The sequence below is a fragment of the Manacus vitellinus genome, unplaced genomic scaffold (assembly GCF_001715985.3).
Source record: "Manacus vitellinus isolate BGI_N305 unplaced genomic scaffold, ASM171598v3 scaffold_81_pilon, whole genome shotgun sequence".
Taxonomy (NCBI): domain Eukaryota; kingdom Metazoa; phylum Chordata; class Aves; order Passeriformes; family Pipridae; genus Manacus; species Manacus vitellinus.
Genome location: NW_021940822.1, coordinates 139125 through 393749, shown reverse-complemented (window position 1 = coordinate 393749; position 254625 = coordinate 139125). Strand labels below are relative to the sequence as shown.

Genomic DNA, 254625 nt, shown 5'->3' with positions numbered 1-254625 from the left:
TCTGGCTGCCTCTGGCAACCTCCTCCCCGCACCACCCCAGCCCTTCCCAGTGCTTTTGACAGCAGTGTCCTTCAACCTGAAACATGCCACAAATAAAAGGAGGAAAAGAAAAAAAAAAGGGGTGCGTTTCTGGATGGGACAGGAAATTTTTTAACACTCAAAACCCTTGAAGGGATTCAATAATCCAGGACCATGGTGTATCCTGCTCCAGTAATTTATTTCTCTGACCATGTGTTTCTTATGGTTGCTAGACATAAAAACTGAGCAGTGTTTTGTGCAGCACTGTTGTGCGACTACAGTCAAAACTGGGGCTTTCACACCAGGACTGAGACACCTCGGTGTGCTTTGTGTACCTGAGACATTTATGCTGCTTGTGTCTATGATGATGTGGCACCTGCACAACTGAGCAGGGACTGTGTTCTGGCTCTGGCAAGAGTGTTTTAATGATCTCAGCAACTGTTTCATTTGGGGTATTAGGCATGGGGTTAAAATGTCCAGTCACCTGCAAGCTGGAGGTGGACTTCTGGGCGTTTGTTTCCCAAACAGACCTGTTTCCTGGTTTGCTGTAGCCAGTTTTGTCTGGCTGGTGGGGGACAGGAGGGGTGACACAGCAGAACTAGTGACCCTTGCTGCAGGGGGTATTGGGTCATCTTGTCCTTGTGCCACCACTGGAACAGGTTTGTGTCTACATGGTGCTGCTTCCTTCAAGAAACATGTTTTCCAAAGGATCTGACCTCTATGGGGTATACCAGTGTCTAGATGGGGAGCACATTGCTGTTAGCCAGCCATGGAGTAATGTGATCCCACGCCTGGAAACCAAAGCTAGGAAAAAAACCCTTGTGTGTCTTCAGCAGATGCTGTAGGAGCAGCCATGGTGGCGGATTTTGCCCAACACAATATCAGGATGGGATGTTGGTCTTCAGCAATGTACTGCAGCTGTGGGGCAAATGAATGGACAAGGGGCAGCTTTGTGGCTGGGGTGTCGTGCAGGATGGCAGATGGCATGGTCTTGGGGTTTTTGTAAGGAGGAAAAGCATCCTGGAGCCAGGATTAGTAAGCAGCATCTCTCCCCTCTCTCTCTTCTGGGCTGTCTGACTGTGGCAGGGGCACCCACCCTCTCCCTTCCCACCCAGCCTGTGGCACAGCAGAGGTGTAGGGCCTGAAGAAGGTGCTGTGGAGTGCCTGGTCCCCAGAGCGCTGTCACTGCAGAAGCATCACGTTTAGCTTGTCATTAATCATTGTGTTCTGCAGTGATAATGGCCCATCTGAGCCAGGAAAGATAATAGCAATAAACAGACATCCCTAATTCCAATTGTAGCTGCTGAAAATTGGTTGTTGCCTCTTGCTGAGGGATAAAAATGTAACTGAGTCTTGATTGAAAAATTCTGGGGAAGCTGCCTTATCTTACTGCTTTGCCAGATTAAAAAAAAAGCCTCATACATAAAAATAGACAAAATGAATGGAGAATTTACAAACATCTATATTTTGTGTTAGGAATTGTGATAAAATTAGGAAAACAGCTGAAGACACTGATTTATACAACTGTGACTATTTCAGGCAATGAAGGTTTACATATCACAGTTTAACAAGATAAAAGGTCTCCCACGAAATACATAGATGACAGACAACTCATCTGAATTTGATATAACACAGCATCAAGTACAAATGTAATGTGATGAACAGTGCCAGGTCATTCCCCAGTTAGGTAACATACAACCTCTTGAATAAGGCAATTCAAATATAACTCTTAATTCAAATCACAACATACCCAGGCAGCATGCAGGGAAAAGTAATTTATTTTGTACATTGGAATGACACAACTTGCAACATGTTTCCATTTTATGTAGTTAGAGCAACAGGATATAAACCATTCAAATTATATATATATATTTATATATATATCTCAAGTCAACAGTTGTCTTTACTGGAATAAAGATTATCTGTTTTTGGTAAAAATAAAACTATTTGAATTCACTAATTAACAAAATGCACAGTGATCAGAAACCCAATTCTTCTCACTATTGTCTTCCCTGGCTTGCTCGCATTTCCCCGTGATGCAGCAGCTGCACAACCCCGGATTCAGAGAGTTCCTTGCACAGAGGAACAAAGATTCACTGGCACGTGGATCCCACTGCTGCAGAGTGTGCCACCCACACCTGATGGACAGCAGTGCTCCCATCACACCCATATGCACCCCATGGCTTGGAAACTGCTTTTCCCATTTCTGATTCTGGGCACCTGCCCAATAAAGCACTTACACATGTGCCTGACCTCTGGGGAGTCAGAAGTTGAATTGCATGTGGAAACACATTCACTGGAACGGGCCTTTCATTCCTTTATTGCCAACTAATTCCTCCAGACCTTCGTGACCAAGATTCGAGAAACTGTAAATCTGCTCAGAAACAAAAAAAAATCTGAGCCAAAAATCTCTTTGATATGGTGGTGCCTAATGTGGCTGAGGATGTATTTCCACTGCAACAGACTTGGGGATCACATAAGGTAATGAAGGCTTTTTCTAGTATCGAAAAGTTCTTTCAAAAGGGAGAAATGAAGAAGGGAAAGAAGATTTTTCTCTATAATAAAAAAAAAAATTAGTAATTTCTGAAAAGACTAATCTAGGCAGCTTCTCCCTGGTGAAGGGCTGTACATCCCTCTGTTTTAACTGGATACCCGCAGGGATGGATCCTCTTGCTAAGGTGTCGTGTCCCGTGGTGGCTGGGTCTCCCTTGTCCCATCCCCATGTGAGGAAGGGGACAGATCTGGGCGTCAGCAGGATTACTTCTGCCACTGGTTCAGGGCTGCTGGCAGATGCCAGGTGTGTTGTGGGAATGGCTTTGGAAGGGGCCAGACTTTGTCAGTCTGAAGCCTTGGGTGAGGGTTCCCCATGTGCCACAAGGCCTATTGAGGGCCAATAAGGATATAAAGCCCATAAATAATGAAGAAGCTGAAGTCTGGATGTGAGGGAATCCAAATGCCCCAAGCCTGCAAATGGATTCTTGAGAGATTTCTCTCCTTCAGGTAATCTACACAGCAGCCACAGCAGCAGCAGCCAAGACCTTCCTGCTGGACAACCGTCCCAGGCTTCAAAACCCATCTGTCAGCCAGAGTAACTATGGGAGAAACTGGATTTTCAGTGTGATTGTTATGGGTTTTTTTTATCACCTTTACAAAGTTGTCTTGTGCCTCCCTACTACTCTATTTACTGCTCTAGTAAAAAAATCATTGGCATATTTCTTTGCCCTTAAAGATACAAAAAAAAAGGTAAATCTTCAAAGATGTGGGGAGAAAGGTCCTTTCACAATGACATTCAGAGCAAAAAGAGAGAAACGACATTTTACAGATCATTAGAGAGCTATCTTTGGCAGAATATTTCAAATAAATTATTTTTACAAATATTTTCTGCAGTCATATATTTATTTTGAATAGATCACTTTCAGCTATAGGGTTACTGGTTCACTACTCTCTATTAATAGGAAAACACCACAAATATAAAAATATATGAGCTCAGCACAACTTTTAGGCTACCACGACTGTGTCCAATAATTTCAAAAGTTGTAGATTGATACCACGGAGAATATGAAACAGGTTTTCTAACAGCGTGTGTCAGGTTAGAAGATCACAGCTCGTGGCTGCTGTAAAACACACCGGGGAGGGTGGCTGGCGCCGTGGCACGGGATTAGCGTGGGAGGGAGTTGGAGGAGCTGGATGCTCGGAGCCAGTCTCTGCCATCACCAGCCATCTTCCCATGGGGAATCGTCTCTCTCTGACCCCTAAGGCTTAGAGATGTCGTGCTGGGTGGTGGCTGAAGGGTGTCCTCCTGGGCAGGAGAACTGGGGAGCAGGTGGGTGACACCGGGCTTGCTGCACTGAGAGTTCCTGACAAACCAAGCCGTTCCCCGGTCCTGTGCTGTGCCCCAGGAGGAAGCTCAAGTGCGGCAGCTTCCACTTGCAGAGTTGCCTCCTTTCACCTTTGCACGGGAAAAAGCACCGAGGGAGCTGCAGGCTTCGCCCTTGCACCGTGGCCAGATCCTGCCCCAGACTGTCTCTAGGACCCCAGCAGGATGGTGACTCTGCCAGGAACCCCAAGCCTGAGCCATGGTGGCCCAAGAAGGGGGCTTGCCTGGTCCCAATCTCCCCCTGCAGCACATGCCACCGAGTCCATCAAACACTTAGATTTAAATGTTTCGCTTTGTTTATACAGCATGTACAGAATATACAACATCGGACAATTATTTCCCAGTAGACTAGAAGTGTCTCCCAAGATGACTTCTTTTATCAACAAATATATATATAAATTGACAGTAATAAAAGAGTCATACCAACAAATATTATGGCTTTTCATATAGTGTAGCTGCATTGTGCCATTGAATTTGTGAGGAACTATGACAGAGACAGAGAGATTGGGAGGCTCCAGCTGCTGAGCCCAGGGGTGACCCAGCTTTGACCCACCAGCACAGGGGCTCTGCATTGCTGGGGCAGTGTTAGCTCGTGGCACCAAGCACGGCACAGGTGGCAGAAGGAAGGAGGAGTTGAATTTATAACCAGTGCTCTGGTTCCTGTCACCAGGCAAAACAGTTCTTCTGCAAACTCTCAGCCCTGCTTTGAAAAAAATTGGCTCTGTCCAGCTGGGGTCTGCCTGCCCTGTCCCTGGCGGGGGGACCAGGGGGCCAACTGGGCTGTCAGAGATCTCCCCCCGCATCACCCTCTCTCTCTCTCTCTCTGTCAAGGTTTGCACAAGATGTCTGTCTGCCCTAGAGTGCCCTGTGGCTGTGAGGTGGAGGACACACAGGATGATGGGTCACACAGGATGACTGTGGCTGGGCTGACTGGTGCTTTGGGTGCGTCAGGAAGGGTGGTTGCAACCTCCTCCCCGCCTGCCTCCCCCATGCTGCTCCTGTGGTGATGGGGAGCTCCCCTCAGGCTGCTGAGCAGGGGGACAGCGGTGGCTGTCAGAGGGGAGCAGGAAAGCTAGAGCCATTATATCTGGAGCACGTCATTGATGTGCTCCAGCACATCCAAAATACCAGAAGACAACTTGCCTTGGCAGTGCCGTCCCCACCCTGGCATGTGGTGCCTGTTGGGGGGAGTCACCTGTGCTGCAGGGCCACTTGCCTGCTGCCTGCCTTGCCTCATGGGATGCATCCAGCCACCAGCTCTTCCCCTCACTGCTTAGGCCCAGAGAGCCATTTCGAGCTCTTTCTCTCTTGCATCCTGCTGTTCCAGGGGATCCTTGCTGCCTCAACCATGGGGAGCATCCAGCAACCCTGGGACAGGCTGTGTAGGCAGCTGCCAGCTCCCTGCCCGAGCATCCCTCCACTCCTGAGTGGGACAGTGGAAGAAGCTTCTGACATGGATTACATCTCTGCCAGGAAAGATGTGTTTCCATGTTCTCTCCAGGCTCACAACAATAGCCTGATTTTTACTCTAGAGGGAGGAGCAGTTGTTCAAGTGTGCAGAAATGACTTTTGAGAACTGGAGTGGTCACTCAAGCATTGAGATAATTGGGCCTCTTCATTAATGCAGAAAATTAGTAATGGATCTAAATTACCCCTAGTGTAATTTTTTTACTAATTCCCATCTCATTTCGCTCTCCTTCAAAATATCATGGCCACTCCCTGCAGGCCTCCCTGGCTGAAACCAGGGCTGATGCTCCCATGAACAAGGATGGGGAACTCAGGTCTCTCCTCTGGCTCTGCCTACAGGGTGCTGGGCTGTGAGTGGCTCTTCCCTCACGGCAGTGATGTGGGGAGCAGCAGAGAGAGAGTACCATGGGGAACCTGCTGCCTTTGAGATGTGTGACGTTTCCCGGTGACTGCTTTGCTCCTGGCAGTCTGACTGCTTTCTGCAGGGAATATCCCAGGGGCTTGTTTTTGGGGTGGTAGGTAGAATGTGGTATCCTCTGTGTCCTCTTCTCTCTTTGTTAGTGGTGATGTTCACACCTGGTGAACACCAGGTATACCAGAGACCTCTCCAAGTAGCTGAGGGACAGCAGTAGGTGTAAAGATGCCCATCACTGCTGAGTGGTCTTCAGGAAGTTCATGGTTTGGATTTTACAACCTCATGCCAGGTTTTCTTGGCACAGAGACCAGGATACAGAGGGCTGCAATTTACCAAACTCTGCATTTTGCGGGTTTTACTAGCATGTTTCCGTTCTTCCAGCTAGGAATTGTAGGAGAATTCACCAACTTCTGCCTTTCATCCACAAATAAAACTGTGCTGGATTGCTGAACAATGTCCTCGACAGGTAGTCTTGAGAGCTGGACTACATGCAGAGCTGTGCCTCCTAATGCTTAATGCATTATGGAAAAAAGAAGTAGGACAAATGTTGTCAGGGAAAAAATAAATAACATTTTCTTCCTTGCTAACATAGTGGCTGTAATGTAAGAGGTATTATTGCCATCTATTGCTCTCTTGAGCTGCTGAAAGAAGTGCATGCTTCCTGATTAAGAGCAAGACAAGCAGGTCTCCTGCAAGGCTCCCTGCATGAGCATGTTTTTCTCCAGAGCTCGGAAGATGAAGGAAGCAACATGGGGCAAACGAATGAAGACACATCAGGCATCGGTTCATTCTCATTTGTACAGGGGGAGTTCAGCCAAGGGGTACCTAATGACAGCTCTTATTGCAAGGAAAGGCCAGGGCAATGTACAGGGCTATGGCTGAAGGCAAGAGGCAAGGGAAACATCTCAGCATTACACAGAGCAAGGGGAAATCCAGTTGCACAGTTCGCTACATCCCTGGGAGTCGCAAAGCCACTAGTTTGCAAATGCTTTCATTAATGTTCCCAAATAAGCTTGTTAGCAACCTGGGACACATTTGCACCACCAGGATGCAATCTATCCTGTGCCAGCACAGCAATTTTACAGTGACTCAGAAACTCTCCTCATTTTGAAGTATCTCCAAAAAGAAGCTCATCTGCCAGAATCTCAAATTTCTGTAAGTGAGGAGCCTGTGGGCTGGGGTAGAGGGGCACATACTTCTGGGGATGACAGTGCCATGGACTGCTATGGCAATTTCTGTCAAGAAAACAGAGCAACAAGGCTGAACTGTATGCAGGTCTCACTCTGCTGTCATCTATAAAGAGTCTCTTCTGAGTCAGAAGTAAAGGAGAGGAAATAAATCCCACCTCAACAAAGAGGTGAGGAGGTGCAGGGAGAGAGCTCTGTGCCAGTCTTCTGTGTCCTGCAAGGGTTTAGGAGCTCCAAGAGTGGATAAACATCCCAAACCATTGCAATTTGCTCTACTTAAGCTGTGCCCATTTTAAGCAGGGGCAGGAAAGTCTTGAAACTCCAGTCAAAGCAATTAGTTTGTTCGGGAACGTAGAGGCAGGGTTGGGTTGGGGGGTGGAGCTGGAGCATCTGTAGGACTTGACAATGGTGGAAATTCAGCAAAAAATGTTTAATCTTCCACAGACTCATGAGTGAAGGACAGTGGCACAATAGAAACTGTGCCTATGGGTAGTGGCTGTAACACTGCCTGGGTGATATGAGCAGGAGGGGCTCAGCACGCTGAGCTTTGCCTCTGCTGCATGGAAGTTTGCCTTGCTCCTTGGTTTTTAGGGGCTTAAGTCCACCACATGGGATGGTTAATCTTTGTCCTGAAACACAGACAGCAAGCCTGAGCTAACAAGTGTTGTTGTTTGTTCCAGTGAGGAAGGAGACTTGTCTCACCACAGGAAGCCCCTAGTTGTGGGGCAGGAGGGACAGAGACTGCTTCTCTGCAGGGAGCCTGGAAGAAGATGGCATGTGAAGAGACTCTACAGGGGAGGCAAGCACAAAGCAAGGCCAGGCAAGCACAAAGCAAGACCAGGCTGGATTATCACTGTGTATAGACAGTCATTTTGGGACCTTGAGATGGCTCAAGACAGATGCTGGAGGACCCCAGCATCAGGTGGCATGTGCTCCTGAAGCATCACAAATGGTCACCATTGCTACCTGAACTGGAGTGGGGCTGCGTGCTGGGAGGGGCAGAAAGCTTTTCTAGTGCAGTACAACAGGCCAAGGGCTGTTTTGAATCACACAGATAAAAGTACTGTCTGGGGTTGGTGCCCATAGGCAGCCAAAAAAGCTAAAGGCTTTTTTGTACACAGATTTCTGTATCTGTGCAGAAATCAAGATGCATGTCCATACCCATGGTAGCCGGGACAGAGGGACATGCTGTGGCAGTGCCTAAAACAAGGTTTCCAGATCTGTGTGGGACCCCACAGCACTTCTATCCTCCCTGTGCCCTCCAATGCTGGGCACCCCACCACGCTCAGCAGTGCTCCACAGCACCTGCTTTGGGAACAGTCCGCACCCCAGCGCCCTCTTCCACACTTCTAGTGAGGGGAGCCACAGCCTGGCATCCATAACCTCATTTGGGAAGGGGGAAGGAGCCAAGGGAGGGTGCAGAGCCTGCAGGAGAGGGTGGTGAACCACCCTGAGGACACTGGGCCTCAGAGGGCAGGGCTGGTTGTTCTTGAGATGCTCCAGAGGGACAGCAAGAGCCTATGGAGACTTCTTGGATGCTCTCAGGGGCATACCACAGGCAGAAAATCCTTCTAGTAGCAGCAAGCTTCTGTCTTTGCTGATAACAGCTCCTGTTTGGCCAGATAGATCCCTTTCCCTTGCAGCTTTCCTTCCCTCTGCATGAGGGGTGTTGCTGACTGGCAAGAGGCTCTTGGCAGCTCTAGTTCCAAAAGCAGAAGTCCATAAAAGGTGAGGAATCTCACTATATTTATTGTCCCCTGGTGCTTTTTGCAAGAATACAGATGTCTCTGGATGCTTTCCTATGCAAGTCAATTTTTTTACAAGATAAACAGGCTTTTCTACAGCTGTGCAGCTCGTGTGTATAAGCATCATAGTAGTTGGTCATTGCATACTCAGAGAGGCCAGAAAGGTCCCTGGTGCTCTGCAAACGTGCTTCTCCAGATGGGCTTGAGTGCCAAAGCCTACGGAAAATAATTCAAGGCTTTTTCCTGGAATGACACCATCCAGCATTGTTTTCCCTCTTTTCTCTCTCTCCATTGCTTTCTGGCTATGCCCAGCTCTGTCCCTCCAGGAATGTAGCTGAGTCTCCTCCTGAGTTATGAGTATGGCCACCAATACTGTTGCACTTGACTCTTACCCAAGCATTTAAAAATAGCTGTAACAATAACATAAGGGCTCTGGTTCTCCAGTCCCTGCCCATAGCAGAAATAGCGTGATGAGTTTACAGACTGCAGCCAGACTCGTGACCAGAGCGGGCTCAAGGCCTCCCCTCTCCCTTTTGTCGTTTAAGGAAGCGATGAGAGCGGGGAAGAAGATGCACAAATGACTCTTGTGATCGTCCCTCATCCCAGGGGCACCACAGGCTGCCTGGAAAGGGGTGACACATGGACAGGCACCTTGTTTGGAGATGAGGGATTCACATCTCTGGAGGGAGCGGTTCCTGTGCTGCCCTGGCACGGGTAGCAGTTCGGGTGGGCTCAGCCATGTGACACTGCTGATTTGCAGCTCTTTTTATTTTTTTTTGCACTTTTTTCATGTTTTCAGTTTGTGGCTGGGATTTGCCTCCACTCCTGCTGACCCCTGAAGAGCCGGGAATGTGGTTTTTCCAAGATGCTTAAGGCTGTCTCTGGTGTGTTCCTTCTGCTTGTCCCCAAGCGCGTTGCAGTGGCCTGTGGAGTTATTTGGGGGTCTGCCTCTGAATGTACTTTGGACCGTGCTGCAACTTTTCCTTTGGTTAGTGGGGTGATGAAAAGCAGTGAGAGCAAACAAGGCAGGTAGATGGATGGAGGCCAAGAGTTTAAACTGCTGTTTCTGGCAACATTTCTGAACCCAGGCCTTTATCAGAGATGCTCCACGTCCTTCCCTTGTGAGGGAGGGTGGGGAGGCTGGCAGGAATGAGGAGGAGATGGGAGAACACTGGCATGAGACAGGGGACCCAGCTGTGGCCCACTGGGCAGGCAGGCACAACAGCAAGACGTGCCTGAGCTGGGGACTGTGCTTCCTCCTGCTGCCTCCCAGCAGTGCAGGTGTCTTCTGGAGGAAGGCAGTTTGCTTTTGCCTTCGGAGAGTATGGTTTAAAGACAGGGCTGGTGCAGAAGAGCAGGCATGGTACCCTTGGGAATACTGGCAGGTGTCTGGGGCTCAGTGGAGCGGTCCTTCCTCTTGCTGCTCACCCACGACTCCTCCATGAGCGCTGGGCACACACACATAACCTCGTTGAAGATGCCAAAAAGCACACAGCTGGCAGGGAGTAATTGCATAAACAGGGCTGGTGTTTACCCTGTGATTTAAGCCTTGCCCTAAGCAAGCACTGCTCCATCATTTCCTTTGGAAAGCTCTGTGAGCAAACAGTTATTTACTGTCTGTTAACCTGAGCAGCTACACAAGTCCCATTTGGCTTGATAATTACTTTAGTGACTACAATTCATTCTGAAGAAGCAAATGATGAGAGCAAAATACCAACATCACCTTTCAATAGAAGCAATTACTGGGTCAGAAGAGCTGCTTTGCTTTCACAATCCACTGCCTGTGAAAAGCACATAAACGTGACTGGCCATGCTTGCTGCTGGCCTGGGGAGTGTAGGAGTTTGACTCACACTCATCCGGGAGGGTGCTGAGCACCCACAGGGAGAGTGAAACGGCAGCATGGCTGGCCAAAAGCAGCACAGGGTGTGGCGAAGTGCCAGATTCATCTGAGAGCAGCACAGGGATCATGTTAGATCCATGTTAGTTACTTGCTCTGCCACACATCCCCTTGCACTGGCAAGTGGGAATTCTAGTGCCTCTGGGCCTCTACAGACAGTCATGCTGCAATAAAATCAGCCACATCCTACCCTTTCTCTTTTTGCCTGGTGGCACGTTTCTAGCCTGGAGTTTGACAGTCAGACACTGCTGTTGGTGCCATCCTGACCGGCTGTGTGGCTCCATCCTGACCTTGCTTGGCAGACAGGCAGGAGCATGGGCAGGACCCTGGGAGCACACACACCCCACCAGGAGGCTCAAGGAGAGCCCCACTGGATGAAGGGAGTGCTTCTCCAGACCTGGGTTGAGCTGGTGTTTGAGTTCAGCTGTCAGAGCAGGACCTCCCAGGCATCATGGGGAGGGTTTATTTGGGGACAACTCAACAGAGGCTGCCTGAAACACAGGGAGGAGCAACATCCCCGGGCATGCGGAGACACTTCTCCTCTTCAGTGTTGGCTGAGCTGGGTCTGAAATGGCCCGTGGCACCTGGACAGGGGCACAGTCAAGCAACTGCTGAGAGCAGCCCAACCTCCCGATGTACTTGGTGACCTCACGGGGTGTCTCAGATCTGCTTTGGCACCCATGCACCCTGCCCTGGTAATGCATCCTCCCTTATAATTAGCTCGTGGCTTAACCTAGAGCAAGTCACTGTGAGGCTGTAGCAACAGCATGAGCAACTCCATGTAACTAGAAGACACAACCAGAAAGAGCTGCTAAGTACCCTGGGTGCACAGGCACGGCTGTCCTCAAGCCTAGGGCAAGCCAGCACTGACTAGGGACCCAGTACAGGAGCAACACCTGAACCCAGAAGGGTGGGTTGCACTGCAGCTTTGTCCCTGGGTGGTTTCCTGCATCCCCCTGAGGGTGGAGTGGACTGTGAGCCCCAGCTGTATGGCAGCATACCGAGCCTGAGGCACCATGGAGATGGAGCAGGAGGAAAGGTGAGAGATGGGGCAGGAGAGGGTGTGCAAAGCACCACTACCCCTGTCAGTGGCAGAAACACGGTGAAGGCAAACCAATGAGTAAAGGAGAGATGGGTACAAAGGGGAAAACAACTGGAGGGGAGAGAAGGGTTTTCCATAGAGAATATGCAGGAGCAGTACTGGGTCCATCAGGAATCATTACAAACTTTATTTCTCTGTGCATTGTGTACCATTGATAAGGATCATCACAATTAGTGGGCTCACTGCCTATAGTGGTGGGCAATACACACAAACTAAAAAAATGAAGCCAAACAGATGAAAATGAAATCATTGTACATAAAGGTAATCATAAACCTGAACAACCTGCACCTTTGTTTGATTCTTCCCCCAAAACAATGAAAAACAAAAAGAAAAACCCCTAACCCAACCAAAAGTGAAAAAAAAAAGGCTCGAGAAAAAAACCCCCACAACTTCATATTCCTAGAGAAAATCTTACAGCAGATTCATTAAAATTTCCACAGATAGTTCAAAATGAGTACAAATACCCCCAGCCAGCTGGTTATGGTACAAGCATCAGACATGGTTTTCAGCTGAATGGGAAGAGCTCACCACGGACATGCAGGCTGGGAGTTTGCCTGGCCGGAATGTGAGGAAGCCTGGCAAAGGGCATAGGGTAAGAAGACATCTCTCAACACCAGTGCACAATGTCTCCTTTCTGCTGTGCCCTGGGGAGCTCTACACCCACACTTCCCTGGCTCGGCTCTCTACCCCAACCTGCACTACTAGCACGGGGGGTGATGCTGAGTTACGCCTCCCTGTCTCATCCTCCCCAGCAATTTCGGATTCGGAGAGTGCAAAGTGTGGCCTTTTCCTATAGGAGATGCTTCCTGGTTGCACTCAGCAGAATGGGAGATCTCTTTATGGCCCTTCAGCCCTTATGCTGAATTACTCTGCCTCCAAATGGCTGTGGGAAAGGACCAGCTTTGTGGACTGATCCTGATGGCTTAACACTCAGAAACAGGGGCTGTCACCAGACCTCTGGGGATACAGGGAATAGCAGGGGACCAAGGGGTTTTGAGGCAGCCACCGACTATAAAGGCAGAAGCACGGGAGATGCTGGGAGTCAGCCACGCTTGTCCCCCTTGGACTGCTCATCCCACTCGGGCTCCCTGGGACCTTGTGTAAAACCTTGTGTGGATAGTGGGAGCCTTCACACTGGCTTCAGCATGTCAGAGGACCCCAGCTACACAGGTAGACAGAGCCTGCAGTCTCTGGGGTGTGGGTTTTCCTCCCCTCAAAACCTACATCTGCGTGGCTGTTATTGCTTCTCACGGACCCATGCAACAAGCAATAAGTGGGGACAGCTTTCCATCCTTTTACCCCCTGCTAAGAGGAAACAAACAAACAAGCAAAAAACCCTACGGCAAAACCAAACTAACTAAAAATAAATAAAACCCAGTGAAAAGAAAAATGCTTGTATCTGCAATGCTCAACCCACATGGTTGGAAGGACTATCGCTATAGGTTGCTATATACAGATAGATTTCATTTCATTCATGCAAATGTTACAAGTACCACGACAGCATGCCCGAGGAGGCGGAGGAAGCGGGAGGGAAGCCCCCGCCACCCCACACAGCCTCAGCTTAGGACACTGGACACGGGGTTGCGGCTGTGCATCCCCAAAGCATGGAGAGGGAAAGGTGAGGGGCATGTGGGTGGGAAATGCTAGTTGTACACACGCCAAAATGAAACAAAAAAACCAACCCCAAATCAATGACGAAAACGGTTTGTGTTCTATCCTTAGAAAGCTCCCAGTTTCCCCTTTGCCTTCAGTTTGGTCTCTTGCTTCTCTCCAACAGGGCCAGAGGGGATGTTCCCGAGTGGCGAAGGCAGGTGGATGGCGGTTGGAGATCAGAACCCTTTGCTTTCTTCTCCTTCCCTTGCCCACTGCTCTGTTTCTCACCAGCTACCCTGGCCTTCCTCATACCGACGCACCCCGGTCACCTTCATATCCATCTTCCCAGGTGGCTGGCGGGTGGGAGTCAGCGGTGGAAAGGGGCTCGGTGGCCATCAGCTGCTCCTGTTGGTAGAGTCGCAGAAAGGGCCCTGCTGCCTGGCTCCTGGCTGGGGCCACTGCCTGGGGAGGGGTCCTGCTGGCTTTGGGGTCCTGCCTAGTTCAAAGGATGCTCCAAAGCCGCTTTCCATCAGCAGGTGTGTGAACATGGCAAATCTCTTTTATTCTTTTTCTCTGTTCATTATACACAGCATTATATCTATATCTATACCTATATATCACTCTATATAGATATATATAGATATACATATATTTACTATCTCTTATTGTCCTTTTAGAAGCCCTTTATGTGGCAGTAGGCTTCCAGAGATGAGAAGAATATGTACAAGAGCCAGAGGAGGATAAAGAGTGAGGATGTGAGCAGCTTGGAAGTCCGCGGCCCGCCCAGCTCACCTCCAATCTCGGGTCTCCGCCGGTAGAGCAGCACGCCCACACTGATAAAAGCAAAAATGGTGAAGAGGGTGACGGAGAAGGCCAGTGTGCCGGGTGAGACTTGGAAGGCTTGTCCGTGCGCCGCGTGGTAGATGGCTGCGATGGACCAGGCTACCCCAATTCCCAGGAAAACGTTCACAGCATTGCTCCCGGTGACATTCCCGATGGAGGCGTCTGCATACTGGTCCTGTGTTGCTGCTACTTTGCTGGCAAATGTGTCTGCAAAGGAAAGGAAGAGAGAAACCCTCAGGAAACATCCAGGTAAGGAGGGAGAGCAGCAGGCAGCCTGGGGACAAATGTCAATGGCGACACCTGGGGAAAGAAGATAATGGGTAAGGGGATAGGGTACAGCCCATTCTGTGGGCACTCCTGAGGAAGAGCACAACTGGCCAGAGCCAGAGTGACAATCAGGGTCCAGAAATGCACAGGAGGGAAATCTCAATGTTCAGCAATAGGAGGCTTCCCCCAGTATGGCCTCAGACGTCCTGCAGTTCTTCAAGCAAGAGACAACACTACACTGCATTGGCCTCTTCTCCCACATCCACTAATTTGTTCACTTGCAAAAAAACTGGAAAGGCTGGAAAAGTTTTGTGGAGCCACAGTGGTTTGTATCTATCCTTCAGGTCCCCTGAAGTTTTTTTTGTATTTCTGAGTTTGCTTTAATGTTGTTTTTCTGATATCTTTTGCCTCACTGAAGTCCACTGACCTTGACACTTTTGGTAAACCAGAGGTCATCTTTCACCCCTTGGGAAGAAAAACCATGTAGAATGGTGCATGCTTGCCCAGGTGCTCCACTGGCTTTCATATCAGTGATAAAACTTGGCTGACCTTTTATATGGAAACCCTTGTGTCAAGCAGACCAGCATGACGTTGCTCTGCACCACAGGGAAGTGCTGATTTTACATCCAAACCCACTCTGGATCTGCAGGGGGAGGCAGCAGCAGGAGGGACTAGCCTCCAGGTGAGCGCTCTCAGCTAACAAAGAGAAGATGAGTCTCTGACATAGCTGCACTCCCAGATCACCTTGGGTACAGGCAGCCAAGTGTGGCTCAGAAAAAGAAAACAGTGAGGTCAAATTTCATGTGTTTTAATTCCACAGAATTTTCCTTCCACTCCTTCCCAGTGGGGCTCCAAGGTGAGACGGCCAAGTGCAGTTTGGCACAAAGATCCCATTCCATGTAACATATGTGGGCACATATAAGCACAGAGAGAGGGTTCATTTGCAGCAAAGAAATCAAAAGGCTGCTTTATTTAGATAAAAAAGCACAGCTGCCATGGAAATGCACCTGGTTGCTAAGGAAAGGAAAAGGTATTTCCCTTGGTTCTCAGCCTTGGTCACGGTGCAGTAACGGAGTTGTGGGGCAGTACTGATGCCTCTGTGGCTCTCCAGCTGCCAGCGTGGGAGAAGGAATGGGACACTGCCAGTGCCAGGCAGAGCGTGGAAAAAACTACATGCACTTCCACAAGCCTTAGCAGTGCTTCCAACATAGGGAAGGTCTGTGTCAGTCTTAATTTCACTGCACACCCCTCTGATGCCTACCTGACTCCCGGAAAGCAGGTGTGGAGAAGCCCAACTAGCACCCAGCTAACACAAGAGGTCTGGGAGCCAATTGAAACAAGAGAACCTGAATGTATTCTAAAAAGAACTTCTTAAATGCCACCTTTTGTCGACAAAAGCAGGAGGGAAGATTTTTCACTGTCAAGGGTGTGAAGCAGCCCTGCAAACCTCCTGCCTAAAAGCTCTACCACCACAGGTCTAAAAAACGCTCCTTCTCAAATCTTCTCAGATTTGGGTTCCTTGCTCCAAATCTCTTCTTCCTTTTGGTTATGCTGCTTCTTCTTTTTGCCTTTGATAACATTAGGACAATTTCAGGATCTCTGAGCATTTGAGTGCTGGTAAGTGGAAGTTTGAAGGTGGTGAGGGAAGGTGTGACCGATATGAGGGGGGGTTGGGTTGGGTTAGAGCCCCTAGTCCAGGAACCAGGCTCTGCCTGGCCAGCACAGCCCATAGAAGAGGTGAGTGGAAGGCATAGGCTTTCTCACACAAGCTGACATGGGAATTCCCAGAGCAACTGTGCCACTGGAACCATCCTCTCCAGTGCACCAATTCATCCCTAAGTGAGCCAGTGGAAAAGGAGGCTGGGTTGCAGCAAGCCAGAGTGCATTGGGAGTGGCGTGTAGGCATGAAAACTTGTGGCTTTCCCTCTCCCTGGTCAATCCTCAGTCTCTGCTCCCTTCTGAGTCTGAGTGCCCATTTGATCAGACACCATGCCAAATATTTGTGAGGCCCCTTCTAGGGGCTTCACGAGTTGCATTTCAAGCAGCTCCCCCAGCTCAGCAACTTCACCTTGATCCATCTGAACGTGGTCTCACACAAAGGTGTCCGTGCTGGGCAGTGCACCCTGGGTATGGACTAGCACTTAAATCACCCAGGAGCAAGGTTAAAGCAGCAGATGTGTAAAAAGAAAGTGCAGGACTGCCAACACCAGCAGCATTTGAATCAAAGACCAACCTCCTACTCTGAAAGTGGATGCCACGCAGGCTGACCACAGAAATAGGTACTTCACAGTCTTTGCAAGATGAAGGTCCTTGAAATACTTTCCATGGGACTGAACCCACATCCTGGTTCTATCCTGGCTCATCTGAGGCTGAAAAACAACTTCCACACATACCTCAAATCTGTCCTTCAGGGTCCTGCAGAGCACAGCTTTCCCAGCCCAAACCCAGACCCGGACTGGGCAGAGGTGGGCCTTTACAACAAACCCCGTGGTTGTCCTTACCTGGCACCGATGTCCCCAGTGCCACAAATACGACGGCGGTGACCGAGTCCTTCAGGCCGATGGTGCAGCCAAAGTGGGATGCCAGGTCGCCAATGAAAGCTGTCAGGAGGCCGATCATGAGGATGGAGACAACAAAGCAGGCCCAGCCATTCCAGTAGTCTGTCGGGGGCACGAAGGCAAAAAGGACCTTCCAGAAGACGGTCAGAAAGTGCATCACATAGTCAAAGCAGGAGGGCAGCTTCTCCTCCCCACATTCATCGTCGTCGTCATCCTCCCCTGGAGAAAACCAGCAGTGCCTGATTAGACTTGCCTACTCTGGGGGAGGTTGGGCAAAGCTCCTGTGCATACTGCAGTCTATAAAGTGCCGTCTCTCAGGATTTGGATCCTAGAAAGCCTTGACTTTCAAGTATCTTATTTTCTGGGCAACCATCAGAGGGGCTCGATGGCCTTTCCATGCCCCTTCCCACAGCACAGAGAGACTCCCTGCAAAGGCAGTGGTTTAAAAAAACCACCCGCACTTCAGAAAATGCAGAGCCTCATGCCAGCACCTCTGCCTGAGTTTAACCATCAGATGCTTACTGGGGCCTTAGTCCCTGCTCAAGAGCCCTTTCCCCAGAAGATATGGGAAATAACCAAACTCATGCCGGCTGGAGCTGACTGGGGCAGGTGAACCCACTGAAAGCAACATGTACCTCACGGAGACTCCCCTAAGGAAGAACCTTTTGATCTGCTTTCACAAGTGCCAGCTGGTTTTGGTGGCTGATGAGCTGCTAGCTCTGGTGCTTCACCTTACCTTTTCTGTAAACCAGGATCCAACCATGGATTTTTGCCTGCCCTAGAACCTCCCTAGCCCATCACTGCTGACTGTCCTTCCCTGTTGCATTTCCCTGCCCTTTCACATGCCTCCCTATAAGCTCTGTCTGCTCGTTCCTCTGTGTCTGGTCTGACCCAGGTCAGTGGGCACTCCCAGTGCACAAAAAAGCACTTTCTCATTTGCGCTCCTTTCCAGGTAGTTGTCAAGCACCCCAGGTCATGAGCCAGTTATGGGGCATCATCTGTCACAGCAAAAATGCATTTTCCTTCTTCTTTTTATTTTCTGTCCCTGGTCCATGTCAGTGTTTCACTTCTTACCAATCTGTTGTTAATGCCTTGCAGGGGTCATTTTCCCAGTGTGAGCCTGCCAGCAGTCATGGCTCTACCTCTGCTCACCAGGCACATTGCGTGGGTCAGACCCTGCCTCTCCTGGTGCTGTGCTGGGCACTCAGCCCCTCCCAGCCCACCCCTGCTCATGGCTGTGGTCCCCGTGGCACCTGCAAGACCTGGTCTCCAGTATGGATGAGGAGTTGGGGATGAGTCCTCATGCCCATCCTGCCTGATGTCCCAGGGGCTCTTGACCCTGTGGGGGAATGCTGCTGCATGTCCCCAAAGGCTCTCAGGGAGTTACACATTCACAGCCATGGCCCTTGGATGTGCAGGCAGGCTCTTGTCCAAAAGCCCTCCTGTGGGTCACAGGGAAGGAGTTCAGCAGACATCAGACTGTCCTTACCCCCTGCCCTGGTTTCTTGGCCCTTTCCCCTTACACTGGCCCAGTACATCTTCGTCCTGGCAGGACCATAGGGTGTTGGTCCAGGCAGGTGTCTTGGTTTCTCCCTTCCCTGCTCCTGGCATTGGCAACTCACCTGTCTCTCCAAAACCAGTCGGCATCCATGGAGCCCGCACTGTGTGGGGCTTACCCTGCCAGTGAGCCCATTGGGGCTGGTGACCTCCTGCCTGACTCCCACAGGAGTTGGCTAATTAAAGCCATGACCAGCCAGGGAAAAGTTCTACTCAGCATCTTGTGGGGGTGCAGCTTTGCAGACATTGCTTGTCTTCAAAGCACTTTTGCTGTGTCTCTACCGTAACTTGATGAAAAATTATGTATTGCTTGGCTTCAAAGCTTCAAACTCACTGTGACAAAAGCAGTAGCTAATCATCAGCATCGCGTTATTGTTTTGGCAGATATAAGTACCTATTCCTGTGCCTAGTCATGAAGTTTTCCAGCCTGGAAAGCCTACATGGGCCTATGTTTTTCCTCAATGCACAAAGGCTGAATAGTGGCAGGATACACTGTGCTGTGCTATAGTTTTGCAGCAGGTATTTTAATCCCCTGCCAAGCTGCATGGCAGCAGGGCTGTTATGGACCTAAATCTTTACAGAGATGATGAAACAGATTGAAAAATGAATATGAGTGCCACTGCCATAACACTCATCCACATCTGCCCATCGTTATGTTGAGCAGCTCCCTTTTGAAGAGCTGGCCAGATCCTGTGAAGGTGACTTGAAACGCAGAGTGATGTCGGATGGTGACCCAGGGGTGCATTCAGGAACAGGCTCGCAAACCCCAGGATGGTTTTGCTGTGGAAGAAACTTTACAGCTGTTGGGTGCACACTAGAGGAGCTATGGGTGAGAGGCTCACGGACAGTGTGGAATGGCATGGCATGGTGTGGCACAGCCGTGCCTGCACCTGCGCTGCCCTTCCACAGGCTTAACCTGCTGCTCCATCGCCCAGTCTCCCTGCAAACACTGCTGTAAGTTGCACATTGGGTGGGAAATGGGGTTTTAATGTTTCTTTTCTCAGCTGGGATGTTACATTTTTAAATGGGAATGTGTGACTTTCACCCGCTCTCCATGGTGAGCTGCAGGGAAAAACCTCAAACTCAGCCTCCAGTGTCTAAGGTATTTCAACTTGTCTGGCTGAAAGGTTGAGGAGCTAAAGCCTGGGTATGTCCAGAGCTCAGAGATAACCTACTGTTTCCCAACTGCAAGGCACAGTTAATGTCCACCAAAATATATCCCATTTATTAAATGTTTGTTAATCATCCTGTTAGCATTGATCATGACTATATATTCAAGATATGGTGGTAACAGGGCTTTCACATAACTGTAGTCTTTACATGTGTCACAGAAATAGGATCCAAGCATCAGTGATTATCTTTGCCTTAATATGGGATGCAATTAAATAATTAGTTCTGGCATAGATTAGTTTAGCCATGTTAGCTAGAAAACCTGCAGCAAGGATTGTCTTGCATGATATGTTCAGGCTGTATCCAAAATAATGGGAGGCTCTTGCCTGGAGGCTCTGAGAAAAACTATGCTACAACAGAAGGGATCGCAATTTGAAGAGATAGCTGCTGCACAATGTCCTGTCCTTGTTTTCAGAGGCAGAGGTTAAATGGGACGGCCATCACTTTTAATTACTCTGTGCTGGGCAGACGTTACCTTGTATAGCTGAGTTCGAGGTAGGAAATGTAAGTGCTCCCCCATGCATTTCAGTGCACAATTAGCTAGATGAGCTCTAACTGCCATCCCCAGAGATTTAATTTAAACTGGTTGATTTTGCCTTAATGTGTGCACACAGAGCCCAGGCTGGGCTGGGAGGTTGTAACATCCAGTCAGTGAGTTGTCGTCTCTCCGTCTGTTAAAACAACATCTGGAGGAGATCTTCTTTCTCTCATCTTCCACAGATGTGGGAACAATAATATATCCTGTACTGGGCATACTGGTAAACATGGCACTGGCACCTGCGGGAACTGTACAACAGGGCATTTCTGAGGGAAAGACAATTCTCCAAGGGAGGGAAGATATGATCAGATATGATCAGACCCAACCACAGCTACTACATGTTGCTGCAGTTATTGGGATGCTGAGCCATAAACCTCCAGCCGCAGGTGGCTGGAGCAGGAGGAGTTCCTGAAAGCAGAGGGTGTCAAAGGTAAATTTTGGCTCTCAGAGAGTCACTGTCTTCAGGGCTTGGCACCCTCAGTACTGCGCTGCCCTCAGTGCAGCGGTACAGGGAGAACCAGGGATGGGGAGCACTGCTGCCTGGCACCAACATCATCTGTGCCTGTCTGAATTTCAACACTGAGTTCATCTCCCAGATCTCTCCCACTGAACTTGCTTTTCCCCTCTGCCGTCTGGTGACAGCCAGAGTGTTGCTCTGTCCAGCACTACAGACACACTTAATGCATCAGGTTTCCTACACATAAGACAAGGATTTAATCAGCTGCCTTATTTATGCAGATACTGTAAATAACTCTGTTGCCTGTTCTGCCTCCTGCTGCTCCTCTACAGCTGTATTACTGATGCAGCCAAGCCGAGTAGTGAGCAAGGCTGATTGTAATTCACCTGGAGCTGTGGTCCAAACTCACCCGCGCTGACAGTAATAGCCTCAATAAACTGCTCCCTCCAGCTGTTTGTGCCAACCACCAGGGCCAGGTTTGTCTTCTTAATGAGCTTGTCCACTGTGTTCTGTGGATAGAGATGCAGAGGAGAGAATTAGGGACTATCAGGCTGGAGATACTGGGCTAAAACCCACTCACACTGGTGCTTACAGCCATGCATTTATAGAAAAAGCTTAGCAGATTTTAAGCTCCGGTCAAGAGCCCCAGCAGCAAAAACAGCAACTCTCCTCTCTGCTGCTAAAAAAGACCTTTTGAAGCCTGCTCATGATGGGAGTTTGAAGCATCTCAGAGACACAGTAAGGGCGGTCTGTTATTTTTTTATACTTCAGAAAAGTGGAAAAGAATTAAATGGCCGGTTTTCAGCTCTTGGTCTGGCACATGCATTCATGGCAGCTGAGCTGCACAACCATTACCTGCATTTAGGGTATCAGCCTTCTGCACTGGGAGTCCTAGGCCTGTAAGTAGGACCTGTGTGTAGCACACCACCGTGAGAACAAGCTTATGTTTTAAAGCAACCTGCAGCATTTTGGAGCTCAGTCAGCTCTTATGCTCACCAGACTGATGTTCTAGTATAATAATAACAACCACAAAGAGTCTGTGGGTGGGACAGAAAGTCCCCAAAGGACCATGGCTGTGGGCTAAAATGGACAGTGAAGATGCAGAGTGTATTTTAACCCACTGCCATCTCACTGTTGTGACCCTCAGCCTTTCATCATGCCTTGGCTCAGTCACCTTCCAAAGTGTCCCTTGGTCCTGCTCTGAGACCCTGTGATGCCACGCGTTGCCTCGCTTTGCTGCAATACCATCAATGTGTGCTTGCCAATGCTGTGCCAACCCAAAAGGAGGGGCCCCAGCCAGAGGGGAAGAAGAACAGGGACAGAGGATGTGGACAGTACCTTGAACTCGTAGGATTCCTCAATGATGATTTCGAGTTTGGTGTGCTCCCCCAGGACTGGGCGCCCCATCTCTGCAATGCGACGCTCCTCCTCCTCCTTGCTGGTCAGTGGCTGCTTTTCCTCATTCTCCTCTGCAAAGCAAAGAGCCCATCAGCGAACCAGGCCCAGCTGGTCACTCTCTGGATGTGGCTTCCTGTCAGAGGGGGAGGTCAGGAAGCCTCCATGTGGGAGCATGAGCGACAGAACAGTGGAGAAGGAGCTCATGGAGCAATAGACAAGATAGTTTTAGGGAGAAGCACTAGCAAGAGGTCTGCAACTCATCCAACCTCAGAAGGAGTCCTGTTCATCCTTAGTGCTGAGGAATAGTTTTATGCCTGGTACCTGCTGCCTCTCCACAGGGATGCTGGGAAGGGGAAAGACTATCACTAGGGCCGCTCCATTTCCCAGCACTCCAGGTCTGCAGTGGGGTATGGTCAGGACAATTCCATCAGCCTGTTACAACAAGAGAGAGCTACCAGCAACCCCAGGGCTGAGACTCATATGAAATCTTGGCTCTGCCTCCTTCTGAGCAGGGTTTCGCCTCAGAGAGGAAGCTGGCAGTCAACTCCTGCTGCGATGGTGGGGCTGGAGGAAATAATACTGGGCCATACGGGTGTGAGGAGTCATCCAAAAGCCAGTGCCTGGCCCCAAACCCTGAGAGAGGCAGCAGCAGAGGGACTACACGAGCAGTGAAGCAGGTCTGCACCTCCACTGGCATCCCTGCAACCTCTGGGGCATGGGGACTGCAGCTCATGGCCTTTGTCACTGTCCCTTGTGCAGACCCCACATAACTCCCTTCCAGTCCACTCGAGGGATGAGCAGAAGAATGTCAGGACTAAAAGGACTGGAGTTAAATTGTCACTAGGCACACACCACGGTCAGTCCACATGGGATTGATGTGGCCCTCAGGTGTCACGCTATAGGTACCTTGGATGGAGACCACGGTGCAAGGAAGAGGATGATCTCTAGCCTGGACCTTCCTGAAGATGGGTTTTCCTATCAAAGTGATCAGCAGGACATCAGGAGGAGGGACTGGACACCCTGTGCAAACTGTCACCGTGCAGTTAGTAAACTATTCCTACGTCACACGGGGTTAGTGTTGCTCTCTTTCTGGCTGCCCCTCATCTGCACAGACAGCAATAAGTTGCAGGAAAGCCCTTCTCCTCCTGCTTGTCAAAGGGACCCACCTCACTGCCAAAGCCTCCTAGGTCTCAATTATTGTTTCCAGGGCTCCTGAGGGGCTGCTCTGCAATGTGTGGGACCCAGGATCTTCTCGTCCTGCAGTGCTTGGCTGAATGACAGATGCTTGGCTGGCTAATGACAGAGGAGCAAGCCCTGCTGCTGGGTCTCACTGGTGGGAAGGGCAGGGGCCAAAGCATCCTGCCCCTCCCACAGTGCTTGGGCACCCTGGTGGCTGCCTGGGGAGGACAGAGCCCTGTGCACACCTCCCGTGTGGGCAGCACGGAGGGGACAACCGGATCAAGTGGAGAAGCCCACCTTGCTCCAGGTGATGAAGTGGGGCTGCTTGTCACTTCAGGAGTGACAGCTCACCCTCCCCGAAGTGGAGTTAGGTGTGTGTGGCAGGCAGAGCACTCTGTGAGAGGACACTGTGTTAGAGGGACCGGCCGGGGCAGTGGGGCCACAGCTCAGCGCCTTCTTACCATTCCAGAGTTTCCCTCCAGGACAGAACAAAAGCAAAGAGGAAACCAAGAGGAAAGAGCAAGGTGAGCATATGGCCATTAAGAGAAAGGAAGCGGGGGATAGGGGGAAGACTAGAAATCCATACCTGTGATGGTGAAGCCACCTAGATGAAACCAAAAATGAGAGAGAGAGAGAATAAATGAGGATTAGCATTCACACAGCAACATGGACACCTTGCAGCCCACAGGGTGGTCCTACCCTGCTCCATGGCCAGGAACTGTGGACATGGAGGCTGCTTCTCAACACGTACCCCAGGGATAGTGTGGGGAGACCTGAACACAGGCTTTTCAACCCACATCTGCAATCTGCCACCCCCTGGTATCCAGTATATGCTGTGGAGGGGGTAAAACCAGTGTGAGTCTGCCCCAGGGCTGTGGGTGCTTCGGGGAAACAGGATGGCTTTGCTTCCCTTCCCAGCTGTCCTATCCTGGAAATGACCAGCAAGGAAATGCAAAGGCTGGATAGGCTCTGAATCTTCCCAAGACAGGAGGCAAAGTTTGCACTGTCTCTTCAAAACAGGACTGGCCAGTTTTCCTGTCCAGCCGCAAGCATCCCTAAGTCTCCAAGAAATCCTGTTTCTGCCACACCAATGTTAGAGGGGATGGGTTAATTTGGATGCCACAAGCCTGTATCATGGCGTGTTGGCAGGTATACTATGGCCGTAACTGAACCACCCCCAAAAAATGCTCCTTGCCACAGCGGATTACCACTCATTAATATCGGTGACTTTGGGACTCGACTCTAAAGAGAGATGGGGCATTAGATACCTGAGTTTACTTAAATAGTGCTGATGACCCTAAAAGAGAATGCTGCGAGCAAAGAAAAACTTCAAGCAAAATCAATTGTCTTCTGAAAACACGCAAACTGGAAAAATGGAAAGGAAAAATGAATGCGCGCTTACCAAGCTCATTCAACAACAGGGCTGTGAAGGAGACAGAGACAAACACAGAAGAAGAAAAATAAATGAATAATGAAATCAAAAGGGATATCCACAGAAAGACACCAGATCCCAAGGCAGAGATTTCAGATCTGTAAGGCTGCAGGATACCATTAGTGTTAAGAGAAAGGCACTAAAAATAAAGGAACAGAAAGGTTTCATGGGATTGTGGATTTAAAATAAAAACCATTGCAAACATGGGGTGGATATGGGATTAAAAGACACACTCCAAAAATTAGTTTTCCCACTTTGAATTTTATGTGCAAGATCTTCCATTGGCCTCGGAGGCAGTTCTGCCCCAGGGGAGGACACAAGATGTCCCATGTGCAGCAGCTACTGGCTTTGACCTCCTCCAACTGTCTAATGGGGAGCAACATCTCCAGCATACAGCTGTACTTTTGTCATATGCAATGAGAGAACAAAAGTCTGTGGCAAGGCTTGGCTCAAGGATCTTGTTGCTCAAAATTTTAGGTCTCCAAAAAGAAAAAGCCTCTCGCTTAGTGCGCCGGTGGGTCTCGCACCCCTGAGATGCAGACCCCCACACAGCTCTGTGGCCCAGGGGTGACATTTCAGAGATGCCCTTGTCTCTGGGCTGCCCTTGTCACCACTACCCCTGCCTCTCTGCCTCTTGTACAAAACCAAGTACAAAGAAACGAGTTAAAAATAAAAAAGATTGCATGGCCAAAGCAGCAAATAGCATCCCTTCAAATTCTGACTTGTCTTCCAGCCAGTGAGTTCTCAAAGCTCAGCTTCTCTCAGTTTTCTTCAGTTATCTTTGTGACCAGGAAAATGAGAAACTTTATTTCCTTTTCCTTTTATTTTTAGCTAAAACTTTCAGCTGGGATCTACAGAGTTAGTACCACAATTCTCAAACTTGGCCCTGGAAAGCATATTTGCCCTTGCTGGACTTGCAAGGCTGAGCCCACACTGGCCCTTGGGAAGCTGGGCAAGGCTGGAGCTGCTGAGTTGAGTTGTCCACGTGTAAATTTATCTTGGCAACATTCTCTATGCTCCATAGATGCCACCAGCACCATCTAATGATACAGACCCCACCTGCAGTGCCTGAGTCATGCCAGTGTATCTGATTTTTTTAGCCCAGCTTTTGCTAGCTGGTCACATAAACCAGCAGGAAAGCTGATGGAGGGGATGACGCAGCTGACCTAGACAGTACCTGAGCTGAAGAGGAACGTGGCAAGTCCCCACTCAGTGTGGGGCCCTCTCTGTCCTGATCAAATAATATATTACAGCCCCATGCCTACTGAAGGGAGCACTGATGTCCCAGAAACTAGAAAGCAGCTCCAAGGCAGACAGAGCAAATTAGGCTGCCAATTTTCTACAAAGGCTTTAATAATGGTCCATATCTTAAGCGGCTCTAAAACTGCTTCTCGCTCAGCCATGAATAGCATGCAGAACTAGCTGCTGCCATTAATTTTCACCCTATTTTCCAACAGAAAAAAATACGTGGGAAAATAGGTGAACTCTACCTTTTTGGGAAGTTTTGCAGTTGGTTCAAAAATGTAATGAAAGAGGAAATTGTTTTTATTATTCCTGTGAGAAGCTATTATCCAATGCAGAGCCATGAAACTTCATTTGAGTATAACCTGATTTACCTAAAGTGATTGCATCTCATGGTACTACCTGCTTGTGCTGTGATTTTCGGCTATTTTCAGATCCTAGTGCCAGCATAAAAAGGCTAAAATTACTGCTCTGGCCATGCATTTGATTTCAAGTGAAAGCTGTTTTATCTTCTGATAAAAATGATGCAGCGTTGCCTCTTTACTTGTCGAGACTGAACGTTCTACATGATTAAATGAAGGTGTAGCTGCAACGTGGCAGGGCAGTTACTCTCAAAACATCTCTGGGGGCTGGCAATGCTCATTGTCCCCTGCCCAGGTGCTCCGGGGCCATCCTGGGAGCATGCCTTGCTTCCCGGGGGCCCTGGTGAGTGAGGCAGAATCCTCTCAAAATGACAGAGGAAAGAAAACAGAGCAAAAAGGTGCAGCGGCCAAGATTCGGAGGAGGGAGGGCAAAACGGCCAGGAGCCAAAGTGCGAGGAGAAAGGAGTGTGAGAGTAGGAAGACACAGAGAAAGCGGACGGCAGCGTCTCGAGAGCTGGTCTGGTTTTACTCTCACACCTTTCACTCCTCGTCGTAGCCACACTGGATCCCCAAGCACAAGGAAGAAACTGCACTCTTTCTCATACTCCTCACGGTCAAGTACTCTAAGGGTAATGAATTTCCTGTGGGAACACAAGACAAAGGCAAACACATGATTGGCATCGCACACACATGCAGTTCACGTCCGCCCGGGTGCCGTGGTGACAGAGATGGTTGGGTGGGGGAAAGCGGCTGCACATCCCTCCTGGGGCATATGGGGAAGGGCAGGAGCATCCCCACCACCTGGCCAAGGTTGTAGCTTGGTGAGCTGGGGAAAGGCCGTGTTCAGAGGGAATGGGAAGTGGTCTTGCTCCTGCCCTTTTCCATAGGCTCTGGGGATGTGAGCTCGGTGTTGCAGGTGCCAGACATGAGTGAGCCAGACAGGGACACACAGGCTGGGCTCAGCCCCGGAGCACGTCCCCCACCTTTCTTCTCACTCATCTCCACCAGCCGGGGCTCCCCGATCTCTAGGTAGAAGGTCTTGTTTTTCTCATACTCCTCATCATCTATCACCTTGATTGATATCGTTTTGCTGCAACAGAGAAGAAGAAATAGAGATTCAAGAGTAAGGGGGGAAAAGGGAAGAGGGAAAACAGGAAGAGGAAGAAAAGGTAGAAGAGGAGGAAGAGGAGGATGGAAACAGCAGGAGAAGGGGGCTGCGAACAGAAAACAGTGGTTTTGGTAGCACAGGCTGGAGGGACAGCACAGCCAAAAGCAAAGGCAGGAGCCAATGGACCAAGCTTGCCTCAGGATGAGCACAGACCACAGGGTCAGAGCACCAGCAGCTTGCAGGGTGCCATCCCCCCTGGCATGGCCATAGGCCAATACAGCCCGGGCCAGCTTCCCCTAGAAGTGGGGGGGCAGTGGGGGTAGCAAGACACCTCCCTTTCCAAAAACCTAGGGTACAGAACAGCCCCTTGATAGCTTGCACACACTACATGGGCATGAGAACTGGGAACAAGCACAGACCAAGCCTCTGAAGGCATGATGCACTGCTCAAGCTTGTGCATGGAAGAGACTCTGTCTCACCAGGCACAGCAGATCCATGCACAACATCATGTTCAGCTGCTCGGTTTGGACTTTGGAGGCTCTAATTTACAAGCTTGAAAGAGATGTTGGAGTAGGACTTTTTCTGTGAAGAGAATGTAAAGGAAAAATGGTCTTTCTGGTTAGAGCAGGGTGATGGAAAGCTTCTCTGATGGTGAGATTTTACTTTTTTAATTTCACTTCACAAGCAGCACATCCTTTCCCAAGCCTTCAAGGTTTAATTTTCTCCTGTTTGAGAGTTGAGCAGCAATTCTCCCTCACATGACCCAGGGTTGCTGAATTTGCCCCTGCAGCATCATCAGGACAGGTCCAAAGGCAGAGTCCCTGCCCAGAGCATAGCCACAAGCACACATCACAGAAGATGAAAGCCTTGCAGGAGGCTGTGGCCACCCACAGAGAGGTTTGCTCCTTGAACCCCCAATAAAGTGAAAATTGCTTTACCAGGGGAAAAAAATTAGCACAGAAGAAGTTTTTCAGCTCTTTTCAGGGACTGAAAACAGCCCAGAAACATCCAGCTGAAAGCAGCTTGCCAGAAGGTGACCAAACCTGGGATACAAGGGGTATGGTGTGGGGGGACCGTGCTACTGTGATCCTTCCTACAGTGCAAAGTCCTTGGAAAGACAACATATGAGACAGAAATCCAGCAGCCTCTGCTCTGCCCTGGAATGCTCTGCTCACTGTCATGCACTCATGGCATTGCAGATGGGACAAGACCTCCTCCTGGCTCTGATCTTGTCCCAGACAAAAAATAAGAAGGAATAACAACACTAGAAAGCCAGTGCAGTGACTGTCTGTAGCCTTGTGCTTGCTGCCGACCTTCTGACTGGGTTTGCTTTCCCCTGACACTTGACAGCACTGCCCTCCTGTGAATGCTCTTAAAGAAGCTTCCCAGTTACTCTCTCCCTGTCCAAGCTTGTCTGTCTTGTCCTTCGAAGAAATGTTTCTTGTCCCATCCCTGGCTCCTCTGCACTTTCCACGAGCAGCCAGCACAAGTTGAAGCAGCCCCAAGGCTGCTCTAATATATGATCAAGGAGGTTCTGCTGCTCCTGGCAAGTCCCAGCACCGAAAACCCATAAACGTGGAAGAAAGCCACGCTCTAGGGGAGTGAAATTCAGGCCATGCTGCTGTAATTTCTGGCTTTCTCCTCTCCTTGCACATCTGCACTGGCCACCCAGAGCCCCTCTGTTAAGCTGACAAGTATTTGGCAGCAGAGTCAACATTTTCTACTCATTCGGGGTAAACACCGCAAGCACTCCGAGGAACAGCCAGGATGATTTCTTGTACTGTTTGCTGTGAGTCAGGAGTGTATTAAGTTTGCCCTTCATGCTCATAATGAAACCATTTACTCAAGAGTAAGTGATGGCTGTGAAAAGTGTAACAATGCAGCACCGCTCGGTGTAATTGTATTTTATAATGAATATCTGTAATAATTTGTCCAGTTTGTAATTATTGCTGCAATAGGTTTGTACACAGGAAAAATGGTCACCAAGCACGCAGCTGATCTTGCTCTGCCTTGATGAGTTAGGGGAAATTATCATGTATTAAAAAAACTAATGAAGGATATAAAAATGCTCTTAGCTAAGCTTTCAAGGAGAACCTGGCGGAATTACTGGAATGGCACAATTTCAGAAACATTACTAACAAAATCAATAATTCTCCTGACAATGCCTATTGAAATGTACACCTCATCCTGCCCTCATGTATGAAAAAATAACTTTTTTCAGGAAAGTTAATTAAAAGGGATGCCTTCTTAAATTCTGAGAGCAGCAGAGGTATCAAAATGTAAACTGCTTGTGGGTGTGCTCTGGCTTGCTGTGTGTGGCATACCTCAAAGCCCCACAAAATAATCCTCTCTCTTATGAAAAGAAACCAGGATGCCACTTAAAAAGGATTTTTCTGATACTTAGACCCAACACCAATAGGACTTCCTTGAATAATGCAGAATAATGGGGCATAAAGTGCCACTGCCAGGAGGAGGTGTTATTATGCAGTTTTCCAAGTGATCATTCTAGGGGGTGAACAAGTGCCCTGTGTTAGGTAGATGTGCCCTGCTGCTTTTTCTGCTGTAGAAGGCTGTTAGAAAAAAGGGCAGGAAGAACAAATGCCAAGTCCACTCTCTGTATGAATCTCCAATCAGCAAGAATTGCTGAGGCAAATTTGTCCCTGGGATGAGACTGCAATCCTGGAGAAAAGGATTACCTCCTAATGGTGTTTGAGAAGCAGCAAGTATATGAAAATAACACAAGCTATTCTTAGAGCATGCCTGATCTGCATCACACTGCCTTTTGCCTGCTACAACCCCCCTCTGCAGGGTCCTGCACGCATGTGGCCATGTGGCAGTGTCTGATCAGTGGAGAAGGAGGAGGATCAGGCAACTGCACAATTTATCCTGCCTCAAAGTAAGGACTGCTTTCAGTAGTAATCTAGGATGTGCACTCATATCACCCTGCTCTTCCTGGACCCTTCAATATGGTCTCTGCCTCTCACTCCTGCTGTAGAGAGGCGGCTGTGAGGATGTGGGCAGCAACAAGCTACCATGGGGCTGTCTGTGAGTCTGTGGAATTCAGCCTGTGTTCCTGGTGCCCTCACCTAGTCCTGTGCTCCTGCTGCATTCGGGGTGCAGCTCTATCAGCCTGCTGCCCACAGTCCTCTTTTTCAGAGGTTCGGGTTGCTGTGCGAGGCTATTTTCTTGCATTACAAGACATGGCGGGAACGAGGCAGAGGTGGGTGGCTGGCAGAGCCAGGACAGCTTGGCTAAGGCTCACAGAGCGATGTGGACCGACTGCAGCACTGAGCTCTGCTGAGCTGCCCCTGGACTTTACCAGCTAGACACAGTAGGCTGAAGAGACCCAAAGTCCTGACAGCGCAACTACACACTGAAATTTGGATTTAAAATCTCTCTCTCCTGTGGCCCAGAGGCTCTTTCAGCACAAGCTGTGATAGTGCTTGTACAACAGAAAACCAAAGGGACACTGATTATCACCCTGAAACCCCCGGTGCTCAGTCACTGCAGGGCCAGGAACCAGGAGTCCCAAATCCATGAGACAGAGGGAAAAATCAGAAAATTAAACCATTAAACATTTTCTTCTCCTTGTCAGAATCTGTGGTCAATCTTGATGGTGTTTCCAAGACGTCTCTTCTAGATAGAGGTCTAGAATCAGCTTTGATTTGGGGCTGACAGTGGTGTGTGTGCCATAATCTAATGTCTCCAGGAGCCAAACACTCCAGATCCCATGACTGTGCAAGACCACAGCCCTTGAAAAGATGGATTTTTTTCTTCCTGTTTTGACACTGCAGGTGGGAAAAAGCAATTTCTGCATGGGGATAGAGGTCCTGTGTTGGTCTAAACAACCAGCCTTGACACCCCTCCCTGTCCCTTCCTCCCTGCCTCCTGCAGGGACCCCCAGTGATACCATGGGCAAGTTTGCAGCAAAGCACAGCTGCTGCTGGTCCGTTTCACCTGAGCTAAAGAACCCTGTTTTGGCACGAAGACTGAGGGCCCATCCAAATGTCTGCACTTCTGTACCAGAAACTGCACTTCCTTGAGTCTGTAGTCAAAGCAATTGCTGAGGGAATGAGTTTCATCGCATTTCCGTGTACTGGAAATCAAAGAATAAAACACATCTTGCAGAATTGCAGCTCCAGTTCTTCTCCTCTTGCAGACACCCAGCAGCAACGAAAGAAGGTTGGTAACTTTGGCGTACAAAGCTCTGCCCTCACTCCAAGTCCAATGCTCTCTGTCAGGAGTCATTTCAAACCATGATATTTCATTCGAACCATAAAGGTCTTTTATCAGAATGTTCCCACACAACCCTTAGTTACAATATCCTATGGAAAAGTCCTTTTGGCTGGTGATGGGGCACCAAAGAAGAGCTGATACACCCCATCAGACCCAATGACCGGCCAACACAGCCTCTTCTTGTGCTAACTGCCAAAACCACCTTGGAGTAGGAGGACAGGCACATAGACATTATTTCCAACTGATCCTCTCCCAGCCCCAGGCATCTGTGCCTCAGGGGTTTCCTAGCCAGACCAGGTTTCTGTGTACTTAGCTATGCTCTGCAGATTTCTCACATTGCCCTTTGAGCTTCTGTAAGCTTTTGGCATTTGCAGTATCCCATGTGCCAGGGAGAGCAGTGTGATTGCTAACGCCAGCTCAGTGTCGCGGACGGCAAAGGAAGTGATGTGCACTTGGCATAAGCACGCCAGCCCACCTGCCATTTTCTGGGCTCATCTCTGGAAAGGGCAAGAGAGAGTGCCCAGATGTCTGTCTGCAAATGACACAGCAATAGCAGGACAGGGCTGCAAGTCTCCTGTCAATGGGAAGCAAACTGGCTTTGTGCAATGGCAAAGGCAGGGCAAAGAAGAGAACTAATGCTTAGAGCACAATGCCAGCTGGGGAAGGCACTTGCTTTAGCTTTGAGAACAACTTGGACCAGAAACCTTCTAATCCAGAGCCCTTCCAATCCAGAGATCTTGCCCAACTACACTCTGCTGTGCACTCAGATCAGAATTCTCTCAGCTAAGAAATCATCATTGTGCCCAGACCACACGCGAGCCGGAGCTGGAATAGCAAAGACCTGCACATAGTCAGTAATGGTGCCTCCAGTGGGCCAGGAAAATTACAATCTCTAAACACACAACTAACCAGCTGTTATAGCAGCCAGTAACAAGCTTGCCCATGAGAACATGGCATGCTGTTGCTGTCTGGACAGATACTTATTACCGAATCAATAGAGGGAACAGTGCACTTATGCAGCTTGTCACCCACCCAGCTTCCACTGCTCACCCAGGAGAACTACATGCTTGGAGGACTTTCAACTGCAGATTCATAGTTATAACATCCAGGCTAGGCAGTCAGGAGTGGGATCCTGTGCTGCCAGCCCTGATGTCCCAACAGACGAGCATTTCCCACCCAAAGAGCATTCAATTATGGAGGGAGAATAGCCACGAGGGATACATGTTCTAGAGGTGATATTTCAGAGCCACATCCATCAGTGCTGCCTGTTCTAGCATGCACTCTCAGGCTCCCACAGAAACCTGCCACATTGATTTCTCATACATCTGCTTGTCAGCCAGTCACTTAATTAGCTGAAGTTAAAGCTTGCCATGAGAGATGGGCATGTGGCTTGGGAATGTCCCTGCCTCACACGACTCATGTGATCGCTGGGCACTGGATAGTGCCTGTAAAGAGGGGCAAGTGGGCCCATCACCAGAGCTGGGCACTACCAGAGCCAGAAGCCAGGGCCGTGTAAATGGGCCATGGCCACAGTGAGGAGCCTGGACCAGACCCCAGGGCATGGTTGGAGCCAACTACCAAGAGCAAGGCAACTATTCCTCTTGCCATCCCTGCCTTTGCTACGCTCTGCTGTCCTCCTGAATGTCCTTATCTTCTCCGTGAGCCTCCCCAGAGGCTACAGGGGCTCAAGACTCCATCCATGCTATTACAGATGCGAAGAGACTTTGCTGCTCCCCTGCCTGTCTCTGCAGCCCACAACTCTGCTGACCGAGGCACCAGGGAGTGCTTCTGTGCACTTAGCAGCTTCACTGCTCAAATTTCTGACAGCTACTTGAGGAAGGAAGTTGTCTTGTTGCTGGGTTGGAAAAGGAGCTGATAGGGCTTTTCTTCTACCAGTTGACAAGAAAACTGCACCTTCTGGTGAGGAGGTGGCAGCCTCACAGGCAGAGAGACACCCAAGTCTGTGATTTGTCCCAGACACAAGGGATGTGTGTGTGGTGGGGGACAAAGGACAGGGTAACAAAATGCCTGCTCAACCAGTGCAGGGACAAACCTTCCTGAGGGACAGAAGAGATGCAAAAATGGGCCAGATTATGTGAATGACCTTGTATAACACATGATTTTAACTATTATCCAGTGGTCTCTGACAGAAGAGAGGGTTCATTAGGGTTTCCTGTTCCTGCTGATGAGTTCCCATCTGTGTAAGATGTCCCATGAGTCACCCATGCAGGATCCTTTGCCGAACCAAGCCTCGCTGACATGAAATGTCTGTACTTAATGAAAATTTTGCCTGCAGCATGCTGCAAACATGACAGGGAGGGAAAAGGAAAACCTGCCTGAAACGAAGCGTGACGCATGCTTTGGGTAGTGTGGATGTGATCTGATCTGATGTGGCAGCTTGGTTTGCTGGTCCAGCAGTCCAGGTCTGCATGAGGCTGCACAGTCCAATGCCTCTCAAAAATGTGATTGAGCACAACCAGCCTGGACACTGCAAACAAGGGGAGAGGGAAACAGTCCCTCTATTTTCCCTCCACCTCTGGAGCCAGAATTCATCTGGTTACTCTTATTTTCTTAGATGTCCTCCACCTCTTTCCCCAAGGCTTCCTGAATCAGTCTGTCTAAGACCACAGGGCTGTGTTGTCATTTCCATGTCTGCATAAACCAACTGCTCCTCTGGCTTCAGGATATGTTGAGTTTAAATGACAACATACGGCTCAGATACATAACACCGGCCTGCTCCAGAGCATCACTACCAGGAAAATCCTGGAAAAAGATCCAGCCTGCTCTTCCCTGGCCTTGCAGAAATACAAAGTGTGAGAGGTGGTCTGCAGAGACAGGAGGACCGAGAGCTGTTGCTGCTTGAATAGCTGGGAGATGACAGGCACAGCTGATGCTCAGTGTCTCAGAAAATACTCTTCAGGAGTGACGATTGCCAGGTAAGATGATTTCACATGCTAGACTGAATGCTGCTTGACTCTCCTCTTAGGAAGACCATATTGAGAAGTATTTGTCAGATCAGAAATGTTTTTCTGGTGAATCATCAATGTTTGCTCTGAATTGACTGTGAATTTCATGCTCTGACTAATGCACTTCTTCATTCATCCGCCAATGTCACATCCTGCAAGGGCCCAGCTAGGTGAAGATGAATGGCACTCTCTTGATCTGCCCCAAACTAGTACCTGAGCCTTTGGTGATGCTGAAATGTTCCCTTGTCCCAGGACAGCTGGAGCTGTGGCCTCCCCTTCCATGGCTCTGAATGTGCTAACACAGGACTAAACTGTTTTTCTGCTTTTTCCCAATCTCATTGCCATGCATGTCCAGTGATGTTGATCCACAGTCCTGAAAGCTACCAGAGTGCCTGGTGGAGGCAGGATCACTGGGGGATCAAACAGGAGAGATCCATCTGGATCAGTATCTGGAGCTCCAAGGACAACTTGCACAAACAGTGTAATACAAGTGATGACTAGGAAGGAAAACACATTTGATGTGAGTTTGATCAAAAACACCCCCAGCAGCAATTACTTAAGGTACCTGGGAAAGCTGACAGAGCAGAAATAACTTCTCCCCTGGCTTTTCACAGCCCTGCCCATGCCAGCTAAAAACTGCATTAGTCCTGAAAAATTCAGCCTGTGCTACAAGCAAAGGATTGACTGCCCAGGGCTCAGCCCAGCCCAACATCCTTGCTCAGTATAAAACCCTGCAAATCCCACTTCTAAGCCTACAGGGTTAAGAGCCAAAATCTGACATTTCCCCCATTCTGCCTTTCTGGGATTTTTTCCTGACTGAGTTGGCTGGTCCAATATTTCATCATGCTCTATTGGCAAGATCTGCCACGGTGGTGGGGTGGCATGTTGCAGGGAAGAGACACATGCTCACCTGAGAAGGGGTCTGGGCTGGATTTGAAATTCCCACTGGAAAAACTTGAAGTGGAAAACAAGCATGGTGAAGAATAAAATTGTGACAGGGTTTGAGTGAGAGAGGACCTCTGGGTCAAACACTTACCCCTCTCCCTGATTGTCCTCATACACATTTTTCCCAAGGAAAGCAAATATAAGTGCTTCTTGCATCCAAATACGCCAGGTTCCCCCTCACCACAATAATTGCTCTCACCTTTCATATAAATATGAGTTGCTTTTCCCTGTGTGCACCTGGATAGTTGCCATGACAATATTCCTCAAACAGGAGACATCACTCTTATTGAAATGGCTTTGGCCTCCACAAAATGAATTTCAGTGAGCAACTGCCAGCAAAAAGGACATTTCTGCAGTTCTGTAAATCATTTAGCAAACTTTGCTGAGTTAAAGCTGACTAAACAAAACAGTGGGGGACCATGAGAAATAATAGGTCCATGTCTAATAGCATGGCTTCAGCATCAGGAATTGGGATTCAAGGAAGCCCAAAATACATCTGCTGTGCGTGAACTGCTCCAGTAGCGCCACTGCAGCAGGACTTTGCATCAGTCCTAGCAGTTTCCCTCCCAGGGAAGGCACATTTCAAATCCTGTTTGCCAGGGTTTTAGGGCAAGGGATTCTTGTTTGGGAAGACACTGGACAAGGGGGCTCAACTGTGCCCTGCCACTCTGCCAGGGCTGCTGACAGCTAGCTCTGCTGCTGGAAAAGCAGCTGTACATGGGGAAAGAAGAAGACAAGGAATGCTCAGTGACAGCCGAGGTCATGCCACAGAAAGGGCAAACATCAATATAGAATGTGCAGGTCCACTTTCAAGAGCAGCATCCACTGTCATTTTAACTCCATCCTCTGTCAGGTATGCACCTGATTCCTCTTATTTGCTGGCTGGCCCCAAAGGTCAGGCCCCTCTTTTCAAGACACTCCTCCAAAACCCTTGGTGTGGTGACTCAGCTGCAGGATCAAAGCCTCCTGATGGCGTTGCAGGAGTAAGCACTTCACCGTGGCTACATTTATCATTCTTTGCCCAGTGAAGGATGCAAGTGACTTGATGTCAAGACCTGGGCAGTTCCTGTGACCATTTTGTGCCACGCTGCTCACATGGGCATCACCCTGCTCCTCTCAACAGCTCCTGTGTCAGCCTAACAGACCATGCTAAGCTGCACATGCACTCAAGTTGCAAACTGCAGAACAGAATGACACTGTCTCAGCCTGTGGTGCTGTATGCAGTGTGATCTGTGTTTGGAAGCATAGCATACCACAAGCATCCTACCTGCTCTCCCTGGAGGGGCCCTGTGGATGCTAATGGACTCCTAAGCTACAGAAAAGCCTTTTGAACTTTTATGACCTTGTCACCAAGTGTCACACTGAACTTCTATGAGAAGAAGTTGTAAGTTATCTCCTGTCAGGGTTCTAGGGAGGTTCAAGTGTAATGTTCACATTTTAGCAATTTAAGTGACTGGTTGCAGAGTTCACTCCTGGTTCAGACTCCGTTTGGCAAGTCCCCCATGCTCGACCAGTATCAGAGGTTACCTGATGGTATAAAAGACATGCAGCCTCTGGGTACCAGCACATGAAATGCTGTGATTATATAGGCTTGAAACATCAGGGATGCGCATTTCTGAAGACCATAACCCAAGCTGAGAGCTACACCCCAGTGCCATGCCATGCTGTCACTATGTCAAAAGGCAAGCCCTGTAAGGGAGGTGGTGCAGATCCTTCATTCTTATCCCTTCTATCCAGGGATAAGGCCAACAGGCTCAGACCATGCCCCATGAAGTACTCTCTAGCCACCCCCAGAGAGGGGCTGTTGCTAGGGCAATACTGCCTTAAACAGTGACAGTGTTTGGACCATTAAATCAACAAATGACCCCAAAATCTCAGCTTTAAATTCTGCATTAAAGGTGCTGCTTGGTGTTTTCACACTGCCATTTCCATTCTTCGGGGATTGCTTTGTCCAAGAAAAAGCGTGTGCTGGGGTTGAGTGCCAGCAGTGGGGTTGGTCTCTGCCTCCAGCCCAGCCAGGTCTTCAGACAGTTTGGTAGTTGTTTGGTTTGTTTTTATCTTCCCTCTTCCTTTCCAATGACTTCCATCTCCAGAGGGCAGAGGAATAAAGTGTGTCAGCTGAGATGGGATTTTTTCCTTGCCTATTCAAACGCTTTAAGTCTTTAGGAATTGCCAGTGATTAATGCCCTTACCCTCATAGAGACCCTTCTGGAACTAATCTGAAAACACCAAAGTCCTAATAGACCCTAATGTCCTGAGGCAGGTGCTAGAAGGTGTGCAGGGCTGTGGGACCCATGTAGAGGGTGCTGACACAGCAAGGAGTCACTCCCTGACCCTGCTGAAGGGTTTTGCCACTCCAGCACTTGCAGCATCCTGAGAAGGGCTATTCCAGTCCAGTCTCCCTGCTGCTGGACACACTGGAGGTCAGGAGCATGTAGGCAATTTCAAGAGCCACCATTCACACTGTGACTGACACGCCATCTGTTTACTGCCAAGTAAATTAAACTGTGAAATACATCCCTCTCAACTGAAACTCTGTGTATAAAAACCCTTCAAAAGAGACACCAGGTCTCCTGAACTTCCCAGTGATACATGAGGTTAAAGCCTGTGGTGGGAGCACCAAAGCAAACATACATACATAAGGATCCCTCCCAGTTCTGAGATAGGCAGGAAACCAATCCTAGGAGGAGGACAAAAAAATTTCTGCTTTTGTCTCCAGTTACCAAGGAGATTGTTCAAACAAAGCTAAAATAAGAGGAACCAAGTGGCCAAGAGAATCGTGAGAGTGGAATAACACTCAAGAGCTTTGTGGCTGCTCTCTGCCTAACAAGCTGGGCAGGGTGCCTATGATGGGCTCAACCTTGGCGAGCAGCTCTTCCCCTCTTCCCAGGGGAAAATGTCCATGTTTTGGTTTACATGTGCCTGGGTGAAAATGGCAAGGAGCATTTGAAAACGACAGTTCAGAAAAGTCCTTGCCTGCAGAGATCTCAACCATGTGTCAGCCCCATTTATGGCAGTTGTGGCAGCAGGACACAGCATTCAGTGGCCTCAGCCCAGACCCCTGTGTTCAGGCCATCAGAGGAGATCTCCCTATGGGAGCAAAGTAAATCCAGCTGTACGTCGGGCTAAAAATTACACCTCAGCAGCTCCAATGGCTGTCCATAAGCTCAGAGGACTGGCAGATATATAGAATGCTGAATGGAAAAATCCTACTGCAGAGCCTCGTGGGCACACGTGCTGGATTTGCTCCTGTGACAGTCACGGAATCACAGAATCACTAAGGCTGGAAAAGATGTCTAAGGTCATCAAGATCAACCGTTAAAGGTCAGAAGACAAAGACCACCAGACTGTTTGCAAAGACAGTTTTCAAGCCCTGACTCACGTCAGGGCTGCACAGGGGCTGCCTCAAGTCCAGCTGCACATTTCTGTTGTGCCGGGAACTGCAGATGTTACGAGGAAGTGGAGATTCCCACACAAACCCTAGAGCCTGTAAGCTGGTTTCCATCTCTCTGCAATCCTTAGTTAAGACAAGTAGAGGGAAAACTTCCCAGACACGGTTTCTTCAGCAGATCCTCATACGTTACACATGCTCATTCGGATGCCTGGTGCCATCAGGGCTGTGAGTTAAATGCAGTGCCTGTTATTATGTTTGCCCACGACTTTCCACTATTTTAGAGTCTGTTTCAGCTGAGTGATACTTTGACAGACTTCAGCCATTCAGACTGAAACTTTCTATGCAGAGTGGCCACTCCTGAGACAGTAATGAAAAGCCCCACCATCTCAGCTTCAGGAAAAGAATGCTGCTTTGCACCTGCAAACATTTTTTTTCCCAAGCGCTATATTGAGTAACTCTGTCTTCCTTATGCTTTGCTGCAGAGGATGAAACTTAGCAGAATGATCTCTCCAGTGCTCAGGATGTGCCAATTTGCTTAAATTAGACCAAGTTCTAAGACTCTAAAAACTTGCAAAATGTGTAGGCTTCTTCAAACTGGCAGCTCAAAGTCTTGGAAGATTTAATCTGCTCTGGAGTGCTAAACCTGCTTTTGCAGAGGCTGTGCCCTCGGCAGGGCTTTTCCTGTGCCTGGGAGCCACTGGGGAGCTGAGAGCTCTGGCAGTGTCAGGAAAGCTGGGTACCCATGGCAAGGGCAGCTACAAGGCCTAAGGAAATTCCACAACCAGGTCTCCTGTCCTCCTACTTACTGTTGGCCTCTGAGCTACAAATGTCTCCAGGCACAATGACTTTGCATCAAGGACTCTGCATCCTTGCTGCAAGGATGACAGGCTATCCGCAGTAATTTTGGTAGCCCTCCTTACCAGCCTGTGCTAGGTAAACAATGAAGCTTGCTGGGACATATACACTTGCCCCCTCATACTCAGCCTGGTATCTGAAGGGGATGATTCTCCTTTTTCGTCTATCCTGATCCTGAGCTCGACTTAGTGAGCCAGGGCTGCTGGAGAAAGCCAGAGGCACAAAGTTGGAACTTAACTCTGGACCAAAGCACTTGGCTGGGTAGGTGGAACCTGCTCCTTGTGTTGGCTGGCTGCAGGTGGAGTGATGCTACAGAGAAAACCCTGCTGCTCCTGGGAAGGACAATTTAATACCAGAAGACTTAGAAGCATTTGAAGCACAAAGAAGAAGAAGTGTACCTCAGTATTATGCTCGGGAGTTTCTTCCTAGCGTGAGCTTAGTGGGAACCACAGGGATAGTTTAGGAGCTGTTGGGTGGAAGGAGGGCAGGAGGGAGGCCAAGGGAACAACGGCTTCCCAGAGAGTCCTCCCAGTGCCAAGCTGGGCAGGGGAAGAAAGGTAGGTAGAAATGAAGGTAGCATGGGTTGCCTTTGGCTCCAAAAAACCATACTAGTGATGGCAATTACAGTATTATAAAAAAAGCTGGTTTTAAGAAATGTTCCAAAGACACTGTCAGGATTCAAGGAAACTGCAGCAAAGTGTAGTAAGAGGAAACTAAATTGACCAAAACAACTAGCCAAGAAATACAGCTGCCTTTTGCATTCTGCCCCTCTTCCTCTCTGAAACTCATTTGCTTTTCCTTCAAGCATGGACAAGTGCTCTTGTGGGATATTAATGCTTTCAAAGAAGAGAATGAAATCTCAGCAGGGGAGTCCATTCAAAGACAGGCTGAGGTGCCCTTTCAAATACTGTGCAATGCAGCCCCCCTGCTGTCATTCATCACATCAATTCACATCATCTCATCATGATATCTAGTTCTTGATTGAATATCAAGATGTCCAACTAACCATGAGCATATTTATTTACTACAGCCAGGTAGGGATCATCTAGTAACCACATACAGTTAGAGTTTTATTTTCTCACTAGAGTTCACATTTTTAAAGTTATTTAGGTTAAATTAAACCCTAAGCACAACAGAGCTCAAGCATGGTGAGTGAGGGTTTCTGGCCATGTGCCTGAGTGTGATGGGCCAGAAGCTGCAAGAACACCCAAAGACTCAGGCTATGGTACCATCATGTGCAGCAAAATGTGTGGGGATCTGGACCAAAGCCGGAGAGAAGAGTTGTGAGGCCACACAATAAAGTCAAATTCCCCCCTGCTGCAGTTTTCAGCAAGTTTTGACTGCATTTCAAAATGAATCTGGAAAATCTCAGCAGCAAGTAGGGAACAAACCCGCAGAAGTGCTCAGAGTATGGCAGCACCAGGAGAGCCGGGGTGAGTCCCAGCTCTGCATGCACAGGGCTCATCTGTTTGGCTGAGCCAAGGTGCTTGGGGGCAGCTGTGGCAGCCTTGGACTCGGGAGCCCTCCATGGAACTGAACATTTGTTCACGGTCATTGTTTCCCCAGAGGAACCTTTGCAGACCACATTAGCAAAAGTCTCTAATTTTATTGGCACTACTCAGGGAAGATGTCAGGGTATGGGAAAAAAAGAAGCTTAGGAATTTGGAATGGTGCTGTATGCATTTGCTGAGAGAGGTTTTCAATTTTCTGTCTCCTTTTCTGAGAACTAGACAATATATCAAAAACAAATTTGGGTTTTTCTTTGCTTTGTTTAGTTTTTGTTGGGTTTTTTGTTTGTTTTGTGATGTTTGTTTTTGTTTTGTTTTTAAAAAAGAACCCTCTAGTAGTGGTCTTTATTGTTTTCCAGTTCATAGCTGCCAGAGAGCCTGGAGGATTATTCTGCACAGCGCTATAAATGATGCCCCATATTAGTGATTGCTTTTACTGATCTTCGGAGGAAAATTCCAGAGTGGCTCGTGAAGATGAGATTTCCATTTCTACAACTCTAATAAACAGCCTCATATAAAAATCCTAGCAGACAGGCAGAAAAACATGTTTCCAAGCTCCCAGAAACCCAGATAAAAATGCCCAAGGTATATTCCAAGTGGACGAAGATTTGCGTGCAGTGGGCCCTGCCAGAAAAGCAGCAGACAAAAATGATTTCCAGCTGAAGAGCAGAGAACCCTGTACCATGTCCTTGGGCTAGGCAGCATGCTCCAGTGTGAGGGAAGACTTTTCCAGGGGAAAGAAAATGCCATTGTTTCCTACCTGAAACAGCTGTGCAATAAAAAACGTCAGAGGGAGACTGGTATGAAAGCTGAAGATAGAAAGATTTACATCTGATTCACACAAGATCTACGTATAGGCACCGATTCCTCTGTGTTTCCTACGAGGCAGAGCAAGTCCCACGTCAGCCCAGTCACTTCCCTGGTACACATACGGTGTCCCTCAAATAGCAGGGTCATGTATATTTAATAGGCACTGGCGCGCACACACATGCACAGCCTGGAGACACGCAACCTCAGACACTTGTAGCCTCCATGCTGGCTTGTACTGCTTTTGCCTTTTTAAGTCCAGAGCAGCCCTGTTTCCCTTCTGCTACTTCTGTTTGTGATCATCAGCCAGCCACAGGTAAGGGTTTGTTTTCCAGCTGATGGGCACACACAAACCCTGTAAACACGGTGTGTGGAGAAGGGACGGTAACGCTACAAGCAGCACAAACCTGTTCGCTGACATGATGGGAGTTATAATGACCGTGAATTTTGTCCTTTATTAGGCCTCCTGTATTCACTCTATAATTCATGAATCCAGCCTCGTTTTCTCAAACTGCAGGGAAAGCCAAGAGCTAATCAGGATGAATAATTTTTGGGCTGGCACCCTTCACCTGCCAGCACACCATGAAGATGCACCTGGTGGCCGCGTGGATTTCCATGCCAGGGCTGTTATGAGCACTAGAAAAATGAGCAATATCCAGGCAAATCAAGACCAGCTGTGAAAGCTGCAGCCGTTGGGAAAAAATTTTACAAGCCTGTAGGGCTTCCCCTTTTCTAGCATGTTGATAGCTACAGGAAACAGACACTTTTTAAAGTTTTCACAACCGGGTTTCAGAAGGACTCATCAGCATTATTAAATATAGTATTTCACTCTGTGAGCCATTATTTATTTATTTATCTTGGCCCTGCAGTCCCCACAAAGCTGCCTGGAAGTGAGGAAACATGGCCTCACTTCATTTCAGACTGAAGCAATGCTCTGGATCTGCAAGCCAAAGAAAAACAGAAGTCAAGTTAAAAATATGTACATATATATGGATATATATTTGCAATTATTCTTTGTGGCAATGGTTTGGGAATTTGTTCTGTTGCTTTCATTGTGTTTATAGACCTTCTTTCCACATCTGATCCTTAGAGAAACATATTTTGTTACTATATTCAGCAACCATTATAGCATTTTGACTTGCAAAGTGACAGGCCATTCCACAAACAGGACTGCAGCAAGGCCCTGGTAAATAAGAGAAACTAGGCTGGGAATGAGATACGTGCAAAGTTTGTTTGTGTTGTTTGTAGCTGTTTATTTAATATACATTTTTGCACAAACTGGATTCCAAGTATTGATGTAACCAAACTCGATGCCACTCTATAAGTGCATCCAGGCAATGGCTGATTTTTCCTGCTCCCTCCATGCTGTTTGCTGCTTGCTCAGACCACAAGCGTGTTTGTCCTGCTCCTCCGTGTGAACATTAAAACAGCTCAAATGCCTCAGAGGAAAGGAAAGTGACCGACTTTGGAGCTGGCTGTGCACACCAGCCATTTGCACCAATTTGCATGAGATTTGCATTTCATCACTAATCACGACTCAAATGTGCAGAAAATACAATTTTAATCAGCTGACTGTGGGCAAACAAAGTAATCTCTCTCACAGTTTCGAGCCAGCGATCTGTCCCGGCATCAGAAGTGATGTAAATTGCCACTCAGATGGCCTGGGCTTTTCCCAGGCAAGTCAAGCTGCCAGCCCGAAGCCTTCAGGATGCCCTGCTTGGCCCATCCACTGTCCTCTGGTTCCCTCTCCCTTGCAGTGACAATTTCTTCCAGGAAAGCAGTGTGATGCTCTGTGCTACTCATGCAGTTGTTACTGTCAAGTCCATACCAGCACCCCAAAGCTCATGCCTGCAAGCAGAGCTTGGAGGCACCGAGGCATAGAACTCATCCCAGAACTGCCAGAACCGAAGGATTTGACCTCAGCAATCCCCTCCATCACTGGACAGTTTGATATGTCCAGGGAACACCATTCAGGCTATTGGGAAGCCAAACAGAGTGGAGAAACCTGTTTTCACACCTGGGGATGGGTAATTCACTGGCAGTGGGCTTTGCAGGGCACCAGGAACTTCTCCTCCTGATCCATCGGTTTTCCTAGTTTTGCTATGTTTCAATTCTTTCCAAAATCTGCATGTGGCTTTCAAAAGATGCCCCACCCTCAGAGGTCCCTGATCCAGGACCTGGGGACCTGGGTGGTGTCACAAGGGAAATCACAGTCTAGTTTTCTTGCTGGGAGGGTGAGGCTTACAGGATCACCAATGCACTCCTGTTTTCCTGCCTTGCCTCCCTTCACTCCCTCTCCTTGGGAAGTCCATGATGGCTTGGACTTTTTAGCCACGTTCAAAAATGCATTTTGGCATAGCATTCTTTTTAGACAATAGAAAGCTATGGGCTGCCAGTGGAATTCTGGGGACAGAAGTGGAGGTTCGTGAGCCTGGGGCTGAGATATTCAGCAGAGAAATTTCAGCTCTGCTCGTGACTGACTGTATGAGGTCTCAGGAGAATGAGCCAGGCCAACATTTCATCAGAGCCTTTGGAGGAGGATGCTGAAGTCACCCAGTCAAGCTGGCCCAGTGCCCAGTGGCCAGTGTCACCCTAATGGGCAATGGGCCAGTTTAGCAGCGCTGTAAGTACTGCCTTTTTAACAAAAGTATTGAACTGGATCTGGATGTCTGGCCTTAACAAACCCAGATTAACCAAGGACTGACTCCACTCAGCTGCTATTTTTAGCTTCCAAAAACAGTCTGACCATGCGCTGCTCTACACTGTCTGCCTGTGAACACTTTCAGCTTGATTGACTCAGGAAATGATTTGACACAAGCATTCCTATATCCATTACTCCTCTCCAATGTCCCCATGGTGCTCATCTTCCACCTCTTTCCCCACTTTGGGCTGTATTTCAATCCACACGATTGAGTGGGTGTCTCCAAACTCTGGTGGACTGGTTCCCCAGAAGCTGCCTTGGAGCAACTGTGCTGCCAGGCTCAGTGGGATGCTTCCCAGCAAAACCACCCGAACATGCAGGCGGTGTCTCTGAGCCTCGGGTGCTTTACTGATCTAACAGACTGCTACATGCACTGCCTCTCAGGTTCATTTTACCACTGACAAAACACACTTTTGGAAGCAGCAGCTGTTTGGGCTCATGCACCAAAATACCACACCAGCTTCAGAGAAGGGAGACTTGATGGGGCTAAACCAACCATGAGGCAGAAATGGCTTAGGCACTTTGGATTTGATCGAGCAGCCTTGGCAGATGCCAACTGAAATGTCCCAGCCAGCTGGAGGCATTGGGAGGGCTGCCTGTGCATCAGGATGTCCAGATCTGCCTGGAACACACTGCAAAAGTGATGTCCGACTGGGTCAAAGCCAAACAGCTCCAGCTCCAGCTGCCTTTCTCCCAACACCTCCAGGGTTGAGTGCTGTCACACCAGGCAGGAATGCCATGTTCCTCTTCCCAGATAGGTAAGGCAATGCACAGGCAGAAACTCACTGATATGGAGGTGTGAAATCCAGCACTGAGCTCATGCTTAAAAACCAGAGGTCCTCCAGGACTCCTTATCTCTCCTGCTCCATGAAATGCAGTCAGATGAAGCTGTGAAAAAGCAGCCATGTGTTTTTTCCCCCCACTTGTGATTCTCAGAGGAAGACAAGGTCTTTAAAAGCTTAGGGAATTATTAGTGGTCTGCCTCTATTTTTTCCCAAATCTCAGTCCATCTGAAGAGGACAATGAAGTTTGGATCTAGAAGTCAAAATCTACTTGAAAAAAACCACACTCAACCCCATCCTGAAACTCTTCAATGTGAGCTTAAATTCCTGCTGGACTGGGAGCTGCTCCTTTCTAACTACTGGAAGTGGAAGGAGAAAGTTTTTTCCGCTGCAATTCAGCGTGGATTTCTTTTTTTTTGTCAGAATGTACGAGATGTAAATTTATTACAGGTAGATATTTTCTGCAGAACAGATGGGGCCCTGTTGTGCAGATCTGAGCGTTAAGCCTTTTCTGCATCACACTTTCCAGCTCCTCACTCTAACTCCCCAGTCAGCAGTAACACACAGCCCACACCTCACCCAGGGACACATCTGGTCTCATCTTGCTGAGGACTGTGGTCACCAGTGGTCCCAGAAGCATCAGGGAGGATGGCTGCACACAGAGAAGCTCAGCTCTGGCTCAGCCTGGCAGTGGCTGCCACCAGCTCTGAAGGGTTTGGTAGTACAAGTGAGAATGCCCCTGCTGACACTAGAGACTGGACTGGCTCTTTCACCTCTCCCATCCTCAAAACCTCCTTGCCCTGGATGAAAAAGACCTTGAAGGATGGGAGGTCATCAGAGACCCATTTCCTCAAATATGCTATTTATGACCGAAAATACATAATTTCCATTTTTTAAAAAATGATGCATTGCCCTATGTCTTAGGATCCATTTAATGTAATTTATGCTATTGGTACTGCATAAGCTAAATGCAATATTTATATTGCATTTGCATTAACATTGAGCTTATGCAATATTGGTATTGCATAAGCTAAATGCTTATGAATTTAGTCAATTCATTTACAATCTTACTTCCTATGTTCATAACATAAGGCTCACAATGCCCCTAAAACACCCTCACCGGATCCTTGCCAAAATGACTGAAACTCTCACTTGTTGTATGAAAGCGACCTCCCAGTCCTAAATCCAGCTGTCCCTACCTCCCCCTTTAAGCACGTGCCAGTCCAACAGACTGACAGATCACAAAAGCTATCTGACCTTCTGGCCCAAGTAACAAAACTCCAATGCCTCTCCTCATGTCAAAGGTAAACTATAAGACTCCCATTCGTGTTGCACCACTCATCATGGTTTCCAGCTCCATCCCCCTTACATCACTCCAGCTAACTGCAGATGGACTCAGCAATCCCATCCCATCATGAAATGAACTCCGTGATATGACTGATCCCCTAAAAATACTGTTGTTTCACAAGGGGGAGGGCCTGGGTGGGAGAGTGCCAGCATTTCTGCTCTGGCAAGTTTTGGTCTGGCCCTGCTTGATTTTCAGCCTGTTCAGGGATATGGAACAGCGATCTTGCATCACACAATTAAACAGGAACCACTTCTTCCTGCATGGAATCATCTGTTGTGGGGAAAGCACGTGTGAGATGGATCCCCTTCACGCTTGCCATCTCCAAGGAACAGGCAAAACGACTTAGCAAATCCCTTTTTCTTTCCCAGGGAGCTGTTCTGTTGTCTGCTGACAACCTGGCTTTTAGGTGGGAGGATAGAGAATTTTACGTGAGAGGTTTGGGGACACCAGGCAGAAATTTCATGTCCCTGTGAAACCGGAGGGAAATGTGCTGCCGGTGCAGCAGGTTGTGGCAGTGCTTCCAAGTCCTTCCTCACACATTGTTCCTGCCAAATGCACCCATGCCGTTTGGCTTTTCATTTCATCTCAAAAGCAGGCGGACAAAGGCTGCTGCTGCACCCTGTCTCCAGCCAGGGCTGTGGGCAGCATGAAGCACACACAGGTGTCTCAGACCTTGACAGACCTGGGCATATTTTCCCCCTGAACGTGCAGGATCAGTCATCTTACAGAGTGCTCATCCCCTTGATTAAAACGTTTGTTATCCCTTTCTGATCTCTGCAATCCATGCAGAGAGCAGTGCCACTTGCCAGGTATCATTCAATTAGAACGACAGAACCCAGGGGCAGGGTAGCCCCTCTTCTGTGTATGCCCTTCCCCAGCATGTTCACTACCAAACACTCTGAGCTGAGGTCACACACACCCCTGCTTCCTCCTGGCACTGCTCCTGCTGCCTCCATCACTCCCTCTGTCACTCCCTCCCTTCCCAGCAGCAGGGGCTGCGGGGCAGCCCTGACATCTATCCCAGGAGGGGAAGCTGAATTACGTCGGAGTCAGCAGTAAGAGCTTCCTCCTTGGCTCATCCCTGAGTCTTGATTTGCCAAGACAAACGCAGGCCGGTTGCAGAGGGCTCCTGGAAGGGTGCCCAGGTACTCCTCACTTCAGCCTATTTCCTCTGAGGGTACACCTAGTGGAAACAGAATTAAGGGAAATCATGCCCTCTCTCCAGGTACATCCCACATGCCAGCCTGACACAGAAAGGAGTATGAAATGTAATTAACACCTGGCCCTTTTTAAAGGGTTGACTTTTTCTTCTTGGGAAGAAAGGGAGTTGCGTGGTTGTACCAACCCTGCCAGTGCCATGGAAGTGCTGTCATGCAGCCCAGCCCGGGGACATTCCTGGTGTGGGTCCAGGCTGACCAAGCAGAAAGCAGTGCTCATCCCTAGCTTCCATCTCCTGCTAGGCTGCCCCAGTATGGCCTCAGCACGCCCCAAGGCATGGCCTTGGTTTTGGGAAATGTGCAAGAGCACCAGAGCAGTGGAAACACCTGGCAGCAGCTCTTCAGGCAAGGATACCAAGGGTTGAGGAGCTGTTGGGAATCAGTGGGTATTACTTCTGAAGTAATGAGGAAGTTGGTCAGTGCACAGGGCTGTGTAGGGATTGCCATCTGGAAGACGACAGGGCATGCAACCTGCCCTGAATGCTGAATAAATGGCATTATATCTTTGGAAAGATGAAGGTGACCTTGAGGTGCATTAGAGGATATTTAAAAAGCTCAGGAGGTGCCAGTCATGGAAGAGGAAAGTTTTCCTGAGAAAAACTCAGGGTATTGGGGTGAAAACACCCTGTCTGCTGGGCAGGGGAGGTGACGGTGCTGGTGACACACAGGCAGGTCAGGCTGGCTGGCAGGGAGAATTCATGGCAATATAGTCCATGCAGCAGAGACCACACTGGGTCTCTGCTGTGCCAGGGGAACACCTGGAGTTACTCTTAGCCAGATTCCCTCCTTATTTTCCCCCCATTGCTCCAGCCTCTTTTCAGTGGGAGAAGAAACCTTTTCTCAGCCTGCATCAGCTGTCAGCTGCCCCATGAGCAAAACAAGGCCAGAGTGGTGCTGGGAGGTTTTGGCACAGTGAAACATGGGAGGAAACAAGCAGGTTGCAGACCGGCCCCAAGGAGGGGATTATGGTGCTCCTGTTGCACTCGGGACTTGACGTCCAACATAGTTAATGCCTCCTTAATCACTCATAAGCCACTGTGCTCTGGAAGAGTAATAATAATGATAAAAAAAACCTCTTTAGTCTCTTTGCTTTTTATTTTCCTATTTGTAAATCCCAAGGCCTTCAACAAAACACTGCCCATGCTGAGTGAACTTAACCATTAACCTACAAAGAGCCAACGATGATTATGCCTCTGAAAATAGATTTTATCCATTCCCTCCACTTCCCTTTACTGATCTAGACACAAATGCTTAGTGATTGTTACTTGGCAACCATGGTAAAAATGTACTGAGCCACACGTGGCTACAAAGGATGAAATCACTGTCATGAAATTTCCAAAATAAGTACTGTAATACCAGAACACTTATTCCTAAGAGGAATATTCCTTATATATTGTTGTTGCTTTTGGTTTTTAAAAATACTTCATTTTTTTATTAGCAAGGCACAGTTTTTATTCTTGCTTCTTTGTGCCTTGATTCATCTTGTTTTGCTGTAGTGAGCATTACATACATTTCTACGCACATATGGGCACACAATGTTCAGGAAAGCATAGACACCCTCTCCTGAGGCCTGGCTGGAAATGCACAGTTGAAGGAGGGTTCACATATGGGCAGGGACATCAAGAGGTCTTTGGTCAAAGCGAGGTCAACCTCCAAGCTAGGGCAGGGTGCTCACATATGTCTCTGGACAGATGCATTCATGTGCACACTTTACAGACTCAGAAGCAAGCCCAGAGCATGTAATAAAAGGTTAATCCATATGAGACTGCTTTAAACTAGATATCATTAGTGCAATGAAAAGCTGGGATGGATACCAGTTATTGATTAATCAACTGCTTGAAACTATAGTTGTCAAATGTCCAACTCAAGTCTCTATAAATCCATTCTTCTCCTACGGCTGAGGAGACTACATAACTCCAATGTTATGTAGTCCCAGGGAATACCAAAAAAAAGATGACACTTGTAGGAGATACTTTTCCAGATAACAAACATTTGAGTTTTAATCTTTGATAAAATAGTTCCCAGTGAGAAAATGTTTGTGTCATGGCTCTCATGAAAAACTCTGTGCCTTTAGATCTGATTGAAAGTTGTCCTTGGTAGCTTTTGATTAATACATGTTTCTCTCTTGGTCCCTCAATAAAGCAAGGAAGAAATGGATGCTTTTGCTTTGCTCAGAGGTTTGGAGGCTGGCTGAGTGGCTTCTGGACAGACTGAACCCCCCACAATCAGAAAGATCTAAAACCAATACACACCAAGCTGAATTTGTCAAACAGGAGCCTCTTGAAGTCATCTAACTTCTCACCAGGGAAATATTTAATTTCAGAGATTAAACACTGTGTTTGGAGACTCAGAGGCAAGATGCGATACTGATTAGCATTTGTCTTAAAGCCTGATTATTCACACTGTTCCTCTCTTAGGGAATATACTTCTTTCAAGCTTGCACATAAATTTGTGCCCACAGAACTGCTTTCTCCTCTGATCAATACCCATTAGTTGCAACTTTTCCTAGATCTGAGCAACAAGGGCATCTCTTCCTCCCCAGGCCTGTGCTAGATAGGATCAGCAATCTGAAATCAGATTCACCTCAGTTTTCAACCCAGCTCATCCCCAGAGCCCTGTATGGTGCACTGGTTCTCCTGCTTGTCCATCTCTGCCATGCTCCCCCCAGCAGTGGAAAGGCTACAAGGGGGGTTTCAACTCCTGCAGTGGGAGTATCTGCTCAGTTACCTTCTGCCTCTTAGAGTGGAATTTTATTGTCAGTGAAGCAACCTCTACCATTTCTTCCCACAAGAAAGGGCGTAGGGAGCAGGATCTGTCACGTTTCTGGGATATTTCCAGGCTGATGTAGGCACTGCAGCACGCTTGCAGTGTGCTGTGCATTGAATGCCCTGGTTTGCAACAAGAGAAGCCTTTCCCTGCTCTGTTGCTGCAAAGGAATGAAAAGTCCTGGTAGCAAACACTGTGCTGTGAACCCTGCAAGGGGTTCAGCATGGTTATCCATTGAGGATGCTCCCCAGGCACAGGCAGCAGGGCTTGTTCAGCCCATCGCAGCTGGTGTTTTCTCTCTCAGTCTTCTGAATCTCGGGCTCCCCTATGGCTGAGCCTGGGCCCCTCTGAATCCCACCTTGGTGATATGGACTAAACAAGGAAATCCATGAGCCCCAGATAGACCCTGGTCCCTTACTGACACCTCCAATCCACTCCCAAATGCTGCTTTCCTGTTCTTCTGTCTGGCTATATCGTAAGCACGAGTCTGGAAAAGACCTCCCTAGACTTCCCTCTGCAAGGGTTTGGGACCAGCACTTCAAAATCTCTGGGAAGCCCTTGCAGCCAGTGAAATGGTGGAGAAAGCAGCTTAACTGTGTGAAGTGAGATGGTGCCAAATAAACATGTTTTCTGGATTCATCTTCCCCACCAACCTATGCCTTCCCCCTTACAGCTGGCTAGTGGGTTCAGGGTCCTGGGAGAAGGCTTCTCTGATGGATGCATGGCCCATCTTCCTGGGATTTTGTCCTCGGCAAAGCCAGGGAGGAGGCTTCCCAGCTCCCTGCAGTTATTTCATGCTTTCTCTCCAAAGCCTTTGAAAAGCAACTGGCCAGAAATCCCACAGACACAGGGAATAGCTCTGGGACTCCCTAGCTCAGAGGGAAATGCTTTCATCTGTGAAGTGTAATGAAACAACATTGAGAAGGTAAGAGATCCACACAAACAGTCCTAACTACCCTGCCCAGGCCAGTGACACAGAACAGCCTCAGATAACAACATACCACAAAACCATGCACAGCATTTTGTATCTGTTTCCTGAAGCTGGGCTCTGGGTTCAGCTGGGCTCTAAATGCTGGCAGGAAACATTTCTGTTTCCTACCACCACTTTAGAAATGGGTTTGAAGACTGGCTTTTTAATTGGAGAGAACTGCCAAGCCGTATCAAATTTTCCATACTTAAAAGCTGATTTTTCACAAGTGCCCTTTTAAAAGATTCTTAAAAAAAAAAAAAAAAATCCCCTGACCTGCTAAATTACATCTGCTTTCTCAACAGACAATGCAGACATGCAGAGCTATGGGTGACTAATAGGTATTTAAGCTAGTTATTATTTTCTTCTGCAAACAGTGGCAAACCACAAATGCTAATCATATCAGATTTCATTATCTTTTGAGCTGAAAACTCAGTGCTCCAGAGAGCTGAAGCACAGGGAGAAATTAAAACTCCGCATCTCAAAAACGCAAGCCCTACATGAGCTTCTTTGAAGAATGAGGACCCCAACCCACTTTAGCAGCTCAACTGCAGGGTCAACCTGTTAGCATTTCCTTTCTGGCAGATTCCCAATGCAAGTGGTTGGTGGGTATCTTAGGCTTTGATTGCAAAGAGGTGCCCAGCAGCAGAGCAGTGTGACCATTAAGACACAGCATTGTCCCTGGCGCCATGGCCTTCTCAAGAGCTGTCTTGCCTCAGGCGAGCACCCTTATGATTTCACACCATATTCTCAGTGGCTTGGCACTGAGCTGTATTGCACTGAGGAGACGTGTGTTGAGAGCTACATGTGCATAGAAGTGCCTGTGGGCAGGAAAGCAAAGGTTGTCCCTATAACCTTACTGTGCAAATGAATGCGACCACAAATCTGAGTCTCAGTATTCCTGTACTACACCTCCAGCAGTCAAGGGTAATGGTGCTGCCTGCCTCAATCTTTCTGAGCACGCAGCATGGCAAACACAAACACCTGAGTGCTCCTGGGAGAGCATGAGCGAAACAGTAATTTTAAAACCATTTCCACACCGAGCTGCCATCACTGGGAGCATTCTGAGCTCAGCGTCACTTTCAAGATTTAGCCATAACTAAAGCCCATTTTCTGGCTGACAATATTGGCATAAATGCCAGGCTCTGCCTGCCTCTGTTCTGCACTCCACAGCAGACAAAGAGCAGGAGGAAGGAAATATTCCTTCAGTCTTACAGGCAGAAGGAGGAGCCGTTTCTGTGAGATTTTTAGATGGTGGGGTTTGGTTTTTGTTTTCCCCAACACCTGGAACAAAAAAATTGTTTCCTATTTTGATCTCCCAAAAGCAGATGACCTCCCTGCTTCCAGGGCAGCCCACTCCTCACCTGCCAGCAAGTGACAGATTAAAACAGCCACTTTCACTGCAGTTCTCCAGTCTGGGAGCTTTTTGAATCAAAATGAGACAGGCTATTTGCCAATTCACTTTTAAATAAAATGTGGTTTTCAGAGAAGGGCAGGAGGACAGCTGGGAAAATGATAGCTCCCCTGCCTCTTGTGCTGTGCTGGCAACCCGTGGCTTGGGCATATCACACCAGAACAAGAGGTACAGCAGCAGGGATGTGGCAAAGGGGTGACTGAGGTACCAGTGCCACAAGGGTCCTGTGCCCACCTTCTTCGACATCTACATCTTGCTCCTGCTTGGCTCATCTCTGCCCTCTTCTGTGCCTGCCTCAGCTGCCAGCTCTCTTAGGGACCAGAATCCCAGTAAGCTGCTAGGACAAGCAGTGCAGCAGCAGTCATGGGCAGGTGACATCTGTGTGAGGGCCAAATCTCCTCAACAACAGGATATGGACACAAAAACATGACCAAGCACCACTTTCTCCATCTCCCACTTCTCTCTCCATCCCTTTCCCTCTCCCCCCCCACTGAAGACAGCATCAGTCCATGCACACAGCTTAACAACCTGTCCCCAGTCTGTGTGTGTCCCCCCAGTACAGCAGCCCCTATAGTTAGTTGAGCCAAAAGAAGACGGCCAGTTCCTTCCAGCCTCCCAGCCAGCACCAGTGAGGATCACGCTGGAGATGAGCTGTTGCCCTGGGAGGGAGCTCTCTGCAGCACAGTCAACACTGGGGCTGGGCTGACATCCCTGACCATGGCCCCACTGCAGCCTCCCCTCTGCAGCGAGGCCAGTGGTGCCATCGGTGCACAGTAGTGCCTGAACTCTGCCAGCTGCCAGAAGAAACTGATTATATTTTAATATGGCTTATGATTCCCTCTTCTCTTTTAAGAGCCCAGAAGCATCCCAGCAGTCCACTAGGCTCTAGTCAAGGCTAGTTTAGCAATTTATCTTTGTGTATGGAACAACATCCTACAATAGGTGATGAGTCGTGCCGACCTCCACAGGCATCCTGGGACACACGTGGACAACAGACTAGAAAATATCTTGCCTCAGTGGTTCTAAAACTGCTCAGAGATAAAGGAAGGGGTAGAGGCAGGAGGTGTTGGGAAGGCAGCAGCTGTCGGAGGAGCCAGGGGATGGATTAGTTTGCATAATTCATTCCTGCACTTCAAGGGGAGGCTCAGGAGCCAAGGTCTCCTCTTGCTGAAGTCGCTCTCCTCTGTCAGTGTGCAGCAGAGATGTGATCAATCATGGCCACTGCAGCTCCCAGTGGCATTTCTAAGTGCTCTGCTGAGCGGAGATGAATTAGAGATGGTCATGATGTAGCCATGGGGTGCCCAGGTCTCTCTCCTGGACTCCTGCAGCCACTGAGATCCATCCTCGCTCTCCCCTCGACCACTTTTCCTGAGACAGATGGGATCAAGGAGATAACGCTTGTACATAGCTACAGCAGTCCTGATAACAAGCTATTAATAAGAGGTGTTTTCAGACTGTACTGCTTTTAAGAGGAGACTGACAACTCTGGAGTAAATAACATGGAGCAGATAAGCCCCAGGTGTTTCCCTGTCTGTATGAAGTGCTGCTCACAGCCTGGGGCAGTGCTCAGCCTGCAGGCCACACACTGGTAAACTCGGCCATGTGGTCTGGTCCAGCACACATCACCTCTGCATCAACCTTTCCATGACTCAGTTTCCCCTACCTCTATGACAGCATGACACCAGCCAGGCTTTGTGAAGCACCTCTGAGCTGGAAGTGCTGCGTAAGACTCCACGTGTTGCTGCAAATTGCTGAGCTACTGCAGATTTACACCAATGGCTTCCTTGGGCTGATTTTGGGATGTGGATAGCAGCATGACCAATTGGGATTTGGCCTTGTGAGCCTAAACAAACTCTGTGTTTCCTGTGTGACCACTTCAGCCCTGTTAGTATCAGATGTTCCTCTGTAAGCAAGGAGAAATCCTTTGCTAGGATCATCCCTGTGCAGAGTACATTCCCCAGGGCTGCAGCTGCTCTTCACTCTCTGCTTGTCCAACCATCTTGATCTGAAGAAGAAAGCCCTGAACTGTAATGCATTCCCTCCCAGCTCTCTCTGGAGCCTCAGCTCCTGCAGGGAAAGGGCAGGACAGCTGCATGTGCCCTTTGCTCCAACCAAGGGTAAGGACCACTCCATCCTGCACGTGTCTGCTCATAACATCATGGCCTCTGCCCAGAGGGATGTGTCCCCTGTTGAGGCCATGCTCCCCAATGCCAGGCACAGCTTCCAGCTGCAATTTCTTTTTTACTGGGTTGCTATTTTTACTGATTAATGCTTCTGCAGGTCATACAACCTTCCACTCTGCCTCTGCTCAAGGAGCCATCAGTCTGCTGGGCAGCTGTTTCCGCATGTGGGAAGGAAGGAGGGAAGGAGGGAAGGAAAGAAGGAAGAAAGGAAGGAAGGAGCAAGCACTTGGGCTGAAGCATTGCTGGGACAGCACAGTTTAAATGTAGTTTCCCTTCGTCATCTGCTACCTCTGTTCCCCCAGCAGCTTGGGGGACCTTTATTTCTCACCGTCATTACCAGGGTCACAAACCTCCTGCATGAAGTCTAGAGCAGCCTGCAGAGGCACCTGAGGAGCATGTGGGAACCCCTCCAGAGCATGAGAAAAGCAAGGGGGAGATTTGTCACCGCAGATGTGATGGCTGGATCCAGGTGCGATCCCACCTCATCACTCAAACTCATAACAAGCACAGACTCGCCCCAGCTGATGCAAAAGGCATCCCTCAATAACTTGGGTGCCAGTGAAAACCTGAACCTGCTAGGCTGGATCCAGGGGTCAGCATGGCAGGGGTGAGTGAGAAGGCAGACATAACCTCCAACCATAGGGCAAGCACAAGCGACTCTCAAAAGCTGACAGAAGGAAAGACTGCTCCTGAAAGAGGAAACAAGGTGTGAATGAATGAAGCTGCTGAGTGAGGAGGTGATGGTGGTGTTCGAGTCAAGCACTGCAGAGGCAGCCTGGAAATGGAGGGCAGCAGATGTGGTGGGAACAGGCAGTTCCTGGGGCTCCATGGACTCTGCCATGTAGATACCCAACCCCAGGACCAAGAGCTAAAAATACACCGCTCCCAGCAGATGCCTGGGAAAGAGTGGGTTTCCCATGGCATAGCCAAAAAAGCCGAAGGCATGGGGGGTGGCACAGTGGCACTAGGGCTGGTGTGCAAACCCAGCATCATCCCTGTGAAGGAGCTGAGCTGGGAAACAGAAAAAGCAGGAGGAAAATGTGCAAACCAGTGCTTCCCATCCAGTGGACAATCCAGATGCATCAAAGACACCACAGCTTCAGTCGATGACTGAGGTTTGAGCTTTTGTTTACTTCCCAACAGAAGACCCTGCCTCCATTGTCAAACTTTTACCACAGTGTCTGACATCCCTCCAGGCTTAGTGTCAGCCCCACATGGACCCTTCTGGGTCACTCAGCTTGAGCAATGCTCCAACCCTCCCCACTAACAGGCGTTTGGCACCACACTGTTGGTGCGACAGAGCAGCCCCTCGAGCCCTCCCACCCTGCTCTGCTGCCCCGAGGGCACACAGGCAGGTGGGCAATGGGTCACTTGCTGCCTACAGGAAGCCAAGCACATTTTGTATGGGGCCTGGGAGATGCTGTGTGTGTGACAGTAGATGTCACACAGGGAGGACAAGGGGAGAGGGGAGCCTTGGGGATGGCTCAGCTAAGCATTCCTGGAAAAGGGCATCCAGTGAAACTGGTAGCTCTGCTCTTGACTCATTTTGGGGGGGGGAGTCATTGCCAATTCACATGGCCCTCTGTCAAGTGAGGGATTTAAACAGATTATGTGCATTAAACAGGTGAAGGGGATGTTGCTTATCAGTGTGGTGTGTGAGATCTAGTTTCTCCACTTGCAGAAGTACAGGTTTGAGTCAGTGTACAGGTTCTGGGCAGTGGCATTATTGAGGTTGCCCACCTACACACTCGGGTTTGCATGAAGGCACACACGCTGTCTACAACTCACTTTGTTCAGAGGCAATGTTCTTGCCAATCTCATCACTACAGGATGATGTAAGTATATCATCCATTATTACTATTTTCATTCTTGACACATGGAAAAATTAATTTTCTTTTAAAAAGTGATGTATGAAGAACCCAGATTTGCCTGAATAATATACGAACCTATAATCTGGCTGTTACCCTTTGTCTGAAGCATTAACATTAGCAGAAGGCAATTTAGGATGATTGCTTTTAAGTTGTAAAGCCAATGTTCAATTAGAGCATGAAATGAAAGACTTATCACTAGTACTGGCATAGAGATTTATTCACAGAGTATTTATTTTCAGCCATAAAGATGCTGGTTTTGTCAAAAGTGACATGTTTAGAACAAGCTGCTTTTGTCTAATATTACTATGAAAAATGGTTTGGAATCAAACATTTTTATATTTAGGATAATGACAGCTTTTTGTTAAAAAAATTCAACACCATGCTTTGCATTTCAGTCACTGAGTTTGATTTGAGGAGGTTTCCATTCCTCTGATGGGCCCTGCTGCACTTGGGCTGTGGCGGATACTGTTCACCTTCTCCTTTTGCTAGGGTGAAGGTAGTGGAAGCTGCAGTGATACCATGAATGTTTTAATGACCCACCAGTCTCCCACAAACCTGAAGCATTGCTGGACCCCTGATGGAACTGTGAATTACATCTTTGTGAAGTGCTATGTGAAATGCTGGGGACCAGAACCATAAATAGCCTCCCGTCCAGCAAGCATAGAAGTAAGTCAAAGGCTTGTAAGAAAAAAAAAAGCAAGCATGCCAAAGCATTTTTTGGTACCTGCCAGCACTGCCAGCAGTGCCTCGAGCATGGCAGCACAGGAGCTATGGAGTCCTTGTCTGTATGCTTGGGGCTTTCAGGCTACTTCAAAATGGTAATTCCCATTTTGTTTGCACTTTTGGGTGGCCAAGACACCAGGCTTTCTAGTGAGATCTCAAGAGAGGCATGATAAGGGATGGGTTTGTGAAGATCCAGCAGCTACAGCAAGAAAAACTGTGCGCACAACACATGAGGTTTCACTGGGGAGATAAAAGAGAGACAAACAGCCTGGTGGTATGTTCTGTAGGCTGCAAGTGATTGTTTTGTCCCAGGTAATGCTGATTTTCTGCATACAGTGCCATTTCTTTGCTGCATGCCCCTAAGCCCCTGTGTCCATTTGGCCCTGTGCTTTCCATAGGAAGCAGAATGTGGTCGAGCCACTGGCTGCAGACTTGGGGTTTGCACTGGACTAGGTACAGAGAGTGACCACTGCAGGAATAACAAATAAAAAGGCACTTTGCTGCTTGCTATGCTGTTGGTGCTTGGAAATATCTGGAGGGCACTGATGGGGGTGCACATGTCCCCCACATGCAGGGGACAGCCATGGTCAGGAGGGCTCAGCCCACCCAACGCTGGTGGTGGGGGAACGGGGAAGGTGCACATCTCTGCAATCTGCCTCTCCCTAACTCCCCCCAAATCAATGACTTCTAAGTGGAGGTTAAGGGATGCTGTAGTTCCTGGAGCTTTGAGAGAGCAAGGCCATCAGAGGTGAGCTTTGCCTGGGAGAGGGGAGCCCTTCCCTTTGCTGGCTCCCATGGGTGATAGCCACCATCTGCCTGGTCCCAGGGGAACTCACCAGTACATCTTGTTCCTCCTTGGCACTATTAATTTGGCTAAGCAGTCAGAGCTGGCAACTCATCTGCACAGAGTCCTGCACAGAAAAAAAGCCCCGATGTCGAGACACAAGGCAGGGCCAGGATGGATTAGCCAGTAGGCTCTTGGCGTAGCACTGCCCTCCATGCCTGTGGGTCTGTATCTGCCATGCTCCTTGCCCCTCCAAAATGCACCACTGTCTCCCAGTTTCTTCCCCATTTACAAGCTGTGACCCAGCCTAGAAGCTCAGTCCAGACGATAGTTTATCCTCCCAAGACAGCATCTCACATTGTTCTCTGATCCTCTTGCAACATTGATGTAAACAATATGCATTGAAGCAGTAACACACACAGCAGCTCTCTGCCAGCATAAAATGGCCAAGTCCATTGTGCTTAATGGAGAGGCACTGATTTCTGCAAGGCAAATATCTGAACCTGAATTGCCACCAGGCAATTTTTCCTTTCAGTGGAAATGTTATCCAGCCACACTTTCAGATGCATAGGTTGGCAGTTGTTTAGTTTCATGGTATGAGATGGCTAGTTAGAGTAGGACAGCTGGGTATCTGCAATTAATCCGTGCTTGAAACAGATTGAAAATGAGCAACACAGTCTGCTTAGGTCTTAGGTTGCTGATATGGAAATCCCAATGAAAAGATTAAAGGAGGGAAAGGACATAGCTCCAAGAGAAGTTTATTCCCACAAAAGAAATTGCTTCTTTCATTTATACAAAGCTGTTGCTCAAGGCTGTAGCGGTTGTCTCCTTGCTGAGATATTTCCCAGCTGCACTTTGCAGAGGTCTGGATGGATCAGAATTACACCTTGGTTCTGAGCAGCCTCTGGCATAAGTTTACAGTGTCAAGAAATGAAAAAAAAGTACTAGAAAGTTTCTCGCAGTGAGAACATTTGTCACTGAGATGTTTCACGGAATAAACCCTGGGCATGAGACCAAGAGAAGTAATTGGACTGGCCGTGCTCCATGTTTAAGATACTTGTCTTGGGCTTTTCAAATGTGCAAAGAATATCAGCTCTTTCTTCCGCAGAGCAAGAAAGAGAGGGGTTGATGGCATTTGTTTCTTCAGCTTGCATATCCTCTAGGCCTTTACCCCAAAGTCATGCTGCTTTGTCCCTTGAAATGCTGCCATTGTGAAAACCTACTCTTTATTGCTGTCCTGAAAGCCCTGCAACTCACCAACCCGCCTGCACAGTGTTGCCAAAGCAGGCAGGAGCAGGCAGGAGCAGGCAGAAGCCTGCTCACGTGGGAGCACGCCACGTGGGAGTCACGCTACAGCACTTGGTGAATTTAGCCCCGGAGTCATGCAAGGACAGTGCCTCCAGAGAGGCACCTCACCACATGCCTACAGCTCAGGAGAGCCAACAGAGATGTTTTCAGCATGCTTTTTGTTGGCACCTCCCCCGGGCCATCCATCTGCGACCTCGGTCCCAAGGGTGCCTCCAGACTGACGAGGAGCAGACAAATCCTGGCCCTTTGTGCACAGCCCCGGTCCCTACCCAAATTCCTGACAGATGGGGAAGGGAGGGAAGAAGATGGTGTCAAATGCAGTAGGAACACCGACAAGGTAGAGAAGACTGTGGCCAGAGGTATCCACCATGCTCTTGCACTGCCAGCTCTGCACAGAGAGAAGCTGGCTTGGAAACGTGTCTGCTTCTCCATTCCATGCTGTGGATTAAGCATTTAGGCTGTCACATGGAATGGACCCCGCTGCCTTCTGAGCTGAGCACTCACCCATCTCATTTTAAAAATTACTCTTGTGAGGAGCTGGGGCCACGTGGATGGACCCAGCAAGAGGCTGGGAGGGAGCAGAGCAGGGAAAAAGCAGATCCACAGCTTCAGGATTCACCTGGGACAGCTGTAGATTTATCCTTGTGCAGGCAGCTGCTCTTGCTCTGCTGGGCTTGTGGCTGGTTTTGGGGATCCAGTTCCTGTTGCAGGTTGAGGAGGCTTGGGGGGACAGGGATGGGATCTCCCTGGGAAATTCAGGGTCCAACAGATCCATTTATTTGGAAAGACTGAGTGTGGCTGGCCTGGGCAGTAATGGAGAGCCCATGCCAGTTGCATGCAGCCTGCCCTGGACTTGGGAAGCTCCTTCTTACTGTGCTAGTCCTTCAACACAGTGGCTCCCAAGGCTCCTCTGGCATCACACCAGCCTTCTCAGCAGGGATGTGCTTTTTTTTTTTTCCCTTTCCTTTTAACTAATCCTCCATACTAATATAAGCCTGGCAGGTTTTGAAGTAAAATAATAGCAACGGAAGGCACCAGTTATTCAAGCAGTCAGACAGACGTAACAGCAGCCCTGCGATTAGAGACCTGCTGCAGCGCCTGCTGAGATTGCCCATGCTTCTGAGGGATGTTCTAAGGATCAGCATGTTAAACACTGCAGCTAGCCGATGCTGTGCTGCCATGTAGGTAAATACTCAAGCACAGATTAATGGTGAGCTTCAGGAGGTAATTAAAGGGACTCTGAGCCCCCCTTTCCACCCCAGGCAGCACAGACCACTTGTCTCGGCCATGGCTGCTGCTGCACAAACTCTGCCTCCGAACTGTGGCAGCGAGCTGAGACGGGTGGATTTACACAATATTTGTTTGCCAACAGGCGATCCGCCATCAATATTTAAAGCTGAATGAGTCTCAAGAGTGGGATGAAGAGCACTTGATAAGGCAGCATCCATCATTTTGGTTTTTAATTTTGCACTTGCTCACTCACTGCACAGCATTATACACATATCAAGAAAATGAATAATGGATAAATAATTCACCAAATGACTTATCCTCTTGATTCTCCCAATCATCATGAAGCTTGGGTGCCTAGCACAGAGATCCTGGAAGTACCAAGTGGAAGGAGATGGGGTTTGGGGGGTAGTACCACATTGATACATTACTCAGCACTTCTGAAGTCCCTCTGCTAACAGCTGTAACTCCACAGCTGCCCAGCTGGCTTAATAAAGGCATGTCAAAGCCCCCTGTCTCCCAAAACTGTTCAAGGGCTCTCTGGACTCTCAGCAGCCCCCGAGCCACATCTCTATTCACTCTGCCCATGCAGTGGGTGCTGGACACTCATCCCTGCCATTCCCAGCATGTTTCGGGGGTGCTCAGGACTTTCTGCTGTACCATCTTTATGCTCCAAGGGTCAGGCAAACAGAAATGCCAGCCTCTGCTGCCATCACTGAATAGGAAGGATAGGTTTTTGGTACCCCATGGGGCTCTTTGGCACAAGGGTCTTGGACACTGTACATCACAGCTCTCAGCAGCACCTTTTAAAGTGGCACTTTAGTTGAGGGAAAAAGGGACAATGCTGCCAAGTGTCTGCTCTAGGAAAGGCAATGAAACGAAGGGTGTAACAATGCTGGGAAGCCCTCCCCATACTCTCTTGTGAGGCTACAGGCTGGCTGCACCCCACTCCACAGCCATGACACATTTATTTCTCCTGTCTCTTCCATGAAACAGGCTGCTGTCCAAGGTTTGGCAGGTCCTTTCTGCTCTAAGGCAGCTCTCTGCTCACCCTCCACTTTCCAGAAGAAGCATCGAGGTCTGCAGGATATGGATGCCCAGTTCAAATGCTGCAGGATCATTTGCTGGAGTGCCCAGAAGCCTTATTTGCAAGAAGTGGTAATAAACGTATAACCCGACGGTCCATGATAGCTGTGGAGCAGGATTTACCATGTATAACTTTTCTGCCAAGCTTCTTCAGGGACCAGACATTCATTCTTGCCAGCCCCACAAGTCACACTGACACCATCCAAGAGACCTTTATCTGCTTCCACCCCACCTCAGCAATGACATGTCTCAGTGCTCAGCTGTGCACACCTGTCCTGCCACAGGAACAGAGCATCTTGATCTCTGGTGATGAACAATAACAACCTAATCCTAGGGCTGGGCCCTACAGCCAAACAGGCCCTACAAGCCAAAAGCAGAGCTGTGAAGCCTCCAGAGCCCTGATGCTATGGCTGGAAAGGCTCCACCTGCCCATGTTCACTGGGTGTTGCCATTTCTCCAGCAGGGACAGAACACTGCTGCAGCACTGGCCCTCTGCAGTGCTGCCATGACCAGTGCAGCAGCCCAGCTTGCAATTCTCTTTTGAGATTTTAGACTTGGACAGGTCAGACTTCTCCAGCACACCAAGACAACGGGGGAGAGGAACTCTGTCAGCACTGCTGCAAAGCTTCCTTGGTCAGCTTCTCCTTCTGGCTACCAGACACACGACTGAGTTACTTGGGATAATCTTAGGAACAAACACACTGAGATAAGTCTTAATTTATGGTGGCAAATAGAAAATCAACTCCGTGTGCTCGGTACAAAAGGCTCAGCAGTTCCTGCTGGAAGGTGCTGAAGAGGTTTTCTTGCCAGTAGTCATCAGCAGGGTCTGAACCTCTGCAAAGCAGTTAGCCTTGTGCTGAAAGCTTTACAAATACACCAGGACTTCTGCAAACCTCGGTTGCAGAGGGATGTGCAGGTGGTGTCACTGTTCCGGAGCAATCTCATCCCCTCTGCCTGCAGAGATCTGATGTGACACTCATGATCCAGGTCTGCTCTGGTTTCAGACCTGGTTTTTAAGACAGCTGCCTCCTCCTAATTTTGTGCATTTCTGGGTCTCCACGTGAGATGTTAGAGCTGGTCAGCTCCACCTGGTCAGAGCAAGCCATTATACCTGGATACATGGCATGTCTTAAAGTTTAGCAACCAGACTCCTAAAACATGGATCCTAAAACATGGAAAACAGTCTTGGTTTTCCTGCTATATGGTTGCAGTAAGCAACCATTTCCCAATGCTAAACCACTTCAGCACATCCACAGTACTACTTAGCTGGGGTTGGCTAAAGTATTTTCAGGCTGCAGACCACCAACGTACAAAGCCCATGTACAAGCACAGGTCACGAGTACCCTGTAACATGAGGCAGCAGGAGGGATGCACAGAAATGTTTTTGGCTCCCCCAGGGAGCTTTCTGCTTCTCTCCTCACTCCTCTTCTGTATTTCTCCCAACTGGAGCTGTCACACAGGCATGCAAGAAAACTCATTGAAGGAGTAAAAGTGTCGCTCAGCTTCAGCAGGAAACACATGTAGGAAACCCCTGGTAAGCCATGTGCATCCAAGCAGTGGCAGGGAATAGGAGAAAGCCTTTCCAAACCACCTCACCAGAAAAATCCTCCACCTTGCTCCAGTGCCACTGCAGTTTCAGCACTAGTGCTTGCAGGGGACACAGAGCTGAAATACCCAAGGGTATTGTGTTAACACAAGGAGCAAGCTAGGACTGTAGGAAGAGGGGATCTCAAGCTGTGGTATAGCCTGGCAGCAAAATTTGACTTTTTTTTTTTTTTAATAACAATAAAACTCATTCTTTTACCAGGTGCCTGTAGCTGTGTTTTGCCATGAGAAATGTTTCAGCATGTGATAGCCGAGTTCATGAATTAATGGGATGGTGTCTTTAATACACTTCCTTTAATGGGAAAATTCATGGACATGCAAATGAACAGAGAGGAAAAGGTAATGGTGTAAGAGACCCTTGCCAGCCCCGTGGACAGGGCTCTAAGCAGTGACAGCTGAGTCCAGGTCTCTGGCTAGCCCTGGGCCCAGAATGAGGACACAAAGACACAAGGGGAGAAAGGGCACTTCCCTTCTATTCCGACCCCTCCCCCCATCCAAGGAAGAGAAATAAGAGTCCAGCATCAAAGCAAAAAGTGACCAGATCCCTCCACTTCCTTGGTTCATTTTGTGCTGACCTTTAATAATTGCAGAAGGGAAAATGGGCTGGTCAGCTTGCATCAGAAATTCACTGAAGTGGCTGGTGCATTCTCCTGCTTATCAAATCCAAGCCGCTTGGATAAGCCCTGTGAGCAATTAGTGCTACAACCTCCAGCCAAAAATTTTAGAAGTCCATTTGCATACGGTTAGGAAGGAAAATGTTGATTAATTTGTTCTGATACACTCCAGAAAAAAACCACCCAAATAATGTCAGGGAGCTCAGGCAGATTATAAATTGCCTTGTTCAAGATTGTAAATATTGCATCCATGCCTCCCTGTGTGTTTTAAAGACATCTTCATGGACTGTGCCTGTGTGGAAGAGATTTGTTTTAATATTTTACTAAGGAATGCATATTTCATCTCCATGGTGCTTGCAAGAGAGGGATTTTTTATTTTGAAAAGCTTCTTCAGCTGTGAAGAGAGCAAGTGTGGACGATACACAGACATGCCACTGCAATAAGCCAGGATGCTGCAGTTGCCCTGAGATGTGATTTAAAATGCACAGGGTAGATGCAAGAAAAAAAGAGGAGAAAAAAGGAGAATAAGAAAAATGGAGCAGGCAATGGCTCAGCAGCAAGGAAAACAAGGCATAAAGCACAGTGCTGAGCCTTGAGCCTCTCCTCACCCAACTGCAAGTGTGCCAGGGACCAGATGGGTCCGGGCAGAGAAAGATCTTTAAGCAGACTGCTGCTAATTCAGGGCAATCACCTCTCCCCATCAATAGCCAGGCTTTTACTCAGCAGGGCTGGCATGGCATTAGCATTAAGGGATCTTATTTGCATCAGGGAATTGTCAACATGAGCAAAGCTACTTTTCTTTTTTCAAATATAACCAAGTTTCACCCTATACACTTGCAGAGAAAAAGCTGGAAGTGTGAATGGGGTACAACCTAGCGGCCCTCATGAACTATACAAGAGCCCCCCACTGTTTCTAAACCAGATGTTGCACTCAGGAGTACTCTGATCCAGGGGTTTTCCTGCAGCACCGAGGCTGCCTGAATTGATAGTCCTGCATGGAGATGGGAAAGCTGCACCCCCTGGAAAGTTTCTGTCTCCTGCAGCTCCTTGCCATGACAGGCTGTAGCTACACATGCTCTGCAGCGTGCACAGACAGCTCCCAATAAGATATTTGCTGGGGGAAGTAGTGAGACTGGAGTCTGATGCATTTGAAGAGCAGAAAGCAAAACCCCTTCCTTGCCAGAGTCAAGGATCTATCTACCTGATCAGAGGGTTCCTTTTCTTGAACAGACTGAAAAAATGTCCCTGGGTCTGCCCTACCAGGGAGACCATCGCCCCAAGTGACTCTACCCCAGTGACAGGTCCAAATGCCAGCAAAGCTGCAGACAGTTGCAGGACTGAAAGAAAACAGGGCGTATTCTGAGCAACGAGCAGAATTTCGGGGAGAAAGTTAGGAAGACAGGCTGAAAGAGCTGCCTTTTAAAGAGCTGCTAACGTTTACAGTATGCCTTGAAGAATTTTATCTATTTTTGTGCTGTGAGCTGAGCTCTGCTGATCTAAATCCAGATCAGCTTCACTTCACAAACGCAGCAGCTCTGAATTCAGCCTGGTTTAGCTCTGTCCTTTTATCCCTGGGAAATGTGTCCCGCTCCGAAGATTGCAGGAAGCACAGAGAAGAACACAATGCTATGAAAAGCACAAGAATTCAACCCTTGAAGCCAAAGAAGCAGGCACATGCTTACAGGGGGTGAAACCCACGTGCAGCCAACTGCAGTTATCCTGAGACACCGCAAGCAGCCTGCTCATTCAGCAGCCAGCCCATCCATCGAAGGCAGCTAAGATGTGGAAAGACCTAACAGGAATAGCGGCAACTCGCAACGCTACCAGGGATGGTGCTAACAATGACAGTCTGCCACTAACACCAAGATGCAGGACGTACTGAAGACCTGTACCAAAAAAAAGGTCTGCTTTGTGCCTCTGAGACCTCTCCAGCTTTCAGCACCTGACCCCCTCTGGCCTTCTGCGAGACTGTACTGGGCACTGGCAAGGTTTCAGAGCAGCACAAGCACTAAGCAAAGCCTGTATGCAGCTGCAAAGAGCCCAACACGTTGCTCCTTGATGCATACTCAGGCCTTCCACTAAAAACCCTCCATGTTTTTTATTGCTCTGAGTTGGAGAAATGCTGTTAAACAGAGAGAAGACATGAGACACTGCCAGCACTTTTCTTCTGCAGAGGTCAGGACAGTCCTTAACACCCTCAGAGCTCCATCCTGATGCACGCTCAGACACATCCCCCTGGTGAGCTGCTCCTGGTTGAGCTGGTGGCCTGGCTTTCAGTTCTCTGGTTTCAACTGCAGAACACCAAAGCAAGGCTCCGTGATGGAGTGTCTCCAGGCTTGTATCAGCATGCACTGGACACTACTGTTCAGAATGTTCAACTGCATTTAAACTCAACTGCTCACCCAGGAGCAGCAGGAGAGAGAGGTCTTCTACTGCTGCACAGCAGCAGTCCTGCACTGACTTTTGCAGATACCAGCAGCTTATCTAGCAGACATAATCTGCCTGAAATTGTCCGCATTCACCACTTTTGCCATTGTATTTGTGTGCCTTACAAGCTTTACCATTTGTCTGCAATACAGGGAGCTGCTGCTGCCTGTTGGGAGCTGGTGGGGAACTAGTGAGGATGGCGTGCATGAGTCCTGGAGAAGGGAGGTATCCTCCCTTAGCCCCTCTCTGCCAGGCTGCCCAAAGCCTGCTCCCCTCTCTGTCAATGACTGACTCCGGAGCATGACCATTCCCTTACCCTGGGGTAAGCAGCAAAGACCAGGAGCTTGGTTTCTGCTCCTCTTTTAACCTAAATTTAAAAAGCTTTTAAAAGCTCCTGCTTCAATCTCCCCTTCTCGGATGCAAGCAAAAAGCCTGCAGGGCATAGGAGGGACAGCAGGCAAGCACCCCAAGGCACCCACCTGTAGCCCTTGGGGGACACCAGCTATTCCCCCAGCTGCTGGCTGTGAGCAGGAGGCCCCCAAGCCCAGTGGATGACAGTGACCAAGCTTGCTGCTTCCTCTACTGAGCATGGCTGCCTCGAGGTGTGCCACCACAGCTCTCCCTTTCTGTGAGAAATCGTGCACGGCATCTGGCCACAGATGTTTGGGTCGCCACACACTCTGCCTGGCCTCCAGCAGCCAGCCCCCGAGGAGAAAGCTGAATCGCTCCCCCAAACACGTAACCTTGTGCCTGGATGCACAAGGGAGGTCTCCAGCAAAGGCCAGGCACTACGGGCAGGCGCTGCAGTGACCCAGGATTTAGTTGTTGCATCTGCCTCTGGTTTCATCCCTGTCAAGTGGCATAAACAATCAAATCAACATTAATAAGGGCATTTGGTGGAGGCTTTTAGGTTCTTATCTTGCTTTTAATGATTCATTCAGCTTCCCTCGGCTCTTGCAACCCAAGCCCTCTCCATTCTTCCTGATCAAAACCTGCCGGGAGCCACCCCAGTACTGTCTGGAGAAATTAAAGGGATCTGGGCTCTTTACTGGCTGCAAGAACTAAGGGACCCATAAAAGGAGGACGATTTTTCTATAGAGGCACACAGAAAATCTGTCACATTTGCTTGAGCTCATTATTCCTAATTAGCAGCCCCACGGACGATGTAACCAAGATACTCCTGCTGCCACCATGTTCATCCACACTGCATTTCCTGATGGCATCATCCTTCACAGCCCCCAGCCCCATCCTGCCACCGCCACAAAACAGGGACACACCACCATGCCGTGGCCCCACGACCAGGCTAACGCCCTGCCGATGAGGTGGCCACCACGGAGGGGATGAGGAAACAGAGGAGGGAAGTTCTTTCCCACACTGCACATTTTCACATTTCTGTTGAGTCCCAGCAGTGCTGCATGAAGAAAGCCCCTGTGGCTGGGGGCAGGAGCCAGGGCATGCCCCACACCACTCCACTCCCCACCTGCCAAAGGTAGGAGGGAGCTCTGTGCCATGCAGCCCAAGCAGCTCTCAACCCACTTCAACCAGAGCAGAGAAACCCTCTAGTGCATCTCGCATCTGTCAGGGCTCAGAGCTCTTCCTGCTCCCTGACGTTGATATATGGTCTTGTCCAGCTGCCAGAGGAACCCTTTATATCAGATAGCTTTTATCTCAAAATAAGCCCTGGAAAAATAACACAGGCTTTATTTGTCATTTACTCTGGGAAAGTTTTGAGCTAATAAATAAAGTGAAGTTATTTTAAAGAGCAGCAGCTTTCCTGAAAACTTCAGCTCAGGGTTCTGACAGAAATAGCAATACCTCCACTGCCTAAATACCCATTACCACAGCTTCTGCAAAATTTGGTTTCTTTGGTTGCAGAGAACAAAACTTTGCAAATCAAATTGCTTTACAGTCATGTAATTAGCAATTAGCTTCCCGGTGGAAAGTGATTCCCCCCCACAATATTTGGGTGAATCATACTCCAAGTACTTGTTAACTTGTTTTTCGCATGTGCACACAGAAACACAGAGGCACATCAGGATCTTGGCCAAGTTCTTCCCTTTAATCTGCCCTTCATTTCAGTGCAATTCAGACAAGAGGTCTCACCTCCTGAACCACAGGAGACTTCCAAGTGTTAATGTTGGTATTAGAAATCCTATTGCCCCAGTGACATTAAAAGTCAGGGTCCTGCTTCTTGATGTCTGGCCAGGACTCCTGAGGACAGCTCAAGAATTCCTGTACAGTTTTGCAGAGCTGTTTACAGTGCTTAAGCAAAGAGGTGAGAACGTAACTCCCCCAGTGGAGGTATGGATGTTTGGGAGGCACAGCACAATGCAGAAGAAGGATCCTTCACCATAAGCTGAATTTTGCACCCTCATTTTCACATGACAGATAAGGACTATCACATCCTCTGCCAGGACTCACTTTTGCCTAAACCTCATGCAGCAGCCTTGGGAGGCACCCCTCCAGGAACAACCATATTTCTCCTTATTCTCCTTTTCCTCTGGGAGCGTATATGGTCTTTCATCACTTTCCCAGCTGGGTAGATTGGTGGGATGATGAAAAAATGAATGGGTCTCAGTAAATTCACACAGTGATGTTGGCCAAGATTGAGTCCCCCCTGCCCAGGGCACTGACACAATAATAAGCACTCAATGGAGCCATTAGAACAATGTATATCCACACATGTATCCATATTTTCATAGAATCATAGGATGTTTGGGGTTGGAAGGGAGCTTAAAATATCATAGGATGTTTTGAGTTGAAAGGGACCTAATTCCAATACCTCCGCCATGGGCAGGGATGCCACCACTAGATCATGTTGCCCAGGGCCACAACCAACCTGGCCTCTAGCAATTCCAGGGATGGGGCATCCACAACTACTCTAGGCAACCTATTCTAATGCCTCACTGGATGTTATGCTGGCAAGTCATGTAAAGGTGGGCTTCAAAGTAATTTAAACTCTCGTCAGTTCAGTTCCCGAATCAACAAGAAAAAGAGCCTTAGGGATTTACCCTGATAGAGAAGGTTTATGTACACTTTGGATCTAATGCAGGAGTCCTTAGTCACCTCTCAAAGGTGACAGAAACTCCTGTGGCCCTGCAAAGCAGCATGGCATTTGTACCCATGACAGCAATGCAGGATGGGAGCCACAGCAGGGTTTTTGCTTTCTTTTCAGTCTGGCTGGGACAGGGACCTGTGGGAGTAGCGGAAAGCCACCTGCACCCAACGGAGAAAACAAACAGGCAGGCAGTCAGGGCTGGAGGGTACTTGGAGAAGATCACATTATGTGCAGAACTGTCCCTAGGCTTCATTTGTCTGCAGCCTGCACCAGCCCTCTCCTGTATTACGTCGATATGCAGCTCAGCCAGGACTGCTTACTGCAGGTAGTTGCCATTTCTGTTCACAAAGCGAATGGTTAGCAGGGTACCCAGTTGGGACTGGTTTCCCAGTTTGAAGGGAAATGTGACTTTACTGAAATGTGAGAATTCTGAATTCTGCCCCCAACACACACATCGAAGTGCTGCTTTGGGATAAAAAAAGCTCATAGTCTGTTTTTATGTTCTCTTTCTATTTAACATTGTTTCACAGAGACTCACTAACAGCATGCATGACACACTCCATTTCTCCCAGCATGGTGAACCAGAATTTTGTGTAGAAGAGAGCTTCTCATGCTGAATGAGACACCAGACCTCACTAGAGCAAAACACTCCATCCTTGGATTTTCATCGGGTAATTTGCCACAAAGGGACTCAATGTACATGAGGGTAGCGTAATTTTATTTTTAAAATTAATAAAATGAAGGAATCTGACCCCTCACAAGGTGAGTCTAAAGCTGAAAGGCTACAACACAAGGCAAGCAGTGCAGCAGCTCTCCTTGTGTTCACCCAAGAGGATACCATTTATCTTATTTCAGGATGTAGAAGGGCCAGACATGCTGTATGCTTTGTGTAAAATTTGTTTGCGCTGTTCCTGGCCTCCTTAAGGATTCCCAAAGAAGCTGTCCATCCTCCTCTGCTGAGGGAGGCTGTCTGGATCTGCAGCAGTGGTTTCACTTCACGGCCCACCTGGAAAACAGAGAGCCTGGCCCAGATCCTGCATGGACAGCTTCACTGTCTTCAGCAGGCTGTGGTGATTTACACCCTATGAGGAGCTGGTTGTGTGTCCCTGGACGGGTTGCTGGATGGGAATTAGATTCGATTATGTGCTTGCTTATTCAGGTTTCACTGCACCAAGTGGGGCAGCTGCTGTGTGAGATGGGTGGCCAATAGCAGTGGATCTGCTCAGCCTCTTCGGTTTGCTGGCAAAAGAAAAGGCCTTTGACGTTTTGGCTTCCTTTCCTGTCCCCAGCTCACATGTGGCACAAAAAGTTTCCAACTTTTTTTCAGTGTACAAAGCGGCTTTGTGCTGTAACCAAACTAAATTTGAAGAGGGAGTGGGCCATCAACCAGAGGTGTCTGGTTTTTCCTGTCAGAGCAGGAAATTTGAGGATAAGCATCTAAGAGCACACTGTGCAGCACTATCTCAGGCATAGTTCAAATGGCCTTGAACCTGGTCCAGCCTTCACGAAAGGAGGGCAACGAAAGCCAGTGACAATAGTTAAGAGATCTGAGAGAGAGAGGCTGCAGCTTTGAAAATATCTCAGAAGTAGAAAACAAGGAGGAAGAATAAGTTGTCAATTTTCAAGAGAACAAGCCATACAGTTGCATGGGAGGATATACAGGGCTTCGTTAAGTTCTTTAATAGGCTGAGAAAAAAGCCCATACACACGCACACATGTGTATGTGTCCACATATGTGTACATATACAAATATATTAATATACCTGCATATGCATATTTGACTCAAGCTCAGAGAGAACTGTGAGAACCTTCAAAGACACTCAGGAAGGGTAAGGGAGTGGGAAGATGGAGTCTGAAGAAACTAATGCCAAGCAACACACATATCGGCGGCAAAAGACCCAAACAGCTCCTACATGCCCTACATTGTAAATCAGCTGTAGCTGCTCCTGAAAAGGATTTCTCAGCAGTCAGCCCACTGAAGAACTCTGCTCTGACACCACGAAAACAAAATAAAACCTTTGCTGTCCAAAGAGTAGATTGAAAAATTGTATCAAACCAGCACAATAACATTCAGTAAATCAGCTGCAAGGGCACACACACGGGTTCTGTCATTCCACTTCAGAAAGGGGGAACATCAAGTAACAGGATGACAACTGATAAAGGAGAGCAGAGATTTCCATACTAAGCCAGGCTGCACACAGTGAATTTGTTTAGCTTAAAGATAAAGCAATATATAAAAGGTCTGCCTGACACTTCTCATTTATCCTTCCTTGACATGAGAATAAATGACCTCTTGGTGAAATGAAAAAGTAACCGATTTAAAAGAAACAAAATGTTTTTTATATTCTCACCTAAAGCACATTAAATTATGACACTAACTGACAAAGTATTGTTGAGGTCAGGAGATTAGCATGATTAAAGACAGAATCAGATGTTTAGGAGGAAAATGAAGTTACTTTAAATGAAAGCTTAGAAAAACGCATGTGAGCTTTTCCCTGTGTTTTTGTAAGGAAGTATCAAGAATATGCTTTCTCTTTCAGTTTCAGACAACTAGGAACAAAGAACTGGCCCAAAGGTGCTAGAGGAGGGTTCATAGCCACAAAGGAGGGATTCTGGAAAAGGTGCAGCTCTCCCACCACCATGCTGTGTGTCCTGAGTTGGGTGTATAGAAAGGGGAGATGCTTATGGGCAGGGAGTCAGGGACACGACAGCCCAGCACCAGTGACACCATCACTGCAGTACCCTTCAACTCCCATGCCCACCTTTCTTCTGAAAGGCTCAAGTTGTTCAAGGGCCTGGTAAGAGTGGACCCAGAACAGGGAGGTACTTTCTGCTTATTTGGAAGAACCTACATGGCCAATAGCACAGTAATGAGAGGAGCCTAACAAATCCAGGCAATTATTGAAACATGTAACAGCATGCAATAAGATGAACAAAAAAAATTTGCTGTGTCTGCAGACAGCAAAAAGGGTTGAATTTACTGGATAAGGGGAGTAATTTAACTCCCTTTTCTCTGGACCATGTAAGACTCAGCATAATCCCCTGAGGAGGGTTTCCCCTGACTCTCAGTGGATAGGATTTCATCCATCAGCAGTTTTTATCCTACGGCAACCTTATTTCTCTGTCCTCCCTCCCTAGCTTGACTCCTTTCAACTCTGTGCTTCACGGCTGAGTGCCTGGGTTGGAAGAGATGGGTTTGGAAATGAAATTACTGCAAGATGCAGAGGGCAAGCAGGCAGCCCAGGGTGCACTTCCAGAGGTCACATCCTTCCGTCCTTTCCTATGGGAAAGTACTCTCTAAATCTGCTCACACCCTTCTCTAACAGTTTCAGTACCCAAAGCTGACCACCCAGTTACATGCCTGTGATGCCTTTCTCCAGCTGGGTTACCCTGACAGGGCCACTCTGCTGCAAGAACAAGAGGCTTTTTTCTCTTCTTGTCTTTGCTGGGACACTGATGGTGTTGCTCAGAGTCAGAAAACGACTCTCCCTGAGAAAGTGGCTGCTCCATGTCAGTGGTGGGGATATAGAAAGGGACAAGATCTTCTCACAGTGGACTCAGCTTTGCAGCAGGAACGGAACTCCAGCTCCTGGCTGCTGTGAGACAAGATCTGCAAATTGAGCCCAATTAAACAACTCACCATGGTGTGGGGATGTTTGCAGAGTGAACAGCTTTATTTCTTAGCTGTGGATACCCTTGGACACATTGATATTTTCCTTTTGTGTCACAGAAGCACTGGCATCTTTCCTAAGGAGCAGCTCTGGGATGATAGAAAGGGAGGAGCAGCATCACAGAAACATAGTGACTCTGCCAAGACCCTGCTGTAGCTTGACACCTGGAATGGGCACAGGACTGAGTTTGCTGGTACTCAGTGGGCTCTGCCCACCATGCCACCCTAAGTGTGCTCTCCAGCAATAAAAACAGTGACTGCAGCTGGCTCGGGACTTACCAGCCACAGAAACAACATGGAGTTTTGCCTGGTACTGAACATGTGCAGCCAGGACCTGGGCATGGTGATGCTGGCAGCCAAAACAGGGGTGCACAGAGGCCTGCTGGTCACTAGAACCGGTCAGTAGCTCCCTTTCAGTGGTCCCACCAAGGAGGAAAAAAGACCCTAATGCTATTCCCAGCCCCTGGCAACCCTAGTGGGCCACCATCTGTTGTCCTCTTCTGTTTGCTACAGGGTGATGAAAAAAGATGGGTGACATGTAAAAGCCTGCCTTCTGGGACTGCTTGAGCACACATGCCCACAGGAAATCTCCACTGCAGAACTCCCTACAATCTCTTTAGAGAGAGAGAGTGGAAAGGTAAGATCTATGTTTTCAACTGCTGTTTTGCTCCCAAAGGCAGTGTGGTTCACCAGATAGAGATCTGCACTTGCTCAGGCTCTCTGCAAAGTGGCTTGTTTGTGAGAGCCTGCACAGTGACCTGTCACAGTTACACCACGACCCTGGTAGCCTGCAACTGCTTCAGGGACCATCTTGTAGGGGACTTGTGTAAGGTGACAGGAATGAGTATGTGGTGCCCCCCCTGCACTGGTTCAGGGAGGGGGTACCACATGCCTGACATGATGAGGACATTGCTCACCTTTACAGATAGCTTAGCTCACCATGCCTGACTCTGAAAGCTCTAGTGCACGTTTCCTTCTGCTCATCCTCGCCATCTGCAGCTCCATGGGCTGGGATGGGGCAGCCAGGCAGGACCAAGACAGTGCACTGGCTGCACCTGGCAGAGCCTGGTGCTGCTTACAGCCAATTAGCCTAGCAAGGGGCTTTTCAGTGCTGCTGAAAACAAAATGCTTATGCAAGCCAGAGCTTAGGGGGAAGGTGAGTGGCCCCTGGTCCTACCAACTCACCACTCTTCAAGCCTGGCCAAAGCCCAACAAAGGTGAACAATGTCTAGAGGGAAAAGATTACCTTGATTTCTTTTTGTTGGACTCTCTTGTTTGCCATCAATAGGCTTAAACTGGCTTTCAGACAATTTAAGTTTGTGATATTTTTCCAAAGCCATCACATGAAAAATGTTTAGAGGTGTTTAGCCCTAAAGCAGCTTCCAAACACTACTCCTGAGGGGCTGGAGGGTTTCCTTCCTTGAACCCCCCCATCAGGGCTGTTTTGCCAAGGGGCAGTGGGAAAGTTTTCAGGCCCCTTCACTCACCTTGCATTGTCCCTGTGAGACAAACACTGCCTTGGTATGGCCATGCAAGGGGAATCATGTCTGGCCAAGACCCAGTTCCACCATGGCACTTGGGGAAGGAGAACTGCTGCAACATGTCCCCATATAAGTTAGTGGTGCCTGGGAAGGTCCTCTGCTCCCTGGAGGATCCATGGAGAGAAACTGGACTAGGTTCATGGTAAAGGGAAACTCAGAGCTGGAACACCACTGAGACAGCACAAGGGCTCTGGATTCTGCATGGACAGAGAGGAGGAGCACAGACACACATCTGAGGACGTAGGCTGGGCAATCACACATCTAGGAATGGGCAGAGAAGTTATTGCCACCAATGGCTGCAGAGTCCTCCCCATCCTCTAAAACCCTGCCAGAAAAGCAGGGAAAGCAGGTTTAGGGGGCAGCAGCTGATAGGATGAAGGTGTCAACGCTAAGAATCTAAGAAACTCATCTGGGATGTACAGAAGTGCAGCTGGGCCTGTCTCGGTCACATTCCCAGCAATTCCCCCAAAGCTAGGGATCAGACAGCTTTAAATATAAGGTATCTTGATCCTTATACAACCTCTAACCCTACACTGGAATCCTGTGGGAAATAGCAGGAGCTATGGCTTTGCATCGCTAAGCACGTCAACACACATTGGACATGCTCTCCTGCAGTTCCAGCTACTATTTCTGTCCCTGGGTTTCCACAGCTTCTTCCAGACATGCCAGTGTGGTATCCAATTAACTCATCAGTCACAGCTCCGCGAGCTTTGCTGGGCACAAACTCTCAACTACATAAATAATAAATAGGAAAACTAACATCTTGTCTCCATTCCTCTGCTCCTTCCCATTGCAAATGCATCTGGTGCAGTCACCCTAGTGCATGCTCACACACACACACACGGAGACACCAAGTACCCGCGCTCCAGTTTGATTAATTCTGCATTTGGTGATGAGTTCAGTTTGCGGCAAGGCTGTACGCCCGACGAGAAAATCAGGCTGGCTTTAACAGACTTAATTTTCATTAATCTTGTTGCTTCTCTCTGCCTCACTGCAGAAAGGAACTCAGGTTAATCAGAAATAAGGAGTCTCCTTTGTAAAGCTGGTGGGAGCTTGCAATAGGGCTGCATTGGTTATTTTCCATATTCCCCTGAGGCCCATGTAGGAACAGACATTTAGTCCAAACTATATTACTTGGCTAACAAGATTTACAAGCAGTTTGAGATAATGCAATCATTTCCAAAATGAAGGAAAGACATTCTCTAAAAAGTAAAACTGGGAGGAGGGAGCTGAGGGCTCATTTTCTCAAAATTCATTATCCACAGCCTGGGTTTTGCATGTGTGTGTGTATGGTGCTTTCAGACTACGAAGACTGAATTAAGGCCAGCTCTGTAGATAGCTTTATGTGCAGCATCATTTTTCATCTTCATCTGGATTTTCTCCCTCTCTCTGCCTACCATGAATCTTATACAAACAAACAACAGCATCTAATTAGGTTGCCCAACCTTGCCTCGTCACTCACTGTGTGCTGCTCCATGCAGCCTTTGCTTGTAAGAAACAATGCAAGAGCAGAATGTGTATCAATAAAAACAGGAATGCTGAGCTAATGCAATAATGCTCTCCCAGATGGATGCCTGCATGTGTGTCAGATCCCTAGAGACTGCGCCTGCTTCCTTATTCACCTGAAACTGTGGAGTAATGTGATTAGCTTTCCAAAATGACTGATAGTCATTGAATCACAGAAATCAGAGATGGAAAAACCAACTGCATCATGCTGCTGTCCATCATTTCACCTATGGATGCATCCACTCACAAGCTTCCTGCTGCCAAAGGAAGATCCCTCCCTAGGGCTGAGTACAGTTGGATTTTAAATTACTCCAGCTGTGGGGTTTCCAGTGTCTCCCTGGAAGTCTGTGAGCTAATGAGGCAGATGTCACCCACCATACTTACAGTTCTTCCTCCCCAGATGACTAATTTTCTCTTACTCCATCATCCTTGCTGAGCTCCATCATCCTGCTGAGTTCCCTGCCAGTGAGCAATCTTTTCTCAGCTCCATCAAGCTCTGCACACACATTTCTGCTGTTTTGCTACAAGCAAATCCCTGAGGCTTTCTCCGCCCCTATGTCCATGGTCCTCCTGGTCTGTGTACCGAACCATGCCCATGCAGGCAGCCGAGGTTTTACTGCAGAAGCATGAGGTCAAAAGGGCAGGATGGCCAAGGCAGAGGAACTCTGAGACACCTCAAGGACCGTGCTCAGCACAGTAGAAGATGCAGTGAGGTGTGACTGAAGAAACAAGAGGGAAGAGCAAGGGATCAAACCTTGCTCCCCCCCCAAAAAAGAATGGAGCACATTAGAAATCCTGCATGGCTGTAAAGACAAACTACCTTCATGTGCTTATTTTGCCAGGCTTCACGTGCACAACAACGTCTGGTAAGCGCACAGGATGTTTAATATTAAATGTACTATTTATTATTTACACAGCAAAAAGTGCATGCTAAGGAGCTCTTCCAAGGCAAGCAATGCGCTGAGCCTGGCCCCAAAATACCTTCTTTGCTCCTCCCACCAAAGCCAAGAGGAATAAACTCTTTAAAAGTCTGGGAACACATCCACTGGCAGCAGGGGTGTATGTAGGTCATGGTGATGCAGTGGAGCCTGGGGCTGCAGCCAGGCTGGCCAAGGTCGCCTGGGGCCAGTTGTGGCTGGGACTCTTCCCCCAGCCTTCTGCCAACCAGCTCTGCTTACCATGTGGTGGCCCTCTGCACCTTCCCTCCTGAGCTACACCATGGGGAAAATGTCCTGTCCTTGGTCTTTTCTGATTTCTGACAAGGTTTGAAGGTAGAAAGGGGAAAAATAAACAATTTTGAAACAGGGCAATGCTGTGCATCAACAAAGGGAAGAGAGAGGCTGGATAGGGAATTCACCAATCCAGGGTGTGAGCACAGGGGGAGCTTCTCCAGGACTCTGGACATAAGTGGGGGGAATGGGACTGCGAGGCTGCAGGGAGGGATTCTTCCTAGAGATAGTGGGGAAAACTTCCAAATCTCTTTGGAAATCCCTCTCGTTTCACATGGTTACAAAACAGAGCTGTGTTGCCAATCAAATACAAGAGAGTTAAAGCTAAAGGTAACTGCCAAAGCCTTAGACACAACCCCAAGCAGTGCTTCTTTGAAAGAAAAAAATCATATTTCTCTTAACTGGTCAATAGTTCAGACTCTGGCTAAATTTTAGCAGTCTACAGTAAACCCGAGGGTCAGCTCCAATCACTAATGTCTGCCTGCCATCCTTGTGCTGCTGCGGGAGCACGGACAGACCCTGCCTCCTGTGGCAGCTTTCTCCTGGGATTGCTGACTGTTCAGGTTGAGCCAAATCCAGCTCTCCCTGAGGCTCAGGGCCAGGCAGGCAGGCTATCCCCTCCCCATATCTTTTGAAAGTCCTGACTGTTTTATCTTGGAGATATTGATAGCAGGAATCATCTTCTGAAGCAAAGAGTGGGTTCCTGGATTATGTCACCAGCAAGGCTTGTCTCCCACCATTGCCACTGACATGGCTGTGACATAAACTATCATAATGGCTTCAAAGGGGTTTCGTGTTGATGCATTCAGATCACCTCACTGCCTGCCTCCCAGACACGGCAGCTGTTCAGGAGCCATGACTTTTCAAAGAGAGCAGCTATGATATTTCCACCTTGCACAGAGCAGCTTTTTCTTAGAAGAGGAAAAAGTTAGCAGCAACAGCCAGCAGCACACAGTGTATGAGACTTTCAGCTGATCCTCTTATCCCCACCATCACCACACCATGATAAACCAAAGTTAGACACTTTCATATCAGTGCTTCTCCCACATAGTTTCCACCAGAATCTTCTCCAGCGCTTCAGTGCCTTTCATCCCTACACAGACTTGTGTTTGTTGATGAGAAAATGAAACTCAAAGCTCCAGAAAATACATGTAAAATCCTATTGCACCCAAACCCCCTGCATATCAGTCAGAGACTGAGCCTCCTCATGACTAACGCATGTATGCTTAGCCCCAAAACACAGACAGAGAGCTGGAGAAATTTCCTTACCAAATTCCCACCATGATGAATATTTCTAAGTACACATGATTGAAGCCCACACCCTTTAGCTTCCAGATACCCAGTCGTTTGCAGAGTGCACTTCAAAACCACTCACTGTTCATCGGCAGGGCTGCGTTGCACTGTGTCAGTGGAAGCTGCCTGACACACTAAAGCAGCTCAGAGTTCAACGTGATGGAAGAAGCAGCAGGCAAAATACTGTAACTCATCAGACAATGTAAGATATCATAAGTAATAAGTAGCAGTGGCAGTCTACAAAGTGGTTTATAAATGGCTTGATGAGTAACTCAGCTGAGCCTCTGGATTACACATAAGAGAATCATTTCATTTCTGTCATGCAGCAGCCCATCTGCAGTGTGCAAGGAACCATCCCTGCTTCTCACATCTCAAGGGCTTCGGACGAAAGGGTGAGAATAGCTGCCAAAACCAGGCAACACAAGGCAAATTTTTCACTTAGTCCCAAAAGAGATGATTCTGTATGCCAGATTTCTATAACTGGGGAGCTCTTGATATGCACAGATGTGCAAAGCACTAAATGGACACAAATAACTGTGAAGAGTTCAAAAAGTGGGCTGTGCTGGTTGATAGCTGCTCCCAAATTCAAAACCAGATTTGGCTGGAGGCACTGGCTTACATTTTAAAAAGCTGCACTGAAATCTGTCCTATGCAATACTGCTGAAATTCAGGGAACAAAATATCTGCAAGGGGAACCCATAGTGAACTTGCATACTGTCAGGTGTAGAAGCTACAAGCACCCACTTCTCTGACCTTATCCCACCATCATCTCCAGCATATCAATTCTGCTTCCTCAACAGAGCCTCCCTGGCTATCTGCCCAGGGGAATCCTACTGCTTCAGCTTTCCTAATCTCCCTGAATTTTTCGCCAGGCTATCTTCATTCTGGCTTCTCATGAAAGGTCTCTGAGTAACCTACTCTCTACTTTGAATTGCTTGAATAATGCGGAGACGTGGACAAGCCAACAAAGAACGTGCCTTATTCTCCTGAGGGATTTGAGTCAGCATCTTTGCATCCATCTGCAACAAGGAAACTTTTGCTGCACATGCAGCACAGGTGTGCAGGACACATTACATCCCAGGCATGTGCTTCCTTGCAGGTTCATCCGGAAATGCACAGCAAGGCCGATGTGGCCAAAAGGCAGTTGGCTCTTTGCAGAGCACGCATAGAGCCAGACTGACAGTGAACATTCATCTAGGACTGACAGGCCTTTGGGACCTCAGCCCTAATATTTCTCTGCTTGCATAGAGACAGCGTGTTGTGAAGGTCCCGCCTGGGGAGAAGCAGAATCCTGCGCTCTGAACATAGTACCTGGCTGAGACAACTGAGGGAGAAGATGAACTAGTGGAAATGGTATCTGTGGTTTCAGAGTCACACAGATACACCAAGCATTTGGAGTGTAACCACCCTGAAATGTTGGTCATCAAGGTAATATTAATTAATTAATTGCATTTGCAGCAAAACATACAGGTGTGTCAATCTTACCAGGGGAGCTAGAGCATTTCTGGAGGCTTTGGGATGCACATGCAGTTCACACTCTAGTAAAGCCCAAGCTGTGCTGCATCAGGGTCCCCAGATGACCTTCGTTTCCCCCTCGTATGACAGGTGGGTGAACAGCTCTCATCCCCAAGCATGGGCTCTGTCAGTGAGCCAAGCTGCTGGGCAGAGAAGCCTTGGGGTGGGGCGGCAGCTAAGTGTGAGCCACAAGGTGAGTCCTGCTTGCTGTTATTGAGCTTCTGCTGGAGAGTAGGAAGGCTCTGCAGAGGAATCTGGACAGGCTGGATCAATGGGCCGAGTCAGAGGTTTAATAACCCCATGCAGTGCTACAGGCTGCAGGAAGAGTGGCTGGGAAACGGCCCACAGGAAACAGACCTGGGGGTGCTGGTTGGCAGCTGGCTGAATGTGAGCCAGTGTGTGTGCCCAGGTGGCCAAGAAGGACAATGGCATGTATCAAAAATAGTGTGGCCAGCAGGACTAGAGAAGTGATTATCCCTCTGTACTCAGCACTGCTGAGCCTGCACCTCAAGTCCTGTATCAAGTTCTGGGCTTCTCACGGCAAGAAAGCATTGACGTGCTGGAGTGAGTCCAGAGAAAGGCAACGAAGCTGATCAAGGGCCGAAGCACAAGTCCTGTGAGGATCGGATGAAGGAACGGGGATTGTTTAGCCTGGACAAAAGCAGGCTCAGGAGAGACCTTATTGCTCTATAAAACTATCTGAAAGGAGGTTGTTGCAAGGGAGAGGTTGGCCTCTTCTCCCAGGCAACTAGTGACAGGACAAGAGGAAATGACCACAAGATGTTCAGGTTGGACAGCAGGTAGAATTTCTTCACTGAAAGGGTTGTCAGGCATTGGAACAGGCTGCCCAGGGAAGTGTGAAGTCACCATTGCTGGAAGTGTTCAAGAAACAACTGAACGTGGCACTTTGTGCTATGGTTTAGTTGACATGGTAGTATTTGGTCAAAGGTTGGAGGTCTTTTCCAACCTTCTATGATTCAGAGATTCTATAATTCTGTGATTCTAAGCGACAGTGCACTTCTGGGCTCTTGCCAGGAGAGATGGGTTCATGTCAAATGGAAGACAGCAGGAAATAACATCTTCAAATTGCTTTGGATCACTGCCTTGCATTTCAGTCCACTGTGCTACTGCCTGAGAAAACCCCTGGCTGGACTCTGGCATTGCTGACATGCCTTGGGCACGGGGGTGGTGGGTCCTGTCTCACCATGGCCAGAGCCATTTCCTGAAACTTATCCCTCTCTCACATAGCTCCCTGCTGACTGATGCAGCATAGACAACATCCTTCAGCCCCCACAAGCTCATCTGGCTCCTGCTCAGCAGCAGCAGGCAGGCTTTTGGCTGCAGATTTCACCAGCAGCCTCAAAGTGGAACTCCATTCTATGACATTTTCAGGCAGCCCCGCTGTTCCAGCACCTCTTTCTCTGTAGGTTTCAGCACTACCCAGAACTGATTTTAAGCCTTAAGGGGTTGGCTTTAACCATGCCACAAACAGCCATATAACAGGCACCCTGAGAATCATCTATTTATTAGAGGAGGAGGGTTTGTTGTGAAAGACGACAGAAATGCCTGGGATCTTGTTTATTAAAAAATAACTTAAAGCAATCAAATTGTTAATGATAGTTTTTTAAAAGCTCCTTGCTGCTATTGGTTCTAGCTGGTTGCAGGTGAGAGTCTCTGCAGCCACTGGCTGTCTGGCCCTGCTGGAGTGTGGGGTGTGAGAGTGGGCTCGGCAGCTCTTGCGCCATAGCTGACATTACCAAGCACAGCAGTGCAAGCAAGGCCAGCTGGATGCTAGACCAGGAGCACACCAAGCCATACCTAGGGAGCAGTCTGGCTTCCCAAAGCATGGCAAAATAACAGCACAGTCTGGTCTTCCCTCCAAATTCGTGACCATGAAACATCTGTGCTTTGCTGCCTTTGTCTATCTGCTTCAAAACAAAGACCCACATCCCTGATGGCAAAAAACAAGGCACAAACAGATGCCCTTCACACAAGAACCCAAAAACTGCCCAGGGAAGTGTGCAAACCCTGGTTTCTTCTGCTCTACAGCCAGGGTTTGTCAGTAAGGAGAGGGAAGCAAACCCTTCCCAGCTGAAAGATGGCTTCCAAGAGGGCTGTGGTGAGGCAAACTGTTTCTATTCTGAGCCACTTCTCCTGAGGTCTCCAGCACCCAGATGCTTTCTCAGACCTTGCTTTAACTTCTTTGGAATGATGGGGAGGGGTAGCCCATAAAGATCCCCTTTCTGGGGGGCTGCCTTTTGGCATCGTGACAGTGGGCTTTCAGTTTCCAGGTGGTCATAGGGAGGCAGGGGCACACAAATATCCCAAAGTGCTGTGGGCTCTCCTGTTTGCTCAGTCAGGTACACCTCGTTCTGCAACATCAAAAATGTCAGGCTTTCCAGTTCTCCTCGTTTCCTAATTTATTCTCCCAGGTTAAGATGGTTGGTTTGTTCCAGTGTAGCTCTTCTCCAAGGCAGAATTAGAGACTGTTCCAGCTGGGTAGTAAACCAGGATAATAGTGTGTTGCGGCAGAGGAATTAGCAAATGGAAAGGAAACTAGAATGAGGAGATGAGCATAGGTGAGAGCCACCACATCTGCAGTGATTTATTTTCAATTTAACTTATTAAAACTGCTCTGAGTACAGATTACCTTTCCCCACTTTGTTATTGCTCCATCTTGAGTCTGGGTGACATGGGCGTTTTGATACACTGCCTGGAAGCCTGGGTAATTTCCCTGGGGTTTCTCTGTGGGTGTGGTGAAACCACTGCTTCAGAGAGTGATGGCAGCCACACGAGGCAAAGCCCTTGCTTTCCCCAAGGCAGGTCTGTGTTGCAGTGCCCTAAAGAACAACTGTGCCCCCACAACTGTGCCTGAGGTGATGCTGTTTGCACTGGCATCCACAGGGAAAGAAAAGAGCAGGCAAACAGGTTTCTGCTCTCTCCAAATGTCCTGCCATCAGGATCAGGGGACAAGAAGATACAGGTGGGTGCCTCTGGAGTCAGCAGGACTGCCTGTTCTCCTGATGCAGATGAGTTCCATGGCTGGTCACTTGAGAGCTGAGGGTTGATGTAGCACAACTTTTTAATCCACTTAAGACCCCCATTTCAGTACTGCAGAATAAACGAGCTTTTGCTACAGTCCATAACTGGCACTCCTTCCAGCTTGCAGGACTACTTCAGAACAGGACATGGGATTCCAGTAGAACATCTCCCACCAGTCACAGTCTGGTCTTCAGCATTTCCTTGAATCCTACTCAGCAGGTACTAAGGCTTTGTCTGTGCTGGAGGAAAACCAAGGCGAGAATATTTTGCAGCACCAGAATTTATGGTAAGCAGAGCTATCTTTCCCATAGAAAATCAAGTTGTTGCAGAGAGGCGCATCTCAGTTCCTCACAAGTGGAGAATCTTCACACCAGCCAGCACAGGATCTCTTTGTGTGGGAAGCAAAAAGCAAACAGGGATTTTCTTCCTCTTGCACTGATGGAGACCACAAATATCTCCCTTGCAGGTGGCAAGTTGCCAATATCTCCCAAACATGAGCCATGCTCAAGAAACAATCTCGTCACATTAACAGCATCATCATCAGTTATCAGTCAGCTTTTATTCTCTCCTGCCTTTAGGTCATCGAAGTGTTGAGGACAGGTGCTGCTCCAAAGGATCTGGGTTCCTTCCAAAAGTTTTGCATCCATCTCTTCTCCCCACCTTGCTCATGTCATCCACATTCCCAATGATTTGTGAGACCTAATCAGCCAGATTCAGGAGCATCTGCTATTCTGTATTTTGGACCCTAAACAGGACATACTGCAGCAAAACCAAAAAAAGGGCACTGAGTTCACAAGTAAAAGGCTTCTTTGGAGCAATGGAAAAATACCTACTTCCCATTCTAAACTAGGATTTGTACATCTGTCTTCAGTGTCTCGCACAAGGAATTATGTCTGCCTCATCGGCAGATTTAGAGCTGCAGTCAGCTCAGAAACATCATGAGGCTGTGTTTACCTTCTGACAGATGTGCGGGTTTATCACATCCTCTCCTTTGAATATATGTGCCCTCGAGTATATTATATATCCAAGGTGTCTTTGGGCAGAACTCTGGGAATACGACTGAGGGAAGATCCTTACTTTTTCCTGGGTTAAGCTTCCTGTCCAAGCACAGCAGGACTGATAGCACAAGGCATGCTGAAGAATGGATTTCCTCACTTGTGCGTGTACCATTTTGGGTCTAATTTACCCTGGCTGACAGCTACTAATCTGACAAGTACTTTAACCAGACATGTTTTTAGAGTGCTTCCCTTGCTCATGCGTGCTGGGCTATATGGTTGCACACTGTGGTTGTGCATCTAAAATTATGGCAGCTGATAAAGTGAAGGCAGAAAAGGCAGTTAGAGCTCAAGCAAAAGCCTGCCAAGTTTCTAATAAAATTCAAAACACAGCAATATTTAAGAGCGTACATGAAGCCGGCATTTGTCTGTGTTTCAGTCTGCCTTGAAATCCCCTGAGCAATCAACCCACATGGAGGCAGCTTAAGGAATGGAAAAATCAGTCACTTCTATTTCTCATGTCTTTTTTAGTTTACAAAGTACAATATGCAGTGGGAAAATGAGATCCAAACCACTTACTCTGCAACAAAAGCAATTTTGGTTGTTTTCAACTTGAGAAAACCAATGATACCACTTCCTAAGGCCTGTCAGGACAGAAGCCCATGGATGCCTGACCAATCACCTATCCTTAAATATGATCATTCTTAAAAGAGTGCACTTGTTCCCTAGCTCCCCAAATGATCCTTTAGTTCTATGGGTGCATGTACTGTGATGCTAGAAACTTGTTCACAAGTGTAAGTAACAAAAATATCTATTCCTCCCACCATTACTACTACAGTTCTTAGTTATTTAGTGCTCCATTCCCAGGTTTTTAGTCACTTCTTGTTAAATACCCAGAAGGGAAGAGGTAGTTGTACTGTGTCTGTGGTTGTATCCTCCACCTCTTACAGATCAGATTTGAGAGAGCTCAGCTGCCAAGGTCCCTGTTCACCCCAGTCCTGCAAGGAAACCAGTTCCTCTAGTAATAGATAAGATGGATGAGTCAGGAGGAAGGTAAAGGTCACATTTATCTCTTGTATATCACTCTGTGTCAGCACATCTGTATGCTCTGAACCAAGCCTGGAAGGAGAGTGCAAATGTGATTCCCTGATGGCTTCCCATCCATAAACAAAATGTCAGCAAGGACATTTCTCTCAACTCCAAGTGAGGAAGACAAGGTTGCTCTCTCCAGCATAACCAGTGTCCCTGCAGGCATTGCTGTGATGTGGAGGTGGGGCAGCATGAGGCAGAAGGCCACCTCCATGACCTGCTGCCATGGACACCATTGGTTCAGTTACCCCACTCTTGGAGAAGAGGTGAAAGCTCATAAGAGACAATTCTCCACTGCCAAAAGTGCCTCTCAGAGGCCTTATCCAGGCCAAGATGGATAGAAAAATCCTTATGAAAGCTTTGACTAAACAAGATGCCAATGCCCCTGAGTTGCAGGTGGTATTTCCTGAGCTCTGACGATGTTAAGTTGCACCCTGGTGTTTGGCACCATCCCTTAAAATCACCACTTTGTGCAATAAGACCAGTTCTCTAAATACCATAGATCACATTTTAGCTGTTTGTTTTACCAACTGTAATTCCAGCTCACATGGTACGAGTGCAATGAGAAATACCTTTCTTTGTGACAATTCTGGCTCTAAATTTCATACCTGAGGTACTAATTGCCCTTATGGTTGGAGTCTCTCCCAGTTTTCCTTTCAAATATAAGGGATCTCAGATCTTTAAAAAAGGCAGCATAGATCCCTACATTTGAGTAGAGGCCACTTGCAGTTCTGGCTTAAGGAAAATTTCCTTCTGTCATCTAAATGTCCACAATTCTCTGTAGAGGAATAATGTGTACTATCAGACCTGTCCAAAAATATCTTGTTAAAAGTTTTTTCACAACCCAAAACTTATCTGGTAATTATTTTCTGAAAATGTCAAGCCCTCTCTATCCTCTAAACAAATTGTTTGAATACCACATTTCTCCAGACTAATTTTTACAGTATTATTTTCAGTGTTCTTATTATATCTCTATTATTATTATTGTTGTTGTTGTTGTTACTGAAATATCTATTTCCCTGCCATTACTTTACATCCTCAGTGGTGCTGATTCCTACCAATTTCTTTTACTTTCCTTCCAGCTTTTCATTAATTTTTCAAAACTGTCAAAAAATGCAGAGGAAGAAAGACTGCTCCCTTACTTCTCTTTGCTGAACAGCTTTCTAAATTCTGAAATGCTACAAGTTACCCCTTTTGCCGTATCAGAGATTTCTTTTCATAAACCCAAGGAATTCTGGAAAAGATGGAGGGTAGAAAAAGAGAGCAGTTTAAAGAAAGTAAGTAAAGAATTTCTTCCCCACCCCTCCCAGGGACTTGACAGTCCCTATGGTCCTGTTTGGAAAGATTGAATAAGAACCAGAAAGCAAAGATAAAATGAAGATTCTAGGTTTTGGGTTGGTTTGGGGATTTTTAATGGATTACTCTAGCATTTTCTTATTTCAGCACTGTAAGGTTTCGTATTTTTTCCACTTAAATTTCTTTTCACCCTCTTCAATGAGCTCTACCTTTCAGATGATAACTTTTCCTATTTAATATTTCACTAGCTCACCTTGCATTTGTTTCCAAAAATAGGGCTCAGCACTTATTATCTCTGGTTATGGGAATAATTAACTCAGACAAGAGTCCTCTCCAGAGACAAACCTGCGCCATGCTTTGTGTCTCCTTTTGTCACACCCAAACACAGTTCCAGAATTTTTTGTGCAAAGAAAATTGTAAGGACACAGGCCACCATCCCCTGCTCTGATATTTTGGTTTTCCTATGCTCAAAATATACCCCAAAGGCTCCATCCTGGTGAGATGCTGTCTCTAAGGACATGCTGCCCCCAGGAAGTACAGGCACAGGCAGTTTCCTAGTTACAAGGTATTTGTCTTCCGCTCCAAGTGTCCGTCTCCTGCTGGTGAGATACAGAGAATGAAAGCTCTGGGGCATTATCAGCTTAAGTCAACACATACTATTAATAATCATTACTTCTGCAGTGCATATTGCTTGGCACTCTCAGCCAGATTTAGCTCTGCTTTCTGCATCACAGTTGTACACATGCTCATTACCACGCAGTTTACAAGCAATGCAATTATTTGGGCGATTACTGAAACTACAGATACGGCTTTTTTATCTCTTGAACCACCAGAAAAACAGGGCTAGAAAACCTCCAGGCTAAAAAAACCCCAACAATAAAGTAACTGTTACAGGGACTAAATGATTTTTTTGCCTCATACTTGCTTGAGTGTTTGTCTTTTTCCTGGTTACTGGTTATTAAGGATTACTGCCCTGATCATGCTGGCAGTAGCATTGCCAGGCCCCATTTTTTGTGGTGAGAAGGGAAGCATATGAGTGTGAATGCATGAGTGCTCCTGAGCTGGGGAAAAGCAGCAGCTCAGGGTGGGACAGCTGAGATGGGCCAAAGTGACCAGTTCAGACAGGGACAGAGGGAATCACTGCAAAGTGTCAGCTATTTTCAGAGCTTTTCATTCTGAAGCGCAACACTTAGAGTCCTGTAAATTGACAGAATTAAGAGAGGTAAAAAAAAGGAAAGAAAACCTGGAATAAGGACAAAGCAAACAGAAATTATGTTCAGAGAATGCTCCTGATACCTCTCAATGTCCCATGCTGGAGAGAAAGATAAACGCTAAAATCTTAAACTTTCCTACTTCCACTACGTATCATAGACAGAAAATCCTGGCTTTGCAGGGGAACACCATGGACCCACACTGTTTTGGACAGTCATACCCTCTGTTTCTGCTGTCCAGTATCCTGTCCATCCAGCCTGATACAAATGTGCCCTTGTTTGGACCATCAAATCAATGCTCATAGATTTTTGGAGAGCCCTGTGTCTCCCAGGTACATGGCTCAGGACCTCCAAGTCATGAGCGGCTGCCCTGGCTTTCCCTCATAATGCACATTAAGAGACATAGACTGTCAGGAAGGGAGGTGCCAAGCAATATGACAGATCTCAAGGAATTATTTAAAAAAACCCCAACAACTATGCCCCAAACCTATGAGGTTCTATTCCAGGTCTGAAATGCAGTGTGTAGAGCTGAACCCAGCCTTTCAGTCCAGAAAACCCTAAAACATATCAGAAACGCTGTGAAGGTCTGTTGATTTCCCTCAGGAGACACTTGTCGACTGAAGCCAGCAAGGGGAGGCTGGGTTTAGGACACAGCTGCTTGTTTTCTCCTCTCAGCAGATTCAAATCCCACCTGTGGGTTGCTGAACTTCAGAAAGCTCACCCCCGAAGCCCACTGGCTGGCAGGGGAGCTGCAGCAATGATACATGCAACTAGGTTCCTGCAGGCTGATCCCAGACCCCTGTGCCTCCATTTCTCACCTGCAAAGGCGAGATTTATGGTGCTGGCATTCCACTGGATGTGGAAATACTGAAGCAATAAGCTACTGTGGATGCTGGGAGTGAGCAAGTGGAGAGGTGATGCACAGGAGGGAGAGTGCCCCAAAGGTTGTGGGGGGACAGTACAAAAGCATGTGGCCCACATGGTGACAGCTAGAGGCACAGATGCAGAGGAGGTGAAGGACAGCAGAGACAAAGGGGGGTAACCCCTTTGATGTGGGTGCTCTTGGGAATCTGCTCTGTGGTTATCTGCACCAGGACAGCTGGTAACACACCATGTAAAAAGGACCCTGCATGCACCAAGAGGACTGGCAAGCAGAGGGGTTCCCAGCAGAGGCAGGATGATTTCAGATCAAGGAGAGCCAGGCGGGGCTGGGTAAATGCCAAAGGGCTAATGCTGGACTAGTACACAAGCAGTGTACTAGTGGGAACACAAGCAGAAGCAGGCTGGTTTTCTCAACATGATGCCTGTGCTGGAGAACAGGAGCTGAGAGGGACACTTAGGAGCAGCAGCCCCTTTGCACAGGGGTTCCCATTCGTAGTATCAGGCAAACTGGAGATGCTGGATGCCAGGTCCAGCTACACACAGCAGGGCAAAGATTTTCCTCACTGACCTCAGACACCTATTTTTAAATTATTGCATATGCTTCCTTTCATTAGCAGTCATACTCATTTGCTTTGAAAGGATGTTACAAATAAGGAGAAAGCCCCTTGTTAATTGACTGGATGATTTATTGCATCCTCCCTCTCTTAGCAGCCACATAGGCTTAAAAGCTGTAATGAGGAAAAGCTGCTCAGCTTCTGTTAGGAAACAAACTGGGTAAAGACTAACGTGGAAGAGATAGGAATAAACCCAGTCCTTGGTTACTTGTTTTTTTATCTTATAGACAGCTCTTTGATGGGGAGGTCCCCAAAAAGGAGGCTCTCCCTGCATTGTGCTGATCACAGGTCAAAATCTGTCTGCCACTCAACGTGTTTAGTGTTATTTACTCTGGAATATCAAAATTTGGTCTTGCTTGGCACTTCTGAAAGATGTAAATATAGACAGGATAAAGAGACAGAGATTTCCTAAAATCTCACCTACAAGCATGTTTTCAATGCACAGAAATACCCCTACTCTCTGCTAACCCAGAGGGCAAGTTGTTCTGTCCTTAAAGTCAGTCCCAGCAACTGATTCAGCAAACAGGCTTCTGGATGCTTTCAGAAAGAAGGCCAGAAAGTACCATTGGGAACTGGGCTTCCCTGGATAATGAGGGAGGGGGAGGAAAATGATAAAAAAGCCTGAAGGAAAAGGAAAAAGTTATAAGAAGTAACATAATGGAAAGGAGGAGAGAAAGAAGAAGCGGAAGTGGAATCAAAAGTTTAAAACAAGCTTCAAAAGCCATCAAGGAAGCAGAAAATAAAACGAACCCCTGATGTCCAGTCAGGTGTTCAAATATCTTGGTTCTGGCTATGAACAGAAGAGGTCGGACAGGCAAACCAGAGGGATGTTATTTGGAGCAGCTTGCTAGCTTTCTCTAGAGTTTAATAATAGCAACTGTATTTATATGACTAAAATGTTTTGTTAAAAGGCTAAGTACTGGTATGTCATGCTAGTCACTTTAATTTAAAATAAATTCTAAAAGTTCTCACTGGAAAGGCTTGCAGCTAACTATAAATATATGCAATATGCTGACGGATTTTTTTTTAAAGCAAATTAATTCTTCTTCAGAGGCACTAAATTGCACAACTGTGCAGCATTTCTGTGGCCCAAATTTTCAGAGGCCCTGGGAGTCAGGATTTCTAACTGATCATGCTGCACTTTTTTTTTTTTAGCCCTTTTGCAAGTTGTGGCAGCTCTGGCTGGTTTGATGTGGGGTTTTGATACATGAAGAGATTTTAAAAGGTAGATGAGAGAGAGAGATAAAGGGGAAAATGAAAAAGGAAGAGCCCTGGGCAGGGTGACACCCTTTTCCTTTCTATTACTCTGAGCACTGGGACAAAAAACCGGTCAGTCAGCCATGAGACTGAGAGCACTTACTCAGGCTTCTGTCCCAAATGAGTGATGATGGCCCCAAATGCCCACTGCACTCATTGCTTTTCACTAGGAATGGAAACCACAGAAAGTTTCCTCCAGGAATGTCCAGCCTGTGCCCTACACTGGCTGCACTCAAGGGGAGACATTCTTTCATGAAATAAGGACAAGCTGGATGGTGAACTGGATGGCACTTACTTCCCTTCCTTCCCTGACTCTGGGAACTCATTGCTGGTGGCCAACAGAGAGCAGGGCCCAGGTGAATCCCTTGGCTCCCACAATGTGGAGATTGTCCAGTCCCACCTCCCATGCCCTGTGTGGCTGCAGCAGAAGTTACCTGCAGGCTGCCCTTTCCACTGACCACTTCCATCTCCTTTGCAAGCCTCAGGACAGGACAAAGGAGGTTCATCTGCATTTCAAACCCCAGCTTCTGCAAACTGACCTAGACCTGGCCACTCCACCAGCCCCTTGGCCAGCCTATGGCCAGCAGAGCCCTGCCAGGAAGGAGAAAGCGACCAGGCAGGTTTGAGACTGCAAAGGCAAGAGTTTCCCCTCCTTCTGTGCTTGCAGACAGCCTAAAAACATCACCAAGGGCTTTGCGTGCGCTTTCTTTGGCCTGTAAGAGTTGCTGGAGCGCGTGACATCACACATTTGTGTTGCCCTAGCAGCGGTCCCACAGCAAACCAACAGAGCTGCAGCACTGGGTGCCGAGGCCGGCAACACCACAGCCAGGGTCACAGCAGGGTCACAGCAGGGCTCTGCCCTCATCCAGGACACCCCGGTGAGCTCTCCCGTGCGTGGTGCAGCTCCATCCCACTGGGGCAGCTGGAGGACATGCTCCATTCACCGGCCTTTGCCAGGAACAGAGTTTTCATTGCAGCTGTTGTAAAGGATAATTATGGTGAATTCCTTAGAAGGGACTGAAGTCAGCCTTGCTACCAGATAGCAGGAAATATTTATAACAGTAATTTCCAACTGCAGCCTTTCATCTGAAATCTAAACAGAAAGCTGAAATCCCAGGCCTGTAAGTTGATACCTTGGCTATATATGGTCAAAGAACTCCACGGGGGAGAAAAAGATGCTAAGTCCCTAGCAATCCTCATACACACAGCTCCAAGAAGATCCATTAACCTCTGTAAAATTAGCAAGCCCGTATCATCAATTAGCTTTGAAGTATGATTGTCACGCTGTAGCATTAACAGCTCTGCTCTCCCAGGGATGTCTCAGCATGTCACACTCACAGCCACGTGTACGGCAGGGCGCAGCATTCTGTAAATGCACAGAGACATCCCCCAGCCTCATGTGCCTGTGACGGCAGTTGGGAGTTATAAAGCACTATTAACTATTGCAAAGTCATGGGGTGACCCACTGCACTCCCACAGCAAAGCACTGCCAAGCCGAGGCAGGGCATTTTACAAGACACTCACTGGTGAACAGGGGAATGGTGTTTTCTGGTATTCAGGCTTGCAAAAATGAGAGCAGAAACAACTCCTGCATGAAAATGGACTTAGAAAATCAAAAGGCATTGAAACGTGTTGCTTCAGACTCTACCAGTGACTGTGACTTACCTTTTGTAAAGGAGTTCTACATTTCTTTTTGTTTTTGAGACCCCTCCCATGTGTCCTCCTGCAGCAGCAGGAAAGGAATGAACTGCAGAGCTTTACTCATAGAGGTGCTTCCTCCCCAGCGTGAAGCACACGGCCTAGCACAAGGTCCTTCTTCACAAACTGGAGCCTGGCTGGGATAGTGGCGTTTTCCTGTTTCCCTCCTCTGCTTTTAGCTGAATACTTGCTAACCTAACACCGCAGATGTCAGCTCTGTCCTCCCTTCCCCTTCAGCTTGCAAACTGTTGCCTACCTCACAGCTTTCAGGTTTACTGTAATGCTGGAAGAGTCTCTGCTTCTGGCTTTGCTGCGTGGTTGGCAGGGTTGCGATGTTGCCTCTTAGGTGAGACACAGAGTAGGGATGTAATAGCTTTGAGCTGAAGGAGGAAGATAAATATTAGAAAGAAATTCTTTACTGTGAGGGTGGTGAGGCACTGAAACAAGTCACATAAAGAGGTTTTGGATGCCACATCCCTGAAAGTGTTCAAGGTCAGACTGGATGGGGCTCTGAGCAACCTGGTCTAGTGGAAGGCAATCCCTGTCCATGGCAAGGGTATTGGAACCCAAACCATTCTATGATCCTATGGTTCTGTGATGTATGCTCAAAAACAGACAGGCTTGAAAAACAGCATTGCAGACTTTTCTTACAGGGAAGAAGAACAGGTTCATGGCCCCTGAAGAATCAACAGCTTTGGCCCTGTGATATTAAATACTTTCTCTCATCAAGACACTGCTGTTCACCGCAGAGATGGCGTCATGCTCAAAAGCAAAGAGCTGGCATTCCTGCTCTCAGTCTGCTGCATATAGGCTTTTAACAGGTCACTCATAATGTTAATTGCAAACCAGTCAAATATTTTGCCAACATGTCTAAGCCTTGAGCTGGAGCTCACAATACTTGGTCCTCATCAAGACATCAGCCTCTGCACAGGACATCTCATAGAGCAGTCTGACAGGCACGTGCCTCTCGGGCAGCCTTTCCTTTTCATTGCAGTTGAATGCCTTCCCATTATTTGCAACTGAGTTTCAAGAAAACAGCAGTGAACATCTCAATTAAAAAACAGAGACTATGACAGAAAAGTCAAATTTCCTTTTGTGAGATCTTACATGCCGTCCCAACCTGCTTATTGTTATTAGGCAAACAGCAGCAAATTCATTTCTGCATATGTCCCTGACATATGGGGTGTCAAAACCATGAGAACCATTTCTATTTCAATACAAACCCTCTTTTGCTTCCCTTTCTGTAACTCATGCTGTATCTCAGCAGGGCATGGTCATGAAACCACCAACCAACCAAATTTTGGTCTCAGTCAGCACCCAAGCAGCAGTAATGCCAGCTAGCTATGCCACAACAAATGGTGAGTTTCCAGGGTGGAAACAACCATCGGACACAGCAAACCTCTTTGCAGTGATGGTAAGCAAGGAGATGCAGGCTTGAGAACTGCTGTTTGAGATAGAACCCCCCCAGTAGCTTTTGCTGGTAATTACTATGCGTGGTAGTTGTTGTTATTATTATGCAGGCTGCATTATTTGGCTTATCTAACCAGTGCTGGTTCGTTCACAGCAGGAGCTCATCCTGCAGGCAGCACCAGGCTGTATACACGTGCACCACCACACATCCCAGTGCAACCCAGGGTATGATTTATATCCCAGTAAAACACAGCTCATTTATTAATTTTTGACATCTGAGAACTAAGCCTGATGGACATCAGTTCTCTCTGCAGGGAGCCTGCAAGGCCAAACCAGGAGCAACATTAGACTTGTGTAGGTACTCACAGCACATTTGGGGGCAGGATGACTCTGGCCCACTGGGTTTGAGGTAGGGTACAAGCCTCCTTCCCCCGAGTCTGTGACACTCAGAAGATGAGCACAGGAAACTGAAATGACTCGACAGAAGGAAGGCTGAGGTGGAAACAGGGACAGCATGATGAAAGACAAGCGGTCTCTGTGGGAAGAAGGGGTTTTCCAACCCCAGAGGAGGATAAGGTGTAGTAAGGAGAGACCTTGATGCCTGGTGACCCTTCTCAGCTTCCTTATGTGAGAGCTGCTTTGCTGCCAACCCTCATTCCACATGCCTTGGAATCCTGGCTACCTCTGACTACCAGTGCACATTGCTCCCTGCCTACGTGCCACTGCCAAACACGTGGTGCTTCAAACACTGCACAGGAAATGTGGAAGGACAGATCTGAAAAGGAAGGCACATCTGCTAGATATGCCCAGCCACAAGGTTGGAAAGGAAAGGACCAACCCCCAAAAGAGCGCAGTGATATTTGCGTGCAGGCTCATTCAGCGCTCCCCAGGTGCATGAAGAGGCAAGAGCTGTACCCACTCTTTCATGTGAATATGCAGCATCCTCGGTAGAAATCTGAGTGTTACAAATATTTGCTGGATCTTCTCTCGACAGTTTCAACAGATATAACCCAGGGGTTTAGCTACTTGGGAAAACTCTTCAAGTTTATCTGTAGTCTTTTATACTCCTCTAGACTTCAAAAATGCACTGCCCTTGCAGCTGGTATTTTTGAGATTTTAAAAGAGCTCCCTTGCTGAAAGAGCAGCTGTAGAGCCTACCAACAGGAGCGGTGGCCAGATGATTAGCCCTCCTGCTTCAAGGCATTTTCAGCCCCAGTTGTGGTTCAGCTGGCTTCCCTCTACCAGGCTGCAGCCACCCTTGCAGCTCTTCCGGCAGAAAGAGGAATTATTCTCCCTTCACCTGGCAGGAGCTGCTCCCCAGGCCTCAGTGCCCACATTGACAAGGCAAAGGCAAATCAGCCTCTCGTTCCTGCCAATACATTTTCCTTTCTCCACTTGGCGGAGTCAGTCCCATTAACAAGATAATGAGAAGAAAGAAGTACAAGCCTGAAGAAAATCATCTCTGATGGGAGAATTTCAAAAGGCAGCCAGTTTCCAGAAGGCAAGAACCATTCTCCACATTAATTATCTACAGAGGTACAAGAAACTGGTTGACAATGAGAAATTAGGTAATAAAAGTTCTGATTTAACTCATTAAGGTTTCTGTTATGGCTCCAGGTATGTGTAGTCCCAGTGCATGCTGAATTTTATTTATGCCTGCATTGCAACCACCTTTGGAGAACACTGCTACAAGGCACAGAGCGAGTGAGGAAGAAATTGAAGGTAATTTTCTTCTGCAGCTCAAGAGATGTGAGCCATTTCCACTATCACAGTATGCAAGCAAACATCCACCTCCCTTACAATGTAACCTCCAGCAATGTGACTGTACCCCCACAGCAAGATCATGGCCCAGGGCCCTCCCAGCACAGTAAATCTCTGCAGGTCACTCAGTATTAGCATTGCAATGTCAACCTCTGTCATCAGGAACTGAAGTAGGCAAGACTGACATTCTATTTTGTACCAGGTGTCTTCTGTAAAACACAAGCCAACAATCCCTCTAAATCTATGTGGTTTCTCCTCTTCCAGCTTTTTTAATGAAAAGCAGGTATGCTTCTGTGGAGTTTCCAGTTTTCCTCACTTTCACTGAGAGCAGAAAATGCAAAAAGGTAGTTGTGGGGGAAAATCCTCAATCAAACATTTCCCAAGTTCCAGCTGTTGTAGGAACGACAACCAACACCCTCTGTCCCACTGGAAGGTAAGCCAAATTATCTTTACAGGCCATCCCTAGCAGCTTTGACTTATGTAGCTATGTTGTACCTGTGGTTTAGACTAATTTGAGATGAAGCCTTTCTCTACAGCCTATCATTTGTGTTCTAAATTGGTGGCCTCCATCTCAAATAAAATCTACCTGCAGCCAGCAGAGACATCCCACAGAACAAAGGAGAAAACGCTGCTCAAATGTCAAGGTCACCCAGGATTCTTGGACACACCAGTAGGCAGAGGAGGTCCTCAGGAGACCCAAGCTGAGATTTCCTGGGAGGGTTTTACTTTCTTGGATTTTACCTCTCTTTGCCAAACCTGAAGAGAAATCCCTACACTGGTTCTCCTCATTTGCAATTGCCAGGGCTGCCTGACCTGCTCTGTAATGGGACTGATGAAGAAATGGAGGCAGGAGCAGGAGACAGCAATCCGTGTCCTGGCATGTCTTCAGACCCACTTTGCTCACACTGCAGCATGCCCCCACCCTTGGGAGGATATCCATGAGGGAAGGGCTTCCCCTTATGGGTCAGCAAATGTTGTGCCTTCTAGCCCTCCCAGGGGTTTAAACTCAGCCAGTTAATCCTGGGTTTGTTACAGGGGTGACATAAAGTTGTCTGTCTCAGACTCTCCTTTGCCTACAGTAGATTCCCACCACCCCTTTGTGTTAATGACACACTGCTCTTTCTGTGTTAGAAGTCATTAGTGCAGTGGTGTTGGGGAGATTGCTGCCAAATCAAGGCCCATGCTCACAATAACTGGTGCAAAGAGAACATCATTTTACTTCATTTTTAATGACCCAAATGCAAGCCTAAAGCTACCCGCGTTCAAATGAGTTAGCTGAGCTCACTCATTCTCCTCTAATTAGCCCATGTGTCTAACCTCAAAAAGAAGTAAGTGAATAAAACTTATGCCACAAATCAAAGGGCCCTGTACCCAGCAAAGGCTGGAGGGCAGGCACTACTCCCCATGGGTGTTGGTGGAGATCACCACCATGCTGAGCTCTGGGTCTTTGCGACTCCCATCTGCTCCTTTGCAGCATTTTCCATCACATAACTAGGGTGCTAGAAGCAAATTCCTACTTGCAAAGAGCTGTTGCACAAGTTGCCTGATGATATATACCTTTTCAATCTATAGGCTTTTACAGAGAAATTGAGGTGCTGAAGTGTTGTTGCTTCACCTTCTGTCACAGTTGCTGTTAGCAGGGGTTTTCAAAACACTTGGTCTGAAATGCATCCCCTGCTTAAGTTTCCGGTCTCCCCCCTGCAACCCTGAACTTCAATTAATTTCTTAGAGGCTTCCAAACTGGTTTATTCAGTTGCAGTTTTCCTGAAAGGTAAAGCTTTCTTCCCTAATTAAATCAGTACATTTCCTTTCATGTACAGCAGAGGAATTTTAAACCTCTACTCTAGCTGAGAGGGAATGGGTTAACACAATATTAAATATGGAACTCCTCATGTTATCTTTTTTTCTTTCCCTCTCTCACATGCATGTATCCATCCACACAGAGTGTGACTACCGAAATGCTGACAAGCAGCAGGCAAATTCAGATCAATTTAGTTCTCCTTTTACCATGCAAGTGATTTTTCTTGGCAAGGCCAGAAGTATTCTCTTTTCCTCGTTGCTTTTAACCTTTGCTGCCTAGAGCCAAGCCAGGGTTCTCCCTGCAAACACACTGAAGCTGAAACTTGTGCAATATCAGCTCAATGCATTTAAGATATGAATGTCAAACTCATTCTGCAGCAAGAGCCAAAGAGCTTTTTCGAACTACCTGTTTGAAATTACCTGTTGCAAATGTGAACAGTACAGCTTTGCTCTAAGGTTTGGTGGGACAGGGGCCCTCTGAAGAGGACCCTAAGCACTTTGCAGCTCTGAAAGTGCTCAGCAGCAGCAGAGAGGAACCATTCATACGAACCATTGTGATTTTGGCCCCTCTTTCATTTTTCCCTCCTGCTCCTTCTTTTCCAATTTTCATCATGCATTCATCACCTTTTACCTCATCCCTATACATGAATTTCCCTCGTTGGTCTTCCACCTACTCTAATTGCTGAGGCATAAGCATATGCAGCCCTTAGGTATATGGGCACCTTGAGGCATATACATCCCTTTTGGAGATGGCTGCACTTGCTGTGTGAGTAAGCCCATCTACTCACACCAAGAGGAAAGGGCAATGGGGTGGTTTAGCTTTGTAGCTGAGCTGTGCAATAGCTGCAGGTGACAAATGAACTGTGCCTCTGTGAAGCAGAGCAGTGGCTGAAGAGTGCCACACTCTCTTTGATGTATAGGATTAAGTGCCTGTTTTTTAAACCCTGAGAGTCTGACTGTATTTTCCAGGTCATCTCTGGTTTATACAATGCGTGTGGCTAAGTGTTCAAGTAGGCTGCTGTGGCTCTCCCTTCTCACTGATGCTGGGCTCTGCTCTCCTCCATTTCACACCAGAAACCTAACACCCCAGCACAATATCAGCACACCTGGCCATGAGATTACAGTGATTGGGGGTGGAAATCAGCACTTCCTGTGCCCCACAACCACAGCCTGTCTGTCTTGCCCCTATGCTTGTGCCCACAGAGGCAACAGACATCACCTCTCAGAGGTTTCCTCCTGGCACTGCCAAGCCTCTTGTCCTGCCTCACAGCTGGCAGCTAATAGCTTCCCAGCATCTCCCCTAAAAATGCACTACTTCAGCAGTGTAATGAGCTCCCCAGGTTGAGTCTTTTACTGACTCCCCACAAATCACTGGAAGGACAAACTGCTGTTTTGGTTCATTAGCAAGTGTTTTGTAGAAATCTGTTTGTATATTTGCAAGAGACCAACATGCTCATTCATACTAATGTAGGAATACATGAATTGAGAAGCAACTTAAGCCTTCCAGCTCCTCTGGCCTTAAGCCTTCCAGCTCTGCAGGACTGGCAACAGACAGCAATTCTTCCCCCAAAGCATGGCAAATTCTTCTGTGGCACACCAAGGACCAGACAGGGCACACTAAATAGTAGTCGGAATTTTTCTTAAAACCCCAGCTCTTGGAGCTCTGGGATTCAACAAGAAATTTAATTTTCACCTAAAACACAATGAGTGAAGCACACCCTGAGGTTTCAGCTCTTGGCACAGCAGAGGAAAACATCACCAGAAAGGTTCAGACAAATAAAATTAACCTCAATGGCACTGGCATCACTTTCAGGTCTTGTAACATTTTAAGCAGCTGTATCACCAGGGAAGCTGTTTGTGACAACATCACAGATGTGACTCATGGGCTCTGTGCATTGAAAGGAGAAAGGTTCTGTGCCGAACAGAATGTAGGGGCAAAGACCAGGCAAAAGACTGTTAAGGAAACATTCCTGTCTGACCATACAGGAGCCACTCTGGGAGTCACACATGCACCACCCAAGATTTGAACTGTTGGGACTGAAGCGCCTTCGCAGTGGGCAGCTCCAGTGAACCCACAGGTGCCCTGCTTGGCTCCCACCACACACCACACTCACTGTCAGACAAGATTCCCTCACGGGGTCGACCCCAGGTTTCCTGTAGCAGAGTCCTGGACGTCTGGATCAAGTAATTTAATCGTGGAGCAGGGACACCATAACAACTTGAGCTGGTGCCTCCAGGGTCAATGAAGGAACCCCTTGGCTTTTGTACCCTTACAGTCTGCGTGCCTCTTCCTCTCATGCTCTTTATACTCCTTACATGTGCCTCTTGGTCCAACGGTGATATTTGGTCTTGGGTCTTCTCACTGTTTATATGGGTTCTCTCAGACTCTCTGGGTGACTGGCAACCCCCTGGCCAGCGCTGAAGGTCCCAGTGCCCTTTGTCAGGCAACAGGTCGGCACCAGTTTATGGCCCCTTGCCTGAGGTTCCAGCCAACTTACCCCACCTGCAGCTCGCACCTTTTGCTAGGTGTGTTCCTGAACAAGGACAGGACACAAGGATGCAGGAAAAGGAACCCTAGCATTTCACTTGTGCTTTTTGAAGTTACTGCCTTCAGAGGGTAGAAGCCCTCTGGCACTTTATATTTACAAATTAAAACAGAGACCACTTCCTTTGGCACCCAAGGCTGAACTAAAAGCCTTCCTTAAGGCTTTGAAGTTGCTGAGGAAGAGGAATTTTGGAAAACTTCAGGCTGGTTCTGCAGTTCTACTCTGCCAAATTATATGAATCCATCCAAGCTTTTGGATGTTTTGCATTAATGCCCAGCAGCAGCTATGGGATAAAAGCTACTGCTGCAGTCCACAAAGCTTGCTATCTCGGCTGCAACAGTGCAATAGGGAATGTTAAAACATAAGGCAGGCACTTTACAGGGAAACCAAATGGCCCTCCTGGATTGAAGAGGACAGGTGAAAGGATCAGAAGTCAGGGACTATGTACATGAAGCAGCAAAGGAGCTGGGAGAGGAAGTAGCTGCTTTAAAGCCTAGAGGGAACTTGAAGGAAAAAAACCCAAGGTAACTTTGCAGGATTTGTGGAGCATAGGGGAACATCAGCATGGTCCTCCCTGGAGATACCAGGACACTCCTAGCTGGTAGGCACAGGGGCAGGAGGTTTTGCTCCTGTGTGTTGGGAGAAAAGGGCACAAAGATTGTTTATCTTTCTCAGACTAAGTATTTACAACCCTCTCCAACCTTCCCAACGTTATTAGGATAGCCTCTCCTTGCATGGGTGTCTGCAATGGTCTTGCTCAGCTACATGTAAGAGCAGAGCAATCTCCCTTTCAGTTCCAAAGATTTGGGTTCCCATTACCTGCTCTGAGAGAGGGAGGACATCACACAGGCATGAGGAGACAGTGGGCCAAGGGAATTTTCCTAGCTCTTCTCTTTAGGTGTGTTTCGCAGGTAAAGTTTGGTAAGCACAGCTCCTAGCCCACTGCTACCTTCAGATCTGTTCATTAGCACCTTTCTGAGGGCTTTCCAAGACTGCCAGTTCTCAAGGGGCTGAGATACGGTGTTTTAATTGTATATAATTAAATACTACTCCCTTATCTAGATTTCAAAGTTTACTGTTGGGGCTTTGGTACCAATGCTCTCTTCCCTCTAATTAGCTTCCTTAATCTGTGCAGCCTTGCTTCTTCCCCCAGGGGGACAGGGCTCTCCTGAAGGGAAGCTTGGTTTGCATCTAATTATTAGCAAAGGACACGGACAGCAGGCAAGCAGTGGCCCTATCCCAGATATCCCTTGTGAGCAAAGAGCCCAGAGTGAGTGGCCACAGGGAACCTGTGAAGGTCTTTCTGCTCCATTTGTAGGTTGCTTTGCATGCCATCCCATCACATGTTTGTGGCAGAAGACCATGCAGGATGGGTGCCACCTGACTGAAGTGCAACTCTCATGATGGACACTTTTGCTTCGCTAGCACATAACAACAGAAGAGGAAGAGTTGCCAAGACCTCATCTGACCCAACGTGTCCTGAAAGAGACATTACATCTGGTATCATTTTGGGCAACGTCTTCTAAGCTGTTCCCTGCTGTCAACAGAGGTCACCCACTCCTGCAAGCTCCTTCTGAGTGGACCCTCCTGTACTACGAGGAAATTTTCCTGCTGACTAATCTGAATTGCTTCTGCTGCTTCCTCAAGACCCTGAAGACACAGAGAATGTCTTATTGCCCTTTACCAAGCTCAAGGCTTATATCTTCCCTATACCTCTCCCTAAATTAAACAGCACCAGTTGTTGTAGTTTCTCACCTTGGGTCACGTTTCTCAGATCACCAGTCATTTTATGTGCTTTCCATTGGACTCTTAACCTCTTCAGTGTTCAGATTGCTCAGAGCTGGACACAGCTGAGCAGAGAGCACAAGGATGGCTACCCCCCACTTGAATATCTTCAAGATGACATCTGTCTTATTCATTGCAAGAGCATGATGTTGTGAGCTCAGATTTGGCTGCCAGGTCATAACAGCGCCCCCTCAACTTGGTTGTTCCCCTCCCACTTGAATTTGTGCATAAGACTATTCTTGCACAAACACTTTACAGTGTCTTCTCTTCAAACTAATTCACGGCCCATCTCTGTAAATCCCCATCTGACCTTTCATAAACACTTCCAACCTCTATACGCTTTCTATCTGCAAGTTAAAACACCAGTTTTCTCTTTCCCATGCCCAACAAGCTCTGTTCCAGGACACAAACCTACTGAACACCTTTTCACCCCTATCCAATGACACATTTCTCTTTCCAGACAGGTTAGATCCCATCACCCCAGTGGCCCATTTAGCCAGGTCTTCCTTATGACAGTACTGAACTAGGCAACATTACAAGCCCTTCTGAAGCTCAGTGATATGATGACACTGCTTCTCCCTTACCCAAAAGACTAGCATAAAAGGAAATTAGGTTGGCTTGATAAGACTTGTTCTTGACAAATATATGCTGGCTGTTATTCATCTCCTTGTTATCTTTGAGGTACTTACAAATAATGTGTTGATTTATTCTAGGCTCATTTAGGTACAAAAACAGACCTAATCTAGCTGAGCTGCTTTTGAAGGCAGCTTCTGAGCTTGCTTGCACGTCACCTATTGCCTATGAAACCTTCCAGAGGGACTGCTAAGAGTCCCTCATGCATTCCCCTCATAACGTGAGGCTAGATTTCAGTATGCCTTCTGGGTCTGGGGACAGGCAGATTCCATCATCTTTTTCCTACACCTGCAGGCCTCATCAACACAAACATCCACTGCTTCTCAGTAGAATCTGTTGTTGAGCTACCTTCCCCTTCTCTGTCTGCATTGCTAAGGCATGAATGTCCAGAATATCTCCTTCCCATCTAATTCTTGTCCGGTTCATGCTCAGACTGATTCTGACCCAACACTCCCACGCTGCTCTGTTACAATCCTCCCTACTAAACTGACCCATTTTCAGGTTTCTGTATGATTTTTCCTGAGTTCCAGGTCACTGGAGAGCTCCTGAGTCAGGTAAATCTCCTGCTATGCTTCCCTCCCTTTCCCCTGTGGTAGGATGATTTGTGCCCGGGGCATTAATACTGACTTTGTTTACATTATTTTTACCCTATGCAGGGGCGATATCTTATTCCCCTAGGTTCTGTCACATACCCAGGCTAAGCTGAGGAGGAAGATAAATTTCCATAACCAAACCTAAAGTGTGAATGGAAATCTACTGCACCAAGCAAACACTTGGTTCCTGTGCAGACTCTGGTGCCAGGTAAAACCTGCTCCCTACCTGCTTGAGCCAAAGTAACAAGTTTTGTCTCAGATCAAGGCTCCTCTTCTCAATGAAACCAGGGTGTCTCTCCCCTGCTCACTGCAGCTCGATTCATTCCAGACTCCCTGCAGAACTGAGTTTTTTTCTGCCTTATATGCTGTGACAGGGCTGTGAATTTGTGTGAGAGCTGTGCAGCGTGAGGACAGCAGAGCTGGGCTGCACAATGGTATTGCTGAGAGGGAAGGGAGGGCTGTGGCCGAGGGCGCACAGCTCCTCGGAGCACAATGTCCACAGTGTCCAGACAGGCGTGTTGCTTGCCCTTATCTAAAGGCATGCCAGGATAAGTCATCTGTCACAACACTGGTGAGAGCAGTGCTCAGGATGCATGAAGGTTTTGGGGCAGAAGATGGCAGAACCACGGCCACATGACCTGCACAGAAATGGGGGGGTGCAAGCGCCAGGGGGAAGGGCAGGGATGCCTGCACATATTGAGGAGCTGAGAGCCTGCCTGGGAAGTTTGAGGGGCTGATGAGTGTGCTAATAGATCAATCGAAATTGTTAGTGAAGATTCAACATATAACTATTTTGTTCTTTAGGATGATGTTTACTGATAAATTAAAACACGAACACGCAGGCACATCTCAAAATGAGTTTCTTACTAGGAAGCAAGCAACCGAGTTGAGAGCAAAAGAGCTCAGAGCAAATCAATCCTTTTTTGTGCATTTGTTTTCTTCTGGACCCAATAAAAAAACTTCATGTCCTTCTTATGTCCCAGCCAGTGAGACAACAGCTTTGCCACCTGGTGACAGTGCATCTGGCCCTTGGGACAAGGGTCTCCGCAGGGCGTACTGGTCTTGTGGTTGAATTAGAGCCATATTGCATGACCCCAAAATAGCACAGTGTGTGACTAGTGCACACCAGTGTTTTAACAGGAGCAAATAACCAGAGGAATCACTCAAGCCCTCCAACCTGCAAAGAAGCTTGCTGACAAGAATGCCATAAAACTTCAACCACCTCTAAAAAAAACCCCACAGGTAGTATCTCTGCACTGAATTCCACTCAGTTGGTCCCCACCCCTGTTTTCAGCCACCTGAGAGATCTGCACTCTGAGGACCTTCCCCTGGACAGGACTTTGCTCTGATGGGGCAGGCATATGCCATCAGTTCCATCTTTCTCCTTCCAGCACCCAATTCACAGGGATCCAGCCATACCCCCATCTTTGTTGCTGCTTTGTTTCCCATTGCCAGACACATTTTATTGTTACTTTGATTGTGTAGGAAGGAGTCCAGACATTATGGAAATGGAGCCATATAGGGACTGGATGGAGGAGGCCCATGCTGGTTACCCTCTCACACAGCAGTGGGAATATTTTCTCTCTTACACTGAGATATTTTTAAAACGGAGAATGCCGTTATTATTTGTTGTCACCCAGGATCCAGCATTGCCATTCTTGGAAACCAGCACAAAGCCTCAAATGTCATTGTCAGAAACTTCATTAGTATAGTTTTTGATATCTCCCAAGATGTCCTCAGGCTAAATGGCATTTATGACTTGGAGAGGGCTGACCTTAACTCCAGCCATGCCCGAGACTGCAAAAAAGAGAACACACCCAGTAGTACCAGCACAGCGAGGCCGTGCACCCAGCATTGCAAACACCGTGGCTGTGAAAGACTGTTAATCAACGCTCCTCATCTGAGAGTACTGAAGAAACACAGGTGGTTTGGCAAGACCAGACTGTGAAGGTTAAGCTAAAACTGTTATCCTATGGTGCTGGAGAACGGGGAAAGGAGCAGAGAGAAGGCATAGGATAGGTGACTTTTCCCTTGCATGGCAGTGATGTGCATGTCCTTGCTAGTTAACACATGATTTTGTCCCTGGTGTGAGCAATGCCAGTAGAGACATATACAAGCCAGATCCAGGCATGGAAAACTGTGCATCGCCTCTGGTAGGCCTGCCTGACAAGGGCAGAGCAACATCACATCCCCCCGTCAGCAGAGAGCTGCCTGATCGTGCTCTATCTGCCTGCAGCATGTGGGATGATGCCTCTGGGCTCAGCCTCTCCCTCTGAGGAGGGTCTGCTTCTGACTCAGTCAGTTGTCTGGCAGGTCCAGCTTCTCTCTGTTTGGCTTTGGATAACAGCAGATGTTTCTCTGCCCATCTGCTTGGATGCCGTCTGTGGTCAGCTGTCTGCTTTTTGTTCTGTCACTCTCATTTTAAGCCCACAAATTCAGCCCCGCTGCTGCAAGAATACCGAGTGCCATCCACTGAGTTCAAACCTGAGGGCAAACTCACAGAGGAAAGAAGTCTATTCCCAAGCCAGATGCATAACTTGAGCTGCACTTGCATCAGGGTCCCGTGTACTAATGAATTACCTCTCCCTGTTCAAGGTTTTGCCACAGCAATGGATCCCATGTGCACAGGAGGGAGAGGGGGGAATGACGGCTCTGTTGACAAAACCTGAATATCACTGCTGGTGCCAATGCTGCTGCCAGCAGTGCTCAAGCACACGCCAGGGAAAGAAGGGTCTGCAAAGGGGGACAGGACTTCTCCTATCCCCCATTCTTGTCTCCCCAGCACGGAGCTGTGCAGCAGTGCTTTGCTCCAAGAAAACTTTCCCATGCCAACAGGCTTTGCTAGGGTTGTTGTTTTAATTTTTAAAACAAGCCTAGATCCTGCGTTTTAGAAATTACTACAATGCATTTAATAGGTAGCCTTTTCATAAAGGAGCACAGCGGATGTGTACACAGGCCCTGATGAAGCTAATAACTACCTCTCAATGGCTTTCAGGGAGTTATTACATATTTAAGATCCAAGCTCCCTTAATCAACCACAGAGATGCAGCTGGCAGCAGTAAATTGCCAACAACAGTTCATTACAAATAAGGAAACATTGGTTTTTCAAGGACAAAAACTGTGTCAGTTGTTCAGCGAGAGCTAACCACTCTTGTCCTCACCCTTCTCCCCCGCCTCATTCACCCCCAGTGATGTACTGGCACAACTTGCATCATCCAGTGACACAACTCTGCTGCCTAAGCCCCTCCACAGGACACATCACCAAATCAAGTTCCTAGATTTCCTGACTTATTTGGGCAAACAGCACAGTCTGCAGCATCCCATGCTCACCCTCCCCAAGCACACCACAGGCAGGACTTTTCCTACCACACCATCATGACATGCGACAGGAGCAGACCCACTGGCTCTTGCTCCAGGGAGCAGAGGACCAGACCAAGCCATGAGACGCTTGGAGACACAGCTGCTGTCTTGGGCACAGCACAGCGGGAAGGTCTGTTAACAACACGTGTTCACACCTCATTTCCTTGATGCCTCCTAACAGAACTGTGTGGGGTTGTCCACGCAGTTTAAGAGATATGCCCATGGCTGGGAGATATTAAGTCATGTTCAGGAAAGACTAAACATTGTTTGAATTAAGAGGAGAAAAAGAAAAGACAGCCCTGTTATAGCTGCATCTTCCCTTCTTAAGAAGGAACAACCAACTTTTGGCCTTCAGGAACCAAAGCAACGATTCATTTCAGACCCAGTGAATTTTCCTCCTCAAAACTCCCCTGGAAGGGGAAACAGGCCCCCATGCCATGCCCCAGCGTGGAGCAACACACCTAATCAGACCCCTGCTGTGGGCCACAGCCAGGGCCACCTTCCATAAGCTGGACTTCTACTGGGTGGACCAGGAGCACTGGGTGCTCCTGCCAAAGATTCAAGCTCTAGATCCAGGTGGCCATATTTGTACTGTCTGCAAATCCCACTGTGACAGGCAAGACTTCCAGTGGTGAGGGGAAAACACTCTCTAAACCCCAAGCTGGGCTCTGGAAGTAGGCCAAGTAAGAGTTTAATCCTTGTTTGCTCTCTTTTGATATCTCACACTGTGCTGCCAGATATTAACCCTATGCAAGTTGGGGCTGTTCAGTGAGGGGATGCACATTGGTCCAGCCAAACTAAGTGGGACCACAGAGAGCAGGAGAATGTGCCCAACAACGAAACCTTCAAAGGGGAATGTTTGTTTGCTTCCCCTTCAGCCTGGTTTACAGCTGTGTCTCTGCCACAGCAGAAGACACCCTGCTCTTCAACTGTATCCTACTGCAAGGCTGCCCATGCTGAAGGCTTTATTTTTTTTTTTTCTCTGAAGCTGCAGGCTGTAGGTGCAAAACTGACATAGAGGGGTCCCAGGGCTGAGTCAGGATATTGCTTTTGCTGTTTCTTTAGAAATACCTCACCCAACTTCTTTTGGAAAAGAAAAGGGGTACTTAAAAAAGCAGTACCACTTGGTTCCCCTCCTGCCACAATCTACATTTACTAACATTGATGTTTTTAAAGGGCTCTTGGGAGCTATGTGATTTCTGGGGACACTTTCCCTAAAAAAATCAGAGGATTTAGCTGGTGTTTTTTTCTCTCTTAGGATTCAACTCCTAGATTTATGCTTCCAGAGAAATACCGAAGCTGACTTGGGCAAGTCAGATTCAGTGGGCATCTCTGTCACTTCCTAAACCTGCAGCAGACATCTCTTATAAAAACAGCTAAACTGTATACTACGAACCGTGAGATAATTTGACATAAGATTTTCCAAGCATTTATAGGTGTGAATGCATTGGTGAAATACAAGTTTGATTGGTTGTCCACATAACTGTATGTGCCATCTTCCTCACTGACATTAATGCAGTAAAAACTTTTCTTTTAGGGTGGTGTGTGCAGACATCTGGAACGCAGATTGTAACAGATCTCTAGTTATCTCTGAATGTTACCTCTAAAAAAATTACAATTTTTTGAATACAAAAGAACACACTGTTTCCATATAGCTTTGCAGTCACCTCTGGAAGAGGTACCCCTCCTGATGCTCCAAGATAGAAAGGAGAAGAACTGATGAGATATCAGCTGAGAGGAGTGCTTCCTTCTCTAATATAGGAAACTGGACTTCTTTTGAATTATTTACCATTCAGTCAGGAGATAAAAATAGCCTGGCTAGATGAACCAGGGACCTCTTCTATGATCACAATAGCTGTAGTAGGCGAGTGGACAGGAAGAGCCTACAACTACACATCTCCATGTTCTCATCAAGAAAGCTTTAGTTGTTAATGGAGACGCAAGACAAGGCTGGAATCACCTTGTTGAGGATGGTCCCAGAGGGAAGGCTCTCTCTTACACTTTAAATCATAGTACCTTGTCCTACAGCAATGTCTCAGAGCCCCAGGGACCAGTGCAGCACCACAGAGACTGACCTTGCTGAACCCCAGTCAAAAATCTTAAGCTTTCCCACACAGTTTGCAACAATTTCTCATGAAAACACAGGTAACCCCTTTGCAAAATGCATTTAAATGCTGTTTCTTTCACTTGGTAATATGCATCCACTGAACACACAAGCTGTGTTTCAGGAACAAGGAGCAGAAAAGCATCACTCCAAGAGGCATAGCTGGGATAAAATGTTCCACAGGAGAACCAGCATCTTCTCCACTACATATCTTTTTTGGTAGCCTCAGAAAGAGATGTTTGTTTAAACGAATGAAGTAGCATGGCTTCGGCAGTTAAACAGCTATTTTGTGTACTCTGGGAAGGGGGACATCAACACACTGCCAAATGGGAAAGTCTCTCTGGACACTGCAAACAAACAACAAATTACGTAATTAGGCTTTTTTGGAACTAGAGGAAGGTCTCCAGAAGATCAGGGTCCTTCCAGCGCTTTCTAATTTTACTGGGACTTACCAGCAAGCCAGCCTTCTAATAATAAAGGCTTGCGAATGCTTTTCTTTTATCTTCGTGTCTCCCGGTACTGCCCTACCTTTGTTATTAGTGCCCCAGAAAAACACATCTTACTCAATTTTACCGAGCTGATTGATACAGACCTGAATGGCAGAGCTGAAGAGGCACTAAAGACCTTTAGAAAGGGCAGCAAAGACATCTCTTGGCCACCAGAGCATGGGAAAACCTGAAATTTTAGAACTCTGTTGAATCCAATGTGCTAGGGAATTGCACCACTCTACGTAACTGTGATTTAGCTAAAGCACGGCACTATCAAGCAATGACAGAGTAAACAGGCTGTAGCTCTATAATCCACATATTGTGCTAGCATATCTTCTTTATTACCATTGGAGCAAATTCTTCCAAGGGAGGATGCCTGTAAGCAGCAGCTCAGTGTCAGGACCACTCAGCCTCTGTGCTGCAGGGCTGCCCTAAATTTGTGCCCAAGCAAACATGGGCCTGCAGGAAATCTTCTGCAAGTCAGATTGTACCATCCAACACCTGAACATGGACTGTAGCACCTAAGTTTTAGACTAGTATCTACTGCCTTTCAGATACAGATTGGAATATGTACTATGAGTTTCATTCTGTGCATGTCCTCTCCCACCTGAATGCAGAAAGTCAATACCTGGCCCTGTAGTCACCATCTTCTTATGCACCATTCCCCAAGCATCTGTACCACACTGTGAACTCCTAAAATGGTGCTTCCTATGTATCGTCCCTCCCTGTGATTACAGGGAGAGACAGTTCAAAGGCAATAGAGATATGATGGCATCTGCACAGAAAAAACCACACTGAAGTTTCTAAGAAAGCTGTTTTCCCCTGTTTTGTGCCTGCAGTGCACATTCTGACAGCCAGTAAAAAGAGGAAGGAGGAGGCTTGCTGCCCTGGTGAGGGCACACCAGCACACCCCAGGAGGCCAGGCAGCAGACCCAACAGGATGTGGTCAGCTCATTTCCAGCACACCCCTTGGTTACTGCCCTGTTGGCAAAAGTCAGCAGTGGATAGTGTAGTGGAGGGAAAGCCACCACCAGAGGCAGTAGGCACAGCAGTGCCAGGGAGAAGGCATCACCCACCATCTCACTGCACAACACCACATCACAGACTGAGCACCAACAGACAGCACGGACACGGGTCTTGGATGAAGGACAGCACAGAGATCCTAACCAGAGTGGTGGCTACAAGATAAGGGGGAGTCCCAGCCCCTCTGAGCACAGTTGCAGAGCCTGTGTGTTTGGTCTGCCATGTAAACATGTCACATCCCATGGGAACTGAGAACAAATGTCAAAATCTAACTACTAGTAACCCAGTTTTGCTAGTGCTGAGTGACCTGGATAAAAACTAAAGAGCCTTTGGGAGATATCCTTATAGCCTAGTTCATTGCATCTCTGCAGATAACTCCCTGCTTCTCCCCAAATTGGAAAAAATATAATCAAATAACTGCATTCTGCTTACTACAGTTATCATTCAGGAACCAAGAAGTATGTGCTCTTGACCCTTGTGTGAGCAACATGCATGTTCTGGCCTCCAGATTGCTGGAACTCTGAACTTCTTGCTCAGTTTTTCCTGAGAAGTCAAAATGCCAACTGGTATAAATCCTTTTTTCTCCCTCTTACTTTAAGAAGTTTTATGAAGAAGTTTTATTCTCCCTCTGCACACACAGCAGATACAGGTAACAGACAGAACACAAAGACCGCTCTTGGCACTCGTCATGGGTTCGTCTCAGCTCCCAAGAGACCAGTGGTATAATACATAACAGTCAAGCCAACAGTTAGCTCTTCTCCAACACAGCAGTGCCCTTTATCAGTGACTGCTTTAAGTTCTATGCAGTGGTTTTGTGCTACAGAGATAAGTCCCTGTTGGCAGGGATTGATCTGCAAACACAAGACTTTACTGTAGGAACAGCCTCAGGCTGGAATAACAGGACTCCCAATGCCTGCTCCTCCCAGAACACCAGCTGGGCAAGGAAATGTCTTCATGACACACCAAAGGATAGATGTTTTCTACCACGATTTATTCTCCAAATAATGTAATAAGGCTACAGCACTACTAATTTTTTCACCATCCACAGAGCAACACTTTGGAGTAGCCTCCAACAGCTTTCAGCCTCTTTTTCACTTTCAAGCAGCCAAATGTGGTTGCAGTTGCATCCTAACCATGTGACTTCCCTACATGACAACATTTTTTCAAGACATGTATTGGACAATGACCTAGGCCTACAGCCTTTAGAAGAGGAGGAGGTAAAGTGACCTTCAACAAAGCCCTGAGCAGTAGAACAGACTGTGGCCCAGTCCCGGATGGGACTGACATGACCCTCAACAGGAAAGAGGAAGTAGGTACCACAGTTCATATGTTCAGTTTAAGCCCTTTGCAAGACAGGTTCTTGTGACCGGGTGGTCACAGGTATCTTGGTTTTGTTCTCTGCTCCACTGCAGAGCTGAGGCTATAGAGCTCTGCTCCAGCACGTGGGTACGGTGCAGGAGGTTGGGCTCCCACATCAGTTCCACCTCCCTGGTGCTGAATGCTGGAGTGCCCATGACCAGGCACTCTCCGGCCTGTTAGCAAGGCAGGAACGCAGCATTTCAGGTTCCCCAAAGCACATATGGCCATTCATGGTTTACTGCAATATGCTGGCACCCAAACACCTCTAGTGCAGCTCTGGGAGCCAAGTGCATTTTACTTCTGGACAAACAGAGACTGTAGGGAATAAGTAAAGCCTTCACTTACACTATCTCATCGTTCTGGAACTCCAGCTCCCCACAGGTGTCTTCAAAGTCCTCTCCTCCACCTTTGGCTGAGCCTTCAATGGTTTTGTAGGGCACAATAACATTTCCTCGTGCACCAGAGGTTCGCAACACTTTCACTTCCATGGTTCCTACACTTTCACTGATGTGAGTTACTGGCTCCTCAAAGGTGAAGATACCAGCGTGGTCATCGTCAAAAATGGTGACAGTGGCAGTAGATGGTGATCCCAAGCAGGCAAGTGTTGAGACACGACTGGCCTCAAGAACGCCCTCATCCGAGGGCTCAGTGCTCACACGGACGTTGCTGAGATGTACCAGGAAGTTCTCATCCTCCTCAAATATGTCATCATCGATTATGCCAACACGGATTTCCTTCTGGGTCTCTCCAGGTTTGAAGACCACTGTCCCTTCAGTGAACTCGTAGTCGGAGCCGGCATTAGCCGTCCCGTCCTCTGTCCGGAAGTCAACGTACACTGTGTTAGTCAAGTCACCTCCCCGGCGAATGATGGTCAGGGCCACAGTGCCACAGTTCTCCAAACACTGGTAGGTACCCTGCTCAAAATAGAGCTTGCTGATGGGATCATTTTCCGTCACCTCACTGTTGACCTCGTGCATGCTGACGGCTTTGCGGGCCTGGTCTGCAGCATGTCTCTTCAAGATGTTGCCAGCTCCGGTCATGAGCCGAGTGGCCTGGATGCGGTAAAAGGCCCTGCTCTTCTGTTGCTGGCTCAGGACCTGGTAGTTGGCCAACTCAATAAGCTGTTCGATTTCCTTGTCTGGGTGCTTTTGTTTCAGCTCCTTCAGGATCCGAGCCATTTCCCTTCTGGCTTCCTCATCATCCTGGTCTTTCTCATCCACTTCCAACACCAGTGTCCCATCCAAAAAGTTCTCCACATGAGAATTAGCAACCTTTCCGTCCATCTCGATATCAGCTTTGGAGGAGGGCCGGTCACCCTCATGCTCTATGATCATACCTCTCTGCTTGCCAGCTCGGTATTTCTTGTAGACGTACTTGTAAAACAAAAGCCTCCTGTCAGCTATCCAGGCAAACACCACACAGATGGGGAAGAAGAAGAAGGTGAGCAAGCCTTCCCAAACCTCCACAATCCCAGGTGAAGACACAGATAAAATAATGTAAAGCCAAGTATAGGCAAAGATGCTCCAGGCCGCCGTAACAAAAAACACTCGCAAGTGCTTGATCTTCCTTATCTCTCCATCTGGAACCACGTACACACATATCGCAATGATGACAAACATGTTAAAGGCAGCACTTCCCACAATCGTGCTTGGCCCCAGGTCCCCTGCTGTGAAGCCATGGCCGCACACTTCGATGACGGACAGGAGGATCTCGGGGGCGGACGAGCCCAAGGCCATCAGTGTGAGATTGGAAACGGTCTCATTCCAGATCCTCACAGTGGTTTTGCTGGTCTCACCATTGGGCTTCTTGATGGTTATTTCTCGCTCTTGGGATGTAATGACTTCGATGGAGGACATGAAGCGGTCAGCTATGATAGACACTCCCAGGAACATGTACACCATCGCTACAAAATACACTGTTGCCCGAGCGATTTTGTCACCAAATGAGGGGTCTTGGGGTTCCCATATTGGTAAAATCACACCCTTTTTGCAGATGTACGAGCCAGCACACTCCTCGGTGTCATTCCCTGGCAGTTCACTGGGGCTCTCCGCATGTATGCCATCTGCATGGCAGAGCAACACCAGCACAAGGAGCTGAAAGCTCACTGGGAAGGTGGGTGGGCGAGTTACTCGTGACATGGCCACTTCTTCCGAACAGATCCCAGACATCCTCAACCTTCAGAGACAAAAGGAAAGATGCATTAAGTGAGGCCAACCAGAGATAACAGATTTTCCTCTCCAGTCTCTTTATTTCTCATTTTTCCCAAACATATAATCAAGTTATCCTGTTACTCAAGAAGACCCATTGAATGAGCCCATTTTGTTATGATTACTGATGTTTTTCATGTAGAAATTATCTAGTTCAGTCATCTGAACAAGGGTGGATTCAGATGCTACCATCGGGATAACACCTACCCCCTTTAGCTACTATGATGTTTCTTTCTCTTTGCTGAAAGCCTATTTGTTCAACTGCATTTTCTTGTTCCTCATCTAATTAAAGTCCATCATTCTGCTTCACAGCTGGTAGAAGTGTTTCCCATTTCAAAATTACTGTGCATTCTCTCACTGGAATTCAGGGTAAGAGCAGAAGAGGACAGAGAATCTACTATCCCCTCATCATGTTTAAAAAATATTTTTATACTTGCCATTTTAAATCACAGTAATCCATGTATTTCACAGCCTTTTCTTGCTCACAGTCCTCCTAAACATCTACTCCACATCAGAAATCTGCACAAAGTGAGCTCTCAAGCCCTGGCAAAACCTTATTCTTAACAGTAACTTGGTCATAAGGTGCACCAGAAGGGCAGTCTGTAATTAATGATTTTGGAGCCATTCCTTCCACAGCGCATCACTTTGCACCTTCCCAAAACTGGAAAGAGCCCCATATGCATGGAAGCCTGGCTCTCTTGGCATGCTTCGAGAGGAAACATGTCCCTGTGCTCTTTTCCCACTAGGTCAGCTTTGACGGCTTCCCCTTCAAGGGCCTTTCTCACTCCATTTACAACATCAGTCATCAGGCATGACAGCTGTACTTGCCCTTGTCCTGCCTCAGGATTTTCCAGCAATGTAGAGGAGCTGTTAAAGAGGTTTGCAGTTAGTTAACAGTGCATAAACCGACAGAACAGATGCCTTTAAGTACAAAGAGATGCTTAGTGCAAAAACCTGAGCATGCTCAGTGTTACATTCTCAATTTTACTAGCCAATAAAAGCCAGATCCCTAGTTATTAAAGCTATATTTTCTCCTCAAGGAGAGCCTTTGCTATACTATGCTTCTCCTGTCCAAGTTAATTTAATCACACAGTGCTTAAAATGTTTCTATGAAGAGAGGAAAATGAGTACATCGATATCCTGACTTTGCTGGGAAATACAAAAAGCTGAACTGGTTTTGCTCATAAAAAACTCACACTCCTGAAAGGAAAAAAAAATGTTCAGCCATGAAAGGTTTTAACTTCTAAGAGAAAGATCTCATTTCCAGGCCCATATCAGAGATGGGACACAAGCAAGAGACAGTCAATGCCTCCTCAAGTACAGTCTTCGCAGCGCCTGGCAGGTCTCACTCTACCATTTGCCATCTGCCTGGTCTCCAGCAAAAACACACCAGGTCTGACAGCTCACAGCTGCATGCACTGGGAGACACAGACCAACCCATTCACACTAAAGGTGGCACCCAGTGACAGCATCCCAGCTGTCATCCGGGCCCAGTCATAGTGATTGGGACCCAAATGGGATGGCTAAGAATACCTTCCCTCTTCCTTCTGAAAGAGGTCTTGTTTCACAGCACAGCTGGGGCTCAGGCTGCCTCTCCAGCCACAGAACAGGCTACACATGCTGCATTGCTGACTGCAATAGTACAGGCAGGCATTCCTGAGGAGAAGTATTTACCCTCCTAAACAGGAACACACCAACACCTCCTTGAAGAAAAGCACCTGGTCGACCACCACCCATCTCCTTCTCCCCCATGACAAATCGCCCCTCCTTGTTAGGGCAGGGGCATATTATGCAGAGACAAGGCTGTGCACAAGTGAACACCTGACTGGAGGAAGCAATAGGTAGCATCCTGCACCCATGTTATGGGGTCTACTCCCAAAGAAACAGTGTAATGATGGATCAAAGCCCTCTCCTCTGTTTGCTTTTATTTATGGATATTGTAGTAGGATTATTGGTCTGGAAGAATAATACTGAGAATTTATCAAGGCAGTTTCATATAAACGACATTTTCTCACCAGGAACTGTTGGTCTGCCTCCAACCCCCGCTCCACAGCTTTGTAATTAAGAAAAGAAAAAGATACATAGTGGAGGAAATGAGCAAGTCAGAGAGCTGGGTGATAAGAACAGATAAGATGAACAAGAAAAAGCAAATCTCTTGTAGGAAGATAGATTTAAAAGAAAGTTGTTTGTGTTGGAAATCCTGCTAATGCTACAAAAAAAGTTCTTACTGCTGGATTCAGAAGCCCTGAACATTGTACCCCTAATCACAGCCCCTTGGTGCCTTCCACTTTCCCAAATGCAAACTGTAGCCACTGCTTACAAAAGTGAAGTAAAAAAAATGAAAACATGATGTTTGTAAAGAAGAGTACCTTGTTGCAGGCCGTTCAGCAGATAGCTAAGTTGAAACAGATGTGCATTCATGGTCATTGAAGTTTAGCTGAAGCATCAATTAGTCACCCAACATCTGTACTCCTGTGTTTCACACTGCTCCAAACCAAATCACAGAGACATTTGATAAAGGGGCTGTCAAAACACAGGCTGACTTGGTACCTACTCTGTTTATCCCAGATAGCTCGTAAGTGTAGTTTTGCTTCCTTTTTAAATATGTAGGCTTAAAAAAATTCATTGTGGGCATATGATATTACTCAGCTGCATGGTTCTTCACCCTCTCCTTCTAAAGGCTAGTAGTTTCTTCAAAAAACTCAAGAACATCCACCTGCCCTTGTTCAGTTAATATTTCTCCCTGTGGCAAGTCATATCCCTGCACATGTACAATTATTCAGAGCAATCAGGCATTGTGAAATCCCCTTGGCAAGAAGAGAAAACAGATGGTTCTAGAAAAAATATTATGCTTTGGGTCACTGATTTAGGTCATAGGAGAGTCCCATCACACTTTGGACCAAGTCTACAATCTCAAAAGGATTTGGGCACTGGAAGTCTCATGCAGAAAAAAAGACATGCATGAAATCAAATTAATAAGTAATTTGAACTTTATTTGCCATGTTCTTCCCTTTTAAACATTCTAATACAAGCTGGTTTGGGGTTTGTTTTTTTCTATTTGGTTGGTGATTTTAAATCAAGTCCCATATTATGTTAAACAGGAGGAAAAAAGGCCTAGAGGTTTGCATCTGAGCAGTCCATCTTTCTGGCATTTTCAACCAGCATGTCACATACAAACAATATTTTTCCCTCAGATGGCAGAAGGTAAAAAATGTGGAACTTTTTTGGAGATCTCAGAGGGACAAGAAATGGCCGGAGCTTTGGAAGAGAAACCCATTGGCCGCATCAACGTGCCTTCTTTGAGCAGCAGGAGCGTCGCCCAGCTCTCTGCTGTACTTTCTCCAGCATTTTGTGGTGTGGTCATCAAACAAGACTGACATACTATCACCAGCTTTCCTACTTAAACCAATTCACAGTGAGACTCAGGAATTAGGGAGGGCTAGAAAATGCTTGTCCACAACATGCTAGTTACACACATGCAACCAGAGCCTGACACTCAAAATATCTCTGAGAAGCAGCTGCTATTAAATCATCATAATTTCTTTATTTGTACGATCCAAAATAAACAGCTTGGTCCCCCAGAGATCCTCTTACTCTGCATTTGCCTAGGGTCTCAGCCCATGGTCATCACACCGCTGTAGGAATATTCCCAGACAAATCATTTACATTATTCTACAATGAGAAGCAAGGCTACTAGAAGAACAGCCCTTCCTCCAAACCCAACTTTGTTAGCTTTTCATTAAGGTGTCTCAATTGCATTTCCCATCCTGGCCATCAACAATAAAAGCAAGTGCGGGTGCTGATGCTGGCAGCCCTGGCAAACCCTGCCTGCAGTGGTGCTCGTGGCCTTGGAGGCACTACCCCAAAGCCTCTGGGATCAGATGGATCATGGCTGCACTGGGCAGAGACACAGGCTGCTCTGGAGCTCAGCACTGACCATACATGTGTGGTGAAAAATCCCAAACTACCGTCCTGGGCCAGCACAGCCCTGCCCATAGGCACTGCCTGATGCTCAGGGACAGCACCCAGAGCCCTTTTTACCACTGCAGGAGTGGAACTGCCTTGGGGCTGCTGGAGAGCTTTAAGGGAAAGCTAGAGCTAGCCAGGAGAGATAGAGCCCAACCTGGGCTCTCCTGAAGTTGCAGCTGAGCCCCTTCCCTTTTGCAACAAGCTCCCCAAGGGTGCCAGCAGGCCACTTTGCACAGTCAGGGAGAAAAGCCCATGAGAGCATGGCAAGCTCAGTTTAGATGTAGCTCCCGGCCAAGGGACGTTGGTCCAGCCTTTATTCCAACCTTGGTGTTGCGAAACACCAGGAGGGCAGTTGTTGTTTACAGCAGGGCTAGGAGGGTCGCAGAGATACTTGCCTCCCTGCATGACAAGGGAGCTCCAGGTTTTACAAATTGGTAGGAGAGAGCTCACATTGCCAGCTCATGCTCCTGCCCCCCAGCTCAGGAGCTGCCAGATAGGGAGGAAACAGCCTTTTAGACTCTGCTCTGACAGCTTTGCTCCTTCAAGCCGGCTTGTCGCTGCATGCAAAGTGAGTCTGAAAGCTGCTCTGCATTTAAACAAAGCGCAGCTTTTGCTTTGCTGCAGCCCCCCAAAAGTCCCATCTCCATTGGGGCATTTCAGCCTTAAAATATCCACCTCAAGACCCTTCCTGTTATTTTCCTACACCTTTGTATCACACACAGGTCTATGACCATCTGCAACACAGTGGAAGCACTGTTATTTTTAAAAAGTACTGAAAAAACACTGCTAATCTAGACACTTTAATTACAGAAGGATTGGGCAAGGAAGAAAATGGCCTAGGCTCACAAGGAATGAGTGGCCACACAAAGAGAGACTGAGAGACTTTCCATGGAGAAATTTTTTCCCAGCATTCAATAGAAAACCTGTACAGAGCAGCTATAACACAGCAGTGTTCGCACCATTACAGCCACTGCCGATGCTACCCAACAGTGCCTACCCCACTGTGACATCAGCTTCATAATAAACATCACTACTGTGGATTTACTGGCAGCTTGTATGGAAGAAGGTGTCCTCACACCTGTGTCACTGGTGTACAGAAGGCTGGAGCAGCACCCTCTCCCCACAGGGTGCCTGGTCACTTGCTGGGGGCCAGCAGAAAGTTTGCTGTTCACATAGTGGCTGCTTTTCAGCATGATGTGGGAACACAACCAGGAGCATGTTGCAGCACTATAGAGACTCCCAGACAGCCCTTCCACATCCCATAGTCAGAGACAGAGAAGACCTTTTCCTAGCGAGAGTGCACTGCTGCAGAGATAGAGAAGGCAGCTCAAACCATCCTTTGCTGGGGCAGGAGAAAGACAGTCTCCCTTCAGCCAGAGAGGCCAAAAACTGACGAAGAAGCAGCTAGTAGTTACTGCAAGGCACAGACAGCCTGTAAGCTAAAGAAAGACAGCATCAAAGCAAGTTAGCTGCTCACTTTCCTGCCACTGTCCCTGGGTAAAAGACATCAAGCCCCAAAAAGGCAGGCTCTCCTGGCCAACAGGTGTTCCCCTCCCTGCCATGCCCTATGCTCCTAACCCATGGCCAGACCTGACATCTCCAAGTCGCAGGACCCCTTTCCCAGATTCTCTTGCAGCAGACCAGCACTTAAAGAGTCTACTGCAAGCAATAACCAGAATTCCCAGGAGAAAGCACTGCATACCTTGCCTCCACACATGGGACTTACACCCACTGCCCATCTCCGGAGGGCTAGTAAACCCCTCCTCTCCTGCTGGCCCTTCCTGGCCCTGCTGAAGCCTGTACACTGTGCCTCATTGAAAGTAGCAATCTGCTTTAAAGCAGGCATCTTGGGCAAAGCCTGTACTAAGACAAGACATGACTGTAGGAAAGAAAAACTCCATCAAATAAATTGTATGGTCTCTGATCATCAATCAGCAAATCAGGCAAGAGCCCAGGTCCAGCTTCCTACAGCCAAGGGACACAAAACGGATGCCAACAGTCCTGAAAGGAGGTATGGGGTACTTGGAGATTTGTCAAGGCAGCCACAGGCTCTGCTGGCTTCACTACTGATCTTGATGATGACCCCATGGCACAGCTTCGGTAAAACTTAGCTCCTGACAGCTGTGAGATTTAGCCATCAAGGCAGGAAAAAGACCCTACCCCCACACTGGCTGTACATCCAGGTCCACGGAGGAGGAAAGCTGCTAAGTCCAAATACTCTGTTGCCACTCAGGGCTGCACAGCGTGACGGCACTTTAAACACAGCTTGGAAAACCCTTGGCTCACTTCCCTGCTCCAGCTCTGCCTGGCTCCTGCTCCCTTCCACCCAGCTCTGCCACTCCAAAACAGGCACAGCCTGTTGGCATCCCCTGCCCATGACCCTCCAGATCTCCACATCAGGAAAATGATTTCCAGGCCATCAGCATCCTGATTGCATCAGTACAAAAAACATCAAAACCTTTCCAAATATAGTCAGAGGCACAAGCCCTCCATGGATCCGATCAAGTAAAATACACATCAGGCCACCCTGTTTTCTGTAAAGGACATTAAAAAGTAAGAATAATTATCAGTCTGCAACTGATTTTTCCAAGTATCCTATCTCTTCAATGAAGCATCCAATCTCCTCCCACAATGTCCCCAGCAACTTTCCAAAATAAACAGATAAACAGAGAAAACAAAACATCCAGAACATTGGATGAATTTGGGGGCAGCTTGCAGAGAATGAGCTTGGAAGTGTGTTAGGGAGATTACAGTCTTGCTTTTCACTCGCAGAGACCAAGTGTCAAATTGTCCCTTTCCCCCATGACTCAAGATCTCAGCAATGAATACACCAGAAAATAAGAAGCAAGGGAGAAATATACTACATTTCTCTAGGGTTGTGGGGTTTTTGTTGTTGTTTGTTTGTTTGTTTAAACATCTCCCTTCCTACTTGCTGCTGTCTCCAGACCATTTCTCTATCCCCACCACCTGCCTTTGGTCTCTTCTTTATCAAGCAGCATCAGGCTCTTCCCTATGATTCCTCCTCGGTTGTGAATGCCTTCCTCTCTGCCCGTGGATCTCCCTTGCTGATTTAAGCACAGTGGAGTCTGCCTGGTCTCCACCAGCCGGCTTTGAGGCTGCCTTGCCAACAGACTCCCTGTGCGATCCCAGGGCAGCCCTTTATCTCCCTGTGCTCCGTGTCTCCCTATGTAAAATGGGAAGAGCATCTCCTGAGAGTGCTGGGAGAATAAAACACTGCTAATAAGCCTGAGGCTCCTGAGTAGCCTGGGAAGGAAGTATCTGCCCAGAAGTGCCCCAAAGGGACCAGAAGGGAGGAATTAACAGGTTTGTTGCTTTCTTCTATGCCTGTGTCCATTCCTACCTCTGTGACTATTTTTGCATTGGGTTTGTAGCTGTGTGTGGGTCCTCTGTGCAGCAGGATGCTCTCCTAGGCTCTGCAGGAACAGAAAGCTTCAAGGGAGCAGAGACAAATCCCCAGCCCCAGCTCCCTGCGACCCTCTAGGGATGAAGAGCTGGGAGGCATCCATGGGAATGTGTTGACCTGTGATTCGGACATGATACTAGACAGAAGCTGGGCAGGTTAGTCTGGGCAAAGGCTCACCCTGGCATGCTTCATCCACCAGCTTCGTGACTGGCCCTGGCTGGGGAAGGGTGGTAGCACCTCCCAGCAGAGTCACCGTCCATAGGCACAGCTCTGGCACGGTTGACTCTAGAGGGAGCTGAATGCTAGCGCCGAGCAGACGCCCAGCTTTTAGACCCCCAGATCTCAGAAAAGGGAATCTAAGCCCAGGTGTGTGCCAGGCCTTTGTTACCCACTTCTCCCTTCTCCTCAGATTCCCCCTCCTTCTCTGTCTCCCCAGGAGCTCTTTGTAGCACCAAATCTCACTTCTATTTGTAGCCAGGTTTCCTTAGGAAGCCGGGCATATGAAATCACAGTTTCCACGTCTGTCTGTCTGTTCACATCGCTCCCCCCTCTTTCCAATTTCAGCTAAAATCATCAGAGGGACAGAGATAGCAGAAAAAGCCAAGTTCCTACAAGCTTCCTGAAAATAGCTGGAGAGATACCACTTATGTCCTCTGCAAGGGAAAGACTGGTCAGTGGGCTCAGCCCATACTGTATGCCAAGAGTCTCAACAGCACAGCACCCTGAGCACCCTGCAGCAGACCCAGGTGGAGCCCAGATTTGCACAGCTGTGGGCACCAGTGTCCGTGAGCTGGGAGCACATGCAGATTACAGCACGTAGAGTTGAACAGGGGTCCAGGTTCTTCCCTGTACCAGTCACAAGGAGAGCCATAGACATGTGTTGTCTATGACCAACCTGTTGGTTGGCTGTCCAGTGATGCTTCTGTCTTGGGGGTCACTGGGCTTTATTCCAGGTTCTAAGTTTCTTTGGGATGCTGGAGAACAACAGGTTTACCCTGGTAAGCCATGACAGTATCCCCTGAAAACCACAGCAGAAAACCAAATTCTGTCCTAGATGCAATGCCAGAAAATTGCAACTCTGAAAGCCCTGAGCAGATCTGGACACTACAAAAGGCAGAGAAGCAGCTGTGCCTATATAACATCATTTAAGGTGATGTAGAGACTCCCAGGAGCAAGGACATAAGCCAAAGTTTGTGCCACGTCATGTACAGCAGTACCAGGAGAGAAAACCTGGTACTTAAACAGGTGAAGCCTGTTTAAGTCTTGGGAGCAATTCACAGCCAATAGATCACAAAAACCTTAGTGAAAGTGGGGGGAGAGAGAAGAAAGCAAAGTTTCATCACCTTAAAACTGTGCTACTTGGTGTTGGCATTCAGAGATGCTCGACATAAAGAGTATGTCCAACCTCCTCAGGTATCTTGAATGAAAACCCTGGTATAGAGGAAGCTTTGGCCAACGTGGCTTCCCAACACTGACTTAGGAGTTGTTTACGTCTCCAGAGAAACAGAGCTGGTGGGGTGTAAGAGGAGTCAGAAAATGCATCAGCTTTCCTGGGGAGTTGGTGGGGGGGGTTCATGCCTTGGCTGGCAGGTTATGGCTCTAGAAATGTTAGATTATTTCCCTATTTGGACTAAATGTCTGTGTTGAACAAGGGGCAAAGCTGCTATTGAAGAATCATTCGTAAGGAAAGGGGAGAAAGAAACATTTCATAGGTGCTCCCAAGGGACTACAAATGCCTTTCTTTGGTGATACCCACTTCCCCAGCCAAAGCCATATAGAACAGCTCTTTTTTTCCTGGATGCCACCATCACATCAACATGCAAGTGTCCCAGCTTCCCTTTTCTAAATAAAAGTGCATCTCTCCTTTTTGTGGTAGTGACAAAAAGCACATGAATACCCAGGCAAGTGTCAGGAGAGCACTCAAAGAATCCCAGCCCCTCTCAGCCTTCATTTCCATTACCTGACTCGCAAATTTCCAACATCTGGGACTGGAGGAACATCTTCCTGTAAAGCGCAAGCAAAGAGGTCCCCTTCAATCACACACTTGCACCCACATGCCTGTGACCTTGTGGTTTTACTACAGCTTTCATTTTCAGACTCCAATTCTCCCTAGTGCTTGCTGCATTTCTGTAACATTTTGGCAGTTTGCTTTCGCCTTGGAGACAGAGCAGAGTGCGGAGTTGTTTTGCATGGTTCGGTGGGGAGGGAAGCAACAAGGCTGCGAATAAAGAATTAAACTCAAGATGACGGAAGAGCCCCAGCCATGCTTCCACCTAGACAAAGCCTACGTGATGAGCGCTGCTTAATACTAGCCCTTAATAACACATGATGCTCGAGATGAAAATGGAAATTTCAGCGTGGCTGCAGGTGCCTCCGACCACTCACCTCAGGAACCGCCTCAAGGCAGGAAAAGCAGCCCTGCCTGGAGGCACGCACAGCCCCGGCCAGGCGGAGGCACCGCACCCCGCCGCGCACGGGGGGATGCGCCCGAAAGCCCCCCGGGGAAGGGGATTTGCTCCGGCCCCCTGCCCGACCCCACCTGCCCAACAATGCCCGGCTCTTGGGGTAGGGGGAAGGCAACACCGCGCCGCAGCCGCGCCTCCCGTCGCGACATGTCGCGATTGGCCGGCGGGGGAGGGGGGCGAGCCCCATCGCCTGCCTAAAGGTGCCGTGGCTGGGTTGTAAAATACATTCTCTGGTGGTGTGTGGATGTGTGAGCATCCTACCCCGCCTCCCATCGGCTCCCACACGGCTCCGGGTCTCCCTCCCGCCCCCCCCAGCCTCCCCCGGCACTCCGACGCCGGTGTAGAAAGCAGTGTCCAGGCGCCGGGGGACCCGCCGCGCTGGGCAGGGCCGGGGGCGAGGGCCGGTCGGTCTCGGTCCTACCTGGCGGGGGGCAGGAGCGGCGCGTCGCCGGGCCGGATCAGCAGCGGCGGGGGCATCGCGGCGGGGCGGGCGGCGGGAGCCCCGTGCGCTGCTGAGCGCGCGGCGGCGGGCGGAAGGAGAGAGGAGGAGGGAGGAGGGAGGAAAGGAGGAAGAAGGGAGGGAGGGATGGAGGGATGGATGGAGGGGCGCGCGCGCACACACACACTAACACACACACACACGCGCGCAGCGCCCCGGGGATGCGCTCAGCCGGCCCGCCCCGCAGGCAGCCTCCCCTCCCTCCGCATCCCTCCGCCGCGATGCGCGGGCAGGGAAAGACCTCCCTCCTCCGCGGTAGCAGCTTCAGCCCTCCTCCTCGTCCCCCTGCTGCTGGAAATATTTCCCGATTTCCTCCTCGGATCGAGGGACTTTGAAAGGCAGGGCTGGCTGCGGACCCACCCCCAGCAGCCCTGCCCTCCCTGCTTGGGGCAGTTCCCCAGCCCTGCCCTGCCTGCCCCCAGCCCTGCCCCTCCTGACCGGGACAGTTCCCATCCATGCCCTGCCTGACTCCAGCCCAGCCCACCCTGACCGGTCAGGTCCTGCCCGCTGTGGCTCGTCGCATCTCCCCGGCCGCCCTGCAGCCTGCCAGGGCGATCCCGAACCCATTTTCACTCTGCAGGAAGGAGCGAACCCTGGGAGAGATGGCGACAAGAGAAACACGTGTGTGTGTGCAAGGAGTGCCTTGCTGTGCCTGTCCCCGTGCCCCACAATGTTGCCCATGGTCCCTGTGGGGAGGCAGGAGGCCAGGGGACCTGGACTGGGACTCACTTCCCTATCACATCCTCAGAGTTGAGGTGTTTGCAGAGGACAGTGGGGGACATGGGGTGATAGGCAAGGAGCATGTGGGTCAGCTAGGACCTTCCTGGGAACTGCCCTCACATCTGGCAGTTTAGTCAGCCCTTAAACCCACAGACCCTCCTGTCCCCACAGAAGGGTCACCAGCATTGGAGAGGTCCTGCAGGAAGGCAGCAGCCTGGCAGAGAAGGACTTGCTGCACCTCAGGCTGGCCCAAGTGTCCTTCCTGTGGGCAATTCCCCTTTTACCATGCCTGAATGACTCCTCCACCCTTCGCTGGCTCCAGCAAGGAGCAGATGAACCCGTTGTCCCGCCCTCCAGGAAAAACTCTCTAACTTTAGGAACTTAAAATAGGACCAGAGCTAATAACTCACACACTGGTCGTTGCAAGTACCCAGTGACCTTGACTAGCCCTCTACGCCCAGATCCTCAGGTGCAACAAGAACTGTGGAAAATCAAGACATTATTTTAGCTCCTGCACCCTCTTAGACCTTTTCCCTCTTATCTTGTTAGCTGTGCCTGTGATTTTTGTCACCACTGGTGAGACAGAAACCCAGAATTTTATCTTTGGATTTATCTGTGCTTTTCTTCCTTACTTTCAAAAAAAACTTATTAAGATTTTTCATCACCATGTCCTTCAACAGAGATGGAAAACTAAATTTCTCTTTTCAAGATGAGATGTAAGGTATGGACAACGACACAAAACTCCTTTGTAAAGCACTTTGTGATGAACTGACCAACCAACAAACCAGCTACTTAATGTTCCAGCTGTTATTGATATTATTTACTTTTGGTCTTACTTTAAGAGCTTATTGCCTACATATGGAATGAAAGGCATTTCCATATAAGAATTTGGTTTAGAAAAAGCCCATGATTTTGTGTCCAGTAGCTAACTCTGATTTTCTGTCTCACCTCTTTTGATTTAAAACTCTTCAGAGGAGGGATAAGGTTGCATCTATCCGTGTGGGGTACTTTGATGGTGCTCAATTCTCCCAGCAGGGCCACTGATATAAAATGAGCACAGCTAAATGTGTACAGCATGCAGAGTGCTGTGCTCGGATCAGGAATTGAGCAGAGCGGTGAATGTGTATCAGTGGCATTTGGTTCTGGCAGTGGCTGCAGGATGCAAGGTGCTGCACAAGCTGGCATGGCAAAAGGATAGTGTGAGCAGAAAAAAAATTGGCATGGTTGCAGCGAACACAATCCCTGCTGTTGCTTTTCACCCTACATACTGAAATCTAATCTCTGCAACAGTAAGCAGAGGAACTCAGATTTTAGTCATGAAGTTCTCCCTAAAGCTTCCCATTTCCCTCAGTGATGTTGCTGACCTACTTCCAGCTCTTTCAGTGAATACAGTATCCTACTCTTCTGGATCACCGAGACTAAACTTTGCTAACAGGGATCCACTGGTAAGCTGCCCTCTGAAGAACCAGGCACATTCTCAGTTCCTCCCAGCTCACCTCTCTCTCCAGCTTCCAGTGAGTGTTCCTGTCTCCCAGTGCCTCCTGCTGAGATCCTCAGTAAGGTTGCTTCAGCTGCGGGATTTTTGTGCCATTTGAGGGGAGCTGAAGAAAACAAGAGTTTGTCAGTGTTTGTGGTGATGCCCATTAAGTCCATGCAAATGAACCTTTTGTATCATCCAGCCTTAGTGGCGCTGGGACAGAAAACATGAAGCATTATTATCCCACCTGAACATAAGAGCAGATTTCATCTGCTTGAAAAGTGACTGATTAGGAGGAATATGAAACAGGGAGCCTGGGATAAGATGTGCCCCACTTCCCAGTCCTTCACACATCCCTTTCCAGGAAATTCAGACCTTCGTTTTTTACAGTCTCCAACAGAAAGGTGGAGTTAGACTCTGAAAGAAAAGAGTGGAAGTCAGGGAGTAAGTAGGAGAGACAGTGACTCCAATTGCTGAAAGAAGATACTGTGTTACAGGACTGCTCCACACTGCAGTGTCCATGGTTCATACTGCTTTTTCTCAGTCAAGCCTGCTGAAGTAGCTGTAACAGAATAGAGCTCTGCATGGGCTGTGAAATCTGCTGGGCAAGCTGAGCAAATGCTCCCGTGGTCTCCCTGATGCTCTAGGCAAAAATGCAATAAGACTTCTCATGTCCTGACACAGCAAGTTTGTTACAGTGTGGGCACATCTATGCTTCAACATGATTACAGATTGGGCTGTGCTGGGAGAGGTAGCAGTTTCCTCCAACTACCTTTACTTGCCTGTCTCTCTTTGCAGTCATGGAAGTGAACACCTACCATTGCAAACATGCTTACAACCACTAATTAGTTGTCTCAAAATCATGGAGATTCTCATGCCAATACTAGCGAATGGTTCATTCATTCATTCATTCACTCACTCATTCATGCACACCCACAGCTCTCTCCGACAGCAGCCTGCATCTCTCTGCAGTTGCTGGAGGAGGTTTCTGGGTATTGTCTACATATGTAGAGCAGAAAGACTATTTGTCCCTGGAAAGAATGGGGTTAGTGGACTGTGGGATCTCGAGCACAGGACAGAATGGTGCAGGCCAATTCTCTGCTAGATGCCTTGCAAAAAAAAAGACATCTGAGCTGCTGCACAGTTTAGAGGTGGGGGACACAAAACGTCAAGTACTTCTTTGCTTGAAAAATTTCTGCCTTATGTTCCCTGTAAAAGAGACAAGAGGTCAGGGCAAGGTTAATCTTCAGCTCAGCCAGAGCATGATCACCTCCAAGCAGCTGTCCTACTGCCCTTTCTTGGCCCTGTTTGGAACATACACTCAGTGCAATGCTATGGTTTCTGCTCCAGCTTTTGGGTTCAGATAATGCTGGAGGATAACCAGTAAGTCCTCACTGGCTAGTTATCTCTGTTCGTGGTTTTCCTTGAGTCCCTCAGAAGATGCCAGAGAGGTCCTACAGAAGCAGATGGGTTGTCACCTCTGGCTTGCCATTCATCTATCTTTGCTCCTCACTGCAGCAGACTTGAGCATGCGCTCACTGAACATTCTCTGGCTCTCCTATGCATGTTCTTGGCAGAGACCTGGAGAATCCTGGAGAGTGGTGTTTCTAAAAAAGATGCTCAGAAATATAGTTTCCAGTGATTTGAGCACTTGCTGTCACTGACACCTTTAAACCTGCCTTTGCTGTTAGGAGGATAAATCGGGCGTTTAGAAATGTGGCAAATGGAGTGGGACACAGTAGTGAGTAGGAAGGGCAATTTTATGTGCTGGACATCATATGTTTCTTTTTGAGCTTTCCAGATAGTGCCTCCTTAACTGTTTCCAAGTACCTGGTCTGAGTCCTGATGATCCCAGGGAGGTCTGATTGCATGACAGTTGTCCATCAGCTGGCCAGGGGGCTTGGATGTGAAAGGTATCTTCTCCCCTGGAAAACTGAGAGTATAGATTGTATCCCAGGGAGAAGGCAGTGCTCAGTGGAATATTTTGGCACACCTGTGAAAAATCAAGAGCTTATGGGTTGCTGTCACTCCAATGCTTTGAGACCCTGCAGAGGTAACTGGAGAAACCATGATTGGGGTGCTTCTGAGCTTTCACCCGAATACTTGCTCTATGCTGTGTTTTGTGCAGGTTTAAACAATAAATCCAGTGCACTAATTCATGAGCATTGCATTTAGCAGCTTGGGAGAGAATTTTCCTGGAAGAAGCAGTGACTGGCCAAATTTTGCAGAGCACTGCTTATATGTGGCAGACACAAAAGAGTTTTTGCACTGGAAACCACCTGCTGCATGGGGGTTGAATGAAGTAGTTAGAGGAGCTGGATGTGAACTTAGGGAGTTTGGAAATGGGGAGAGTTGCATGTATTTTGCAAACATCTAGTCTGCAAAACAAGCCACACACTCTTCTCTTCAAATTCTGCTTCAGAATTTTTTCTTTTTGAGAAAACTGCTTTCTGATCACCAGACATATACAAAAAAATTCAGTACGTGCACAGAATGACTTCAGTACCTGAGCCTATTGTAAGAGATGTACAAGGTGCAAACTGTGTCCCTACTCTTCTCAAAGTGGTAGAGACAAAAAAGCCTTCTGGCAGCTGTCATTTGTCTCAAGAGCAGTGCATGCTAATACAAGCATCTCACTCCTACTTCTCAGGCAAAAACCAGCTCCTAGCTGGTGCCACTGAAAAATGAAGTCCCCTGCTGAACTGCCTGGCCCTTAGCATCTTTGCCCACCAAAACCACGACACCAATGAGGCTTTGTTTTGCTGTTACAAAACTGCAGAATACAGGAACTAAAAATGCAGAAGCAAGATCAACTGAGATGTGTTTCCCAGTGAAAGCAATAGCCTAGTGACTCTGCTGCCTCCCTGCAAGGGGCCATGGAAGTGCAGTGTGCCAGCCTTGGGGCAGCGCTACAACCAAATAGGCACTAGCACTCTCCACTTGATGCTCCAGCTCTTTTCACCTCCATTCCAAAGCTGTCCCAGCTTGGAGAAAAAGATAGGTTGAGAAAAAAATAATCCCCCCCCCCAATGAAGAATTAAGAAGTAACAAATACCGTGTTCTCTGGATTTGTCTTCTGCTTTTGAAACCTGAAGGTTTGGTGCTTTCCAATTTACTTGGCAACCAAATGTAAGTTCAAAGAAAATAAGAGTGATACGTAATCACACGACTCCAGGAGGTGCAGCTTCTAGAAAAATGGAAGTGCAAGTGCCATATGGCAAGATGTGGGAACTGTGTCATGCAAACTGGAGACTGTGATGCTTTCTCAGCAGCTCTGGCCACATGAAGCCATATTCCTCATTTGATCTGTGTGCGAGGTTCTCATAGCTATTAGTGGGAAGTGCAGGGTGAATCAGACATAGTGCGTGACTCTGGCTGCAGCCCTTGATTGTGAAGGTAATTTGGCCTCCTGTTTATCATCTATTTGCCAGCCTTGAGCAAGGCTGGATATTCCAGGGAAAATAGACTTTTTTTTATTAAAAGTGAGAGGTGACTGACCTCAGCTGCATAAAGCACCGTATTTATATTTTATTTATATATTCCAGGTCAAGAAAGCTGGTGGAACACCTTGCAAAAACCAAGCCCCTTAGGTGAGAAGATGCAAAATTACTTTTTTTAAAGGTAAACATTTCTTCACTATAATGGACTCTAATCTGCTGTCCTTGAGGGTGGTCAGAAATCTTTCCTGACTGCTTGCTGCTTTGACTTTACCAACCTCTGCCTCAGCTCTGACTTGTTTCACCTCCAAGTGGCCTTGCCTGGCTAGGTGTCCCTCCAGCACTGGCCAGCTCTGCCAGAGATGAGCCTGTGAGTCCTGGGGAGAGACCAATGTCAAGGAACATGCTATCTGCTGTTATCAGCATGCAGCAGTCAATTTTAGGCCACAGGGACCCATGTGGCTGGGAATTTCTGTGCTCCTCATTCTTCCCAAGGCACCTTGGAGAAGGCCTGTGCCCTTGTTCCTGGTTGACTTCGCCACCGGAATAGCTGAGACCGAAGAATTGTTCTTGTTCCAGTTTCCTTCTTTTCCCACAGCTTAGATGTTAGCCCATTGGCTGGGGACTAGCACTGGTACACACACAGATCTTGCTATTTTGGCACAGTTTGCTCCATTTATTCTATTTTCTTCTGAAGATGTATGAACCAAAAATGCGTGTCCTCTCTGTTGTGCATGCTCAATAAATGGTGAGGTAGTAACCACTGCTGCATGCCCTAAACAGAGTAATTGAAGCCCTGCATGTAAAGACAATGTAATTTAAAAAATAAAAGCAAAAGAAAGAAAAAAACCAAAAAACCGGATTTAACTTCCTGATTACTTAGTGGTTATGGGTTTGGGCATTTTGCTGCAGATTTTGGAGAAATGAAACTGCACCATTTGTAAGACCACATTCTTCTTTCAATGCTGCTGCATGCCAGTCTGTTCCCCTCTTAGAATTTCAAACATGGCCTGTTTGAAAGCCACACTGAGCTGAATGGTTTTATCATGGCTTTCTGGGATTGTGATGATGTTTTAAAATGATTGAAGAGGCTCCTTTGCCACCTACCTAATGGTTAGAAATCCCCAAGTGCCTTATAAAGTCTTCTGCTCTTATGGGAAGCTGAACCCAGCTTCTGGCAAACCTGTTTAAGGTTCTGAGGCTGTATTCCTGTGTTTGTATGTGCAGGAGGGGCGTGGATGTGTGAGTGCATATGTGTAGACTGCGCAAGCTCTGACTTCTTCCCTCTCCTGTATTTCTGCTTATCCAGATGAGCTCCTGCTCCTGCAAGAGCTCCCATCTCTTCAGCAGGTGAGACAATATCCTGAGTGTAAGGGTCAGTCCAGGAACACAGGCTGCTGTGGATCATATGTGCATAGGCTGGAGACCAGGAGACAGGGGCTTGGGGATTCAAGCATTACCTGGCTGCTGCTGTGCCTTCTGCTCTAGCAGTGCAAACAGAGCAGTGGCAGGTTTGGGAGGAATGGCACGGATGGGATGGTTTGGCTGTGTGGGGAGAGAGCAGAGATCTGTCAGTGGTGTGTAGCCAGCTCTGTGTTTGGTAGACCAGTGTCTTACAGGCCTTATAGGGCTGATGGGAATACAGGCTTTCCTCTTTCATTCAGCTCCCTTCCATGTGCACCTAAGTCACTGAGAAATTTTCTGGCCTCTGCACCTCAAGAGATCAGTGTGGTATTTTGTATTTGTGCCAGGGCTGTTAACAGTATGTAGCATTTTATTTGCTATCAGTAGACTCCAGAGTTAACAGCTGTATTTATAGGACTAGTGGCACCAGGAAAGCAGGCAGCAACTGCAGAGCCACCAATGGGAAGAAATAAGAGAAGTGAGAGATCTAAAAGGCATGATTCAAGAGGAAACATTGCAGGAATGCAAACTGCCAAGTCAATATGAGACTTGTATCCATGCAAATCTGAAAGAATAGATGTTTTCCATTCCTTCTGTTGACAAGATAAGAAGTCAGGGGGTTAAACTACAGGCAGGGACACCAAAGTTTGGCTCAAGGAAAAGCTTTCTATAGCCATGAAAGTAATGGTGGCAGCTGGATTGTCTGTAGAGAGGAGGAAGTGTGTATTGTATAACTGAAAGGTTTTAAAATCAGGATGAGCAAACCTCTATTGCGTTCGGATCAGGTGTAGATGACCTAGTTCTCAACATCATTTCATCAGAAAGATGTATCATGAACATTTAACACATCATAAACAGAAAATCAAGGTTGTGGTTAACAGGCTGAAAGAAAATACACCTTTGGACAAAGGTTTGGAGTAGTAGAACAGTCAAAGCACCGAAAATTAGGCCATACTGGGAGAACAGATCTAGGTGGCAATACTATCCAAGCTTGTAGAACCTGGGAGTAGACTGACCTTAGTTCCAGGATGGTGATCAGTTTCCTGGCTGGATGAGCCATTTAGCTACTAGGACACTAGGGAAAAGAGCTTATTGCTGCTCTGAAGCCTGTGATATATCCCACTTGGGTTTTGTCCTGCCAAGGTTTGTTTTAGTGCTTTAGGAATGGTATTCTCCAATTTAATACTCCCACTAAAATCATGCGCTGCTCCCCTTCCCCACTCCCATTGGAGGCACAAAAGGCAAAGTTCACAGGCTGAGATAAAAGCAATTTACTGGAAACAGCAACGAGATAAGAAAATGAACAGTAACAGCAACACTATTAATAACAAAAGTGTACAAGAGAAAGTGATTCACGTGCCAGAATTCTCACTGTAGAACTCCCAGCCTGACTGCAGCCAAGCTGTTCCAACTGGAAGAGAGCCCTTCCTTCAAGAAAAAGACTTCCTTCCCCCCCACTCCCTGCACTGACATGAGGTGGTATAGAACAACCTTCAGGTCCCAGCCATGTGCCCTCCTGGCTACTGTAAAAATTAACCTTGTTCTGTCCAGAACCAGGACACAGGCCTATATCCATGTAACTTACTTAGAAACCTCTTCCATTACTGTTTCATGCTCAGGCTGAGACAACTGGAGTTGATTAGCCTGGAGAAGAGAATGCTCTGCCGAGACCTCATTGTGGCCTTCCAATGCTATAAGGAGGCTTATAAAAATGAGGGAGAGCAATTTTTCACATGGGCAGATAGTGATAGGACAACGGTAATGTTTTTTAGCTAAAAGAGGAGAGATTTAGATTAGATGTCAATAAGAAATTCTTTACTCAGAGGGTAAGTGTGACACTGGAACAGATTGCCCAGAGAAGCTGTGGATGTCCTATCCCTGGAAGTGTTCCTGGCTAGGTTGGATGGGGCTTTGAGCAACCTTGTCTAGTGCAAGCTGTCCCTGTCCACGGCAGAGTGGTTGGAACCAGATGATCTTTAAGGCCTCTTCCAACCCTAACCATTCTGCTGTTCTATGATATTAGCTTAGCTTAATCCTGATTTATGGCTCTATAGGGTACACCATGAAATAAAGTTATGAGAAGCTAGTAGAACCCACAGATTGTAAGAAGAGGGGTATTGTGTGAGCAGCTGACCATACCTGATCAGTAGTTACATTAACTAGACAGCAGCATGAAAAATGGTAGAAAAGAGAAACATTGCCTATCACAAATGCAGATGCTTCCTTAATCACTGACTGCGGCAGAAATTACCAAAGCAACTATATCATGGGTACCAAATAAGTGTATAAAGTCAGAAAACCTGGGGCCAGCAAGGAAAAAGTAAATAGAGGTGAATGGCTTGTGTGAGAGAAGAGAGACTTGATAAAGAAGCAGAACCTGGGAAGAAAAAAAGAGGCAAACCCAGAATATAAAGTAAAGCAAGTGACATAGTCAGGATTGATTTGGGGCCATTGGTCAGCTGTGTGCCTAATTATGACAACATGACAAATGAGCAACATATGCATGAGGCTGTACCTGAAGGTACAGTCAGGTCATAAACATCTGCCACATTCAGCACACCTCCAGCTCTTCAAAGAGCTCTGTGCCTTCCTGCAGATGGCTTTACGTGGCAAGGAACCAGCTGAAGTGTCTGCATAAGACACTGCCACAAAAGAAAGGACACATGTCAAATGAAATCCACTCCAAAGACAAGAAATGAAGATACAACTGAGGATGAAGGCAGGGCATTTGTGCTGGTGAGACATCAACTCTATTAAGGTTAGAATCTTCAACCTTGTCTTGTTCTGTGATTTTCCAAAGGCTGTGTACATCAAGGCACGTTTCAAGACAATCAGTCTGTTTCAAAGAGAAGAATGTTAAAATTGGGCATGTTTTTATCAATAGGGACAGAAAATGTCTAGAAAACATGGGTGGTGGCACAGCTTCTAATGCTTATAAACTTGCCTTGTTTTGTAGCATTCTTCTGGGTCTGGGCATCAAAGCATGCTTAAAAACAATCTGCCTGTTAGGTAAGAACATTGAAATTAAGGGTAAAGAGTCAAAAGCTTTTTTAGTGCATTATTGTGGAGGTACATCTTTAGGGATTTGAACACGTAAGGCACTTTCCAGGTGCACATGAAGCAAGGTGCACATCTAGACAGACTTGTCCTGTCTTGCAAAAATGCAAGGACTCTCACTGAATTATGGACCCTCTGGTGGGTCTTCTGTGATTTATATTGGAAATTTTAAGTGTCTAGAAAGGGGCTGACTAATTTTTCTGAAATACTCATGATTTTTCCTGAATTTTAACCAATGACTGATAACTTAATAGACAAATCACTGCCAACTAAGCAGATTTTCAGTGGCAAGCTGCGCAAAGATTTCCCTGATAATAAAAGGTTCACGTTCTGTACAAACTATTCTCCTCCACATGATCCTCATACACACTCACAGCAGAGAACCTTGAAGATTAACTCTTTAGTCGAGATTAATTCAGACAATATGCCACACTTTAGGGGAAGGATGAGGTTATCAGTAGGGCTCTAAAATGCTCTAAGTGTCGGTTGTTCTTCCTCTTAGAACTTTAGATAAAATCAACTCAAGCCAAAAGGCAAATCTCTCAGTTATCAAGAAATTAGAACATCTATTTTCCATAACCAGTGGCAAAAAAAGTAGAATCATAGAATCACAGAGTATTTTAGGTTGGAAAAGATCTCTAGGATCATGAGTCCAGCTGTTAACCTAACACACCAAAGTCCAGCACTAGGCCATGTTCCTAAGCACCATGTCTATATACTTTCTGAATACCTTGAGGGATGGTGACTCCACCACTTCCTAAATAAATAAATAAGTAGGACTAGTTCCAATACTGAGGTCTGGGGAACGCCATTAGTGATGAGAGAAACTTTAATGCATTTGTTTTCCAAGCCGTGCTGTGGACTAGGCCCAGTAAAGAACATGGTAGAAACATAAGTACAGGGTATCACACAAGGGTCCACTGTGGTGCTGGAGCTGATTATGTTAAACCTTTGGGTAATGTAGCCAGAGAGTGAAATGAGGACACTTTTCAAATCTGCATCTCTTTCTTTTTGCAGTATTTGTCCCATGAATTAACGCTACCAAGAAGATTCGGAAAACTTACTAGGTTTCCACAAAGAACTGGTTCATCAACAACTTCAAAAAGCACACATGGGAGGTGAATGCTAGAAGTTAAACCTATGTTATCTCCTTGGTCAGGATATGGTTTCTACCATGTGCATGTGGCTTGCATCTGAAAGATGTTCAAGCAGGCAGCAGAGCAGCAGTACACATCACTGTTATGGACAGTAAATAAACATGGAGACCTAGTAATTCAGCTAATGATAGGGCAGTCTAGAATATCTGTCTTGCTCCTGAACTGGGAGTTTATCCTGGACAGGAGATGTTTTCAGAGCCTTGCTTCAAATAGGTGTGTTCTAGATCTGAGAGTTCATCTTAAAATAGTAGTTTCAGACCAAAGTGACTTAACATTTAACATGCTTTAAAAGGACCATGTGGAATAAGTTACACTAGAGTAAAACAAACATTGTCTCTCCAGTTCCAGTGTTCCAGTGTTATTGTTTAACGACTTATTGGGCTGTGTGTATTTTTCAGCAGCGATAATGACTCACTAAATAACAGGATAATACCGTGTATCACTAACACTTTGTGGTCTGTGGCCGCAGAAAGGGTTTACTTTTATTGTGTACATGTTGGCAGTCTCAACACACTAGCAGCAAATCCAAAAGTTTATTGCTGCATCTAGGACAGAAGCACAAGGTCTCTGCTTGGAGCCCTTCTGTAAGCGAAAGAAATAATGTGGGGTATTTCTCATATTAAGCTTGCCAGACTGCAGCAAAAGCAATGAGCTGAAGAATTAGATGCTGGGAAAGTAGTTGTCACCTTGGATTTGCTTCCTTGTTCCAGTGTGTGGATATGGCAACTGCTGATGCTGGGAATCAGCATGGGAGGGGGCTGTTTCAAAGAGATAGGATCCCTATTCCCTCACTAAAGCCTCAGCCTTGATGCATGGTTGCCTCTTTTGGAAACAGACATCAAATCAAGCTGATTTGAAAGGGTGAAGAGGTTGTAGGGCAAGTGATAAGACTAGTTCATCAAACCCTAGGCCCCTGCGGAAAGCCTGAGAGTGGTTAGAGCTGCCTTAGGTGGACAAACACATCCCCTCAGCTGCTTCAGGAACCTTCAGGCTTCTGCCTGAGGCCTGACAGGCTGAAACCATGCCCAAGTCCCTCACTGTGGGTCAGGCCCTTCCATCAGCTCCACTAAGCTTATGTGCTGTCCCTTGCTTCCTAATGCTCATTGAACACTACAGATGAAACTCAGTGTCTTGGTGAGATCTCCCTGTAGTCTGGGAGACCTAGGAGGAGTGTCTGGAGGAGTGTTTTCAGGTAGGTTGCATCACAGGATCCCAGCCCATCTCTCCATAAGTTAGGGACTGCCCAGGATGGCAGGATGCCACTTATCTCCTCACACACTACTGTCCAGACAATCTGCAGGGACCTATCTGGCTGACCAAGAGGAGATCATAACCGCATTCTGACCCTGTTGCAACAGAAGGGTCTGATATATCTCAAGACTGAGAAGAAAGCAGAAAGGGATGTCCTGATTCTGTCCAGGACAGGGTTCCTTTTTTGCAGTAGCCAGGAGGGGCATGGCTAGGACATGGAAGTTATTCTATACCACCTCAGGTCATTGCTGGGGATGGGGGGAAAGGACGCTCTTCTGGGAAGAAGAAGTTCCTTCTGGTTGGAAGGAAACATGGTGGAGGGAGTCGTCCAGTATTGTCTATTATCAAGGGGAGGGGGATGTTTCTGTGTGACTCATTTCTTTTCTTATACCCTCTGTCATTAGTATTGTCACTGATACTGTTTGTTTTCTTATCTCATTGCTGTTTCCAGTAAATTTTTCTTATCGCAACCTGTGGTCTCTGCCTTTTGTGACTCACTTCAGTTGGAGGGACAGCAGTGTGTGGTTTTAGTGAGAGTACTAAACTGGGGAGTATCATTCCTAAACCACGTCAAGGGAACATTTTCTGTGCAGAGTTTCCAACAGTGACTCAAGGAAGCCTTTGGTGGTGGAGAGGCATAGAAAGGCAACAATGGTTTTACAGGCCACATTCCTGCACTTTCCATGTTTTGTCATTTTTACATTTTTACATTTTCCTCTAGTTTCCTGCTTTTGCTTATATAAGATGGAAAGAAAATCCAAATTGGTGTTCCAATGAAAGAAAGGTCATCTCTCTGGAAGAGCAGGAAATGGTGTGTGATGGTGTCGTGCAGGATTAGTCCGCACCTCCAGGGCATGCTGGAGTCTGCGGGACAACCTGGGAAACATCACAGGGACAAAGCTTCTGGTGAAACTCATCCTGCTCAGGGTGAGGGGCTTGAAAGCTCTGGGGGACTGATGGTAGGAAAAAGATTTTACACACTTTTCAGTACACTGTATTCCCATGGGGAGTAAAACAACCTATGCATTGAATCTCCCAGCCTGATAGGGGAAAATCTATACCTGAAGAGCACTCCTTGGCAGAAGTTGTTCCTGAGCATTTGTCCTTTTTCGGTATTTACAGATAAGTCATTAATCATTGTTAAGCTGAATAGAATTCAAACCAGTTTACTCACTGTACCTTTACTCAAATACTGGCATTTTCTGGATTACCAATTCTGTTAGTATTTTCCTTCTCCCATGCCCACCGTTTTCCACTGAAATGCACGGTCCTCTCCCTCTCCTCTCCCTCTCCCTCTCCCTTTCCCTCTCCCTCTTCCCTCCTTCTCCCTCTTCTCTCCTTCAGCATTAAATATCAGAGAAATCCAAATATGTTGAAAGCATTGAAATCAAGATAACTTCAGCTTTGCCCTTCAGTGACCCCATGCAATAAGAATACACTCATGATTAGATAATAGTGACAGTTGGAGCCCTAGATAAGAATAAACTGAGTTTTGAAGACCTCTAGGTTTACTGTATTGTTGCTGTGTTTTTCCCCCACGTGTTGCCAGAATAATAGTGAGTTTCTTAAAGGATCAACTCCAAAATGATTGCCAGCTCATGAATTCCCTACTTTACCTGTAAATTGGCAGAAAACACCACCACTGCTTAAAGCTGTCGTGTTGTTGCCTCTTCCTAGAGCAGCACAGATCAGCAGATGGTGGGTCTGAAGAATGAGGCTCATGGCTGGAGTCTCAAGCATACTGGAACAGCAGATCTCTGCAGCTATATGCCTAACCAGTGGCCTGGAACATCTTGCTGACTGCTTAGGGAAAAACATCCTGGCCACCTGAACTGAGCTTTTCAGCTCTTTAGCTCAGGGGCATGCAGCTCTAAATTCAGATTATTTTCTCCTGAATTTGTAAAGCCTTTTTCCATTTGCTGAATGCCTTGTCTGCAAACCCCAGTACTGGGATTCCTCCCACCTGAGCACAATTCAGCAATGCCATAGTTCTGTTTGCTAGTGGAATGCTGAGTACCCAAAAACTTGGTATCATCCAGAGCTAATTTGTAAGAGTTTAGACTCCAGGTTGGCATCAACAGGAACTTGTACCATGGGATGGAAATTTAGGAGTAGTTAACCTCTGTGAGTGACTAACCAAAAATCATAGCTGGATTTAGACCAGCTGAGGCCATTGAGGACTATTTACTCATCTCCCCATGATGTGCAGTCAGTTATTGTGCAGTTGTTTTTATAAAGAAGAAAAAGTTCGTGAGGCTGGATGATCTGGAGTTTAATACAGTGAAGAAAAAATGGCAACACAGTTTCTCTAAAACACAGGCTACTGTCACTTCCCATCTGAAATTCCACTCCTGTTGAAAGGGATTATAGCCACGTGTGCACAGAAAATACTGATCATATTCTTGCTGCTATGCATGAGATTGCAAGCAGTGAGTGCCATGGTACATGCTGCAGTACTTACATGTGGTGCTTGCAGCCTGCCATTCCCTCTAGAAAACTGGCTGTCTTTATGAGCCCTCTGGTGAAACCCTCCCTCAATAGATCATTGTCCCTTACCCTGAAGAAGGAGAGACAAGAATGGGAAGATGATGTTTTGGAAGAAAGAAAACCAAAGAAGAGAGCTGGTCATTTTCAGATTTTTTTAAAACATATTCTTTAGGCCTCAATTCCTTGGCCAAACCAGATTTCAATTGGCAAATGGATCTGCATGTTTCTAGGCTGGGAGCAGGCAGAGCCATTGCATAAAGCCCATTTTGCTGGGACTCAGACAATAATGTGTATCTGGACAGAGAAGTGGATCACTCAGAATCTGCTCCAATCTTCTGACTTCCTGGACAAAAGACAGAGATGGTATCCAAATACCATCCTTCAGGAATAACCATAAAAATATTGAAGTTGTTTGAAGGAGGAGAATATACAGTGGGCTTATGTGGTGCTGCATTCTCCCCCCCAACCCCTCACAGAATCCACTATGATCTGAGTAATGCTTGTTAGGCCTCAGCCTTGACAACACTCAGGCTGAGCTCCTCTAAGCTTATCAGAAACACAGTCTGTTCCTAGACAGTGTTGTGTTGTCTAATGAGTTCCTTGCTTTTCTAAGGAATGTCCTCGAAAACTTTTTGTCTGAATAACATTTTTTGTTCCTGCATTTTTAAAGTGTAAGAATGAAAAGTGTGGCCTAGATGAAAGGTTATTATGACTAAAGCTTGCTATAAACAGCAGCCCAAAATGAGACCAGTTGAGCTCTCCTGGGCCACAGCAGGCTGCAACCAGCGACCTCCCTCTGAGCTGGGACACCTCTTGGAGTTAGCAGCTTTCATGTTTGCAATTTCTTGGGGGATCCTGACCAACAGATCCTGGGCTGACATATCACTCCTTGAAACTCAGTCCTTTGGCCGTTGAGGAAAATGCAAAAACATTCAAAGTGAGTATTTCATAGAACTCGAGGGAATTTTTTAATGAGTCGCTTGTACAGACTCCTTATATCTGTGTGCATATGCTATATTGAATATGCTAGAGATACTGTTTTCTTAAATTCTTAAGTGCTTTAGATTAATAAGCTACTGTTATAGTATAGTAAATAATATATGGTTCCAAGTTAAATTGTTAATAGGTTAAGTCGTAAGTTAAGTGTTAAGTTAATGCTATTGAGTTTTAAGTTAAGTGTTATCAGGCCTTTGGGCTGTATTCCTGTTTGTCCTTATACCTTCTGTCTTTTTGTCTCACTTACCTCCTCTCCCTGCCGCCACAACCACAGCCTCCAGATACATGGTCTTGCATTTATTTCAGTCCAGACAGATACTGACTTTAGATTTTTCTGTGTTTTTTCTCAGTGTATTTTAACTGTTTAGTAAGTAGTAGAGTGAACCTTGCCAAGAACTCTATTGTGGCATTGCTTTTATATTAAACCTACTTTCACTGATACCTTTGCTGGTGATTTTTTGAGTGACCTTAAAACGCTCATTTCGTGACAGCTTAGTTCATGTCAGAGCCAGTTTGCAAAATCCTCTCTGAGTGACTTCAGAGTGTAACTCTCCGCAGTGTGATTTATTTTTTAGGATGCTCTCTTCTTGGGCATACTATAAATCACAGAGATGGCTTTCCCTTCTCACAAGAAACTCTGAATGCAGGGACCAAGTGTGGATGTCTGATGCAAAGACTTTCTTCAGACGTGGTGTCTAAAAACCGAGTGTGTGGTTTTTTTTTAAAAGCCACTGAGGTTTAGGAACACAAACCACCAGTGCATCTAAAAGGCTTGTGTGCCTTTGACTCCTTGCATAAGACACAAAACGTATTCCTGCTTCCTACCAAGCTAGGGCAGCTTTACCCCTGCCAATGGCTAGCAAGAACAATTACTGAGCTCAGTTTTGCCCTTGATACTTGACTACTGGTTTTTGTGCTGCCCCGACTCAGCTCAGCAGCCTTGCTATGTCTGATGGTGAGAAAGTGCAGAGCTCCCCCTTCCCCCTCTCCTCCCTGCACTCTGGCAAAGAATGGTGCGTGGGAGGACCTCACAGCGGATGCTCAGAGACTGCAGCACTCATAATGACTAGTCACTTATAAAAGATGTTAGTGATACTATCACTGATGCCTTATATGACTATTTGTATTAATGTCTAGGGTCTCTGAATGAGTTCCCATCAGCTTTGCACAAGGGACCAAACAAACACTGGCAATACCTACTACTAATCAATAGTAAATAATAATAGCTGGTACACTGATAATAATAATAAACATTAGTGATAACAAAGCCTGCCTGAAAATGCTCCTGATAGAGGGAGGGAAAGAAGTGGGGGCAAAGGACAGTCTGCCTTGGGGCTAGGAACCAAGAAATGACTCATGCCACCAGGGCTTTGTCTACCAGGCCGCACTGCCCCAGGCCCTGGACCAAATGGAAATATCAAATTAAATAAATCCCAGCTTTTCCAGCTCCATCCTGCCACCCTCTTTCTGGCCTGCCCAGCACAGCTGTTGGGTAACGCTTTGTTCAGGGACCATATGCACAGCTACTCTTTGTCTCCGGGGAAAGGAAAGTTCATAGTCTAGTGGGGGGGGGGGGGAAGAGAGGGAAGGGGGGTAATTGAGGAAGAATTTTTATCAGCAGGCTCACAGCAACCTCTAAACCAGAACCATATCCAATAGAAAATAGAATCAATCTGAGTGTGAAATTAACAAATATTATTTCATATTGAAAACAGCAAAAAGGTATATCTGTTAGTGACTCGCTAGCAATTAAAAAGCTATCTATTGAACCCAGTTACTTAAACATTGATTTCTGTGATAGCGTTTCTATAGGCAGGTGATATGTGTTTAAAAGGTACCTCTCAAAAAATCCAAGTTTGCCTGGCACAGACAAATTTCACCTGCAGCTTTGAGTATTTTCTTTTCAGCACTTGAAAAGAAAGCAGACAAAGAGAAGATGTGTATTTCAGTAACTGTAAAAAACAAGGAAGGTGGGAATATCTATGGAAATGCTTGTTAAATAAGGGGAAATGAGGGCCATACACATGGGCCCTCTCAGCTGCAGACTCTACTACAGAGTTACAAGCAAAAACACTTCCATTATGTTCTTCTTATGTAAGGACAAGGGAAAACATTTTCATTCATGAATGAAAATGTTTATGACATTTGTGGTCTAGTGCTTCCCCTTTACAATCATCTTTCATATCTCAAAATCTCCTACAATTTCAGTCATACTTCTGATATTATTTTGAGTTCTTTCTGTATAATTTCACTTTACCTGCTCCAGTGTTTTTTCCAGTCTATTAACCACCTGAAAAATGACAAAGCTTTACCTAGAACTTTGCAATGGGATTATGAATACCATATTATAACACCTGAGAACACATGAACTGTTACCCCAAAACCATTCTCTAGCATTTAAAGAAAAATCTCATGTTTAACTGTACAACCAAATACCAGTAAGCTTTTAAGCCAAGGCTATAAAAAGCTTTTTTTGTGTTCTTTTTAACAAAATGCTTGGTGAATAAAGCTTTTCTGCCAAGGCTATACTCTGTTTCTTTGACAGTGCCCAGTTCCCAGAGCTAACACATTTCTGTGCTAGTTTGAAGGAGACCTATTACTTCAATGTTTTGGAAATATTCACAATAGCACACAGCTGTTTTCACTGGAGTTGACTTTCACAACACTGTAATGGCTGTTAAAACTGTACCAAAAATCCTTGCACAGGATGTAATCAACCTCAAATCATTGCAACATTGAGAAACTGCCTTCAAGTGCCAAGAAAAACAACAGCTCTTCCTAGTGTCCAGTCAGCTCAACCCAAATGAGACATGTTTCTCAAAACGAAAGTAGTACACCCCAGAGAAGAAAAAGCCCTTTCCTGTTTTTATGAATTTTTTGAAATAGAAACATGGAAAGACACTGACACTGGAAACCACCACCGTTCCCTCTCGTCTGCCGAAGCTCTATCGTCACTCAGCCTGTAAATCCAGTTCATGGGTGATAAAACGCTTGTTTTCCAACATTTTTCTCTTCCTTTTTCAGCCACTTGGCAAGTCTCTGTCCCTCCAGCGGCAAAGCTGTTATATGTCGTGTTTCTTACTCAGACAGCTTAACCATTATCCAGCTATTGGAGTCATCCCATCACCCCAGATTTACAGCTTTTCCCAGGATGTCAGTCTAACCAAATACTTAGGTGTTCCCAAGAAATGCTTGAATTGCTTTTCACTTACCCCCACCGAGTCTCAGCAGTTGTGGGTAATGCAGAATGAAAAAAAGCCCTCATATGATAGTGTCTCTAAATTTACCAGAAAGAAAGAAGCTGGGGTGCTTGTCCTTTAAGTGTCTCTAAAGATGGTTTGCATAGCTGGATCTCAGCTTATCTGTGCTTTTCTGCTTTTGCTTCCATACATGGATCTGTTCCCAACAGTAACTTCAAGCTGTCGAAAAGAAGCTATCCGGCAGCTCTCAGCTTCATCTGACACGTAAATGAGCGGAAATAAATAATTATATTTTCTACTGTCTCTCTCTCTATTTTTTTTTGGTTTGCACCTCAGAACACTTTTCTTTTTTTCCTTCTCCCCAGTCTAACATTTTGCTAGTTTTCCCTAAGTAATTCATAGGGGAATGCAAACAGAAATGACCAAGGCAGATTTCTTTTCTCGCTTTCCTGCAGGCTCAAATAATTTTATTCTCAGAAACACTTTTTTCTTTTTCCATTTGCTTTGCTTATAGGTCAGAGTTTTGCATGTTTTCTACTTGGAAGCATGTCAAGGCAATATACATCATGTTTGTAGCAAAGGAAGGTTAAAAGTCAAATTTTTGGAGAGAGAGAATACAGATGAGCCACGTGACTGCTCCGAAATTAGCAGCAGTGGCAGGAGTAAGCATTCCTCTGATATTACAGTAGCCACCGTGGGACGTGCTTGAAACACTGAAAAGTGAAGCTGCAGTTTGGAAGCTCCCTGCAGATGTACTTATGGATAAATCACTCTTGTTCTCTTTCCTACCTTCCTAGGTACTTTCCTATTTCCGAGGCTTCAGTTTCAGAGAGCGCTTTTAAAGAACAAAAATGTGCAAAGAGAGCTCTGTGGTACAGGTCAGGAAAGTAGTCATATAATTACCCTTAACTCTGCCCTTTGTAATCTTTGCTGTGCAAATCTGGGAATGTTAAAGGTTCCGGTGAAAGGGGAAAATGTCTTTATTATTATTGCTTTATTATTTATTGCTTCAGGCTGGGCTCCCTGGATGAAAGAAAACTGGTGAAAGACATGTTCAGAAAGACTTAGATATCTAAGGTTGAATGTAGGTGTTCCTACTCTTGTATGGAAAATGGCATCCTCAAACTTGATGGGTTTGATTCATTGCAGGAGATGGAAATTCCTTGTATGTTCCCACACACCAATGACCTTGACTGTTTGAGATTTTTCCTGAACATCTGTTGAACACTAGGCAGAAGAAAAGTTTTTTTTAAGAGCTCACCAGCTCCACCTTTAAAATTAATGATAAACTACATTATTTCATTTTTATGTTACAAATTGTCTGGTTAGAAATACTGCTTCAAATGGCATATTTGACTCCTGCTGTTTGCTGCCTCAGAAACTGGAGGAAATATGTGTGGGTACCCGTGTACGTGTGTGTGTATAGATGGGGATCCTGGGAAATCTCCAGCATCTACCCAGCATCCCAAACAGACAGCTTCCTTGGGAGCACATCCAGAGCAGGCAAAAAGACCAGGAAAGCATGCAACAGGCAGCAAAAGGATTCTCTTGCAAAAGATGAGCAGTTATGAAGAGGACCCTCCAGTTTTTAGCACACCAGCCAAATGATTGTTGCCTGTTGTTTGGGGTGGTAAAAAGGACTGGGATGAGAAAAATCCCTTCTGGAAATCTGTCCAGGAGTTTCTCCAGCCTTTCAAGAGCAGGAGCCAAGCTCACCGTAGGAGGATTCTTGAATGGGAATATATAACACTGTTGTCCTGTTAGACAGGCCTGGTGACTCAGGAGGTCTATGCTCTAGTACAAATGAGAGCATGATTCAGCAAAGCATTTAAATTCCTTCTTGATTTTAAATACTGAGTAACACTTTTTACTGCCCTGGGGTTATTAATGTGATTTTCTTTCTATGCTTTACTAGGTTGTCCAGATACAGACGTGATGCTGCCATGAAGCAGCATGAAAAATAAACAAGATTTGGCACCCACATGTGAATGTATTTGTGTTTTACAGATGTCTTGACTTTCAGATATTGCTTCTAGGAAGACTTAGGGCCAACCAAAATGGACTAAGATAAGAAAGATTCAATTCATTGCCTTGTGTCCTCCCTTCCATGAAGGAAATATTGAAGGCCATAGGTGTGAGTGGTTTTCAATGCTGAAGAAAAATGTATGTGGCTGTGAGACTAACATGATAATGCTGCACTCATAATTTTGGTAACTACTACAAGGGCAAGGGGGTAGGCTGTTTTCTGGCTTTGATCTGCCCTTTGGCACAGCTGCCGTGTGTCACCCTCTATGTGGGTGACACCATCCTCTTTGAACTCTGCTCCCTACACAGAGTGGCCAAAGAGCTTCTCAAATTTTCTGTCAAGAGCTTTTTCCATTCTCCCATGCTGGGAGAGGTGAAGTTTGTGTCAAGGCATGTGGGTGATAAGGTGAAAGACATTTCACTGAAGCAAAAGGAAAAGTAGAGAGTGGTGTTGCCAAGCACTGAGTGAGCCACAGGGAGATGGAAATAAAGCACCATTGATCTTTGTGCCCACTGACTTCTCTCCTTCTTCCCAAAACAAGCAGGATAGAGGGGAAAAAGTCCATCTTTGGCCGTGAGACCTGTGGAGAACCTCAGCAACTCTGCCTACCCTGGCACCAGAAGGACTTGTAGAAGTGCTGGTGAACTCAGGGCTAGGATCACAACTGGTATCTGTGCCTGGTGAGGGTGGTTGGGCTTCATCTGCTGAAGCCTGGTCCCCCAATGGGGATCCTCCTCTCCACCTGAGACCCCTCTCAGGGTTGCACACCTTCCTGGGGAAAATTCTCCCCAGCTTCTCCCACAGCATTTAGGCACTACATTTCCAGGATTGTGTTCCAGGAGGTTGTGCATTTTTGTGCCATCCATCCTTTGCCTGCCACTGTCAATGCTGTAGCTGTGAAATGAAATGGGCCCTTGGTCTTCAGAAACATGAGTGCTCTTTCCGATGCCGTGTACTGCAGTTTCAAGCCACCACAGAGGTGTTGAAGTGTCTTTTATGAATATCAATGTGGATTTCGTAAGAGTGATTTAAATATAGCTGTCTGCTTTCCTGGGAGACCCTGTAGCTGTATTCTCACTGCAGCAAAAGCTGCACCATCTGCCCAGCATTCACAGCCGCTTTCCAAAGACCGCCAGGGACTTGTCATTCTGCATTTGGCTTGTACAGGGTTCCAAAATAAAGGCTTTCTGGAGAGAAAGGATGGATGGGCAGACTTCAACACAGTCAGATGCACTGCTCAGGTGCATGTATGTAGCCTTATGTGCTGTGGAAGCTGGACACAGCTCTGAGCAACCTGATCTACTGTGGAAGTCAGTCCAACTCTGTGCAGGGACTGGACCTCCAGAGGCCCCTGACAACCTTAATTATCCTGTGATTCAATGAGAAACTCAGTTTTAGGTATAAGTATATGAAAAAGGAATAGCAAGGAAATCTGGACTCCTAGGGCACCTGTGTAATTTTCTGTTTTCCTCTTGTTTTTTGTGACTATCTGACAAGCTCTTTGAGTGTGGTTCAGCTCTCATTCCACATACATGACTTGTCTCCAATGTTGCTTGAACCTTCCTGTGCTGCAAAGTGAAAATCCACTACTTCCCCCTTTTTCTTTAAAGCAAAGTCATTAAAATGCAGTTGGGCTTGTGCCCAGGTAAAGCACAAGAAAGTCAAGCAGTCATTCTTTCCTTATGTTAAGTATGTAAAGCTTTGCAAGCGAATAAGACTTTTTCTGTGTAGGGTAAGCAAGTATGCCTTGAACCTGGGGAGTGTCCAATTCTTAGTGATTGTTTATTTCACCAAGGCATAAATTACTGTGCCTTCAGGACAAAGCTAATAGAAAAAATGCTAATTAGTGCTGGTCAAAAATTTTCCAGTGGAACATTTTTCTGCCAGAAACTCTCCTGATTAGTCAAAGTTGAAATGTTCCAGAAGAACATGTTGATTTTGTTCAGCCTCAAATGCCACAGGGTGAGCTGAGGTGGGGTGGGAGTAGGGAAAGAGAGAATCCCTCAGAAAGTTCTTGCTGATCCTCTGACAATTTATCTACTTGGCTCCCAGCCTTGTGGCACTGCTAAGGATTGGAGTTCAGGGCAATCTGCCATGCAGAAAACATGCTGATGGACAAGTCCTGAAAATTCCTGTTTCCTGGATGGGAGTCGTAAATACAAAAGTCAGGAGTCCTCTCTCATCTCCCCATCTCCCTTTCACTGGACACCAGCCTGGGAACGTCCATGCAAAATGGCACATCAACGTTTCCAAATGAGATACTTCAGGCAGCTGAGTCAGAGCTTCTTCTTGGTTCCCAAAGAAAAGGTTTGAATTTTGTTCTGGGATTTCTGCTGGAGGAGAAGGAGGAACTGCTCTGATATTATCTGTGTTCATTTGAACTCAGGCTTCTACAGGTGTAGCTTCTCCATCCCTGACGTGTGAAATCTGCACGCAGTGGGTTTTTTTCCATCTCACACTTCCTTGCCTCCTGACAGAGCTGCCTCTGCGACTGAAGATATGAGGATCACAGCAGCGTGGTCCCTGTGATAGTCCTAAATTCAGAAACAGCCATGTGAGCTTCAATTTGCAAGTAACTCGAGACACTTGAGGGCTCTACGGCCAAACTGGGACTGAAAAGCCCACAAGCACAGGTCTGGTGGTATCAGCTCAGCCCAGACCTGCACTGCAGGACTTAGAGACCAGACATGCCATCAGCAGCATGCTCAGATGGTGCATGCACCGGTGTATGTTTGCTCCTGGCTCTGCTTGTGCCTGCTAACTCCTTTGCTCCACTCCTGCTGAAATTATCCTAGTTCTTTGGCCTCTCACATTTCCCTCTTGCAAGAAACACCCCTGGAGCCGAGCACCCATGGGGATGGTGGTCATGACCCTTCCCTTAGCTCGTATCACCTCTTCAGGTCCTAGGGCTAGCAGAACGCAGCTTTAATGCTGATCAGAATATTGCAGAAACCAGGACTAAGGATAGTCTGAATTGCCAAGCATTAATATTTGATGTGTTTCAATATTTAAAGAGCTTGATAAGATAATTTAAGAAACAGTGTCGCTTTTCAAAATTATTTGTAGGCAACTTATAATGGAGCAAATCATCTTGGAATGAACAATATTTTGGCTGGGGTAGATGTATGGCTCAGACAGCTGCATACATTTATTTAAAACTTCATAGAAATGCCAATTTTGAAATTCTCTGCTAGAAACCTCAGGTCTCAACAGGCCAGACCGCCAGCCAGAAGAAGAAAGCAGAGGATCCAGATGGTGTTTCAACACTGGTTGGGCTCAACAATTTTGTTGAAAGTTTTGCCTTTGAAAAAAAAAAAAGTAAAAGAGACAGAGGGTTTCCCTGGAAGTTTTTTTCAGTGAAAATATTTGGGTTGTCATCTAAACCTTGAAAACCACAGCTGGAAAAAAAATGAACTGCTGGTTGCCAAGGAAGAAGAAAAAATCCTGCTTCTTTTTTTTTTTTTCTCCTTGATTTATTTGTTTTCCTGGAAACATCCTGGTGTGAGTGGCTGCAGTTTATACCTGATGAGGATCAGGCCCAATGCTGATGATAGCAGCATCACTTGCTTGATAAAAGCCATCTGGGTCTGCACAGAGTTCACTGTGGCGGTAGCATCTCTCTTACATATCACATAGCTGCTCTGTGCCTGAAGCAGAGGGCAGGGAGACGATGGCACAATCCATGTGACATTAAAATGAGCTGCTTTATGTAACACAATATGCATCAAAAGCACCCAACGCACCACGGAAACTATGTGAGGGAAGCCAAGAAACCTCGGTACAATAGCACAAACAGAGACAAACAGTCTGTAAAGGACAGCACACTTGGTTACCAGCAAAGGAACATTCTGCATTAAACGGTACCTTTGTTTCTCATTTTCCCAACCTGATCATCAAGGAAGATCTCCAAACATGCCGTTAAAAGATGAGCCTGGGAGCAAAAGTTCATAACCTGTAGTGGGTCCTGGAAAACAGGAGTTGCTTGTTTTACAGTGTATAGGAATTTTCTCCAGCTGCCACCCAGGGGTCCAGGGAGAATCACCACACTTTCTTTTCTTCCCTAATCACCACTGTGGTCTAAGCCACTTCTTCACCTCTTTTCTCTCTGCTGCCCAAACACCACCTCATTCTGTTAAATTCGTAGAATCATAGAGTCATAAAATGTGCTGAGTTGGAAGGACCCATCAGGATCACCGAGTCCAGGTCCTGGCCGTGCACAGGACACCCCAAGAATCACACCATGTGACTGAGAACATCATCCAAACACTTCTTGAACTCAGACAGGCTTGGTGCTCCCCATTTCCCTGGGGAACCTGTTTGAGTGCTAAACCACTCTCTGTATGAAAAACCTTTTCCTGATATCTAACCTGCCTATGCTGTTTCCCTAAGTCCTGTCACTGGTCACAAGAGCAAAGAAATCAGTACCTGCCCCTCCACTTCCCCTCAGGAGGAAGTTGTAGGCTACAATGAGGTCTCCCCTCAGTCTCCTCTTCCCTAGTCTGAACAAACCAAGTGACCGCAGCTGCTCTGCATAAGGCTTCTCCTCCAGACCCTTCACCATTGTTGTGGCCCTCCTTTGGACACTCTCTAATAGCTTAATGTCTTACATTGTGGTGCACAAAACTGCACACAGGTGAGGCCACCCCAGTGCAGAGCAGAGTGGGACAATCCCCTCCCTCGACTGGCTGGCAATGCTTTGCCTGATGCCCCCCAGGACACAGTTGGCCCTCCTGGCTGCCAGGGCACTGCTGACTCATATTCAACTTGCCATCGACCAGGACCCCCAGCTCCCTTCCCGCAGTGCTGCTCTCCAGTATCTCATTCCCCAGTCTATACACCCAACCAGGGTTGCTCTGTCCCAGGTGCACAATCCAGCACTCGCCCCTGTTAAATTTCATACAGCTGGTGACTGCTCATCTCTCTAATTTGTCTAGTTTGTATGAGTCTGGGTGATCAAAAAAATCATTCTCAACCTGCAAAAGTGGAAAGTGGAAAGTTCTGTTCTGCATGGCTTTCCTGCAGAGTTGCTAGTTTAGTTCAACTTACTGCCCCCGACTACAAACCATAGCTCATAGCCTCAGGCCTTTGCCAATCCTGCAATCCGGTTGCTTTATATAGCCAGCACACAAGGGCAGTGCAGGGAAAGAATTAGTCTTTGGTGTTTCCTATGGAAACCAACCTATTGCTTCACAGTTGCTTGGGCCAGGTGCATCAGCAGCTTGGGGGCTCACTTTGCAAGCAGAACTGGGTGTCTCATCTGATCTCTTTCTGTTCTGGTTCATTTCTGTGCAAAACAGAAGTGACAAGGCTTTGTTTCCACTTTGTGTCTCTTTGGATTGAGGAGCAACTTCTGTCTGATACCAGAGGTATGGAGACACTTAGAGCAGAAATGTCTGATTCTGCTGGGTTCTTGGTTCAGCCATAATGCAGTTAAGGAAAACAATTATTTTTCTCACCAGTGAGACAGGTGGTACAACTGCTATGGCAAAAAAAAAAAAATGGCACCTGTCCCAGAAAACAGGAACAAACATGACAGAAGTGTAGTAACACAACAGTTGAAGGTTTCAAAATGTTCACACTCTTTTGATGGGTGAAGGGAAGAGAGAGGCAGAAAGAATGGAGTTGCACACTTCCAATCACAGCAAACCACCTAAGAGCAGGCACCAAAGGCAGGTCTGGTTCAACTATGAACAAATGTCACTAGCAGAGCTCTGTCAGTTGTTCTGCAGCCAGAGGGGATTTTAAAGCCCTGAATGGTTGAATATAGTGAATTTCAGAAATGTCTTTTCTCTACACTTAGCTTATGATGAAGTCTTTGTCTTGAATAAACTGGAGACTCCATCTTTTGACTTCTTTCCTTGCTGTGAAACCATGCCCATATTCACCCACTCCAGTGGACCTGCCAGTGCTTTATCTGAAGAATGCTTGGTCACAAAACTTTATCTGAAGATGTCTGTTATCCCAGGAATCACAGAGGTCATTTTTAACCTTCTGGGAATAGGAAGGAGTTCCCAACCTGTGTCTCAGGGGCTCCCTTGCATCTACAGTCATGTTGAGGTGATGGGATTTTGACAACTTTTTTCCAGAGTGTTTTTATCCCTGAGACCTTGTTGGTGTGATAACATTAATCAGCACTTCTGTGGAAACAGCTTTTGGAGACAAACATTGTAATCAGGATGAAGAGCTGCTGATGTGTATTGCTGAAATTAAGGAGCCTAAATTCAGCAAAATTGCTTTCACTGAGAAAATGCATTTTGATCCAAAGCCACTGTTATCCACTAGCTCCCTGCTAGCTTGACAAAGCCAGGTATGCTTCAAGTCAGAGAGGATGGCACCACGGCAGGCGCCCCAGCAGAGATGGTCCTCATACCTCACATTTTCCCAGTCTTACTTTCCTCAGTATGTCAGTGGCCTCTCTCTTATGCTGTCATCTGTCCAGACACTTGCAGTGAGCATCTTTGGCTCCTAGAGGTAAGGCAGTCCAGAAACAGAAAACCTGACCCATGCCTCTGCTGGAAGAACTGGCAGCTTCCCACTGCTTACTGCAGTGCCCCTCATTCCAGATCCTGCTGCCTGTTGAAGAGATTCAGAGTTTCTCCCTGGTGTTATCAACCTTATATAGTCCATAGATGTACCAGGGCTCTCAGTGACCTGCAGGGTAGGGAGAGAAGTCTGGGGCTGACACTCTTGATGCCCTTGAGACAAGAGATGCCTGTGCATATGCTCCATTGAGTTGCTATCCAATCTCTTATCTCTAACCAAAATACATGCTATTAACTCCTCCTTTCCTGGAGGAAAGGCTTTTACTAAGGCAGCTGGAGTCCTTCTTCCATCTCTGACAGCCTCTCAGTGCCTGCCCCTCTCTGTTTATGGTGCCCAGTTTTTCCCAGCCTCATGTGTTTGTAGGCATGTATGTCTTACTATAGAATAGCAACTGTTTTGGGAAAGCCACATGCTTCTACTCATCATCCCCTTGAACTATCTGGCCTGCTAACTGCTCTGCTGGCCCTTCCCCACAAATCCCAGCAGCCTGGGGATTTGAACCCCATGCCATTCAGGGATGGGTAGTGGGAGACACCCTTCCAGCTCTGTTCATCTACCTTTTACCTAAGTCAGAAAAATGTCCCAATTTAGTGTGCTGGTGACTTACAGTGCATATAGTGTTTGAGGACAAAGGGCAAAGCTGAAATCACCTGTTAATGCTTTCTTTCAAAGGCTGAAAAGGTCTCCCAATGGAAGTGGTTGCCTCTGTTTACCCTTTGGCAGCTCTGTACTTCAAACTCTCCTGGATACGTGTGAGCCTTGCTGAAGGCAGCAGCTACTGCTATGGGGGCTGCAAAATGGCAGTTCTTTACACGTCCCTGTTGCAATGGTATTAATTGGTGTAGATAAATATTCAAATCCAAAGATAATGCAAAGGTGTAATGTCAGTGTTAGTGTGACTAGAATTGGATAACTTGTGCATGAATAGGACTAAATATAAAAGAAAGATATCTGTTTACCCATAAACCTGTCAAGGGTGAAAAATTTCAGAAGCATTTCATGGCCTATAAAACTGAAATACAAAACCTAATAGTATCACTTCCCACCAAAACCATGAAATGGTTCACACTGCCAATGCTGGGGCCATAAAGCTGCAAGTGTGCAGGTCTGGGGCATCCCAAGCTTCTCTTTTCCTACCATCAGCCTCCATGAGTGGCTTCCTTCTTTACCACCTCTCTGGAAACAGAAGGGAAAGCAGAGGAGAAAACAGAATTTCTTACTGCTGGGTATTAGTGCTTATACTTCACACATTGCTACTTAATGCTGTTAATGCAGTTCATACAACACAGGGCAGATTTAATATACAATTAAAATAATTACTAGGTAATCACTAATAATTTCCTGCATGTTCTCAGGGGTCTGAAAGCAAGCTCCAGGCTGGCAGAGCATCAGTCTTATATCGCATGTTCCATCAATTATTACATGTCCTAATTTTTTTCTCTTCCCAAGACAATCTGCCCAAAATAATAGAATCACAGAATCATAGAATGGTTGGAGTTGGAAAGGACCTTAAAGGTCATCCAGTTCCAGCACCCCTGCCATGGGCAAGAACACCTTGCACTAGACCAAGTTGCTCAAAGCCCTGTCCAACTTGGGAACACTTCCAGGGATGGTGCATCCACAACTTCTCTCTAAAATTTCTTTCTTATATATAATCTAAATCTACCCCCTGTTTGCTTCACTCTCAGAAGAGAGGTGATTTTGCCTGCTGCTTCTGTTCATACTGTCACAAACATGCCCCAGATGTTTTTTTTTCTGTGAGTTGAAATGTTCCAGAATGTTCTGGGTCCTCAGAAATTTAAGACCTGCCTGAACCCGGGTAAGGAAATAGCTCCCCCCACCAGCGTGGGAAGATGTTGCTCAAGACAGGACATTTAAGGAACTCCTCAGGCATCAGAGATAGCTCTCATCTTCCCGCTACTGCTCAGCAGCAATGATACCCGGAGGACCTTTATGTGAAGCACATCACTGGTCTTCACCATATTAGCACTGCTCCCAACATCCCTGCTCTTCTTGAGGCATAGAAAAGGGGATGATGTCAGCAGCCAGAGGAATACAACAGTATATGCTAGGAAATCTTCTTTCCCCATGGTGGTGTTACAACACAGGCATGGAAACCCAAGAGAGGCTGTGGGATCTCGCTGCTTGGAACACTCAAACCTCAGCTGGACATGGCCCTGAGCAACCTCGTCTGAGCCTTACCACGATCCCTTCCCACCTCAGTTATTCTGTAATTCTCTGTATTTCCAAGATTCAAAGGTTTGATAGAGGAAGTTTTCTGGAACTGATGACTGTTGATTATCCACCAGGAGGCCCCAAGCAGACAGCCAAGCACTTCTTTCATGGTAGTGGGCTGGCTCCAGATTTACCCCCAGCCATCCTAACATTTGCACTGTGTTTTGTCTTCTGCTAATTAAATATTCAGGATTGGAAGGCAGTGGAGACAGAGATTGATCACTTGATATTTCAGCTGTGATTATTACGAATTCATTTATTTAAACCAATTTGGAATTTATTTTTCTTGCTTTTGAAGGCTGTCTTTGGATAGTTTAATAACATTACTTCTAGTGACTGCAAAAATAAATATATGACAGCTCTAGTTTACCAATGTCTCATCTGTATGGATATTTTCTGATGTGTAATAATAAATACATCCTTGTTAAGAATATATGATCTATAAATCAAAATTTCCGAGGTCTTTGATTAATCTTTGTGAGTTGTGTGAGGAAGATTGCTTTCAACCTGTCACAAGCAATCCGTGCTCTGGGCTCTAGTAGCAACCACTGGCACTGAGGTCACAAGTCGGTTTCTATTCAATCCCTTTTGTTTTCATTTCCCCATAACTTTCTGAGACATTCATCTCTGGGGCTAAAATTTTCATGCTGCGCCTCTGCCTGAGGAGGGTTTTAAATAGTTGTATTTTGGGAGGAAAGGCAGTCAGAGGCACTATTTTTCCCTTCCTCCTATGGCAAGGACAGTGGGATAACCTTTGCAAAGTGTCATGAATGTTCTCCTTCTCTCCAAAGAGATGGATTGAACCCACAGCTGGAAGTAGCTGGCTGAGGCAGGCTTCCAAGCACTGAAAAAAATATTGTGTCAAGTAAGAAGTCAAAGGACTTGGATGGGAGATAGTTCAGTATAACCCTAGACCAAGACTCCAATCCTGCACAGGCAAAGTCTGTTCTCATTTATGGGTTTCTCTGCTCCCCAGGCATCATCCCCATGACTGGGACAGGGCAGGGGGTTGGGACATCTCCAAGAGAGCATAAAGGTTTCAGAAAAATGTCTGGACCTCCCTGATACTAACAGGTTTTCTGTTTTACCATAGACCATGAGTATCCATGCCCTGTTCACAGCACTTGAAAAATCAGGCTAATCGGGCTTTTGGATCAATGAGTCCAAGTGTCCTGCTCTCCCTTCCCCTAGGTCTGTCATTTCCACTAATGAAGGTGATGCTAATTAACAAAAGTTCTTTGTAAAAGTTAGCCCTTGGTTTAGAAATGGCTCACCTAACCTCCCAAGCATTCACTTGTTCAAAACCATTTTATTTTTTTGTGGTTTTTTTTGGCTTCCGACTTTATTTTTGTGCTCTACTCTGAAAAAACCTGGTTCAGTCTGGAAAATCCTGGCTGACAGAGATGGCATCTTTGCATATACCCTTGCTATTTTCTCTCAAAGCAGTTGCAGTTTGATTTTTGTCTCTCTGCCTGTCTGCTCCCCACAATTAGCCCTGGTTAGCAGTCCTGCTGTGCCAGAGCCTCCTTGGTGTCACCTCCTGGCTTGGAGGAGCTTAAATAGCACAAGCAGCTGAGGATGCACGAATGTGTGCTGAAGAAGGAAAATGGAAAGTATTAGTTTTTATGGCTTATTAGGTACAGTGACATACTTGGGCCTGTGTAAAAAAATCCGTAACAGCTGGCTTTTAGATAATGACAGTCATTTTAAGGCTACCTTTTCACAGAGCTTAGTAGCCTATTTTAATTCCTGAGGGTCTGTTGAGTAGAGGCCATTTGCTACTCTGTTGTATAAGAACGAGGTCGCTGGTGCAAGTGGCCTTCTGGATATGCCGGTGGGAAGGTACTGTGGTGGTCCTAGTGCAGTGGGTGCCTCAGTGAGTAGTTTGACCACATATACAAAGTACATGTGATTCCTGAGTCAGCCTATTTCTATCATTTATGGCTGCCTCTAGAGGGCAAGAACCTCATCAGATCCACTTGCAGCCCATTGCAATATGCAATATGCAGCCTTCTCTTAGGGAGACCTCATGATTTGGCAGTGTGTAGGCACATAGGGTTAGAGAGCAGGTGTCAAAAAACCTCCAGTGGTGACCAGTATGTTTATGGCCATGGGCTAGTCCTCTTTGAGTGATCACATAGCATGTTTTCTCCTACAGCATAAGGTTTGCCAGTTCAAATTAGATGATGTGGTATCTTCCGACATGGATTTAGTAAGACAATTTAAAAAATCACATAAACCCCTACACTTCTTTGCAATGGGGTTATGCTTTTAGCTAAACTCTAGCCTTCATTCAGAGTGTAGCTAGGTCTTCTAGGTCAAATTTGTCTTCAAGACCATACAGTTATTCTTAATGATCTAAGCTCTTAAGGTTGCTGGAAGTATAGGATTCCAAATTTAATATACCCAGATAATGTTATGTCTGTGCTTTCAGTGTATCTGGAAGCAGTGTCAGATTCCTAATAATTTCAACTCCATTGCAGAGCTAAACTGCAGTGTGATCCTGCTAAGGTTTCCTATCTGCCTGCAACTGAGTCAGCTGATGCTATGACAAGCATGGGACCAGCCGGTGTTCTGTTGGCATCAGCTGGGGTGTCTCTGCAGAATGAACATATGTTCTCCAGTGCAGCCCCTTCATTTGCTCTTCCCTTATAAACTTTTATGGTATGATTTTTTTTTCCCCTCCTAGATTTAGAACTTTGATTTTTTTTTTTTTAATTTTCCCTTCTCTGCGTGGGCGGGGAAGGGCAGATGCTGGGTGACAGAAGTTTTAATGATTGAACTGATGAGATTTTCCATGTCTTACCTAAGAAGAAAGTTGGAATAAAGACACTAGTAACTTGAGCAGCGTTTTGAAAGATCTTAGTGATTGTCAGGTTGTTAAATTTGCTATATGGTAAAGAGGGAGGAAAATTAGATGAAGTTACATTAGTCTGGTGAACAAATCTCTGAAGACTGCAGAGTCCTCAGAAATGTTCTGCAAACCTGATGATGGCAATGGGTGTTGCAGGGGACTGGATCTGTCAAGCACATTAGTAATAAATCATAATAAAGAAAATAATTAGTGGAGACATAGAAATAAGAAATGGAGCCATGTAGGAAAGCATATTAATAAATGTTTTAAAAGGTAAAGGAGGAATAAATTCTTATTTTCTCCATGGAGAGAACTTGCCTGTGGAATCTCTTCCACGGGATCTAGGAGACTATGGCAAGCTTGCTGCTGATACAGACCTGTTCTGGATGGTCCAAACTGACTTAGGAGCTTCAGAATGAATTTGCAAATAAAATTCACTTTATTTAACTGCAAAATTATATCTATGCGTGTGGGGGAGCCTTCGATATGCTTATATGTTGTTTATCTCTAAATTATCATGTGCCATTTACAAAGAGGATCTGAGAATTTGACAGACTGCTTATAACATTCTGAAAACATCAATTTGCAGCTTAGCATGGTCAAAAAGGAAAATGGGGTGTGAATAACATTAGGAAAGATATCCAGGGAAAACCAGACAACATTGTTATCCTGCTGTATAAACCCCAAATGTGCATCAGACTTGCACATGGCACAAAGCTTTGTGCACCCTGTCTCAGAGAATATCATGGAGGCTGTGAAAGAACAGGAGGAAGGGATCTGGGAACCAAGGTATGGGTGAATGTTCTTTAAGAAGAATTTAAATATGAGTGGGAAGAAAACAACTGAAAGGGCTGTAATCAGATCCTTCATATACATGTATAAGAGTAAGAGCAGAGAAACAGTAGCTGCTGCTTCTCATAACTGAAAAATGGTCAAAGATTTTTTAAAGGAATATTAAAAAGAAACTGAAGAAAGGACTCTTTGGCATGGATCCTTCATTGCATAGAAAAGCTGTGGAGCTCCCTGCCAGAACATGCTACACAAACTAAAAATCTAAATGAGAGAAAGCTTAAAAAATAATTAGAAAACTGTTCCATAGTTGATCTGTCAAAGATGGTTTAACGGGATAATAATTCCTATGGCCTACACAGTCAGCTAATATACTGGGTAAATATGGCAAGGAATAGGTGTTTTTGTGGTGTCTCTCTCCTAGAATTTGTCCCCAGCAGCATGTGATCACATATAGTGCAGACAGATGCATAATGGGTCTGGTCTATATATCTGCTGAAAGAGTAATTTTTGCCATGTGTATTTTCCTTCCTGCCAATGAATTTTCAGGCTGTTCACAGAGGGGCTGTGCCACTGTATGAATTTACAGAAATAAGCATGGGGAACTAACTCTGTTTTGGTTGGTCTCTATTTTAATTCCTCCAAAGAATAATGACAATGTAGCATACAAGGACAGGTGATAGATTTTGCAGTATACTTGAGACAATAAATCTATCTTGTTCTACATAATCTCAAGAGCCCAAGTACAAGGTGTCTTGCAGTCAATGTTTTCCATGTGCCTCAGAATGACTTGGAACAAGAACGTGAAATGTGATTTAACAGTTTCAATGCTTGTCCTCAAAAGTGGTGGCATTTTGGTGGCATGGGATCCCATCCCATATATTTTTTTCCTGAGCCTGGGTATCTTTTAAAGCGAAAGCACTTTTCACATATTGAGTTACTCTAGCAGTGACTGCTTTCACTGTTAGAGTGAAAGTGTGAAAGTTTCTTTTTATTTCTACCACTTGCTAATCCTGTTTTGGCTGGTGCAGCCCCTGCAAAGAGCTCTCTCCATGGGATGTGTTACTCAGAAATGATCCGTACTATTGCTGAGATTTGGGAAGTGCTTTGATTTGATTTATGAACTGCTTCACTTGCAAAGAAAACCTGGTGAGCATTTGCTGTTTGCCCATTTGATGGAGAGGGGAAAAAAGCCTTACAGTGTTTATTTTATCCCTTTGCTTGACATGGACGACTTTGCATTTGTATATTTATGAGACTTTTAAAAGGTGGTATTTCTTGGTACAAGCTAAACTCCCATGGCTCAGCATTAGGTGAATATCTGGGGGACACCTATTGAAGAATACATCTGGGCCAGGTAGCTCGGCTTGCAAACCGCAGATTGAGATGCAGATTGAAATGCAGATTGAGCTCTGGGTGGCAGCCCGAGACAAGAGGCCGTGAACTGCCAACTTTTGGGATAACAAAGGGCACGAAGACAGGTGATGGCCAGTGAATGAACAGCGAGAGAAGGAGACAGGTGATGCCAGCGAGGTGGATGGACACGGAGAGGGGAGCAGGAGCAGAGCACTGAGGAGGAAGAGCGAGACTGGCCCGCAGGTTAGACTGTGAGGGTATAAAAGCCGAGAGGTTCCTTTACTGGGGGCCCTCCTCGGAGACTCGGGCTGTTTCTGTGTTACTGCACCGTGAATAAATGGTTCTATGGAACAAGACATCTGAGAGTCTGCTAAGAGAAACCTGGTGTCGAACCAGCAAGGAAATCTGGTCTGACTGCGTGTGAGTGGAGTGTGCAGGGAGTTAAACCGGGCCCACTGTGAAGGGGCTCCAGCCCCGAGAGTGAACGTTTCTGGCTTTGGGAATGTGACTGCCAGAGTCTCGTGAATGGTCAGACTGGGAAGTTTCCTTAACAATACCTCCCACACTGTGTCTGCTCTCCGTGGTGGGTGGCAGATGAGCCAGGATGCATACAGAGATTGAGTTATTTGACTGTTTAAAGAGAAAACTGGGAGAAGGATGGAGCTGGCTGGTGAGCTCACAAATGAACTGCATAGTTGCCGTATCATTCAGTGATAGCACCAGTTGCTTCAAAATGAGGATTGAGTTTGAAACTGTGGACTCCAGCAACTTCTCCAGTCTGGGAGAAGCAAAATCTGGGGGAGGGCTTTCAAAGGGGACTTTCCTACCTCTGAGGGAAGCAATTACTCTTTTAATCCCTTGGATGGGCAGCAGCTAAAACCAGACTACTTAGTGATCTCTGCTGCAAGGCTTTCCCTGATTGTGGTTTAGGGAATTTGGTCTCAGTTTCTCTAGGTTACCTGTCATCTTCTGGATGTGTGATTGGATTAAACGGCCTCTGAACAGCACAAAATTACTCTGTCAGGGAAGAGTTCGTCCCTGTTTCTGAACAAGACAGACAGTGATAGTGGCTTGTCCAAGCCTGGCCTGAAAACAAGCTCCTCTTTGTAGTTCAGGCAGGGCAGTTTAGGGGTCTTTCCTGTCTGCTTTCCTCTTGTATGCTGTGTACTGGCAGCTGAGAAACACAGCCATAGATGTGTAAGCTGGATACTGCACGGTCAGTTAGGGTGGCAGGTAGCACGTCTCATTACTGATCATGAGCATGGATACTGGTGGCAGGGATAACAAATTTCAGGCAGATTCCCAGGGAAGGAAGACCATACTGCACAGGGTGGAGATAGAGATGGGGGGATAGGCTGGGAAAGGTCTGGTTTTGAGGTGAAGGTGAGGAGAGAGAGCTGGGAAAACAGCATATGGGTAGAGGAAGAGACTTGGTTACCCAGGCTAGATAGGAGGGAGGTTGGAATGGCTTGAGAAAAGACAGTGAATCAAAGTATCATAGACAGAGATCAAATAAGAGGAGAAAAGGCATGTGAGTCTGTGCCACTTCAAATGTGTTTTTTCTCCCCTTGAACCTGAAAGGGAAGGCCTAACATGTTTCAGTGTCTGGAGCCGAACGCCTATTACAGCTTTCATTTGGTAAATTGGGAATAATATCACCTTGGTGGTGTGGTGAAGACAGGTGCATTTATGGTACAAAATAAATGTTTTATTTTTAAAAAATAATCTAATACACAGAGGAGGTGGTGACTTAGTGATGGACAGAGTTGCAGATCCATTTCTGGGACCTTTTTTATTTGTCCTTTGAAGTGGGAGGGATGCCAAGGGTCTAAACTGTGTTGGAAATTTAACTTAAAAGATGCTCTAGATATAAGAAAGCTTTAACACTTTTAGAATATCTAAATATCTCTCATCTTCATGGTATAGTAATTTATTATCAAGTCCTATGCCTGGGGAAAGAGGAACAAATTGTGCTGTTTCCTCTTTTCTGTTGACGGACTCTAATTTCTGTCTGGTAGCTGTTCCATATGGCTTATTACTTTCACTACTTCTTCATATTAATAACATCCTTGCCTTTCTGACATACATTTCTTACAAGAGCTATCAATTCCTCTTACCTTCATCAGTGAAGAAGTCTGGCAAACATATTTATATGCTTGATCAGATGCCAGTTCTCCAGAGCAAAATGAAACTGAAGTTACCACAGCTGGTGTCAAAATCTGCTGACACTGCATTCCCTTGGGAACAAACTGATTTACTCAGTCTATACTGAATAAGTGAAGCAGAGAGGTGAGCCCAGGTCAGGAAATGGACAGGGCAGGACCAATCATGATGCTGTGTAGTAGTTAGAAAAAAGACTTTAAATGAGAGTGCAATCTCACTAGCACAAAGGAAAGGATTCCTCAGTTCCCCTTTGAAGTTAACAGCTGAAATGTACCCAAGGACAAAGACAATCACACATTTGGATTTTGGACTACTCTTACACTTTGTTAATGATCTGGGCTCTTTCTAGCACTGACTTGTAAAATCTTTGCAGACATAATTCTCATAGACTTTCTTTGCAGCACAGCAATTATGGTGATTGATATGGGCAAATGTGAACTTGAAAGGGCAATAACGAGATAATACAGCTCAATACTAAAGCAAATGTATTTTGAAAATCAATTTTTGAAATGAAAATTGCAAGAAAAATCATGCAAGTGTGCAGTCTTTGTGCCTGACTCTCTCAGTTTTGTCTGGCTTTTTTCCTGCAAAACTTTTAGCAGTGACCTCAACCACAGTGATGTGGATTATTACTCCCTCAGAAGGCTATACTGTGACAAATGGGCTTACCTGCTTATACCAAAAGGCTGGATGTTAAGGTGTATTTTGCTGTATAGTGTCTTTTTAGAGGAAGTGAAAATGTCCTGGAACATGCTTAGCAGTATCAAGAGGAAAAGGTGAATCCATTACAGTTCACAATAAAAACTCACTAACGCATTTGTTAACTAACTTACACATTTGCGTAAGTGAAAGAGTAGAGAGCAGATACTACGTAGAAAAGTAAAATGGGCAGAGATAGCTTGAACTGTGGGTCTGACCCAGCAAACAAGTTTGCAAACACATTTTCCAAGTATTCACTTGTCACTGTAAACAAAATATGTGACCAGTTCTTTGTAAATCCTTGTAAGCAGGGAACTGATCTGTAGCAATATTCTCATTTATCACCAGCCTCTCTCCAAACTTCATTACCTCTGGAATGCCGGTTAACCTCAGACTACTTTTCCTACAGGTCTGAGTTAAATGAGAAGGAATACAGTGATTTCAACTGATATTTGTGCAAGATGAAATCATCCTTACAGGCTTGGTGAAAAATGTCAAGCCCTTTTCCTAGAGTTTCTGACAGCTCCTGCTGTACAGGCTGCACTCCCCTCTGCTGGAGGGAAGCTCGGCGGGCGAGATGTCTTGGGCTGCCAGTGGAAGACAGAAGCCATGCTCTTTCTTCAACCAGGGAGGTTTTCCTTCCACTAACTGGTGAAAAGTTCAGTGGGAGATGAAAGATGCTGTGTCCTGTCCCTGGCAGCGCATGGGGATGGTTTAATGGCTGTATTTTGCTGGCATGGATTTCTTTGTCTTGTTACTGTAAGATTTTTCTCTCTCAGATATTACATTTAGCCTGATGCTTTGTCATGCTGCTGTTTCTGAACACAAGCATACATCTTCAATGAACTAGCTGGAGTATTTCCCTGGTCTGTGCCTTTTGGCACAGGATTTTTCCTGCTAGTGTGTATTATTATAGCTTTATCCAAATCGTGGAAAGAAGGTTTCATATGATTTTCCCCTCCTCAATGCATCTGGAGCACTGCATTTAGAGATGCAGTGCTCCAGGATTTGAACTAGCACAGTGATTGAGAAGACAGAGGCGTACACAGGGAATAGGAGCACTTCTTTCATTTTAAATTCTCAAGAAACTCATGTGTACTCCAGGAAAAAGTAATGCAACGTGGGTCACCAAAATTTACCCTGATACAAAATACTGGGCTTGCAACAGCTCTGTCTGACTCCAAGAAGACATGCCAGGTAGTTTTGAAGGTGCCAAACACTGTAGATTTGCCTGTTTCTCTGACTGTACTAAAACTGCCAGAGTACAGGGTTGGGAGGGGGAAGAAAAAAAAAGAAATCAGCAGCAGTTTCTGTTGGCAAAAGGACATTTAGCCTGATGAAAAAGCACATTAGTACCCACTGTCTTGTGATGAAAATACCTCTATCTGGTAAGGGTGGGGACCACTTCGCACAACCTGTCTTTTCTGGTGCATCCAGGTTTCTAGGGGCATCCATTGCAATTGCTGATTCATCATTCACTGTGTCCAGATTTTCTGTTTCTGTTATTGCAGCTGATCACTGAATATCTGAGCATGGCTGAAATTCCTGAGCTAAAGGAGAAGAGGTTAAGTTGTACCTGCTTGTGTTAAATACAAGGGCCAGTAGGACAAGGGGAAATGGCTTTGAACTGGAAGAGGGAAGGTTTAGATCAGATGTTAGGAAGAAAATTCTTCACTGTGAGGGTGGTGAGGCACTGGTGCAGGCTGCCCAGTGCAGCTGTGGATGTCCCATCCCTGGAAGTGTTCCCAGCCAGCTTGGACAGGGCTGTAAGCAACCTGGTCTAGTGCAAGGTGTCCCTGCCCATGGCAGGGGGGTTAGAACTAGACAGTCATTAAAGTCTCTTCCAACCCAAATCATTCTGTGGTTCTATGGTTCTATAAAGCTACACTTTCTCTTGATTCAGACCACAAAGCTCTATTTCTTCCCTGTGGGATAAAAAGGGAAAGTCAAAGTAGGACCAGTTTATTTTGGATTTGTCACTAGAAACAGGATAATGTGGCCTTAATGATTGGATTTCTTGCTTTTGTGTGCACAGTTCTAACCACTGAATTTATTTGAATGATATTTATTTTTAATTAATGGTATGCCAAACTCAGCAAAGCAAACTGTTGTGGAATCTGTTGTCCTTGGATCACCCCTCTGAATTCAGGTGTTAGAAAGGACAGACAAAAACAATAGGAGAATGGTGTCTTTTCACCAAAGTGTTGTGTCCTAACCTGACATTGAGACTTCTGGGAGCTTTCCTTAGTGCACACCAAAAACTCTGTGGCATTGAAAAAATTATTAAGGAATTTCCTTAACCCATGTTTTTTTTTCTGGTGTTGGAAATTCACTTATCATATACTGAATTATCTTGGAATAGGGCCACTACTTTACTGAAAACACTTATTCCTTAATATCCATTTCTATAATCTTGAATAATCTTAGAAATTGAGAAATGGGAGCATTATGTCACTAATTACATGTGAATCAACACTTTTTACCAGTCAGTGATTTACAGGCTGTGATTTACAAGAATCCTCTAATCTTAATTGAGTCTTAAAGGTTTCTTTTAAGTGCTGCTTTTAGACAACAGAATTGGTGACCATGAAGGTACAGCTCCGCCTGCTCTCCCGTGAGTCCGAGGGATCTCTGGATCTTCATGCCAGCATCTAGATTTTCTTGGGAAGGATCTCAGATCCCTGGACCAGTCTGGGACAAAGGTAAGATCCCACTTCATTTTATAAAAAAAGCATTCTGGTATTAATCCCAGAAAAGGAAGTAGTGTTACCTAAAATTGCCCCAAAGTATGATAAAAAGGACTTTCAGTTAGTTAAGTCTCTCAAAGCTGACTGTCAAGTCCTATCACCTGTCCAATTATGGGAAAAATGGTTAAAAGAGAACATGATACCACCCATCCCTGACACATGAATAAAGCAAGAGAAGTAGTGAAAGTTCTCTTAAACCACATTTTTCCTAGGTTTGGAATTCCTCTAGGAATGTCGTCAGATAGGGGATCACATTTTATTGCAGCAGTGGTACACAAAGTCAGTCACTAGGGATGGCTTGGGATCTGCATGCATCCTATAGACCACAGTCAAATGGTAAAGTTGAAAAGATGAATTATACCCTTAAATTGCACATAAGTTAAGTTTGTCAGGAAACCTCAATGGTGTGGGTGCAAGCCCTACCTATTGCATTACTGAGAACTTGGGTCCAACAACTTAAGCCCTTATGAACTTATAGGCCTTATCAAAAACTCCCCACATTCCAGGAGATATACGTGGTTAAAGGAAAAATTGGTCTTAATAATCATTTGATAACTTTAAGATCTACCCTACAGGAACTCCAGAGATTCATGGTGACATCTCAACCTGTGGGATTGGATGCTCCAGCTCATCCCTTCCTGCCCAGCGATCGGGTCCGTATCAAGTGGTGGGACTCCAAACCTCTGCAAGCAAAGTGGAAAGGACCTTTCCAGGTTTTGCTGACCACATTTACAGTAGTTAAGGCTGTGGACAAAGGACCTTGGATACATTATTCTCAAGTTAAGAAAGCTCCATTTGGTTGGAAAGCTGAACAGACTGGACCACTAAAATCGAAAATCAGCAAGAACACAGAATGATAATTCTCACCTTAGCTATTTCCATTTTGGTAACCTGTTACACTACTCAAGGATGGAATTGCAATACCCACTTAATATTGATGCAAAGTATTTCCAACATTCTTATGAAAAACGACTGCTGGATTTGTACTCAAACGCCAAACAGCAGTAATGAGGGCTGGCCTTTCATTCATCCTGATGAATGAAACAAGTCTCAGTGAGGTTTTCAAGCCCCAGAATCATACGACATACACAGTCTCAGGAACGCTGGCAATGACAGGATCCGATCGGTGGGAATGGACCAATAAAAGTTACATGCCCATAGCTCTAAGCAACATAATCCCTAACCGTGAAAACTATACAGTTCCCTTCATAGTTGTTAATGTCACAGGACTAGCTAAAGAAAAAAAAAATGTATTTTTCCTTCATATTGTAACAGAACGAAGTCCAGAACAAGACTAAGTCCAGGACAAGAACTAAGTCCAGGACAAGACTAATTTTTACAGAATTTGTACACAAACTGGTAAAAACACCCTTTAGAATGACTCTTCCACGTGGTTCAGAATGGTATTGGGTATGTGAAAATGAAGCATGGAAAGGTTTACCCCTTGATAAGGACAGGGCCTGTGCTCTTGGAGCCTTAGTCCCAAATATAACGATACTCGATTGGATTAATGAACAAGGCGGATGGGTAAGAACTTATATAAAGAGAATAAAAAGATCTAATAATCCCCTTGTTGAACATCCCATGGCCGTTCTGTTAGATGGCTCATTCCTTCTTTAGGAGTAAGTGAATCAGAAAAGGCAATTGTTAATATCTCCGCCACTATTGAACAGATTGAAAATCAAATCTTAGATGCTATCACAGCCTTACAAGAAGTCCATGGTTTGTCTCATGTAGTTCTACAGAACAGAATGGTCCTTGGTGGTTTGCTAGCCTCAGAAGGAGGTGTTTGCACTGTTGTTAGTACCAGTTGTTGTACTTATGTGGATCAAAATGGAAGGATTGCAATGGATCTTGACGAAATTCAGAAAGATACCCAAACCTTATATCAAGTAACCCTTGATAATATCTCTTTGGGATTTGAAAATATTTGGAACAAACTCACTTCATGGCTACTAAACTGGAATTGGCTAAAACAACTGTATGTGGTAATTGTAGTTATCATTTGCATTTGTATAACTTGCATTATGATTCAATGCTCTAGTTATTGGAGATGCTTATGGTTTAAAATATACTGTAAATACTGAGACTTTGCTCCTAATGACCAAGTCTCAAGAAAAAGGGGGGAGTGACATCAGGGTTTAGAGGTGTAGTAAGAACTGATAGTATTTGCAACATAGAAACTACATATAGCTGAGCCAAGTGATTTAAAGGAACAATGATCTGGCAGGGGGGGAACTGAGGCAGTCAGCCAGGTAAAACCCAGTTACTCTGTAACCGGGTACATTGTCTTGAAGAAGTTCACAGGGTGGTCACTTAGAACTTTGGTGGCTCCAGACAGAGAAGACCACCGAGGACCCTCGATGAAGACCCTCAGAGACCTTATGAGGATATGTATATATGCTAATAAGTGTTGGGAAATGTCGTGAATAGGTACTAGGAATGGGGGGAATGAAAAATGAATAATCGTGTAATGCTAATATATGAGCTGAGTGAAGACACCTCAATGTGCATTTTGGTGAAATGGTGACCAGTGCACCTGGTGCAGATTAAAGAATGCCTGATTTCTAAAACTCACAAATTTGAGTCTTAGAGGTTTCTTTTAAGTGCTGCTTTTTGGCAACAATTAAACAAATGATCAACAGAACAACTTTTTCAAAACAGTTAATCCCAAATAAAATCCCAGATTTTGAGCCTTGCTGTATAAAATGAGCACTTCTCTAATATGCTTGAAAATTGGAGCTTGTTCCCCATAAAGAAAGACTTTCAAATTATTGAATAATCTAGATTGGTTTATTTAATTTCTTTTGTCATTTCAAAGGGATCAAAGTAGGCTTTTGTTGTGAATTTTTTTTTGGTTTTGGCACTCTTGAGAGATATTCTGGAAATACTTTACTTGCTAAGTATCAGTCTTATCTTTTTTATAGTATTTTGCAGGACATTTGCACATACCCTTCTCCAGCTCTTATGTACACACCACACCATTTCCCAGAGCAGGAATGTGGGACACAATGGAGTGTCATGTACTCAAATTCCTGTGTTCCTGCAGCCAATATAATTCTCTTGAATTTTGCCTAGGATCTCTCAAGCAGTTCCCAAAATAAAATCACGAAAGCTTTTTGAAAGCCTTCCCTCCTATGCAGGAAGCAGCCTGTACCAAATAATCAGGTCTAGAAGAGAGCTTCAGATGTTGTGCCAAAACATGAAAATGTGTCACTGTCTGCAATATCTGCACTTCAGTATCTGTATGTCAGAAAGAACTAGTGTTAGTGTGGTAATAAGTTATCTCACGGTGAATGCATGGTCCTTTGCTCCTGAGCCTTTTTCCTGATATTGCCTTGTAAAGAGTTACTTAGAGGAAGATGACAAATTGAATTAATCCTGTGAGGAAACCACATTTTGAGTGATCATTCATTTATTAAAGCAGAGCCAGTGTTTAAACATTTCTTCAACACAGTATTAGAAGGAAGTGAATGAATTATTGAATGAACTATCTTCAAAAGTTCCCTGAGGCTTATATCATCTTGCACTTACCAAAAGCATGATGCCTGCTGTGCTCAGATAATCCATTTACAAAGCTTTTAAATATATTTAAGGGTGAGCTTTGTTGCTTTCCTATTTCCAATTAAACAAAGCATCTACTTCTTTTAGAAAAGCCTTTAAGAAGCACAAAATCTCATTGTTTAAAATTATTTTGGAAACTTGCTCCCAATTCCCAACAGCCCTCTCTAGTCTTTGAACCGGTGGGGTTTTTTTCCCTATAGTGTAATTTTGAATTAACTTGGTTTATTTTGAGTTTGCCATCTCTGATTACCTCACGGTGTTCAGGGTGTAGTAATAGCATACATAGAGACCCCGTGACTCAGGATGTGCTGAAATTGCAGGTTGCTGGATGGTGTGTGAGGTGCAAAGGAAAGGCATTTTTGCCATGCTTTATGCATTCCCAGCAGTGTTGGAGGGAAGGACTGCTGGAGATCCATAATCTAACCTCCTGTCACCAGCACTAGATCGAGTTGGCTGCAGCTTTGTCACAACTCGGCAACAAAATGTCCAGGGGTGGAGATTCTCCATATCCAATCTCTCTGGTGACCCAGATCCCAGGGAAGACATTACCACGAAGGCCCAGCCTGAACCTTCTGGGCTGCAGCTTTCCACTGTTGCTCCCTGTTGCATTGTATTCCAAGAGTGTGGCTCCTTGTGCTGTAACTGCCCTTTGTGCAGCTATTGGATGTCTCTTCTGCCTCTTCATGGAATGCTAAAGTGCAGCCTGCAATGCTTTTCCAAACCATGTGCTGCTTGTCCACCACTGTGGATAGGGTGCTGAGTGTTGCCTTCTCCGGAAGTTCTTATTCTTTTTCTGCAGCTATTGAATTTCAGACTGGTTCTGAAACAGGTTAGCACCAAAACTGACAGTAAGGTTTAGCTCAAAGTGTCCAATTGTGTAGCCAAACACCCTGCATACAAAGTTTTAGGATCCAATGATCTAGACAAGGTGTTGCTCCTTGGCGAAATTTGAAGTCAATTCTCTAACAGCGAATGAGAAATGTTAGTGATTTCATTAATATTAGTGTAAAACAGAGAGAAAGCTTACTGCTTGATCCTGCATTTCTGTTTAAGCTGGATATGTTTCAAATATTGCAAAATAAAACATTATTTGATTGATTCATACCTTTTCTCCGTTTTTACCTTGTTCTAACAGAATGAGCTGTAGGCGCTTGAAAGTACAAAATTTGAACTGCTTTGCTAGAAAGGTTGAAAATGTGGTCCTGGAAGTTAACCTACAGCATCTGTTGTGCTATCCAGTGGGAATTTTTGCCTTACTGATAGTTTCACTTGAACACGAGGAAGAATTTTACTGTGCAGTGACCGCACACTGGAACAGGTTGCCCAGAGAGGTTGTGGAGTCTCCCTCACTGGAGATATTCCAGAACCATCTGGACACAGTCCTGTGCCGTGTGCTCTGGGATGACCCTTGAGAAGGGAGATTGGACCAGATGACCCACTGTTGTCCCTTCCAGCCCGACCCATTCTGTAATTCTGTAGTGTCCTGGGATTTTTTGCTGTTCTAATGAGTGGTAGGGGCTGTGACTAAACCATGCTGCTGTGAAGGCAGTGGAGGCAAGGAAACACCTTTTTTTTTTTTCAGTAATGGGCTGCTTAATGAGCCAGTGACCAGTCTTTCCTGTCAACATGGTACTTGCATAGGTTGGGACTGCTCTCTCCCTGCAGGAGAAGTAACAAGTCAATGAAATGTCCTCTTACATCACAGTGAGCAACACTGATATCAGAGGATGTAGAATTAAGCTTACAAAAGGTAAATGTGATTTTTAAGAAGCCTTAAGTTGTCTCAGTTCCCGATGACAGTGACTAAATGACTGCATAGCTAATAAATAATTTTTCAACCTAAATTGAAAAAAAACCTGAATGGAATAATAAATCCCATCAAATGAAAGCTTATTTTTTGTTCTAGATATATTCCCAAGTCAGTCCAGTTCTTGCTATAGTCCATCAAGTTGCAAAGACATTCAATACCAAGAGCTTAGAGTCATTTGCCTTGATTTAGGGTCTTTATCTGCTGCACAAGCTGGGAAATTAATTGAAATGCGTGTTCACACTTCAGGGCAAGCAGATCTGAACTGACTGAGACACACAATGACAACTTCTAATTTGTAAAGGACAGTCTACAAATGATTGTGGCTCTTGGTTCCTCAAGTGAGCAGCCCAATCTCATTTTCACACCCTCTGTTTAATATTGTGTTCCTGGGAACGGTGGAGAAATGGGGGGGGGGGGAAGTACTCCATATACATGTATTTTTCAGTGCTTTTGGGCACTTTTATAATTTGATTCTTAAAGGACTAGAATTAATGAGTCCTGAAGGGGAGTAGGAACAGAAATGTCTATGGGAAAGTGTCCGACACCTCTGTTAATTCTGGAAACATCCATGACAGTGTGATGGGTTCTCAGCTTTCTTCAGACTCTGGTTCTGCTTGTGAACACACAAGTTTTCCAGTCCTGCAGATGCTGTCAGGGAGGACTTTTCAAACCTCCGATAGTGTTGTCACTGAAGTCACTAAAGATCTTAAGGTAAAAGTGCAAAAAAAATAATGGATCTCCACAAGGCTGGTGATAAAGTTGATTTGCTGATGAGTAAAAGAGGAGTCTCCCAGTGCCATGATGATTGTCAGGGACCAAAAAAGGTGTCTGCACCTTCCGAGGAAGAAAGTGGAAAGAAGTGCATGGTAGATCATGTGGATGCCTTTGAACGTATGAAAAGCCTCACCACATAGGATACTACTTTCTCATGTAAGGTTCCTGAGTGGATACAACTGGAACTGGAAGCCCTGTTCAAGCAGAAAAACCTGATGAGGAGGTATAAAATATCATAACCTGTTATACTCTGAGTGGACAAGCCCTTCAAATTGCCTTCCTCTTGGGTTTCGGAAGGTGTTGGTTTAATATGAAGTCATAGTACAATCTGTCCAAAACAAGTCTCGATAATTTATTACCAATTTTTGATTATCCATTTAGCTTTCAGATATCAGACTTTGGCTTTGGCTGAAGACTTGATTTGTTTAGCTGGAAGCCAGACCTTTTTCTGCAAAACAACATTTAACTGAAGACTCAATTTTTCAGCGCAAATCACTTAATACTTGACCGTGCCAAGGTAGGTGCCCCGATGTCCCACTATGCCTGTTTCATTTGTGACCCATGGGGTTCCTCAGTGGGCTGAATAGCTTCTGAGACATTCACATCTACTCGAGCTTTGCAAAGTCAACCAGAAGTGTCCACAGATATTTTGCAAATAAAACACAGAGTCTCACTCCAAAGACCAAAGACACACTGCAAACTCCCTGCCAGCTTTGGGGTAGTGGGGAATGTTAATTGAAAGCTAAACCACCACTGTTGCTCAAGATGTGTTTATACCATTTTTGAGTTGTAATTCGCAAGTGTAATCGAGTTGTAATTTGAAAGTGTAAGGAAGGCAGTGCTAACAGTGAAGCAGGGACAACAAAACTCTTCTGGCAACCAACCCCAAAAGTGCCAATTAATCTGAGCAGCAGGAGGGGTGAGGTAGAAATTTTAAGTGTGTTCACAAGTCTTCTGGTAACATCAGCCCAATGGCACTTGGGAATGGAACATCCATACTCCAGTAGGAGAAATGAGTGCTGGGAGGTCTATTGATTAACAGTAATTTCTCAGGATGATCATCATCTACACTGTCTGGAAAATGGGGGTGATATGTTGTTGCAAGTTCTCTTTTTAAAAGCTGTCAATGCTGGTGTCCCTCAGGGGTTGTCAGAGGGTGAGGCACAGCAACGCTGATGTGAAACCAGGCATCAGGGTCCATGCATTTTTCTGTCCAGCACCACTTTTTTTCTTATTCCACATTTCACACATCCTATTCATCATGTTCTGGATTTGCTCTTGTTCACCTGGATGTGCATCCTTATGGTCGCTGTCCCTCCATCTCATTCTTGTTGTTGGTCTGACTAAGATCCTGTCTTGCTAGTTTGACCTGTCCTAGATATGCCCTATAATATGCAAAATCCTGCCTCTCTTGAAGGCAAATTGATATTCTGTTGGCCTTAGCGTTGTCAGAGTTTAACCTAAGTGTATGGGCTGTCTTGATCTCTGAGGGAAATTTCTCTTTAAGTAGTCGATGGGACCCAAGTAATGCAAGAGAAGTGTTGCTGGTCTCAAGTGGGAGCTGGGCTACAGACCTCCAGCAGTCTTTCACCACCTTAGACTGCAACTTGCTGCTGTAACAGTAAAGTCCATCACAAGAAAAGCACAAGCTTTCTCTCTTTAGGCAGAAACAGTCAGATGATCTACTCTTGATAGCTACTACAGTAAGTCTGGAGCCATACACTACAAATGAGATCCTGTGATGACTCTATTTGCTCTGATGGAGAACTTTGCCACATATGTCAATGTTAAGGGAAGCAGGGAAATGAACATATCTGTGCTGACTGAGACTGTTTTGAGTTAACTTTCTGTTTCTTTTTCTTTCCCTGAGGCAAGGTCACATGAAGGTATTGGAAACTTTCAAGGCAAAGAAACTCAACACCTTAAACTTTGTATAAAATAGAGTTTTAGATATATGAAACCCTGGGATATTTGGCAGTATGGTTAATCTCTAAGCAATAACTAAGGTTTTAAGTATTTTCTCAGAAAATCTAAAGGTTTTAATTCTGGCAAAATTATGTCAACACGCTGTCAGTTGCCTCTTGGTGACTAGTTACAGAGAGCAATAAATGTTTTTGAACTCCTAAATGTGGGCTACATCCTTCTCAAGGGGAGAATCCACCTCCTGACTTGGAAAGATACGAATCTGGCAGGCATTTCAACTGCCAGGTCACATATTAGCACAGAGCATCTGAGCAGCTATAAGCTTTGTGCAAATAGTTTGCCTCCAAATTGTGAAGTTCAGGTGGTTTGACTAAAGTCATGGAAGGGACACATGCATTCGTGATGCTGAGATCTGTGCTCTTGAAGCTCTTCTGCACCTCGCCTTGCTGGGTGAGTGGATTATAAGCTTACAGTTGAGAGATGTTTGGAAGAAGATGAAGCGGAACTTTCAGCTAAAATATACTACACTAAAATGTAATGATATAGTGTTGTGGCCACAAATGCTAATTTTGAACTAGGTGGAAGTCAATGCATTCCATGAAGTGTAATGGAGAAGACAACACTGTGCAGAGACTGGGTTTTAATTTGAGAACTACAACAGTTACATTTAAGTTTTATTTTTTGCTTTTATAGATGATAATACCACTTTTTCATGACACATAAAGTTCAAAAAATTTGAGCAGGATGTTTGGTCTTTCTAAACACTGCTTTACATTTTTAGTATAGTTTTTGTTGGGGGGAAGATAAAGGACATACAGGTCTTTTTCCTGTTCATCTCACTGCTTGTAAGCTCCCATCTCTTGAATCCATTTGCCAAATTCAATGAAATCTAACCAAAGGAAAGGGATCTCAAAGCTGTCAACCTGAATTACATTCCAGTTACCTTGTAGCTGCTACATTACTTTTTTTTGCTTAATGAAAATTGGCATTTACATGGAGGTAATAGCTCCTTTTGGGCACATATTCAGCTGAAAAAAGGCTCAGAGCAGTACTTGCCCCTCCCACGTTATCTGAGTTGTATGTCCTACAAAAGATATTGAAAGAAATTTTTAATGAATAATAAGTCTTTTCAGTCCTGAAAATTTCTAAATTAGTTTTTATAATTGACTGCTGTTAATCATAGATGAGACTGTTCCATCCTGTTGGTGTGAGAGGGAAGAAAGACCTTTATTTGGCTGAACACTGATTTTCTTCCCAGAGCTGCATTTATTGTGTGTACTGTCAGAAAATGTAAGCCAGAGCAATAGGCACACAAGAAAACAGTGAGCAAAAGAGGAATGGAAAACAATGTTGCCAAGGCAACTTTCTCATGGTTTCCAAAGATACTTTAAAAAAAATCCTGAAAACATTAGTCATACTTTTTTAAAAATACATTATTTTTATCTATTAATTTGGAGTTTGTTTTGCCATAGCAGGGAAGGTGTGGAGGTAGAAGCTGACCTCTCTAGGAAGAGAATTGCCTTCTTGGTGAGGTCTCAGGGCTGAGCTTCTAGTTAACCAGTACTACAGCAGCCTGATGTGCCCATAAGGAATGTGCTGAAAATGTGTGGACTGGGATGTTGTTATGCTCCAGGAGGTGCTGCTTCATTATGATCTCAGTCAGAAAAGCATTCAGGTGCTGTGAAGTATAATTGAAGTATAATTTAAATGCTTGTTTATGAGGGCTAGCACTGTGTCCCTTCAGATACTGGGAGCCCCTACCTGTGTGTCACTGTTTGTCTCTGATGAGGGCACAGTGTGTCATGCAGAACCCATCCATAGAGAGGTTCCATTAGTTCAGTCATTTGACCTATTATATGATTTTCTTCCAAGAAAACGACTCCATGCATAATTTCTACTATCAAACAGAATGCATGTTGCCATGAGAACTTTTTGTTGCACTTTTAAGTAAGGGCAAATTCATATAGCTGCACAGCAGCAAAGTTCATTTTCCTGTGGCTGAGGGCCAGGGGCAGCATGTCCATGGCACATGGGAATGCCATCTGGGATGGGCACTTCCATCAGAGTCTCCAGGGAGACTCCGCAAACCAGAGATGTTAGTTTTTCATGCTGAAAACTGTCCAGAATGTGTCATTCACAGACATTTTTGCACTCTGGTTTTACAAAAGGAGCTGTGATACTTTCTGTAACTGCACAGTGACTGCAATAAAGGTGTACTAGTTATTTATCTATTGTCCTCCCAGATACTTAATCTACAACAGAGTATCCCCACCCTGCCTCACAAGAAGTACAGTTTTGGGTGATCAAAATTTTCATCTTTCCCTAGCATGGTTAAGTGCAGTTAGGAAATCACTAGTGTTCCTTCTAATATTGTGTGAAATATTTCCCCTCAAAGATGGGAAATTTTAAAGCCATAAAAAAGGGAAAACTTTTGGAATGTGGAAAAATTAAATACTACTTTCACTGATAGAATAAGATTTTTTGCTTTGATAGCAAGTGATTTCTTACTTGAAACAGTTAGCTTGAAGTAAAAATACAGAAAAAATTGTTGTGACTGAACAGACACACTTAATCCTGAAAATACAGAGAAGGGAGCTTGGCATTTATCTGAATTATGTAACCAATCCCTCAGTGGAACTGACAAGATTTTCAGGAGCACATCAGTCCCCAAATTCCTTGCAAATCCTCATACTGTGCACAGAGCCACAGAAATTTTCCAAGCCACTGAAGACGATGTGTGCACCCGCTCGGACCTGTTGATGTTCACATGCCTCTTCACACCACTGTTTTGAGCAGCCTGTGGTGACAGAAACCCAAGCTGTGACTGATGAGAGTAAATCCCCTACTGCAGCCAGTATATTGCATTGGGAACTGTGCTGCCTTGTCTTGCTGACTTGCTCCACATTGATTGCAAAGCTGTTTATTTCCCAGGTTCACTGGGAATACAGAATTATGGAGCCAAACCAGCTAGTAGCTCACTGTAGCAAAGCAACATGATCACCTTGTGCTGAAGTCTTGTGTCCAAATTTTGACCATTCTCTTCCTAGCAACACCTAGGCATACCCAGGAAGAGATGCTGAAAACAGGAAGATTTGCATTAGTGATGGAGACCATCCTAGCCTAGACTGTGTGTATGTGAAAGCAGTCCTAGCTGCAGAGCACCAATAACCAAAGGCAAAGAGATTTCAGAGTGGAAAAGGCAGACTAAGATTGATGCACAGTTGCTGTGCAGAATAGTAGCTGGAATTATTTGTGAAAGGAAAGGAAGAATAGGTCACAAATCGGCCTCTTGCTCACAGTAATTCTGAAATAAAAATTGGTGTAGTCCTTGCAAACCCTGGTGATTCAGGATTGCCAACTGCCCAATGCTCTATCAGCTTGCTTTGGAGTGGTGGTCATTTTAGGTTTTGTTCCCTGCTAGGAGTAAGTGTGTATGGGTCACCAAAACAGCATAAGGTTGAATTTCCTGCTCTGAGATGAATGCTGCTAATATAGGACCTCTGTGTTGTCTCAATATCTGCTCTTAATGGTGTTAGCACAGAAAACACTTGCAAAAACCAACTGAACTGAAGCACAACAGTTCTCAGCCATATCCTTCAGCTTTTCCCAATCTATATACAAAATTTAGGAAGCACATGAAATGTTGAGACAATAGTAGGAGTAAAATGTTCAGCCTACCTTGAATCTGAAGCAGATTGTCAGTTTTTCTGTAGGTTTGGAGTGGTGGGCTTGAGAAGTAATGTTACTGGCAAATTAGTCTCTTCCAGGGCTGATGTGTTCCTTCTGCAGGAATGAACCTGTCTTGTTTGTTTGCTGGATTAATTTATTTGCTAAATGGTATGGACAAATCATTTTGTCAGTGTGGGTGTTCAGCCAGCCGCTTGCATCCTGGCTGCTGGTTACATGAGTTGAGTGACATTATCCCTGCTCACTGCCTGGAGGGTGGCAAAGAGAATAAACAGTGAGGCATGTCACAGGTAAACAACTCTTGACTAGAAGTCAGGAGGTCTTGTTAGACACAAGGACATTTGTCGTGGTCCAGATAGGTGCCTGACATGGCCAGGAGGTTTGACATTCTCTGCTTTCCTGGGTATTTTTGCAAAATAAAATCAGATATTTCAGTTGGAAGGGCCTACAACAATCATCTAGTTCCACTTCCTGACAAATTTTCCCTGCATATACAAACTACAAGTCTGCAATTTTCCTGCAAAGCTTGACCTTGCTTCCAGAGATGGTACAATTCCTTTTTCCTCTTGAGCTCCATGAGGAGTTCCTTGTTCAGCCAAGCTGGTCTTCTACCCCTCTTTCTTGAGTTACAACACAGAGGAATTGACTACTCTTGTGTTACTAAAAAGGTGGTTCCTAAAGACTGACCATCACTCATGGACTCCTAGGTTCTCAAAAGCAACATACTCTGCTAAATAATGCTCTGAGTAGCTTAAAGTTTGATCTCCTGAAGTCCAGGATAACTACTCTGATGGTCTTTTTCTCATTGCAAAGAAAATTTTCAACTCAACTCTTTTATTATTATTGTGGTCAAGACAGCCACCTACCACCACAACCCTCATGAGTCCTTCTCTATTCACAAATAGAAAATCCAGTGGGCATCTTTCCTAGTTGGCTTACTGAGTACTTGTGACAAGAAATGATCTCCTAAAAACTTCAAGAATTTCCAAGACCTGTTCATCACAGCAGCATGGTATTTCCAGTTGATGGTAAATTGAAATCTTTTGTAAGGACAAGGGCTACTGTTCCAGGAATTTCTCCTAGTTGCTTATGGAATAACTCATCAGTGAGTTAACCTGTCCTGGCTGGGGTATGAGTAGTAGACAGGCACTACAACATCTCCTTTGTTTTCCACTCTTCTAATCCTCTCTACCACATCATCACTAACTGTGCAATCAAATTTTACATATAGAGCGATACCTCCAACTCACCTGCCCTGCCTATCCCTCCTGAACAACCTGTTATCCTCCATCCCAGGACTCCAACTATGGCACTCATTCCATCCAGTCTCACTAACACCAGTGATATTGCTCTCAGAACTGACCATTTCATCCTGTTTTTTTCTCACACTGTATGTGTTGGTGTGCCAGAATTTCTGACATTCTCCCAAGCCCTTTGTGATCCTATGAACAGTGTAAATGTTCTCACTAATATTTCTGCCCTCAGATAATGCCATGCCAACTCTTGGCTTACCTATTGCAATCCTGTTAGCATCCCCTTCCCTCATTTATTCTAGTTTCAAGCTTTCTTGATCAGGCCCACCACCTTACACCCAAAACATCTTTTCCCCATCAGGACAGGTGGATCCCATCAGGCCCCAACATACCTTTTGTCTCTAAGGCTCTTCCATGGTTTAAAAGCCCAAAGTTTTAGCAGAATCACCAGTCCAAGAGTAAGGCATTGATATTCTGGACTTGCCTGTTTCTTCCCAAGACTCCTCCCATTACTGTGGGGATTGAGGTAAACACTACACATCATAGATGTCAGAGTACGGCTCCATTGATCAATCTCCCTCTCAGACTCTTGAATACTTCTTAGTCTGCTCACCTCCTCCTGCAGTTCAACCACTAAGCAGAGCAGTTTATCAGTCTGGTTAGACCTCCCACAGACTTTCTTGCTAGCTGCCTCTGGGAATATCCCTTCCCATGTCCCACAGCCAGAAACCTGGGCGGATGCCTACTTTCTCTTTCTGGAGCTGTATTTGTTCTACCAGGTGCTGGGGTCTCAGAAGAAGCAGAGGACACTGCTTTTTGCTGGATGAGCACCATGCTGCTGGCCAGGAAATATATATTGCTGCTGCTGCTGCTCCCATGGGCCTGTAGGAAAAGTCTTTGTGTGTAGGCCCTCATGATGCTTTCTGCATCGACTGACTCACTGTTTCAACTCAGTACATCTGGTGCTCAGAACACCTGCTTTGAGTCTATTGTTAGCCATCCATCACCAGAAGGTAGTAGTGGTAAAGTGCTCCAGGGAGTTGGGTCAGCCAAGCAGAAGACTGCGGGAGACCTGCCCAGCCCCACAAGGAAGGAAACAGTTTGGGGACATCAGCAGTGTGCTGCCAGCTTTAATTCAGGAAAGGCCTTTCCTCACAGGTTTATTGAACACTGGCTTAAGCTCAGTACTGCATTGGAAGAGGAGCAGTCACAAAACTTATACAGCTCTCAGTGAAACCTGTCAGATTTCAACAACAACATGGTTTTGTGATTAAATCCAGTGCCTGAAAGGTCCCAACACACCTTCTTAATTCTGTTATTTTGGACAAAATGTCTTGGGTTAGTCAGGACACTTGCTGAATCAAGGCTTGTCCGAGTGGGAGGCTTGTCCACATGGGAAGTGGAGCAGCTTTCCTCACCTGGAGGAGCATTGGCTTAGCTTGTAGGAGCCCTCAGGAGAGACTGCCCCAGACTGAAGAGATCACAGGTTGCACAGAAGCGAACTGGAAGAAAAGCGAGGAAGGAATGTTACACTCAGGGTCCAAGTGCTGAACAAAGCTCAGAGAATAGATCTCCAGAGTCTGACTTTCCACACCAAGGTTTGCTGCTTCCTCAGCTGGCTCGGGGAACGTGGTACCCGGACCTTTGCTCTTCACTTCCACGCCTTCCCCACCCCCCACCCTGCTGCTGTTTCTGTTTGTGCTGTGTGAGCCATGCAAAATTTATCCTAGAGCAGAAAGTCTTGTCCAGGTAATCTTTGTCAGTTTATGCCCCTGTTGCCCTGGCAGTAGGAATAGGAATATTTATAGGGTGTTTTCACAAAGTGCTGTAAAGTAGAAAACTGCTAGACAAGAACCCAGAAAGTAAGCTTTGAGGGAAGTTTTTGGGGTCAGATGATTTTGTCTCTTATAGCCCTTTCTTCAAAATTCCCAACTGTAATACTTCAGGAATATGAAATTGGACTGTTCTCGGATTCTGAAGAAGCTTCAGTCCTAACAGTGAAAGTTTGGGGTGGTGCAGGTGTGACTCCCAGAGTGGTCCTGAATGGTCAGATAGGAAAGTTTTCTTAACAACAGTGAAATGAATTTAGTTAAACTGGCACAGTATATCCAAGTCTCAGCTCTGAGCTGTTTTATTCAGGATTTAGTTCAGCATATTTAAAAGACTGAAAGGGATCCTGTGTTATCTCATTTCTCTCTGGGAGATTGATGCTGAGTTTAAATTTTACTTAAGATGAAAACATCTGTTATTCTTCACAGTAAATATGTTCTTATATCCCCCAATTGATTGAGAATCAGACAGCTCAGAAGACAGAAACCAAAGGCATTTTGAACCATCACTGTTTATACTTGGAGGAGGAGTAATTTGTTTCCCACTCTTATGAGTCATGACTAGAGGTAGTATAAAATCCTTCAAAAAGTGATGATGATTGAAAATGAGATGTTCATACCTTTTCAGAAAAAAAAAAGAGGAAAGGATGTTATAAACATACACAATTGTTATGATCTTACGAAAAATTCACATTTACTGTATAAGCTGACTACAGCCTAAAGCACTGTCTGTAATCTGCATTGTTATGCTAATTATTTACATTGCAGTTGTGCCTGAAGATCTTAGGCATGCATTTGGGTCTTACTGTGTCAGATGCAAGCACATGGAAAATAATGAAGTGTGAAATGTCATCTTGTAACTTGTTTCACTTTCCCTGCTTCCCAGGTGAGAAGGGAGGGCAGGGGTTAGACTATCCCTCTGACAGTCAGGTTGAGTGTTTCCAGTGTTGGCTTTTCCGAATTAAATTGTGGGTTCAAATGACTCCTCTGAGGGACTGGGTGCCCTGTGCCTCTTTTCTGTACAAAGCAGCTTTGTTCGAGCCTTTGCTGAAGTGCTAACAATGCTTTAACTGGGTTGCTTGCCTAAGCCCAGGGCTGATGTAAATCAAAACTGTGCTATCCCTTTCAGAGACTGCTCTGGCTTCTAGCAGTGTCTTATATTTTTCATGGCACACAGCCAGGATTCCATGGAATAATGCTTCTAACTGGAGCCTTCGCTTGGCCCCTCAGGAATTAGTGTCTGCTCGTTGATCTGTGGCTGGTTTTTAAGCTGACCTTGTAATGATTCTGGGCATCAGCCCTGACTAGCTGTTAGGGCATTTGGGTTTGCTCCTCAGCAAGGATTATGGGGCACTCTGGATTATTAAACCATTGTCTGTTTGCTGGACCTGCCTGGGCAAAGGTCAAAAGCTTCTTCATGTGATGGTAGAGATATACTTTTCTTCCTAAGAAAAATCAAAGTGATGTTACTCACTGTGTGCAAAATGAATGTTCAGGCACACAGAGGACAAAAAAAAACCAACAAAAAACCAACAAAACAAAAAGCAACAACAACAACAACAAAGGGCAAATGAAGTGAGAGAAGTTACTTTCAATTACCCAAATATCTTCTGGTCCATCCATGAAAATAAACAGATAATATGTACATCCTTCCCACACTGGACTTGCACATTTTGAATTTCCACAGAGAAGATGTGAAGACTTTCTAGAAAAAATCCAAATAGACCATTTGTTTGTTTGATGTTCTGTAGGCTGAGTAAGTGGTGGTGGTATGACTGGTGCTTGCTTGCTCTGATGGTACCCTGAACTTTATAAGGAGACCTCCACTAAAAGAATTCCTGTCCTGCAGAGAACTGTGCACTCCTGACTATGCTGTTACAATACACTGACACATACTGGTAAAGAGTTCCCTGCTGCCCCAAAACTCAGTTTGGATGCAGCCATCCTGTTAAGGAGGATAGTATTTTGTGGTATAAATGCAGTTTGGCTTCAGGTTGAAGGCATGTTTGATTCACCAGCTAAGGTGTAACTTTGTCCCTTTTCTTTCTGAGATATAGCATGGGATCACATGGGAGGAAATCTTTGACTGAGGGTACTTTAAACAGAACAGAGGCATAGGCCCACCGTTCAGAAATTGGTCACTAGAGCCAGGAATCACAAAATCACATTTGCAATCCCTATCTCAACATTTTGTGTATTTCTCTTTTTCTGACTAGTGCTCAGAAGACAGGACACACCACAAGGATTTCAATGTCCCATAAAACAAGGTGTTCAATAAGCAGAAGAATTAATTAAAACTCATTTCCTACATAAATCTGGTTCCTGTCCTGTTTCCTTTATAGACAGTTTCTGTTCTGTCATTGATGATGCCTGTAGGTAGTGATAAATGACATCCATGCTCATTAGCCAGCCAGCACACTTGTGCTGACATGTCACCAGCTGCTGCCAAGCACAGTTCTAGCAGATAGCAAGAACAATTTCTGGATTGCTTTCATCTAGCCAGATGCCAATATCGACAAAAACTAAAGGAGTATAAAATCCTGGAAACGTTAACTACTCAGTGAGATTGATCAGTGAGTTAAAATTTATTAGTGGACTATTGAAAGATACATGAACAATGTAATCTCTTAAACATCATGGATGTAAGAAATGAAGCCAAAAGTGAAGACGAGAATGTGCAATCAAAAGTGATTACTTATGTCTTTATCCCCTTTCTCTCTCTACAGAAGATTTGAATGTACCATAGTTTAAATTCCACAATCCATTGATCAGAAATCAGAACCTAACCTAATGTTTACACTTACAGCTTCTGCTGCAGAAGAGATCTTAAATGCACCCTTTGCAAGAATGTTGTAACTTTTTTACCTTGCTCTCAGCTTCTCTACAAGTTTCATATGTGAGTGACTTGCAGCACATGTTACAAAAAGTTGTCTTAACTGGAACAGCAAAGAAGATGTTCTCTGGAGGATTCAAGAATATTCTTTTTCTTAGTTAATAAAAATCTAGGTGAAGGCTTACAATAGACTGTTGAGCCTGTACTCCTGTGATTTAGGGTATCATAGTTGCAGTGATATTTAAAACTAACTACATAAAATATGCCTGCTTCTTCTAAAGGGTTGGAGGGCAAATCTTTGTATTGTTTTGTAATTGATGGGATTATTTTGTCTAAAGACTTTTCCTGTGTGTGAGGCATTCATAACCTGGTCTGATGTCTGTTCATGGGGCACATTTCTTTGCCTACAGCACCAAGTTTATACTGCATTTAGCCTCTGGATCAAGTCTGGTCACTTCTGGACATTGTAGACAAGTTCTCTTCTAGCTCCTGCCCTCCCTTGCATCATCTGATCTGTCCTATACCATCGAAATCAGGTACAGCTCAATGCTGCAAAATTTTTCAAAGTTTGCATGCACATCTTGAATTAAGTGCCTTCCAGGATGTATAGGCTTCTTTCCTGACTGAGTGTAAGTAAAAAATTCCTTCTGAGTGTCATCATTCCGAAAACATAGCTCTTACTCTCATCTCACTGTCTTAGGTCTGACTGGACAGTACACTATGGTATTCATCTGAGTTTGGCTAGCATTTTTAGTACTGTTAATGTTTTGGGGACTTAGAGGGTATTCCTCTTCCTTCTGTTAGTGTCACTGGAACAGTCCTCGCCTCCTGAAATGGTAGTGGCATTTCTTTTCTATAGTAAAATTTCAGTTTGCAACCATTATGAGAATACTTTCCTCTGCAAGTCTTGCTCAGAGTACAGTAATAAGTGAGAATACAAACCGATTCAGAATGACCCTCTGCAGACAACCCTACTCTGATGTGAATGCAAGCCACTGGATGTTCAGATGACTCACGTGGTTCACACCCAAAATCCAAAGTCTTTCTTGAGTTTGCTTTTCAATTAATTTTGCAAATTGCTTGGTAGCTGCAAAATGTGCGTGGAATTTGCTTATGGTCACATCCAAGATTTTCACAGTGCTTCATGCCAGTAAGATATGCTGATCAATATTCTGAACTGGGTTAGACAAAACATTAAAACCTGAGTTAAGGTATGTGATTTAGCAAGAAAAAACCCAGCAAAGCTAAACAATGAGCAGTTCCATTTCTGCTGCCCATTACTGTGGGCTTCGGAACACACGCTGTGCTTTGATTTCCACTGCAGAGTCTGGTCTAACAGCTAGGAATGTATGAAATTGCTGGATAAGGAGAGACAAAGTGGTTTTTCAAGTCTCCAACTTTTCTGCTGTCTTCATGAAACCAACTGAAGAACAGGTGAGTTTGTGTCAGGATGGGAAAAAATTTCTAGTTAGATTGCATTTTCTGGAATAACATTAGAACCCTCTCCCTTTCCTGAAACCTTTGCAAGTATCTGTTGATCTTTGTCTGGTTTAATTTCAAACTTTTCTGAAGTTCCTGAAGTGTCTTCAGCTTCTCAGCCCTGACTTGTGAGGTCCAGCATGCACTAAGCCATTTGTATTGTTTTATTATAAAGACATCCCCCTTCCTTGGGGGGGAAGAATTGGGCTTAAAATATGTACTTTTCCAGTTTTATTTTGTAAACCAATTATACAAATAAGTACACTTGATTGTCTTACGGAGTGCCTTTGGGATGAAAGGGAAGAATACAGCTCTAATAGATGTTAAATGATTCTAACTAACTGTGCCAGTCCCTGAAGTATTATTACTGTCTAATTGTAACACATTAGGTCAAAACCACATTATTTTGGCAAATGTGAAAGGGTGGTGTGAGAGCCCTCCTTGTGTATGTAATGAGGAGTGCATCATCTCTCTTCAACATTACTGCAAAAAAACCCCTGATGTCACTACTGAGTTGTTTCAAATGACAAAGCAAAGTCTCATTTGTTCTGTAAGTAGCTGGAGTTGTTAACCAGCGCCAGCCAGTGTCACAATTTCAGTCTTGATAAGAATCAAGAAGCACATGAGATTTGTATTGCATGATCCAGAGTACTTAGAGGGATGAAAATTCTCTTGCCAATCTGAATCATTTTTCTGGGACCCTTAGCAGAATTGAGATGCTTTCAGTTCTGGGTGTCTGTCCCACCTCAACAGAGGAAAGAAAAACATGTTTCAGTGTATTGTGCAGATCTGCTTTAGAACAAAGTTTTCACAGCGCTGGGAGATTCCCTTCTGTGCTGATAATATTTCCAGAAAGATCACGAACAGTTTGCCTTATAAATATGCAAAAAATAATTTTACAATATAGCAGCTGAACTCACACAAGACGAATACCTCAGTGCTCACTGAAAGTATTTCAAGTCTGAATTTTGAACAAAAAAAAACCAAACCACAGCACTTCTTTGAACAAATAGAGATATGCAGATTTCAGCATTTGATTTGCTAAGACAATAAATTGTTCTTTGCAGGAAAAAAAATGATCCCTGAAAGCAGTGTGCCTGCTCAGCATGTTTTAGACAGAGCTGACATGTCCTCTTAAGGATTAGACAACTATATATATTATACATAATTATATAAGAAATCATAGACGGAATAAATAGGAGGATTAAAAACCTCAAAGAGTGGGTGTCTTGTCACAGCCTCCTTGCACTTTTAGTGGCAGAGCAAAGGAAAGGATACAGCTAAACCTTTTTCCCCCCATTTTGATGAGCCAGCAGGGAGATCGTTCCGTTGACTTTGAGGGGGGTAGGGGCAGGCCCTTGCTTCCTCACGATAGCAAGATCATGTATTTTCAGTGTGTGGGATCCTGGATCCGAATCTCACTGAATTATTGATACGGGTTCAAACCAACTGTGGAATGGATCTTTGTGCTGAATGCTTTCATGAAATGCTTTTTTCTTAGTAGTATTTTACTCCTGTAAATACCTTTTGCCAAAATATCTTATTTCTCTCACTAAATTAAAAAGAATTTCTCTTAGAGAAGAGTGTGTGACTCTTTCTCTGGATGCTAATTAGAGGTTGTAATGAACCAAAAGGCTTTTAAAAAGTCTTAAATAAAAATGTAACCGCTCTGGGCAGTTTATAGCATAATCCAGAGTGCAACACAGTGCAGCACTTAAAATACACCCCTTATCTCCAACCTGTGAGCTGTGGCTGTTCTCAGCTGTCTCTGCTGCAGCTCTGTTTCTCATCTGGAAAACCTATGGCATTGCTCCTAGTAAGGTTAGCCTTTCCTGGGTGCTTTCACTCTAGGATGTTCTTGTGAACTTGTGGTCAAACTTCTCTGGACCTTTCGTGTCTCTGGCAAAAAACACACACTTAAACATGTAATACCTTGAAGCTGACTGGTTCCAGGTTATCTTCTTCTGGTGGCTTTGCCCCTGCCATGACTCTGCCTGGATTTTTGAAATAGCAAAGTCTTTCTTACATTGGCACCAAAATCAGGTTCCTCTCAATGGAAGGAGAGGCAGTCAGGGCCTTTTGGCCCCAGTGTGGTGCTCAGAGAGAGTCGTCTTGTGGTTTGCTGCTAATGGATGGAGCTTTTTGGGTTTACTAGGGTGCACACACAAACTAAGCTACCATCCCATCCCTCATGGCCAAGACAGCCAAGTCTCTCCTGCATGACTGGTCACTATGCTGCTAAGAGAATGGGGGAGCAGTTTGAACAGACTTTGATGAGGAACAAGTTTGAAGATCTCCAGTATTTATCTTTGCCTGGAAGCTACACACTTCTAGGAAATACATCTTCCTCATCATGCTGTGATGAAGGCCAGATCAGAGGAAAAAGAAACAGCTGTATTCAGACTGCTATACTTCCCCTCTCTGGCAGTTCACTGCCAAGGACAATAAACCTTGTTTTGGTATAGACTGAAGCATCACAGACAAAATTTGATTTCATTATTACATTTCATTTGTTTTCTTGGCATTGCTTTATTCCTGTCAGGCTCCCTGATAATCCATTTTTCTTTTCATTCTGCTGCTTTTTTTTGCATCCACTTATGTTTACTTAGTGCCCAAACCAATCTCCTGTTACCAGTCATTCATCTCAAATCTTTCCACTCTATAGAGACTGCAAATGACTTGGAAAAGTCACTTGTGTTTTACTTTTAAAGGTCATTTGCCAATAACAATGCAAAGTCAAATCTGGTTTCATACTTGAAGGAAATCAGCAAAATAGGCCTTCTTTTCTGCAAAAGATGAACTCTACACATATTCATTTGGACTTCAGCTCTCTCCTTGGACTCCAGCTATTTCCAAGTGCTCCAATGACACTTGGAGAAGCAAACTGAATGGGGAGCCTGATTTTGAGCAGTGTTTCTTCATTTGCTTTGCTCTGGTTATGATAGTGGATACATTTTGACAGGATTGCTTTAAATCAGAGTAATCTTACTCATAGTAACCAACGGTTTAACTGATGTCTCAGCTTTCCTCTTTGTTGTTTTTGGCAGCAGCACACTCCCTACTGCATGATGTCTTATCCAGCACTATTAATATACTAAGTTCAGGAGCATAAATCTGCCATCCATTTCATTTAAAAAATGTATAAATGACCAAGCAATGGGATTTCTCTGTGGTGTGGCCATCAGTTATTTGTATACAGTCAAACGCATGCTCTTACAAGTGTCTTGTTTGAAAGAGTGGCAGTAAGCAGTTGAAAAAAGGGGGACGGTTATTACAATCTTATTATAAATTTTAATCCTAATTTTTGAAAAATTGTTAGTTTCAGCCCCTACAAAGTTTTTTTGGGAAATCTTGAAAATTTGTTTTCCAGCTAGGAAAGGACCAAAACTTCGGAATGTGGCCCATCTCAGTGAAATTTAATTCTGGAACAGTAGATGAACAGGGCACTACATACCCAATAGAAATAGATTGCTAAGTAGAAAGGTGAAATCCTACTAGTATTCCTACTTAAGACTGGAGAACAGATTCATCCCTTTAATAGACATCAGGGAGTGCATGCAAAGACTCCTTTCATGTCTTTGTTCCCAGAACCACTCATTTTCTCAGACAGTCTCTTTCCTTTAAAAGACAAGAAATTAACTGCAGCACTGAAATATGAAAAGAATACATTTTCAGTGTGGTGTCTTGATTTGTATATGTTTCAGTTAGGTTTTCAAAAATTTAGATTTTTAAATAGTCCTTCTATAAATCCTTCTCTGAGATTTGCTGAGGTTTGTTTCTTGGCCTTTGGAAGGAGCTGGTTATTTGTCTGTGTTAATTTCTTTCTGGTTCTTTTCCCCTTGTCTCTCCTCTAAGCTCCTTTGAAAAGTGTTTTGGTTTTATTTTATACAAGAGATTCAGCAGCAGCAGCCCTTGTTTCTTCAAATAATTTCAGCATGTTGTCCCGGACATTTCCCTGCATTTATATTATCTGTTTCTGTTTGAGATAAACTTCTGAGTCTGTAGTGATAAAAGAATGATACAGAGTTTGTAGTTTGTGCTCTGCTTGGTAATTCTCCATCTTTCCTTCATGTGGCTATCAGCTGAAGCCTCAGAGATGCTGAATATAAGGGAAAAAGATTTTACACTGACCACTGCTTCCTAATTGTGCTGGCTGATTATATTTCACAGGTGAGGCAAACCAATCTAAAATCTAGAGTGTCCTTTGTCATGAGCAGCCTCAGCTAGGTATGCAGGATTAGGGTTTTCTTCCTTGGAAATTAGAAAATCAGATGCTACAGAAAGAACCTAGAGGTTGTGCCAGGCCTGCTGGCACTGTGTGGTGAGGTCTCATGAGCACTTCTCATCATAAGTCCTGCCTTTTATCAAACTCTTTTATTCTGCCACGAAGGCATAGTGATGTGAGAAAGAACTCAGCCAGAACATGCAGAAAGAACTGGGGATGTCTGCTTTCTGTGCACAGGAACATGGACTCGTGACACCTTGCAGGTCGTATCTCCAAGACAGCTGCCATGTTAAAGCTGGACCTGGATGATGGAGGGCAAACAGCATACCTATTTCAATATCACTTCATCAGACGTGGAAAATGTTGTTTGGAAGGAAATGCCAAGCGTGCATGCTGGGGGGTAGTCAGGCATGCAGGGGAGGATGGGAGACATGCTGAATTTTTAGTCTTGGCTTACAAGCTGTTCAGCATCAAAGTACATGCCTTCTCACTGGTGTGGGGAGGTGGGCCCCTGTCTGGTGCAAAATGACACCTGGAAGGTGGATGTGTAGCATGGGCTGGGTGTCCAGCACCACCAGCAAATGCTGTCTGATGGCCACGTCATGTGCCTGTGGTGGGAGAGCCTTGGGTATTGTGATGTAGGATGCCCTAAATGATGAGCAAGCAATGGGATAGGTTTTACCTGATCAAATCTTCCCTACTTCCTCTTTGCCATCTACTCTCTCCCAGTATCTTTATCCAGGTTCAAAATCTTATGTATGTGTTTTTTCTGCTGGTCACATTGTGTGTTTGTACACCCCAAGGGGCTCATGAATGCTGGCTCTCTCCCACGATTTGCAGATCCTGGTGGCTGTTCCCAAGTCCTGGAAGAGCAGGGCTGCAAAACCCAGGGAGCAGCATTAGAAAACCTTGGCACAGGGCAAGCTGGGGAGAAGGATTACTTATGGCTAGACAAATGAGTGTCAGCCCACAGTATCTGCCCAGAGGCTGCTGTGGCTTGGAAGAGTTATGAGGGAGAGAAATTGTATTATTCAGTGTCAGTTGTGCCAAAAGTTTTTCTTCCCAGCATGTTCCTGACCTAGCTGAGGGATGGTGAACCAAAGATCTACCCTTGAATTTACCTATATCAGCCCCAATTTCTGTGGAGTTCTTCGCTGATTTTGTTCTGCTTAACAATTGTCGGGCAAACTAGTGGACAATCTCATGGCAGGTTTTCCTTCCTGTCTGGCTGCTTTTTTGCATATATTTCTACTTTAAAATATGAAGTCAAGATAATTGCTTATGTTTTGATGTCCTTTTCTTCCCGTGTTTTGGAGAGAAAAACTCACCTGTGCTGTCAAAAATAAAATATATTTGGATAGACATCAGGAATATTTTGTTTTGGAAATATAAAAGAAAAATCAACAGACTTTCAGGTTGTCAGCACTATCCCTCTCTCTGCTGAAACGTCCTGCTATATTTCTGCTAGTTTCTATTGTGGAGAATACCAGCAAAAGTGCTGCTTGTTCGAACGCTGCTCTCTAAAAGCAGGTTCCTGTACAAGCAGGCTGGAGGCCTGATTGATGTAGCTGGGCTGAAACAACCCCAGGTAACTGGTCCTTCCTGTGGCTGGTAGATGGAGATGGGAGAGTGGGAGGCACTGAGGACATGCAAGACAAGGTTCTGTGGTTGCTTTTTAGAGATGGTATAGCGTGGAGGAAGAGCAGTGCCTTGCTTCATTTCTGTCTTCCTGGGCAGCAGAAGGCGACACAGATTAATCAGGCCATGAATCAAGCAAAGAGCTGCCCATAGGTTTTTGGGATGGGCTGCTTATCCCCAGGGTGATGCAGCATCACACTGTGGTAGGAAAAGATAGATGTGTTCCGCAGTGCCAGCTCTAACCCCACTTGTCTTTTTAGCTGTGTTTTTTTCCAGTGGCTTTCTGACAGGTCCAACACAGATTGACAGTCTCCTCTCCAACAAAGGACGTATTTGCAGAGACAGGGTTGAACCTCAGCTTGTTCCTTCTTCACGCTGCTTGTGGGACAGTGTGGCGTATCTGAGCAGAGAAAATTTGATCAGTAGTAAACTGATCAAAGAAAAGGCATTTCAGGGACATGGAAACTATTTGTGGGTTGAATTTAGCAAGTGGTCTTGTCTGAGAAAATAGTTTCCATAAGTGCTGGAAACACTTCCTTTCAGAGGAACCGTAAGCAGGTTTCCTGTGTCACGCCACACAAAATCAGAATGTGTAGTGATTAACTGTAGACAGACTGTGGGAGGGATGATGAGTTTCAGTGCAACACAATCAAACACCTCTTTTTGTGCCCTAGAAGTTTAAAATGGCTCCAAGCACTTAACAGGTTAGGATATTTTTAATGTCAGGTGTGCCTTTGCGTAATTGATCCCCAGTGAGTAAGTTCCTCCTTGTGAACCATTCTGCTTTACACCATCTGCCAATGCTGCAGCAGCACCAGACTGTGAGAATGAAGAAATTGAGAAGATGAACTGAAGTTCCATTCCCCACTCTGTAGTTCCAGTTTCACATTTTTTAAATCCCATAACAAACATAGAGTAGCTCAGAGCTCAGTATGTGAAGACTTGTTTGATTTGGCTGGTTTTGGCTATTAGATATGTAAGTGCCATGACCATATGGTACTTTCTCATTCATTCAGTTCCTGAGATTTGTTGGTTTGCCCAGTAGCCTCCCTCAGCTCTTCACTTTACTCAGACTCCATTTTCTTTAATATACAGACTACATTAAAAAAGCTAAAACAATTTTCCAACTCCATATTAAGAGTCTATTTTTGAGCTATGTTTATAGTTTATGTTTTTCTAGTGCAAAGACACATCCATCACAAGGTGGGAGGGTGCCATCAGTAAGAGTAAACCCATAATTTCTAATTTACAAGTTGGCAAAGTTGTAGTGTAGCTGTATGCCACGAACAACTCTACAACATAGATGTCCTAGAAAGTATTATTGTAATTTGCCATCCCGGTACCAACAGCTGACATATTTCATTTGGAGCCACTGACCACTGGAAGAAAAACTGCATTCACTTCTCGGGGGGCTGCTAATTCTTTTATGTTTGCAGAATTGAAGTGCCTCTGACAACCAAAAGGGGAGGAGGGAGCAGGGAGCAGTGACCACTCTGGCAGTGCCTGTGCCAATCTGTGACAGTCTCCCGGGCAGGAAAGTGGGTGCACCTACTCAGGGGGTGGGAGGTGTACAGCTACAAGCATGGGAACAGGCAGATGCAGTACTGTCATATTGCAGCTGTCATTTTTCAGGTACCAGGAACACCACTGTATCTTGCTGCATGTTGCTTCTCTAAATTTAGCCCTGTCAGTGCCTCCTGGGTTAGCTCTGTTCTGTGTCTGTAGCTGTGAGTGAGCCAAGGACTGGGGAGAGGATGGAATGCTGTAGGCCACAGCTCACACTCCTGTTTGATGCCTCACTATCAGGGCCAAGGACCACTTCTCTCCTTACGTGGAAGAGAGAAGAAACCGTGCCCAGAATTAGAAAGATGTGTAGCTTGTTAACTGTGGCAGGGTGAATGAACTCTCCCATTCCTTACTAGAACAAAACTCAGTGCTTCAGTAGAGGGAATGAAGTATACAACTCTTACACTTTTACTGTCTTTCAGCACATTCCAAATAACAAAATGGTTATAAATAAAGCTATCCTGCCAGCAAGCAGCTTAGGCTGGTGTTAAGAAGAAGATATTGATAAATTTCTGTTCACAGCTGAAATCAATCTTCAGCTCCCCTAGATCATGATCTCCTTTGGGGACAGTGTCACCATATCACCATATGTTTCTCTAACTGATAATTAGGAAATAAGTTTGTAAATGTGAGGATATGAGTCTGGGAAATCCACTGTTCTGTGATGCAAGGACAAGAACACAGTTATAAGGAATAGAAGGTATTTCCTTTTGTTTTTCAATGTACTTCATAGGCAGGTATGTGAAATAGACCAATATGTGCAAATGTCTCTGTTTTCTCATATAGTGAAAAATGACATTTATCAGTGTGGCTGAGTGTTAGAAAAGTCTGGAAACAATGTGCAACTGTACAGAAATGGTATTTAGTAATGCGCACATGAAGCTTTTCTTCCATTAAAATGCTGCTTCAGGCAAGAATGTATTGCTTTATTAGTTTTTTGGAGAGCAGTTTTCATTCATAATGAGAACACATATCTCAGTCATTGTTATTAGTGTGAACGTGCTCTAAAATGAAAATAGACAGAAGGCAAAGCCAGGAAACTGTCAGGGCAGCGTTAAACAGATTCAGATCTTGACAAGGTAGGCTGTCAAGAGTCCTAATAGCTTTTAGGTACCATGGGAGGCATGTGCTGTGCAAGAGTCACTGATAACAGTAGAGTAGTCATCCACATAGCAGTCAAATTGGATCACTCAGTGGTCTTTCGTGCTTGCTCCCCCCCAGTGTTTCTCTACTGTCCTTGGCTTTTGGGATACTGTGGACAGAATTACATGTTGCAGACTTCTAGGGGCTGGATGCCTCATTCTCATCTGTTGACTGAAGAGGTGAGTGATTTTTCCAGAGCTTACTTAAAAAGGGGGCTCCTTATTGCAGTGCCTTGCACAAGGTCAGCCTTTATTCTGCAGATGGCAAGTAGTTTTCTTGGTCAAGTAGGAGGTGAAATACAAAAGTAGAACAGAGCCCTCCTTCAAGCAGTCGTTTTGATTGGAAAAAGGACAAATTCAGTTCAGTTTCCCTTCCTCTGACCATCTCTCTTGCAGTATGCAAGCCAGAGCCAGTGAATCGTGCTGTTTAGCATTGTCACTACTCTGCTTAATACAACGTGTGGTCATTTGCACCCGGGCACCTGCACCATGCAGAACGAGCAGCTCGGGGCTGCTCTGTTTGCCTGTTGCCTTGGCCATAGGAACGCACGGGCTGTGAGAGAGAAATAACACAATGGAAACTGGCAATGAAGTGAAATCGCTGTGCCATAGTGTCATCTAGTTTTCTATGAAGGGAGAGTCAGAGGCAATGAAGGTTAAACAAAGATGGCAAGGAGTAAAGGGAGTTTCCAGCAACAAAGGATGAAAAACCTCTGCCTCATGAGCTCACAGAAGCTGAAGTGGCTTCTTTTGCTGCTAATGGGTGAGCTTGTGTCCTTCCCAATCTTCTCTTATGTTCTTCTTCTCTGTCCTCAGTGTTCAGCCCTGAAAAGCCAAATAAGTTCTTCACAGCCCCACACTGAAACTAAATCCTTTGAGTGCAGGAGTTCTGAGGCACTAGTTTGAAGCTAAGATCAGCCAGACTGGGGCTTACATGACAAGTGGGTACACAAATAAGAACAGCCAGCATGTCTGTGTAAACCAGCAGAACCTCTGGCCTCTCTGCCCTACAGGGAAATATGTGCTAACTAATTAAAGGTACCAACTTTTAAATTGTTCTTCTACCATCCTAGAATCTGTTACTGGGGGTTCTGTCTCAGAGCCCTGAGGGTTTGCATTAGGGAACCCTGACTGTTCCTAAAGTGTCCCCTCTGATTAAACTCCTAGCCTGACTGAGAAGGAAAAAAGACAGACACACATACACCAGCCTTGCTCCCCACTAACAGTGCAACTGTGACCAGGTTGACAAAAACTAGAGGTTGAATGGTTTTTCCTTTAAAATCATCCAGTTGTTGGTTTTTTTTCCCTCTGAGATTATAGTATTTCTTCGACCAAATGAGTTTTGAGTTCAGATAAATTGGAAATAAGTAAAATTGTTACCAAAAAAAAAAGTAAGAATGAACTTATGAACTTAAAAATAAATCTATGATTTACTGTTCTTTTCCCCTGTTTGCATAGTTCACTATTTTTCAGTTTCCTCCTGACATGGAAACTTCTATTATGACTGCAGCCTTACCAGAAAAGCTAAAAGCAGGAAATACTGCTGGATAATGTTCAGAGGAGCTTTGTAAGCAAAGAGGTAAAACTACACAAATATCTTAAGGCTCAGATGCTTCTTGAATTGAGCTGAAGTCCCTCTGCCCAGGTTTGGTCATTCGGTCCTTTCCTGTGTTTAGTGTGGTTGATCAAGTTGCAAAAATTTCATGCAAGCTGCAGGATAATTGAAGTTTCTGCTGCTTTTGTGTTTGCAATTTCTTCCAAAGTACAGAAGGTACTAGCTCCTGTGCTTGGTGTTTTCTCCCTGCTGTAACATGAGCTGCTTGACAGATTAATGCAAGTATTTTCTAATCTGTCAGGTTTTATAGTGTGCTGTGTGCTCTGGGAGTGTTTTTATTGCCTATCATTTTCTCCAGAAAATGAGTGATTATTTGTACTTTTTTTTTACTGCTGTAAGAGTTCAGGCTGGAATTGACATTACCCAGGACCATCTCTAAGTGTAAGCAACTTTCACAGCAGTATCGACTTGCTCTTCTACAATTCTGGGACTTTTTCATGTATTGAATACTTTGGTTTATAAGTAGAGATGTCACTCTTCCAAGTTGAGGAGAGAAAAGCAGTGCAGTCCCTCATCCATTTTCCAAACTTAGATTTTCTTCCAGGTCTACAGATAGAGCCTTGAGTCTGTCTTGCCCTCTGATATACTGTGACATGTCTCTGTTCATCGCCCAAAATCATATCTATGGGTCTGCATGAGAAAATTAACTGATTAGGTAGGAGGTCTGGAAGTGTTTCAATACACAAAGTTGTTATCTCAAAAGTCAGGAGTCGCAGTGAGCTTCCCTTGAGCTTTCTCCAGCTCTTAAATATCTCCAGTTTAAAGTTTTGTGGCAGCTCATGTTCTCCAAGGCTTTGTGGAAGAGGGTCCTGGACTGTATCAGGTAAAAAGATGTTCTGCTGGAGGGGAAAGAGAAGATATGTGACATAAGGAGAACCAGGTTTGGAAGAGGATTCAATGCCCTAGAGGAACATTAGCTGTTTAACCTACTTCCTTAGAGGATGTCTGACTCCTTAAGGACTGTCAGAGTTTCATCGGTCCCCAACCATCTGGTGTGATTTACATCCATCCTATTCCTCCCATTTCCAGTTCCACAAGGCCAGGAGCTGGCTTGCATCACATTTTAGGCTGAGACATGGATGATAATTGTATCTAGGAGAGGAGGGTCTTCAACATACTTCTTGATCGTTTAGGCTCTTATGGGATGGATATGTACTCGGATCGGGGGGTGACAGGTCATGGAATAAAGACAAGGAGAAATACTTGCTTCCAGAGACCACCTTTTGTGTTTATTACAGAACTGAAAATTGATGGGGAACATCCTGTTTAATTGAAGAGAGGTTTCAAGGTGCTACATTGATTTAGTGTCTCAGAGAATAATGATCTGTGCGAGAATTGCAGAGGGATGCTACAGTTTAGAAATGAGAAGACTGAAGAGGAATATGGTAAAAGCATTGCATTCACGAAACAGCTTCTCGTAATCTGTAGAAGGGCCATTAATTATTCTTTGCTAAGGAGAGCTAGGATGGTCTCACAGGGAAGGAGAGAAGGATCCACTTTGGCACTGGAGTAGCCAAAGGCAGTGCAGAACAATTTTGACTTCACAGAGAAAAGCACTGAATGTGCTGAAAGCTCTTCAGCACCCCATGGCTTTTCTGTTTATGATCTGGCAAGTTGTCAAATGAAATTTGAAAAACTTTTTAGGAAAAAAAGTGAAAACAGTCTGTAGCTCAGGTGTTCACATGGCCATGCTCACCATCTACCATGTTTTGTAGGACTGCAGGAGAACCTGGAGTTCGAAGGAACGCAGCTTATTTTCTATCACCTGGGAACATGGGATTTATAAGAGTGGATGCTCAAGGTGCCCTTCAGGGGATCAATTACTGGAATCAGATCATTGCACAAGGGTAGCATATGGAGGTCCGTGTCTTGGCCAGTGTGAGGGGTTACACTGACTTCAGTGTTAAAAAATCAAATGCAAGGAAAAGCAAGCGAGTGACCAGGAGAAAAGCCTAACGTTGAGGAGGGAAAAAAGGGAAGGAACTGAACACATAAGACAACCCAGAAACTCAAGTAAGATGAATGCTGGGTTTGGCTTGGACTGTTGAAGGTTGTATATGCTTCATTCTTAGAGATTTTTTTCCCCCTACTCCTGTCTCAGTCTTTATTAGTTATTCGTGCTGCTAAGATCTACCGTACAAAGAGCTGCTTCAGAGCTCACATCTGCAGTGTTCCTAAGGTCTTAATCTTCAGGACAGAAATACATACATCAAATTTAATTCCTCTCCTCAAAACGGACACTATCCAGACCACTAGGCTTTAAACACAGCCTTGTGGTCTTTTTATGATTGAAAAATGAAAATAAAATGGCTTCATTCTCATTCCTCCCCCCTCAAAAAAAAAAAAAAGAAGTATATTTATGTATCTGTATCTATGGATGCCCCTTTATGTATAGACACTCTCGTATATTTAACTACACTCTCAAGTAACACCCAGATACTCAAGCTTTACCCATCAACATGAATATACAAGAAAAGGAAAACACCAAGATAAAGAGGCAAGTGTTGCTTTCATATTTCTAGACATATTTTTCGGCTCAAAGCAATGCCACAATGTTGATCTTTTAACAAAAACACAAATTTGTTTCCAGTACTTTCCACTCATGGAAACCCTATGTCAGACTTTGAGAAAAGCTTTCATCTGAACAGAAAAAAAAATGGGATTTTTCTAGCAGAAAATCTGGGAAATCCATCCTCTGCATTCCTTGTGCTGCTTGCAACCTACCACTCAGAGCTCTAGAAAATGGTAGACCTCTGCTTCTCCATTTTTTTGTCAAGGGATGTGAGAAGGACAGTAGCACAGGACAGAGAAAACTGAATCAAGAAATTAACACAGCAACAATTCCAGGCATTTGGGGAACAATCAGCCCATTTAGAAAAAAAGAATCACAAAAAGGTGTGCTGGATAACAACTCTGGAAAATAAATTACAGGGAAAGGAGAAGCTGATATTGTAAACAAAGCCAAGTACCCAATTAGAACTACTCAAGGCTTTTATTGTGAGAAAGCCAGTTTATCCAACAAAATCCTTGTTCATTTCTTTTAAAAACCAGCACAAGAAATTCTGTGCCAGAGAAGCAAATCTCACAGAGGAGCTATGTTTTACCTCCAGTGAAATTTAGCAAGAGGGTAAAGAGCAAGATTAATATTTTCTGGGGAGCTTTTGTTGGAAAAAATATCTGGGCATCAAATCTTAATGTCAAATCTAAGGAATAGCAGGGATGGAACAGTCATGCTTTGAAAACAAAGCCTGCACATTTCTTTTTTTAGGCTATCTAATCAGCTTTGCTCTGCCCCCGTGGCTGCATCACTGCTCTTCAGTTTTGTGTCCCAAAAGGGCACTGAAGCACTCAGTATCCGAAAAGCACCTTTGTAATTCTGTAGCCAGAGGAATAGCAACGTGTGTGCCACAGAAACCTCACTGCTGGACCTCCTTCATGCAGGTAAACCAAGAGCACCACAAGTTCCTGGGATAAAAGCAACAAACATCCTGGACTATGATATAGGTGTTTTATAAGTAGGTTACCTGGTTGGTTCTGCAGAGGAGAACAGTGCAGTGATACCCACACACAATTTAGGGTGTAGGGAGATGGCAATGCATGTTGAATGGGTACTGAAGGCTGGTACTTACAATGCCTGACTCCAAGCAGGACAGACATATTCACCTTCTGTTAGGAAGTGTTATCCTAAATAGGGTCAGCTGCATCAAAGTCATCAGTCAGGAGAGATGGGCTAGTGCTGACAGCGCTGCAAGAGAGCCTGCTGCGTAATTTGGCCATGGATGAGGTGCTGTGGGGAGAGAGACAGCCAGGGAGCACACACTATTTCCCATTTCAGCACAAGGGAAAAGCCTGGGGAGCATCAGAGGTGCACTGCAGCACTGTTCCAAACAGGTGGTTGGTCCCAAATGCACTGCGGGATACCAGGAAATCTCCAGAGCCTGAAGTGTCTTTGCCATCAGTCCCACTGTCCAGAGGTGGAACCCAGCAGCTCTCCAGATCACCTGTCACACTTCGAGGTGAGCCATGTTATTGGATGCAAAGGAAGAGAGGTTTGGAATTGCATGGGTCTTCTGGGATGCTTAGTGGGGAACCAAAGGGAGGGAAAAACGGAAGGTCTTACCTTAGTTGGAGAATCTCTAAAAACTACATAGTCCCTGCTGAACTTGCTTGAGTTGTTTGAAGTCTTATTTCTTGGGCTGACAGAGGGGCAGGTTAACAAAGTAGTTTTTAGAGATGGTTCTCAGTCTGTAGGTTCAAGATACAAGCTAATCAGGAGGGTGTTGGATTACTCATGATTTGCATTTCATGGAAAGTTAAGCAATGTTTCTTTGACTCATAGTCAGTGATAATTGAGGTAAGAATTTGTAGGGACTCTGAATTTTAATTTGAGAAGTAAAAAAAAAAAAAGGAATTATTAAGCATAAATGCACTGTAGCTTACTGGAAGACAGAACAATTTCTGACATTACTTGTAATTTGGATAATGAGAAGGACGTTTACACTCACAGCAGGAACACTATCATAGGGTAAGTTTCCTTGATGATCTGTCTGAAAAACAGCAGGTGACTAAGCAAAAGAAAACTTATTAGTTTTATTTTTGTTATTATTTAGTTTTATTAGTGCTGGTTGAGAACTTCCTGATGGTGTGCTTGCTGCCGGCAAATCTGTTGTTCATCAAAACTGAAATTTGGTGTGAACATTTTAGTGGTTCTTTCTCAAGAATGAACAGGCCCTGCACATCCCAGACCAGCTAAGACTGTTCAACCCCCTACCAGAGTTTGCTGGCATCTGCATTGTCAGGTTATAATTCTGCCACTGGCAACACAGAGCTGTTGCTTTCCTGAAGGCCTCAGAGAAATTATAACAAATGCTTTGCCTTCTTCAACATCAGCTCGCTGCCCTGATGACCAGAAATGATCCCAAAGCCAGATTTTCTTAAGATTTGCCACTCTGGAGAGCAGTAGAGCTGGAAAAAAGGAGAAGCAAAAGCTTCCAGGAGGACAATAGAGAAAAGCAGTAGTGAAAAAACAGCTAAAGACATTTCCTGATCTCTGCTGGCAAAGAGCAGACATCCTGATAAATGGACAGGATAATCCTTTATCCATTGTGTGCTTCACCTGTAGGTTGTCTCTGACATATCACTTACCATTAAAATACCTGCCACCTGTGCTCGAAGGGACCTTTGTATTCTGAAGGATACAAGAACATCCTGCTGAGGTAATCTTCTAGGCTATTCAGGCAGCTCTCTTGCTGAACTGTGTCCCTGAGGGTATTTTGGTATGGGGTTGTCTTAATTGTGAGCCACAGTATGGTATATACAGCGGTCTGAATTAGATACCTCTTGTGGAGGAAGATGATGAGCTGCTGCTGGGAAAGATGGGTTTTTTTGGAGGTCCCAGCACCTTGAATCCTGTTTACTGTCTATACTCAGGTACTGTCCTAGCAGTTCTGAGGGCTGTTGGGCCTTAAAAGCCTTGTGTGCTCTCAGGAAACAACAAAAAAACACCTCTGAAAAGCTCTTGGGGACATCAATTCTAAGCCTTTGTCTGAGCAGCAAGTTGGAGTGTCAGTTTGGTACATTACTATCACTCCTTTCACATATCTGGAAGAAAAATGTATGTGTCCCATGGCTGAAGGAAGGGACATGTCTAATATGTGACCTCTGTAGAAGAAGATCTGCTACACTGATAAATAAATGTCATCTCTTCCGAGATGGCTGAACAGCCCCGTATCATTCTCAGAGGTGCCACATAAATGCTATAATACAACATATGGCTTTCCTTTAACCTTACCAATGTTTAACTTGGTCTCTTCCACCTTATTACTTTGGCTTGATTAATTTGTAGATAAGGTTTTTCATTTTCACAAAGTTTCACTTGCAATGATTTGCAGTAACAAGGTGAAGCTGCCTTCCCTGTAAAGCCTATCAGGAGAGTCTGCCACCCTTTACTGGCCTGAAGTCCTTTGAAAATCTGTCTTATGCCAAACTTTCTCCTTGAATACTGAACATTTCCTCCTAAACTTTCTCCCAGACCTCCCTTGCTTCCAGTCATCTGTGAAGGACTCCTGAATAATTCAGCAATACAAAGTGGCTGTCAGTACCCTTGGCTCAGCACTGTCCAAAGTTGAACCATGTAGTACCAGAGGCTCCATCACATCCTCACCTGCCCTTCTGGGACACATAAAACTCCTAGACCATTTCTTCCTCCACAAAAAGACGTCCAAATTCTATTAATTGTAGCTATGTTCTGTATCAAGCAAGCAGTTAACTCCCAATAATTTTGGGCAGTAGCCACCTTCCCACACTTGTCAAGGTGATGCCAGAGCTTGGAGTCAGCAGAGGAAATCCTGTATATTGACATTAGATATACATCCTCATAGATGCATATACACACTCTGTTGATGAACAGTTCCCTCTAAAAGTCACTTTTTTCATTAAAAAAGCTCAGAGGACATGGCCTTCTTATAGAGAATTGCAAATTAGCTGTGGGTACCATTAATTTGTCGATGGGTGTTGCATACAGCAGTTCTGGGTCTGTTTTCACACCAGCCTTGCATAGTCACTCGGGTAAGGTGAAGGTTGGGCAGAGAAGGACAACCAGTCTGCCCTGTGGGGCTCTGCAAAAGATCTTTCCAAAGCATTTCCAGAAAAAAGCCCTTTGCTGGCAACCCAAAAAGACTGACTCCAGTTTCCCCAGTGCACATCTCACCGTGAGCATAGGCAGATTTCAACATGATGATGCTGGAAGCTCTGATATGATTTTATGGGCAAGCCCTGTGCTGTGCAGTGAAGTTGTGGAGGGCTGCAAGAGTCCCCTGGGAAATATGCCTTCATTGTGAAACAACCCATGGGGAAAAGGAACCCCAACCTGCTGTAATGAGCACAAGGGGCTTCTTCCAACAGAGTCCTTCATATGAGCCCTGCCCCTGGAATCTTGCACTGCTACTGGTCCTTGCTCACTCATCTTGGAAGACAACAGGTGATAATGGCACACATACACACAAATAGATATATATTCATATACAGAAATAATGTAGCAGCTGTTGCTTATCAGCAAAGGGAGAGATTTATACATTACAAACAATTCTCTAAAAGAAATCTAGATCTACTAAATCTTATCCTTCCTGTAAGAATGAGAAAATGCTTTGCAGGACAGGAACGCAAATTCCCACATATATCTCTCCTGAATCCACGAGCTGAATTTCGATTTTTGGTTTGTTGGTCATTGTCTTAGTTTAACAAGATTACAACTGTGAAATTAAGAGGCTTCAAGTGAAAGTGTGGAAGAGGAAAAGAGCAGCTTTTTATCAGCAAACCCGAATAAACAATGGTGCAACCGAAACTTTCAAAAGAAACAAAACAAAGCCCTAATTCCCCGGGTACGGGGGAAAAACCCACGGCAAACCACGGGGGCTGAGGGCAAACTGTCCTTGGCAGCTCAGCAGCTGCTCGCAGCCACCTGAGCGACCAGCAAGGAAAGGGTCCCTCTTCCCACAGGCACAGTCTCAGGTCGGGCAGCTCTGATAGCGCAGCCTCACGCCCCGAGGGCGGAATACCTCGCTCCGAACGGGTCGGTCTCTCTCAGTCGCTCTCCGCACGGTGTCCCGCAGCGAAAAGAAAAAAAACCCCTTCCCCTCAGGGAAAAGGAGGAGACAGTCGAAAACCAAAAGCAGCTCCCGCTCTGTCGGTCGGTGGACAAAACAAATCCTCCGGACAAAGGGGCTTCCGAGGCGTGGCCCTGGCCCGTTTTTTAAAGGGAATCTCCCCCCTTCCCCGGCTTCCGCGCTGCGTCCCCCCTCCTGCCTCCCCCACCCTGGAAGAAGCAGATAGGGGGGCGAGGGGGTGGTTACCGACACGGGGAAAAAATTCCAACATCTCTTTTCAAACCTATAACAGTCAGCCCTAAAAACATGGATTTTACTATGCTGCAACTCAGACTTCTGGTTTTTCTTTCTGCCCTGAAATTCATAATGTCTGGCTGATGAGCTTAAGCATGGCTGTCAGGACAGTAGGTGTATGCAAAACAGACAAAAAGCTTCAGTTTGCTTCTGGAACAGACTTTCCTGCCTATGGTAACAGAAAAAGATGCTTTGGTACACAGAAAATGAGCCTTTCCAAATTAATTTTGCTGGGCGTGCAATGGCATCTTCCTGTCACTGTAAAATAAATTCCTTCTGAAAAAAATCCTGTTTGATAAACAACTCTCAAAGTGATTTTGTCAGGTCAGAATTTAAAAAAGAAATCTCCTGCCTGCAGCAGGTCAAAGTCAGGGAAAAATAAGGATGGATTCTCTTAGCTATAGGCAGCCGGGATTTTTCCATCCCGGGTGCCCTTTCTTAACAGCATGGAATGCTCCCCAAGCCAGCCACTCTGAGCATGCTTCATGCTCAGCTGCTGCTCCTGTTAACTGAGCAGGAGGCAAGGAAAAGCTGTGTTGTGAGTGAATCCTTAGAGCTGGGTCTCGGCACCAGCTAAGCAGGGCCCCTGGAAGAGCCGTGTCCTTGGAGTCAGAGCAGATACCCTTTGCAAAGACACGCTCCAGGTTCACTAAGCTGGGCCAAGCCTGTCTGCTCCATGGGGCACAGACATCCCCTCTGCATTAAGCAGGCTGGGTGAAATGACTTGCTCTGTTTGATACAGGATGACAGGCCCTTGCAAGCCAGGGCAGGACCTTTGGGCTGTCAGCTGAGAAGTCCCAGATCTGGAAATAGGGCAGGCATCTCCCTGAGGACCAGGAGCTGCTCAGCCTAGTGCAAAACACCATGAATTTTTTCTGTGCGTGTGTGATGCAGCCTGGGCAAACAGGGATAACATTTGCCTACCTGTAGTATACAGTGTTGCACAGATATGAACAGTGTCTGTGAAGCTTGAGTTGGCAGGCAAGCTTAAACCTTCCTGCCACTCCATTAGGGGTTTTTCTTTTGGCATCTTGATATATTTTTTATTCTGGTATCCCACAGCAAGTGTCTGTGTAAGTGTTGCTCCTGAGTGGCCGGTGCAGAACGTGGGCCAAGCCCAGATTTGCCACTGGACACTACTGACATCCTTGCTACCATTCCTTGTCTCACAGCCTGCTGAGAGCTTCCTGAGCTCTGACCTTCCTGCACACATCCCAGAATTGTTAACTGCCATTGCAATTTTATTCTCAGCCTGCTGAACTATAAAATAGTAGAAATACACCTTTCCAAAATTTCTACCCTTGGAATAAGCAGATTTTTTTTTTCCTTTATGGATATATCTGTGCAAGTTCAGCAGGGTCAGGAGACTGTCCCATCTTGAGAGTCGTGAGGACAGCCTATTTGTCTACTCCTATGACTTCTAGAAGAAGAAGACACCAACATGATCAAGGTGTTTCTGTCCTAGAGCAAAGGGCTCCTTCCCAGTGCCTCAGTCTGGATAAGTGAAGCTCTCTAGGCTTTGAGTTGGAACCAGTTGAAAGCTCATCTGCCTCAAACTTCCTCCTGCTCCACTCCCTTGGTTCCACAGAGATCAGGTTGTTGGCTATGCAGTGTTTCACAACCCTTAATCAAGCCCATTAATCAAGCTATTATTTCCCTCTATTTTCCAGTAATCACACAAAATGTATCTTCCTGAAGTATTGTTTGCTACTAGCTCATCTGTAACATATGCTCCATTTCCCTTTGGAATGAAGGCCCATTCCCACTCTGTGGCATGCTGAAGGGTTTCCTAAAGTAGATGGTACTACTGCCACCTTTCTCCAGGCTACACGTCTATAGAGGCCCCTTGTGAACTCTCACCTCATCCTACAGTCTGTCTGTACCTGTCTCTCTTTCAGCCTTGTTCAAGTGATGGGCATTGTGTTACTGTTTCTGCAGCCAATAAAACCTTGGGGTGGGAGCTGTGAACCCACAAGTATCCTTACACGGAGCTCTACAAGTCTTATTTGCCCCAGATCTCTTTGTTTCCAGTTTTTGCCTTTTCATTTCCATTCATCCAGTGAAGAGCTTCATTTGGCTGTGCAAATCTTTCTCTGCTTGGCAAATTAAAGCTGTTTTGTCAAAGACTACTTCTGGGTCTTGTATTTCTCTGTCTTTCTGTCTCAAGCCCCTTTGTTCCATCCCCATTAAAATTAACCACCCTGTTCCATTTTCCTGTGTACTACTCAAGTTCGTGTGCTGTTGCTATTCCTCTCTCCCTACATGTTCATGAATGTGATGATGAGTCTCCAAACCAGTTTCAGAAATCAAGATCAATTGTCATCTCTTTCACTAACAGTCAGTGATACCTCCCAACTACTTATGGAGGGCAACTAAGCTAACCATTAGAAACAAATTTCAGGGGTAGGAACAGAAGGAAAGAGAAAAAGGAGGGAAGAAATGAATGAACGGAATGAGGGAGAGAGAGGGAAAGAGTCTGCAATCCCACAGTGAGGCAGAGAATCAGAGTCTATGAAAACTGGGTGAATTATTGATGAAATAATAAAAATTTTAAGGGATTTTTATGCTAATTAATAACTGAGTTAATTCTTATTAAATGGCAAACCCTCTGCTTATGCTACCCAGCACCATGTCATGATAAAAGCAGTTCTGCTTTCTTCTGCTCCACACTGCTAAAAGCTGTCAGGATTTGTCCCCAGAAGTCACACACAGAAAAAGGAGCTTTCAGTTTTCCTTCATGCTTCTTCTATTATCTGTACATTAATCTCAACAGACAAGAGAGGTGTTGCCCTGGTGTGAAAAGCCGTAGCCACATGGCTACATGAAGTTCAAAAAAACAATGGTTGAGGGACTTTAGTTTGCCTAATGAAAAATTGGTTTTGCTCTCACTTTTAAAAGTGGGGCTGCAGAAGCTTACAGATGTGGGAAGCATCCAGCAGTGAGCCTGCTCAACTCACAGAGGAGAGTGCAAGAAAGGAACATTTTTTGTTTTTGGGGTGGATAGCTAGATATTTCAGCGACCTTAAGAAAGACAGAGGTCTGCATCACTTGAAATCTTGGATCTGCCCTGTTCTGAAATGACATGCTTCAATTCAGCAAGAAGTTGTCACATTCAATCATATAGCCTTTAGATGGAAAGGAAAAAACCCTTTCTGTTCTTTGATTAGCCTGGAAGGTTACTGCAGCCCCACGCTATTTTTTTTTTTGTCTATGAGCAACATGTCTATGAGGCTAATATGTTGAAGATATTCTATGATGAATAAGCCTTCAGAGTCTTAGGAAGTGGTTGTTGAAGAGAGAAAATAAATTTTTATAGGGAAAGCAAATATGTTTTATCAAACTATCTAGTGTTCCCAGAAGAAACAGACCCAGTTTCGGGTGTACAGACCCTTCTTCAGAACTGAAAAGCAGCAACTTTGAAGAAAAGGTCAGATTGGTTGTGTCTGCTCTGAAGGTATAGTGTGTGACATTTTCTCTCCTGCTAACAGTGCTTTCACTTGCCTCCAGCTTGTTTGCAAGCAAGGAGTTTCCCAAGAGTAGTTGTACAGAAAAAAACAAGGGAATAGTAATTTGCAAAGTAAGAAAGAAGTGCATTAGTCAGGACAGGCTAAAAGCTGGTACACGCTGGCTTGGCTATCAAAGAAATGAGGAAGAGCTTCTTTACTGAGTGAGTGACAGCACACTGGAACAGATTTTCCAGAGAGGTTGTGGAGTCTCCTTCACTGGAGATATTCAAGAACTGTCTGGACACAATCCCGTGCCAAGTGCTCTGGGATGACCCTGCTCGAGCAGGGCTGCTGGACCAGTTGGCCCACTGTGGTCCCTTCCAACCTGACCCATTCTGTGATTTGGGGATTCTGTGAAATAAACTGTCAGTTAAACAGGATACTGATCAGTGCTTAGATGATTTGAGAGAAGGGGTGTGTGGTGGGTTGACCTTGGCTGGCTGGCAGATGTCCACCAAGACACTCTATCACTCCCCTTTTCAGCGGGACAGAGGAAAAATATAGGACAGGGATGACATGGATCAAGATAAGGAGAGATAACTTACCAAGAATCCTCAAAGGCAAAACAGACCCAACTTGGGAAACACTGACTTAACTTATTGTCAATTAAACAGTGTAAGATAATGAGAAATAACAACAAATCTAAACACATCTCCCCACCTCTCCCTTCTTCCTGGGCTCAGCTTCACTCCCACCTTCTCACTTTCTGCCCGTGAGTGGTGGGATGGGGAATGGGAGTTATGGCCTCTTCATAACTTTGTCTCCGCCACTTCTTCCTCCTCCCACTTTTCCCCTGCTCCACCATGATGTCCACTGCTTCAGTTTGTAATCCACTGGATACAGTCCTTTGCAACCTGCTCTAATGTGGGTCCTTCCCATGGACTGCAGTTCTTCATTAGCTGCTCCAGCATGGGTCATTTCCACAGGGTGCAGTCCTTCAGAAACAGACTCCTGCAGTGGGGGTTCCCAGTGGGGTCACAGGTCCTGCCAAGAGTCTGGTCCAGCATGAGCTTCCCGTGGGGTTGCAGCCTCCTTCAGGGCACATCCACCCACTCCAGCATGGCATACACCGTGGGCTGCAGCATCATGGAAGAAGACATGGCTGTTCACAGAGCTACAGACTCACAGAGATGCTGGTCAGAGGGGACCTGCTTGGAGCTGAATTCTCACCAAGTGCTAGATCAGAGTAGCTATGGTTTTGCTTATGTGAGTTTTGAAACCCTTCGCTCCATCTCACCAATGTCTGGGGATGCACAACCATCCTGGGAAAAAGTTTTTCCAATGCCCGACACGAATATCCCAAACTGCAACTGTGGCTGTTGCCTTTGTTCCATCACCTGTACCTGCCAAAGAGGGTTTGGATTTGTTATCTTGGTACTTGCTGCCCAAACTATAGGCTGGAAATTTGATGTCCCTTTAGTTTCTGCTTTTCCACATTAATCCTGCCCATTACCCTCCGCTGTTTCTTTTATTTCATGCATTCTAGGCCTGGATCATTTTGGTAGGGAACAAATGGACCAGCCATCTGGGCTCTGGTGGGATTGTGGAGATGTCATATATCCAACACCACTTTTGCAAAACTGAGTTTACAGGTTCAGTAAATTTCCAAGGTCTGTTGCAGATATGGAGCAGCCCTTCAGTCCACATGTGCACCAAGGGAATCACTGAGCTGTGGGAAACAGTGTTCCCTGCTATGAGTTCGGATAAAAAAGCCTGGGCATAATGGAACTGGTTCTTCTAGATTCGGGGATCACAGAAATGGGAGCTGTGCCAGTGGCATCTGGTTTTATAATAAAAGCATCTGGGGTTTAAATTTTACTCTTCAAGAGTGGAGTTATTTTGCTTTCTGATGTTCTTTGTCAAGCAACTGACTAGTGCTGGTGGGCATCATGATCTCACAATAATCCTGAAATGAGGGCAGCATTTTTGCTGAAGTGGTGAGTCTGCCATACCTCTAATTTTTGCCATATGCACCCCAGAGTAGAAGTCAGCAGCTGCAAACAGAGCTGTTTGCCTGCATCTTCTCCTCAACTATTTTTTAAAGGATAACCTGTGTTAGTCAACTTTGAGTTTAGGTTAGCAACAAAGCTTTCATTTCCTGGAACAAGACTGTGTAAAAAAGATCAACTGCTCTTGAAATCCATGGGCTCCTAATCCTTTTAACACCTCATAATCAGAGTGCACAGGAGGCAGTAGGAGAATCTGGTAGAAAAAATTAGCAAGAAACAATAATGAAGATTTAAAAAATGAAGCTCTGGTAAGCTCCTTAGAGAAGCACATGTAAATCTTCTTTTTGAAGTTGTACATTCAGAGATTTATACACTATTACAAAACTAATCAGGGTTCTGAAATATTTAATATCACCTTTTGTCATTACTCATGGCTACATAGCCTTTCACGTGTTACATTCTGTTATTTTCCTTTATCAAGAACCTTACATCTTTTTTATTTATTTTATGCAGCGCTTTTCTTTCCCTCTTGAGCATTTCAGATTTATTCCATGTTTTATTCACTGACTAGTGAACTTCTTATTGTCTTTGAGAATCCACTGCATAAAAAAAGCCTTTATTCCTTTAACAGTGAGAGTCCAGATGTTTCCAGCTAAACTGAAGCTGTATTTTGCACGAACCTATAAAATCAGGGTATTAAAAGGCTCTAATCCCCTCCCCCCAAAGGAATCGTATTAGTGTCACAACAATGTAACTACATTTGGATTCTATCTCATCGTCTTCACTCAAGTTTTAAGTTCTCAGTCAGATCAGTGGGTCTGGGGAAATATTAGAGGTTAAGGCATTTGAACCGGGATTTAAGATCAGCTGAAAGAGGTTATGTACACAGCTCTCATTTCACTCGTATTCCATAGTGCAGGAAAGAGACGTAGGACGGGATTCTCTAGAAATGAGAAATACCTGGAATATTTTCACTATCCTTCCAATTATCCCATCTCTCTTCTTCATGTTTTAGGTTAAAATACACTGTTTGTGTTCTTTAAGTTGACAGATTTCCACGTTAATGTTGTTATATTCTAGAACAAACAACTTGTCTCTGTCTTTCTGCTTTAAAGCTTCTCACACTTTAATACATTTGGAAGTTAGAATTTGGAATTTGCTATATCACTCTGGCAATAAGCCCAACATGTACATTAAGATACATTTATACATCAGATTTTCCATCTGCAGCACCAAAATTAAATCCTTGCTGCCTCAATGTTTTCACCCTTGTTTCCCCTGCTTACTTTCCATCTTTCTTTATGCAAAGCTTTGCTTCCATGAGGATGCCAGTGATCAAGATATATATCTATCTACATAAAGATAGACATAGATACATTAATCTTAGCTAGGGACAATGGCTTAATTTATACATGTAGCTGTAGAACTGGTGTGTTATGTAATCAGCAGCAAGTTAAATATACTCCTGTTTGTGTCCATACCTGACCCTCAGCTTTAACAGCTTTAATAGTTCAAAAAGCTAGAAGCCTTACAGAAACCTCCTAAAATCAATATCTGCTCACATATTTTCAAGTGCCTGCAGCCACACACACATCCCTGTGACTCAGAGTAAGTTATGTTTGCAGCATCAGATTGGATAACCTTCATTTTCTCCTTTGCACATTCTAAAGTGCAGCAAATGTGTTGCTCCACGAGAGATGACACAGCCTCCAGCTACAATTCAGTCAGGTGAGGGGTTACTGACAGTTTATCACAGGCAAAGGAATCTCTGGACTGCTCCGATGCAGCCTATCCATTCTGAAGCCTTGGGTTTAGCGTGGTTTCCTAGGACACAAGGCACATGTGATCATTCTGCCTGTCAGACAGTTGCAGCTCAGAGCACTTGAGTCTCTTGACCAATCTTACCCAAATTTGACAGTGGTCTCACAGATGTGGAGTACCTTGAAATTTTGTGAAACGAGATGGACAGGGACAGAGCAGTCTTTACCATGGCACCAGAAAGCCTACACTGTAAGGCCAGTGAAAGGCTCACTGAAAGTCTGCTGTGAGACATCAGAGGAGACACATGCTTCATCTCAACATGCTGCTAAGCAGGACAAGCATTTTTGGAAGAGAAAAGTTTTTGGGGAACGTGTCGTTTGTGACATGTAACTAGGCCCTGTCTTCGCCAAATCAGCTGATAGTGGGGTAATCTAGACCTAAAAAAGGCTACAGCCTCCTAGGGTGGGCTTGTGGCATCTCCAACTGCAAACAGTGGTGGTGATTCCCTGGGAGATGTCTGTGACTCTCAGGTGAGTGACATAAGTGGGAGCAGACAGCTGGGCTCAGTTGCCCATCTGGGAACTGGTCACTTCAGGATATGCCATGATTTCTACTTAATACGGTCACAGAAAGCTCTTCTTACATATCCCATATGTGCAGAGGATATTGCGTATGTAGCCACTGTCCATCTGCATTGCCTTTGCCTTTTAGATCTCACCACCCAGGCCCCCTCCTTCTGCATACAAAGCTGATTCTGTTTGTTATGGCTCTGCTAGTCCATGCACAGTCCAACAGCACACTGTGGATGCAGTGTTCCTTTTGTTTCTGGGCTTTATTAGGAAGTGGCTTTGTTTTCTTTGGCAGGGAGAGTTTATATTAATAATCTCTTTTGAGTTCTATTCCTCTAATACAGTCAGCTGTCAACAGCATATGCTACCTCTGTATCCCCAACAATGTAAAGTGCCTGTTCTCTCCAACAATGACCACTCTTCCTCCCCCTGGTCCAGATCTGACAAATAAATCAAGCCCTTTGGTTAGCCTGGGACTGCTGCACAACCCAGGTGCATGTGGGAACAGTGTCTGTTCACTGCCCACTGTGCTTGACCCTGAGTGAGGGAGCACATCAGTGCAGACGAAAGAGAGAACTGGAGAGAAGAGGAAGAACACTGTGTGATGGAAATGGGGAGTCAGTCAAACTGGTGCCACCACTGGTGGGAGGTTGTGTGAGCTCTGGTGCAGGGTTGAGACAAGACAGCTTTCCCTGGCTTTCCTGGTGCTGGATTTTGATCTGGAGCGGGGCACAGTGCAAGAAATCCACTAAGAGCCAGCAGTTACAGAGAATGACAGTGCTGTCCCATTTCCAGGGCACAGCATTTTGGAAAAGCCCTTGCTCCTCCCACCAGTGTGGGTGTGGAGCATGCTAGCTAGGTGAAACCATGGGCAGGGATGTTGTGGGCAGCACAGGAAAACAGCCTCGGTACACCCACACGCCCCTTTGTCTGCAGATTTAACTACCATCCCTGCAGCTGTGCAAAACCAAAATGCCTGTCGTTCTGGGGTGTACAGACCAACCACACCAGCTAAACAGCGAAAACAGAGGCGGAGTTCCTCTGGAATTTCTGTCAAATTAGGACAAAACCAAGGCCCTTGTTGTGAAAACACTTCAGGCCTTGCTAATTGGCTGTGGGTCTTCCCCTTACAACTGCCTCTCACTCAGGCAGGGACTCTACCACAGGGATCCTGTTGTTTTCCTTCATCAGACAGCTTTGTGGCAGGCCTGCAGATGTTTAGAAGGTTTTCTGTACAGCCACTTCTCAGTGAATTATGGACCAGCCCCAACTGCTCATTCTACTGCAGCTTAGATGAAAGGATGGAAAAAAGCAGAGATAATTTTTCTTCCTTCTGTCTCCTGGGGGCTAAGCCATAAACACACTCTCAGCACATACCTATAATTTATTTTTCTTTATAAGCTAAATGTTCCTTGTAGAAACTCATTTAAAAAACCAGCTCTGGTTCCCATTTTTTTTCCCTACTTTTTTTTTTTTTTTTTTAATTCTGTCTTATTAGAGTATAGATGTTCTAACCACGATTCTTACTGTTCTGGTTGATTATGTGACTAAAATGCAGTAATAGTCATCTCCTATAGTTTTGTCTGGTGCAAGTTAACTGATAAAATAATGATTTAGGGTATCTTTTACTTCTTACACTTTACTACACTCTGTAAAATGTACTCTCTCGAGATGAGTCATTAAAACACTTTTCTCTCCCAGTTTTGCCTTCTGCTTGTGACTGAGGGCAATGCAGCAAGTCACATCTTGCATGAGTTTGGAGGGCATCTCCTGAGACACACATTGATTCATACCGAGTGAAACACATCATCACCTGGACTCTGCAGGACTGATCAGAAGGGAAAATGTGTTTTTGCAAGATATTTCTGGGATCATTTTTGCAAAACCCAAGTGCTTTGAAAATGAAAATATTTGGAAACACAACCTCTGTGACTCAAGGGTCCTTACGTCTGGATACCTTCACTGCTTCACTCTGCAGACAAGACTCCAGGATAAGGGGATGTATCCTTCTGTCTGGTGGGTACCCATGACACCTTGTTTGCTCCAAGAGAGAAGAATGGCCACATGAAATAACTGCTGAAATTCCCACAGAGGTTCCTGTGAGCTATTCTATACTGACAGACTTAGATTGGGGATGTTTCAGTAAAAAATAAGCTTCTCCATAGAGCAAAGTGTTAGAAAGAAGTGACTGAAACCAAAATGTCAGAAGAAATGCAGGAGTTAGGAAAAGAGGGGGCAGACCAGAACTATCACTGCTGTCTCCTCCAGCTTACCACACCAAAAATGTCACAGGTTTGATTGACACACAAAATTAGTGCCCTGCTGTACTTTACAGCAATTTTGAACCACTGTCACAAGCACAGTACAAAAATACTGCTGACAAGCAGGTTGGGAAAACAGTAAGGGAAAACAAAACTGAAGAAAACTTTGCTTTATCAAAATTTTACTGTGATACAGGAAACCAGCCCATAGGGTTACGTGAAACTCAGTCTATGGCCTTGTCTAGCGAATTTGTTAAGGGTACAGTACTGAAACACCTGCTTAGATTGAATTCATTGAGGAAACTGAGAGTTTGCTTCATTTTTGTGCTGACTTGGAGTTAAAAGTATAAAGGCCAGAGAGGAAGTCTGGGTGTCCCACTGAATACTGTGAAGTGCACACTGAGCATTTTAAAAGGGATGGAAGGATGTTATACCTTTTGCCAATTTGAACAGATAATTGAAAACCGTATCAAGAGACAACTGGTGAAAGAGATAACCTGTATTTAACCAGCTGAAAAATACATCATACACAACTTCATGGAGAAAATAATTGTTTATTTATGACAAACTTTTGTGCAATTCTCCTTCCTTTCTTTCAAGTCCTATAAAGGGGAGGTGAAAAAGGATTCCTTCTTAAACTAAGGTTTCCATATATTTCAGGAGGTTTTAAAAGGCGATGTATGGAGACAACTACATGTACAAATATATGTCCATATAAATATTCCTCTGTGTGTCTGTACGTATGGAAACATATTTGCTTTAATCTTTGAAGAGGGTGGAAAAGTGACTTGATGCCTACATATTTTTACCTATCTGCTGTTAATTCATGTGACAAACCCTGGACTATGGTAGCTGTTCTGCGAAGTGCCACTATGATAACTTATCATATAACCTCTTGTCCTGGTTCCGGCCAGGACAGGGTTAATGTTTGCAGTAGCCAGGAGGGGCATGGCCAGGACCCTCAAGCTATTCTATACCACCTCATGTCATGTGCAGGGGATGGGGAAGGGGGTCCTTTCCAGTCAGGTGCAGGGAGTTGAGAGGTCAGGATGTTGTGTTCTGCATGGTGAGCACTTGCATGTGAATCGTTCACCTCTCTTGTACTCTATTACTAATACTGCTGCTGTTACTGTTTGTTTTCTTATCTCATGGCTGTTTTCAGTAAATTGTTCTTGTCTAAACCTGTGATCTTTGCCTTTTGTGCCTTCAATTCTCCTCTCCATCCTGCCCAGGGGAAGGAGGAAGTGGGGGGTGAGTGAGCGGCTCATGGTTCGGGATGTTTCAATGGGAACACTAAGTTGGGGAATACCATTCCTAAACCACGACACCTCTCATTTTCATTTCTGAATATTCAGGCATGCAAATCACTGGCTGTATGATCTCTAAGAGGTAAGTTATGATGTTTGAGATTTTTTTCCTCATGACATGTTGGATGAGGAAATTCCTGACTGAGCTGGAACCAAAGCAAGAGAGCTCATTATTGATGATGGTTTTGTTCATGATCGCAAACAGCATGCAGGTCCATCTGCAGTTGTTTGTAATTCCAGCAGAAGTTTTTCATGCTATTCCTATATTATTCCTATATCTGGGCTCACAAAGCCATAGACTCCTTCCTGCTCACAACAAGTAGTACAACCAAGATCCTGGAGGAAATCTGATAGAAAAAGATTTTGGTTTATTATTGGAGCAGCAGTTGGGATGAAGAAAGACAAAAGAGGTAATTGGGAAATTGGATCCTCATCTGCAGGCTGGAGATACAGAAAAATGTGCTCCATTTTCAGTCATTCTCATTGTCTTGTGACAGCTTCCAATCTGAAAATTTTATCCATATGATCGCTGAGATAATGTATCCAACAGAGTTAACAAGAACTGGAACTGCCTACTGTCTCAAACACTTTATATTCCGATAGAATTACATTTTCTTGGTGTATCTGTCCACCTGACACATATGTCCTCTCTTCCCAGATATAAGCAGCACATCTCATGTATATGCGTTCCTCTGAAAAACAACACACATATGAAGCTACTTTAGAAGAGTCCTGTGTTGTGTTTGAATTAAAATATTGTTGATGTGTTGTGTGCACAGCCAGCATGGACTGACGAGCCTGTCTGGGAGTTATGAGACTTCGTTTGTAGCTGCTATTGTGAATAAAAGGTTGTCCAGGTCTCTCTAGCAGCTTTTCTGCCCCTCTTTCTATCTGCTTGCTATATTTAGGTCACACTATTTTCAGAACCACAGATGCCTGTTACCAAACCTGTACTGCAGTGGGGTCCTGGAGTGATCAGATGATTGCTAAAAAGAAATCAACCCTTAGATGTATGATGTCTTAGAAGTATACATTAGCTTAAACATTTCCCCTTAGGATCACTGTGGCAGCTAACCTTCTCCCTTCATTACTCAGCTACAGCCTGGATTGATTGGCAGGTGATCTGTATCCATCCCTGCGGATATTTGGCAAGCCATGGGAATGCAGTGTAGGTCTGTGAAGTTGCATATGAGGAGCAGATCAGCTGAGCATGTGCTGACATTTGCCAGGTTTCCCTCAGAAAGCCAGGGGCTGGGTCTGAGAGTCCTGTTGGATGATCCTGTGCCAGTGCTGAGGCACCTGGGGGCTTCAGGATTTGCTCCAGATGAGCAGGGCAGAGCCAGAGCACAGCTCTGCAGGGCAGGCTGCAGAAGAGAAATAGCCAGGGGGAAAAGCTGTCGGCAGGAGGATCTCTGTCTGGGGTTTTGCAGGCTTTGAGCTGATCCAAGGGGGAATTTCAGGGTTTCCCTTACCTCATTTCCCAAGAAACCTCTAAAAAAGAGGGAAGATGAGAGAGACAGAAGAAATCAAAGGTTTTGACTGGCACCTCCTCCCTCTGTTTCGGACCTTGTAAAATAACTGAAGGCCTTGGCAAATCTGGACTCTTATATTTTCCATCAAGATAAGCGCATTTCCTTTATGTCACTTTTGAATACGCTTACATGCACAATGAGCTGTGCTGTCTGCCAGGGAAGGAAATGGAATAAAGCAGAGCTGGCCAGGACGTCATAACGGTTGTTCCAAGCCCTAGCAAAGCCTGGCTGCATTTTCAGGTTATTTAATCTCCCCGCCGTTTTATATTAAAGGGATAATGGTCACAGACAGGAACCACTGACACTTGTCAGGTAATGAGCAACTGGACAGTCTTGCAGGTCTGGCTGTAAACCAAGATATGACTCCCAGGAAAAGAGGCCCCCAACGCCTCCCCCACTCCTTCTGTGGAGCTCCAGTATGCTCCAGCCATGCTTTTGATAGAGCTGCTGCCAGCTGTCAACCAGAGGCGAGTTCAGGACATTGCGGACTGCTCTTGACAAATGGTCATCTCTGGGCAGGAGCATGGAAAAAACTTTGTGTCCCTGTTGTGCTAGCATGGGGAATCCACAGCTCCTTTGAATGGCTGGAGTCATGTGACAGAAACACTTGACCAAGGCTGTGCTTTGGTTTGGGCTGACTAAGGAGCAATAGGTCTCACGCCCTGTGGTGAACCTGTGACCTGGAAAGCTCCTGGCTTACATGGAAGGGTGTGAATGGGTAAAATGAAGACATCTCTCTTGTCTGTACTATTGACTAGCGGCCAATTACTTCACTCTATAAATATTCCCATCCGGATGGGCCCAATCTGAGCTCTCCCTGCTGCAGCTGGACTGCACACCAGGTCACTCGCCCTTCAAGCAGGGACGTCCCACAAACTTCCTTGCTGCCAGGGAGGACTGGTTGTGCCTTGGTATGGGAAGTTGGGCCTAGTGTGAGAACATGGTTGGCAGGACCTGTAAGCCTGGCAGCCCCCTGAGCTTTGCCATATTTACCTTTAGGCTGCTATTGTTGCCTGTTTGCTGGCGCGTCATGCTTTTACAGTGGATACCCAGTGGTACCTGACAGAAAGAAACAAGGCAGATTTACTGGGATCGCTGAAAAAAATCCATCATTTGCAGGTAATTTCCCTGCTGGCATCCTGTGTACTGATTGAATCCTGCTCCATGGCTTCTCCTCACAATATGTAATTGTGTTTCCCACACCAAGACAGGCCCATTATTCATCAAAATGCAACATTAAACTAAGTAAATTACTCAGAACTTTTTCAAATAAGTGAAGTGAGATTTACCCTCTCCTTTTCCCCTGCATTTACTGCAGTGCTAAGCAAAGGCACCCAGTAGCCTAAAGGGATATTCCAGATATTAATTTTCTAGCTTTGTAGTTACATGTTTCCAATTTTGCAGTGACTCTGAGCTGCTCTCCTAGCAGAATGCAGAAGGGAACTCAGGCTGGATGCAAGCATATTGTGCACAGGAATGGAGTGCAGGATTGAAAGGCTACAGTATTTTTCACGCCAGCAAAGAACCTGGCCCTGCCTGGAGATGTGCCTGATGCCTTGGACGTTGCCCCTCCTTGGGCTGATTTAACACTCACACTGATTTAGAGGCTATGTTGGCATAGACAATCCTACCTCTGCTACTATACAGTGAAATCCTGCGGTCCGCAGTTTCAAAAGGACCTTTATATGCCTCTTATGGAGCCTTAACCAAGATTACTTCTGAGAGAGACAGTGAAATGGTCAGAGCAATGGAGCAATGTGAAGGGTTTCAAGAGTGCAAGAGTGCTCAAGAAGCTAGGATGATGAAGGAGTACAAAGGGAAAAGAAAGAAAAGACTCTACCTTTGATGAAAATGCCGGGTTTAGGAAAACTGTGTACTCTTTCTCCCGAGGAGATCAAATTTTCTGAAGAAATAGGAGACTTTCTGAAGAAAGGGGGGAGAAGGTGTACGTAAAAAGCTAGGGTTGTCTTCTAAACTCTCTACTTGTTTTGGTCCAGGTTAACCCAGGCATTACTGCTTCTCAAGTTTGGTGATGCTCTGCTTTTTCATAGGAGAAAATTCTGCTTGGCCGGGCAGCCCTAACTCCCTATGGAGCTGAAACAGAGACTCTCAAAACATCAGTTCCAGGGCTTATGCTTTTCTGATGTACCTGTTTGCTGCCTAATAACTGGGGCAGGGACAGTAGCAACAACACAGCAGGGATTCTATGCAGTTAACTTTTGCAGTTTCTTTATTCCAAAAATGAAGAGGTGGGCAGAGTGGAATCGCAGAATAGTCAGGGTTGGAAGGGACCTCTGGAGATCATCCAGATTTCAACCCCCCCTGCCAAGGCAAACTTGCTCAGGATGCACTCTATCCCTTTGTCCAGCTTGTTGATAAACAAGTTGAATAAGACTGGACCCAGTATTGATCCTTGGGGAATACTACTGGCCACAGGCAACCAACTGAATTCTACTCTGCTGATCATGACCCTCTGACCTCTGCCATTCAGCCAGTTCTTGACCCACCTCACTGTCCATTCATCTAACTTTTCCTGAGCTTCCCTATGAGGATATTTTATGGGAGACAGTGTCAAAAGCCTTACTATTGTCAAAGTAAATGATATCCACTGCTCTGCCCTCATCAACCCATCCTGGCATCCATCATAGAAGGCTATCAGATTGGTCACACTTGATTTGCCCTTGGTGAATCCATGCTGACTATTCCAAATGACATTCATTTCTTTTACATGCTTGGTGATGACCTCCAGAATTATCAGTTCCATGGCCTTTCCAGGGATGGAGGTGAGGCTGATTGGCCAGCAGTTTTCTGGGTCCTCCTTCTTGCTCTTTTTGAAGATGGGAGTAACATTGTCTTTTCTGTGATCATTGAGCACCTCTCCTATTCTCCACGATTTTTGAAAGATGATGGGAAAAAGAAGAGAGCCTTGCAATAAAACTGTGCAACATTCTGCACTACAGCAATGTGAAAATGAAGCTTGTCTTTGTCTTTCAGTCCCAAATTGCAGGACCCTGCAGGTCAGAGCCTGAGCTGGAAGGAGAACCTCAGAGATGAGAACTCTTGTCTGCTGTGAGTTTGGGGTTGTATTTCAGCCCTCCTGCCCTCAATTTCCCTTGGACACCTGTGGGTCAGCCCAGCCTCCTTGCCACAGGTCCAGCCTACCAGCTATTCTTGCAATGCCATTTTCCCTTTTCATTTGTAAATTCCTTCCCCCTGCAAGCAGGTTTATGTGTGGCCAGTCTCCCCACTCTTTACTCCTTTCTACTACTTTACTAAATGTTAGCACTCTACCGAGAGACAACAGTCAGACTCATAGCACAGCTGGACCATTTTTAGTACTAGGTCTGAGTAACTAACAGAGAATTAAGAAAGAAAAACAGCTGTGTGTATACGAGACCAGATGTGTCTTCAGGGGAAGACATAGTGTATCCTTTAATAAAAAATCCTAATTGTAGAGCATGTTTGCAGCCTGAAACCTGCAATGTGACAATGTTCAGATGGGCCAGTGTACCTTCCTTCCAAAATTCCATGGGGCTAAACCATGCTTCCTTCATTAAACAAGCAGATTTCTAGGCTTTCAAGGGCTTGAAGTCTCACAGCCTTTGGCCAGCATTTGTTTCAGACACTGAAGAGCTCTTCTTTGTCTAGCAAAGACATGAATGCCTGGTTTTCCACTGATTCAGGGCTTCCTAGAACTCCTCAGCTGTGTGATGTCTTTGTGATGCTTGTGTGATGTCTAATCAGCCCTGCAAGACAAGAAAATATGTTGTCTTTTTGGTCACGAAAATTCTTCATAACATCCTCTCTAGGCATGCAATCACTTCTCAGTATCTCAGTACAGCTCTGGGAAGTCTCAGGAGCAAAAACAGCTTCCCTAATCTCATTCAGGTGGTTAAGTGAGTCTTGATGTGTTTGATAAGGAAGGTGTGAGAGGTAAGATCGCACTGATCCCACCATCCAAAACAGTACAGGGTAAGATGAAGATAATTTTTGTTCATCTCTGCCTTAAACAGTAAAAGACAATATGGAGTAAGGCAAAAACATTTGTTGCTGTTGTTGCTGTTAAAATGAGAGGAGCTGCCAACAACTGGCTAGGGAGATTTTCAAAATATGATCCGAAGTGGCTGTCTGTGCCTCTGTGGGCAGCATACTGGGTAAGAAAATTTCTTTTTCTCCTCCCTGAGGTGATTTCTTTGGGAAGAAAGCAGTCAGCAATTGTGGCATTAAAGAGATCGTCTTTAGATCTCTGAGTAGAGATGAAAGGGGAGCATTTATTGTCTGCAAGCCACTGCTTCTGGTTTTCTGCAGAATCAGCCAAGTAGCTCTGCACCAGTTACACTTATTTCAATATCTGCAAGACTTTCTTCTTATGCAATAGGGTTGCAGAATTCCTATTTTCAAAGAAGAGATGAAGTTTCAGGAAGAGCAGCAGATGCCATCAAACATATTAGCAGAGGACTCGGTGTCTTGTTTTCATGCTTTCCTTGTTTCAGAAGGAAAAAGATACTGCAAATTTGAAAAATTCCCAAAGAGAAGATTTATAACATCAAGCCCTGCCCCCGTCCCATCCCCAAAATATGCAGTAGCTGCTTCTGCTCAGACGATGCTTAAGCTGTAAGATCAGCCTCCTGTGGTTCAGGGGTGCTTTGCAAGGTGAAACACTGCAAAGCATCAGGAAAATGTGGTTGTATCTGTTCCATGCTCTTTAGTTTCACTGTAGAGCTGCTGATCTTTTGCTCTTATCCAGGTTCCCACAAAGGCAAGGATGAAACTTAGGAACTTTGATGATTCCTACTAGAAGAGAAAATTGGTGTGTCATGTCTAGTTCTCCCACTGCAAGAAGTTCACAGGACAAATTAAGCCATTAAACTAGAACACAAGAGGATAATAAAATGCTTTGATATACAAAACAACTACTGTGTCAGAAAAGCATTTTTGTCCACAAAAGGGAGGTTGGTTTGGTATTTCAGGCCCTATCGGAGGTGACTTCTTAGTGAGCCATTGTAGGGATTTCTAACATGGGAAAACAGCAAGAAAGGGACTTGAACCTTTGTTCAAAATCAAAATAATCTTCATCTCTTTATATTAATAAAAAGGACAAAACATGCATGAATATAACTCTTTCTGTCAGAGCTTTACTCATGACACCACTCTCAAGGGACTCCTTCAGCAATGGAGAACCCTGGTTGCAGAGCTGAAGGTGAGGATGGACAGGAGTTGATTGCCACTAAATACCCTGGCAGCAAGAATGGGTGTAGTTCTTTCCAGGCTTTTGTGCAATATAATTTATATCACATCTGCTGCTGCAGCAGAGTATGTTGTATTTCTTGTCAAATACATGGTGATCAGTGGAGAGTTTAAACAAACTGCAGAGATACAGAGTGGGCTTAAAAAAGTATTTTCCTCATTTGGATCAGAAAAAGGAGCTCTTTGTCTTCTCAAGAAAGGTCTTCTTTATAGAAAGGTTGAGAGAAGAAAGGGAGGAGAACAGAAGCACCTCAAGTTTGGAAAGAAAAAGACTCTAGATGCAACCTATTTTTCTATGCTAGGAAATGCTGTTTATTGCTTATCTGTTGCTCTCACCTTTTAGTATGCCTAATACACACTTCACTAACTTTGAACAAAGCTTCTCTTGAAAAAGAAGTGATTCCTATGTGCATAGAGCTTTTCAGACTTGAAGGTCTCAGGTGGTTTCATTGTCTTTTAAAATATCTCAAGGTCATGGGGATATGATGAATAAGAAGGACTGAACTGCATTTTATTGTTCGTGGGAGTTCACAGTATGAACAACAATTTTCTCCATTGGGGCTGTACTATTGTGTTGTGTAATAGTGAATTAAATATAGCCCACAGAATGTAAGCAAGATGCCTCTCACCTATATTGTCAGGATTTTATAATCATAATCAGCCTGCTGAATTCCTCCAATGAGCTTGATTTTCTATTTTCCCTTCTTTCTGATTGTTTTAGGGAGGGTTTGATTTTCTTAGTCTGGAGTTTAGACTGTGTTCTCACGAAAGGAAGACAGAGAAAACCCCCAATTTATAGCTTTACAACAAGACTCAGTAACCTGCTTGGCCTGCACATGCAACGCAGGATGTCTGCAGGCTGCAAACAGTCCCTCAGGCATCAGTGGTCACTCCGATCTGTGCTACCAGGCTGGGTTCTGTAGTCCTAGGGCTCTGTAGTCCTAGAGGTCTCCTGATATCAGCCACACTGAGGTGCACTGTTTCACCACAGTTCCTTGGTTGTTTCTACATGTTTTTTTGATTTGCCCAGTCCAGCAGAGTCTCCCTTGTCTGCCTTTTGTTACTGCCTTGTATCTTCCAGGAAGAGTCTTTCCAGTCAGTGCCAAGATGGCAGGAATTAACTTGGGCTATTTTCTGCTATAGAACTCCAGCACTTTGTCATCCATCCATCTCCTTCTCAGGTATTCTGCCATCCTGAACTATTCTTTGAGCAGTCCTTATGGGAAATGATATATTCAGGTAGAAATGGCAAAGTTTGACTCATGGGGTGCAGGAGGCTGGGGTAAGCATCCCTTGCCAAGCCCCTTCAGAGCAGATATCAGGGCAGCTAAAGAAGTATGGCCTCCCAGGGAGAAGAGCATTGCAGCACAGACCTGCAAACAGGAGGTAAAATGGGCAAAGGGTCTGCCAGCTCTAGCCTGGTCAGGGCATGGAGGATGGTGTGGATGCAGCCTGTGCCAGTAGGCAGACCTGTACTTTGAGACTGCAGAAGCTGAGCCTTCAGCCAACAACAAAATGCCACCCTACTCTCATTTCAAGAACCTTTGAATTGTAGAAGAGAGAGAGAGAGCTGGAGACTGTCAGGTACCTTTGTTGGACAAAACCAGCCATGATCAATTTTTCCATTTCTTTCTCCTAAAATCTGATTTAACCTGTGCGGTACAAAGATACTTTAAAAGAATCTTTCAAAGTGCCAAGAAGGAACATGGAACCCAGCTGGAAATAAAATGCAACACTGGTACAAAGGAAGGAACCCAGATAATAAATTGGTCCAAAGGAATCAGCCTCACATGACTGCATAGCATTTCTTTGGTGGAAAAATGGTGACTGGTTTATTGTTAAAACATTCCATATTTCTCGTGGGAAGTAACCATGCAGACTAGTAACACTAACATAAATAGAAATTCTCTCCAGAAATTGTTTCTGAGAATGCCAACAGCCTCTAAATAGTAGCTTGCTCCCTCCAAATAGACACCACTGAACTTGCAAATTGAGGTAATTCCAGCAGTGGGTCTGTAACTTTCCTCTGTAGTCATGCTGTTGATTTAACAGGTAAGAAACAAATAAGTCACAGAGAAGGCAGAATTACTAAACACCTTCTTTGCATCAGTCTTCTTTGAAAAGATCAGCCCTCAGGTATCTCTTATCCAGGAAACAAGGGCGAAGAACTCTTGGAAGGAAAACTTTCCCTTGGTCAAGGAGGATTGGGTTAGAGACCACCTAGGCAAATTTGACATCAACAAGTGCCTCAGCCCTGATGGGATGCATCCGTGAATGCTGAGAGCTCGTGCACAGCATAGCAAGGCTGTTCATGGTCACCTTTGAAATGTCGTGGAGATCAGGAGAGGTGCCTGAGGGCTGGAAGAAAGCCACTGTCATCCCAGTCTTCAAAATGGGCAAGAAGGAGGACCCAGGGTACTACTGGCCGGTCAGCCTCACCTCAACCTCTGGGAAAGTGATGGAGCACTTCTTTATGGAGGGAATGTCTACCTACACAGAGGAGAACAAGAAGGTGATCAAGAGTAGTCATCATGGATGCACTAAAGGTCATGCTTGACCAACCTGATTGCCTTCTACAATGAAACATCTATCTGGATGGATGAGGGGAGAGCAGTGGGTGTTGTCTACCTTGGCTTTAGGAATGCTTTTGACACCGTCTCTCAAAACATCTTCATAGGAAAACTCAGGAAGTCTGGACTGGATGAGTGGACAGTGGGGTGCATTGAGAACTGGCAGAATGACAGATCTCAGAGGGTTGTAATCAGTGGCACAGGGCCTAATCGGAGGCCTACACCCAGTATTGTTTAATTTGTTCATTTATGACTTGGATGAAGGACCAGATGCCTCCTCAACAAGTTCACAGATGACAAAAAGCTGGAAGAAGTGGCCAATACCCTAGAGTGCTGTGCAGCCCTTCAGAAGGGCCTCGAAAGGAGATGGGCAGAAGATGGAGAGATGGGCAGAGAAGAACTACCTGAAGTTCAACAGGGGCAAATGGAGGGTCCTGTACCTTGGAAGAATAACCCCATGTACCTGTACATGCTTGAGAGTCCTTGTGGACAACAAACTTGAGTTGTCATGGGCCAGCTGTGTGCCATTGTGGCAAATTAGGCCAAGGGGATCCTGTGGTACATTAAGAAAAGCATTGTCAACAGGTCAAGGGAGTTGATCCTATCCCTCTACTTAGCCCCAGCGAAGCCACATTTGGAGTACTGTGTCCAGTTCTGGGCTCTTCAGGACAAGAGAGACATGGACCTTCTGAAGCAGGTCCAGCAGAGGGCAACAAACACAAATGTGACCCTTACAAGGACAGTTCCCCTTACAAGACTGGAGAAGAGAAAAGTGAGAGGACACCCCATCAATGTCTATCAGTATCTGAAGGAAGGGTGCCGGCAGGGTGCCAGGTGGGTAGAGCCAGGCTCTGCTTGGTGATTCGAAGAAATAGGATAAAAGGCAATGGACAGAAATTGATGCACAGGAAATTCCACTTGAACATGAGGTAGAACTTCTTCACCATGCAGTGACCATGCACTGGAATAGATTCTCCAGGCAGGTTGTGGAGTCTCCCTCACCAGAGATATTCAAGAACCATCTGGTCACAATCCTGTGCCATGTGCTCTAGGATGACCCTGCTTGAGCAGGGAGCTTGGACGAGATGACCCTTCCAACTTTATCCATTCTGGGATTCTGAGATTCAGATTTAACACAGAAAGGCAAGTAAGGTTGGGTTTTACTTTCACAAAGATGAGATGTCATGACCAGGCATTACTTATACCAGAGAATATGTGGGAGGATGGAAGAAAGAAAAAGAAAAGATAGGGTTTGGGCAGAGATTCCAGCTTGCTGCTACTAGAAGATGTGGGGGATATTACCAGAAGTCCATGTGTGTTTTGAAAACTTTTTTCTTCTTTTAATCTTTGCATAACCTTTACTCCTACTGTAGGTAAATGCCATTTAAGCTTTCTGAGTGGAGTTCATTTCCCTCTTTACAAGAAGTATTTTTTTTTCCTTTTCTGTTTGTGCGTAATTCCCCAAATTTGTATCTCACTAATTCAAGCCAAAGCACTATTACAACACAACTTACGCTTTCATTCATATCCTTAAAAATTAATTGATTTTACAGACGTTCTTTCAGATACTGACTCCCCTATGGGTGCTTTCATTAAGACATAGTGGTTTTAAAATGAGACATGGTTATTCACCAGCTGTCTTAAACATACAAAGAATTACAGCATTCATTAGCAATGGTGCTAATGACTGCTTTCCTTGCATTTCCCAAAAAAGTCCTGATTTCCATGTCCACCTTGTCTTCTACTGTACCCCAGAGCTGAACAGTGGCTTATTTTGCTTTGTGATCCTGCAGAGTGACCCCACGAAACTCTCAAAAGCCAGAGTAGAATCCCACTGACACCTCCCTAGGCACTTAGAACCGGCTGTTTCCAGGTGGTTCCCGATTGAGGGATAGCAAGGGTGAGCACAAGGGACCATTACTCAGCTCTTCTGAGATCAGGATCTGGGCTGAAGTTTCAGCACAGAAAATTTCCCAAGTGTTTCATGAAAGCTGACAATTAATACAGATAAACTGTTCTCTGCAGGGGATGTGGTGTGGCTCAGGACAAACTGTCCTATACATAAATTATATCTGGACATTCTTTTTCGTGTGACTCTTTAGACTTTTGGTTTGAATATGCCTTCTTCCACTTTATGCCAACAACTCTGTGATGAAGCATTGCATCTGAATTATTTCATTTCACACCTGGCTTCCTCTTTATATTAACGTTATTTTATGCATTTAAATTTCAGGGGAAGCTAAACAGAAGGCAGCATAGCAAAGCAAATTTCACAGTCTCGTTTATCAGTGTCACTTAAGATGATGCTGTCTTTGCTGAGTCAGAAAGCTTGTCCATGGATTTATGACTGCCTGCTGTTTGGAGGAAGCTTTCCTCAGGCATGTGGTCTAAGGCCTAAAGCGACTTTCCGATCGCCTGCTCTGACTATCCACACGCTTCAAGCTGTAGCATGTTCTTGCAGTGTTAAGGATAGTGTTGATAGATGTCTGCAGCAAGGCCAACAAATGGCATTTGAGACACTCAGTTGTGTTGTGCCTGATAACAAGCTTTCGTACATAGTGTCTAGGCAGCTTTATTTGCTTCTGCTCCAAGTTGGGCAATGCAAAACTGTTTCCTTTCAAGGTCATCTCTAGGATGCTGCTGAGTTTCTAGGCCTGATACTAAGATTTGTTCAAAGAAAATATGTATTTGACTTCAGCCATTTTTTGGCTGCCAATTGGCTTTGCTAGAAAAGAAAGAACCAAAAAATAGTGTTGTCGAATGATACTTCTGCTCGTAGTTGTGCTGGGAACAAGAGACTGACTTTTCTGGGAAGGCAGCAGCCCTGGTTAGTAAAATCAGGAACACTTCTGAGATTTAAATCTCTTCCCACCAAAGGTCACTTCTACACAGTTATTCACTTACAGATATCAATTAGACAAAAGAGAGGTGGATTTGAGCCAGACACTAAAAAGTAACCTCTGCTTGTGTGGTTTATTGGCTGCAGTAGAAAGCCTGTTGATTTACAGGATCATACTTAAAAGGACATGCAGGTCTTAATGAGATGCTTTAAAGCAAGGAGTTATATATGAGAGTTTCATGAGTTGAAGGTGAGGGTGCAGCCTCCAGGCAACTAAGAGTAGGTGAATAGTTGAAATAAGCTCTGGAATCAGTGGCTTAGTAAGGCACTCACTCATGCTAGGCTGGTCTGGCTCTATAGGCTTCATTGGGACTGGGACCAATTAATGCCAGATGGAGTGTTTTGCTAAAAACTAGCCCATATGGACAGCCAAGTAAGTCTTAGCACCTGCTCCACCACCACTCCTTTTCTAGTTTTGCTGCAGTTTTGACAATCCATTTAGTGTCACCAGGCAGCTATTCCGTTTGAGGGGAATGGAAGGATGTTGTCAGCATGAAAATTTTATAGAGAAAGGTGGCTGTTGTTTTTCACCTGGGCTGGCAAACTGTTAAAACCTGGACTTGGACTCGGCATCTGAATGTGGAACTAAATGGAAGTCTGCAAAGAAAACTACACATATGATTTCCAACCAGACTGTGTCAGTCCAGCAACATTATTCATGTTTGCTTCTGTTCTATTGCTTTACAGTGAAGAAAATGGGGTGTTGTACACTTCCAGTGTATGATACAGTCATTACTCCCAATAATTTACCATTTAAGCAGGTGATTTTTCAAATAATCCAAATTACTGGAATGTTAATTTTCTCAGAAAAGGGCCAGAACGCTTAGGATTATTTGGAGCCATGTAGGCCCTATGTATATGCTTTGTTAGTGATCATTTCCAATCCCTCAGAAGTCCATGAATCCTTGGGTTTGGATTGAAAAACCACTGCCCCAGATAGAGAAGATGAAGCAAGTTGCTTGTATAACCCAGCTGGGGGGAGGTGAAGTTGCTGGAATGAAATTGTCTATTAAGAAAACTGAACCTTATGCAATTTGTCAAATGGTCACATCCTGTTATGGTGATTTCTAAATAAGCTTGCTTCACAGGCCAGAATTTTGTGCTGAAGTCTCAGATGTGCTTGTTTTTGCTCATTTACATGAGATTAAATTATTTCTTAACTCTCTTCTGTCATATCATGGATAGGCACTGTAAACAGTACTAACGAGGCTGTATCTGTTATCTTGTAGTACATACAATTAATCTCCACCAAGTACCATGGAAATAGGCTTAATCTAATTTTTAGCCTTCTGAATGTTTGAAACAGTGTACGTGATTTAATAAAAAATGCGATGTGGATAGGCTGCAACACCCGTGCTAGTTTTCATGCTATATTCAGACTTGGAAATGGACTGTAGGTGTACTTTTTTTGTAGGGCCACTGAATGGCTACAGGAAGTGGACAAGAGAGTCTGAGACTGAATTCTGAGTGCTGCATTGCACCTACGAGCTGGAAAAGCAATCGCCTTGAGTACTGAGACGGCAGGGACTGCTTGGAGCAGTGCTCTTACCTGTATTGTTCTCAACCACGAGGATGTAATTGTTGGATAAGGTTTGGCCCCATAGCACTGAGGAATACAACTAGTGGAGGTATCTCCTTGTGCAGCTGCAGTGTGAGCTGCAGGTTGGTCCTGAGGTGGGGGACATGGCTGGAGAACCCAGCAAGGGGCCCTGACCTTTGCCTAAGGGAACCTGAGGCACTGGCAGGGCAGAGGGGGTGTCTGGTCACCCACAGACTCTGCAGAACCCAAATTAACAGCGAGAAGACCCCAGACTAAGTATCACCATTGGAACTGTGTTGCAAAATGTGAGATACGTAAAATTTTCTTAAGAACGGATGTTCTTTGATGTTTGATCTTTGTATACTTTCAAGACTAATCAACAAGAAGGGAGACTTAATTCATTAAACAGAGAGCAGCTAACAAGCAAGCTCTAAGTGATGTCCAGGTGTTAGAAAAACAAATTACTTGTTGGTAGAATTGCCTTGTTAAAGTTTAGGGCTGGACATGCTTCAGTGATTTCAGACCTAAGGGAAAGTTAACAAACTTGAGAAGAAGGATATCACACTGACAGTGGACACAAGGAATGCAGAATTTTTGGGCCACAAGGACATTTGGCAGAATTCCCAAGATAAGGAAGAAACTAATAAAGCCAATTCAGCAACTGTGCTGAATCAGCTCCGACTGGGTAAAAGGTGACTCTGGGAGAGGGAGATCATGACCACCGACTCAGAGACCACTGACTCAAGAAACCAAACTCAAAAGAACTCAAAAGAAGAGAAAGACTGGGCATGTGGGCGACTTAGCATGAGAAGTGAGAATAGAAGATAGAATACAAATTAATAAGAGAACTGGGTAACTTGTAGCCAATGAACAATAATTCCTTTGTTTGCTAAAATATATAAGTAGTAAAAAATTTTGATTGCTGGTGTGCTTGATTTGTGGAATACCAGCAAGCACCCAGGCTTGTGCAACTCTGAAATAAATAATCAATGTCTCTCCCGAGTGTGTAATTATGGGCTTGATGCACACTGAGTAAGGAATCCAATTTTTGTGCTCAACAACGTGAACACAGACTGTGAGGGTACAAAAATCTGGGGGTTCCTTTGTTGGGGGACCCTCCCTGGAGGCACCAGCTCCAGCTGTTATGGTGTCACTGCACCACAATTAAATTAGATGAACTAGACATGTGGGACTCTGCTATGGGAAACCTGAAGCCACATGATGAGCAAAATTCGTCTGTGTGATGTGTAGTGGGAGCCAATTGGGGCACCCACAGATCTGCCCACTGTGAAGGGGATTTGCTCCCGACAAAGAAAGTCTGGGGTGGTGAGAGTGTGACTCCCAGAGTGGTCCTAAATAGTCACACAGGAAAGTTTGCTTAGCAGTATCCACAGAAAGCTTTATCTGCACAAATGTGATCTCCTCCCTGTAGTATCAGATCAGCTTTCCTAAGGACCTCACTCCTGGGCTTAGGTGCTTAGGTGATTCTCGGCCCAAGTTTGATGGGAGGCTGGACTTGTTGCATTGAATCCTCTCCTGTAACTTGCATCTTCTGTCTGTCCAGCCTCTGGTGAAAAGGAAAGAGTTGCTCCAAACTTGCTCCTCAAGCTACGAGACCTCCCCATCCACGGCTTGGAAGCAGAAAAGCCTGTGATTAATGGCAAATAGCAGATGTAGTGGATGCTGGGTGTCTTACTGCTTTCACTTCTCAAGAAACCTATCTCAAGCCTTTCTAACAAATTTGGTTTAACCTGCAGGAGGCCTACACATATCTGAGGAACTGCAGTGCATCACTTCATAGGGCCAGTAAGAAGGATTTATTTTCTCTTACTTGATTTCATAATGATTGGTTGACCAAACTCTGGTTTGCTAAAGAAACTTTTTTTCTTCTTCGTCTGGATACTAAATTTACACCTACAGTGCTTTAGAAATATTCTGTATAGAGGAAAACCAGTGGAAATACCTTGGCAACACACTTATAATAAAGAAATAGGTCACTGTTATATATTTTCCCAGTCTTCCTGTGGAATGAATGTCATATTTCCTGAAAACTAAATATAGCAATGTGCATTGAATGCTAATGCATAGACTTCTCTACGTAAAAGTGCAATAGATAGATCTTCAGAAAGTCTGAAGGGGCTCAGTAAGAATTTTAAGGGTAAGTTGTTGATTACATCTAAAATATCGCAGGCCATTTAAGGAAAGTGGTCAGAGGTAGTCAATGTGTCCTGTATTTCTGTGAATGTTGTAAAGGGTAAGGAGTCAGAAAGGTTTAAATTGGAAGTTCCCTGCTTGGGATAGTGTGGAATATACCACTCAAGATAGAACTAATGACTTAACTATCCCTGTCTTTTCCAAAAATGCTCTTATCAGGAACTTGCTTTGATGCTTCCTGCTTCATGGGCTTGCAGGAATGACTGAGGTGTTATTAACTCTTGAGACAGGAAAACACTTTTTTCCTACAATGCTCTTGTTCATCTTTGCTCTCTAAATGAGCATTATTCAGCTAAATGTACCGGCAGTGGTACTCACCCTGAGGTGTTTAACAACCAGACCGTGAGCTAATGCTGCACAGGAGCAATTTTACCCTAAGTTACCTTAGCCTGTTGTGTGTGGAGGAGATGTTTGGGATGATGGCGTAAGATTGGGGAGGTACTTGGCTCAGGATACATTAGGAAGAGAGGTGATTTGAGTTGTCTGTCCTCTGGCAGGGAGTGGGAGTCTGTGACAAGCTCCTAGGAGGAGGGAACTTCTCCTGTTCCTACATGAGCTGTAGTGAGCTGTTATTTTGACAGGTGGGTGAAGCTCTAGTCAAGCTTAGGCTGAGCCCAGCAGCTGTTTCCCTGTCCAGGCTGCACTGAGGTGATTCAGCTCAGTCTCACAGAGCGAGTGAAAGAGATAAATTGTCCTGTGGGACTGAGGACTTGTTCAGCCCTGCTGGGCTTGTCTGTTCCTCTGAGGCAGGTGTTCAGCTCTTGGTCACCTATCTGTGCTACAGCCAGTGTCCTGGTCACATGGCAGTTCTGCAGACATCTTTTGCAAGAGCCAGTGTTCTAGTTAACCACAGGAGGAACTGCACAGACTGTTCAGACTGGGCTCTATAAACCTGTAGTAGCCTAATTCAGGGGCAACCTGCAAGGAAGGGATGTGAGGGGACCCTCCTGCTCAGATAGCTTCTGTCACTTTTTGGAAGATGCCAAGCACATCTTTGAAAAAAAAGTTCAGGGAAAAAGGCATGAGCTCTTGGTAGGTTTTAGTTACTTGCATCACGAATATCTCTGGTTCAGACACAGAAGAAGGATGCTCAGTGAAGGTAATTCTAACACAGCTTTAAATATAGTGGCACAAAGCCTGATATTGAAATATTGTAGGCTTTGCCTTATTTTGCACCCTCTGATGTGTGGTATAAATTGTAGGAAATCTAAAGTTAGGCAGCTGCTAAAGCTACATGTAGGTGACTAGAAACAAGCTGAAAGACCTTTCATGAGCCTAATCATACTATAGAGACAGTACTGTCATCATCATACTCCCATGTGCATGCTGTTTGTTACCTTGTGCTAGTGAGGAAACTCAGATCTGTAATGCTTCCAATTACCAAGCAACTAAACTTGTTTTATATCATCCAGCCAGGCCTGACTGAAATGGCTCCTCTCTGCCTACCCCCAGATGACCATAAATAAAAGTAAATTCAGACATAGTCCTTGCTTTGAGACATGACCTTGCAAAGATGTAGGACATTATTTTTTTTTTCCCTCTGAATTCCACTGATTGAATTCTTCAGTCTTAGCACTTTTTTCAGGTTGGGGGAGAGGCAGGGTGGGTAAACAACTGGTCCTGTTTTATTGGCAGCAATGAGAAAGCTTGGGAGGGAAAGTCCTGTCCTTTGGCAGAGCTTGGGTCTCACAGGTTGCTGCAGGACTTTCTGCCAGCAGGAATAGGGCCAGCCTTTCCCCCTGACCTCTAGGAAGCAGAGTGATGCAGTACTATGGCAAGGACAGGCCAGTGGCTGCAAATTACTCAGTTGATCCACCAGCGCCTGTGGCTGACCAGCTGCCCCTACAGGCAGAAAAGCCAAAAACTGACACATCCCACAGCTCTTGTTTTGTTGTTGTTGCTTTATTTTTGTTGTTTTGGGTTTGTGTTGTTTGTGGTTTTTTCCTCACATCACTGAAATTCATCCAGTGCCCAGATGTTTGCTGGCAGAGGTGACCACTCAGTAAACAGGAATGGCCAAAGTGCAACACAGGCTATTGGATCATGGCAAAGGCTTGGCTCCTTACTGACCAGGATCCCAGTGACCCAGAGAAACTCTCAGTGAGCAGACTTGTCTCTCAGTCCCTCGTACGATGTCTGTTTAAAATATCACTTTCCATTGGAATGGAGCAGGGTATCAGATGCTCCTGAATCTTCAGAAGATGCCCTAGTACTTGCCACATGATACCAGTGAGGAGCTAGGGCAGTGCAGGATAATGCTGGAGGGTGAGATGAGTGCTAACGGGATACCCTCCGCTCAGGAGCAGCAAAATAAATCCTTGCTACCCAGCCTGGAGCAAACCTTCTCAGCCCAGATGTGCAGAGAAGCACTACCCTGCCCCTCCTGCTGTCCCTCTGATCAATGCCCCATCCTCTGCAAGGCTCTCAAGAGCCAGCACTAGAACAGAGAGGGCAGACCTGCAGGCAAGACAGAGAAGTGGTGCATGGGGAGCTCTCTAGCAGCTCAGTTGAACTAATGAGCTAGTCCTTTTAGCTCCCTCTTCAGAAAGCTCGTATTGGCAAAATTAGCTCTTGAGGAAAAGGGAGACGGCAATTTTAAGAGTCCTAAGAGACTTTTAAAAGCATAAGTTGTGTTTGAGCATCAAAAGCTGCAAATGTTTTGAGGTTAATTGAAGGATGTTTCAGCCTGATTTAATTTGTTCATTGCCCTGATGAAAAATTATGTATCTCTGTGATAAATGTGGGTGCCTTTATGCACTTGATTCTAATTATTGATAAGTAGGTGTGAGCAGTAATAGTACCCAACCTTTACTTGGGGAGGGGGGAAACGAGATGACAAGTGTGTTTAATCACCAGGACTTTATTCACTATGCGTGGGGGGTGAGAACATCATGTTATTTTAGGGCTGGGAAAGCAGGCTTCTTAGAGGAATTATCCTGTGAGAGGCCCGGGACTGAAACTTCCTCCTGTCTATAAGCCAACTCATCAGTTCTGTGAAAGACAATCAGAGATCTGTCATGAAGTCAGATCATTTTGGTGATTTTTGAGTGTGCAGCAGAGATATTTTTATGACTTTTATCTGAATGTGGTGGTTTGACCTGGGTTGGATGCCAGGTGCCCACCAAAGCCACCCTATCACTTTCCTCCTTGGCTGAAGAGGAGAGAGAAAATACAACAAAAATCTCATGAGTTGAGATATGGGCGGGGAGAGATCATTCAGCAGTTTCTGTCACAGGCAAAACAGTCTCAACTTGGAGAAATCAACTGAATTTAATACCAATTAAAAGGTTGTAGAAAACAGATATAAATATTTTTTTGCTGGTAGCAGAGCAGGGAGCAACATGGGCTAGGCCAATGTTCAGTTAGAGGCTTTGAAATCATGTTGTGGAAGTTGGGACCAGCCAAGTTCTCTGTTCTGAGGAAGGTTTTTCACAGCTCTCTGCTCACTTCTGTGCAGGTGTTTAGCCTGGGAAAGATTTCATGTTGTGGTGTGGTACTTCTGTTCAGAATGTGGTACATAATCTGTGCTGTCATTTGGTTTCCGTTTCTGGCTGCTCCTTTCTCAAATAAGTTTGATGGCAAGAACAGGAGTTGCACGTTCTGTTTGCAGGGTGACTTAGAGTAAACAGAGTTTAAAAAAACCCCAAAGGTGTTACTGTTAGGCAGTTGCATATTCTTCATACAGAACTATCCTTCTGGGCAGTCTTCCAGAATTTAGATAATTTCTTAACAAGAAATTTGACACTTCACAATGTGCTGTGTGAGCCTATCTTGTAGCAGAATACATAACAGTCATTCCAGCCACAGGACACTATGGTGATAAGGAATATTAAGAATTCTCGAAAAAAATGAATCCTCAATTAATAAAAAAATAACGCTTGTTACAAGATCAAGAGTTTAAATGCTGGAAAGAGATCAGATTTCTTCCTTTGATGAATTACCTAAGTAACCTATTGCTCTAACAATCTTCCAGTTTTTCTGATAGAATGGAAAATGTTTTGCAAACATGAATATGAAAGTGCAGTTTAACAGAAAACAGAAAGCTGGACTGAAGCTCCTGACAAAGGAATTGCTAATTTTTTATTTTAATTGTACTGTTATTGTTCCCCACAGTAAAATGTACCTGTAGGTTTCTGAAGCTATGAGCTACAGTATGGCTCTGTGGAGCCCCAGGCAAATGTACTGAAGGAGACAATGCTAGAGAGGGGGAAGTTGTGTGTCTCAGCCACTGTTCTTCCCAGGTCATGGAAGCATAGAATGATCTGGGCTCGAAGGGACCTTGAAGATCATCTAGGTTCAACTCCCAGGCCATGAGCAGGGATGCCACACACTAGATCAGGTTGCTCAAATCCCCGTCCAGCCTGGCCTTGAACACTTCCAGGGGCTGTGTATTTATGACTTCTCTGGGCAACCTGTTCCAGTGCCTCACCACCCTCTGAGTAAGAAATTTCTTTCTAATATCTAATCTAAACCTCCTCTCTTTCAGTTTAAAGCTGTTAACCTTTGTCCTATCACTGCGCACTCTGATAGAAATTCTCTCTCCATCTTTCCTGTAGGTCCTCTCTAAGAACTGGAAGGTTGCTAGAGTGTCTTCACCAAGCTAAACAGCCCCAACTCTCATTTAGTCTTCACAGGAGAGGTGCTCCAGCCCTCTGTTCACCTTTGGGGCCTCCTCTGTACCCACTCAAGCAAGTCAGTGTCTTTTATGCTGAAACCTCCAGACCTGGACGCAGCACTTGAGGTGGGGTCTCATGAGAGGAGAGTAGAGGGGGAGAATCACCTCCCTTGACCTTCTGGCCATATTTCTTTTGATGTGGCCCAGGTGCAGGACCTTACACTTTGCTTTGTTGAATTCCATGAAATTTGTATGGGCCCACCTCTCAAGCCTGTCAGGGTCTCTCTGGATGGCATCCCTTCCCTGGAGCATGTCAACAGCACCACACAATGTGGTGTCATTCCCAAACTTGCTGAGGGTGCACTGCCCATGTTCCTGAAAAAGATGTTAAATAATATTGATCTCATTACAAATCCCTGAGGAATGTCACTCATCGCTGGTCTCCACTGTATGTTTAACCATTTACTGCAACATTTGAGGGTGACCATCTAGCCAATTCCTTACCCATTGAGTGGTCCACCTGTCAAATCCATGTGTCCCCATATTAGGGACAAGGATGTTATGCAGAACAGTGTCAAAATGCTTTGCACAAGTCCAGGTAGATGACATCAGTTGCTCTTCACTTAACCACCAGTCCTGTAACTCCATGGTCACGGTGGAGTGGGCTGTAGAAGAAGTGTGTCTAGAGTTGCAAACGCCACAACCATAGGAAACACAGCCTTTCCAGGGTCTCCTCCTCAAGGAAGTTTTGCAATAACTGTCCCTGTCATCATTTACAGTTTTGGTTGGTTTTTTTTTTTTTTTTTTGGTTGCAGTGCTGAGAAGAGAGAGGTACAAAAGTTCCCCGGGGATGGGGCTTTCCAAGCCTGCTGAGAAGAGCAGAGCTCTCTTGGGATGTTTTGTGCCCCCAAGATGTGCTGCAACACAGTGCATAGAGTCCATTGGGCAAGTCCAGAGCTTCTCAGTGAGCACAACTGTAACAGCTGTAACAGGTCCTGGTGTTCTGGGAGCCTGTGGATAGGCAGCAGCATCAGCTGCCACGTTGGTTAAAGTGAACCTGGCTTGGGAAGGGGACTGTAGGGAGAGGTTGGAGGTCAGAAGTGCATTACATAGACCTATGTGGAGCTTCCTTGATTTCCCAGTATCTTTGCTCTGCAGAGACTTCATCTGGAGATACATCCAGAGCCTATCCTAGCTCTCTCATCCTGTGGTTTAGGAATGGTACTCTCCAATTTAGCGCTCCCAGTAAGAGTCTCCAAACTTGCTCACTTCCCTCTCCCGCATAGTTGGGATGGAGAGGAGAAATGAAGGCACAGAAAGTAAAGATCACATGTTGAGATAAGACCAATTTACTGGAAAACAGCAATGAGATAAGAAAATGAACAGTAGCAGCAACCATACTACTGAAAGAGGGTACAAGAAAGATTCACAGAGAAACAATTCCCATGGAAACTCCCCCAACAATGGACAATGCATGTGGTTAGGAGAATGCTGCCCCAGTTACAGCTAAGGCACAAGGACCTCCAGTCTTCCACTTGCCACTGCAAGGAACGTGGAGGTGCTCTGGCAATTTAGGGAAAAATTTTTAGACTGAAGTTTCTGGGACAATCTGTAAACTCCCTGAAATCCTTTCTCCTTTGGCAGAACAGCAAAGAAAATCTCTTCTTTATGAAAAACTGAAATTTATAATTTCAGCTAGCTAGAAATGCTTCTAATTAGGATGATGAGGGAAAGAGGACAGTAACAATTTTGGGACAATCAACATAGTCTGTTCCATCTCCATGTTCTTTCTGTCTGCTCCTTTTTGGAAGGATTAAACTCAGGGTGCAAGATCACTACATTAGCCATGGCTATGTGTCTGTTGTGGAGTGTATGTCCTCTCAATAGAAAGCCCTAGCTAAACTGGTTTGAGAGGGTGTTTGGTCAGCTCTCTACTGCTACATCTTTGGGTTTTTCCATTTTTAAAATATGCCTCTGGAAACTAAGTGTGATGCAGCAGTTCTTGTTTTTGTGTCATGTCTGCACAGCTGTCATTTTGAGTCTGCTTGGCAGGGTGATGAAATTGATAGCAAGGAGAGGTGTGAGTGGGTACTTCCCCACTCTCCCAACTTGGATAAATTTACTGATTGTGCTGTAACTGACAAAGTGGGAGAAGGACTGCTGAATCATGTACCCAGGGCCACCCATGCCAGGATAGTGCTAGAAGCAAGCCTTGTATTTTCCAGTAGTGGTCCAGAGGAGATATGAGGTTTAATGGGCTAATGTTAATTAACACAGCTCCCCAGATTTAGTACTACCATGATTTCCTAAAGAAATAAAGTTTGCATGATCATTATGTCTGTCTGGTCTTTCTTCCACACCCATGAGTTCCTGACCCTGGTTGACAAACTTGATTGATCTAACGAATGAGCAGAGTTCTCAGAGTTAATGAATTTCTACAAAAACTGAGAAAATTGTTGGCCAAAGAAAGAGCTCTGATTGACTCAGAAGTTTAGTGCAGCAGCTGGCAGTTGACCCAAATAAGCATCAAGGACAGCTGCAGGCTGCACCCTCTCCAACTGAAAGGTGAGATCACCAGCAAATATCTTGTGAGACAGAGAGAGAATTTGTGAGTATTGTAGTGGGGAAAAGTATAGAAAAAAAAGTTAGAGGATACAAATATGCTGGAATAAATTCCACTGATTGGTAAAGTGGTCTGTTAAGGAACCAGAAAAGGAAGGAGAATTCCCACTGAAAGTTTGCACCTTTCCTGTTGCTGCATTGTCCAAATACCTTCTAGTCCCATGGGAAGGTGTGTAGCTAGCCTCTTATGTGACTTGTCCTTTCTTCAAGTCCACCTGCTGTCTCAAGCCAGTCTGCAGCTTGGGTTCCTGGTGCATGAGGTGAAAAAAGCTGATGCTCACATCAAGTGACCTAGCGGGAGAAAATAATTCTTGATTGCGACACATCAAGCAGTCCGGAAACATGGCTGTGCATCTTCAGCTTGGTGCTTTGCTTCGGTGATTTTTGAAGCTTGACTTGTTTGAGAGCTCTGAGTTGTGCATCCAGCTCGAGTGGAGCTTCTCCTTTGCAAATTTTAGTTTACCCCTGGACACATATCCAGTGCCACCAGGGATAATACAAACACAATAGAGACTTGGACCTATAGAAGAGTGAACCTGTGCTATCAGTTTTGTTGTGGTTTTGTTGTTTCACAGCACATCTGGATTCTGTTAAAACAAACTTGTTCTGAAGCAGCATGCCCTGGAAGAAGGATCTGAAGAGGTGATTTGGCACCTGTCAAAATTGGTGAAGCCCTACTGGGACAAAGGTGCAGATGTGCTTTCAGATGTGTGAGGAACCTAAAAAAGGATGTTTGTGAATAGCCACCAGGCACTGTTTATCAGCAGTGAGAGAGATCTTGTATCCACATGGTTTAAATGGCCACAGGGTCACTACGAGCTCCAGAGAAGACAGACACACTGCAGACCCCTCTGGGGCAAACACAGCAGCTGCTTGGTGCATGGAGTCTTGGCACAGTCATCTTTGCTGACCCCAATAAGTATATGCATGTATGTTTCTGAGAAGGATGTTGGGAAGCTGCCTAGAGCTGAACTTGTCCTGGCTAGACAGCATAAGCAAGTGGGCAGTGGGAATTTCCCCAGCTGTGACTGCTCAGGTTCTTGGTATGTCTACCTGGGCAGAGCTGAAGGGGACTGTAAAGGCATCATTAGAATCAGGACAGTAATAACTCTTCTGGGGGTTGTTTGCCAGCAGGAGAGATCCTGTTGGCAGTACACTGAGGGGCATATGATAACATGGAGATGTGCCTGGGTGAAAATATGGAATGAAAAGCTACACAGCAAGTGGGAGGATTGTGGCTGGAAGTGCAAAATTATGCGTGAGGCTTGGTGGTAAATCTGATCCATTGCTGCTCAAACCCTGGTCACTTCTGTTGCTTTGTTGTTGCTCTGGGATGCAGCTGGATTTTGCCAGCCTTTGGGCACAGTAGAGTAGAAGGATGACAGGTTTTAGATTTAAAAATTTAAGCCACAGATGGACATTTGGATGATTTTTTAAAACAAATCTGCTTCAAAATTATATTTGAAGGAAGACTAGTTGAGAGATATCCCAAGCCATTCTGTGACTATTGATATTGACTGTAACTGCCTGGCTCTCACTTCCCACTTTTTGTGTGAGTGAACCCACCTGATGTAGATGCTGCCTCAGGGGATGATGTCACTGGAGAGAGTACCAGTCAGCACCATACCTGGTTGTCATCCCTGCACTGTCATTCCATCTCCTTACTACACTGCGGTGTCTTATTCAGAGATGCTCTTCTGTGAGAATCTGTCAATCCTCCAACTAAGAAAATTAGAGAGAGAAACGATGTATCTCCCCTTCTTCAAGACCTGTGCCTAAATCTCCCAGATACCTTTCAGGAACTTCAATCTTAGCCCCTCATCTCAGACTATATAGAGCACATCAACAAAGATTTGGGTTCTGATTTGGTGATGTCTTAGGTATGTCATGAAGAAATATCAAGAACTGAGTAAGTCATTCAGATGTTAAAATTTAGTTGTTTTATGGATATGTATTATAGGGAGAAAATGCAGAGAAATTATTAGACTTCAAATTAGTAGGAAAGACTAACATCAAGGCTTTGCAAATTTGGGTTGGATGCTGAACAGATATCTTCTGTACTGAGTAACTGTTTCAGTTAAGCATCCACCAAGCTCTTTCAGCTCTTGATATCTTTAAATTATTACAACTATAAAGCTATAGCTGTACAGTTGTAAACTACATAGCTTCTTTTTGGCAAATTATTTGTTTTAGCACAGGCACAGTTGAGTGATGGCCTGTAGTTGGTTACAGAAAAGGATGAACCTGATGATCTCCTGGTCTGTTCTGGAAGGAAATCTTATGGACAAATAAGATTTTTTCTTCAAGGTTTTTTTGCAAGTAAAAACACTTTAGCATTAATTAACATTAGTCTCTTCCCTTTTAGTATTTTCCTTCTAGTATTTTCATGAAAGATTCATCTCTGCTTTTATGAACAATATTAAGATAGTTCTGTTAGCATCTACTGTGGGTAGCCATCTTTTAAAATTGAACCTAAAGGGTACTAATATCTTCCGTCCGCTTCCTTGAGAAAGAAAAAAGAGCCGTAGCCATACTGACCACTGGAAGTGTACAACTGCAAATTTCACTATTCAGCTCTTGTTCTTTTTTTCTGCCAAAGGGATTTTTATTTTGTGAGTGTGCTGCTGTACATCTTGGAGGCACAAAACTTTGTAGGAGGCAAGAAGTAATGCAAACCAATGGAACACACCTTTCTGCAATGAAAACACAGGTAGTGAGGCCCACTGGAATTTCAGTTATCATAGGTATTGCTGAGGAATATAATATATATTATATAGGACATACTGGAAATGATTGGAAAATTTAAAAAAAGATTCATTTGAGTTGAAGTGTGAACAGGCACATGCTGAATTTTGAAAATCTAGGTTTCATGATGGGTGTTGTCAAATCTCACACTGGTAATTTCTGTTTCATTATAGAAGGTGAGAATTTCGAAAGACCTCCAGGATTAGGTAATGGACCCCTCTTGAGTTAACAGACCCCTCCAGTCTGCTCAGACCTTTTCTGCAAGGGTGACTTAGCCCTTCCTCTCAATCAGCTCCACTTAAACTGTTATTTCAGCTAGGCAACTCTTAACATGTTTGAAAAAATTTGTCACAGGTAGTAACAAACTTATCCACAGCTGGGGATGTGTGCACTAGGGTGAGAGTTGCTGACTGGTTACTTTGCTGCTTTTCCTCTGTCTCAGGTATGTTCTTTAACTTCCCACAAATGCATAGGGTGCTCTCACTCAAATTATCACTTCTAGTTCTAGAAGAAACTTGTCTTGGAGGGGAAACCACCCATCCTTGTGTCTTGGGCATGCACCTTTCTACAGGAATAGCAATTTCTCAGTGGAGCTGGAGATGAATGGTCTCTGGTGATCTGAATAGGTCTGAGCTGTCCTTGGGGGGTTGCAGGAATGAGTGCAACTGCTTGTTTGGGGTCTGTTACCCAGGTACTCAGTGTGAACCTCAAAGTCCGAAGCACTGCTGATTACTCACACTCCCAGCATGGGAGTGTGGGGGAGTTTTGGGGGATTAAGTGGAATGTAATTTCTAGAAATTGAGGGGAGGAGAGTGTTAAATGTCTCTCTAAGACAGCAATTGCTTGAGGCCTGTTGTTACCAGAGTATGTGGGTATGAGTATTGACTGGGGTTCCTAAGATGTTTTTGTGCTCAGCTAATCATCACTTTGTGCTTGCTCTTAAGACTATTTTTGCATAAGGCCCATAATATTTAGACTGATTTTTAAAAGAAACAGCTCTGAATGATTGTGGTATTTGTGCCTGCCAGAGCACTGGAGCCTAATTTGGAAGTTGTAACCATTGCTTCCCTTCACTTTCTTTCCTGGGGTGGGTTGGGAAAGGAGGGAATGCTGGGTTAGGAAGGACACATTTATTTTTCATGTGAGCTTCTCTGGAATAATTGAATGATTTCCTAGCAATTCTCCTTCAGCTTAAAGCTGTTTCTTAGGATAATTAAATTCACTTTGGTACATCAGAGCAATGAACTTGAGCTGACTCCTTCAACCAGTATGCACCTTGGATACGGAGAATTACATTCCAGCTACCTTGTACAGTGCTTAGGAGTGTTCTCAAATAGGGATACAGAATTAAATACAAAACCAAAGAGTTGAACAAGGCTGTTTTTCAAAAGATTATGCTTGTCAGTGATGCAGGAGGCCTTCTTGTTTTCATATAGTGGCAATGCAGCAATAAGGGGTTTCTTTACTCTGGACTCCCTCTTACCTAGTCAAATTCAGCTCCTAAGACTTTGCCACCCTGTTCTTGGTTGAGATAAGATCTCTCTCATTCTTCCTCAACTAGAGACAGCTCTTCTCTCTTCCTCATGGATGTTTTAGCAATGAAAATAGCCCATGCTGTCATGGGCTGCAGAGGGCAAAAGCTTGTAGACAAATGTCATCAAACAAACTAGTGGCAATTGTAAATTAGGATCATTACACTGTTCATGACTGGAGAGACCAAATGAGCATACCTTTTTGCACAGTCTGTGCAAAAACATTAAACTACCTAAAATCATGTGCAGCTGCAGAATGATGTGAAAACATAGTTTTATCACACTGTTGATGTGTCAGTTCTCGTATTAACTAGGACAGTGTGACAGAGTATTTTGCCATCTCCTGTTGCTGTTACTCATCTTTACTATGAAAGCTCAGTATTCTCCTTGGAAAAATATTGCAGCTCACCACCTTACTAGAGTTTTATTTTAGCTATTGATTTTTCACAGTTTCTTTTAACCCAGAAATGAATATGTCAAAAAAAAAAAAAAAAAAAAAGAAAAAACAGTGAGAGTTTTGCAGGAAGAAATTCCAGGAGTGCTTGTTTGCTTAGAGGAAAGAAGAAACATTTTCATTTCAGATCCATGTTGGAGTTTTCTTCTTTACCAAAAGAAAGAATAACTTTAAGGAGGGGGAGTGTGTTGCTGTTGGGAGTGAGGCTGGTATTTTTATTTGGTTGGTTGATTTGTTTTTAATTTTTTTTTGTTCCTGCTTTAAAAGGACGATATGTGTAGTGAAATATATGTTTCATAGTCTATACTTGTCTTTCTAAGATAAGGTCACCTGTCTAGTGGGTGAAGGAAAGATGGTGAATGCAGTTTATCCGGATTAAAGTAAGGGTTTTTTTACTGTCTCTCACAGGATCCTTTTGTACAAGTTTTCCAACTGGAGGATGAGGAGGTACATGGTGTGCAGAGAGAGGAACTGGCTGGAAGGCAGGGCTCAAAATGTTGTAGCGAATGGTGCTACAGCTGGCTGGCGATCCACAGCAGTGGTGTTCCACAGGGCTTAGTTCTATTACCCCTTCTGCTCAATATACTTATCAACAATCTGGATGCAGAAGTTGAATGCACCATTAGCAAGTTTGTTCGTAATAAAAAACTAGGAGATGCTGTTGACTCTCCTCTGCAATATGCCTTGCAGAGGGATCTAGACAGATTGGAGTATTGTGAAGTCATCATTGGCACAAAATTTAACAAGGACAAATGCTGCATTCTACATCTGGGATGGAGTAACACTGGACACAAGTATAAGTTAGTAGAAGGGTAACAAGAGCAACTTGGCAGAAGGAATCTGGATGTGGTGCTTGGCAGCAGGCTCAGCGTGAGTCAGCAGTGTGCCCAGGAAGCCAGGAGGGCAATCCCTATCCTGGGATGAAACACAGTGTAGCCAGGCTGTCAGGGAAGGTGGTTATGCACAATGCAATTGCTCACCTCTCACTGACTGATATCCAGACCAAACCCCAGCAGTGATCAGCAGCTCCTGACCAACTCCCCCCAGTTTATATACTGGGCATGATGTTCTGTGGTATGTAATATGGCCCAATTGGGTCAGCTGTCCCAGCCATCCTCCCTCCTGGCTTCTTGTGCAGCTCCTCACTGGCAGAGTATGGGGCACTGAATAGCCCTTGACTTATGGTAAGCACTACTTAGCAACAACCAAAATATCAGCGTGTTATCAACATTATTCTCACCCTCAATCCAAAACACATCACTCTACTTGCTACTGCTGATTCCAGAACAGTATCCACCCCTTATTCCGTACCATTTGCATCATACCAGGTCCCACGTTTCCCACTACTCCATCACCTTTCCTGTTTTTTGATAGATAGACACAGAGAAATCATCCCCTTATTCTATGGACTAGCCCTATAAAAGTCCATTGAGTTCATTTACTCAAGGGCCTTGTGCTCCGTCTGTCATAACAGTCTGTCAGGCACAAAAGGTGGTGTGTGGTTTGGGGTTGTTGCATGTTGAAGCCAATTCTGATTCCATTATCACTGTTCTCATCCAGTTTAATCTAAGTTCATTTTTCATTAGTTTGGTGGTCAAACGGGAGTCAGGTTCAGATCCTCAGATCTGTCACGGTGAAGACTTATGCCATGAGGAGCCCAGTGTGGTGATATAACCATCATAAAAGTGATAATATACAGAGTTAGATGGCAATTAGTGTCATATAGTTTATTCTCACCCAAAATGAAATCCCCTTGAGGCACACACCAGACTTCCCTGTCCTCCTGCATTACCCACTAAGTGCACCCAGGTCCTTGAGCAAAATCAATTCCATGGATGGGTTTCCCTTCGCCTGGGACATGAATAACCCCATGCTGTTTTCCCCAGAATGTTTTTAATACGCACTACAGGACCTCTTTCCCTTTCTACAGAACATAAGGATTTTGACTGGACAGGGCAAGTCTCACTGGCAGATCCAGTAGTGTTGACTAAGCCAGTGGCCTTTGCTAAACGTGTATCCCAATGTTTGAAGGTCCCACCACCCACTGCTCTCACTATACTCTCTAACTACCCATTGCATCATTTGATCCTTCTGGAGGCTGCTAGGGAATGGGATACATCCACCCAGTGCCCTGTTCTTTGGCCCAAGTATTTATGAGGCTGATTTGAAAATGAGTCTGATTGTCTGAGGTGTCATGGGCTTACCAAGACCTAAATATTTTACCCTCATGTTGACAATCCAAATCCACCTGAGCCACATATCCTTTTTCTAAAAATAAATTAACCCCCCCATCCTTTTTCTTAAATCTCTCTTAATCCATTTATTACTGTTAAGTAACTTGATTTTTAAGGACTTTTTTTTATAGCTGGGAATGTATTCCACTCTAATTTTGTGTTCAGGATTATTGCAATTAACTTTTGGAAACTACTGATATCTTATTAACTACTGCTTGCCCTTCAGGTTTTTTTCTCATTCTTAATTTCCTCCCAGTCACCAAATGAGCCAATTATTTCTATCTTCTGAAGTCTGAAGATCAAAGACCTAATGTTTTCATTCAATAGCATTTTCCAGAAGGAAAAGATTGCTTTTCATGGTGGATTGAAGGCCAGCATTTGGAAAGCATGCCAGTGAGGAGTAAAACTGCCTGTCTCATTTAGTTTGCTTTAATTTCTAACTGGCTCTTGTTGCCTCTTGAGACTGCTACCTTGTGCTCTGATAACTTTGTACAACTCTGTTCCAGGATGGTACCTTGCCTTGACAGCAACTGTGTGTCCTGGGAAAGGAGCTGAGGGGCAGCAAGAAAACTGTCTTTGTTCAGGAACGACAGGGGAATCTTGTATGCTGCATATAGAAAATTCATCCCCCCAAGAACTTTAGTTTTGTGGTTCTTGACAGAGCCAGACAGCTCTTTGAGATGTATGGCAAAAGAACAGTGAGCTCCAGGAAGGGAATTTCCAGTCAGACTTGAGCAGCAAGGAAAATTACCCCATTGGGAGTGACGCAATGCTGAGACAAGCCCACCTAAACCCTTCTGTGATGTGATGCCACCCATGCTTAATATGGTAGGTCTTATGTGTATTAATACTTTTTGTGACAAACAAGAAGGACATTTATGTATCAAGGAGCTTCCCAGGTAAAGAGTGGGACAAGGAGCAGAAGAGAAAACTAAGAAGTAAATGTGACTTGGTAGTGACAGGTTGTTTGACCATCAGTCTTCTCCAGCATGCAGTTCTCCATTGAACAGTTTATATCCCAGTTACAACAAGCAATTTCAGAACAGTGAAGCAGCATGGGATGCCTCTATGGAAACAGAAAAAATGAGGTTTTAACAGAACCAAGGTCTAAAACAGCTCAGTCTCCTCACATGAAATTTCTATGGGGACCCTTTATTCAAGGTGGAGTCTTGTTGCTTGCATTTTCTTTTCTGCTTTTATTAGTTAGATGTAAAGATGTAAGTTGTGTTTGCTTTGTCTTGCTTTGCTTTGCTTTTCCCTTTGTTTTATGTGAAAGTAGTTTCCTGTGATTTTTTTTTTCCCCCAGGGCACTAGGAATAATGGAAGTTTCAGTTTTTAAAAAGGTGTAGGAAAAGACTTGGGGAAAAAATAATGCTTTGCAGGAGAAGGAGAGTCATTGGGAGAGTGAAAGTGACTGAGGAAGAGAGATGGCGGGACATAGAATAGGGTTAGTGCCCGATGCAAATCCACTGGGACTACTGGGTCACTGTGTCTGGAAAACTGGGTGCAGGCAAGCCCTGAATGAGGAAAGTAAGGAAAGCAAAGACCACCAAGTGAATGACAATGAGAAGCGAATGAGGCTGCTCACTGGTGAGAGGAGGTGTGATGTGCCCTAGACAAGAATGCTAGCAGAAATCACCATCCTGACTTTGGGTGGATGCGGAAACCCCAGCTCTCTACCTGGTTGGTCATGTTAGGCAGAGGTTTTGGTTTTCTGGAGCTTCCCCAGGAACTACCTGTATCCCTTGGGCAGAGCATGGGAATAAAAGCAAAGCAGGAGATGCCTGGAGAGTAAAAAAGCAAGGAAAGCAAGAAGAAGGACATACATTGGCATATCCTTCAGATGTCAAGAATCACTGAAGAGCTTCATCTGTGAGACGTGCCTCTGCTTTTTGGTCTTGTCTTGCCAATGGTCAGAGCTGCATTGATACTCCAGGAGCTCGGGAGAGCCATACACCAGGACTACCAGGGAGCAGTCACTGGGTGAACTCTTATTGTCACTGCACGGTCTCAGAGGAAAACCCCTGCTTAAACTCTAGCTGATGGGCAAGAATCTTTCTACTCAGGGGTTGTGGGAGTCCTTCAATGGCAGGACAGGATCTCTTCCTAATTGCTTTTCCAAACTTGCAACCTTCTAACTTGCAATCCCAAACTTGGGAGTCTGAGTGACAGTATCTAGAATCTTAACTGTGACAATTCCTTCTATCAATCTCATACACTGACATGCTTTTTTATGTGTCAGAAATGGAGGACTCTGGTCTTCCAGAGGCTGTGAAGCAGAAGATGTTCTGTGGAAAATCATTTACAGATGCTTTTTCTTTCTCCTGCACTCTTTTTCCACTCACAGCTTCCTTAAAGTCTTGCTTTATCTCTCCTCCTTGTCCTTTTCTCTTCAGACAAGCATCACTTGCACCCTCTACCTTAAGGATATTTTCCATGTGCTGCTGTCTCCCCTCTCAGAAGGGCAGTTGCTTATCTGGGAGCCCTTCCCTTTGTTCCCTAAACCTGACATTTGCAGTAAGCAGATGTCTCTTTAGAGGGTATGGCTGTTAGATGCAAGTGTGCTGTCATTACTAGAAGCTGTTCTCACATAGAAAGATATTTCCACAGAGAGATGCAAGGTTTCCCAGTATTGTCTTTAATAGCAGTGTATTTAATTTTACAATACTGCATTGAAATGTGTGGAGTGGGTCCTTTCCCCTATTAAATCTGTTTCAGATTTTATTTTTTTTTTCACTCTTCAGGTATTTTGCCATTTTCGTGGGGAAAGAATTACAGCTGTAGCATATTTGCCATTTTTTGTATATCCCTATCAGGTTTTCAGTTCAATCTGAGAAAGGTTTGTCCTGCACCATACAAATGCTCCATGTTGGGAAGTCCAAAAAGAAGGCATGCCTGTGTAGTTTAATCCAGGAGGCAGGAGGAGTGTACTACTCAGTAAACTCATGCTGGACCAGAAAACACACTCAGTTGTTACACGTAGTCCTGAAAAGTTTGGCAGCCAAAGCACAACACTTGTACCCAAGTTTTTGGTGGCCTAAACATGGTGGCCTATAATCTGTAAATGGGGCTTCAAGGCTCCCAAATACCTTCCAATCCCTTTGCACATTTGTGGAGGCAACGTATTTCTGTCTTTGAAGTTGTATGCTCAGATAGCTCTAGTTTTTGCAGTTTCTTTCAAAGTAAAAGTGGTGAAGCTTTTTTTTTTTTTTTTTTTTAATTTTAACAGCCTCTTCCTTAGCATGTGTAAATTGCCAAAAGCAATCTAAGAAAAAGTAGCAATTTTTAATTAAGCCACATGTCTCTGCAGACCTTCTTTGTTTCACGTCCAAACTCTGCCTTCAAAATGCCACCTGTCTGTATCTAGTGTCTACTGTGTCTTTGGGCAGCAGCTACTGCTGAACTGTTGTCCTTGGAGTGACAGGCAGTGGTGGGTGCTGATGGTGTGCTTTGGAAATCTTTTTAAACAGTTGTATGTCTCCATCCTCATGTGAGCTTCTTGCTTATTTAACAATAAACAAAATATCAAGGTCCTGAATTCTGGTTATGCCAATACTTGACTAACCTGAGGACGTGCTCATGGGTGGATTTACCAGGCAAGCTATCCAGAAAAGTGCCTACTCACTTTTGTGATGTGCTTTACAAAATCAGCTAAGTCAGGAGAACATCTATTATAGAGCAGATGGCTACATGTAATCTTCTATGCAGGTTTTCAACATTTCTACGCACCAACGTATCTTTCATTTACCAAGGCACAATATGAGATACTTTTGAGGATAGACAATTCTATTTAATGTGTTTGAAAATGTGTTTGAAGTCCAGCACAGAAACATTTTCCTTGTGCTCAGCTCTGACTGAATCTGCCTTGGTTTCTCAGGAGAAATTCTTGTGAGGAAGGAGAGCACTCTGAGATCTCCTTTGATATACTGATAAAATCATTGCTGTATTTTGTATTCCATCAGGCATACCACTGTGCTTTATTTATAATTTTAATGCAAAGCTATTTTTTATGTATCAAAACTGGCAACGAAATTAATACACAGTATATAAATGCATTATATAAAAAGAAGAACTCTGGCAGCTGCTTTAGAGAAGTGATTAAAATTTAAAAGGCAGTTTGCCAGTAGAAGAAAACAAAATAAACTCATTATTTACCATGACTACACCACTAATGGAGTGTGGAAATAATTTCATTAATATTTTTGGTATTTTAGAGGCCACTTTTGTTTTTTTCTTGACAACTGGAAAAGATCTGCTTCTTCACTGGAAAGATGATTACTCTGGAAGTTAACAGCACTTTCTGTGGTAAACCTAGTTGCTCTGGCAACTGCTTTCCATCCAGAAGATAATACTCAAGGAATAATTCTCTCCCTCCAGTTTTGGGCCAACGTACTTGTCAGTCAACCCCATTTACTCCTCTAGATGCTTGTGGTATTTCTTCTAGAAAATCTGTGCAGAGGTGTTGGTCCATCGGGTGACTGAAGCTTTCCAAGGGCACAGCCAAGGCTTTGGCTAACTCCAAATAAAGGATAACTTGGTCTTTTCAAAGTCTGGAAGGTATCAGTATCATAGGCAGTAGAAAAGAGTCCTTCCAAAGTCCTTGAGAAAAAAGCACAGGGATGGGGCACAAAACTGCCTGAAAGGCATCTAGACCTAGACTTGGCCCTTCTCAGCCAGATCTTTATATCCCTCACTAATTTTCTTAACAGGCTGAAAGCTAGGGCATCCCTGTGCCACTCTTATAAGGCTATTGACCTGATAAAGATCATCTGGTTCTTCAAACAGCAGGGAGAAAATACATTGGAGAGCTGTGACCACCTGAGAATTTTTTTTTTTTAACCGACTTAGCACAAAGGAAATAGCAGTGTTTTTCTTCTGACAAAGAAGCAGCCTTCAGGTTTTGTTAACTGGATAGCAAGGAAATAAAGACTTGAGATGTGCTGATTTGTTGTGTTTAGATGTCTATTGACTGAGCAATTAGGATGTCACTGCAAGAGAATGCTCACGTAAGATGGTTCCTGGGATGAACTGTTCTGTCCAAACTGTTGCCTGAGTAAGGTAAGTGGAAATATTGAAACAGTGGAAGATAGTGCCCTGAATAGCCCTGCTGCCTGTTAAGCATATGCAGGAATGAGGTGTATCTCACTTCATTTTGCTAACTCTTTTGTTTACTGCAGGGGGCTCTGAGTACCAGAGAGATAACAAGACCTTGTAATGTAAGAACAGTTTTTTAATATTGCTAATCAAAGAATATTACTGATGCCCTTCTGCTTCTGCACATGGTGCTTTGTAATAATTTTAGCGGAGCAAAACCCACAACTGTAGCTTGGTCTTACCTCTTCAAGCTAATCTGTCAGAAAAAGTATCTCATAATTAAATATTACTTTAGTCTATTCTAGTATCTAGGTTTATTCCTTCAAGGTTTGGAACTAATTACATTCAGGTTTAACCTTAGCCTAGGCAACTGTGTCTGACAGTCCTTGAAAATGCTAAGCTCCAGAGGCTGACCTTTACTCTTCCCAACAGTTTGGATACAAACTTGTGGTAAGGTACAATTGCAGGTACTTCTGAGGAATTTTAACTGATGCTTTCCTTTTAAATTTAAAGTCCTGCAGTGAGCTAAGGAAGTGAAAAATACTTAGCCAACTTGGCATAATGTAGTGAAACAGTGCAATCTGAATGAAAAAATTGGATGCTTTGCAGGCCTTGCAGACCATTTGACACAGTCCTCTTGGGTCAGGGGCTCCTGCAGTGAGATCCTTCCCCATAATGGGCCCAGAAATTCTTGGAGAGTATTGCAGCTAGTCTACTCTACTACTAGAATAATAGGACTGTCCTATTAGCCTGCTCTTGTCTCTGCACATAGTAGTATTTGCCAGGTGTTTGCTGCTTCCATCCCAAGGGCAAAAGAGATGCTCACCAATCTCCTTTTGCTCCCCAAGTCTGAATGAGAGAAGGGACACCTCCCTTTTATCTCCCTAAGGAAACTACTGCTCCAGGTGACACGTTCAGGAAAGTGCCTGAAACATGGGTTTTTGGCAGCGTTTGAGCTTGATTTTTTTTTAGTGAATTTTTTTTAAAAAAATTTGCTTGTTCCTTTCTGGTTTTATTTTTGGTTCGTTTGTTGATTTTGGTGTTTTGTTGTTTTAAAGCATCTGCTCAGCCCAGCAGCAGCTTGGTTATGTCCTGCTGTAACGTAAAGGAGAATTAGACAAGCCTTCCGGGCAATTTCACCTGCTCTCACTGTTAGAAATCCCTGTCTCTGCTCTGTGATGAGACTGTCATTATTTTCCTCTAAGCAACTCATGTTCTTTACCAACATGCATTTTGTCCATAGGTATGAAATAGTGGTGCTGTTTCACAGCTAGGAAAGTTGGATTGCAGAGACTTTTAGGGGCTGTGTCCTCAGGTGCCCTTGGTCACTCGTTTCCAGTCCATGTAACTTGTCCAGGGTCACAGATGTACCAGTCCCTCCAAGGCCAGCTTTCAACTGCAAAACTAGGAAACAGCAGAGTTATTTTGGACAGTGATTGAATTCTTAGGTACTGCCTAAGGCCAACTGAAGGACAATGCCTGACTGTGAGGAAGCGCTTGGAGGGTGACCTATTTTCCCTGACCTGTGACACTGGCTGTACCAGGCTGTACACTTGAAACTCTGAGAAACTAGAATATGCTAAACACAGTTTTGTCAGATAGGAATCTTTCTCCCAAGCAGAGATTAGCCAGAGAGTGAGCTGCTCTGGGCAAATTAACATTATAGAAATAATAAAACAAGTTTAAACCTGTTTCTGTTCATCTGGCAAATGCTTTCACACTAATAATGGAAAGGGCAGCAGAATTATATATTAATGACCTCCTTTCCATTGTTCTGTGTAACTGCACTTCATTAAAAGGCAACCTTTCTCCTGTCCTTAAATAGTAAAATATATAAAAGCACGTCAATATTTTATAGCAGCTAAGGCTGCCTGCTACCTATAATTACAGTAAAAATTGGACTGGAGAGAAATGACTTCATTTTCTTAACGTTTCATACATGGAAAAACAATCAGGCTTTTCCTGTATTTCTAATTGCATTGACTGGCTCCAGATGAGTGTTCTTTTACAAATTATTACCAGGCCCTGGAAAAAGTGGCACTGAAGTAAAACCGTCTCACAGCTAAATGCCAATCCTTGTTGCAGGCTATTTTTACAAGCTTCTAATTCCAAGTCCCATTTAGTCTAGGGACCCCTAGTTCCAAATTCATCAACATTAAATCTTGATTAAACTCTGCCTGGAAAGCAATGAACCTTTACTTTCAAAGAGAGCAATGAGAGCTCTCTCTGCTTTGATGAGTACCACTTGTGTGTTGTGCCATCCCCTGCACCCCTGTGGTCTTGCTGGGAAAAGGAAAGGGAAAGTGGATGTCTGAGGTCTTGGATGAGAAAGAGATGGAAAGCAACTTTGCTCAGCTAATGAATCATAGGTAGAGGAGAGGAGAGCAAGGGAAAACCATAAGTTGCAGGGATCTCTTTCTTCTACCGTGGGCTATCTTGCTTCTCTTTTGGAAAGGGGTGTTAGGACTGTGAGAGCTCAGGCTGCAGCCTTGAAGGAAGTGATTCCAGCTTGCTCACATGTGTATAGAGGATCAACAGCTGTAGTGGGTTTCTGTGGCTGGGTTTCAGTAGCAGGGAGGGCTACAGAGGTGGCTTCTGTTAGAAGCCGCCAGAAGCTTCCCCTGTCCCATGGAGCCAATGCCAGCCAGCTCCAGGATGGACTTCCTGCTGCTGGCCAAGGCCGAACCAACTAGGAGCAATAGTAACACCTCTGGGATAACACAGTCAAGAACAGAAGATTGTTGTGCAGAGAGAATTCCAGCCAGGGAGGAGCGGAGTGAGAACGTGGGAACAACAAAGTAGACACCAAGGTCAGTGCAGAAGGAGGGGCAGGAGGTGCTCCAGGCGCCGGAGCTGAGGCCCTGCAGCCAGTGGTGCAGACCTTGGTGGAGCAGCTGTGCCCCTGCAGCCCATGGGGGACCATTGAGGGGCAGAGACCCCCCTGCAGCCCATGGAGGAGCCCAGGCTGGAGCAGGTGGATGCATGGAAGAAGTTGTGACCCCATGGGAGGTTCAGGATGGGGCAGGGTCCTGCCAGAGACCTGCGGCCCGTGGAGAGGGAAGCCCATGCTGGAGCAGGTTTTTCCCGGGTAGGACTTGTGGCCCCTGTGGGGGACCCATGTCAGTACAGCTCATTCATGAAGGACTGTATCCCATGGAGGAGTGACCCACGGGACAGCAGTTTAGGAAGAACTGCTGCCTGAGGGATGGATTCACACTGAAGAGGTTCATCAAGGACTCTCTCCCATGGGAGGGACCCCATGGGAGCAGGGGAAGGACTCCTCTCTCTGAGCAACAGCAGAAACAACAACTGACTACAACCCCTATTCCCCGTCCCCCTGCACTGCTGGGGGGGAGGAGGGAGAACATGGAAGGAAGGAGGGCTGGGGGGAAGGTGTTTTTAAAACTGTTTTATTTCTCACTCTTTGGCTCTTATCCTGTTAGTAATAAATATAAGTATTATCCCCACTTTGAGTCTTGTTTTGCCTGTGAAGGCAATCAATCACTGACCTCTCCCAGCTCTTCTCTCTACTCATGAATTCTTAGCTGTTTTTTTCCTCTCTCCTCTATCCGGTTGCAGAGGAGAGAGTGAGAGAGTGGCTTTAGTGGATACCTGGTGTCTGGCCAGGGTCAACCCATTACAACAGCCAAGTGCTTCAGGACCCTGCCCTTGAAATAGAGATGAGAGATCCCACCAAGATTAGGTGTCAGCAGAATTGCTACTGAAGTTTTGGTACTGAAAGGGAGAGGTGAAGATCATTTTCTGGTTGATGCTGCTTGGACGAGGGGAGTTGAAACAAGGGCAGTGTGACCTCTACCTGTCACACTTTCTTAGTTCCATCCAATAGCCCTATCCAAAATCTATGTAACATCATTCCCAGGCCCTTTCCAAAGAAGTCTGGGCAGGTCTACTGCTTAGTTTTCCAAAAGAGATTCCCAACCAAAAAAGCAGCACTTGTTTTTTACCAAATGATATGCTTTTGGCTGTGTGCTACAGAGAAACTACATCTGGAGGCAACAGTCTTCCGTTGGCGCCCCTCTCATCTCTCTCCTGAAGGCTAGTAGATATATGTCTCCATGCTTAAGTTTGCTTCTAGCTGATGCAGCCCAAATTTGGGGGGTAGTGAGATATGGATATGGACCCACTGATACCTTAATCACGACTGGCTAGAAAGATGTGGCATATTCTGTAGCCTGTGGGCTGCCTGGAAGGGTCCAAGACTTGGACCATGTGCCTGGGCATGACAGTGCAGAGCAGTTTGACACTTTCAATGACAAGATATGCTCGAAAATAGAAATTGTGCCAAAATGCACAAACTTGCAAGACTTGCACAAGACTTCAAGAAAGTCCTTCTTTTGATTTTTCATTGCTGTGTACCTGTGACACTGGTTGTCAAATGAGTAGAGATGATTTGTGCACAGACGATACTCAAACTGCAAGGATTGCCAAAATACCTACAACATTGTTGAATCCTTGCTCTAAGTCTAAATTGTTTAACATGTTTGAGCACATTCCAGAGCAGAGATTTCCTTATTGCTCAGTGACATATGCATGGCAAACTTACACACTCTTTCATTACTGCTGATTGCCACAATACACCTGCCGTATAGGCTATCTGGGTATGTTACTGCTATGTCAGAATAAAGTACAGTTGATATGAAAGCTCTGATTGTTAACAAAGAAGAGGTGTTGACCTGAGAGAGAAATTACTTCACTGTCTTGCCAGAAAGACTGTTACGTATTAGCCACATGTGTGTGTGAAAGCTCATGGAGTTAATGCACTGACACTAGAGACTGTGGGCCCCTTAACTGTGTGGTCCAGCAGGACTAGGATGCTGGAGGGCTGAGTTTTCCATTGTTGAGGAGCTGTGCCCATTGTTACCAGAGCACCTGCAGATTCATGGTGCGCTGACACCTTTCCATATAGGCCGTGGCTTCTTGGCGTGTCCGATCACTGCAATTGCTGTGGTTTCGCCCACGAGGCCTTTTCTTTTTTTGCCATGTCCTTTTCTTTCACAGGAATGCATGGCAACACCTGTCCTAGTTAGAACAGCTGGGACCAGTTCATCACTGCATGGGTGTAACACAAAACTGTGTATTCTATAGCCTTCCATGCCATTTCCCAGAAACTGTTATCAATAGACCATTTACACCATCTGACCAGAGCAGCCTGACTCCTCAGGCCTGCGAGATAGGAGGATGCTCCTGTCCTCATACTCATTGTGGAACTCCCCGCCCTGAGGGAGGTACTGAGCATTCCTGCCTGAACTGGAGGATATATATAATCTTGGAGTCTTGGAACTTCTTTTTTTAACCACTCGTGGGATCCAGAGAAGGACTATGACCACCACTCTCAACCAGACTGCAACCATCACTCTCAACCACCGCTCTTGACTGGACTGCACCAGTGAGACCACCACTCTTGACTGGACTGCAACAAGCACTTTTCAACCAGACTGCAACCACCACTCTTGACCAGACTGCAACAGCACTCTCACCAACAGGTTTTTCCCTCTCCTTTTACTTTGCACTCAGGGGGCCCAACGAACACCGCTCTGTTCATGCCCCAGGGTGCTGGGTTATGCATTTGGGTTTTGTGGGTTAAAACCAATTGTTTGTCTGTATAATTGTATTTATTGTATTATTTTATTAAATTGTTATTCTGATTTAT

At 45.5% G+C, this 254625-nt stretch overlaps 1 protein-coding gene across 3 annotated transcripts; it reads right to left on the bottom strand.

Moving 5' to 3' along the window:
- Nucleotides 1-11814: 11814 nt before the first annotated feature.
- On the bottom strand, nucleotides 11815-124446 carry SLC8A1 (solute carrier family 8 member A1). 3 transcript variants are annotated; one of them, XM_029964866.1, is made up of 9 exons: nucleotides 124392-124446; nucleotides 112251-114080; nucleotides 26843-26946; nucleotides 24672-24692; nucleotides 23856-23873; nucleotides 22031-22161; nucleotides 21102-21201; nucleotides 16914-17189; nucleotides 11815-14352 (listed from the first exon to the last, which is right to left on the bottom strand). In XM_029964866.1, exons 2-9 carry the CDS (start codon nucleotides 114071-114073, stop codon nucleotides 13976-13978), a joined length of 2850 nt encoding a protein of 949 aa, XP_029820726.1. In that variant the 5' UTR covers nucleotides 114074-114080; nucleotides 124392-124446; the 3' UTR covers nucleotides 11815-13975. The 3 variants fall into 3 exon arrangements, with proteins under 3 accessions (XP_029820726.1, XP_029820727.1, XP_029820728.1); XM_029964867.1 differs by lacking the exons at nucleotides 24672-24692; nucleotides 26843-26946 and adding an exon at nucleotides 27289-27395; XM_029964868.1 differs by lacking the exon at nucleotides 24672-24692.
- Nucleotides 124447-254625: the final 130179 nt, after the last annotated feature.

Coding starts and splice junctions, on each gene's coding strand:
- SLC8A1 (XM_029964866.1), bottom strand. CDS start 114,073: ATGTCTGGGATCTGTTCGGAAGAAGTGGCCATGTCACGAGTAACTCGC. Junction 21,202..22,030: donor AGGAATCCTACGAGTTCAAG/GTACTGTCCACA, acceptor CTCTATCCACAG/AACACAGTGGACAAGCTCAT. Junction 17,190..21,101: donor GGCTATTACTGTCAGCGCGG/GTGAGTTTGGAC, acceptor GGTTTTCTCCAG/GGGAGGATGACGACGACGAT.